The sequence below is a fragment of the Buteo buteo genome, chromosome 25 (genome assembly GCF_964188355.1).
Source record: "Buteo buteo chromosome 25, bButBut1.hap1.1, whole genome shotgun sequence".
Classification (NCBI taxonomy): Eukaryota; Metazoa; Chordata; class Aves; order Accipitriformes; family Accipitridae; genus Buteo; species Buteo buteo.
The window spans coordinates 1,475,161-1,763,518 of record NC_134195.1 but is presented as its reverse complement, the minus strand read 5'-3'; the positions used below and the strand labels follow the sequence as shown (position 1 = coordinate 1,763,518).

General features: G+C 41.5%; 1 protein-coding gene across 6 annotated transcripts; it reads right to left on the bottom strand.

Annotated features, from left to right (window-relative positions):
- Positions 1 to 159,308: 159,308 nt before the first annotated feature.
- Positions 159,309 to 286,327, bottom strand: ARHGEF7 (Rho guanine nucleotide exchange factor 7). Of its 6 annotated transcripts, XM_075057453.1 has the most exons (22): positions 285,005 to 285,340; positions 271,560 to 271,646; positions 236,380 to 236,464; positions 232,000 to 232,130; positions 229,262 to 229,463; positions 219,937 to 220,025; positions 213,071 to 213,165; positions 212,650 to 212,745; positions 204,333 to 204,455; positions 193,841 to 193,979; positions 192,879 to 192,938; positions 191,508 to 191,654; positions 189,524 to 189,610; positions 185,929 to 186,007; positions 184,383 to 184,522; positions 183,477 to 183,701; positions 181,402 to 181,495; positions 178,372 to 178,461; positions 174,990 to 175,166; positions 165,799 to 165,898; positions 165,116 to 165,170; positions 159,309 to 162,496 (listed from the first exon to the last, which is right to left on the bottom strand). In XM_075057453.1, exons 1-22 carry the CDS (start codon positions 285,167 to 285,169, stop codon positions 162,374 to 162,376), a joined length of 2,589 nt encoding a protein of 862 aa, XP_074913554.1. In that variant the 5' UTR covers positions 285,170 to 285,340; the 3' UTR covers positions 159,309 to 162,373. The 6 variants fall into 6 exon arrangements, with proteins under 6 accessions (XP_074913554.1, XP_074913548.1, XP_074913550.1 ...); XM_075057447.1 differs by lacking the exon at positions 174,990 to 175,166 and having other exon boundaries at positions 285,005 to 285,338; XM_075057449.1 differs by lacking the exons at positions 174,990 to 175,166; positions 285,005 to 285,340 and adding an exon at positions 271,735 to 272,091.
- Positions 286,328 to 288,358: the final 2,031 nt, after the last annotated feature.

Sequence of the window (288,358 nt, the reverse complement as noted above, 5' to 3'; positions counted from 1 at the left end):
TCTGCTTCACAAATTTGTATTCAGTGTATCTCAGAAACTTAGCTGAATCACAGATTTCTGTACGAATCGTTCGGCCAGACTGATTTTGCCACCTCAGAAAATGGTATTTCATGTCACGATAGCTCTGTGTTACATACATACATGTAAATATATCTAAAAATGTGTTTGTGCAATCTTCACATATATATGAAAAATAGTACAAGTTTGTCAAGGATTTTGCATATAAAACTTTTTTTTTTTATTGTGACTGGGTAACTGAAAGAAGTCAAAAAGTAAAGGAAATTTGTTTGGGGACACGTTCCTGTCAGAAAAAAGAAAAACCACCCCCAAACCAGAAAACACGGACAGACTGGAATGCAGATCGATGTGCTCGTAGCCGTACGCAGGCACGCTCATAGCTGCGTGGGCAGCTGGAGGTCTCCAGCGGAGGCTCGCCGGCAGATTGGACCGACGAGGCTGAGTTCGTTGCTGCCCCAAGCTGCCTCCCCCTTTCCTTACCAAACCCAGCCCCAGGTGGCAGCCAGCTCCAGCGCAGTTTGCTAGAAGGTCTCCCCCAGTTTCCCTCCCAGGATACTCAAGGAGGAGCAGATACTCCCAGGAATGTCAGTGCTGCGGAGCACAAAGGCTCACGGGCTCTTCGCAGGCACAAGCACTAGACCCCTTTCCCGCTGACTCAGACTTGTCCGCCCGCAGCTGCAGTCGAGAGATGGATCCGAGGGTTTTGCCTTTGAAATTAGTGAACATCCTTTCCTCTTGGGTGTAAGCGTTACCAATTAGCTATGCCTGTTCACATACACTACACTGAGGTAGCTCCCAGTTAATACTTGTGAGTAATCTAACGTTTCCATTTTAATTTAGGGTACCCGTCACATTCTAGGTCTGGGGTAAACTTCTGGCTGCCCTTCTTCTCACTGCCTGGGGCTGCCAAAATCAGATAAGGTGATAAACTTAACACAGCCCAACCCCAGGATCTCCTGGGAAGGTATTCCCAGGCTCAACATCTCAACTTTCTTGTTGCCCTCTCGGAGACTGAGGTTTTCAGCATTCAGGGTACCCAGGAAGCCTAAGTGGTCCCTCGGGCTTTTGTCCAGGGATGACACTGAAAGAAGAATGTGTTTTCCTAAATAGGATTCCTTCCTGAAACCTGCAGAAAGTCTTAGTGACAGCTAAGTGGTCAGTATACAAACTTGTTTTCCTTTGAGATGTTCTGTATGCCTACACAGGAAACAGCCAGGTGCCTGAGGGCTACAAGAAATGGAGATTCATTTATTTCTGTAACTCCTGGTTCAGTTGTTCAGCTTAATACATGATGTTCTTTTTATTCATCTCTACTGCAGCAAGGGAACCGGCTCTTCTCAGATGGAGGGAAAGACCTCTTTTGGCAAATCACCTCTGAATAAGTCAAGGATCAAGGGAATACACTTTATGCCCCAGGGAGAGAAGAAAAGCACACTAGTGACAATGGCAAGTTGTCTCTGAACTTTCTTAAAGTGGCAAGTAAATGTGTTGCTAAACTGCGCTTCTGCTGCTGCCAACGCGCCTGACATTCAGTACCACCACATTACCTGACCCAGGTTGGCACAGAGGAGTACAAACAGTGGGTTGGCGAGGGAGTCTATGCAAGTAGACATGTTTCAGTATAATTTCATTTTAAAAAGAACCACAAAAGCAGAATTGCACAGGAATACATAATTCCAACTGACTGACAGCTTTTGTTAGGGAAATGTGTTTTTATTTTGATTCAGAATAAGATTACACATTTTAGTGACTCTTAATGAAAGTAAATCGATACCACAAGCTGTGGGACAGTCCTTCCAGCAATTTGTCTCCCAGCCTCATATCTAGGAAGCTCAGGCTGGGGAGGCGGCAGGGCTCTGCGACTGCAATCTTTCCAGGAACCTGGCCTCTGTTTCCAGCTGTCTCAAAGGAGTGGTTTGATCTCAAAAGAACAGCAAATTCCAAAGAAAGAAGTATTTTGTCAGAATTTTTCAGCCACCTCTGTATATTTCCTTACCGAAGAATTTCTCACAGTTTCAACTACTTATTGACTAGATTACGTCATAAAGTAAAAGAAACATTCTCTTTTCTAGATATCCTGTTTGCTGTTCATCTGTAGCGCCATTCCCACGGGTAACTTGCATGGTTTTCTTTCACTGACTGCCATTTTCTGAACTCCTATCTGCTTGGATAAGCCATTTTCTGAAATAAAGCTTCAGCATAAGAAATGCTGTCTTGATCTTTTAAAAAATTTCCTCTGTTAAATGCACTCAGGCAAAAATTATTAGTTGAGACTAATATCTGTAACTGTTGTAATCAAATCCTTGAGTCAGTCTTACGATACCTGCCAGATGTATCACTCTAATTATGTCCAAGTAATCCATGTTAACTGTACTCCTAGTCCTTACTCACAACATTTGGTCTGCAATTTTACTATTCAACACTTACATGTGTACAAATATTGGAAAGAGGATGCACAGAAGCCTGAGCCATGTTTACGTTGCACTTCTGCAAATTAACATGTAGATCTTTAAATGAAGACTGCAGTGCCGGGTAAAAATGCTTAATGCATCTCTGAATATCCATTTTAGCTTGGCATTCACATGAAAAGCCACTTAGAATTGTTACGCTTCAGTAATTCCCAATCAACTTACTGACAAAAAGATGGGTTAACAGGTCTAATTGGTCTTTCCATTTCAAATACCAGTAATGCAATGAACAGATTGTTCATAGTAATAATAATCAGTACAGTATTTATGACAAATCTCTCAATATGTTTCTATTAAGAGAGTCTAAAAATTGTTTTGAAAGGATGTGGGTAGAGGTAGGAGAGTTAAAGGTATTAATAAAATTAATTCCAAACTAGTTAAACTGCTTCTTCCTTGTGTTTGGGTAGGAATTTAAATGAGAGATTTTTGGGCTAAATAAAAGGTAAGTTAGCAATGCCCATGGATGATGGCTTCAGCAAACTTCCCTGAGAATCTTACAGTAAACTGCTCCTGCGATGGAACACTGTCTGTCTGTGTCAGAATTTAATTGAGATTTGTTTTATTTCTTTCTTTTAATAAAGAAAGTGGATTCCAGAATCTCTGAAGATCTAGAATGGTAGATTCAAGCTAAGAGGCTAAGAGAAGACCAGCCTCTTATACGGAGTCTATTCTCTGCACACTCCAAAACTGTACTGCAAATGCTCAAGCCCATTGACAACAAATATGGCACACTGTAAACAGTGAAATCATACACAATAAGATGAAGCGAAAATGTATAATAGCTTATTTGTTGCAGGATACGGTGGGTAATTTCTTTAGCGTGTTACAGAAATTAGAAAAGAAAAAAACAAACCTATCACACTGCCTCACTTATTTTCTTAACAAAGCAAAATTTGATGTCGTGAGAAGCAGATCCAAGGTGCTCTCTGTTTCGATTAGGGTGTAGATGGCAAAGTTACATAATTTAATACTTTCTTCTGTTGTTGATATTTTGCTGTATTTAACTCCACGTGTTCCCCTCCTCAATTTCAAATATTCAATAGCAATTTTCCATTCTGACCCTTCTCCAGCCTTAGTGGTTATGTTTGGTTTTTCCTCTGCCTTCATTGCCGGTATTCTCACCACCACTTTTTTCAAAGCTGCTTTATATCTTGCCAGTATTCAAACTAATTATCTGTCTCAGCAGGTTGCAGTTACAGCTAGGATGCCTTCATTACTTCATAATATCTTTGGTGCTTCTTACTTGTTTCTAACTCTCCTTTCACTCATCTCTAAGTACTTCAAATGGCAGTGTTTGTAGGGAGAGGTAATATAATTTATTAGCCTAACTGACACAGTTGGGAAAAAAAATAAGATGTTTCCAAGCCCATAAGCCATTTCTCGAGTAATTTTGACATATTAATACTCCTCATGTCTTTGCTTCCCAGAGCTACACTGTCTGCCTTATTTTATATGCTGAACGAAATCAGAAAACTTTGAGCTAAGCTATGACCCTGTGTTTCCTCAGTTCCCACCCATGATAATATAGCTGATACCTTGCTGGAAACTTAACCATCAAGCAAAAGAATCTCCTAGAAACAAAGAAAATATTCCAGAAAATAGACTACAGGCAGCACCTAGGGAAGTGGCTGGTGGGAAATGGATGCGCAAACATACTGGCCACTTGTAGAGTCCTGGAAGCAGGGATCCTGCTGCCTGGAACTGGGGAACACAGGTTACAGATTAATGGTCTACTCAGAAGAGTAGAAGAAAATGCAGGGGAAAATAACAGGGAAGGGATAAATTTCAGGGAAAGGCAGAAAAGAATCAGTGTCCATGTTTGCGCACTCCCAAAGTCCACTCAAAAACTTTAGGAGCATTACGAAGGAGAATTTATCATTTTTCCACTGATACCCAACATTCCCCATGCCTACAAAGTACCAGGACCTGACAGTTTTATACTGTGGCATGTTTATGCTGAGAGAAGTTGGTTTATGTCAATTAAAATGGCCCCTCTGATGACTTGGGATCGGAGTAAATAAGCTTTGCATTCAGAGATACAATCCCTCCTCTTCTCATTCTCCCCACAACAAAGCAACTCTAGTAACATTTAATAAATGCCTATGGTGTATCCCTATGTTTGTTTTGTCTGTAATCTCTGATGACACAGGAAGAATGCACGTGGACCAAATCTTAACCTCCGTTTCTGTTGACCTGTATAATTCACAGGTGACTTGGTTGCTGACCCCAAGTGATACACAAACACACTGTTGTGTGTCCTCATTCTACGGATGATTAGGTGAGAAAGGGAGGGAGAGACAGAGACAATACATGATGCCATGGTGCTGCAAGTCTATTTGGGATGGTCAGATTGCTCACAAGAGGCACAGCCAATTCATTGTGCTGAAGTTCTGTCACTCACGCAGGTTGCGAAGCAAAGTCCTATTATCTCCCGTGCCATGCGGCTAAGAGATGGCACGTTGCTCTCAGGCAGGGATTGTGCATATGCATAGCAAAATGGGTTTACAGAGTATCTCTAGAGATAGAGCCCTCTGCAGATGATGTGCCACAACATACTTGTAGGAAGAATAAAAGACTCGCAGCTGATACAATAGCTTGAGAAATGACTATATTTAAGATCAAAAGAAGCTGAACTGCATAATGTCAAGGAAAGGAAAGCAGAGAAGAGCTGGGTTACTGAGAACAGAAAAAAGAAAGGCTTAATCATCCAGGAAGATTGAAAATCATACCACGAGCTGTCTCATGAATGCCTCAAGTTTGCGCCACCTCGTAAGCGATGCTACTCCTGTCTGCAGTGCAGCCGCAGGAGGCAAAGTCGCGTGTCACCGACGCACACGTCGCAGCCTCCAGGGTAATTTAGCCGGTGTTTGGGCACGCGTGGTGGGCAGTGGTTTGAAGTGCCTTTCCAGCCACCTCCTGTACAGGTGTGCTCGCACTCCTTCGCCTGCTTTGCCCCGAACTACCCCGTAGTGCATAAACACGCACGCAACTGCCGAAATAACGGTCCGAGCCCAACGGCCTCAGCATCTCCCAGAGCCCAGGCTGGAGCAAGGCACCTCCCTTCTCCCTTCTGCTTCAAAAATGGCATCTTTCGGCCTAATTTTCAGAGGTGACTACTGATTTTGATCACTGCACTGATCCACCAGAGGACGAATGCCCTGCAATTTCCAAAGAATAGGCTGGTTTAAATTATCTAACCTCTTTAGAAATTTTAGGCCACGTGACTTGCCTAAATTGACACTTATGCAGGTGTGTGTGTACAGGGATGAGGCGGGAGGAATTCATGTATTTATGAGAGGATGCATTAGTCCACTCCTGAAATGGAACATGAAAACTGTCTGATTAAAAATAGAAGACTATTCATCCGCCACTAAAAATAACATTAGACTACCTCTTCCTCATGCAGCCACACAGGGGACTAGGCAAGCTGAGCTGAGGCAAACTAAATTAGAAATAAGAAAATGGAGCTAAAAAAGAAAAACATCCTGACAGAAATAAGGTCACAAAGAAAAAAGTTCCTCAGGTGTTTATGTAGAAATGCTGGAAGCAAGGTAAGGATAGCAAGGGACCTCCTGTAACTGCACATAAAGGCATTTTACTTCAGGTGAATGAAGCAGAATGATTTAAAACCTTAGAGAAAAAGGACACATAAGAAGAGAACACAATACTGAGGCAGAAATTGTTGAATGTCTAAGGTTTTTGACCCACTGTCAATCACCAAGAAATAGCAAAAAAAACCCCAAACCAAAAAAAGGTGAATTGAATCGTACATTTAACCAAGTAGGAAAAATACCACTGTTCTTCACAGACCAGATATTGGCTGAATGTCATTCAAACAAAGCTCAGCTCAGGAATATTAATTTGACAATTCCCATACAAAATATAACAAACATCTTCACACCTTCTACAGGATCTTCACCTTCCTCTTTATGAAATGTAGGAAAAAAATAGAAGATATCTGAAGAAAGACAAACACTTCATCTGATTTTGTTTGGAAAAGTAGAGGAAACACTTCCCCTCATATGCTGTCTCTACTTTTTGGAATATAGGGACTTCTCCTACCCCAAATATTTACAAGTTAAAAATAATCACAACTTTCGTCTTTGGTATCTTCCTTATCACTCCTCTTTGCAATCTGGGAGGATAGGTTTGGAAGAACAATAGTCTTTCTAGCAGGGAAAACGAGAACTATGTGTGTATCCAGAAGAGTTAGTTCAAAGGCGTTTGGATTAGTTCTCTATTTCTCATATACTGGGCCAATGCAAAAGAAAGACCAAAAGAAAGAAAAACAGGTACAGGCAAGAAGAAAATGTAAGTTTTCCCCATAACTATGAATGCTTGAAGCATTACAAAACCAGCAAAGGAGCTCTAACAGCAGCACATGAGAGAGTTTTAGTGAATGATGAAAATACTACAGTTTTGCAAGGAAAGAAACCATAGGAAATACTAACAGCAAAGTGATAAAAAAGGCTAGAAGTCTAGAATGTCTCTTCACAGGTTGGCCAGATATTCCCTTTTGATGTTTGAGAGGAGGAAGCTTTTTGTTTTCCACAGCAATAATCTTTTAATGTGTACATTCCCCTCATAAAGAAGACAACTTGCTGTAGAAGCTGCAGACCAGTAGGACTGCCATAGGTTTAGGGCAATATAATAAACAGACTTTTTATCACTTGCAGTGCCTGGGACTTTGAATGAGATGGATTTATGCGTCTCAAAGATTCCTGTTCATAGACACACAGAAAAAGGCAGTATAAAGGTATGCGGGCTGGGGAACATACTAACACTTTTTCCCTCCTGAGCCATACCTGGAGACAGACTCCTTGCAGACATTGGAGAAGACTGAAAAACAGCTGGTTCTCCATGTAACATCCCATACCACAGAAGCAGAAGGAGATATCCTCCCAGATTACAAAAAATGCAAGAACCCTGGGACAAAGGAGAACATGCCACGACAAAGTTCACATAGCCTGCAGACTCCAAGAGTGGTGTCTGCAAAAGTTGGAGCCTTTTCACCCATTCATCTGTATGTTTGGTACATAGAAAAGACGGTAGATAAAGAGCGACAACCTCTTGAGGAAACTGAACAAAGCATCCTGTGTTTCCATTTTGCAAAATTTTCAGAGCTTAAAGAAAAAAAGCAAGATATTTTCCTCATTTCATCAAATTTCATTATTTCACCTTCATTTTTGAAACCTTTACAACCTTTTTGACATTTTCTGATATATATTTGTGCATAAATTCAAGCACCCATTTTGCATTTCAAACTGTACATTTAATCATCTAAAACAAAACCAGAGGAAACTTAGAAGTGAAGGCAGGCACCATTGCTTCCAACAGAGGAAACAGTAACTGAGCCTAAATTAGTGTTTAGAACTATAACCCCATAACACTGCCATAAATTGATCTGTCTGAGAACAAAAATCAAATCCCAATATTTTACATATGCATCTGTATGCAAATGCACACAGAGAAAAGCCTAAGTTGACCCATACTTCAAACTAAATGTTGTTACAACAATTAAATCTGTATTTAATTTGCCCTGGAAGAGGTTGCCCAAAGAGGATGAGGAATATCCATCTTTGGAGACATTCAAAACCCAGCTGGATGTTGTCCTGGGCAACCTGCAGTAGCTGACCCTGTTTGGGCGGGGGGGTTGGACTGGATGACCTCCAGAGGTGCCCTCCAACCTCAACCCCCTTGTGAGTCTGTAAATCCCCTGGGTTTCATCCATTATTCTCACGTCCAGTGTTACTCACCATTTGAAATTCTAAAGCCATGGGATTGAAATCGTCATCAAACTCTGAGGCATTTTTTAATTCTCTTAGTAGGTCACTTCTGGAAGTATCAACTACAGGCACAGATATATTTTAGAATCACTGCTGGAAATCCTAATCCCTATGGGAAAGCATTTTAAAGGGATCTGAACTGAGAATAAACTGGAAACTGAATTGGTCCACAGTACATTTCAACTTAGTGCTAAAGCCCAGATTTTCATTGATTAGCTCTGGTATGTTATCAGTAGAATGCATGGCAGACAGCCAGTGTGCCTCAGATTTAGATTTGATGCTGGTTTTCTATAGGACTGTGTAGAAATCAGCATATAAAATATTTTTCTCTTTGTGAAAACTTCTTATCCAAGCAATAATTAATAACAATAATAACATAAAATGTTATCACTCAGGATGCTTCCCCTCGTAGGCCTGGATCCTACAAGTTTTGAAGGTCAAGGCAAAATTTTAACTTCAGTTACACATGACCAGATACTTTGCCCCTGAATAAATACATTAGAGCTGGCATCATCCCATTTTAGCATATTTTTGTAACTTGAGATTGAGAAAGCCTGTCTGTATTTAGCAGGCATGTTTCCATAACTAGCATTACTAGACTAAATTCTTGAGGAGGATCAGTTTATATTTATGCAATATAACCATCTTCCAGTTTCCACCGGGGGCTTGAGATAATCACTAATATAGTCAAACTAAGCACAAACACAAATGCCACCCTACCTCAACTAGAGCAAGATTAACACGTCAGTGTTCATTAACTCTGTTCTCAAAGGAGCATGTCCATTTTTATTGGCACACAGAGCAGCTAGGATGACGAACAAAATACTGTCCTATGAATAACATCAGGAGTTCACCACACCATATCAAGTAATGTGACAATCCAATCCATGGATTAAAAACCAAGATGCTGCTTGTAAGAATAATTTTTAGCTCATTCTGTATATCATTGTAGTTCCCAATCTGGCACCGTGAACCATAAATAATCCTATCATTTATTAATTACATTTTCTAACCTAGTCAAGAAGAATCCTGCAGTGTGAAGCAGCAGATCATGAATAAATGGTTCATTGAAAAGCAACTCTTATTGCCAAGTAGTTGTAAATTAGGGTTGTGATAATTACCCACTTTAACCTTTTTAAACAGGTTCCTCTAAAAAGCTCCAGGATGGATGTTTTATTATAACAACTTTGACCTCCAGCACACAACACCCCAATTAGTTTTACATTATGATAAAGGGATGCTCTGATTAAAAATCTAGTACATTACCTGATGTTAGAAAACATCCAAACAGTAGGTTTGTGTATGTTTGTATACGTATATACACACACATATGCATATAACCATAAAACGCTCATCTATTTTGTACCAAATACAGCTATAGGAAACACAACAGGCAGCTGAACTGCAACAGTGTTGGTGCAGCCAAGGTAGTACTTTACTAAATAAACTGTGAGCGACACCTTTACAGAAGTACCCCACGTGCTGCCCCTTGCTCTGCTGATCATGTAAACTGTGATTATTTAACACGTAGTGGCCCAGTGGGTGAAGATCTGTAAGGGGAAGGAGCTGGTGCAGGGGACCTGACGTCTGCACTCTCAGGTGGTTTTATTTCAGACTGGCTCTGCTCTATTCCCAAAAGCAACATGCCTACCAGCTGTCAGAGTGCATTAGGTCACCTCCCAGAATGCATCTTGCAGTTTAATTTCATCCAAAAAGAATCAAATCCACATGCTGGGAGGCTGCTCTGCGATGGGAACCATGGTGCATCACATGGAGTCCAAAGGGTGATGGTTTCAAATGCAGGGTCCTGAGCCAAACCAAAACGGGACTCCTCCGTGCCAGCAAGCCAAGACCACACACACCAGTCCAGAGGCAGCACAGCCAGGCTGGTCCAGGCAAAGCTACTAAAACGTCTGCACCCCTTTGAACCTGGAACTGGTTCACGTACACCAGCACGTGGCTGTCTGTCCCTGTCCCGGACTGCTCTGACGGTAACGGGACCGTGCACCGCCACAAGTTGGCTGAGCCAGCGGTGGAGCTTTAGAAGACTACAGGACAGTGACAAGAGAAAATTTAGCTCTTAATGTGCTTTCCTTGGTGGTAGCAAGACTCGTCACTTTTTCCCTTCTGTTTCACCATAGCAGGACTGGCTCTGAGGGAAAGACGACTGGTGACTACCTGTCCTAGCAAGAAAATAGCTAGCACTTGCATACATGAGCTTTGCTACTGGTGGCAATAATTGTTTCTCAGCTAAAGAGCAGAATTGGAAAGAGTTTCTATTAGTCCTTTTAAGATTCAGTGAAGAATTTAGGAGGTAAATTGGGGTTATCAGCAAACAGTTCTAGTTACTCTGGCAGGTAGGCTACAGCCAGCACAGTATCAGAACAAGGTTGCTACCACTGAAAACCACACAAGTATGAACCAGAAACTCATAAAACAGTGTAAACAGTAAATACTGCACAAACCCCCCAAATTAACTCCAAAACTATCACTCAAAAGCCTCTCAGACCTCACCTCTGTCCTTAGTATCACTAGCCTTTCTGCAATGTGGAAGGTCTTCATTTTGAACTCACCCACTTGTCTTCTGTGTCCCATATAATTTTAGATTCAAAAACTCAGTCATGGACACCATTCCAGAGCTGTCTTCCAAGTCTCTCACTGATCTTTAATAATCTCTCTTTCCTAGCTTTCCTGGCATTTGCCAGAACTCTGGGTTTAGCCTGCAACCCAGATGCCATCACCCATTTGGAAACTTTCTGCTGACTCCCCTCTTCCACTCCTGTCAAATTCACCCCTTTTATAGCTGTGTGTCACCTCCTTCCAATCAGTTATTTGGCCAACTGATACCGGTCAAGGTACAACACGTGGTTTTACTGTTACAGTATTTCAGCACTTCTTTAATGCACAGGAACAGAGATGTCACAATCTGTACATTCCCTTCTTCACAGAAATAATAGGATCAAAATCCACTGAAAGCAGTGAGTTTGCCAGTCAGTGATAGAAGTGATGAAATGTTTGTTACTGTTTGGAAAGAAGTACCATAGTCCCAGCTCATGAAAACGTGGCCTGTGCTTAAGCACCCTCCTCTTGCCCACGTAAAATATATTGAGAGTAGGATGTCTTGCTATCACGGCTGGAGGAATTGCCCACTCTGGGACCAAAAAAGGCAATTCCCATGGACAGCTTCGAATAACCAGGGTAGGGACTTTGAAGTATACTTTGCAGTCAGTGGGGAGTTAGTTCTTTCTGAACTAGGGACAAGATGATGTGCCCTACGCAAAAATAACTTCTGTACATCCAGTGCAGTTGTACCAAGCCTTGTGTTCAAACAAAGCGTCTCAGACCACACCTTGCTATTTTAATGTGGGCAGAGGTACCAGACGGCTCCACAGGGCTGCCCGGCTGCCCCTCCTTCATTGCTGCCTACAGCTGCCTCAGAGCCACTTATGCCACTTTTTTTTTTTCTAATATTGAATTTCCAGTGGTGTTTGCACTCAAGACAAAATTTGATGAAATGCAATAGCAAAGCGTGGATTTCCAGAGTACATGGCTTCCCTTGGCCAGGCTACAGCGTGAAAGCCTGAGACACAAACCCCATCTAGTTATAGGCAAAGGTGGATATTTACTGTAAGGGCCTTTTGAGTACCCTAGAGCACAAAAGAATATGAAAAAGCACAGACGAGGCTTACTGCTTCAAAACTACTTACTGACATAGAAACAATTAAAAAAGCATAAGATATGCTTTTTACAAAGGGTAGAGCCCAAGGCAGGTAATAGAACAATGTGAGATTGTTTGAAAGGACCACTGTCTCTTCATCTTCCAGGGGAAAAAAAAAAAGGGTATTTAATGACTATTTGTCAGTGTAGAGTCATGGAAGTAACTACCAGCTCTAAGACTACATGTAGTATCAATATTTGCTTGTTTCTATGGCTCAAAGATTTAACACACTGGAAAATGTGTGAATGTTTTTAATATGTTTTATTTCTCCCCCCTCCCCCTTAGGGATTTTTTTCAACAAAGACATGAGTGACAGAATTAGATTTAATGATGCCATTTCAGCTCTCACTTCTGTGGTAGTAATTATAAATGGTTTCATGATATGAAACAGGTGTTCCAGCATGGTCCATTGGGCAGCATGAGGAACATTTTGCTCCCTGATGTCATTGTACATGATGTATTCAATAATTGCTATTTTCTGATGGAGAATACATTTAGATGTGCACTAGGTAGAAATTCAGCTGGTTTGTTTGTTTTGGTTGGTCTGTGGAATAGGAACTACTTTATTTTCTGAACTATGTCAGGTTTACCAAACTCCTGTCAAGTGATGAAAAATCATACAGGAAGGAGTCTTGTTTTAAATCAGTCACAGCGAGACTAAAAAGTCCCATGCACTCATGATAAGAAACAGGTGATTTCTAGAATGTTTTCGGTTCCTGAAAACCAAACATTTGACACCAAAACAACAGTAATAATACATCCAAGGATGTCCTGAATAAGTCTGGAGGGCTGTCCTTAAATATGAATTGAGGGATGCAAGAGTTTATGGGCCTAGATGCCTCCCAGCCCTGTTTTATGCTGTGATCCACTGCCTGATAAATAGAAGTTTTCCCTTCTCTCCCAACGCCGTGGTCTCCACCAAATACAAGTCTGGCACAAAGTCAGAGGGCAAACTGTCCAGTATACTCATATACTCTCCAGAGTACCTCTATATGCTTAAGGGACCAGGACTCTGGGATGCACTTAGACACAGGACTGCAGTTAAATCCAGCTTTGCTTCATTGCCAGCAATGGCAGGAGTACCGAGATGAAGGCTAGAAGGAATGCTAGAAAAAATCAATATTGGGAAAATATCACCTCAGCAAGGCTAGAAGGAGAGCAATAACCCTAATTAAAATATGTTAATTATACAAATGATAAAGAAAGGACTGTTGGCAGGATAAGGAAGCAGCTGTAGAAGAGGACAAGAGGAACACAAGGGCAAAGTCAGCGATTAGCCTCTTTGAGCAGCCATCAGTGCCTGGCAAGTGCAGCATCTACCAGGAGTGGCCGGATCACCGTCCTGTATCCCAGCCCGTCCCCTGCTTCTCTGGTGCCTCTTCCCAGCCGGTCATCGCGGCGGGTGGCCAGGGAGGTCTGACCCAGAGGCATGGCAGAAGCTCCTTGGGTTAGTTACGACGAGAGCTGGGCAGGTGTCGCTGCTGAAACAGCCTTTGCCATCAGTTCCAGTCAAATTCAACAAACAACTTCAAATATACCATTGGAGGGAAAATTCATCTCAACAGATTTGTTTTTTTTAAACAATCTTCATTCTGAAATCTAACTCAAATTGTTTTTATAAAGGGAGAAAAAGACATCCTGCCAAAATCAGCAAGGTGCAGTAAAACTTTTGTTTCCCCAGAGATAACTTTCCTCTTCCTCCAGAAAGTCTAACAGATTTTCCCTCTGTACTAACCTAAAACATGACTTCCTGCCCCTGATTTTTTTTTAAACAGGCCACCCCATCAATATAACCCATTATCCACACAACATTCTTTACAGTCACGTTACACAGCAAACAACACTTAAGGCCCTTGTGGCACGTCCATTCCCCTTATTTAGAGTTTGGTACATAAGCAGCACTTATAATATTTCTCAGTTCACCTATTGAAAAATCAGTATTATTTAAGATATAACCATAAGCTGGTTTAATTGTAATCCTTCTTGTTATAATTACGCATTTTGTAGCGGTCTTTTCCTTGCTACATAAATTTTGCTGGTACTGTCAGCTTTGAAAGATAAAAAAAAAAAACCACAAACTTTCTTGATGTTTTTGTAAGCAACAAACAAAATACATTTAAATTGTTTCATTAAAAAACACTTACATCCAACACGTATTTATATCACAAACTATGCTGTAAGGGAATAAAATAATTACTACACTTTACAGCACAGATAAATGGTGGAATAGAAATAAATTATTTCTTCAGTGCGGAACCAATTACTTTCCACACATAAGTAACTGTTCCCTGTAAGTAACTAGCCTCTATTGTTTAACGCAGCCATCAGCAAATAGACAATTTTCAAGGATACATTAAGCACAGGCAATAAAGAAAGCCAGCCTCGAGCAGTAAGTATCAGACACCATCAGGATCTGAGCTTCCCTTAAAAAGAGCTGCTAAACCCTGGCTCAGCCGAAGTCAATCACGAAATTCCCGTTAACCAAGGTTGGGTCGGGTTATGCCTTTGGCTCTCCTGGTTCCAGAAGCTGGTCCACTCACACGGGGCAGTGGGTGAATCCCTGCAATGCCTTAGCTGTCCTACGTAGAGAATCACAGTCTACAGAAACCCAGCTCTCCTTTCGTGGCGGCTTTTAGAACAAGGTTCATTGATTGTACATAGAATGAAATGCAAACCCGCACACAGGGCTCAAATATGCAGCGTGTACAGAACATCGGTGTATCAGTCGGTGAGACTGAATGCAATTAAACCAAGCACGCAGACCATCTCCCATCATAATTAAAAGGAAAAACAAACCACCCCCACAGGACAGAAAAAGAAATCTATAACTCAGCCCTTTTAAATTCTGGGTACCAAATACAATTTATAATGGAAAAACAATCTGAGAATTGTTTGTGCTAAGCGAGTGATGGAAGGTAAACGCTGGGGAAGACCCGTGATAATTACAACAAGCAGCGCTGACGAAGGTTAGGGCCATACAAGTGTCTGCATTCTGCCAGAACAGTAACCTTGTCAAGCCTGTTGGCAGAGGGCAGGCGGCTCCTGCTCTTCCATCCCTTCTGTCATTAACTATTGATCACTTCCTATTTTTAAGCTTCACACTAGTGACAAATGAATAAATTGACAGCTTCATTACTTGGCTGTCCTCGAGACATTCCCAAAGCCTGTCCTCAAGGGGAAAAGCTGCCTACAGATGTACGTATAAAATCAAATGGGAAGAGCAGAGATTCTGGACAGAATATCCCGAAACGTTGAGCCGTTTCTGAAACTGCTTCACCTCTTTTTGTTCTGCGGTCAACGTTGATAAATGCACCCTCCAGCCTGTTCTGGGCGTGAAGAAGCCAAGTCTACTGCAGCTTTAGAACCAAACTCAACATTGGAGGGATTGCAGCTGACCAGGCATTGCAGGGTCAGGCCAGACTGCTTTTGTTTGGAATGGGAGACTCCTCCTCCCACTGAATGTGGACCTGTAGCCTTTGGGGGATGGATCCATCATCCCCCAAACGGACCGGACTCAGAAGGACAGAAAGCCGTAGGCGATGCCATTGCAAAGCTTCCCGGAGCGCTCTGCCAGAGGAGCGGGGTTTGGCCCCTGCCAAGATACGCACCCCCAGCCTCAGGATTCTCGGGAATCTGCCCCAAAGTATCCAGCTGCCAACGCAGCACCCGCTCCCTGCCCAAGGGCTGGGAACCCAACGCCACCGAAGCGGGGTGCTCCAAGAGCTACCCCGGCCGGGCTGGGAAGCGTTGTAGAAAAGACAATTCGGCTTCTTCGTAGCGCCTGTAGAGCCACAGAGGGAGATGTGTGCCACACTTCCACCCGCCTCCATCTCTCTCAAGCTTCCCAAAGTCCTTATGCCCTCCTCTTCCATGGGCTGGAAGTTTTGCTCTCTGTCACTTGTCATTTAATCGCATCTTTTTTGTTCTCTTTTTTGGGAGATGCAGGAAAGGGCACAGTATTTCTGTGTTTTACCTTTAAGCTCTCCAGACCTAGGTAACAGCTTTCAGAGGGCCACGGGGAAGCTCGTGTAGGCAATACTTTCCCCTTCTGCCGCCACAGACATTGGCATCACCCTCAGTCAAGGCAGCTCAATGGTTAAAATCAGCTCTACCACCCCTTTTCTGGGGCTTTTTCCCTTCTCGTCCCACTGAAAGCAACTACTCAAAGCAACAATTTCCTACCTGGCACACCGAAGCCTTAGGAACTTGCTGATATGGGCTAAGGGCAAGAAAATTGCTCTATTTGTTGAACTCCATGACAGCTGGTAATTGTGATAAAAAAATCCACCTCTTAATGTTAAGGGCTGTTCTGTGGAGTTAAAAAGTAGCAGGGTTTAAAATCTCATTACTACAGAGGCATGGCAGAGCAGAGAGAAAGCTGGCTGCCTAGTTGTATGGGACATGTCCACGTCATTGAAAATACTAATTAATTACCATTTGGTAGCTCTCTTGAGTGTAAGGATCTGTTAGATTAAAAAACAAATAACAATAATCTTTGTAGGTAGCCACAATTTTATTTGTATGCATGTATTGCACATAGGCGAACAGGAGTTCTGTGCTTGTACTTCTGATTTCTATAGGATTTTTCCCTGCACATTTTGTTTAGGTCGAGGAACTTCTCTAGGACTGAATAGAAGACAATGTCTGGAATATCACTGTAAATGTAATGGACGGAGTAAATTGACAGCAGCTCCAACTAAATTACAGTTTAAAAGACAAGGGAAGGCTCAAGGGACATCAAACAAAGGAAACTCTAGCTGACCAGCGCTCAGGTAAAATTGAATTGGAAATGTTCCCTGACTGATTAACATAACAAAAGTCCCAGTGTTTAAAAAGAAAGTCACTCTGCAGAAATAAGAGGGGAGGGAGAAAAAGAAACTGATCTTCCTCCAAACATACACTAGTTATCTTTAAAAATATACATTCAGAGAAAGATCTAAAATACTAGTGTGAATAAGGAGTTTTTGAAGAGTTTTTTTAATGGTGTCACTCAGAAACATATATAATTTTTAAAAGAATATGAATACAAAATTTCTCCAGTTTCATTCCCCAATTTATCACATATAAATAAGACACATTCTATTCAAAGATTTTTAATTAGAATTTGCTAAAATATATATTTTGGAAAGGCAAAGTGAAATGGAGCTAAAAATTAAAATAAATGTGCACAGATTTATTTCTGCAGAACAGCTGTGTGAAGAAAGGTTTACTTATAAAAATATAACTAGTGGGAAAATCATCTTATTTAATGTATCTATAGATTAGTGGGGGTGTTTAATATGTAACAAAGGTATTTTTATTATTCACACCTCCCAAATACAGAAGAAACAGGGATAGATGCTCATGTTTTTAAAATCAAGTGTTTTCAGTTGTGTTTCCCTGGTTAGACAAAATATTTTTGTATTAATAGTGTATCTGCATCCTTGGAGCATGCGTGCAGGAGCAAGCAGATCAAAGAGGTTCTTCATAGCGTTCCTCACTTTCGGGGTCCTAGTTTAGGGAAAAATCTTGTCTTACCACGGTGCTGTCTCTAAGCGATTTTGTTTTACCATCCCAAATTACTGTGCGACACAACACTTTCTTTACTGTTTTGCTGGTGGTGAGAACCCTTGGATGGAGGTGCCAGCAGCCAAGCCCCTGCAGAGGCCAGAGGAAGCCCGAATACACCTCTCTTTTTCGTAAGGGCGATCCAGGGTCTCAGCACCCCGCCAGTTTTGTGTTGTCTCGCCTCTCTGCCCACCGGCTCTGAAGCCAGTAGCTCCCCTAAAAGTGCCCAGAACAAACCTTACCCCAAATTCCCAGCCCGCAGCCGCCCTTGTGTCAGCTGCTTTACGCAGGGAAATGTGAGGGTCATCTCGCTTCGTCTAAAGAGCCACTGCTACAACAGATTTTTGCAGTATATTAGTTCTAAGTGATGGGCACTTTTTAAAGTCTGGATCGACAAATAGATCCAAGCCTCTGAAAAACCAGTTTGCGGTAGCAAGACTCAGAGCTGGCTGCCTAGTTGTATGGGACAGCAAATTTCTGAATGTCTCTTGCTTCTTAGTTATTGTTAGCAATTTTGTGGTTTACCCAGGATCCCAAATGCATTGCCCCACTGAGAATGGTGTCAGGAGCAGGTCTCTAGTAACGAGGCACAGCCAGAAGAATGAATGTTCAGAAGAACATGAACTGGAGAGGGAATGTAAAAAATTAAAGCTTATCATGTTTTGCTGAAATGTATCTAAGACACAAAATGGTGGCCTAGCAAGAACATTTCTTCTTACAGTACATGAAAATGTTCTGTTCAGTAAGATAGGTAAAAATAAAGAGATTAAGAACTGTGACTAGCCAGGACAGGGAGATCTGTTAGACCAGGTTAGCCCTTAGATTTTGTCTTTCCAGCTCATGTGCCTGTTTGTCCTCTCCATTTCCTTCTAACCCTCTGGAAAACATCAACCAGCTTTCAAATGGGATACACAGAAAGTCCCCAGAAGTTCCAAGACCTGGGTGTCAGCACTGGGAGACTCCTTACTAACGCACCACTGGGTCAGCAGGGAGGGAGGATGGGGAGGACCGCTGCTGTGACCCGCGGGGACAAGGCAGGGGACACAGATCTGTAGAAAAATGAGCTTTGGTAGTTGTACTACTCACAGGAATGCAGGTTTAGTTAAATTAAATTAAATTACTCTTTAATTCCTCTGTTTAATGGGTGGACACCAAGGTGAGAGGCAGTTGCTGGAATACGGGCGGCTGGCACAACTCTAAACCCTCAAAATTCCTCACTCCCAGCCTCCTGCTGCTTCTGCAGACAGGCACAGCCTCCCACCGCCTCCGGCTGGCATCTGCCAGCCCACGGCGGGCGTCTCGCACACCCCATGGTATACAAAACGCGTGCGGTTATACACACATCCAATGCGTTCCTCAGACATGTTCAGCGAAAACCTACTTCAGAAGGTACAGGACTACGTTCAAATGATGGACCCCCTGCTTCTCCCGTTTCATAAGGTGGTCATTCCTTCACACAAGCCGCATACAACCCCCAGAGAGGCTTAATTTTCACTGCACAGCAGAGACTGAAACTTTGAGTCTAGCCACATACTAGACAACTGCATCTGGCACAGCCAAAAGGGTCATAACCTCCCCATCATGCTGCAGCACCAAGTGATCAAACCGCATGCTAAAAATAAACTTTAAACCACAAAATCTTCCTTTGAGAATATAGTTGCAGAATAAGAAGCAAATGAGATACTAAAAGCGACGGTCGATTAATAAAATGTGCTTTGCTATTAAACTGTTAGTCAAAAGAAAATGCGTTAAATAGTATGCCTGGTAGGACAAGTTCAAAAAAGTGTGTGTGGAAGAAAGGGGTGGGAGGGAAGACGTGGTTCTGTAGAACCGACACAAGGCACTCAGGAGAGGATTAGAAGCCACGTGTTGTCCGTGAGACCTGCTGGAGCAGAGGACAAGATAGCAAAGTTCAAGAGTTTCAAGCAGGCTTGCTGTGTATGTGTTAGCCAGGACATTTTGACTATATGTGATACAGCCGTAAACCTGGGAGCTCCTGGACAATGTCTTCTGGTTTACAGAATTATTGTCCCCACTCTGGAAAGATGTCCCTCTCTGGTGTCCACAGGATTTCTCTGAACTGTCTTCATGCAGCCAAATCCTTCCAAGTGCCCAGTTTGGTGACTTCGCTCAGGACAGTTCTGTGTCACTTTTAGTTGGGCTTTCACAGCACTGTTTTCCTTTTCTGATCCTACTTTTAGCAAAGCTGGCAAGCAAAGAGGGTCTGAATTATTGCCATGTTATTTTGGATGATGTTTTTCATGGAGGGGGAATACGGTGGGTGCTTCTGCTGACATTTTGTCCTTTGGATGCTTCCAAGTACATACACTGAGACTGCACAGGCATCCAGCATGCCTGCAAACACTTGCACAGCAGAGCTAAACAATGAAATAGTTCAGACATCAATCACCCTCCTTAATTATGCATTTTCTTCACAAATGCACATTCTTTTCTGTTGTTCACAGAGGATGGCATGTGGGAAATACAGGGAAGACGCTGGGAGATCTGCGTTGAGATGAGATCTGTTTGCCACCGCCACCTGGCTCATCACATCCGTGCTGGAGGTATCATTTACCTTTAACAGCAGTGTATTTTAGAAAGTCTTAATTCACTTCTGTCAGGCAATCAGATTGTTGCAAAATATATAAATCTATATACAAATACCATCAGATGATGCAGCAGGCAATCACTGTGGTAATTAATCCCACATTTTTGTAGTTGAAGTAACAATTCTCATTTCAGGATAGAGTTTGAGTAAGAAGAGCCTATCTATATCTGTAAATGAATGATATCATTATTTTGGGAAATGAAAGTTTAAGCTCTGTAAAACATACAATCCCATGGAGATCTCAGCAGGGGAACTTGTACGTGCAGGTGTTTAATGTGATAAGGTACGTTACCATTTATCTGTGTACTTGCAGACAAATATTAACATAGTCATGAATTAAGCTTTTAATCCCTTTTATTATAAATTGAATATCTTTATTTTAACAAACATCAACAATGCACATTATTGTGCTCCAAACTATTCATTACTATTCCCCACAGTGTACCATTACATGATACGCCATAATACATGTGTTAATATAATGCCAAGCATCTGCTTGAGTATTCCATAGTATATTTCATTCTCTCCTTCTCTCTCTTTTTGTTTAAACAAAGAGGCAATCTCACAAAAGACACTTTTTATATAGGAAACCACAGAGTCATTCAGCCTCATGCTGGAGAAGGACAGTAACGCAGTATGTGCCATTTTCTGATGATTCAGGCCCTAGTTACAAGTCTTCAGATTCCTTGACAGCAAGAAATAGACTTGGGAACAAAGAGAAGGAGGAGGTAGACGTGAGGAAGTGGATTTAACTGATAGTGCTCAGATAGGGTCACCAAAACGATGTGCGAGTAATTTGTCAGCGATCTCCAGGTGGCTTTCCTCCAAGCTGCAGAGCCAGGACCTGCCGGTGCTGGCACCTGAAGGGAGAACCTTTACCAAAGGAGTAACGCCATCAACTTCGGAGTTAATTCCTCAGGGAGATTAACTTTGGGTTGTCTAGGTGAGTTCTGCTCACTAAGAGCCACAGCCACAGAACTGTTGCATGTATAACCCCACATCAGAATTCGTACTGAAGAAATGCAAGCCACACTAGCTCTACAGATTAACTGGAGAAGTGGGGCTTTATTTAAAACCCATAGAATACTGAGGGAAACTATGAAATTGGTCAATAACACACCCCCTCCAAACAAAACCAACCACCCAACAAACCCAAAACCAAACAACCAAACCCAACCAGCTGAAAAAAACACCACCACCAGAAATGCGATGATGAAGAAAATGAAGCAGCAGGACCTTCATGTTTTTGGTTTATATCCCATTACACCTGCTAATCGTTTCCTAAGGCAGCTGACAATAACTAGAATGACATGGACTTGCCATGGGACCTTCTTTAAATAAGCCAGATGATACTTTAATAGAGCTGCACAGTGCCTAAAACTGGAAAAAAAATACTTGCTTTACTCGCACGCATATAACTCCAGGGAAGTCAATGGAATCAAATGAGATAAAGTTTGATGGGAGAGGAGAGGGAAAGGGGAAGGGAAGGGGAGTAAAAGGGAGGGGAAAAGAAAGGAAGGGGCAGCATTCAAACTATATTATGGAACAAGTACTATAAGAAAAATGAAATAATAAATACTCCATTTTAATCAAAGGTTGGGCTCATGTTTCAGTCTCCACAGAAAGTCTTACACTGAAAATATTATAGTAGTAGTAACCCTTGATGGCTGCAGTTCCTCTGTAACTCAAATTACCAACTGCAGTTTTGAAGCTATTTAGCTTGCAAAGTATTAAAAAACCCCACTTGGAGTCAACCAAAACACCTGAGCAATGTTACTGCCATCACAGAAAGTTGTGCATTTCTGTCTAGGCAGCAAGCTAGCTTGCTTGTTTTCTTTTTTTGCAACAAATGTTTTTCTGCTAGTCGAGACTGTTAACAAAAATGACTAATGATTGTTACATTAAATGAAAGGTTGTTGTTCCAAAGACATTATCCCAGAGATCTCGTCAATTACTGTAAAGGAATTCTGCTGAAAACATATTCCAATAGTTCAAATAAATTGTAGGTAAGCAGGAAGAAAAGGGAAAATGGATGATGGTATATGGGTTATGTTTTAAAAGCTGTACATTGAGTTTAAACAATTCAGTGTAATCTTCATTATCCCCCAAAAAGCCTTTTGATTATTTTATTCTTTCAAATGTGCCCTATTTAAATATTTTTCAAGCTTTACATATGGTATCTATGTTATTAGCTCTGTAAAGTGTTTACATGAAGTCTCAAAATGCAATCCTCAAGGCACTGTAATTTACAGAGAAGCTAACACTGTCATAATAACATCTTTATCCTACAACAGATCAGAGCTTAAAGTAATATTGCAAAGTAAAACAAATCCCATTAAAGAAAACAGAACTACCAGCAATAAAATTACAGTACGCGGAACCACCCTTGTGAGAGCCCTGCGGAAGGCAGGCTGTGGAAGGGTGCTGAAGGAGAACGATAAAGCAAATGGGCGTGGGGAGCGAAGAGATTACGGACCCTGTTAGAGGTTAAATATAGATCCTTTCGCCTCGAGGTCACAGGGTACAGACATCTGTACGTAGTAATTAAAGCTTTTTGGCGGCTTCTGTGGAACAAGTCAATGGCCACGCTAAGTCCAGGACTTAAGGAGTGGGTCTGTATTTTCTGCGTTGCAAGGAACAAACCTCCACCACAACAAACAGCAACACTGAGCAAATATACAGAACTTTGTTCCTGCAGCTGCTCGTCAGCTGTGCTCAAACTGCAACTTTTTAAAGATTTATTGAGTTTCTTCATCAAATGAAGCACCTGTCCCAGCGCATGCAAACACCTCGTTGTGGCGTTTTATTGCTAACAGCACAGGGGAATCATCAGATTAGTATTCTTGTCAAAAAATACCTGGCACAAACCCATGACTGTAGTGGTAGGGTACTAGGCATAAATGGGATTTCCAGTCTATTTTTTGCTATGTAGCTGCATCACTTCTAAGGGGCACTATCAGTGCCACCTTCTCCCTCACCCCCTCATTCTGTGAACTGTGGGCTGGCAACCCCAGGCTGGCTCACCACATTATTCACTGCACCCTCTGTAAGACGTTAAAAAAAATTACTTCAGGATAATTACTGCAGGAGAAAATCTGACATGTTTTCTCAAAACTTACTTATGGAGTAAAATCTTAGATCCTGTGAAATGTTTTGCCATTGATTTCAGAGAGCTATTTACGTGCATGTTAAATGACTGATACAACTCTCTTTGTAGATGCAAATAATTTCATCTTGTTCTGAAGCCCTGAGATATACCAAAATGATCCTAAAAAGTCAGAATTTGCTCTATCTCAATTTGCCTGATCTACATCACTACTGAAATTTCTTTCAAATGTAAAATATCCATCACTGTACTGATTGTGTTACGGAAAAAATTAATATTGTGGAATAAATAATTCTTTTTCACTGAATTGAGAAGAATTTGGAAAGAAAAAGATGCTTTTAAGCATAACCAACAATGACTTTATAACAACCACTGCCATATATTTAGGACTGCGGACCAGCTTTTTAATATGTTCATAATGTGTTCTGACAGTCATTCCTTCTTCAAAGTTATTTTTTCAGATTTGAGGAGTCAAAGAAAATCCCAGCTGTCTTGAGAAACTACAGCTTTCTCATTTTTACACAGTTACCTTTTCCTCCTTGAAAAGTTGAAATTTTTGATGAACATGTCCTCTAAAAATCAGGAATAGAATGCAGACAATTTTTTAAAAAATTGAATTAGACTAAGGTAGTTCCTTGAAGCAAGAAATGCTGCATTTTCTGTTTTGCATAAACCCAAGAACTTTGTCAACACGCTATAAGCAACAAATTTATGATCATGCTTAAATACCCTTATTTCAGATACTGAGCAAACTGAAGACCCCTCCGAGCCTTGCAACATTATTAAATTTTCTTCATTTTCCATATGAAGGAGACCCCTCAGACACAGGTATTACTGTGGTCAAACAGCCTCTGAGATGAGAGAAACAATGACATGCGCCTCACAGAAAAAAAAACCACAAACCACACCACAAAAGCCACAAAAAACCCTTAGCAAAACCCCTTCTCTACCCATTTCTCTACACATAAAGATAAGAGACAGACAAATAAATCCCAGCACACTGCTTTTAACATTAGAAACTGGGTGAGATCATGGCTATGGGATAATCATAAGGTTGAATGGTGCAGATACTTGCAGAAGGACGAAAAACTTTCTATGAGTATTTCCAATCCATTCTTTTCCCTCCCCAGCAATATATAAACAAGCTAACTCCTAATGCCTTCACACGTAAATCATTCTTTTAGAAAAACACCTCTAGCCAATGGACAACAAATACAAAGGCTGGAAATAAACTCTCTTCTCTCAAACTGAACCCAAAGACATAGAGTATGTCAGACCAGGACCATGGAAGGAGTAAATTTTAAACAAACAAAAACATTTTACACCGAAAGGAGGGCACAAAGAAGACTGAAGCTCTTTCTCCCTCTTTCCAAGGCATGAAACACAAAACTGTTGAATAAATTTTAAAGCAAAAAATTACTGTCGTTTCACCAGATGAGTAGTTCCAAATCTTTTTCCCATGCATGGACCTTCAAAACTCCTTTAGTAGAGGCTGACTCAAACACCTTCACATGCATAGGCTGTTATGTTACATAATATGAGATTTGGGGGGGGTGGTATTAAATAATTTTTGTTGTTCCCTGAAGAAGTAGCCCAAAATTTACCAGGCAACCATGGACCTGAAGTTAAAAAGCAAACTGATACCTGTTCTCTCCTCAGCACACAGCAAGCCACAGGATTTCTTCGTCAGGGCCTTCATTGTTGAGCCAAGCAAAGGTATGTGAGATACCCAGGTTTGATCTAACAACTTACAATCCACTAAACCACTTGTAGCTAATTATCACAATTAAAAAAATACATTAATTATCTCTAGTCTAAATCTATTTAAGCTGAACTTCCAGCTGCCTAAACTATTTATGCTTTCTCCTGCTAATTTACATTGCCTTCTGTGAGCCATCTTCCCTCCATCTCATACAGACACCACACATCCATGACATAAAGAAGATCTAGACCAGTAATCCAAAAGGACAATAATTGTACTATAGGAGTGTCAAGAGGAAGTCAATACGGCTTAAGTTATCTTGACACTGCCATAATAAAATTATCATTACTCCTCTTTCTACTGCTGCAGTGTCAAGATGAACCAACCAATACTGGAACAGCAAGGTGAAAACTGCTGTAATAGCACATGGCAAAACACAGTCACCCCATGCCCAGTTTAACGATGCTGAACAGGGCAGGTGGGGCAGCTAATATTATCCTCATTTTACAGCATCAGAACTGAAGGACACAAAGACCTGGCGAAAGCCTCACAGGCAGTGTAAGAGTCCCAGGACTTCCCAAGCCTTTTAAATCTTATCCTCTTGTGTTAACACAAGTTCTTCTGAAGTTAAGCCTTGATTTATTTTCTCAAACCTATCACCCTAAAGTTTTAGGAAAAATAATGTTTGCAATTCATTCTTGGTCCGTCACTCAGATCTGAGTAGTTTGTTGTGAAAATATTCTATGTTCAAAAGTCCAGCTTCCTTTGAAGAAGACTGTTCTCTGTAATGTAGCTCTTGGCCATTACTGGGGTAGCGCACAGAGGTTGTGGAAGCTCTGCAGCTAGCCAGGGAAAAGAGCCGCAATTCCAAGCACCATACTTATGAAAGAAAAATTACTAATTTTGCTTTGCAAATCACTTCTCTGTGCCACTTGTCACATCTTAACTAGAAATATCCTGAACTTTCCATGTGCAAAATGACATTCAAACATGAACTAATTAATCCTGAATTGGCTCCATGATGCGAAGAAGTCGTGTAAGAAGTTATTACAGTCCCTTTGTTGATGGAGGAAATGGAGACACAGAAGTTAGGAACCTCAGTGCCCAGCGTGACCGACCAGTTTGAGGTTAGGTGGCATGATTCCCAGTGCTGGGTACAGAGAGGTTTACAGCATGATGTTTCCTTCACAGACACTTTCTGAATGACACACCAACAGAATTAGGCCCATCTTTTAACAGAAAAAGCTGTGGGTTTTTTTTTTTTTCTCTTTTAAACAGCATAGAATTGAAAAAAAGCCCCACAATTAACCAAAGTGGAATAGGATGTGTACAATTTACCTTGCTGTAGGAAGGTGGGTGCTGTATTTATCTTAAAAATCTCATAGGTCTCCTAAAGCCAAAGTATATTTGATATTTGTAAATAATAAGCTATCTAAACTGGCTTATACATTAATAAACAAAAAAGACTTTAGGCCATGCTCATATTAAACTACAACTGTGCCATCAGTAAATGAAAATCAATTGAAATCAGTTTAGCTGGGATAAAAAGTCTCCTTCCCCTGCTACAGCTCATCTGGTGTGCTAACAGCTCCCAGTGATGAAACAGGTGCTTGTAAATTAATTAGCCTACTGAAACACACCTTAAAATGAATTTCCCAGAACACCCTGGCAGTGAGCCATCCTGGTCCCACGAGCTGATCAGTGTTCTGTAAATATTGAGATTTGATAAAGTAAACGCTCCTCTGGCAGCAGATGGTTTGGAATGCTCTGTTGACATTGCCTGCGATTACTTGGATATGAAGACTTTGCTTCTCATAGACCTCCTTTGGGAGCCACTGGAGGACTTGATCCCCTCTCCAGCTATTTGCCTTCTAATTGAAAATCCTTATTCCCAGATGGAGCATAATGCTGCTGCTTCAGGCGTCTAGCTCTGCACTGCTTGACTGTTGATACATGGGTAATTGCTTTCAGTAATGCAGGTTAAATGTGACATTTAGTGCTTAATAAAAATTATCAAGGCCAAAGCCGTTTATCATTCTTACACTTGGGCTGTCAGTTCTAAAGGAATTTTCAATTCATTTGAATTCTTGCTGAAGAGGCAAGCAGCTCCTCCCTGGGAGAGGGGGAGAGGCTGGAATCAAACTTGGGCATTTTTCTGCTTTATTTCTAAGATTTGTTTGCTAACAAAACCCCTTTAAAATTAACCTATCAAACATGGCAACTACCCGCCTTTGTACTTAGTATGTTGGTGAATAATATATAATCAGCAGCCGCTGTGTACACAAAGCACATAAACCAGATGCACTACACTGCACCTTCTGTGGGTGGCTGGAAGCTGAAAGTTATTCCTCTTGTAGCGTCGTAAAGAAATGAACCTGAAAGGAAACGGACTCCGCTGAATCGAGTCATTTCAACCTCAAAGTGTTTCAAAAATAAGGAGGACAAAAGCTTCCATGTCACGGTAGGCACGGCAGCTCCGCTTCACTGGGAGCATTTAGGATAGTTGCTGCAGTGCTTTGTTTTCTTTTTCTTTTAAAAAAAATGGTGATCACTCCTATTGAGGCAAACAGACTAATATTCTCATTATGGATTAGTGACTTGATAGGAGAGCGATGCTGCAGTCCGCAATGCTTAGAAAGAACAGACTTAAAATGAGGGTAGGCTGAAATCTGCTGACTGAGCAGTAACAGTGCAGTCACATCCTGGCTTTCCAGTCCCATCATCTGAGGTTTACAGACATGGTCTTTGGGGAGAGTTTACAAATCTCTGAGTTTTAGCCATCATTACATGGGTAGGCAGACCAACATGTAGATCATTCCTTCTCCCAAAAGTTTCTTCTCTAATTTAGAGATGGAGTCTTGCTCTTGCCACATTTTTCCAGAGAGCTGAAATAGGTAGCTGCCAACTGACCAAAACCCATCTCCATCCCCCTTGGAGGGATTTTTAAGTCATCTCTTGCTAGACTTTGTAGCAGTCTAAAGGGAGAGAGATACTGTCCTTTGTGCATCAGCCAGTTTGAGAGGAACAGGGGCATAGGAAATCTTAAAAGGAGATCATCATTCAGAGTGGCATGCCCAGCTGCATCCTTCAGCTACCATGAACCTTTGTTAATACCTTTCTATAAATCCCTTTTGTCCCTCATGTCCTGAAGAGTCTCCAGAGAAGCTCTTACCTGCCTACCATACAGCAGTTAGAGCGATCACGGAGTCTCCCTCCAATATTACATCTGTTCTCAGAGAACTTCACCTTAGCGCACTGCACAACTAAATCTGATCTAGGTTTGACTAAAAAACCACATGCATTACAACAGGAGAGTCAAGCAGAACCCCTTTTTTCATATTTGGAAATTTTGCTGAAGCATGAATGGTTTTTAACAATAACAACAACAAAACCCAGAAAATTAATCCATATTGTGGTGGTATGCAACTTTATCTCTGCACTTCATCTAATTTGGAGGATTCAAACACAGTACCCGTGTATCATCTGCTGTAATACTTTACCACTTTAATGACTAAAGCAAACCTAGGCACATTGGTGAGTTGGGCAGCTGAAAGCCAACAGAGTTAAGAAAGTGATAATAGTAAATCAGGAAACTGGAGAAAAAATAAATTTCTCCAGATGCTGTCACTGACGGTATTAACTTCAGGGCCATAACCTGTCCCTGAGCGTGCCGTTTTCATAAGTTCCAGCTTCTCCTTTTGGAAGAAGCTTTTATTTTCTTCCTTGCTTAATTCATTTTGTAAAGCTCAGGCTTCCTTCTCTATATCTCCATTAAAATCAATAACTAATTTTCATAGTTTCTGGAATTCATTGCCCCTCACATTTTGTTCTTCATGTTAGATTGTTTGCCTCATCACAGAAAACATGAGAATTTTGATCTCACCTTTGCCTTAGAACAAACCTTGTGAAACTGAATTTCTCCTCTTCTGAGAAACCTGACCTGGGTACCTATCAGACAGCCCATGCAGGGAGCCTGGCAAGTCAGAGCAGAAGACGCATTTCAGCTCAATGTGGCACGTAAAGAGAGTAACTTTTCCTGGTAGACAGCTGAGGAGATGTGACTAACCCCCTGTCCACCCACCTCTTTTTTTTTCCAGGAGTAACCAGAAGGATGTCCATTGGGGTTTAAGGTCCATAATCTGGTGCCAAACCCCTTCATTTGTAGTAAGCTTCTAGGGTAGGCTTCTCCACAGAGGTTCTGCACAGCTAAAACATGTGCAGTGCCTCTGGTCTGCCTTCTCCTGCTCTCCAGGGGTACCTACCCACTTGGGCCCCCCTCATACATGCCTACATCTAGACTTGCCCACTATAAACCAACACAGAAGAATACCGGCTATAGGACTATTCTGGAAAAACAAAGAAATAAGTATTTCCCCTTCTTATAAAAAAGACAAAGAAGCTCTGCCATGTTGCACGAACAGAGGTCCTGGACAGATCCTAAATTTAAAGAGGTATCCTATGGATCTCTCAGCACTCCTACTGCTATCTACTACACTTCCCAAATTATAAGGATTGAATTTAGCAGAAGATTATTTGCTGTAGATACTTTGGTCTTTTTCCTCTGTGTTGGAATACCATATATTAGGAACTCCTCTGGGGAAAATAACTTTAAAAAAAATATAGTGGATGCTAAGTAACTTAATGGATAATAAAATGCCTTGCGCTTCTGGGACTGCTATTTAAAGACCAACCTGATGTTTTATGTAAAATATGTATTGCAGTCTTGGGACCTCATCCACATTTCTGTAGGATTGACTATAGGTAAAGCACTTTTTCCCCAATAAGAGCACACATTTCTAGGAGTCATTAACAAGATCCCGCAGGACAAGTGGCCTTTCTTGCTGCCACTCCCCCTCCAAAAAAGTGGGAGTTACTAAGTGAGGAATAGTAAAAGGAAAATCAGTAATGAAGTATCAATACAGGCTGGGGGGGATGAAGGGATTGAGAGCAACCCTGCCCAGAAGGACTTGGGGATACTGGTGGATGAAAAGCTGGAGATGAGCTGACAATGTGCGCTTGCAGCCCAGAAAGGCAACCGTGTCCTCGGCTGCATCCCACCCAGCGTGACCAGCAGGTCGAGGGAGGGGATTCTGTCCCTCTGCTCCGCTCTGGTGAGAGCCCACCTGCAGTACAGCCTCCGGATCTGGGGTCTCCAACATGAGAAGGACATGGACCTGCTTGAGCAGGTCCAGAGGAGGCCACGAAGATGATCAGGGGGCTGGAGCACCTCGCCTGTGAGGACAGGCTCAGAGAGTTGGGGTTGTTCAGCCTGGAGAAGAGAAGGCTCCGGGGAGACCTTATAGCAGCCTGCCAGTACCCGAGGGGAACCTACAGAAAAGATGGGGAGGGACTCTTTATCAGGGAGTGTTGTGATTAGACAAGGGGTAACAGTTTTAAACTGAAAGAGGGTAGATTTAGATTAGATATTAAGGAAGAAGTTCTTCACTGTGAGGGTGGTGAGGCAGTGGAACAGGTTGCCCAGAGAGGTTGTGGGTGCCCCATCCCTGGCAGTGTCCAAGGCCAGGTTGGATGGGGCTTGGAGCAACCTGGTCTGGCGGACGGTGTCCCTGCCCATGGCAGTGGGATCAGAACTAGATGGTCTTTTAGGTCCCTTCCAACCCAAACCATTCTGTGATTCTATGATTCTATGTTTCCATGATTCTATGAATGCCTCTTCACCACATAGGCAGTTGTGCTAGAGTACAGACTCAATTAGATAAATGTAGCAACACAAACAATTCTGTATTAAAAAAATACTTTTTTATCCTCTCACCTAAAGTATGAAAATTTACCAATTAACCAGTTCCAGTGCATATAAGCTCTTTTATGATTTGAGTAGGCTGTGCATCTGCTGTATTCTGCCTTGGCACAGGACACTATAAATTCCTCCAGCATCGATGACAAAGAGTGTTTTTACAAAGACTTCAACTATCTTCAGAAAGGGGGAAGAAAGCTGCACAGAAACAGAAGCAGCAAGTTATGCAGTGCATATTATCCATCCCTGTGAGAAGTGATGCGATTATCAGAGAAGTACCAGCTGAGACCTTCCAAAATGTCTGAGGACATCTACGTTCAAAAGGAAAGCTGTACAAGAGCTGGAAGCACCGAAGATGAAGAGCACTTGGTCCCTGGGAAGGAGCCCTCATACCGTTGTCTGGATAACTGCATGCAGGGCATTGTTATCATCTGTAAAGGCAGCTGTATCTAACCATAAATATTGGGGTGGATCCTCATTTCCAAGAAGGATTTAGGGGAGGAAACAAACGGTACAAAAAATATATGTGCTACTAGGTACTCAAAAGGGAAAAAAATTATATGCCAGCCTTCCCTTGCTACTTTCTTCAGGATGAATACCCTTTTTTTCAGAATAACCTCTGTCTTTGGGATCTTTAGAGAAAAATTCTCATGGTGGCTGGGCAGGGGAAGCAAAAAGTTAGAGGTGGGAACTGGTTACTTCTTTGTCCTCTTAGAACAGTGCCAGAAGATTTAAGTAGGTGGTCATGGGCCACCAGGAACCCCAGTGGGCTTACTCAAAGCTGAAAGAAACAGTTATTTCGAACATGTGAAAAAAAGATGAAATGCAGAAGAGATGCTCATTTAGATTTTGTGGTCGTCACTGGCTTTGTTACAGAAAGAACTCTTCGAGTAGAACTCACACTCTCCTGACACACAAGAGAAAATTAGTGCATAATATTCCTACCACTATAAAGAAAATATTCATCTTGTCTCATTTCTCCATGTGCTCAGTGATCACAGCCACGGGAAGTTAAATAGAATAAATTTAGGGAACGTTCAGAGAATGGCAAAGCATTCTGACAATGACAGGTCCCACTTTGGAGGTCTTAAAGAAGCTGATGGAAGAGCCAGCTGTAGGGTTGGCGAGGCAAGCAGGGGCAGTAGGGCCACCTTCGTTAGCGTGCTCGGCAGAGATCTGGAGCTGCTAATGTTATTCAGAGAAGACACATTTGAAATCCCAAGGAAGTTCGTTACAAAAGAGGCTTGATTGGGGCAAGGCAGTCAGTTGGAAAATGATATTTCAATAGAAGTCATGTACGTCTCCCCTGTGTGAACATCCTTTCCTGAGATTTAAACTTTGCTTTGAATTCAAGGTCAGTTTAGACATGGCTAGCAAGGTTTGAGGGGACAATTGCCTCAGCTCTAATTGATTCCAAGTCTAAATGGGCTACTTTGGTCCAAGGTTTTGTTCTCTTTCTAGCCATGGTATGAATAATGATACTCCCTCATATTAACATTGATTGGCCTCTTTCACGGTTGTGTGTGTATGAGCCCAGAGTAGCAGAGCACCCCTGTGAGAAATCCTTGTAGCTTATTGTCTGCTTTCAACATGTTTATCTACCACCATCAAATCCTCTGAAAATCCACAGATTTCTCTGCTGTAGGTTTAGCTTGTAAGAGTTATCGCCTAATCTCCCTTTTCAGCTTTCCTCAAATGTTACCCCAAAACTCCTGTCCTGTTACTTCATTCTCCATCCTAAGACTCTCATTCCTCAACTTTCTTTCCACCTTCTCTTGCTTTTAACTTAAATAGCTTTAACCAAATTTAATCTCTCTCCAGTCTGGAAGTGACTTCTGGCCTATATGTCTTATTTGACTTACAGAAAATAATTTTCAGGACTCTGTTCTTTGGGGTTTCAAGATGCTGATCTTCTGATTTCTTCAGAGCTTATGGGTTTTGCAGTTCCTCTGCATCATCACTCTTTTTATTTTTAAATTCCACACATGCACACAGCCTGCATATTTATTTAGTTGGACCTATAGTATAATATGCATGTACATGATACTAATTCATATTTTTATTAGTAATATAGGGTATGCATTACACTCTAGTGTACACCTGATACACGTAAGAGTGTATGTATGTGAGGTGTCTGTAATGATACTTTATACATGATATGGTAAGAATATAGATTGCCCTGAGTACTAGACAGTTGTTCAAATGTCACCACAAAAGTGCATCGGTGTGAGATCCCAAGCAAAAGTGATTGAGACAGAATTTATGATTTGGGTGGGAGAAGAAGTCAGTCCCTTAAATCACCATTTCTTTTGACTCTGTGCCTGTCTCCTGATTAATTCCACTTTTTTTTCCCACCACTTAGACTCCATGAACTAGCCCCTGGCAGTATTATTAGCCTCATCAACCCAGTAGCAGGCCCAGCTTTGACTGTATAAGTGAAAAAAATCTTTTAAATTTGTTAATAATGACTTAACTCCTTTTAAAAGGAACACAGATAACTGGTTCTGAAACTAGGAGAAATTTCACAGCCCCCTTTGATGACAAAACACTTGTTTACAAGTGTTTCATTCTATGTGGCCTGGACAACTGTGTTTTCAAGATTATCTACCAATGTTGTATTATGAAGGAAGATATTTTTATGTCTATACATTGAGTCAGTAAAAGTATGTTTGACCACTAGTTTTGATTTTTTTTTCATGGAAAGCATAATAAAATACAGAGTCTTACCACAGGCTGGCTGCCATCAACATGGGGCCACTGCTGACAACATCTTCCTCCAGAATCACTTTAAGACTAGTTTTCAAAGATGCAGATTTTATGTGGTAGAAGTCAAGAGGTACTGAGTTTCCTTCTGCAGCAAAGTCATTGTGAGGAAAAAAATACCGTTCTTCATAACTGAAATTTATTTAGCTGATAGTCATTTAGGCATTCTATTTGGCAGTCAATTATTACAAATTTAATGCCACAGATTGTGGTTACCCAACACCATCTGTGAATCTCTTCCTACAGCTATTTTATTGTGAAATAAAACAATCGTGTTTGGGGGCTTCTTTCTTAATTTATGCTAGCAACAATTAAAAAAGTTCGTAAACTTGTTTTGAAATAAATACTTCAAAAAGAAAAAATAAAATGGAGTTTTTCTACCGCCTCTTAAAGCAGGAGTTTGGTCTATTATCATCATTAGTTTCTGACTGGCTTTCACTGTGTTTGAACACATTTTATTTGAGTTCTTAAGTGCTGTAAAAAGTCTTGAAAATCTAAATATGTTTTAAAATCTAAATGCTGTTATATAAGAAAGATCACAATCATTATGAAAGAGAGTTAATTATCTTTGGTTTATATTAACATTATACAAATAAAATTATGCATCCCTGTGATAAAATAAGAAGTTATTAATCAAAACCAGACACTCTCCAAGTAGGTTAATTGTATGGTCAGCAGAATGAAACCAAGAAAAGAGAGTATTTTTCCTAATCTGGAAAGGACTGTCAACAGCAAGTGTTAAACAATAGCTGGAAAGGAAAAAAGTATTCTTGGCTTTAGATTTTCACCAAGAGTTTGAACCAGCTGAACTCAACAGGGCAAGCACTATTGCTGTGCTTGCAGAGTGTTAACCACTTCCATCCCAAATTAGAACCTCAGTCTAGCAAACTGCTGAGGTTCAAAGCTGGGTTCTAGTAAGGTAACATTTTTTTTTTAGTGTGTTGATCTACAATCAGAAATGGATAACTTCAGAGCACCAGACTGCAAAATGACAAAAGAAAGGACATAAAGCAGGAGCTAGGAACAAATTTTAAGTCAGCGTGATGTGTATGGTTACATAAGACAAAGTCATTGAGCCAGACCCTAAAGGAAGTTAAGAACATAGAGAATATAAAAGAAAAAGATCTGGAAGCCCTTTAGCATAGCTGAGCAAATTCATTCCTAAATTGTCACAGGCAGGGGCTTACCACCAGCTGTGGCAAGAGAAAAAAGTACAGAAAGACAAAGAAAACAAAATATTTGGAGGAATTACAGTAAGTGAATCTGAAGTGTATATTTGCCATCTGAACAACATGAAATAATGATACATTCTAAAAGCCACCTAGAGGTAAAAATGTTCGACACTACATCCTGTAAGACCAACGCATCTTCCCATCTACCAAAAGTATTTGGGTTGTCTATCCTAAGTAAGACCAACACATCTTCCCATCTACCAAAAGTATTTGGGTTGTCTATCCAAACCTCCATAGGTAAGTTCAAATATGTAATTTGCCTGTTGGTAATAGCTGTGTGCTACAAAACTCTTGAGTTCTTGGTTCACCTAATAGTTAGAATTCCTTATTCAGCTTTGCTGTTAACAAAAAAAAAAAAAAAAAAAAAGGTTGTGGAAAATTTGGCTTTCAAACTGATCTTACAGATGGGGGAAATACCAGTGGCCACTTTACTTGTGTTCTCACTTCAGCAGAAGTATGTTTAAAGAGTTTAAAGCCAGGGCAAGGAGGTATCTCTGTCCGGCAACAGAGATGAGTAGCTCAGGGCAGGCTAGGAATGTCAAAAGTAGTATACAGAAAGTTTCGTCTTGGCATTCATCAAACCCTGTAAAAGTACCTACCGTTTCTTTGGGTATTGATTGTGTGGAGACTCTTACGGCATACAAGAACAGTCTAATAGCCAGCCTAACCATGAAACTTCTGTATATTTTTTTAACCAATTTCAAATTTATACCGCTTTATACATGTTGAGATCTCATCTCTCTGATTCTGATGATTAGACACTAACAAATGCACTGTAGTACTAAATATTGCTAGCACAATACTGAGAACATCACTGAAATATCAGACTTGATTGGTTTTCCATGAGTCACAACAGACCCTCAGCGTGAGCTGCACTTAGAGTGAGTTAACGCAAAAGTTGACTATGACTAAATCTTTATGTTCTGAAATAAAGAAGGCATTCACAAAGCAGCCAGGTCTTTCCTGGTGTGAACTTGGCCTGAGAGACCCCTGGGACAACAGAAGCCCAGAGTTAACGACTACATGAGGGTCAAGGGAAAGAACATCTAAAAGTGAAGCAGGTGAGAGCTGTGCTGCCTGTTCCTTCCAACCTCTAGAACTGTGAACACCAGGATGGAGACTTACGGTCCTCTCAGCTAATCTCCTGTACCAGGCTGCAAAGTTTCCCCCTGAAGTTCCTGAGTTTGAGCTGTAGCTGGTCTTCTAAAATTGATGTTTTTACATGTATACTGTCTTTCTTCTACTTTTTTGGTGTGGTTTTTTTTAACCTCATGCTGTTCTCTGTCCTCATTCTGCTTGCTTCTGTTTACTCCCTGTCTCTCTTCCTCACATGACTTCCCTTTTCCCAATTTCCTTGATAATCTCTAATTTTCTTTACAACACATTCTCCCTCTCATCTCCAGCAGGCAGTCTTTTTGCTGCAAGGCTTTGGTGGAAAACAAGCAAAAGCCTTCCTCCGGCCTTTGCTCCCCAGTCAGTGCCGCTACCTTCCACGTCGGCTTGCGGCAGCTCCTGGGGTCCGCACTTGCCTCCGGGCAGGTTTGGGTCCTGGTCTCTCTATTTTAAATGTTTTTATATTGCCATACATATGATAACATTTTAAATGAGGCCATAGTAGCTCGTAATAATGTTTTCAATGTTTATCTGTAATGTGGAATTAAAATAAGTGATTTCATTACATCCTTCTCTTTCTCAAGGGTGCATAACTTTCTGAACAATTCCATGTTTTGATCTGGGAGAAAGAGAGGGAGTTTATTTCTCTACGTCCTATGTTCAGACCAAGATTTGAGTTACAAAGTTTGAGTACTTCTCTTTCAACAGAGTTATAGTAATCACAGCCGAAAGACTATGGATTCCAGGTCTGTACTGGCACTCAAGCTACAGAGTCAGTACACAGAAAGTGTCATGGAGAATTTGCTTTCCAATCAGTTAAAAATTGCCTTTTTCATCTTTTGGATATGAAGGCTAAAATACAGCGTGTCTTTACAATTTCACATTTTCAAAGGATTTAGTCTACTCTGAAGATGAGTGGTTTAGCAATATCTGGATATGTTAATTTAGAAATTATATCCTTCTTAAAATTACAATTTTCATGATCTTTCGCTGTCTTTAGAATTACTTACCAAGTAACAGAATTACACATGCGTTCATTCACATTATACCTCAGTAGATTTTCAAGCATTATGTCTATGGTATTCTGGCATCGTGTGTGTGATATTTAATTATTTGGAAACATTCTGTGGAAACAATCAGAACCATGTAGTTGGGTCTGATTCTAATTTATCACACTCAGATAAGCATAGGCTTTCACTCATAATGTCATTCTGTTTTCTCCAAAATGACTGTATTGAAAGGGTTCTCAGCAGACTTGTCTTCTGTTTTTAAACAGAGTTGATTTACCCGTGCAAATTTCTCTGTATTGCTCCCTCCAAATGTTCCCTCTGCCTTCTGCAGGACTGAAACTTAAGTGAAAATCTTTTTTAATCCCTATGTGAAATGACTGTTTTCTCTAACAGAATTGCTAAGGAGGATGCTGACTAATGAAACATGGATTTCTTTTTACTTTGTTCTAAAAAAAAAAAAAAGAAAAAAGTCTTATTACCAAGGAAAAAAAGGCTTTTAGGGCTGAGAATATAAATAAACAATCCAGGAATTTCAGTTGCATTGTGTGTATAGGACACTCAAAAAACATTTAATATATTATTTGTCAGAGGAGCAGTCTGTAAGCGTGTAAAGATTTACAGGCACAATTCTGATGACAAACACGATTTTATGTAGGTCACAGAAAGCCTAGGGCTTAATTTAGCACAGCTTGTGGTTGGTAAGTGTTGGTAACATCAGGCCAGAAGTCTGGGCAGCAAATGTGAGTGTGATGGATGTCCTATGAACAACAAACACTTTTCCTCACAGCCCACCTAGGTACCAGGTGGTAGCCACCAATATTCACAGGCCACAGGACCTAAGAAAATCCCTTTCGCACCAAGTAACTAGTTTCCTGATACCACATGGTTTATCATCCCTGGGCCTACTGCTAATTAAAGCACTGTGAGGACCAGCTTCAAACCGTGGACCCCTTGATGGTCAACGCTACAAAATCCTTAATTCATCTCCTACTTTTTTTTTTTTTAGGTGCTCCAACTATTGATCTCCCAGAAGAATCTGGGTAGGGTTTGGATGGGCACAAACTGCGATGTTTTACTTGGCCCAAGGTCCAGAAACCACCCCCAGAAGCACATGTATTTTAATAGGACAGACACAAATTTAAGCTTCTCTGGTCACCTAAGCGCGTTAGGTGAGCAGATGTCTATGCTGACAATTAAAATGGACCACATGCCATGACAAAGTTGACCCTTACAGGGTTAAGCTTTCCTCCCCTACGCCAGAGTCGCCCTTAGGAATAGTTCTGGAAGACACTATCCCTTGGTCCATGCAAGGGAGTATGCTAAGACTGATGGTGGGACAGTGACGTAACCTGTGCCTTGGCTTTGTTCTATTCCTAAACGTAGCACCACCAGCTAGGAATCTCTCTCACACCATAGAAGCCCTCACCAATCTTGCCCTAACAAATATTGTGGCATCTCTACCGTGATGGATTTTGTACTAAAGGCAAAACCCCACTGGGATACAGAGGGAGGAGCTGCAACCGAACGCCTTGTCATTCAAACCTTGGTACATAAAATGTACAAGCGTGAGTTATCCTATTGCTAACTGCTGCGCTGTAACCTTGAGCCATTGCTACAGAGCGAACTTGGGATTTCTGAACGTAACCTACTAGCCAAGAGTGCTTCAAGTGTCGCTGCAGGGGTTGGTACCCGAGGGGAGGTTAACGGTTGCTTTGTCACTGGAGTGGTGGATGTCTGCAGCGGGGGAACCTGAAGGTTCAGGATCCACATTAGACTAATGACCCACATGGGAGGAGCCCAACGGTGGGCTGTGATGGGTCATTTTTACGCAATGAGTTAATTTTATTCAAAGAAAGAGAAAGCAACCTTGAAAATGAGATTTCTGCTTCATCACTGCAAACCCCACATTATGGTGAAGCGTGCAGCCAAATACAGATAGTCAGCCTTTCGGTTATTTCTCATCTCATTTACTTACTAGTGTTCACCATCTGTTAGTTTTTAAACAGAGAGATGAAATCAGTTTAGTAGGCTCTCCTGAAGCTTGTAATACAGTTCACCATTTTGCTGAAAGGTTATATCGTGGATGATCCAACCAGCGTAAAAGCTCAATGGAAAATTGAAATCAAAAAGTTTCCGGTCAGGTTAAATGCAAAATAACTAAAAGCATCGAATATTTTAGCAAAATGTTAACGTTTAAAATTCAAGTAGTTCTAGCTGAAATATTCAAGTACTTCTAGCAAATCTCATGACAGGTCATCAATTAAAGAGTTAACTGCATGAAATTACTGCACAGTAATTTAAATACCCTTCTACCAAGCTAAATTTCTCTCACATTTTAGTGCAAAAGATATTTCCGTGGCCACACTCAGAAATACCCAGTTTCACTGAATGTGTATCTTTGGAGTTCACAGTTTCATCTCAGAGACAAATATTTCCTAATGTGCAAATGTTAGCCTATAAAGTTGAGAAAAAATAAATCAGTCTTCCTTTAAGGAAAAAAACATATATAATGCTGCAATGTAAATAAAGCTGAGTTACTGTTGCTGTGGGAACCATAACTTTGAATATCCACACTATTGTACATTTAAATTCTCTACCATAATGTTGCATTAACTTTTTTTCTTTTTTGCATTACATTTATATCTAATGTGATTCCATTTCCCACTCTTTACAGATGCAGATTAGCTACTGTAATGTTCCTGATGCAAAAACTGTTTTTGGTAAATCATATCAAAATGTTTCATGGAACTCACTGAGAAGTGTTGATATATGGAAATTGGTCTTTTTAAAAATTGTTCCTAAAACCCAAATTGCATATTTTGAACAGCACCCCCCCCTTTTCTATCATCACTTCCCATATTTCTGGAGAATTAAAGGGAATGGCACATCCATGACATTTCAAAAGGAAAGTTCCATTATTTCTGGTCTAATGCTTATTATAAATACACTGTACAGCATGTTACAGTAATCTAAACAAACAAATGTTAGTAATAAAAGTTAACATCTTGCCAAATTTATCAGGCTTACATTGATAATGAATCTTTCCCAGTGAACTGTAAAGATTCTGATATATGAAAAACCTGCATAGTTTTGGAGCTTATTCAGAAGAAAGTAATTTCAGATTATAATTCATGACCAATGACCTATGAACCAACGATTGACTGTAAACTTATTATAGTATTGAATGTATGCATTTAAAACATGTCGTGTGGTACAACTTTCACTGGAAACAGTCTCTCCTTTGTTAGATAAACCCTTTGGAAATTTTCTCTTCTTTCTCTAGTCATTTCCTGCCTTTTGGCTAGGCTTCTTCCAGTTCAGAACAAGATAATGACAAATTATTTCCAGCTAAGAGTCAAATTTTTTAGGTACTACATGGAGTATTTTTATAATGAATATAATTGTAATTATTGAGATTAATGTACTTAGGGACAAATAGAGTAGGTTCCAGAGACAGTATTATAAGAGTGCCCATTAAAATCAGGGTAGAGCATAGATCAATAGTACTTAAGAGACTGGTTGCTTTCAAACAATTCATATGAGAGAGGTTAAATTATATCAATAAATTATATTATTTCAATGAATAGTAATGGTAACAAAAGTTGAGAGCACAGAACTGAATCAGCTACTGCTCAGTTGATACCAAAATATTTTCCTCTTAGAAAAAGTCTTACAAAGTTATGCTGCAGTGGAAATGAGGCACAGCAGCAAAAAAGCAGAGTGGTTTGCTGCTCCCTGTACCCTACCAGCTCCACTCTTCCCTTTTTGTGGCGTTGCATTTGCCACTGACTTCCCACGGAATCATTGGTGGGTTTGGGGTCTGGTCTCCTGGTCCAAACCCCATTCATGGCAGGTCTTCCTGTTGATTTAATTAGTCTAATGACACACAAAATAATATTACTGAAAAAAAAAACCCCATCCTCGCGGAACAGAAGACTTTACTTGAAACCGTATATAAGGAGACGTGGATGTGCTAACATATGTACGTGTATGTACGTGTTTGTGTACATACATTTATACAGGCATGAGTCTGTATTTCTACATTGGGTACCCATGTCCTGACAAAACTACACACATGTAATTGAAGGCATTATTAAAGAGAGTATATGTAGGGAAGAAATGAGTGTATTACAAACTTGTGTAATTTGAAATTGATCACAAGTCATTCTTAGAAGATCCATTTATTACAGTGTCTTGCTAGCTTTGACTTATACTTATAATCTATCAAGCACTTAATCAAAATGTTACACAGCTTTGACAGAGAACTTTCCTATACTCTACAGGATATGACTGTAAAATGTCTTCCTTTCTTTGACTGCATGATTGAAAAATCAAGCTTTGAAATTTTATTTTAATAACATTGTTAGAGGTCTGTGTATTTCATTTCATTGTCAAAGTCTAATAGAATAATAAACCTTGATATTTCATCAGCCTTAAGTGTTTTCTTTTTTTCTCTCTCTCTTTTTTCCCCCACATAATGGTTTTAGGATTTTAGTTACTTAGTAGATTTAAATTGTATTCTTGGCATCTTTATTATTGATTCAGGTATCCTTAACCTCCTTGAACATGTAGAGACATCCTTTCATACTTATATAAGGTGGAAGTTTGCACAAAAGCTCCATCTACTTTATACGGATTGTCCAAAAATAAAACCAAAACCAAAACTTAATCACTTTCTGGAATTTCTTTAACCTCTTCTGCTTTGATTTTTGCTGTGTTTTGGCAGATACTAATAAAAAAATGAGTGTAATAGATGGGGATAAATAATAAATGTTACACTAATATTCCTCTGAAAATGATCTCCAATTAAAAGTAATTCAGAGGTTAAAAAATTAAAACAAACCACCTTTTCATTCTCGTCCTTACTTTTTTAAAATCTCCAACTTAAATGCTCTTGTCAGTTTTGCTTTGTATGTGTAACTGGCAGTACTGATCGCTAAAAGGAAAAAAACCCCAGAGTTTCTGTTGAGAGCTTGAGATATTTGCAAATTGGTTTAATTTCTATCATGGTCCAGTTACCACTGATATATAGATCACTTCTTTGTTTTGGTGTGTTAGGGGGAGGTGGGGTGAGGGGGTTGCCTTTAATTTACCAATAATAGCATTCAGCATCTCAGCATTACATTTTTGCACCTGGCAATTTTCATCTGAAAAGTCAATATATCTAGTCCCTGGGTTCTATACCTGAGTTTTGCCCTAGACAACTATCTTTTCCCTTCCTTGTATTTTTTTTTTTTTTTTCCTTACTGGTATTATTCTGAAAAAGGGGGAGGAATAAGGAACTATTTTCTGGCATGTGCACCTAGGTATTCCGATACCCATTTGAAACTGAAACCAAGGTGAATGATGGGAAATGCAAGTGACAACAGGTATATTTTAGCGTTTTGGCATACAGCAGATCTTTAAAGAGTGCATTTACATTTCTTCGGGGAAGACTTCCAAATCAGAGCCTGCTTCCTCTGTGAACTGGAGGGGCAGGAGGTTCAAAAGGACTTTAGCACAATCTTAGGCTGTAAATATTGTGTAATTGCATCACCTCTGCTTTAACCTTTTAGTTCTTACCAATTCCGGATTCGTGTGCTTTTTTGTGTCCTTTCGCACAGCAAGGTGAAATATCTGTCCCAATTTGTACCCCGCAGCCTGACCTCTGATCTAGACTGCTCAGTCGGAATTCAGTTCCGAATGACTAGTGTTCTGTCAGGCAAAATCTACATAATCTGCTGTCAAAGACTGTCAAACAAATGGTTGACTTCATACACCCCATTTCAGTAAAATGATCAAAACATCAGAAAGAAAAAAAAATAAAAATCCTTCCTTGGATTCAAAAATATGGTACAAAGATTGAGAAAATGCCCTAGAAATGAAAGAAACCTTTGAAAAGGTAAAAATTAAATTATTCCTGGGAGGATGTAAATGACTACAAAATGCTGAATGCATACTCTTAATTTTTACTTCAATTGTGGGAAGAATTTTTCCTGTTTCAGGTTTGAATTATGTAAATTTATTTATTTATATACATATAAAAAAGCTCTCAGATCCAGAGCATAGTGCAATTAAGTTTGGGAAGAGGTACTAAACAGCAAGTAATTATATGTGATCCAACAATTGCACAGGAATAATTATTTAAGGTCCAAAGGTCTTTGTTTAAAAATGTCATCAAACTGGTTGATTGGATATAAGCCACCATTAAAAATAAGCTTACATATTAGTTTTCCTCAGGGGAAAAGGGCAGTTAGTACATCCATTTCTAAATGTAATTACATTTCCAGTGCTACGAGTATTTTATAGCGTAACTTGTATCTTAGTAAATCATTTTCTTTTGTTCTTGTAACAAAGTTCCTTGGAATGCTAAACGAAGAAGCTGCAGGCATCCTCCATTTAATCCATGTCCATTAGAAATTACATATTTTGCTTTCTAAGAGCTGTACATCCTTTTCATACCTGAGGTTGGTTTTTTTTTTACTGGCTTTAAAGTATAACCATCTCACTTTATTCTTCCTCTACATCTTTTTTAATGTTTTTTATTAAACCTTCAGATTCTTGCCCTGAGAAACAGCAATTCACTCTGCTAAAGGTAATGTGCTATTTTGCCTCATTATAATAAACACCAATGTTTTTACAACTGCAACAGTTCTCCACCAGTATTAGCATATTTTGGCTGAGGTATTGTTTTACTGTGACCTGTATAATAAGTGTCACATTAGCAACACAACAAATCAAACGTTTGTTAATTTCCCTCGCTTTCCCACACAGCTGCTAGTGTTATCGTGTCACCAGATTTTAATTAATATGATAAGTAACACTTGCAAGACAACAGGCTGATTTTTCCCCCCTGTGTGTATGTGTGTCTCTGTGTGCACACGTGTAGACCAGAAAAGCAGCAAATAAGAGACTTTTGTGGCAATCGCCTAGTTCGCCTTTAAAGCAACTCAGTATTAAAAGATAATTCTCTGCCAGCTTGCCCTGAGAATCCAGAGCATGAGTCTGAACAGGCATTGCAAATGTACTTGATTTGCTCATTCTAGCGGTTAATTCTTGTATTTTTAAGCTCTCGCCGGCCGAGATACACACGCCAGACTATTTGAATCGGCCTCATTTCTCTTGCCCCCATGTAAGCAAGAACAAATAGGTGCCCGACTGAGGAAAACCCTAGCGAGCGGGTTTTTTCCAGGTATCGCGTCCTACCAACGGCGTTGCTCTAGTACAAGTCAAAAGTGCCATCTATTTGTAAGAGCCAGAAATGCACCGGCGGCCCCAGCTGGAGCGGAGCCGGGGCGCTGAGCCCCCCCTGGCCCGGGGGCTGCCTTCCCAGCCCCGGGGTCACCCCCCGGCACCCACGAGAGTCAGCGAAGAGCTGGGGGCGACCGTCGCGGGAGCTTCGAACGCGACGTCCGCGGGGACGCGTTGACCGCGCCGTGGTGGGCGTCCACGAAGAAGTTGCCCGCTGCCGCAGCGGCGCCTAACCGGCGTTTTAGCCTCTGCCCTGGGAAGTCCAGGAGAGAAATGACCTCGAACTACAGCAGGGAGCTTGCCACGTTTCGTGGAGGGCGAACGTCTGAGCGGCAGGTCATTACAACACGTTTTTACTTCAGTGGCCGCGTTAGAGATAGGCGCGTGTACATAAAGCCGCAATTGCATCTTCTTCTTGTGTAACTACAGAAAACTCAAATACATTCTTAGTAAGGATGTGGTACAACTGAAACCGCTGGTAGCAAGTTGCCGTTTCCAGTACAACTTCGTTAGGCACGGGGCGGCGTCCTGAAGATTTCACCTCTGCCACTGCCAAGGCCTCCCGGTAAGTGGAAGGATTCTTTTCAACATATATGAAAAGCAGGGCCACCCCTTGAAGAATTTTCACGTCAATTGTGTTCTCTATTTTAAGGGCAATATCGAGCTTCCTACAACCTTCAAGTGGGAAGGTTGAAGAATATAACATATATCAAAATGAAAGGAGAAAACCCAGAGCAGCAGGGATCTGAAAGCAGAAAAGTGAGATGGGAATGGGTCTCGCAGAGAAAATTCCCCTGCTGATATCAAAGGAAATAAAAGTGCACACAAAAAAAGACACAGAGCTGCCTTTTATAGGGCCCTGTTATAAACTACTGCTGATATTAGGCTGCTGAATTTTAATTCCCTCCTCCACTAAAATGCCCTTTTTCTTTTAACCCACTTCTCATTATAGCTTGCAAACTGACAAACTCCCCAGAAAGAGACTGCTGGGAGAAAAAAAATGCCCTGATAAACTCCCAGCATCCTTGCACCAAGCAGACCCCAAGTTAAATCACATGCGTGTGCCAGAGGAAAGGAATGGCACTCAGTATTTTTTATTAGAGAAGAAGCAAATGTTATTGAATGTTTCAGAAAATACGAAATAGGCAAAGGGAATGTATTAACTGTGATTAAAGTACTTGTAGATACTGTGACCTTAAAGTAGTCCTACGGACAAGGCATTTCAGAGCTGCACAATTCCAAAAGGAACATTGAAATACACATTTATCCAAGCTTGGCAGACTGAGTCTGTTCCCAATGAAGTCAATGTGATATGCCCATTCATAGCAGAAATAAGGTTGCAGCAGAGTGCACAAACGGTAGCACATCCCCCAGAGTAATGCATTTTCCTGGCTGTCTGGACAACACCTTGGTTAAAGAGTGTTGTCTGTAAGACAAATGTAACACCAGAGGATAAATGGATATGTAATAATAATAGCCATGTCTTAGGTGTTTCAGTAGGATCAATAAGGGTTTTTATTCTATGCTTAAACAGCTGTGAAAAGGCTGTCCCAACATGGTCCTGGCTACTGGCGTCTAATCCCTCTGCAGAAGAGATCGGTAAATTGATGTTTCTGTGCCTATAAATTAAAACACACAAGAATATGCACATGCAGAAAAAGCACCTGCATGCTTAAAACTTCTGGGGCTAAAACCAAACAGTTTGAATAGTTTCAAGTTTATAATTGGGGGAAAATGTCTAGCATCTTGCAAAAAATAAAAAGGAATAGCGACCAATCTACTGTTTAAGCAGAGAAGAGTTACTCCTGTGACCAAAGGAACTAAAACATAGCTGTTCAAACTTTGCAGCTCCATGAGCCATATCAGTAACCTACTGAAAGCCAAGTGCCAACTTAATTTCCATAGCTATTTACATAAATCTAAATGCAAATCATACATCCATACAGGCATAATACTGTCATTGTTTGCATTTTTATTCCCTTTGACTGACAAACAGCAACTGCTTCTCTTTTGAGTTCTCTAGCGATAAAAAAAAGCCAACAACAACAAAATCAAGCCCAGAGTGGCCGAATGGTTTTCCTTTCCATGGATGTGTGGAGATACAGAAAGTTTGGGGCAGATGCAGTCCCAATTCCAATGAGGCTGCCAGCGTGCCCCCAGCCCCCAGCCATATTACGTGTCCAAAAGCACATGTCTTGGCCATCAGTGCAGACGGGGAGAGCTCAATCTGCGCTTGGAAACCCTTGGACCGGGTTGCGAAGGCAAAGACCTAGCAGAATAGCCCGCAGAGCTAGAGGCTGGAGCCTGCCTCCTTGCCAGAAGCTGTACGCCATCCCACTGCAATACTTCCAAGGGTATTCTTCACCGACCTCGCAATGCTGACAAACCACTCTTAGACAAGTTAATAATGAGAAAGTCTTTTCTGTCCCCTGTTACAGCTAAATAAATACTGATGGTTCTTCGGAATTCCTGGAGAAAAAGGCTCAGAAAACTTTATTAAAGGACAAATTTGAAAAGGAGTTACAGCCTTCCTAGGCACAAAACTCTCCCAGCACACCAATTTTAGGGACAATTGTGCAGCCAGTTAGGCATCAAGTAGGTGACAATATCTCAGTTTAAGACAAAAGTTAACAACCATCAGAGATGGGAACTAGCTCAACCAGCTTGCTAAATCCTTGCTTTCCTAAAGCACTACACCAGGGCTGTTGGAAACGAAGAGATCACAAGTGTACCTCTTCCAACTCTCCAACCAGCAAGTCAGCAGTTTCCCAAGCTTTGGTGCTACAACAGAGCTAAAACATATGCCCAGGATGTTCCACATATAGACGTAAGTAAGGACACTCCCAGCCCCGTGGAAAACTTTCACGCTCATGTTTGTGTCTAAATTAAAGTGTTTAAACTGGATTTTTATGTACAGATTTGCTATTCATCTGATAAATGTCTACAAAGAAAGACATCTATGGTCTGCATGAGCTCAGTGTTGCTGAAATACAAACTCTCATTCAGGCAAAAATGTCAGCTTTAAAATTTTGTTTCCTGAAAATGTTAATTCATACCCTCCCTCTGTTAATTCATACATTTGCGTCAGTTGTCGGCATGAGCTGGTAAAAATCTCTGCAAAATTATCAAGTGGATCTTTCTCCAGATTGTGTCTGAGCTTTGCAGACAAGCCAGCCTTGCAGGAGGCATTTATAACTGTTCAGCAGGAGAACTGACCAGTTCACACACTGATCAGTGAGCTCTTGCCTCACCCAGGTAATCTGTGCTAAGTAACTAAAATAAACAGGAGATAATGCTGTGAGTAATATGGAGGGGGTTCTGTCTCGTCAGTTTCTGTATTTATTGCAAAGTGTTAGGAAATATGTTTAAATGAAGATTTTTTTCTATTGAAAAAAATATGCGCTGTTGAATCTAGTGTGTTTCTCTTTAAGAAGGTGACTAGTCTACTCTGAAGACGACACTCTAAACACTGTATTATGTGACATTCAAGAGGTCTGAGGAATCATGTGAGACAGTAAATGATGCAGTAAAATTGTGTTCTTGTGCTTCTTTTTTTTGTTAAATTCCTACAAAATTGTACTTGTAATGCAACAATCGCTTTGTCATGAATAGGGCCCTTTGTCATTTGTTAGCTGACCCATCTCTGCTGTTGCAAAAATCAAAAGGGAATTGATTTTGATGAACTGACATGCAGCTTTAGGGTAACACAACCACCAGATGAACAAAAAGCCAGCTTCACCACCAGTAGGCAGATCGATACTGTACCTATGTCAGGTATATGGGGTTGTAACAAAAGAAGAAGAAAAAAAAAAATCCAAAGCTACACTCCTCTTAAAATCTGAGACTTTCATTGTGTCTTGTATTCATCCGGGATTTTGCTGGTCTTCTCATCAGGTAATTTTTATGTCTTAAAAAAGGAGGACCCTGACCTACAGCGATGCATATCTATGGGTATGCATGTCTGGTCAAGAAACCTTGAAGACACAGTCCTCACATGTAACCTTGGATGTTTCACTCCCCTGTAAACAACACACATGAATAAGCAGAGAATACCATTTCTCTATTTAAACAGGCCTGTCCTCATTAACAGGCGTAGTATTATTCATTACACAAACCATTCAAGTCAGTACTGGAGAACAAGTGGGAAAAAAATAAGAGACCTTTACATCATATGTGATACCTCTTGCTTCTGCTAATTTTAGTGATTGCATTTAGACTGGACATCTCATTAATTCTAACATCCCTGCATCTCTTATTTCAAAACAGAGAGAAAACTACTATTACTCTGCCAACGTAAAGCTCAGGAAAGGATCGGCTATGTGGCTTGCTCGTAACCTGCCTGCCAGGTTTGCCTCTCATTTGAAATGGAAGTGGCGACCTTAACTGTTAAGGCTGGGTGGACTGGTTGATTGTATTGTAAACCCAAGTTATGATGTACTTATGTGTGTCATGTTGTAGGGCATAATATTTGGTCGTACCACAATGATATCCATATTCTGTATCAGCTGCATGTAGTTTTAAACATTTTTAGCAAAATGTCCCCGAAATACTAAAAAATATATGTGGGTGCCAGGGTAAAGAAAAAAAATGCTCTCAAAGTGGTTTGTAAAGTATAAACAGATAATTAGGTGTGCTGGAAATAAACCATATATTCATTATGGGAGCATTAAGGGAACAATCAGCCAAAATGAGAGCTCTCTGGATCACGGGGGGGGCAAAGGGGAGACAGTCCTACAACCTTTACTGATATGAAAGTCTTCACTTACACTAAAGGAAGGAACCAATTGAACAAAGGCTTTCAGATTGGGTTGGGAAGACCCACCATAGTCCGTTCACTTGCCTGCTGCACTGTCTTCCAGGAAAAAGGAGACAAACTCACCTCAGTTCCCACCACTTTGTGTCCTTGGTGTATCTTAAATCATTTGTCTACTCTATGTGAAAATAAAAACTTTATCTTAATAAAATTATGTAGCAAACAAATTCTTCCCACAGTTCATTAATGGGATATCCATAATTTTTATTTCACAAAACCAAAAATAGACATGTTCCTAATGATCCAATTTACTTTTTTTACTTTTCTATAAATCAGTTACCTATTTGTTCTTAGATGTGTTCATTTATGTCTCATGAATGTTAAGGATATACATGTATTAGTACGCTGACATGTGAAAAACCTTGATATATTGGTGTGTAAAAACTTGATAGCATGCATAAGAATGAGCAGCAGTTAATTTTACTCATAATTTGTAAGAAAGGTTCTCAAACACATCACAAAAGCTCTAACACTTAAACATTATTTCTGGTTTATTATTTAACAGGGGGGAGCATGGGCTTGTTAAAGGTCTCTCCAGTTATACAGATCTGTCCTTACTCCCTGGGAACGTGCCACATATATTCCTATGTAAACTAACATCATCTAATGTAAATCATATAATCTAATTGTGTATTTATCTGAAAGACCAGAATTACTCTGAAGCGTTTATTTTATTCTCTCAGAGCTATGTGATATGCCTTTAAAGAATTACCTTGTTATGGAGTATTTGCCAAAGAGACTGGACCCCAATTCCTTTTCTTTTCATACCCAGCATTGAACTTCTTTTATGCTTCTATTAAAAATACTCTTGGGTAAATTAGACACAAATAGCTGTGATTAAGTAATATTATAATGGTGACAGAAACAGAGAAATCAACAGTTAAAGCTCCCATTAATGTATGCACCTACTTCACAAAGGTACGTTATTTTATATATCAGTGGAATACGGGTGAACAAAGCAGAATATGTTTTTCCTGAATTTTTTAACCTATGGATGTTTGAGATATTTACACAGCTAAATGGGTCATCTCCCCATGGCAAATCAGTTGAATTCTAAGAGTAATAAAAGCTATACCCAGACCCAATGGTGCTCTGAACAGGTCTGCTTGCAAAAAAAATTAAATGTCTTTGACACTTTTCATGAGCCCTAAATGGTACACAGTACTTTAGGTGTAGTGGAACCTCAAGTAAAGACACATTTAACTTTATAATACAGGTGTTTTACAGGGACACTCCATATCACATCTGTCTGATCTTGCCATTTTTTGAGCAGCCAGGATTATAGATAAATCAATGCACTAGAATATTAAATGCAGCTGCAGTAAACTGTCTCAGCAGATGTCAAGCTGGATGATGAATGGTGCCTAAGAAATGGCAGTCTTCAGTACCACCTTGGAGTATTGCTGGATAGAGATGCTTCAACTATACTTTCTGTCAAAAATGTCTCAAGTAAGGGAGCGGTGCTCCGGTGAACTCCCGTACGACTCTGGAAGATAGGGGCTGATGGGGCGATAACACTGGTTTAAATGAGTGGTACATAATAGTCATGTAGAGGGCATAAGAGGCAGTTTTATATCTTTACAAATGCTAAAAACAAAGCAGACCAAACCAAAAAACCCCACCCTGGACCTTAGATCAGGTGAAATAAATGAGCGATACCTCGTATCTCAGGGGATTAGATACTAAAAATGGGCATTAGAGTTGTTGAAAGGAAAAGTTAATTAAATATACTAATTTTTTGTTGACTGATAAACATCTACGAACTTAAAACCTTCCATTAAAACCTTTACTTGATATCATGACTTTTGAAGGAAAAGGTTTGTATATAGGCTGAGAGTATGCCTATAATGTACTTGGATGTCACCTGCCATCCTGTTGTGCATCGTCTCTGTTAAAGGAGCTTCCCATTTCTAAACAAAAAGGGGGGCAGAGGAAGGGAGAAATCCCGTTTCTTAAAGTAATAATAACTGTAAAATTGCCATTTGCTGCTTCCATGACTCCTGACTGAACTGTTGAAACCAGGAATTGAACTGCAATCCTTGAGAGCATTCCATGTTTCTCTTTAGCCCTTTAGCACCAAAGTCATTACCCAGTTCTAGTTTTAGATGCATTTTTATATTGCTCTCTATCCTCTGTGAACTCCTCCCTGTCTTAAAAGGGGAGCTATTAACTCAGAGGGGTCTTGGGTTCACTTGTGTGGCCTATTCCGCCCTAAAGACAGGGTCTGGGGAAAACATTTCAATGCTCTTCGATTTTAGTGTTTATCCGGGAGGACTGGTAGGCTGTAAGATTATATATATATTGACACCCACTTATCTAGATGTAAAATAGAAGAGCATGACTCCCGCTGACTTTCTGAATATTGGGTATCAGGCTGTCACCACTCTGGAGGATAAAGAGGGTGGAAAGGGCTGGTGTGAGAACCTGAAGACAGCTCGCTGCATGGATCTGCTGAAACCCCCTATTCATGCTCAGGCTGTCCAACACCTTGCGCTGGGCAGGCTGGCAGCCCTCGCCGCGGGAACGGGAGAAGATAAGCCTGATCCTGCTCTGCAGCTCTGGCACGAGCAGAGACTGGCTCCGAAAGGAACGTCTTCCCACCTTCCATGCCAAAGCAAAGAGCTGCAGAGGGAAAGCAAAAGCTTACTGTAATCAGTAGGCACTAGAGGAAAACTCATTTCAAGATAAAAAGACTGAGTAAAACAACTATTTAACTGGTCTGTCCGCAACCAAGTTATCTACCTGAATGGAGACCCACGCTCATCGGTTTGCAACACTTCTCCGTCAGACAGGAGAGGTTGACACTGCTCTTATATATTGTAATGGGAGCTTGAGCGCTGTAGACAAGCATCTCACTTGGTTTCTTTTTAGAGCTGGTTTACAGAAAGCTGAAGATTAGAAGGTGACTTAATAATTGACTGCTCTGAATTCCAATCGCCTGTATTTCCACCTAAAATGCTTATCACTTTGGAACTCATCTGTAGCAAGTACTACTGCCTTAAGCCTATTACATTTTATTATCCATTTGCAACATATCACTAAATCCTAATATAGAGTGGCAACTTTCATTCTCTTTAAGGGAAGTACAAATTAAACCAAGTAACCGAGAACGGAAATTAAACCCCGCTTTCCTCAATCAAATACTTTTCCATTTCCCAGTCAGCTGAATTTTGTCTTTAGGCTATTTTGGTAAGAAGCTGGGCTCCAAAGTCATCCTTCCTTAACTTTGGGCACTTACCTGAGGCAGCCAAATTAGAGCCTAGTTGTCCTTCCCTCTTTACTCTATGGAGAGAAGTGAGAAAGCTTCTCACAGACATGCCACATATTCATTCATTATTCACATTCTTTCATTATTAAGTTTACAACATTATGGGGATTGTCTGAGATCAGATAAGAATACTCTTCCATTGCATTTTGATTTTTAAGGGTTGAATTTTCTGAGTAAAACAAAATGGATAGGTTGGGGTTGAAGTATAAAAGTTTCATGGGTCTTAGCAGCATCATCTGCAAGTCATTTTCAGTGTGCAACACAAATTTTATGCTGTAATATTTAACCTGTTCTGCTCCAAAGAGTGAAGAGAGCTGCTTTCTTAAACAGCTATGTGTGCACAGAAAAGGGAACCAGCAAACCAGCTGAAAACTCCAGGATGCTACAGGAAAAAGTTCTTACGATTGCCATTTCAGTAACAAGCGCTTTCCTTTGCTTTCCTTGCAGTTGTATGGAAATCCTCCATTTTGGAAGCCAGAACTCTGCTTATCAATTTGAGAAGACAGAGCACCATCTATTCCTTTCTGAGAGTGCAGCCAGCTAGAGCTCAAAAAGAAAGGAGGAATGCTGTGAATATGGAAGTAACAAAAGTCCTTGTGGACTTAGTCCTCTGAAGGTACGAGCCAAGCTCAAGCAGGTCAGCTTTCAAGGCTAGGTCTAAAAATTTGTCGTACATTGCCTTTCAGCCTTTACCTACTAAATGGGTTGTAGCTGATGGAGTTAGAGGTTATAGTTTTTATGGAAACTGGTTTAATTTCTGTTTTATCTGAGGCTTTATTTCACCACAAGAGAACAAAAAGCTCCCTACAAAGCCAAAGAAAAAACATTTTGTAAATATAGGTAGTAAGGAATGTTTCAGCTCCACTTTTTGATTTTTTTTTTTTTTTTCGTATGAGAGAAGCTGATTTAAAACAACTGTAAGGACGCAAACCAGCTGAATCAAAAACTAGCCTTTTTTTCCTGCAAGAATAATGCCAATGTAGTGGAAATTTGCATTGGGATAATCTTTCAGGTCCAAGGTGGTTGTTCTGGAAGACGACATAAACCGTGGCGTAGTAGTTAGGTCACTGCCTTGAATGTGCTCATGTTCCTTTTCCAGTCCTACTCCGAGGAGCAGGCAGGAGGAGGGTGTCATCTCTAGCACAGGACATGACAAGACACCCAGCAGCAGCCCGCAGTGATTTATACATCAGGGGATCAAGAAGGATGGCATATAAGGGAATAAGAAGTACAGCAGAACAGGAACTTGAAACCAATTCCCCAATATCTTCAGTGATATTCCTTTTCTGGGTTTGATGGGGAATCACCTGTTGCCCCCTTTTCACCAGAAAAAAAGGGGGGAGGGATTTGTCCTGACATAGAACAGGGACATTTTTCAAATCTGAGAGACTTTTGTTAATATTTGTAAATCCTTACTCAGTGACATATGGAGAAAAAGACAATATCCTTACAGAGAGGAATTCCTGCAGGTACATCCTAGAGATTAATATTGCAAAGTAATTATGCTTTGGCTACCAGTAAATTTTGCTTTGTTTCAAGAGTAATTTGATTGTGCTCTACTGATGTAGCAAAGAACTACAGGACTACAGAAACACCCACCAGTTAAGTTTCCTATTTGCTCATTCAAAAGTGTTTTCTCAGGGAATTAGGGCTGTTGTAATTTCATTCCATTCTGAATAGTCCAGGAGATATATACTACACAGCAGACCACACTCAAGACAGAAACTGCCTTTGAAATAAATGTAGAGGAAGAGAAGGTATATGCATGCCAGGGTACAGAAAGATTGTATTTAACTCAACTCTTCGCTTTGCAAGCCATATGGCAGAAATGAAGTTTTTATTCAAAAGAAGACAAAAGAGTTTATTAAAGACAGTATAGCCAGGGTAATGGAAGACTTTGGCTTAAATGCCACTTAAGACTACTGCAGAAACTATTGAATAAGATCTAAATTGAGATACTCTGGATACAGTAGTCTGGGATATGACTTGACAGAACGTTTTTGAGAAGTTCTCAAAACCACAACTTTGGTGCCAAAGACTAGATAGAATTAAACACAATTTATGCCCTCACATCACAGCATGTTCATTTTGAACATGAGTAATTAGTCTCTTCAGTGAAGAACAACCAAATACTGGGCTACGAGCAAGAGCACAACCCATAGGTCAAGGGAGGTGGTCTGTCCCTTCTACTCAGCACTGGTAAGACCACATCTGGAGTGCTGTGTCCAGTTTGGGGCTCTCCAGTAGAAGAACAACACTGACATAACTGGAGCAGTTCCAGCACAGAGCCACCAAGATGGTCAGGGGGCTGGACCACACGATGTACAAGGAGAGACTAAAGGAACAGATTTGCTCAGCTTTAAGGTGACAAAGATATGGGGAGGACTTATTGCTGTCTACAGCTGCCTAGTGGGAGGGGGTAGAGAAGACGGAGCCAGACTCTTTGCAAAGGTGCACAGTGGTAAGTCAAGAGGGAACTGACACAAGTCGGAATATGGGACTTTTTGATTTCCTGTGAATTAGGAAATCTTTTTTTTTTATTATGAGGGTGATCAAACACTGGAACAGGAACCCAGAAAGGTTGTGGAGATTGTTGCAGATACCCCAAACTTGACTTGCCTGTACCAGTCCCTGATAAACCTAAGGTAACTGAACTGCTTTGAGCAGGTCTCTTCCAATCTGAATTACTCTATGATTCAGCAATCAAAAGTACAACAGTAAGGGGAAAGAGTGCAAGGTCGTGCTTCTGTCTTCCCCCAGCATATGTGTCTGCCAAACAGGTGTCCTGATACAAGAGACACCAAAGCCAGAAACTTATTGCAAAGAAAACACGATGATACTACTGGTAGACTACACACTAACTGTCAAGTCCTTTTCATAAAAGAATACACTAGTAGAGCCATTGGTCTACAAAGGCGTGTATCATTTAACTGCCTTTTGTTTGGTTTTGGGGTTTTTTTTAATTTATTTTCTTTATTCCGAGAGCAAATATGTAAAAACAGCCAAAGGATCCTCTTAGGTAAGTGAGCCTAGCAACACGAAAACCTATGCCCAGACCAACTTCTGGCAATTCTGTCTGTTGTCAGCAGAGGAGAAAGGCCATGAAACTTAAGATGGCCAGGCTATACATGTTAGTGAAAGTAACAAGGTAAAAGATAAATTAAAAAGGGGAAAGGAAAATGGAGAGAGAAGCATAAGCAAGAAGATGATGAGACTATCATTAAAAAAGTCACTCCTACTGGTATGGAAAGAGGCGGGGAGGGAAGGGGGGGAGAGAAATACTTCTGGGTTTGTAAGTGAACTTGGCATGTCCAAGAGCAACATTACTTCCAAGAACAGGAGGGAACGGTCAAAGCTGCACACCGTCCCAGCGTCGGGGGGCTTGTGCGGTGAAGTGGAGAGGCTGCTGCCCTCCGGAACAAAGCAGCACGAGCTGCACCCCGGCATACCTTTCTTGCCATCTGTGTCCCCTCGTTCCTTTTCAAATCACCAGCATAGTCCTGAGAGCTACAAAGGGTCATGACTCCTTCAGAATGTAGTTGCAAATATTTTAAGATACTCTCCAAATATTGCAGAAATATTTTGCCCTTACATCACTGTGCTATACATATTTTTCTACTTAGCAAGTGCACATTGGATTTTTTTTTTTTTTGGTCCCTTTTTTACTATAGTCACCCAGATACTGAATTTTTCTCTCTGCTGAGTGGAACAATGAGAATTTTTTTACCATTATTTCAAATGTTTTTCACAAGCTTGATTCAAAAAAGGATAATTCCCCACTATATTTTCGGTCTGATTATCAGATGATGACGGACAATAGTTTGATAAGAGTCACTCAAGAAGATGCAAGCTCTTGTGTATAACAGCCACTGCAATTATCAGACACTACTAAACTATTATTGATCCTGTTCACATTGGGTGATAACTGAGCATTTTCCACTTATTTAAAGTGCTGTTAGCCAGAAACTCCCATCAATGAAAAACAGTAGATGAATTTCTTCAAATGCAGTTCAATAAATAATAGCACATATAGAAGGTCCATAGTTCCTTAATCTCAGTGAAACAACTAACGGTGAGGTACAAATATACCATCCAGTTGTTGCTAAATGGTTGATTACAATAAAACAGGAACCTCCACAAGGTCATTTAATATGTAACCCAAGTATCACTGACAGAACAATTGTAACCCTCCAGAAAATTAAAAAAAAAAAAAAAAAAGCTGTTGCCTCATATAGCTTCAATAATATCATGAAGAAAAAAAAAAGTCCAGATCAAAAAAAGTGGACTTCTCCCTATAACACCATGGGGCAGATCTCATTGTCTTAATCTTGCTAAAGCAAGGTTTCTTATATATAATTGTATTATTTCAAAGATATGTAAATCTGTGCTTAATATTAGACTGGTACATTTTGATAGAACTATAATCACAGCAAAAGTGGTCCTTATCAGTGGAATTCATATTACTTTCATTTTGTTCTCTTTAATACTGGGGACATACAGGATGTGATCTGATATTCAGTGTATTATATTTCTCAAGCAGGGCCAGTGGCAACATAGCAGTGGACTACATGTAAAACTGGCTATTAAGGATATTAACCAGTAATTGCTTAGAGTAATCTCTCTAAATAATCAGTAATTAAAAAAATAAATAAAACAGCTGACCATTGTGATTTAAGGTCAGATTAAAATTGACCAAAAAAGTCAATTGGAATAGTTTTAATTATTTATGGTGCCGTATTTTCCTTCAACAGAAATGTTTTATATTTTAGTGTGGACAAAACAGATAATTTGTAGCAACAATGGCAGTTCTTTTATCAGTTGAACAAGTAATGAACAGGATTTCAGGTCAAAAATATCCTTTCTTGATTCAAATAAACTGTTAACAAGTCAGGTTTCTTTTGATCCTCTACCATCACACCAGCAAGCCCATCGGCAATATGTGGGCGAGAGACCCAGCCACCTTCTCAGCTACTTGTAGAGATGAACCTTTGCAGCTTATGCCCAAGGGGAGAGAAATAGTGTACAGATTATGTGTTTGCCAGACTACAGCTGCTGCTGATAGTCAGCATGAGACTCAGCTTTGCCTTGCTGGAGTCCAGCAACATGGGAATTAGTCTTGAAAGGGTGACTACAGGTCTTCAAAGAGTGCAGCTCCTGCTCCTCTTGATCCGTGGAGAGGTAGAGCAGAGCTCCCAGCACTTTTGGCGTTGGTGGGTGCTGCCTTGCTAATAGTCAAAAAGGATGGTCGGACCCCCTGACCCCAGCAGATACTCTTTTGACCTATTTCAGATGCTGTTCAGGGAAAACATTCAGCACTGGGTTAAACCTCTGCAACACCTGTTTCGAACCAGAACAGCAAGACAGAGAGCAAGAAACATCTGCTAATTACCAAGAATTAAAAAAAAAAAAACCCAAACAACAAAAAACCCCAAAACACAACCAAAAAGACAAAAAAATCCCTGCAAAACCAGTAGAAACCGAATTAAACAAAACTTAGTAAAGTTCTTCTGAAGGCGGTGTTAAAGTGTTGCAGCTGTTGTGAGTTGGATTAGAAGAGTAAATAACTCCTTTATCTCTATTTGATGAAATATACTGTTTAATTTATCAAAAATTAAACACACCTAAGACTCACACATCTGTAGTACACAGCTACAGAAAGTACCCAGTTACTGTATAGCACCACCCTATGAAAAAAACCCAGACAACTCACTGATAGCACACCCCTCAACAGCACATACCACCAGTCTGGAAACTATGGAGAAGAAGGTCATTAAGAGATTACAAACTGTTCTGAAAGGAGATCCTACCTTCAAAGATATATTCCCAACACAAATTTTCCTAGCCTTCGAGTAACACATCCATACAAATCAGTTAAAGACCCAGGTATTCACCAATCACTCCATCTCTGATCTCTATTCCTGCTCTTCAGTGGAGACCTGCAAAAACCTCTTCAAAAGGCAACTATGAAATAATGTTTGTGGTGTCCCTGGATACCAGAAATTATGAATTCCAGTAAGATAGAGTTTTTGTTTAGAGTTAAGGTGTGCGTCTCCTACTCCAGACCTAAAGATGGGTTTGTATGCCCAAAAGCTTGCCTAGATTTTGCAGTTATACTGATTGTTCCAACAGAGAGATATTCTCTCTCTCTACAAGACTTCTCTTATCTGCTTCCTTAGACAGCTATAACAACAGTAACAGAAGAAAATAAATGTATCTACTTGATTTCAACCCTTTTTATTCTTGGCTTTGTGCAAACACATTATGAAAGATCATCCATACAGCTTAAATTTTAAAGATAAAAAGAAAATCACAGCTTTGCTTGGGGACAGAACTAGGAATAGAAACTGGTTCGTGGATTCATTTGTTAAATTCCACTGCCTAAGCCCATGGAAATAGTCCTGCAGAAGTCCTTCACAGTGCAGAAATGCATGTTCTCCCTGCTGTCTCTTTCCAAATCCTACTATCCCTATGCTTCAGAAAGCCACTAGCTCTGCATTAGTGGGACCCTAACATTCCCCATTTTACTGTAGTTGCTGGTTTATTTTGTTGAAGTACTGCATCTGACAGAAAAGCTAGGGCACCTCACATTCCATGAATACTTGTGGAATGAGTAAAGATCTGGAAAAAAACAACTGACATGCTTCTGAATGATTCTGATGGGAGAATTTCTCTGTTAATTCATGAAGACTCGAGCTCCCGAGTAAACAGTTCTCCTAAAACCAGCACAAAATTGCTTTTACACTGAGACAACCTGGATCTAAAAAAGGCTGCCTTCCCATCTTCCATTAAAAGGCTTCAAGCAGAAGAGCCCTGTGCCAGTGCGTCACTATCAGAGCTTGAGTTCTTCAGCAACAGGAGGAGGACATCGCTCCAAACTCAGAGATGTGTTAATATTACGTTTTAGAATTGCGTGACTACTGGCTTGAAAAGTAATGAAATAAGTACACAGTTTGTTACAAAAGAAGACTATTTATACCGATGTCATTTTGACAAATGTAACAACTTCAGCATCAGTGAAAGTTCATTACAGCACTATAGTTGCACATGATAAAGAACCAGAGAACAGAATTATGAGACTAAAAAGATTGAAGGGGCTTCTAGTTAAATCTAAGCATATCAAATTAATTGGGACTGTGATTCTTTCATTTGGGCAGCGTGTATTTCTGCCACGTTAAAGTTGATGAGGGAAGCAGAACACCTCTGCCACGTATCGTAGGCACTATTCGCTAACAGCTGGACACTAAGTCATTCTTATATAAAACTGAAAAGCACTTTTCAAACGTAAACAAATGTTGCTATCCCTATTTTACATGTAAGAAGGCTAAAAAGCTGATTTCCAACGTGACTTTGTCAAGATTAAACTGCTCAGACCAGTTAGGGAAGGAGTTTCAAGGACTTGTGCCTGAGGTCCGTTATTTTGAGCTCAGTGGTATCACGCTAACATCAGATCAAACCCTACAGCAGTAAATCAGACTCTAGGACTCCAAATCCATAAAATTCTTCAACACATCCTACAACAAGCATCCAATTAGCATAAACAAGATTTTTTTAATTTTCATAATAGTGTAAACTCTAGGTTCTCTCTCCACCACGCACACCTTTTGGTTTTCAAGCCTTCAAAATCCACTTGGGCTTGTTTTTCAGACTTCTCAACCAACCATGATTGTTTTTCATTTTTCTCATAATAAATACTATTTCTTATTCTGCACTCATCTTTCTGTCGTATTTTAATACAGGCTGAGATTTTCCAATATTTACTTTATTTTCCGAAGCTAGAGCCTTAGGTATGACGTCAGATGGCACGAGACCGCTCTGATGCTCCTGAGGGCAGCAGTGCCTGAGCTGGTGCCCCCCCCCCCGCTCTCACTGCAGAACTTGCCTCATTTCAGGCTGCTGGGGAGGTCCACCACTGCGCAAGTAAACTGAAGGTCTGGCCCAGATGCCAGGTGGAAAGTAGACAGATTATCTGCAGGTCTATTTCTTCAGTGCCTTCTGGGAGAAGTACTCAAAAGTATTTAATAACGCAAGCTGAAATTATACTTAGGAACAATCATGAACTCCGTTTTAATGATTAAGAGGAAAGACGTAGTCGCCCCCCGCTTTCTTTTGCTTTTTTTCCCTTCCTTCCCTGATCCTCATTCTTCTTTGTAATAAAATTGAAAAAGAATAAGAAAAAGGGAATTTTTAAAAAATAAATAAAAGGAACTCCTAAATTAATCATAAGAATAAGAAGCATTTTGATTGACCACTGCAATGTCTTAATCTGGTCCAGTTAGATCTCCCTGCACAACCACTTAAGCAACAATAGAACAGCAGACAAAAAGAAATGCTTCAAACACTGACCCCCAGTTCACCGACTCCAGTTTATCTTCCAAATCCTTTTGGAGGCCCACTTTGTTGGATAGTCTCTGAGATGTACACTGAAAAAAACTTCTTGAGGGGAATCTCAGAATGGCAGCAACTCTAAGATCCTGGAGGACTTTATTTGTTGAAGTTCACTGCAGATGCAGCACACACATCGCACAGCAGAGCTGCAAGAGTAAAGAAGTGACAGAATCCTACCAAAAGCACCCCGTAAAAGTAATGAGCACGACAGAACAAAGTTAGGCTTATAAACCGAACCGCAAGAGCCTTAGCATTAATTACAAACACTGTTTCTGACCATCTAGCAGCAGGGTGCAGAAATGCACGAAGAACTAGTGAACAAAGAGAGTCTTGACATTTGCTTCTTCTTAATACGGGTGCAGAAGGCATCAGCGAGAAGCTACAGTTCGGTATCACACGATTATGTGCCTCATTCATTAGTACCACATCATTGACTACACCATGAAAGAAATGACAAATTAGCAATTTCACAGGACTAGCATAATACTATCATTTGTATCACAAAGTCAGCAAAATCTACCCTCCAATAATTCAGCTCACCATTCTAACCCAAGGCTGGCCATCAATACGGTTTTATGTGCCTTGTACTAATCACTAAAGTCAGATAATATGCAAGGTTAATGGTTGCAGACAGTCTGGGGAAATATCCAAGATCTGATAAGGAAACCCCACATTATTGCTGTTCTATGTGTGTATATCCCGATCAAGAATAGGCAAAGGAAGGAAATCAATGCTTAAGGCAGTTATAATACATCTCTTGGTGTAACATATAAATTGGCCCTTCATTGCCCATTCACATTTCAGTTAATAAATAGTTCAGACATAGGACACATGGATAGTGAAGAAGTGTAACCATTGTATGTTTGTCTCCCTTACTTTAGATTTATGCTGTCTTAGTACAACAGACACTATCCAGTGTTTTTCAATTACTTCACTAGCCTTTTAAAGAAAATAAGAAGTCATGCTTAATCCTGACCGGTAGTTTGTTATATAGTCCACCACCTGAAAGGAACTTGATGCATTTTTCCTCATTTAAACAAACAGATAATCTACCAGGATATTCTCATTCTAATTGTATCCCACCATTGCTTAAAGTCACAAATACATATTTCATCTCCATTGCTGATAACGAAAATTCCTTTTTGCCATACTAGCTGTAGCAGACTAGATGTTGATTTTCTTTTATAGTTAGCACTGAGCTATCCAAGGATACTCTATAGTAATTTGCAGAATAAGAAGTCTGACCTCAATATGCTTATGCACATTTTTTAAAGTAGCGTTGCTGATAATATATAAATTCACATCATTTAAATCTGTACCTGTCCAGTGTTCCTAAAATGTCAAACCCTACACTTTGAAACTTTTTTTAAGTAAGCCCTTTTTCCCCTCTAATGTAATTACATCACTTTACCTTCTGCAAACCAAAACCAGGCAGGCAGTGTATTTAATTTGTAACTGTACCACTAAATGCAAATGTAAAATTGGCAGCTTTGATGTTGCAGCATTAAATATAGCTTATCTCACCAGTGACAGTGAGAAACAGACACTCTCTTAGGACTGTGAGTTATGACAGTCTCTCCAATGAGTGAAAAATCATCCCTGTACAGCTGTCACTGATGAGATTTTCCTTTTCTTTTTCTTATGGCATGTGAGTGTTTCAGCATAGTTGGAGCCACCACACTGGTCGCAAAGATGGAGACTGCTTTAATGCAGTGAAGTGTGCCCTTTTGTTCTGCACAGGTTTCTTTGCCATATTAAAAAAAAAAACAACCAAACCCACACCTTTTGCTTGAGGGAAAAAAAATAATTATGCTGGGCCCAGTAACTAGCTGATATTAAACTAATGTACTATTTGAAGAAGAGATTAGAAAATAACAAGTATACAGAGCCAAGTATTAAGAGATGTCTCCAGTGCTCACATCATGCAGAGCATGACTTCTTTTTGCAGATGTATATAGGCGTACCTTTACTCACTTTAGCATAAGAAATACGCAGTGTTGTCCTTTAAGGATAGCACCTTAGTCCCGAGGAGTTTCAGTGACAACTGAGCATACTGTTGTTCTGGGCACCATGTAAACAGAATAAAATGTCTTTCCAGAAAGCATGCAGTCTGAAAAAAAGAGTTCACACGCTGTTGCAGAGAAGAGCAGAACAGTAAGAAGTCCATCTAAGTCCTGGGAAGTGCGGCTCTTTTCGTTCTGTAGTGGTGAAATAGAGACACCTCCGTCTTCCAAAATACTCTTGGAAGTCTCAGTCATAGCGATGTCAGACAAACACTCACCAGCCGTCACCCCCCGAGCCTTCCCTTTGCCCAGGGCACCCCCGAGCGAACCCCCCGCTGCCCCCCGCTTCTCCCTTACCTTGACCCGGTGCCCGCCGCCCCCTCTGCCGTAGCCACTACCTTCTGTCCGAAAGCAAGAAGGGGAGACCTGTCTTCTCCACCAGGCCATTACCCTAGAGGTAAGATTTTTCAGAGAATTATTCTTACGTGCTTTTTGTGATCCTTATGGTTAGGCTGACAACGGCGTGAATGCCCTCAAAGCAACCCCGACGATCTGCTTCGAATTCTTCCTCAAAATACTCATCCCAAAATAAAACAGACTACCAGTGGCCTATGCTTACAGATGTACATTATGACCAAAATACTGTCCTTGCTTTTATGCACTCTCCATGCACGTGTTACCTCTTGTGTTTTACCTAGGAGGAAAATGTTGGGGAATTGAAACTTTATTTGTTCTAGGTTTTTCTAGGAACTTGTATAATGGCTCATTTCAAAACTGATAAGCTAGCCCGGTGGGCTGGCGATTTCCATTTTAAAATACTTCAGTAACTGGAGAAAAGCTCCTTAAGTTATACCTTTCTAAAAGTCTTCAAAAGAGAAGTCTGATAAAACATTCGTCCCCCCTTTTCTTGCTAGATCAAGACAGATGAAGAATGTTTACTGATTTCCACTAACAGAGGACTCATACCAGGATCAAAGCTAACCATTGCCAAATTTTGACAATGTGGTCTCTCTCTGGAGACTACCCATCTCCTGCTATCTCTTGCATCTTTGTGGTTTGGCACAGTCAAAGCCTTCTCTTTCAGGAGCAGAAGTTCTGCGGCAACACGCAGCAGCTCTCTGGTAAAAAAGCTACCCTGAGAATTGCTCAGTTATTAAAGCAAGCAAGCTGAAATTGAATCCTAGAGCTGCCATCTTACTGAAAAAGCAGCCAGATTTCAAGGGGCAGAGAATAATAATGCAGTTATTCTTAAAAGTACAAGAGAGAATTGACCATCAATTTGAATTTTCCTTCTTTCACTCAGCATGAGAATGCTGCAGTCTTAGATTAACACTATCTGAAGAGAAACAAGGATGCAGAGCGTTAGCAGTAAGGCCAGGAGACCTCAAACAGGATGAATTTACTCGAGCCCTTTCACCATCATTATGCAAAAGATCTGCAGGGGGAGTGGGAGACAGCAAGGCACGAGGCAGCCGGGGTAGCGACCGGAGGAAATCTGAGCCAAAGCAGCAAGGCCCAGGTGACAAAATATTTCACCATGGTTTTGAGCTCCCGTTGAATATTTAATTGCACACAAGATAGAGCTTTCGTGTAATTCTCAGCCATGTCTTAGTTCCAGGTAACAGTGGAGAGGGTTTTCCTGTTGACCACAACACAACTTTCAACCTCAGCAAGACCCAAAAGCGGGGTGCGATTTACAACAGAGTATTCTGTTGTATTCTATTCTACAAAATAGAATGCAGAAAGACTATCAGGAATCCCCAAAGGCCAGATGATTTATTTGAATATGAATAGGAGGATCACCTCTCCAATGTCAATACCTTTCAGTGTTATTTGTGTTTTGGTAGGGACATCTGAAGACTAAAAGAAGCTCTAATTTTTTATATAAAACAGGGATAAGTTTCGCACTTCCAGCAGGACTAGAATTTTTCTGCAAGTGAGCAAGCCCTCACTGTGCAAAGTACTGATACCTTTTTTTAGGCTAAATTAATAAAAGCTCTCTCCAAAATCCTGAAAAGAAATGTTTTGCATTGTTTCTCTCAAAGCAAAAAGAAAAGGATGCAAAGGTTGAAAGAAGAATTGAAGGAAGAAGGCAGAAAATTGTCCAGCGTGTTCATTACAACAGCTAATTGGAGCTGGTTTATGGTAGCCATTTCAATTCTACTACTTACAGTACTTTTTTTCAACTCATATTAATGCAACAACACTTGATTTTTTTTCTCTTGGTCTCAGAGATACTGTATTAGGTCATTATGTAGTTATGTTCTATCTTTATTTCTTTCATACCTATAGCACATAAATCAGACTTTCACAAAGTGTGCATTTTCAACAAGAATCTGATCTGATCACTAAAACTTCCACTTTATCCCCCCTCCTTTTTAAAAAAAAATTATGATGGTTGGATTGGTTTTTAGCACGCTTTTTTAAATTTGTTTTTCTAAGCAAGTGGTTAGATTCCAAGAACAGTCTTTGAAATACTACTTGAATAAAGCATTTCGGAAGATGTCTGCCTGAATCTGCAGAGAGCCTAAAACACTGGTTCTGAGATGTAGGTTACCCCAACCACTGCAGGGGCTGATAACTCTGTGACTAATCACAGAGCTGTATCTGTCACTGTTGTTAATTACATCACCACTAATCAAGGCATAAAAAGAGAAGCATTGTCAGAACTGGTGCACAGTTCTCCATGACACAAAAGGCTAACCAAGGAGACACCGGTTTAAAATTCAGAGGAACAAGCTTTTGCTGAGGGTTGATACATTCTGGGGGGAGGCAAGGGGTGTGTGGTGTGAACAGGTGGTGCAAAATTAGTTTTATTTCCAAGGGCTGGAGACCACAACATTGAGAATTATGGTGAATGACCTTAGAAAACAACAACTCTTATTAGAACATTTACACAAATAAGATATACTGGGAGAGGCAGTACATCTGGGACTGGGAAGGGAAACTTTCTACCATTAGACCTCATGGCAAAACCCCTCCTGATGTCAACAGAATCAGTGTTTTATGCCATCCTCTTCTGCGATGGTGGTCAAAGTAGTTGCACATGGGATAAGTTGGAAAGAATATGTCTCCATTTAAAAAAGGAGCTTGTACATGGCAACTCAATATGCTTTTTCTCATTTTCCTGTCATATCTATTTTGTGTTAATTAGATTAAAAATGTTACTGATGTCAGTACAATGAAAATGGTATCTAGAAATGATATGCTGCTTAGACATATGGTAACAGCTTTCAAACTAAAGAAGGTGTTGAGCTTCTTTCCTGTCTACTTTAATTTGATAGTTATATTGTCAGAGCCGTTTCTGATGGGAAAGAGAAATGAAATGAAATGAAATAAAATGAAATAAAATGAAATAAATGTGCCAAATCATGTGCTTCTCTCCTCAGAATTTTCTCTTTTTTTCCTTTTTCTTTTTCTCCTTTTTCTCCTTCCTCTTCTCCTTTTTCTTTTTCATTCTCCTCCTCTTCTTTTCTTCCCATGATCTTCTTCAAATATTAAATAACATTTCTTCTATTTGCTTGCCAGCCACCAGCTTTACACAGAAGGCTAACTGAGCAACCAGATTGATCTTGGATTGGTCAGTAGACAGGACTTGGGTCAAACAAGTACTGGTCAGAATCCTACAGCACAAGTCCTACATTCACAGTGTTTACCATATGCTCTAAGGAACTTTCTGTGTTACTATCCTTGCTGATGAGGATAATAACCCTGAAGGTACTGAGAATAACCTTGGAAGTCTCCAAGTTTCAGCTCTGAATACAAGGATTAGGACAGCTTGTGTTCTGAATGAACATCCTGAAAATGCAGTATAAACAAAAAAATGTGATGTATAAACATGTGAAGCTTTCCAGCTTTCAGATGAGTAATTGTATTAAGGAAAACCCAGTCCATTTATCATACAATGTTAACCGTTGAAGCACTGCTGATCACACTCTGAAGGAGTGGAGTAAATGTCCTACTCGGCTGTGGGAGACTGGGGCTCGGTGGGTCTTTGGCAGAAGCTCCTAAAGTTTGCCTCTAATGTTGGTGGCTAGATAATGTTTAACCTAATAACCTTTTTTTGGAAGCCTATCACCAGTAGCTCCCCCACTCCAAATTTTCTGTGGAAGCAGCAGGGACCAAACGTAGCTGATTGTGAACTTAAAAAAAAAGTGTAAAAAGGTTTTGATTGTAAATGTCAAGACTGAAAATTACAGCTGCTCCTGGAAACTGAGTGCTTTGACACAGAGGAGTAGCTGAGTGAATATACAACCTCAGCTACAGCAGCATCCAGCTGTTCCTTCCCTGTTCAAGGTGGTATCTCGTGCTTCCCCAACCTTCTGCCATAGGCACAGAGCTCCTCTCTGGAGAGGAATATTTTGTCTGAAGTTACCCAGTACATGGAGTTTGCAGTTCAGCCTGATAACTGACTTGAGTCAGAGCCTACATACTCCTGGAGAATTATTCTTGGTGCCTTATGTGTGGTCTGTCCATCCCAAATTGCACTCCTAAAAAAGGAACTCAATTAGTAGTAAGCTTACCTATCACTTATCAGCTGACCATGTAAATAGCCTGCAAAATAGTAAAAAGGCAGGTGGTAATCCAATGGGATAATAGCTCAGGGAAAAAATATGCTATTAGCCCTGCTGGGCTCCACACGGCAAACAGCCCTTTCCACTCATAAAACCATGAATAGATCGGCTGCACAGCAAGAACACAGCCACGTTCAGCAGCATGTGTCAAGGCAGGGAGGGAGTGAACCTGCTCTTGTGAGACAAAAGGCTACGCTCTGTGAGATAAACAACGCTAAGGCAGCATGATCAAAGAATATTTAAAAATAACCATCACAAAGAAATGCAGAAGGGAAGAAAATGTTCGAACAACCTGAGTAGATTCTCACTGAACAATAAAATAAAATATTCCTCATGCCAAAAGGTTGAACCTACTACCTTGGAGTCATACTTTGTGTTCTTCCTCCTGCTGTTTCAAGGCCCTAAGGAAACCAATTTAGAAAATGAGGGACAGAAATGTAATCTTTGCCAGTTCACCCCACATTGGTACTGGAAGCCGGGAAGCAGGGTGTGGGTAACCGCTGCTGAGATTCACCCATCCCTGGCTCTGAGAAAGTGCCAAGGAAGAAGACAGAGGTTCTAAACGACTAAAACGTGTGTCAGTTATTTTGCTACATCAAGCCCCTTTCAACTACGAAACAACAGGCTAAGTATTTAGAAACAAAATTGTATTCTTGCAAGCCAGCGTGAGATTCCCCGTGCCTAGCCCGAGCTTTCCCCTTCACCTGTAGCAGGTGTACGGAGCCAGCACGGACAGTCTCAGCGTGAACATTTGGGGCTGGAGCCAAAGGAACAGCTGGCTGAACCAAAAACTTTCTCTGTGGCCTTCAGCACATCATTTAACCCACTTTTGTCTCCCTTGCCCGCCTCATCTGTAAAATGGAGATAACGCGACTTACTCACTGGCTACTCCACAGCCGCATTAATAGCTGTGGCAGTTTGGGATCCTCAGGTAGTCTGGCACGGACATCACAGCAAGGATGATGAGAAAGCGATGAGCTGCCTGCGCTTCTTAGCGCCAAGAGAAACGGTGTAGGCAAACCAAAGCTGCAGGCAGCAGGTCACCAACACAATGATTAAATCAACAGTCAATTTCCAGTAAACCAGAGTATTTACTAGCATTAAAGTCCCAGTGTTATGCAAGAAACTGATTGATGTGTTTCACGGAATGATAAGGTGTAGTACAGGTTGTTTTCCTGACAGATTTCTTTTACTTATCCATGTCTTACATTTACAATTTTCAAGGCTCATGTATGTACTTACTGTAGCAAATATAAAACATTTGAATTTTACTTCGTTGGCTGTGGGAATGATCTGCATTTAAATCTACTAATTCCTAGTGTCACTAAAAAATATGCACCTCGTTTATCTGCTTATGCACAGCTTGAAGCAGCTCAGCAACAAAGCAACAAGAGATTACTTGAAACACCTGAAATAGGATTTTCTGGGGTGCTGAGTGCCCAAACATCCACATTTCCAATAGGAGCTGCAGAAGTTCAAAGCTATAGAAAATCTACCTCCTTATTTTCTTGTCTGATGTAAACTGACTTAATGAAGGAAGGAGGAGGGCATACAGAGTTATTAGTTTACAGTTTCAGGGCGGATAGTGCTCTTGGAGGCTGAACGAAGGCTGGGAAACAGTGGCTGATGGAAGAATAAGCAAGAGCAGACACCAGGAGCAAACCTGGAAATAAAAACACCAGCTGTATGTTTTCTCCTTCAGGCACAGTGGCACATCTCTCTCCATACATGCACACGTTAACACGTCACTGAAGCAGCGTGCTGACTGTACCACCAAAGCAGCATCATATACAGATGAAAAAGAGGCAGAGCTTTAGCAATGTAGCAGGAGTTCAGAAAGTCAGCAAAGCCTTTTGACATTTCAGAAGGAATCCAGGAACAAATCCATTTGCCAGACTGTGTATTCACTACCTGGAATAAGTTCTGTTACTGGAGGAAGGCATAAGGACACTGCTTCCAGAAGTGCTGCTTCCACTCTTCTTTAAGCTTTCCTGTAGACCTCTTTTGACTCTGTTCAAGATCCCTGGGCAACCGCATTGGTCTTTTCTATCAAATTAAATATTGATGTAAGCTCATGTCTAATGAAGAGCAGGATTATGCTCACAGGTCAATCAAAGGAAGAGCAAAGCATAGGGAAAGTACATTCTGTGAATATCAAACTTGTATGAAAAACTAAGAATGATAAGTAAAACAGGGATGAATTGACCATCTTACCATGCGTATTTCAGCCTCTGTCTGACTCTCTCTCTCACTTCTCTGTTTGCCTTTTTTTTTAAAGATGAACACCCCTGATTTAATAGAGACTTACATTAGACACATCAGTACAAGGTTTCCAAAGACAATCCTGAAGAAGACCCCTAAAGTATTTTTTAACACTTTCGGTTAAAAAACAATTGCCAAGAAAGAATTGCATAAGCCTACTGAATTTTTTAAAGTACTTAACTGAATATGCTCAGACAGGTCCTCAGGGTGATGGTAGCCAGATGCAGACTACCCTGGCCCTGCCTTTGCTCGGCCAGCCCTTTCATTAAATTTCCTAACCTGGTACTCCTGCTTCTTCAGACTGTAGCGGGCAAGCTACCTATTTCTTGAAGTGTCCTTTCCCACATCAGTCACATTTTTTACTTTGCTATTTTTTCCTCTCTCCTGGAAAATTTCCAGGCAAGAGAACTGTCACAAGCAAGACTATCAAGGCTTATTACAAAAATACCATTATCTCCTTTTGATAGCTTTCAGCCATCAGGTTCATGTAAATTCATGTTTGTTACAGATAAGAATCTGTAACACCATGACATTGAGGGGTATACTTCTGTCCAACCACTTCACAATTATGTCTTCTGTGTTTTGTGCCTCCAAATATCGTTGCTCCTCTTCCAGAAGAGAATGCCAGTAGAGCATCATCTTCTCACTAAAGGTTAGCTCAGTGTTACCGACACAAGTATTGACTTGTACTGACACTCCTGAAAAGCTGACATACAGGGTGAATATTCACGATATCTAAGTGTTTGCATTCATTTCAGGCCCAGATACACGGTGAGGAAGATGATTTTTCCAGCTGCCTTTACTCCAGTTTCTCTTCCACCAGTTAGCCATGTATTGTCATACGTGCAAAGTAGACCCATTAAGAAAAGAAGCGAGCAAACAAAATGGCCTGTCATTCACTCAAGGAGCAAACATTTGTTAAACAACTGATCCAAAAGGTAAAAACACTTTAAATCTTGTGATATTCAAGACAATAAAAGAAGTTAAAACAGGTGCAGCCGTGTCAACAGCCTTTCAAATTGGGATGATATTATGCACATGTTCATCGATCAGCGAGGTGGCTGTTCCACCAATGGACTGTGGCCCTTCCTTAGTAATACCAGTGACCTCTGAAAGCTTTGAGCTCTACTTTTTAATGACTTACATGTTCAGCTCTGAGGGCACATCACTACTTTTTGAAACATCAACTGTCGCAGCCTGACTGCCAAGTTGGGGACATCCCCATAAGTAGGTTTAAGGGCCGGGATGACTGTTAACCCGTACCTATAGTAATCCCATGGGGGCTATGAGGTAGCTGAGGGTACGAACATTCGCCCTACGCTACCGCAGGGGAAGTGGCAGCTCAGGTCAGCATAACGCCGGGTGGGTACGCCCACTGCTCAACACACGACCACACAGTGCTTTCAGCACCTAAATACCCGGGCTGAGGCTCTCAGACCTCGTTCACAAATTCCACCAGAGCCTAGACGAGGCTCCTTGTCTTGGACAAAAGCAGCTTCTTCAGACCTCTCCTCCAGCCAACTCAAAACCTCTTGTTTAGTTGTGAATTGATGCCACAACCCCCCAGATAGTGCCATACGCTCACCAGTAGCTAACAGCTTATCTTTGAGAGCACCTCACCTTTCCCAGTGACAGCCAGCCATCCCCACCGCCAGCCTGAGTCCTGGCAGTGAAGACTCCAAACAAGAAAGACCGAGCAGTCCCCAGCCCTCCCTGCCTCATGGCGAAGGCAGCACCACGTCAGGTCGTGCGACGAGGGCACAAAGCAAGCACGGCAGCCGTTTGGCATCAAATGAGCCATACCTGTGGCACCTGAGAAAATATTTTTGACTGTACGGCAAGACTAGCTTACAAAGCCAGACCTGAATTAATAAAGATTCATGGAAAAATGACACTAAAGTCCTGAGAAGCCAGCAAAATACAAAATAAGGAAGAATAAGAGCCAATTTAGTAATTAATTTACACATTAAATCCAATGTATATATTGAAAATGCAGGAAACTGAGGCAATAATCTGTTCCCCTCAACTCAGAAACAGGCAGAAAATGAGACTTTGCCACAGATAACACCATTGCAGACAGATTGGGAAAAAAGATCCTTTTCAAGTTAAACTGGTACTTACTGGTTTTAGAGGAGATAAGACAGCAGAAAGTACCAAGTCCCAAAAAGATAAAAGGGGAAGGTTAAGGGAATGCTCTCATCTGGGTTGTTCAGCGGGTAGGTTGGGCTGTTGGATCAAATCAAATCAAGCCAGTCTGTTACACTGGCTCCACTATTAACCTAACAGCTCCGTAATTACAGTTTGCTGTGCAAGTGCTTTTCACAACAAACACGCTTCACTTTGTCAAAACGGGCCTGAATCATCTGTGCTTCCAGCCGGAGACCAAATCCCCTTCTCGACACCCGTACAGCACCGGCAGCGGGAACCCGGCGTCCTCAGGATGGCAGCACCGGCCCCAGCCCGCGCAGTGGGAGCCGAGAATGAGCTAGAAGGACCAGGCAGGGAGCATCAGGTCTGACGGCTCTGACCAGCCATCCTGGCAAGACCGCCCAACCATGAGGGTGCGTTTCTTTTTCCAGTACATCTCAGGGTTTGTCTATATTGCTCTCCCCACAAAGGCCCTCGTTCTGAGAGTGGAGTAGGGATGTATAGCCCTCGCCACCAGCATCCATGGGAGTTAGTACAGAGCAGCTGACTCACTGTAAACTCATGCTCTTGCACACCACATACCATCTTTCCTGTGTAAATAAGTATTTTAAATATCACCCATGTCATTTCACCGAGGTGTTTACTGTGGACACATCAACAGTATGAAATCAGTGCACTGAGACTTGAATAGTCAGTCTTTTATACCCGTGCAAAGCAAAAATGATGGCCATTCAGATCTGGTATACCATGTGAGTTCATTTACTTACACACCTAAGTATCTACACAAGATACTATTTGTAGGTATGTGACTCAGCAGCCCTCTTGAAACACTTCTGATCTTTCCACATTTTAGAAACCCCCATGTATGGAAGCAAGAAGGCTTTGTACATTTTATAAAATTAGTCTTTATGATTACTTTGACTTCATGATATGGCATTCTAGTATTAATGTCTATCATGTAAAGAAAAAAAAAGTGAGAAGTGGGGAATCAGAGATAGTATCATTAAATACTGTGGTCAACATCATTTGGGAGGGGCACCCAGCTAAAATATGAAGCCAGAGTTCAAGGATCAGCCTTTACTCTATAATGGAGCAATCTCATATTAAGAATGCAAACCCCTCCATAGCGGATTGAAGGCTTCTGAACTCCTCAAAGTCTTTTTCCATCCTGAGAAATACTGCCTTGAAAGTAGTTCTGTTTATTCTTAGTGAGAATTGATCTTATTTTTTAAAAAGGTATAATCACCAAAATGCAAGGTACATCCTGAGAATATAAATTACTTGGGAAACTGACATAAATCACAAAAGAAGTCGAAAGTCAAACAGGATGTAACTTTGCTGTTACCAAGTTTGCACCCTTGAGCTTTGATGTTGTGAGTTTCAGAACTCCATCCTAAGAGAAGTAAAAGCACTTCCAACATTGTGGTTGCTGCCCAGTTTACCCCACACCCTTCCACAGGGCAGCAAAAGTGAACGGACCTCATGCAACGACCAGGTCAAACGTCTGTTTTGGTTTACTAAATAAACACATACACTTACCATGCTCCGAAAGCTGATATTAATGAGTAAGGAACTGCATATACAAATTCCTCTTTGCTTATGCAGTTATGCAGGTTTTTGGCTGAGTTTCTGGGGAGGTTGTTTTGTTTTGAGGGGAGTGGGTTTTTGTCACTGTTGGGGTTTTTGGTTTTGTTTTTTTTTTACCTCCAGAGGCTTGATTACATATTCAAATTTAGGCATCATAGTTGTAATCAGTATTTCATAATATCCCAACTTTGTGGGTAGCTTGGCTGGCCATTTTTCCAGTCCCTATTATCTTTATCTGTTTAATGGTCCAGATGTCAGAACAATAGAACATGTTAAATATTGACACTGGGGAAGCATCAAGAAAATTAATATTGCTTTTGTTTATTTTTACATACTAGTAAATGCTTATTTTGGTGAGTGTTACCCTAAATACTCTGCACTATTATGGAATTTTTTTCTAAAATTAACTGCTATTCACAGGTTAAACAAAATTCAGATATCACAGGAATTAACCATTTTACGTTTTAGCAGTTTGATTACCTTATTAATCCCATTGCTTAAGGCTATTCTCGTGTCAGCTGCATTGCATGACAGGTATTTGCTCAGCTGAACAGTGTGTATTGCTTCTGTTTGCAGTGATCCTACCTCCACTAGTCCGTTTTTATTTACAGATACTTATATCATCACTTGCCTGGCTTTATCCTCATCGCTAACATCTATAGAATCCATGATACAGTGTGTCTAACTACAGCAGCTGCTGCAGATCCAGACACAGCTCAGTAACTTTGCAAGCAACTTGTCAGTGTCCTATAGAGCATATTTCATTCAACGCTTTCTTTAAGGGGAAAACCTGTATTTTCACTATCTCATGTTGCTATTTAAAATCTGAAAGTACATTTGAGATTGTGCTGTCTCATTGGAAAACACGATGGACACAGAACATAAATATTCTAAACAGTTGAAGTTATTTCAAGGTTTTGAAATAGCTGGCGCAATTAATTCTAGTTTTATCACACAGTACAGGAGATGTGAGGCTATTTTGTACCCTACTACATCCATCCTGTTTCTGTGGGACAAGACATCTAACTTTTTAGTATGACTTTCTCATAGCAGCAGTATTAGATTTAATAAAAGTTTATTTAATGCTTTGAGAGCTCCAGAATTCAGAAAATTGTTTGTTTTCCACTGATGATTTATTATATTAAAACATTTACAGAGAATGTCTACGTGATGCCCTGTTATGAAGGCGGCCGATGACAGATTTTCTATGAGATCTCTTCAGAAAGTTAGATAAACATGAAAGAAGCTCTTGGCTCATTATGGTTTACTTCAATTTATCATAGGAGGATATCTTTTACAGTGGTGTCATTGAATAGGACACCTTTGAGGACAAATACAGCCATCCTTTCTGGGGCTGAAGTCTCCTTAACCACAGAATAAATCCAATTCTACCCAGCAGGGCTGAAGGACTCTGCTAAACCGTTGTGTTGCTTGCAGAGCCTGGGCACCCTCTGCTGCAGAGCTACGGCCGAGGGCTGAGGCTGTCACGGAGAGAGGGCTTTGGGGGTGCTTTGGAGACCGTCACCCTTCAAGTCCGTAGTGCAATAAGGATGTTTCCAGTTCAGGACCATAAAGCAACTTTTCACTTTCAGCCTCAGGCCTCCTTGTTGGCTTGAACTTGCTTTGCCGACCTGAGCTGAAACCTAAGAAATCCAGCCCAGCTACACAGCTAATCTGAGCTGAGTTAGCCGCCCTGGATTAAGAAACGAGCTGTGACAGTAGACGTTTCCTTCAGCAGCGCGCTGTGCTAGGGATTTGCCTGTTACATAAGGAAATACGGCTTAATGCCAAATGCAGCGAGCCAAGGAGCCCCGAACGTACCCCAGCCCACAATAAAATGTGGGCATTTCAAGATCTCTTCCCAGCAAATCTTGCAAGGAATCCCATACTCTCAGGCTGAAGCAGGAGGCCCAGAAGGTCTGAGAATATTCAAGGGCTGATGGTGGGACTCTCATCCTTTCCCTGCTGCCCCCTGAGAGTGGGCTCAGCTGAGCCAGAGGGGCTTCCAGCACCACAAAGCAGTGGCCAGAAATCTTGTAACCCTTTTCTACAGGAGCTCTGCACCACAGGAAGAACTTTGAACTGTGAAACCTTAAGGTCTGCAGGTGCTTTTCACGCCAGTTTCTCTTCTAAACAAGTTTGCTCAAATCAACCTTTCCTGTCAAACATTCTGGTCTTGACGAGCGTTTCCCCCCCAGAAACCCTTTTTAATCTGTTATCTCTGCAACGCTCAGGAGTGAATACGTGCGCTCTGCGTCTCAGCCCTGCCTGGCCCTAAGCATCCCCCTCACCGAGGTCAGAAGGCATCACTGAACAGGTTCCTGGTTGTGCAACAGAAAGGAGACAAAAGGAGTAGCTATCAGACCAGTTTCTAGCTCAATAATGGGTTTTGGCACATTTTGCAAGGACCGCAAACCACCGAGCACTGCTGTTTGACAGTGCGTGTTGCCCAATTTAATTATATCTTATTTCAAACAAAGACAAGTAAACATCCACTGTACACCAGAGCGCAGTGGAACCAAAGGCACAATAGCTGCAGGAGTGTATAATACTCCATTAAGGGGAAAAAACAAAAAACATGTTAAAATAATGTTCAAACAGCCTACTTAGGCATGCAGAGATCAGAAAAGACCCAATCTAGGACTGTTTACAGAGTCAGCAGGCTGCCTGTGCAGAGCCGTCCAGACACCCACCAGCTCCAGCTGAAGCTCCGTGGGTTTCCCCAGCCCGCTCTGCTCCCAGGACCCACGGGTGCTACAGGAGCGCCCTCAGATGTCCTCCTGCACAGGCGATGCTACGTGTCCAGCCACACCACCGCCTTCGCACGCGTGGAGGCCGGCGTGGACCTGCCGTCAGCGGGCTGCGAGGGCGGCAGCCGCAGCAGGGGCAGGACCTGGTCGTGCTGCATCCACAGCGAAAGGTTACAGCCGAGCACCCTAAAATACAATCAGCCACAGTCTTTCCACACGACATAACAGCATGCCATCAAGACCCAAGTGACTTTTTTTTCCCCTTTGTTTCTTTTATTTGTTTCCTTAACTTTTTATACCAAGGAAATACGGTTAAGAAAACAAACGGTGAACACCTCTTTTTGAGGGGCAAGTAGGGGCAAGTTGAAGTGGCATGCGGTTTGGGATGCTGGTTCATATCAGCTGAACATTAGAACTGTAAGAATTTCATCCAGTGCATTTTTTCCTGCTTTCTACGTGACTGGGAGCGACATCATTCCAGCTGGAATTATTTAAGCACAAGTCATATCCTAGTGCATCAAGAATGAATCATTTATCTAATTATATATATTTGTCTCTGTTCACATCCAGTTTTGCATATTAAAAAGACACATAGCAAACGTAATCTAATTTTTATCTCATTTACACTTTTAAATATTAGCTCTTGAAAGGAATTCGTAGAAAAAAAGCATATTACAGCAACTAACAATGTTGAGCCTAGTACTGCTCTTTGCTATTACACAATTTAAAATATACTGCTTCTGACTTACATTCAGTGTCTTATTGCTTCAGCTTGATTTTTCTTAAGAGAAAAAGCTGACACAAAAAACACTGGGGCAGGAGTAACTGGAATTAAACACAAAACCTTAACACAAAAGCAGCTCTCTGCTAAAGTAAATTGGTCTAACGCTAGCTCTGTGCCTAAGTTCAGATCAGAAGAATCCAAGTATTAGGCAGGTAAAGGCAAGTTTCCTATCTAGAATTCCAGACTAACCCCAATAAGGAAAATAAAAAAGTTAAGAACTGGTGATAAAAGCAGGATGAAGGGATCAGGTGGGATGAAAGGCTGGCTGAAAAATAAGCACTAAAGAAGAAACAGAAAGCCATAAACTGGAGGTTGAGGATACTGAACTTGATTCCAGAAGAAGAAATAAGCAATAATAGGAATTCAGGAGATGAACAACATTGATTTAGCCACAGGACTTGAGGTCTTTAATGTCTATGACCTTCTCCTTTCAGAACAAAAGCGGAGAAAGCCAAAGAACATTCCTTTAAAAATGCATTCTGATGCTCAGGGCCGAGCAGAAGGGCAGCGGCGGATGGAGCAGGCGGACAAAGGACTTGGGCCGGGCGCTGGGGCGCGCAGAGCCCTTCGCCTTCGGATCTCTGGGGCTCTCGGGTGCCTCCACCTTTTGTCGCTGTGTCACCCGTGGGGCAGCGCGGCCCCTGGCTGAGCCCAGAGTCATCAGCCTGGCGTTAACCCGAATTATCGCTCCCCTGGTCCAAACCTGCCGCCTCTCTGCTCCTCCGCGCGAAGGGAACTTGCGGAGAGCGCCCACCCCGTCCCGGCTTGCCTCTCCGAGCAGCCGGCGCTTCCAAACCAAACAAAACCAAACCCGAAACCAACCCCAAAAACCCCCCAGACCCAACCGAACAAGCCCCCCCCCAAAAAATCCCCCGGACCCCTTCGCCGGCTCCCCCCGCCCCGGCCCCAGCGCCTTTCCGTAGGGCTGCGAGCGGCACCTGGTGGCGGCGGGGGGGAACGCACCGGCACCGGCACCCCCGCGACGGGAGAGGGCGATTCCCCACGGAAAAGTGTTGGGCGTGGGCGAGGGGGACGGGAACCTGACGGCCGGAGAGAGCGCTACGCGGGGGGAGACGGAAATCGAACCAGAGGAGCGGAGAATCGTTACGTTCGGAGAAACGGAGAATCGTCACGTTCGGAGAAACGGAGAATCATCACGTTCGGAGAAGCGGAGAATCGTCACGCTCGGAGAAACGGAGAATCGTCACGTTCGGAGAAGCGGAGAATCGTCACGCTCGGAGAAACGGAGAATCGTCACGCTTGGAGAAGACCTCGAAGGTCGGCGAGGCCAACCGTCAAGCCAACGCCGCCGTGGCCGCTAAAAGGCGTCCTCAAGAGCCACGTCTACGCGGGTTTTGATCGCCTCCAGGGATGGTGACCCAAACCTGGGCAGCCTGCTCCAATGCCCAACAGCCCTTTTGGTGAAGAAGTTTTTCCTAAAGTCCGATCTAAACCTCCCCTGGCACGACTTGAGGCCGTTTCCTCTCGTCCTAGTGCTAGTTACTCAATAGAAGAGACCAGCACCCACGTCAAACCCTCGGCTGAAACAGGACCGGGCAGCTCCAGCCAAGTCCGGCCCCGTGGGGACCGCGGAAGAACAGATCGGCAGGACAATCCCTTTGCAGTATTTGTGCTGTCCTTGGAATGCAGCCTCAGCGAAACAGAGGTCTGACCCTAAACCCAAACTCCAGCCTCTCTGACCGGCTGTGCCTCGTCAGGGTGAATGTCAAGGTGAAGAAAATCAGTCAATGTAGAAAGAACGGACCTCACAAAATACTCAGGATGTTACCCAAAACGTAAATTGCACACACACTAGGTGCCTAAGTATATTCCAAACACAGTAAGCTTTCAGGAGTTTAAGACTTTTATGGAAGCTTCAATCACCTTTCAAAAAGAAGCAAAAAAACAAAGTGATTTGGAGGAGACCTGAAGGAACAGCTACCAGTCAGCTTTCCAGTATGACTTTTCAGCCTGCTTTTTTGCAGTTTAAACATCAGGTCTGGCCAATTCTGATGCTACAAAGAAAAGACCAGCCAAAATCACCAAGCTTTACCTGCTCAAGCCAGTGAAATTCACAGGATTCCTGTGCCGGGCTCTAGATTACATCTGGTTTTCTCTGGTATCAGTAAGACCGTACACTGACTGCTTTGAAATCATAAAAACTTTGCCCCCTAAATTGATAGCCATTGGAAGTCACTAAGAACATCTGTGCATACACCTTTCAAACATGAATTAGGTCCAGTGAATCCTTGCTTGTCCTGACCCATAACATAGCTCAATTCACCTTCCATGGTCATGTTGAGGAAAATGGAAATTTTTGGCACACAGACTTCTCAGTTCTAGTTTTGCCTCCTATTAGAAGTACTGTCAAAATCCCCACGCAGCAGCAGTTATGAGCCTTTCTACCTTAGAGTCCTTAGAGAAACTTTTGGAAGAGCTGTAGTTACTTAACAAACAGTCACATCCCGACATTTCTTAGTTTTGAACATCATAAGTATTAAACTACACTTCTAGCCACCTGGATGCTTTAACCGAACCTGACGTAAAGTCCACAAAATAGCTGAAAATCGGTGGCATTTTGAGGTTGTCCTTCCTGGTACATTCAGCACCTCCACTCAAAACCAGAACCATTACATGCAAATACAGAGAAGAAAAAGAACAAATACTATACAGTCAGCTTGAGAAATGACCTGAGGAGGGGACTATAACATGGTTAAGCTCAAGGACAAATTCTTTGCCTGAATCATGTGAAGATCTTTGAGGCTGGGAAAAAAAGATTGGGCCCCTTGCTTCTCTGAATTACAGGAGAGTGTCCAGGGTAGCTCAGAACTTCTTTAAAATAGGTATTCCCAGAGAATTATTTTGTTTATCTTTCCTACATATATCAGTGTACCAAGTGTATTGCTTTTCAGGAATTACAGCCACTACCAAGAGAGGGAAGTACAGTTGGAAACTCTGGAATGACAGAGTTGATGTGTTTCCACTTTCCAAAGAGGAAACGATGAGGCATCCTTCGATAATCACTCCAGCCTCGACTCCGACTTACCAGTGTGTTGTGAATAATCCATAGTCAGAAATCAAGGAGTATGGCACACTTTTCTCTTTAGTGGTAGGTGCACTGCTAAGAGTGGGGGGAAGGAGGGAACACGACAAGGGCTCTCTTGCATCTCAGTGAGTCATGACTGCTGGAGTGGCCTATTGACACTGCTGGCAGCTGATACAGGTTGAAGTACTTCGTGAGACGCTCCGTCTTGCCTTACGGGGACTTCAGCTCTACTCAGCGTTGGTAAGGCAGTGGTAAGAGTGTGATGTGTAGTTTTGGGCACAGCACTGCAAGAAAGATGTGAGCCAAATGGAGAGAGTCCAGAAAGGTGGTAAGAGTGAAGTGTAGAAAACATAACCTGGGGTAACAACTAAAGGAAATATTCTAGAAAAGAGAAAACAGAAAAGTGAGTCCATGAACTGCCTTCAAAAATGTCATCAGTTACTGCAAAGAGAAAGAGAACATATCCTTGGGGACAGGAAAAGCAGTAATAGATTTAAACTGCACCAAGGGTACGGTACATTTTTCTTAGGGTACAGTACAGTTAAGGCTTCTGGTTTTAATTGGACATGAGTCATTGCATTGCTTAAAAGTGATTTCAAGCAATTTATTCCTAATTTTCCTATGTGCATTTTTCTCTACTGCTTTGGAAATGTAATATATACATTCGAAATACTGATAACAGAATCACTCCATAAAATGTGTTTACTAGTGTAGATACAACCTTAATTTCTGCATACCTCAGTTTACAGCATTCCTATCTACTTCATACAGTTGTTGTGAGACCTACTCAAACTCCTGGTATGCTATTTGAACATTGCAAGTGTGAATAGCATTTTACTAGTACGTAATGATACTGTGTGTATATATATTAATAGCACATATTAATATATGTTTAACAGTGCTTTTTATATATTATTAACAGAACTGATACAAAATGAGAAAAATGAGGCCCAAAACTGTGACACTGCCTTCAACAGAAATTCTTCAGTCTGGAGTTTTTTCATCATCTATAATTACACAAAGCTGAGAAAAAGGTAGTTGGGATGCATTGTAATAGCTGAGGAAAGAGCCAGGGTCAGCAGAGAGTTAGCATGCAGGCAGCTCAACAGACCAACATCAATAACCCATTTTTTGAAAAGAGAAATATAGTCAATAAAACATAAAAGTGTTTTAAAAATTTCAAAGCTCTTTCAAATACAGAAAGTCCATATTGTGACAGCAACTGGCCACTCCAGGATGCACATTACCAAAGCCTGGAAGCACTGCTGCGGTGCCTGCAGTCCCTCTGCCTTCAGCCTCCTGTCTCCCAGCACACCCAAGACACACACTAATGGCTTAATGTGTTATTGCTTGACTAAATGATTAAACACTTTGTATGTGAAAGACAATCTGTTAAGTGGTAGGTTCTGGCACGCCTCACCCTGAAAACACATTAAAAGCTCTTGCCATCTGAAAAGGAAAGAGATGGGGGCACAAACGTTTGGCTCTACACTACACAAAATGAATCCAACCAAAAGTGCCAAAATTTGATGATAGTGACAGCGAGTGCACAAAAACATGAACTTTGCTTCCAATCTCTGCCAGAAGGGAATGAAGAAACAAAATAGAAAAAAGCCACAAATCAGATGTAAACCAGGTGGCAAATGCCTCCTAAACCCCTTGCGTTCGGTGTCTGAGATGTCTTGTGGAAATACACGCCAGCGCTGGGGTACAACCTAACCTTTATACCACGCACTTTAAGGTGTGCGTTTTCACTCATAAAATCATTGCTGTTTGTGGCTTGACCACACCTGTGTTATGGGTTTGTGTGGTGGGGTTTCTTGGCAGCAGGGGAGGGGGCCGCAGGGCAGAGATTGCTCTTTAAATTTCTGGTTTTAACATGCAAGAAGTCACTTTCTAACAGTTTCGTTTATGACTACTATGAACTACAGCCTAAAGTTTCACTCAGGGTAGCAAGGGCCAGGAGTACTGGCTGTGTTATACTCCTGGAAGGCATGTTATCATCTGAGCGTGACAGAGTGCCCTAACATGACTCATCTTCACTGATCATGATCATCAGTGATAGCTGCTAAATTTGGCAAGTGTGAGTCATTTTGGTGGCTATATATGTGTAAAGAATTGATTGCCAGTCTTTGTATTCTCCTTGAGTTTAAAATCTTGAAACAATGGTCTGCTCTCTCAAGGAGCTTCTGAGTTTACAGGGAAGGTGAAATATATGCTCTTACCTGAGAAGGCCACATTTTCATGATGGAAAATAAGGAAATTTAAAGGAGGTAGGTTTTTTCCATTTTCCCTCATCCTTTTCTTTAAGATCGGACATCCCCACAGCATTCCTGATAGATTTTTGTCTGGTCTGTTCTCAAAACTCTGGATTTCATCACCTTCTGTCAGAATAGTCATATATGCTAGTACATGCCTATATTTACTATAAGAAGATATTGGGGGTTGTCTAACCTGAAGTTTGATGCAGTTTAAATTCACCATTTCTTATCCTGTGCATACAGCACGTAGAAAATTGTATCTCCTATTTTTGTAACTTTTTCATCTATTTGAAGACTAGATTGCATTTCAGTTTGTTGTAGATTAAATAATTTCAAATACTTCAATATTTAGTTATAAAGCTTTATTTTATCACACCAGTCTCATGGTTTTTCACTGAACTTCTTAACCTGCAATGCCTCCCTAGTACTATACTAAGCATTGCAGCAGAAGCTTTCCGGGTGCCAAGTAAAGCAAACGCACTACTTCACAGCTTACAAATAATTCCCATCACTTTCTCTTTCCACTAGATCTCTGTGCCGTGATCCAGCAGAATCAGTATTATCTTCTAGTCCTTTTTTAACCTGCTTCTCATCCTTACCTAGCCTGTTGTTTCCAAATGTGGGGGTTTATCATTTTTTACCCCTGCCTTCCTCTGGTATCCTGTATTTGGTGCCACCACGGTTCATCCTGCTCGTGGTTTCTTTTTTTGCCCCAGAGCATTCTTCCAAGTCATTAAAATAATTTTGAATTCCTACCCTGTCCTTCTGGATTCTGAGCACCCTTTCCAACTTGATACTGCCTGCAAACACTACAGCACCATTTTCATCAGTATTAAAAATACTGAGTGGTGCCAGACCCAGGAGACATTGTGAATACAGAGGTTCCCAGCTAGGCAGTAGCTAGAGAATTAAAATGTCCTTATATTCTCCCACAGATATTAAGAATTTGAGGGCCTTTCACTTTGGTCATCCAGGGTCACAAGTATGATTCATCAACCCACAAGCTTCAACAATTCCCCCAGCTGCAATTTGATATTTGTTCAGCTTATCAGAGTTCAGTTATTACTATAAGGACTGCAGTATCAGTCCTTTTGCCGGATGGATAGGTTCCTTTTGTCACTGATCCGCCCGAACAGTAGACTACTATTTTTCAGTATTAGTAAAAAGACAATCTCCTTAGCTGACCTCCAGCAGAAAACAAAAACAGAGGTCTGTTTCCATAAAAGCAGCTCCAAGAGACTTATTCCCTGCATCATACTCGAGCCTCTCATTGACTTAGTACCACTTAACTTTGTCCCTGGCGTAATATTTAAACTAGATGATTGGGCAACAGGCGCTTTAGAACTACAAGTCAGCTATAATAAACTTAGACTAGTGCTACAAAACAGATTGAGTTTGATTGCTCTAATGCGTGCTGCTGGCACAATTTCGTTCGGGGAAATCAGAAGTCTAGCAGATTGGTCAAGGTCATTGTTATGATGATGCTCTCTTCCTTCGTGCCCCTGCTGTTGCAGGGATGCGTGCTGAGATAATGAATCAGATTAAGTATCTTGATGACACTTTTGATTATGCTCCTTCCCCAGAAAGGTCATCAGATTTTGGCTGGTAGGTGGCAATCAGCTTTGGAAAGGAAGCAAATTTTGGAGGCACAAGCTGCCCCTTTTTGATAACTCAGTGACCTAGCAACAGTAGCATACACATTTGGGGCCAGAAGGCTTGATTATTGCAATTCTGTCCTAGCAGGACATTTCCAGTGCCTGCAGCTTGCAGAGGGTTCAGAAGCATGTATGCACGCTGGAGTAAGCATTGCAACCTTCATGTGAACTATAATTTTGCTAAGGCAATACCTCCACCTCAGTCAACGGAGTTGCTCCACAGTCACTTCCCAGCGACCTTCTTTATCTGAACTGGGGCAGAGCTTGGGAAGCAAAACCTTACAGTAGAAAGCTGGCCCTATCCCCACATACTCTTCTGTTAAGCGTTTGTGAAGGAGTCCGTGACTTCTCCAGGATCCCACACACATCCTGGGACCCAGGACAGGATCCCACAGCAGGCTGGGTTAGGAGGCAGAAGTACAGCCCCCTGCTTCAGGAGGGCCATGGGGGAAAGGTGCGGCTGCCTTTTACTACAGCTCCTGCGAGCGACTGCCCCGCAGCCTCCCTCGCCGCCTCCGCGCCCACCCACGGGTGTCCCAGCTGTGGGACCACCCGTCAGACCAGCTCATCGCCTCGGGGTGGGAAAGAAGCTGTGGCTCTCTGCCTGAGGTGGAGGTTTAGCAGGAAGGAATAGTGAAGCCAGGGCTGATTTTTTGGATTTAATACTTCAGGTGGGCATAACATTTCAACTGTCCAGGCAACTGCAGGGTTTGCTTGTTGCCCCTTAAAGTTCTATCCATCTCCACATCTAGCTGAGCTTGTCAATATTCAAAGTTTCTTTAAACTACTGCACAAAGTAGATGCTTTGACTCTCTTATTTGAACAGGAATTCCAGGCCAATAGCTGTTCATCAAAAGCCTGCCTTCACCCGCTGCTGCGTTTCCTTCTCTGTCATGGCCTTTGCTCTTTACACAGGAAAAGGCATTCGAGAGAAATCACACAGACACAGGTGGGACCCAAGAAAGCATGTCTGCTAAAAAAAAATAAATAGCAAACCTACAAAAGTTACCTTTGTAGACACTGAGCAGGTGTAGACTTTGTGTGCGCAGACCAGGTTCTCAGTGTTTCTAAAACACACAGATGTTGATGCAAGTTTCCCAAACCGGTTGCATGCTGTACTTCCCTTATGTTCAGATGACAGTGATTAGTTTTGTAGAAATTTTGAACCTAGATTAAAACACTTGAGGACTATTCACATTCCTAGTGGTTGATACACAGTGCTCAAATAATTCGCTAAGCCAGGAACAAGAAGTGGGTGCATTTAGTTACATTTTTAAATTTCTTAAACGAAAATTATGACATTGCCCGAGTGCTTCACGGGGGGGCAGTTCAGAAAAGAGGACGTGCACTGTCCACCTTGTATCATGAGTAACTTTTATTGCCCTGACAGTTGGAGTTTTATTTGTAGTTAAGTTGCTGGACTGCCGTTTTCACTTAAAACTGTACTTGCTTACTGTCAGTTACTTGAGTGCCAGCTCTGAGATTGTAATGCAAGAGCAGTCCATAGGAACAAATACACTGAGTCTCAATAAGTCTCTCCTGTTCCCAGTTAATTTATGGGCCACAGGACACACAAATTAAAAACCCCTGGTTCAGGATGCACCTACTGTGCTGAGTGAGTACAGACACAGCTGGAAAAGACACTTCGCGTTTCGGTACCGGTTAGTTCTAAGCAACATCTACAACATCTCATCACTAGATGGCGGCGACCTTCACAAATTTCTAATCAATGAGAGCTTTAGTCTCAAAAGTGCTTGTGAAAGCCTTGCTTTCTCTCTTTAAAACCCACCGGCACTTCTTTCCCTTCTATTTTATATGCTTTTCTGCAGAACGCCTTTGCAAACAACAAAGTAGGTCTATCTTTCAGTACAGGTATTTTGGAAAATAAAGGTATGTTTTGCTAAAACTGCATTATGCCTTTGAAATAGACCCTGGCTGGGTGAACAGAGAACAATCATCCTGTTCTGAGCTTATACTCAATTTCTTTAGGAGACATCTGTTTTCATATTCAAGTCTGTACGGACAGAGTGTTTGCAGACTTAATACACATCCCTTATGTGTTTCACCTGTGTTATTTTCACGGGACTATCCCATCAGGGAAAATGCTGTGAAGCCATCCCTTTCCTTTCAAGTTTCCATTAATTGTTCTAGACGTTTGCAAAAGCCAGCTCACTCAGTTTGTAGAAAAACAGGAACGCAAAGAGAGCACATCATTGTAACAGGTCTCCCACATCTCCTCAGGAGGTCCTTTGGCCGTGTCTAACAGACCTGCCGAGTGCCACACTTCAGGTGTGAGGTTCACATTCTTCTTCACATTCCCTCCTGCCCTCTCTCTGCGGGCCTGGGCACTCTTGCCCCCCCCCGCAGTACTGTCACCCCTTTCCAGCCCCAAAAGCCTGCATTGCCACTGGCAGTTCACTGATCTATCAGTCAGACACACGTCACCCGTGGGGACCTGGGGCTGAGAAGAGGCTGCAGCACTGCAGAACCCCAGAATTCGGTGTCCCTTAGCACACGTGGTCTAAGGACCCTTGTTGGAAGACGTATGCATCCCAGTCGCAGGCTTGTACCGCAACTCCTCCATCCCATCACCTGACCGAACTTGGAAAAGGCACCTCCTCTCCATGGGGACGCTGTCACGAGCCTCAGGAACTGGGTAACAACTGCTGGGCATTTTTTGTCTTTTTCTTTGCCGTGCTAAAGACAGGACACACTGGCACAGACCCATTTTCCACAAGTGACAAAGGGACGGAGCAGCCCACCAGATTTGACCGTGGTACTGAGATCACACCTGGAGTCCAAAGTTCAGTCCTGGATACCACCTTAATGACATCAGCCAGGGTGCAGAGGTACTTTACTCTGGTCCTTCTGAAGCTCAAGAGCGGAAAGAAAGCCTGTCTAAAAGAAACTCCACCTAAACCTGTGTGTCAGTTCAGAACAGATCTCACAGTGCTGAGCACGAGGCAAACATTGGAAACAGAGGGTAAGAATGTAAGACTAACAAACTGAAAGAGATCATGTTAAAGTAAATATCTGTTGTATTTATGATAATTTTTTAGCGTATTATTATGCAAAGTACACATAATAAGACTAGAGATTAATCTTTTCAAAAGTAAATCTTTTCACTACATATTTACAGTCTTGTAATGTGGTAACTACCCCTTGTTTAATTAAATGATAGTAAAAATGTAACTCATTCAAAGTCACTATTAAGTTGATCTTTATGACTACCAATAAAAAGGCTTACTGTCATATTATGTAGTATAAGGATAGGTTGCCTTTAGTGGTGTTTGTGACAAAAGTGTCTACTGATTATCTGAAGACTGAGACTTTTGAGACTTTTCCTCAAAGTTTGTCACCTAAGAATCCTCCCCAACTTGAATATCTACGTAAGATCAGTCGTAAACGTTTACGTATATAAGAATGATCACTGCAAGTCAGAGGACAGGCCCAGCCATGGGTGGCTGATGAGTAACCTGGGGGCAGCCCAGGAACACGTGGGGTAAAGGGCACAAAGACCAAGGCAAGTATGAAGTGATCCCTCTCCCCTCAGTGTCCATCAGCTGATGTAACACAGATGTGTGCAACTGACGGGCCGCAGACATAGCTCACCTTCGATGAGAGGGAAAGCTTACCCATCAATGTCTTCCTCAGATTTCAGTTTCTGGAAGTTTACACAGTCAATGCAGTGTAATGATATGCTATTTCATGAGACCTTTCTCTCTCTCCGCTTCACTGTAAGCATCTAAGAGACTGCCTAGCCTGGGAACACAATTATCTTGGGTTTTGGTGTAATAAATCACCCTCTGAGGATCCCTTTTCTTCTTTTCATTGACTACAGAGACTACAGCGACTGCTTAGGATGACTCTTCATATGGGCACCTCTCTGAGGAGCCAGAAGTTAGAAGAGCTTGCTTAACCCCTTTCTGATAATGCACTTTGCCTTCAATCTCTGTGAATAAATACGCATAATTTAGGTACGTTCTTGTACTGTAAAGTGAAACCTAACAAAGTTCAGGGGAAAATATTTGCTCACATTGAGCAGGAAAAAGGATGGGAATGCTATCTGCAAGATTCCTGTATGGTATTACATTGTTCTTTCCAGGACTGCATCAAGGTACAAGATGTGTTTATTAGGAATAGCCCAAAGTGAATAGGTTTGAGATTATCAGAAGTATTTCAGATGTACAAGCTGTCAATAAATCTAGACCAAACCCTATCAGACAGTTTCAGCTCCTTGGAAGTCCAAGGTTTTGATCCCCACACTTATGAACCGACCCCAATTGCCAAGAGTCACCTTGTCTCAAAAGAACCAAGATGCTACAAGTTGTGGTAGTCAGAAATTGTGAGGCAATTGTCCTTGCAGTTTGCTCTAACCCATGGACCACTCAAGACTCAAGAATGGTTTCAAACACACACACACACACACACACTTTTACAATTGAAAAAGTCTACTGATTATTATTTTAGTATGTAAAGGAAGTTTTCCATCCTCACAACCCAATCTTGCGCCAATATTTTGCTTTGTTTCAATTAAAATTTCAATGTCTGTATTTTATACTCTTCAGAATGAATAGTTTGTATAAATATAGACTCTAGGCTTGAGTCAGAGTACTACATCGAAGATGTACAGGAGAAGCTGAGATGAGAAGAAATCACCTAACCTACTGCAGAAGAGACAGATTTTTGCCACACAGCTATGTGATCATCCATTATGGTGCAGATCAGAGTCCCAACACACCTACCACCAACATACCTTTAAAAATATGAGGCATTAAGGATTGACTTAGAAGACAAGACTTAACCCACAAATGGATCTCAGTGGCTCTCTTTCACTTCAGTACCTAAACACTAGCAAGATCTACAGAAATCCTGTCTAGCCGCTTTGGGGGGTGAGCAACCTTAGACATGTAAAGTTCTGCTCCCAAACATGGCCAGAAAGAAGTACAGCCGTGCTGAACAAGCTCTTTAACACAGCTCACATCTAAGCATAACCTGAGTACATTTAAAATTAACATTATAATATTAACTTTATAATATTATTAAGCACCAAGCACAGCTCTACTGAGGAAGACAAGTAGCATTTAGTGTCACCATTCTACATATGGCAATATAAGGCATGTCCTCTCCCATGTCAGACAAGAAGGTGGCTGCACAGTAACACTTTCCCCTCCAAAAAAGCCCAAACTAAAAATAGTTAAACAGAACAAAAGGGCAATAGTCTCTAGTTGCTCTTCCAGAAAACAGGAAGTTTGGGTTCCAGAGTCTCTTCAGCCTGTGGGTGCTTGAACCCTTATTTCAGAAGTGTGAGTTTCTGTCACAGTTCGGTAGGAGGTTAAGGATTAGAAGTCTAGGCACAGAAAATCAGGTATTTGGTTTAAAGATTTCAAAAAATAAATTACTGTTGAATGAACACCAAAAATAAAAATGTTTTTAACGTATTAATCCATTGGTATGCCATTGGTAACCATCAAACCAAATATTTTCCAAGTAGTATTTGACTAGCTATTGTATTTGACAAATATTGGTAAAACTTGTCACAACATAGGCAGTGCATTTTGCCTAGCCACCTCTATTTAACAGTCCAGTTCTGCTTATTCTTGAGAATGAGGGAGTTAGAGATAAGGCAGCAGCTAAGCAGAGAGCACTGAGAACAGAGAAGTGCACAGAAACAAATGAGCAGCACGAACTGCACTGCCCCACACTAAAGCCTCCAGTTTCTTCTGGCAAACATGGGCAGTTTCTTTCCAGCAGCGAGAACTGTACAGAAAGAAAACCCAAAACATTTCTCCTTTGTTTAGCAGGGAGCAGTCTGATATGAATTCTTTCCCTTTTTGATGTGTGAACATTGACAGTGGTCTTTTTTTACTGTAGGCTAAAGTTTCAGCTTTTGCTCTTGTGTGTGCCAGTGAGATCCTTATAGATTAAGAAATGTTGATGCAAAACTCATATCCATTAGGAAACTTACATATGAATATGCTCTACACTGTAAAATACTTAGGCGTCACAATAACCTTTAAAGTATTTATGTTATGTAACATCTTTTTTATTGTAGCCATGAAATAAATAGTCTCCAGAACGAAGTGTTCTTTTTCTCCCTGAGAAGTATCCAAAATAACCCATGACAGCTATATTTTATAGCCCCCAAATATTTCTAGTTATATTTGTTATTTTATAATGTGTTATAACCCTCAGAAAACTGCTATGATCAACGCTGGATTGCTGCTTGTCCTCTTAAATAAAAACTGTTTCTGCCTGGATTGTTAAGACAAATGCTAAACATGGTCTGAAGGCAAGTGGAGTAAATTAAATTGGAAAAATTATTGAAGAAACTCTGTGGCACTTCTCTCGTCTCCAGCTCACGTGGACGGATAGGTGACAGTTTTTGAAGCCTCAGTGTAGGTTAAATCATTCTTCTCCCATCCATCCCTGCCATTGTTTACTTCTTTTATGAGTACATCAAAATCAGCCACTTCTCTCAAAATTCATTTTGCAGGCACCCATTATGTGTTATTTTCGTCTCCTTTCATAAAAAAAGGCTCCCCAGTTTCTTGGCCAGCTTCATAGCCTACTGCCATGCCAATTCCACCTTGAATCCACCATTTTCCTTAATGCTCTTGAACAACTATTCAATTATGGTTTAAGAACAGCCCATACCTTTTCTATCTCGTTAGGTTCCTAGTCTTTCCATTCTTTAAGTTCTCCGTATCAATGTAGTGAGTAAGCTTTCCTCCTCTCACTTTCTGGCCCTGAGGAAGGATATGGATATACGCCCAATTGTTCGTGAACACCACGCCAGTTCCTGCGTTTTCTGCTCTGTTGGCTAATCCTGCTCCTGACTCACCGGCTGACTCAGGCAGGATGCAGACTGCAGGGCTGGGCAGCACCAGCCCATCTGCAAGCTCTGTTAAGGTGAGCGTGGGCTTCTTTTCCCCTCATCTCTAATAAACCTGATAGCAAGGGGTGAGCAAAGTCCCGCACCCACCCCAGCAAAGCTCACGGGGCAAATGCAGCTGCCATTGAAGCCCAGCAAAGAGACAGGCCAGCAGTACAGACGTTATGGGGGGCAGCAAAAGGAGGGAGAAGTTAGACCTAACACCTAAGACTAGCACCCACAAATCCTCCTTCCAGGAATTAAGTAAGGTTAAACCATTTCTAGTTCAGGTCCAAGGAGAGAATGAAGAATTGCCTTAGGGTAGGAAGAGTCACTGCAGTAAGGGAATGCCACGCTTGTCTGAGGTTCAAGGTCCTTGTTAACCCTCCTCCACCTTCAATACACACGCCGAATTGATGTGTGCCGTAAGAGGATACACTTTTTGCCAGATGTTGAATAAAAGCAGAAAGGAAAAAGTATTTATAGCTATCCTAGCAATATTTTAAAACTTAAAGTTACAAATCATTACACACCCAAAAGAGTACAGGCTTCAAAGTTTCTCTTATTTCCTCACACAGTTAAAATTCCAGAAGCACCATCCCGAAGAAGATCCTGACAGAACCCAGTCAGAAAGCACCGCGTAACACAGCCCACAGGTTCGCCAGGGTCCGACTAACACCAACCTCGGCCGAGGATGATAGTGGTCCGATTGCTTAGTGCCCTTTCATAAATAATAAAAGGATGCTATTGTCACAGTGGTAGAAATGATGACTCAAAGGACTGAGTCAAATACACAGTAACTCGAAGGCTTTTAAGAAAAGCAAACTGTCCCGTCAAATCGGAATCAAATGGCAACATGGGAGACGGAAAACTCTTCTGCAAGAGTTAACTCCTATTGCTTTTCAAACCAGCCATCAGGTGACGTTCTGGTAAAACAGACTTAACCAGTTCAACCACCCCTTTCACACATAGTGTCCCACAACACTCAAAGCAAACCAAATATTCAGCCTGCAAGTAAGACTGTTAGTAAAAACCAGAACCCTCAGTAAATCTTTTTGTAAAAGCTTCTTTCTTGAGTTTCTCTCACTGCACTTGGTTTTTCCTGTGATAGTACCAATATCTCAGATTCCAATTACTTAAATATACTTAAAACTCAGTTTTCCTGAGTATAAGTTACAGTTTTACCGACATATTTGTCAGCTCTGTTTCATAGGAAATTTACATTTGCTCTCAGCAGCATAATTCTTCAGGTGAACATCAGTACTTTCAAGGCTGAAGCCTAGGAACTGTTGAAAAAATTTCTACCTAAACTAAGTTGATAGGAAGGCAAAATATTGCAAAACAAAAAGGTTGATTAGATGAATCTGCTTTCCACATTTTTGTAGAAAACTGAAATATTAATCTTTGTATGGATTATTCACTGTCTAGTGAACATAGCTGTGGGGGTTTAGTCTCCCATCTTACATAGCACATTACAACCTTCCATGATTTATGGCTCTGGTCTCGACAAAGAAAATCCGTGATGTATCTGATTATTATCTCTTAATTGGGAACTCAGCCTATGGGAAATAATGAAAGCAGGATGTACTGGAGCTACAATTCTGTCAGGTGTAGTACAGGATTTTTCAACACAAAATTTTCAGCTTTTAATCATAAGTTTTCTTATGGAAAATATCCTCCTCCTGCCTTCACTGCTGCCCAGAAATCATTTGGACATAAACTGCTACTTGCTTTGGCTAAACTGGTTTGGTGCTACTGCAAATTCAAGACTGTTATTTTCACCTACTATCATCATAACACTTGGAGACACCAAGAAAACCCAGGTCGTATGGTGAAGTTAAAACAAAAGTAGGTAATCTGTTCTTACTACCTCAAATCCAAGTCTGGAAGCTTTAAATCCCTCTACATAGTTACTTACCTGTTTTCTCCAAATGGACCCTGACAACCCATACCTTGTAGCGGACAATGACTTACTCCAAAACTTTAAGAGGTGCTCGACTCCCAGGTAGTTCAAGAGGTGAGATACAGCTCATGACGTGAATGGGAAAATCCTATTACTTTAACAGGAAATGGGACCTGTGCTAAAAGGCTGCTTTGGGCAGTAATATAGACTGAGATTTTAGTTCATTTCTTCAGTAAAATAAGATTAAAAATAGAGGAAAAAAAGGTGAGCAGGAAGAATCCGTGGTTTAAAAAACAAAACAAAGATTGTCTCCATCACTTCCAACTTTTGATTTGTCTGAAAACTCTTAAAATCTTTCTTTTTCATACATGCAGAGAGAAAGCTTTCAGAAACATAGCAGCACAAGTGACACTATATTCCCCCCTCCAGTTACTCATTTAATATTAAACCTTGAAACAAAGATAGCAAAGAAGTTCAAAGGCTTTATAACTAATTCCATCTTTTTTTTAAACTTGGGTTTTTTAAAGTTGCATCTCTGCATACAGCTTTTGCCACATACTATTTCCTTGCTTTTAAAATGTTGTGCTGGTCAAATCTACCAGAAATTAAAACCAGGCAAATTTGCCTCAGATGTAATTTGAATTGTGTTAGGTTGGAGCACTTAAAACTTCTGCAAGTATGAAATTATAAAACTGTTAAGAGAAAACTATAATTGTCACATGTGTTCATGTCGCTCCCTGAATGCCTAGACTGGCATATCAAGCGATATCTAGCCTGTAGAAATACCCATACTGAAGTATCAGAAAAGCAAATGCAGGCTGTCAAGTAACCAAGCACATGCATGACACGGTACTGAGTTCCTTCAGATGGTGCCAGCTGATGGGGGAAAATGGAACACAAGTCAGAAGAACCTTCCACAATGCATCGCTGTCATGTTTCTCCAGAAACACTCAAAATTCCTTAAAATATAATGAGTCACAGCAAAGCATTTGAAGGTAGATTTAGATTAGATGTAAGGAAGAAATTCTTCACTGCGAGGGTGTTGAGGCAGTGGAACAGGTTGCCCAGAGGAGTTGAGGATGCTTGAAGTGTTCAAGGCCAGGTTGGATGGGGCTTGGAGCAACCTGGTCTAGTGGAAGGTGTCCCTGCCCATGGCAGGGGGATCAGAACTAGGTGGTCTTTTAGGTCCCTTCCAACCCAAACCATTCTGTGATTTTATGATTCTATGATGATTTCTAGAGAACACAAGTAGTTTAACAGAAAGGTAATAGGTTTTAGCTACGTATGTTTGAAAGCACATTTTTAACTTATCTCCATGAATTACATTCTCTGTAATATGAACTGCATCACTGTCATCCATATGCCCATGAATGGGAGCAGGTTATCCCCATTTTTGCAGACCTCTAGCACAAAAGCTAAGGTCATCTTCTTACCAGTTCCAACAAAACTAAAACCCAGGGGACTTTGCTATTTGCTTCTGGGAATCTGGCACTAAGAATTCTAACAAGATAACATTGGATGTTGGGGAAGAACAGAAAGAATATCAGAGACTATTAATTTAGTTTTAGAACAGTTGTAGCTATTCTAAATGCACTGACACATCATAAAATAATTATTTTGTACATCCCTAACGTAAACAATCAGTACAAGAGTTCAAAATAAAATTTAAGACACACATATGAGAACTTTCAGCCTAACTGATCCTTCGCACTGCACCAACTTTCTTAGATGCTTTGAAAACCATAGAGGCTATCCAGTCCACCTTACAGTAAGATTCCTTTGACTCCATAACCCAGGATGAAACGCAATAAACACTTTTATGTATGATGCTAGGATAATACCATCTGTGGAGTCGCAATAGTTGCTACTCAGACTGTTAATTCCAAGAAGTGTTCTCTAACATGTCTTTGGTCCATACATGAAAAAAAAACCCTAGATCATTTAAAGTCCTGGGTTTGGATCCTGAGGTTTGCCCGTACAGGGTGGCCTCTGGTACTCCAAGCAGCGGTAGAAAGCAGCGAGAACCAGGCTGTGAGCAGCATTACCGACTGATTATCCTACATTCACGTGAAATTCAGTCACAGAAGCTAAAGCGCGTGCGAGCAAGCTCTATTCTCATTCTCTCAACTACTTTGCCCATCCAAACACTCCCGGAGTGCCAGGTCTACCTCCATTTTCTGACAGTTTTCTCCTTGTCTACCAATTCCAGACCTAAAGTGACCACCATCAATTTTCAGAGCATTTCTCTGTGGATGACCTTCTTGCACTAACAGGGATCAGCTATTTTCTTGTTCCCATTACACCAACTCTACTGAGAGCAACGAGGGAGCCTGGGAGCTCGCTCTTCTCGGAGCTGCTCTCGGTGCCTGCTGCAGCCCCAGCACACGCTCCCCTTCTGTTCCTCATCTTCGGCAGCGCAAGGCAAGCAATAATCTGCCACTTGTAAAATGGATTAGAGGAAAGGATGTGTTTTATGTAAATTTCAGCAAAAGTCTTCAGAACTAATTGCCTGAAGTGATTGGGAAAGCTGATGGAATTAAATTGCTGTAGAGATTTTTTTGCTGTTCTACAACAGAGAGACCCCTGAGTGCCTGGGCTTAGTACAATATTTTGCATATCAAATAGATACCAAATTGCTAGCACTAAAACATTAGGCAGTCCAGCTAAAGTGCACAGTAGGCTGTTTGGCAATTATATGGCCCGTCCAGGTAAGCACAGGTGAACTTTGTTTTCAGAGATGTTATCTTTCCAATACATGAAATAAGAAACCAACTTAACCTGAGCAAAACAAAGGCTGCTTGTTCAGCCTTCCAAAGTCCTTCTTAACATAAAATATTGACAAATTCAGGGCACGCAAGTTCCTCTAAACATCTCGCTGAGGGTGCTAGACGTCAACTTTCTATAGCGCTAGAAAGTTATATAATTTAGAGTTTTGAGTGGCACAAAATGTCACCATTGTGCCTGCAACTACAGGCTGAGCGTAACCAGACTGAGCTCCGGGCTCCCACTGTTTGGTTCTGTCTGATCAGAGCTGACACTTTCAGCAAGGGTAAACAAAAAAGCTATATAACACTTCTGACAGTTCAGCTTTGTCGATCAATAGCTTTCTCTTTCTGATGTGCCATAGACCATTTCTCTTCTCAGTGTCTCTCTGTCATTACTGGTACATTTCTGATGTCTCTTGCTAGTTATATCTCATTTTGTTCCTTTGGCATTTCTGATGTTATCTTCACCTGCTTATGCTACCCTTTTATACTCTCCTTTAAAATGAGACTCAGTCAGCCTGAACTGTGTGTTCCCTTCCGTATATCAGAAGTCAGAGTTTTCATTGTCTGAGTTTTTCAATGAATCTTCATCTCTTTTGTCACTCCATCTCTGCCCATTGTGACCATACTTTTTTATTCTTTTGTATACAGCTATTAAGTTTTATCTGTGTTTTCCAGAAATCCTGACTCTGCCACCATATTCTAACTACTTCACTTTTGCTCCAGCTTCCTTTTGTGCTTACTTGTTTTGCATTGGTATATTCCAAAAATTTTTGGAGTAAACTTGTTTCTTTTTTGAGCTAATTTTTTCATCATCTAAGTATATTTAGCTTTCAAGATTTAGTTTTCCTTTCCCTTTCCCTATACTGAGCTCTTGAGAAAACCAGAACTGTTCATTTGCTTTACTGGTAGGAAATAATTTTTGCTCCCCCCCCCCCCCCCATCTTGTCTCTTAATTCATACTACTGGGACAAACTGCTTCAGAAGCTCTTTTTCCAGCCATAGCTACTTACATATTTCCAAAAGCCAAGTGTATTATATATCATTGCTGGACAAAATAAGAGACTGTCAGTGCTTCAAGGGCTTACCTTGTTTCTTGAAGTTTGTTGTGCAGGGGCTGTAAACGTGTACCTTGTTGAGGAGTAAGGTCAGAGGGTCCACATATGGCACTTGTATGAATCATACAACTCATACAGCTTTCTGTCTTCTGTTGGGAAGAAATATCCTTCAGAGGAGCCTGTGTCTACTGGATGGTGGTCCATGTCAAAGACATCTATTATATGGCAGCCTTTTTTGTACTCAAGAATGGTTTTAGCTCTGAAAGCAACTTACTTCAATGTAAAAAAAAAAAATTAAAAAAAATTACACACACACCCCTACATACAGAGACAAAAAATCTTGGTTTTCCTAACAGTTTTCTGGTTTTGTGACACTTATTGATGTGTCATGTCACCTCTGCTGTTTGAGATTTATTGCCGGTAGCCATCGTAACTGGTGTTCCCAGTTCACAGTATTCCAGTGTCACTACGGGGCACAGTTATGGAAATGGAGGGATGTTATGGCGTGGTACAGGGAACAGCTGAAATGGGAATTGCCTCTTCCAGGGTTCACACTTTTACAGTCAGTAGAAGTTCCCTTTACAGAAACTACAGAAAACTAATGACAAAATAAACCCATATGACTCATGTTTTGACAGGTAATCTTGAAAGGGATGGATTTTCAGAGAGGAAAGGAAGGTATGTGCTATTTGAAAATCAGATGTTATAATTATTAGTTAAGGTCACAAAATCTTAGTCAGTAGTTTCATACTTTCAAGATTTTCCAGATGTTTATTTGTATTGTTCTCTTTTTTTCAGTTTATTTTCATACATGCTAACAACAACAACAAAAAAAACAACCAAAAGTCCTGTATGAGTCAGGAAATACCATTTCAATGACAGTCTAAAAAAAAATCCAAAAAATCCCAGAGAGTGAGAGAATAAGGACTTTGAAACACTGCTGCAGCTATCTCCACATCTATCTCCCTTTTCAGGAAAACCAGCAAAGAATGAGGCTCTTAAAAGCAAAATTATATTTTTTCCTATAGCTTTTTATTTGATCAATGAGATAAGATAAGCATCCACAATCTGTAATGGAGTGTGGAATGAAAGTGTCAAACCTAAGCCTCAACAGTTGTTAAAATGGATGACTGACTTGTACCTGGGCAGTTTGCTGTAAAGAAACATAAATTTTAAAACAGACATACTTTAGATGTAGCACAGACACGGCTTTACACAGCTGCCTGTAAGAAAATTGTCTGAAAGCTTTTCTAGCAGAGTATGATTACAAGGTACTATTGTACAACAGTGAGGAATTATTGCATACTGCACAAGTTTCAAAGGAATAAAAAGTCTTCTTTAGCAAGATCTGTACATGCTACATAGCCTATTTAAATTAATCCAACTCAGTGTGATTTTAATATGGAAACAATAAAGAAAATTAACACCAGGAAAAAGTTGTGAAGTTTCGCAGTGACCTAGAAGTAGAAATTGGAGCAGAGATGGGCATCCTGGGCTTTTTCTCACAAAGCAGTCCATGGGGGAAAGCAGACAGCAGCATCACTAAATTTTAAGCACCTCAAGACTTAGAATAATAGCATCAGAACATAAATGAGACTTCCATTATAAAGTGACTTAAGAATCTTTGCAAATGTTACATGTGGCTCAAGATATTTTTTTCAGGATAACAGTGAGGCACTTTCTGCTGAGCGGTGAAATAACTGTAGTGCATAATAATGTTTAATGACCTGTTTCAGAGCATTCATAGAACGTAATACTAATTAAACTTCACCACGTTCTGATTCTTTAATGCTAGACCTGTAACATTTTATAGCATGGGAAAGATTTAACACTCTTGTCATTCAGAGATACAAAGATTTCCATAGTTCTGTGGGTCTTGAGCAGACAAACATAATTCTGAAAACAATGCTAGTGACCACTAAAAAATTCTCCCAAAATTCAGTGCATGATGTTTTGCACGTGAATTTCACGCAGGTAGAGAATTTATGCACAGTTGCCCAGTTCCATTTATGCCTACCAGCCTCCGCAATGTTTAGAAGACCCTCTGTAGTCAGGGATTTCGAAGTCCAAGTTTTGACGTCAAATAGCTTGCCCCACGATTTCACGTCTGTTTGATCCCACTGTATTTGCAAATGAAGAAAAGCACTCGGTGCAAAACATACGCAAAAAGGAGCCCCAGTGCTTAAGGCTGGAGTTAAATAGAAATACAGGTATGTCCATCCAAGACTTTCTTCCTTACTTTGGGAACACCTGATCTCTGGAGGTGGCTCATTTCTCAATCAGCGTGTTTCAGAGGTGCCCAAAGCTCCACCTCCAGAAGAGAACTCCCGTCTTAGGGGCTGAGCAAGGCAGCGCTTGGACACCGTCACCCCCCACCACAAACCTGCCCGCTTCTTCTACAGGGGGCTTCTGGTCCAGAGCGCTCACCCCTGAGCTGGGTACCTGCCTGTCACCCCCCCAGCCCCCCGAAGGTGCCGTGATGATGCAGGTGGGCTGCTGCTGCCGTTCACCTTCCCCTTGGAAGCTACGAAGGAACGACTGAAAATCGGCACGATTTGGCAGCCAGCTGGCGAGGGCACCTTGTGAAGCATGGAGACGAACTCCACCCGTAATTATCCACAAAACCAGTCCTGCCCACGGTTACCAATAATCTATCATTACAAACCATAACTGTTTCCCATGTTTTTTTGTAAAATTAAATGTATTTATTCTAATGCCCAAATGGCTGCTAGACAGCATTTAAATCAGCAAGTCTTCCCCAAAACAGGTATTTAATTCAGCACTGCGATGTTCACACATCTCCGTGATGCTGTATTTGCTGCAAAACACATTCAGATAAAGAGGAAAGCATTAATCTGTGCCATGCAACACCATCAAAAACCACCGACCTCACCCCTCTTCCAGTACGACTCAAAAGCCAAAGGAAGAGGAACAAAACGCTTCCACCAAAGCCGCAGTAAAAAACATTTTCTCGTGGTGTTGCTATGGCCTTTTATAGTTCCCCATAGCGACTGACACTGCTTTTGAGAGCTGTGCAGAGAAGCATGAGAAACATTTCTGGTTCTGCGTCACCTCGGTGTCAGCGCTCTGTTAATGTGTTTTCCCTTTCAAGTAACTATCAGATAGAGAGTACTGTGTACTTGAACTAATTTCCCCTCCCAAATAACAGGTAGCAAAAGGAAACCCATCCTGCCTCACTTTCAGCATGCAGAAAACAAAAGAAAAAGATCATCTGCACCCAGAACAGTCTTCACAGAAAGGGACAGTGGCATCGAAGGCCTCAGCGTACCTCCATATACTTATTGGTGCTGCAATATCAAAATAGATGTTCCGCATGCAAGCGAAAACAGAATTTTATTCTGTGATACGGGTAAGAAATCAGTCAGATACATCCCCTTTTCTGGCAGACCACTGCAAGGTAAAGTTTGGCTCTAAAGGCAAACGGAGTAATTTCTGGCAATGCCTTTAGGATGAATCTTTTTCTCCCTGCCATAAATCAGTTGCAAACTACACATTGTTATACCGGAAAGCTACAGCATTTTTCCACACAGGCAGGCAGTTCAGAAAAGCAACTAGGGTATCCATTTAAGGTTTCAATGGCTTGGCATGATCTCCCACGTACTTTCTTTACTGCCACAAACCAAAGCAACGTGAGAAATTTACAGCTTAGTATAGCTGATTAGTTAAATTGTATTCTGTGGTGCTGTCTTCCCAGTTAACATTAAATCACTTCTTTTGAAAATAAGATTAAAACCTAAAATTATTTTATGTACTTTAATTATTCTGAACAAATAACTGAGTCCTCCCTGAATTCATATAATTAAAATTGAAATTTATTTTGGGTTCAGAAAGGGAATAGACCTGTAAAGATTTCATTACTGAAAATATTCTTGACCCAAAAGCACAATCAACTAAAAGGTGAAGAAACACAAATAGACGCACTGTGTTTTCTGATCAGTAAGATTGCCTGGGGGAGAGAGTGTAGAAACACATTTATGTTTATACTTTTGGAATGATTATGGACCAGGTACAGAACTACCTTTATCAGCAAGTTGTTCTACTACTAAAACACTGAAAATCATGAAATGGTATTATATTGTAGTATTACAGTATGAAATTTTTTTGTATTACAAATAATATACATGTACTTCTATAAGAGTATATGGTGTTCTATTTTAGGTAATATGCTCCAAAGCATAACTTCCTCTCCAGAAAATCTGTTGGAAAAACTATTTCTCTGGCATCAAAGACCAGGTTAAAGACTACAGACAAGTTGAAAAAAAGTGAAGTTTTATTTGATGACACAGAGAACACACATTTCCTTTGTTCATCTAATGTTTTCTGGACTGATGGAACCAGAGCAGGAATAACATTTCCCAACTACATTCCTTCATTAAGAGTATTCACAACAGCTTGGGCAGGAAACGTCACCACATACCATCACACTCTGTCCATGCTGGGAATGCCGGTGACAACAGCTTTCAGTGCAGACTGCTGTATCATCTAATAAAATATTTAAATTATTGCCACTGATGCTTGCTTTTTTTCATGTCTGGTAGCAGAGAGCTACCAAACAAAACCAAATGTTGATGTAAATGACAGCCTTTTGGCACCCTGAAACTAAATTTACTGAAACAATGATTCATTTGTCATAATGCTTCTAAAGTCATAAATCCCACAAGCGGTAGCTGGGCAAGAGTGACGAGGGAAAATGCTTTTACAAAACACCTTTGCACATCTGATGCCTATTTCCCCATCCCATAGGCAGAAGTTTCACCAAGATGGCAGCAACAATTGTTATGGTGATGACTTTTTTGTTCGTGGGCCTGTCAGATCGCTTCTCCATCCCAAAACCCAGTTATCAGGGGGACATAAGGTGCGTGTCCTAAGGGACCGGGCTGGCAGCAAGCAAGGAGCCCTAGAAAAATTTCACCCAACCTCTGCCTCTCCCCCTCCTACAGTGGAGCACCCTCACCTCTGGCAACTCTATGAACATTTTGAGGGGGAAGATGAGGAAAAAGTGGAGCCTGCCCAAAGGCTGGGCGTAGGGGATACAGACACTCCCATTCCTCTCGCTGCTCTGCTTCCCACGTAATTGGGCTCTGAGCAGAGGGCTCTCTAATACACTGCATCACTAGGGTAATGTAGGTTACGGTACCTTTGCATGGCTGTAAGGAACAACCCGTGATCCCTGCATTGATCAGGAATAACCCCTGATTATAGACAACCATAACTTTCAAACCCACCACCCTTCTGAATGCACAACGCATGTTTGCCAAGTCCTACAGAGCACTGATATTATTTATTGCAAAGTATTCAGTCTTTGCTAACTTGAGAGGTCCAGGTAATACAGGCACAGCTGAATGAAACGGATACATTTACCTGAACCCAGACCGAAGCTGTGACGCTCTTGTTCTCTGCCCAATATCCGTGATAAAACAAAGGACCACTAATTACAAAATATAAGCCCTACTTTAGCAGATTATTTCTCTCCAGTAAGTGCCGTTGCTTTCATAAACACAGCGTTTTAAGCTGGAAACAGTCTAAAAATGCTTATACATCATTACAATGGAACTTATTCTATTACTGCTTAGTTTAAAGGTGGTATTCAAATGTGGATTGTGTGTGAATTCTGTTGTAACTGGGTAGGCAAAATGTGAATGATTAAAGTTCCTTTGGACCTGCAGCCTTCTCAAGACACAGTGAAATAGGCTGTCATGAATATGCCTGTGGAATAATATGAAAACATTCTCTAGTCAATGTGTATTCAGCAGGAATATTGCATTCATGTTATTTTCATTTTATTAATTTTAATATGGAAATCAGAGCTTCATTACAGTGCAACAAGAAATACATAATAATATAAAATTTCAGAGCACACAAATAAAATTATGCCTTACCAGCTTTCATTTCCCACAGCACTCTGCAAATAATATAAACAGAAGTTGTGTTTCAGGATCGGTGTGGCATAACCAATTTTGCTCAGGCGGAGAGCCAAGAAAACACAAGTTCTAATCCCTACCCTTGGGCTCTCAATTCAGCAAGGCACTTATGTCCCTATGTAACTTTAAGAAAAAGCAGTGCCGTTGAAGTCAATGAGCCTACTTCACCATTCATGCATTATCCAAGTGCTCTGCTCGGCTGAGGTGCTAAGCTTCTTTCTGTCATTTTTTTCATTTATAATGGGAACAATACTTAAGTGTGTCGCAGTGGTGCTGTGAGGCTCCTCATCTATATTTCTCATAAACTGATACAGCCCTAACACCACAGAACAGCAACGTTTCGGTCTTTAATACGTTTACTTTTTTAACATAAATTCCATTTTACTAACATAATGATTTTAAGCAATGCTGAGCACCCCTGTCTCTCTCTCACATTAGGAATACTGGAGGTATTACAAGAGTGCAGCTGAATTCTCCTCCCACCCCACCAGCCTGTGGTGAACTGATCTGACCTCGGCCACAGTCCCTCTGCTGCTCTGTACACACCGCTGTGGTCCTCCTCCCGAGCTTTTGGTTGAGGGGCTGCCTGTCCATGCAGACACAGCATCATTCCACAGTTGGACCAAGCCTGCCTTCTCTGCGTCCCTACAGCTTTGCATCTGGTGACTATCTAAAATATGAGCTGAAAACATTGCTTTTCTGTAAAATTCATCATTATCCTATGCTCTTACTCACTCCAACTTAATTTTCCTTTTTCTTCATGTCTTTCCTTATGTGCAGTTCACTTGTTTTATGGGGTAAGATCTGTCTTCTTGGTTGCTCATGACTACAGCAACATCCACAATGGATCTCCAAACCTTTCTAAGGGTCTGTGAAAAGTCAACCACAATTTGTTGGGTCCAAACCACATGCTCATCACCTCAATTCTTTCCCAAGTGGGCATCCTCTGTCGGATGCTCCCAGGAAGACAGCAGCTACCTGTGCTGTGCTTTGAGCAAATGCTACTGTCCAGTGATCTCGCGTAAAACCAATATTTTACAGACATTGAGGCACATTAGCAGGTTACTCCTCAGTATCGCTTGGATATTGTTGCGTGCCCATGGCTGCTGTGTATATTTTTGATAAAACACAAAGCCTTTAAAAAACCTTCAGATCTATAACGAGATGTAAAAGCCTGTAATGTTTGAGAAGCAAGGCTGAAACTGATTCAAACACATCCTAACGATGGCAACAACAGAAGAGTCTTGCCTGATTTTTTTTCAAAAGTTGCTTTGTTCTATATGCTTTCAGAGTTCAAAGCACTGCAAACTTGCTTTCAAAATATTGCTTTTCATCATATGATTGTAAACTACGTTAGCTGCATATTCCAGTTTTGCACCAGAAGTGGCAAAACACTGTCAGCAGAGTCGAGACCTGTTTCACATGGACCTGTTTGACCGTTTCCCAGCAGGGCAGTCTTTGTATACATCTACTTGGAGGTCATTTTCTTTTAGACATCTGGCCCCATTGCTGCAGCTGGACTGCTATCTATGTCCTGGTGAATCCAAAACTGGCTTTGATGTCCCTCTGTTCAAGATAGCCTTACCTTTAATTACGAGGGCTTAGACTTAATTTAAGAAATTAAGGTAGGCTGACTATAGCCCCTCAGTCCTACAAGGCTGACAGCACTAGGTCTTGGAGGATGCTCCCAGTGGGAACTAAGGGGCCAACTGAGCAATCTGCTGTACTGTGATTCGCGCCCATCTAACTCCATTGATTTACTGGAAGTTTCACTAACATATAATCAGCACAGGAAAGTGAAAAATAAAAATCACTGCCTTCTCTACCACACAGAGGAGTCTGAGATAACACACAACATGCAGCTGCTGCACATTGACATGGCCTGCATTCATGCCTGTGTATAAACAGAGAAAGAGAACCAGCTTTCTACTTTTAGCACACTTTCTAGTACAAGCTCACTACATTCACTTCATTACAATACTTCCACCTAACACTAATAAGCATCCATACGCAGGCTTGCCTAGCTGTGTGCACCTGGAGCAGCAGCAGAGCACAAGAGCTTTTAAAGCATTGCTTCTCTGTAGTGATGAAAATATTTATTTCAGCCACTGGCAGGTAGTGGACCAGTGGTTCAGGATCACTGTTTCTTCTGGAAATAAGAAAACATTCACATCCTGGGCTGCATTAGGGAAAGTGTTGCCAGCAAGTAATGGGAGGTGATTCTTCCCCTCTACCTCACACTGGTGAGACACATCTGGTGTGCTGGGTCCAATGCTGGGCTCCCCAGTGCAAGAAGGACATGGACTTACTGGAGTGAGTATGGAAAAGAGCCACAAAGATGATGAAGGGCTTGGATCATTTGTCATATGAGGAGAGGCTGAGCACAGCACTGTATCAGGCATTTCCTCAGATACAAATGACAGCATTTCAGCTATAGAAAGTTTTCTAAGGTTTCTTATCTCAGACCAACCTTAGCATTGCATTTCTAAATAAACTCCTCTCAGAAAAGCACAGACAACACCAGAAATGAAAAGGAGACAGGACCCCACTAACCTCTAAATGTCTAAACAATCCCTGCAAACTTCATTTTTCTACTATGAAGTCGGGCATGGGACAGAAGTGAGCCATAAAGGTTTAAGCATTACAGTGTCAAGCTACCTTTCTACTGATTTTCCCACCGTACCACCTGCCTGCCATCTGTCTGAGGACCCTACACAGGGACTTGCAAACCAAACTGCTTTTCAGGCAGTCCTCAACAGCAACCATTCAACTCAAATGTTACTGAAGTGCACAGAGGGACTCATTGCGTCAAGCCTTCAAAGCACATAGAATTTAGCGTGCTAAATAACATATTATCCAGGCTCTTCCAGTATTGGGAACAAGGATGGCATCTCAGCATAGCCTTCCATCTTTAGTTTTATCTTTGATGCCTCAGAAACAGAATAACACTGCTTGCATGTTATTTTTTCCTCTTCTTCAATAAAGTCCACTCCTGTGCAATCAATATCCTCCAAGACTGAATCCTAGTCAATCACCCAAACTCCTACAAGTCTGCCAGGGAAGCAGAGAACAAAGTAGAAATTAAAAAGTGAGGCCCTAGATGCCTCTGAAGAGTTAAGCTTGAAAATTCAGGAGTGGAGAGAGAGGGCTTTTCACACTTCATGAAAAGAATAGGGCAGACAATAGTATAAACCTTACTTCAACCAGAAAGCAGGTGAAACAGTCTTCCAACACTATAAAAAGCTGTGAAAAGCTAAGAGGAGCAGTAGTAAATGGAGATAAACACCAGGGAAACAGCTTTACAATGAAATATACTCCATCAAGCTTCCTCCTTCATCACTACACAGTGGTTTCAAGCTTCTTTTCTTACTAAAACCACCCTATGACCCTTCATGAGTCCTAAAACCAGTTGTCTAACCACGGGCAAAACCAGTACCTGCCTTGGTACAAGCAGTTGGAGACTAGGGGGGTGGCTGCAGAGCTCTGTCTTCCCACAAACATCAGCCACTGACTGCACAGCCTCAGCAGCACAGTGGTAACAGTTTTATTAAATTCTTATGTAAATGTTTTTAAGACTTTAATTGATAGAGTTGCACAAAAGTTCTGTACTGGATGCACAACTCTATTCATCAACTTTCAAACTTGCTCTATTAAACACAAAATGAAGAACATAGGAGTATGGTCATATCCCATAAAACGAGCAGTCTTGATCATGATTATGATTTTTTATGATATTCCTTTTAAATATTTCAGTTAACATCTACGATATTTCTATGAAATATTTATGATAATTTACATTCATCATTTTAAGTCTCAGTTTTCAAGATTAGCCCCATGATAGGAGTATGCAGCAGCCTGACTGAGAATGCCTGGCAAGTGCCATTTGTTACTGAAGAGTCTTGGGGTTCTGCATAGAATTTCCCCTTGCATTAGCCCCAGTGACAGATGAAGGCTTATGGGCTCATGGGATTTCGTCTGCAATGCTAAGTTTTTAAAATCCTTTGCATCTGGAAACAATGATTTTTCTTCTAGGTGAACTCTGCTCTGTTCACCATTCAAACAGCTCATGTGCTGCCCTGTAATGGCAAGGAGACCTCCCTGTAAGAACGACTGAGAGAAATGTTTCTTATAAAAGAGTGACTGGTACCTCAGAGAAATCGCTGAACGGCCTATTAATCTTTACAACACACCGCATGCGCAGAAAAAAATTGAAAACTTACAATGGAGAAGAAAGCTTCATTTAAGCAGTCCTTAGCGAGCAAACTTTCTGCTACCTTCAGCAGAGACATTGGAGCGGGCCAGGAGGGCTCCGGCTTGCAAACACGTTCCTGCGCTGAACAGAGTCCTCACTCATCACCACTCTTCACGGCCTGAAAACCGAGCCAAGTGTTTGCAGAACCGAAGCCTAATGTGCCTAACAAATTCAAACCCTTTGCTACTGAAAAAATAATTAAGACAAGCAATTAAGCCATTTCCATTTTAAGATTAATACTGACTATGTAAGCGGATAGTTTTCACAAGTAATTTTCTAAATTTTAACAACAGCTGTTCACGTAAGTCACAATCAAATACACAAGTGCAAAGATAGAGAGTAGATGTTACAAGTAGTAATTTTCCTTTCTAATCAAAATCAGAGTAAAATCCTATTTATAAGCAAAGATGATCTGTACAGAAACTCTACTGTATGTATGAAATGATTTAAAAATTTGCCCACAACCATAAACCCAAGTTTTCTAACAATTCTAGAATAGTAAAGTAACAGCACACTACACAAGTACTCAAATTGTTGAGATAATACTGCCAAATATCCATTTCCAGAACATGTTCACATTGTATTTTCAAATGTTCATGAAAATGTCTGCTGAAACACTCAGGCATAAAAAATTAAATTCTATATTGTTTTTTATGTTGAAATTGCAGATCCTGTTGTAATCAAATGGAGGAGTTTATAAAGATAGAACAAAAGAAACTAAGACCCCAAGTAGAGAGTTTCACATACTCCTCAATTTTTTTTATAGTGACATCTTTCAGATAATGTGGATATTATCTTTCTCTAATAATTACGACAGAGTATGGGATACCTATACTTCCCAAAGTAGTATCTTTGCAACTAATATATTACAATTACTAATTATTTTAATAAATTGGCTATCACTAATTAGAACATCTATTAAACTATTGTTGTTGGATCATGTGGTTTATTTTTTTTAATCTTACACTTACTTGATGAAAATAAGAATATTTCAGGAATATTCCTACAGTCAGTTGTACCACACCTCCATTCACAAGCCACAGATAATTGTTTCTAACTGCTGCTGAGTTTCATCATGTGTATTTCATAGAGAAATGATTGAAAGCTTAGTCCCATCAGACTAATATATGTGAAAACATGGCAATAGTACTTGGCTTCAATGTACAGAGGAAAACAATATATCTAGTGGAAGTATCCTCAGAAAAAACCTGATGGGACTCGTTCCCCAAATCCATTTTCCTCCTAAGTAGAGGGTCACCAGAACATCCAGACTCAAGCAAGAGCAAGCAAGGAGATACCTGTGTTTATGCCCTCTAGCTGTTTGCAACAGGTATTTTTGATTATATAAAGATACAAGATTTACTGGAGAAAACATTTTTCGTTGACAAACACACACTAATAAATGAAGAGAGATAAGCAGGTTTTACTCCTCCATAAAGCAGAAAGAAGTTACTGGTGTAACATGAAACATCCCTAAGGATGTGATACTTCAGTTAGGACACTTCATTTACATATTTCCATTAAGACAAATGGCAAGACTACCACCTGAAAAAACAATTTTAACGATTTAATCATGTCTGTCTTAGGTATCTTAAACAAGTTTCTCTCAGCTCCCAACACATTCTTCCTCTTAGTTACAGAGTAAGTATCCACAGATGCTTCACAAACCACGTGGTGACGTGGTAACCCAGGGTCAGGAGAAGAAGTGTCTACCAGTAAAGAGCAAGAAGGCTCTCTGACAGGCTACCAGATAACGGAGAACATGCCTGTACCTTGGGCATGTCACATACATATAGGTGCCAGAACCCAGTAATAGCCATATACCGTATCATAATCCCCCCTATGCTTGTAAGCTTCAAATGAGCACAACATTTTTACTGGCATTACCAGGAAGTTGCTGCCTTGACACTAAGTTCATCCTCATCTCTATTTAATTCTTCACAGTGTTAAGGCAATAACAGGAATCTGTTACTAAAAAGTGGAAATAGGCATATGGGGAAAACGTAACTTTCCTGTTGCTTCTATGGGCCATGTGGCGTGCCTGCTGGGCAGCTTGACAGAAATCCAAAGCTGCTTCTGATGCTTAGACACATCTTTTGTGAAAAGCATGCTCAAAGAAAGTATTGCAGGACTAGTGATTTAGAGATTTTCCCCAAGTGCTCAATTTCTGATAGACATCACATCACAAATAATCTTTGTTAAACTTTCTGCAGATAATCTGTTCAGTTGCTTTGTTTGTTCAAAGGAGTATTAGCTGATTTAATATATCACCTTTCTTACCTGAATTTAGTTCAAAGCCCTATGTGCCAGCAGATCTAGCAGATACATCAGCTGAAACACGCTTAGTGTTTACCTGAAGTACTAAATTGTGCTTCAGCCTTAATAGCATCTTAATATGAGTCCCAAATAGGCATGCTTAACCTGTGACGGCATTGAAACAAAGGCCTTTGGATCAGGTCAGCAAGCTAAACATCCTGAACCTGGTACCTCATAGATTCGTGGTCCTGTACAAGTCAGGAACCAGCTTTTGCGGATCTCCATCCTTCATGAGAATATGAGTCAGTAATGTGGAAAAGCTCTCTTCTTGCGATCAGTGAACAGCTGAAGACACTCCAGAAGCTCATGCCCGCAAATACAGCAAAGATGCTAAAGATGCTCTGCCGGGGTGACTACAGAGCCCCAAATCACAGCACCTTCCTAGCAGGTTAGAGATGACGCAGCATGACATCAGAGTCACACAAGACTGTCAGCAGCTTAAGGGCCTAGAAAGACTTAGCAGGATTTAAAGGAGAGAAAAACAATGTGGAGATTTGTCCTTTTCCTTTGGTAAAAGCAAGAATCTAGAGCATAAAAAGAAGCTAATCTCTGTGGAGCTTAAAGGATCCCAGGAATACCTTGCCAGCAGATAAAATCAGCAACAGAAGAGAAAGCAAGGGAAAAAGAGGAGATTGTCCTGTTTTAGAGAGGTGATCGCTTCCTTTTGAACCAATTTCTGTATGTTTGCTGGCTTTTCCTTTCCCTGGAGTTAAAGTCAGGCAGGGAAAGAGAGAGACCCGGTGCTTTCTCTCTTCTTGGAGTGGGTCCAGAGGAGGCCACGAAGATGATCAGGGGGCTGGAGCACCTCTCCTATGAGGACAGGCTGAGAGAGTTGGGGTTGTTCAGCCTGGAGAAGAGAAGGCTCCGGGGACACCTTAGAGAAGCCTGCCAGTACGTAAAGAGGGCCTACAGCAAAGCCAGAGAGGGACTTTTTACAAGGGCACGTAGTGATAGGACAAGGGGTAATGGCTTTAAATGGGAAGAGGGTAGATTCAGATTAGATATAAGGAAGAAATTCTTTACTGTGAGGGTGTTGAGGCAGTGGAACAGGTTGCCCAGAGGAGTTGAGGATGCTTGAAGTGTTCAAGGCCAGGTTGGATGGGGCTTGGAGCAACCTGGTCTACTGGAAGGTAGGGGGATTGGAACTAGATGGTCTTTGAAGGTCCCTTCCAACCCAAACCATTCTGTGATTCTATAATTCTATGATTCTTCCTCTATCTTAAAAAGAAGTAAGCCTTGAGAGCATTTTCTTCTCTTCATTTAAGGATCCATCACAAAGTACATGAGCAATAGTTTCCCTCCATGTGCCACAAGGCAGCTCCTGTGTGAGGAGGGTGCTAGTGAGGAGGGGAACCCACTTTAGTGTTCTGCACAACCCACGCGTCCATCAGCTTCCAAGGAACGGTAATTCCCGTGCAGCCGGCCAGTCTCCTCTACCCAGCTCTAGCACAAAAGACGATGCAATGTCACTGCCAAACAAGGTCAGCATCCACGTGACACACTACCGAAAAAAGCTGGCAAGCCCTCGTTGCTGCTTTTGACAATCAGCTTCAATGGAGCGTAGGACATTAGCCCCTCATCTACGGAGAGAAGCATTGTTTCATAAAGCCAGCAGATATTTCTCCCTCTCACGGAATGAAAATCACGGGAAACATAATGTCCCCTGGACATTCAGAATAGAAATGTAGTTTCCAGATAACAGAATCACTACAGCACGTGACTGGTGCTAGAGCTTACTAACTGAACAAATATCTTTCTATCTTTAGGTTTCTAAGTCATATCCAGTCTGGAATGAGAGCAGCTGTAAATTATTACCACGTATGATTGTGCCATGCGCTATCCCTTAGGAACAGTTAGTCTCAAAGCATTTCTGGTTTTCAACATTACCTGGGAAAATAGTCACTGGTGACTTTCTCAAGTGGAAAAAGGGAAAGAGCTTGAGAGTCACATATATTTTTACAACACAAAGGATACAATTAGATCCATCCTTCCAAACAAGCCTAATGCTCTCTTCACAGATAAACCCACTAATGCAAGGATTTCACTCTCTGTCAGTTTTGTGCAGCAACTGTCACCCTCTCCCAGATATGTGCAAAATGAATACAGCCAACCTATCACAAACAAAGTTGACACATCTCCTCCCTGCGTTGCAAAGCCCAGTCTTTCATGCCCTATTCAGTGGTATTTTGGAATTTCCTTATCCCTTCCAGTGCCAGATCCAAGTCACAAACTGCACAGTGATAAGATGTCACTGCCTACCTGCCCAAGTCTGCGCCCCCACCACACGTTGTTGATATGATGGATAACACAACGAAGAGTACTCTGCTTGAGCACATCTGACCCCGCCAGGTAGAGACGGCCTTTAGAAACACACAGCACATCCACAGAGTGATGTGTAATGCCCATGAAAAGACATGTTCTCCAAGAATATGACAGGAAGTTTGTAAAAGTTCACGGAGCGTATAGCATTGCCAATTTCTACGGTGGCTTCTCGATGGAACTGCCAGCAGTCTCTCATCACCAGATGTGTCCTTTGGTTCAGGTTCTCTGTACACAGCTATGCCCCTACTTTCAGACAGGCCATTATTTTGAAACCACAGACTCTTGCAGCTTAAAGACTCTTGGCTTCTTTGCACAGTATTTTTCCTTTTGCTGTGCTGCCATCCAAGGCAGCCTTTACACACACAAAAGCTTGATCTCTCGAGACAACATGAATTCAGTGTTCCAAATAGTAAGCTCCCTTACTACCTTAAATACTTTGGGTTTAGTTTTAAAAATAACTGCAAAGTTCATCTTTCTAAGCTCTGCATTCAACGTTGAGAAGCATACTGAAAGAGGATCAATGCTCTTTTTCTCCTACTAAGTCTCACTACAAATATACCTAACTGGACAGAGTTTCTATAAGGTGATGTACCGGTGCTACTCTGGAGTGGGTTGACATCAAAAAGTTGACTCCCAAACACAGTTTTTCAGGTGGATAAAAATTCAGACACTTACAAAGTTGGATGTTTTTTCTACTTAGTACCACAAAAGTGCTGGTCTGTTCTGAATTAGATTAGTGTTGAGATATTGAGGAAGTATCTTCAGCAAAATGTGCTTTCATAGCCAATAGAAGACAAAAATTGGTCTCCCAGAATTGAACCTTAAATGTCAAGATTCTCACTAGACTAGAGATCTCTATCAACTGGACCTTTTCTATATCCAGCCAACCCAGGACATTCGTACTCAAACTTCAAGGCTGACAAGGATGCTGGCCAGCAATGTCAAAGTCTAACACCTCTAATTCCAAGTAACTCAACTATCACATTCTTATTCTGTTAACTAGAGTATTAGTTGATTTTAAGTGCTGCAATGCTTTATTTAAGTTAACAGGCAGTAGAGTCTCATTCAAATTACTGTTCTGGTTTGAAGACTTGTTAAAACTATTCAATTTGTTTTAAAAAAAATCATCACAGTAAGTCTTCTTATGAACTTACAAATTATTTTGTTTCTGTACAGTTAAGTCAGTTTATGAAGTCAATTGTTACTCAGTAGTCCATTATCCATTTTACATATTTACAACACAGCCTAATAGAGCAAATGTAGAGTCCAATGCCATTTTATCCTTTAACATTTATTGGCATGTTTGTATTGATTTTGTTAAAAATTCTCAATTAAAGCAACATAATGTCACATTTCCAATATAGTTCAAAAGCAACATTTTCACATTTCCAATATGGTTAAAAACTTCTGTGAAAGGCCTTGATGAAAAAAAGATTAAGACCAGCTCCAGAGACATTGGAGATGAGCTCTCAAACAGATAAATCAAGACATGTTTTACTAGCTGCTATGTGATATGAAGTATTTGACGCACTTTATAAATGCTTTGCAGCTGGATGTTCCATTTCCCAGGGAGACTGAAATTACATTTTTTTTTAACTCTCTGTAAGTTTTGTATCTTTGCTGATTGGTAGAAGTATAAGCTGTGCTCTTTCTTCAGTGTAAACAGTGTATAGAAAAATGCTATATAAGTGTCTGAGGATGGCTGTTTAATACTTCAGATATGCTATCAAGCCTAGACCATGAAGATGATTACCCATAACACTTCAAATAATGATTGCCCTTAGAAGTTTTCCTTTTGCTATGGTACTGTGTAGTGGATGCAGCAGTTACTTCTTGCTCCAATTATTCTGCAATGGCTGCTATTTTGTTGCCTTCAGTGTGGCAGTGGGAACATAATTTTTTATAGACTACCTTAATGCTAGCAAACATGGCCGGCTTAGGAAGCAAAACAGGAAAGTTTTTCAACTTCTATACTTTTACATTTGACAATAAAAAAGATGATCTGAAAACTTTTACAAAGCTAGCATTTTACCGTGAGAGCAGACCTGATTTCCCAGTGTTTCCCATCCCTTTCACACAGGCATAGATCTGATTTCAAATTAGTTACAGAGATTTGTAAGTGATGGAATGCTCTGGGGAAATCAGGACCAGTGCTTTTAGCAATAAGCTAAAATTAAGAGAAGATTAAATTATTTTGCAGTGAGGTAAGAAAACCAGTGAGGGGAAAAAAAAAAATCCATGGATGAAAAAAAGAAAAAGAAGAAAATACTGTCTATCACAAAGGCACAAGTAAATTTAGTAAAAAAATCGACTGTTTCATGCTGCGTGGGAGTCTTCTCCAGATTCCAAAGAACTGCCAATTTCTATTTCCTCCTGCATGTACGTACTCAATATACCCAGTAACTATTGGTCTGATTTTGCAACATGTATTCTTTCTGGCCAGTGGCATCAGAGGTGATGCTGGAAATATTTTGAGAGATCATTTGAACAAGAATTTACTTCCTTAAATATCTGAGCCTGATTCTTCACAGCTGTGCAAAGTGACTTAAAACTCCCTACGGTTGCAGCAGGCACTTTTTTTTACATTTACACCACTAGTGTTGGGGGGTTGCCCGTGGCCCCAGAAACTTGCTGTGCCCGGCCACCATTTCGTCCGCCCCCGCCCCAATTTTATAATCTAACCCGGAGGATGCCCTGGCCTTGGAACTGCAATGCAGCTGCCATGTCAACCTCTGGTTTTTACCTACTACCTGAAACCACCAGGGAAAGTGCGAAGTACTAGGCAGTGGAGAGTTAGGATCTTGGTTTCCCATTTGTAACAGCAAATTGGAGGAATTTTGCTTCAGCTCACCGTTTAGTTGATTTTTCTCTGCTTATTTTTGGCCCATTTTGAACTCCTAAAGGCTACTGAAGCGGGACCCCTACTTTCTTTCAACTCCCATAGCCCCTTAAGTAACCCAACGGCCAGCAAAATATTTTACTTTTATTGACTTATTTGTACTGTACTTGAGAGCCTCAAAGCAGAAAGATGCTGTTTCAACTATCTTTAAGAACAGTCTTGGTAAGCTGAATTACACTGTAAGATAACGTTACCTTCAGGGCAGCACATGCACTGAGAAAACTTGAGTGACTAGCTCTCCTCATAAAGTAAAAGATTCCTATTTCAAAGCAAAATACTGGTATGCAAACAGCTACATTAAGCAGGCACCACACACGTTAGAGATCTGCTCTTTTTTCTGGCCACATTTTGGAATGAGAAAGTAAGAGTGTGTTTATAGCAGCTGATAATTCAAAGCTTGAGCTTTGGAAAGCAAAGCTTTGTTTACAGAGCTCTTCCTGGATGTCTTAATAAAAATACTTGAAGCTTTTCATTTTATATGCACCACGTGGATGGAAGTACACCGATAAGGCAGAGTGCATTGAAAGCTGAGAAGGCAATAAAAATTAAAATCTGCTAACCTTATATTTCAGTAGAAAATAAAAAGTCACTTGTAAACAAGCTCTTAGTTTTCAAGGATTGAAGTAGAGACAGACGTGAAAGTATTGAAACTTTGGGCTGCTCTGAACTCTCATCTCTGCAATTTACCTAAAGAAGTACAACCTTTAACTAAAATCTACAAAGTTTAAGCAAACATCAGAATCAGAAGAGTAAAAGGACGAAGGTCCGTGAAACAGCATTCTACAGACATTCATCCACATATGGGTTGCAATTTGTGACCTTCATTATCATCATTATTGATAAGAATCCTTTAATATATTTTTCTTCTTAAGTATTATTTTCACACATTTAAAAGCCTATCAGATCAGCCTGATGCCAGATCTATTCTAACACCAGAATTCTAATATGAATAAATTATCCAGCTATGCCTTTACTGAATACTCTTTTTAAAAAAAAAGAAAAACTAGATGCAAACCCAGCCAAGGTGACCACAAACTACTTGAAGGCAAGGCTGTAAAATTTAAATACAGTTAGTACAGAGAAAGCGAATGTATAAAAATACATTTAAAAGTTCTCACATTTAGACTAATTCACCTTATTTACCTTCTTATCTTAAAGGTCAGCTTTTTTTTTTTTCCAGTGGTAGGATGCATTCATTAGGTAAAATATGCAAACCTGAATATATCAATAGTTTTTTGACTACAGGGTTTGAGGACTTTTGATTACCTTATTGTCTGCAATGGCTGGAACTTGGCTTTTTATTGCAAAATAATCACGATCAACTTGTTTGCCTTACATCTGTAGGGAAATCCATACTCAGTAAAGAATTTATGCTCTACCATCAGCAGATACTTAAAATTTCAAGGCAAATGTGCAGTGCATCATTCAACCAACTTTGTCAACAGTGGACAACTTTAATTTGTGTGTTGTAAGCAGCAGCATGTAATTTATGACTGCATAGACTAGAAACGTGTTCCTTTGTGAACTTATAAACGCTAATTGCAATTGAAAATAACAACTTTTGTGAGTTACAGTGGTACATAAAGTTAACATCGGTAAACATTGTATTTATTTATATTGTAGTCTAATATAGGCATCAAGAAATTAGTTTGGAGGTCTTAGAGTTATTCGCTGCTAGGTAGTTATTCATAATACTGCCAAATAACAGAATAGTACTTGGGCATGGGAAAGAAAGCTTGTACTTTCTTTAGTATATAGCTGTCCCACTCTGGTGCTATCAGTATGGGAAATACCTAACGTTAGTGAAATCTAAAGATTGAGTTTGTTTTCATGGAGGTTTATGCACATACCAGAGCTTCATTAGAGCACTGTATACCTAAGTGAAGCATCTTTTCTGCATGAATCCCAGAACAAAGCATGCATTTCCATGACAAAGGTGAATCCAGCATCAGAAACATTAGGAAACATAGTCCAAACACATTCACTAAATCTTATTTAAATGTAGCAAGAGAAGCAAAACTGCTCTTTCTAAAGCTGTAGACAACATGGATTCTCTGGACAACTTGTTATACCTATTTGACCTATTTGGTGCTAGGATAACAGCACTGTCCAACTACAACCAAAATGTTTGCTCCTAAAGAACTCTGATAATACAATGTACCGCAACTCTGCTAAGCCTGTAATTAAAAAGCTAAAATCACCACCACATCTGTCAGCTAACTAGTCTCCCAATGAAACAAATGCCAACAACACATTGCTAGATAGCTTATTTTTCAACAAAACAAAAAGGGTCATTCTACTGAATAGACTCTCTGTTCTCACATTAGCCAGTACCAATAAATGTTCTGTTATATGCTAACATACATTTCATTCAAATGCAGTTGAAAATTTCATTGTATTATCATTCTTTTAAACACAAGCAATATTATGACTCTCAAATCAACTTTGGATGTAATATAAAGTAGATTTTCCAGTTGTGAAGAAAACTGGAATTGAGTGCATGCTACATTTTGACCAACCAGCATTTACCCACAAAACCAATTTTTCATTTTACAGATTTTCTTCTAAACAGAACTAATCCAATGAGCAACAAAGATGTAAATACATGTAATGTGCAAACATATTACTGCAATTACAGCAGTAAAAACACATACCAGTCTTAAATCCCTTTGAGAAATAAGACATCATATTTCTGAGAGCCAAACACAGAGGTATGTTAAGTGAATAATAAAAACACACTTGTGTGTACTAATTGGATAATGACATATATTGCTTTGACTGTCAGTTACCACTGTGCCTTTAAAAGTTCCTTTTGTTAAGCATGTAATCTCACTGTTAAAAATGAATAAAAACCTCTGCAACTGCCTCAAGACAGCCTTGCATATGGTACAGATCTAACTTCAATGTTACTAGGAAATAATCCCCATGGTAAGTCTTTGCACTTTACATTCTCGTTTAGTTTATAGCTGCCTGGGGTACGTTCTGGTTTGGTTTTTTAAAAACTTTTCTGAAGCGTTGGGAAAGTTTGTAGGGAGAACAATGCACCTGGTGTTAATCTATTCCTTATTTTGGTTAGAGAGAGTGGGGTTCACAGGCTCTGGGTTCCAAACCCTTTCCCTGTAAGAAAGCCCTGTGCAAAGCTGCGTCCGATTTGCCACCAAGACCCGGTCTGTCCTCTAGACCTCCCAGCACCCGAAATCCACAAGTCGGGGCGCAGTTTGGACCTGCTGGCATGTCTTAGGCTGCACCTCCCGGGCACTCTGAGGAGTGGTGTCAGTACCACTCCTGTCCCCCAGGCAGGGAGACGAGTCAAAATTAAACTCCATCCTGAAGCGCTCTCTCAGCTCAGTGTTGGTGAGACCGGTCCAGGTCTGCATCTTACACGTACAGACCCCAAATCCGCATTTTTGCATGCCTGTGTCTGCATGCGGTCGTTTTAATCACCGCTCGGAGCTCAGGACTATCAACAATTTAAAAGCATACCCTGACGGAGAGGAGGGGAAGGGAGGTAATTTCAGGTACTCAGAGTGAAGTTTACCCTCCACTCCCCACCAGCTGAGGCAAAGAAAAAGAGTCACAACAGACAGGACGCGCTGCCAGAGTTTTCTGCCAGCCTCTCGCCTTTGCTCACACAACCTATCCGGGGAGCATCCTCCACCCGTACCGAGACCTTTAGCATCGAGCCACCAAACGCAGACGTGACAACACGGTACGCCCCGAAACGCCAACAAGCACCAGTGCCGGATCAAACCCCCGAAGGATCACCCGGCTGGTTCGGGAAAAAAACCCCACCGAAGCCCGAGGGAACCCTTCCAAGAGCCCCTCGCGGCGCACTTGGAACGCCTCCCTCGCTCCTCGCCCCTCTCGCCCTCCTCCAGCCCCTGCTCAGCTCCAAAGCGACGGAGCCCACCCCGTCCTCCTCCTCCTGGGGGCCGGGAGCCTGTTTCCCCACCGGCGCTTGGAAAAATCCCCAGCCAAGTTCGCCCACCGCGCTCTCCGCCGCGCGCCGTTCCCCTCAGCCCGGAGCGAGGGCAGGCAGCCTACCTCCCCGTGCTCGGCGGTCCGGTTGCGTGCAGGGCGCGGAGTGATGGGGAGCGGGGAACTCTTCAGTGATAATCAGCGCTGAGAGGCTGCTCCTGTGAATAGTGTACATCCTGTAGCAGCAGGCTCTGTTTCTAGCAGCTGGCAGCAGCCTTCGCGGGAGCAGTGATGAGCACAGCTTGAGATCTTCCACAATTAACCAAATATTGTATAGCGGCAACAAATCAACAACTAAAACCCGGCTCGCAAATAAAAGCAAAGTACAATTTCAGATGGGAGCTGGAAGCTTAAGTCACCGAATGCTACATTTCTTCTTCAAGATTATTCCAGCAAGCTCCTTCTGCTATTTTTACTGTACCATAATGCACTAGGTCTGGCTTTTACCCTATTGAAAGAACATGAATATATTATTATCCACACAAAAGAGCAGGTTATTGTTTATGAATTACCAGCCTTCCCAGCAACAAAGGCTATTTTCATAAGAAAACTCAATTTCATTTTAGCTCCAATTTGATTACCAGCTGAAGAAAAGCAGCCCTGCGCCTAAACCTCAAAGGATTTTTATTCATACCATTGAATGGGCTTTATTGCTTCCTTTTCAAAACTGATGTAGAAAGCTTTTAGAGTAAAACATTGACAAAAAATTATTGCGCTGCTATTTTGTGCAATAACAGAGCTGAAGAGGGGCAATGATTTCTCAGTCATCCTTCACTGTACTTCAGAACAGTAAAGGCTGGAATTAATGACAGACCATAGAGAGGAGCTAAGCCAAGGTCTCACAATGCATGTCAAATCTAAATGATCACTATACATTGAAAAGACCCAAAAAAGCCTGCAGCTGATTGATTCATGGCTTTCACAAGAAAGACAGGCTTGAAGAGTTTATTGCACCACAATTTACTCTGAATTATCATAAAAATGAATGTAGAGGCTGAATGTCACCCCGGCACACTCCAAAAACACACATCCAGGGACAAAGTTCACCCAGGAATTATAGCAGTGCTGTTCATGCTACTATAGTTAAGGGTCTGTCACTTTTCTCCTATTATAGGGGGTTTTAGCTCAGCTGTAAAGCTGTGCTCCAGAATAAAACTTGGCACAAAGGTCTCATTTTGAGGGAATATAATTTTTTTTTAAACAAATGGAAACGAAAAAAACCAACCTTCCTGGCTGTTTTTAAGTTAAACATTTCTAAAAGCTGCTTGCTAATTTCTGAGGCTTTTTAACAACTGTATAACTCAAGATTGGGTTTAGGATTCGAATATTTTTTTCTTTAAGAAATAAAAATTAAGCTGTCAGACCATAAAGGGCACAAATTGGTTTTGCTGTATCAGACAGAAAGATTTTTAAATTATTGATTTTGTAAAAATGGTTTATAGAACACGTATGATAGAAGAGTTGAATTGAACTGTTAGTACATGGACTTTGCCAAAGGCACCTGGATGCTGCAATATGAAAGCAGCCTCTGTACCACTACGATTTGAATTGGCTCAGTCACTAAATTAGGAAGTCTCCCAAAAAATTCACATACAGCAGATCAGAATGACTCAAATGCAGCACACAAGACTACTGATTCTGAGGCAACTTCTCTATCTTTACACAGCTACAGTAAAAATGCAATTAATTCATTTTCATCTTTCAATGATTTGACATCAACTTTTGAAAAGCAAAAGAGGAAAATAATCTGTAGTTGCTACCATAAGTCCCATCTGGGGCTCTGACTAACACAGAAATTTTGAAACCTAAATTAGTTTTACAAGTAAACCAACAATTCTCGGCTCATGCTATATTCCCACCTTTTAATTCATTGTGCATTTTTTAACGTTACCTGGCCTGAGCAGAGACTGACATTTAAGGCATTCCTCTCAATCTCATATAGATTTCAGGGAAAAAAAAGGCTGTCTTTGGGTGTTCGTCACTCGTAACTATAGTGGAGCCCAAACCTGGAATTGCAGAATAATCTGAACTTCCTTTCTGGTTCTTTTGCAGAATGGGCACGGTTTGCACCAAAGAGCTGAAAGAGCAGCTCTTGCTAAAGGCAGATGCTACGGCTGAGGTTCATATCTAGGTCCAAATGCATTAAAGGTTAAAGGGGTTGGTTCTTGGTGCTCACTTCAATGAGTCAGACTCGCTGTACTGCGATGATCAGACTGCCAAAGTCCTTTGTGAAGTGCAACTGAGGAAAAAGAAAACCCAAAACAAACCTGTTCTTGTACATTTAGGTATGGAGTACTTTCACTGAAAAATATTGAGAGAGTTTCTAAAAGCAAAAGCAGCCTGAAAAACACTGCTTCAGTACCAGAGAGAAAGAGCCTGTACATCAAAAGAACTAATTTTGAGTAAAATATTGCAGTTTTGTTTTGTCACAGCTATTTCTCAGTCAGGTAGCTCCCTACAAAATTCGGTGTACACACAGACCACTGTCAACTCACAGAAGCTGAGTACAAAGAGGTACTTTAAAATGCCAATATACTGCTATACTTGCTACACAGCCTCATCCTACTCACACCTTCAAGTGTATTCATTACCTCATTTTATTTTTTACTGTGTTTGAAACTTCTCTGAAGAGTTAGTGGCGATGGCTATGCATTCCCTTGAGACACAACCAAACACTGGCAGACTGATGTGGGAAACACAGGAAAATTTTGTGTACAGACCAAGAAAAAAAAAAAAAGGAAAGACAAAAAGAATGGCATAGAACATGAACAATTACTCAAAGTTTTTAAATTCAAAGAGTTCTAATTCCACAGGTTTTTAATACCCATAAAACATTGAGAATGTTGTATGCTTGTGCAGGTATGCCTGAGTAGAGAGAGGAAGACTACAGCCACTTACCTTCTGAAAAACAGTAGTATTTAGGGAAGTATACTGTAACTAGTGAAAAATATTTGTCCAGATACGGCAATTCCAGTTCCTATTCCCGAAGCTCGTTGGCACATCAAGGTGTTAAGAGCACCTGTACAACACCACTACCCAGGGACACAATTTTTAACTCAAATTCTTATATTCTTGACACCATTCTGTGTGGAAAAGCTACTGAAGATCAGGAAAGTACTGAGCATCAAAAGAGATCTCACACCGTTGCATAACATATTTAAATGTGTGTACGTGCGCACATGCAGACTATGAAAGTGGTCTCCAGATATATCCACACACAAAATCTAGCCGGTTTTGCAGTACTCTCATAATTTGTGTGTATCTGTTATTTGCAGTCACGTGCACATGCACATTTTTGTTTACAGCAGATGCTTTCTGAAAATATCTTTTGTCTCTAATCCCACATTTTTAAACATAGAGGATCTGACAGACTAGGGAAGTCTTACAAGTAGACAGTATTTTAATACATTGCCATGCCCTGAAACGCTGAGCTGACAGAGGGTTCAGACCCCCTTGGTAATTACTGGCTGCACGTTGCCCCTTCTCCCACTCGTTAACACTTACTGTCTTTGTTCGGGACAGGCGGCATTCAGGGCAGGCGTGAAAAGTCCCTTCACACGAGGCGGGGAGCTCGCTTGAGTAGAAGAGAGATTGGAGGTGGAAACCCGTGATGGATTTCAATCCCTCAACATACACGAGAGCCTGGCGTTGTGGAGCAGGGAGATGTCTTCGCATGCAGCGGTCATGGATGTGCATTAAGCGCTGCACCAGGACAACAGTAAGTAGGGAAATAGCCCCGGGATTTGTCCACACTGTTTCAGTAGAGCATTGCACGGGGAAAGCAAGGGAAGCTGCCAAGGCACCAGCTAAGTATGAGAGATGTTTAAAGCAAATGGACTTGCCTCTACCAGGTCTTCCTCATTAATCTTTCCGCAAGATTGATGTAGAGTCATCCCTCCCATGCCTTCATCCTTTGACAAAATACGATTGGGATGCCCTTAAGGGCACGGAAGAGCAATACCAATAGGAGTTTTCTAGCAGACATTGCCCTGCCCCAGGTCTCTTCCTGCTCCCGTTTCATCTTTCCACAAGCCTTTGCCATAGACCCTTTTGGTGTTTCCCCCCTCATCCCCGTCACACCCTCCGCTGCAAGTAAAGGCTGGGCTCTGACTCTCCCTGCAGCGCCCGACCCTCCTTTTCCCTTCACCTCCTCTCACTTCAGTGACTGCGGTGGGAGCGGAGTGCCCTAACACAGGAGAGAGGGGGAATAAGCGTCTCTGGGTGCAAACCTGGGATGTGAAAGCTGCCCTTAACTCGCAAAAAAAAAAAAAAAAAAAAAAAGGCTTAAGTGCCTGCTGACCTGTCAGAACTTGACTAGTAAATTCACTACTTGGCCAATACTGAAAAACTGTCTTTTGCAAAAGGTGGTGACACAGTCTGTTTTAAAGTATTTGAAGCAGCCAGTAGGCAATCCCTGTAATTTTAAAGATGGGCTCACTGTTTTATTGTTGCCTTACAAGTGCGGGCCAAAGCACTGTCGGTCATTCTGGTGCTCTCCCAGACCACAGGTCACCTTGCACTTCAGCACTCAGGAGGTAAGAAAGTCCTAAGGAGAAGTTACACACAAAAGACCTACAGGTAAAGGGGGGGGATAGGCTCTGCAGAACTTCAAACTGCAAATTCATTTACTCTTTTTATATTATCTCCACTTCAGCTAGGATGAGATAGATTTAATTCAGATTAATTAATGTGTTGACTTTTTATTATTCCCACCTTTTTGTGTGTGTGTGTGGTCTCTAGGAAGGGCCTTAGACTTACCCCTAACCTAAAATAAACCTCCTCTCAATTTTTCTATTCCTCCCACAGCCAAGCCTTCCAGCAGCCATTCAGCCAGCACAGCTGCTCCCTTGCTCACCAGTCTGGGAATCTCAGGCAGAGACCATTCTTCTACCCGGTCTAAGTCCACGAAAAAGAAAGAAGAAGCAGTAAGAAGCTGGCTAAAAGTGCTACTATTGTGCATGTAAGGGGGTAAGTAAGTGTTCACCGGCACCTTTTCTTCTCTCCTCCCCCCCCAAGAGGAAGGGCATTTTGATGGGATCTTTGAAAAAAGAGCCAAGAAGAGCCTTGTCACTGCTGTTTGCATTACTGCAGGAGGTGAGAAAAGCGCTGATGGACTTGGAGCCCGTTTTGTCAAACAGAAACCGCTCTCTGGCGTGGGGAGTGAACAGCCCAAAGCAGACACCAATGGACGTGGGAGCAGGAGGAGATAAGGCTTTATTGTCAGTCAGTGTTATTGGCCGTGGTCTCCCTGGACATCAGGTCCTTAATCACATTCATGTTTTTGTAAGTATTCCCAGAGACTCTGATTTTCAGGTGGAAACTGGATCACAGTTTGTTACTGGTGGAAAGTAACAGCTTTTCAATTAGAGCGGGACAGGGCAGTGTACATAACCCACTATGTATTTTTATTAACACAGAGGCAGTCAGATCATGTGAACCTAACCCCCAGTTTAAGTCTTTGTAAGGATAGAGGCAATTGTCTGCTCCTTGGTAGAAATCCCTTCTCCCTCACCAGAAATGTAAGTATTTACTTTAGAAAAGTAAATACTATTTATTAGAAATGCTATTTAAAATCAGAAAGCAAAACTCTCTGTGAGAGTTAGCTGGCAGAAAAACCCACGCAAAGTAACGTATAAAGAATGTAAAGAAAGACTAGCTGTCGGTGGGAGGAATATTCAAAGACAGCAAGGGAAAAAGTGAGCTCAGTTCAAAGGAAGGTTGCGATAAATGACTGCCTGACATAGATTCAAATGGAAGAAGATGACTTAAAGACACCAAGAGAGACTAATACTGAAGACAACATACCTAAGCTATAGCCATGAATAGTAGCTAGGTAGTTAAGAATAGTTCCCAAAAAACAGCAGCTGGTTTGGGCCAGTCCTGCATTTCTGACAGAAAAGGATCCCCCAAAAAAATAATCCTCAATAACTAGTCGTCTTTGTGACACAAGGCAGACAAGTTACATCTTGCTTATCTGGTTCTTCTCCTCACTGTGTATTAACATACTGACAACAGGTATGTTTGAAAAAAACGTACTCATTATGGCATGAGCCCACTCTTTTATCTTTCTTTGCATTATCTCAGAAAGAACAGAACCACGAATACCTTTTCTACCGGTATTTCAAAATAAAAAGTAGTTCTCTAAACGTCACAGATATTGTTTGTGACAGGATGCAGTATTATCTGGTCCAGTGCCACTGGAAGGAATTAGCCTCGTTTGCAGTGGAGGGGTCTTTTTTGAAAATGAACAAGGAGAATTAAAAAGAAGTGGAAAAGGAAGCTGATAGCAAAGGTTGAGGAAAACACAAAGGGTCTATTGGACAGCACTTCTATTCTTCTCTGTATGGTGCATTAAGTGCATTATAGTAAAAATGAAGGAAATTTCTTTCCTTCTCTTTAAAGAAAGTCCGACGTTATTGAACTTGAAACCTTTAACTGTGAGCAAAGCTGTGGTTTTCTTTAATACAATTCTGCTATTGATTTCTTCATGCATTTCATTGGAATGATTCTGACAGTTTAAAAAAAATACATTACCTTGATGAAAGATACAATTTTTCTCATGGAGAAAGGCACTTGAGTAGGTATGTGTGATGTATCAGGCATGTGAATCTTAAATGATGCTCTGAAGTACAAAAAAAAAAAAAAAAGAGAAAAGAAAAGAAAAGAAATTTCAAAAAAAGGTGATCCAATTCTTCTTGGTGAGTGAGACTCTGTACACAGGTCCCACACTCTATAAAAGAGGCTTCATCTTTTGCAAGCAAAATCACCTCTTCTTCCTTTCTGTCCCTTTCCACTATCCTAAATCCCTTTCTAGCCTATAGACCTCTTTTCTATTGCTTTCCTCTCTCTCCCTTAACTTGGCATTTGTTCATTGCAATGTTGCTTTAGCTTCTTCTTTACACAACTTGTGCAGTTTTGTCTTTGCTAATGGAGGAAAGTGTATTTTTAATGTGTCTTAATATCCTAGCACAGAAAAGACCAACTGCTGTTTTACCTCCCCATAACCATTATGGAAAACAGTCTTCCCATTTCCCATCACAGTCTTCCCATTTGCACATGTGCTTACTTTAGATATGCTACACCTTCAGCACATATTAACAAGGCTCCTCTTTCTTGCAGACAGGAACCACGTGAAACCCACAGATTTGAAGGGCAAAAATAATCATCTAGTCCAACCTTGTGCATTATGGGCACTTTAAGATTTTCCCTGTATGTGTTATTTCAAGCTCAAAAGCCTTTCTTGAACTGGAATGTATGCCTGAATTCCTCTTGAGTTGAAATCTGTGCAATGAAGGACATTGCTGCCCTTGATAAATTATAACAATGGTTAATTTTCTGTACTGTTAGAGTTTCCTTCATTGTGCCCTTACTTTTAGTCTGAATTTGTCTTTCAGCCATTGTGAAGAGAGAGACTCTATTCAAACCTCCACAGCAAGAATGTGTCCTGATTTTGGGCTCATTCTGGGGACAAATTCATCTGAACTAGCAGTGCTGCCATCACTCTTTTTTCCCACACTATGCACATCCCCAGCACACTCGCATCAAGCACTTGTCCTCTCAGCAAGCTGCCAGCTGGCCAGCTGTAGGCCTCAAGTAGCCTGGTAGAAGGGCGGTGTGATACCAGCAAGACCCAACTTTGAGAAGAGAGAACTGGAATTTTCACCTTTGCAAAGATACCTCCATGAAGATGGCACAGGAAAGGATTCCCCAAGCAACCTTGGTGAACCCGTTAATCCTCTTCTGTGGAGCAATATAAGAAATCCTACAAGTCCTGATTCCAGGAGCACTAAACTGACCATGATGCTCCTAAGAACAAAGTTTGAATATTTTCCTAAGAATATTAAATCAAATTATCAATCTCCATATCTATTCTCAGGAAAAGAGCAGCTGTTTGGATGAACAGCACTCTGCTGGGGACCTGGAGCAAAAGTTTTCATTTCCATTCTGAGATGTTCACACACTCCGGTGTCAATGCTCTTTGTAATTACATTACTAGCAAAAATGTCTTTGACCTGTCCTACAAAGCGTACAAAGGATGACCTATAGCACTGTCTTGATTTAACCCCAGCCAGAACTAAGCCCCACACAGCCGCTCACTCACCTCCCTCACAGTGGGATGGGGGAGAGAATCAGAAGGGAGAAGTGAGAAAACTCCTGGGCTGAGATAAAGACAGTTTAACAGGTAAAGCAAAAGCCACGCACACAAGCAAAGCGAAAGGAGGAATTCATTCCCCACTTCCCATGGGCAGGCAGGAGTTCAGCCATCTCCAGGACAGCAGGGCTCCATCACGCCGAACGGGGACTTGGGAAGACAAACGCCACCGCTCCAAACATCCCCCCAGTTTATATACTGGGCATGACGTCACACGGTATGGAATATCCCTTTGGCCAGTTTGGGTCAGCTGTCCTGGCTGTGTCCCCTCCCAACTCCTTGTGCCCCTCCAGCCTTCTCGCTGGCTGGGCAGGAGAAGCTGAAAAACCCTTGACTTGATCTAAACCCTACTGAGCAACAACTGAAAACATCAGTGTGTTATCAACATTCTTCTCACACTGAACCCAAAACATAGCACTGTACCAGCTACTAGGAAGAAAATCAACTCTATCCCAGCCGAAACCAGGACAAGTACCTAGAGTCTGTGCAATGGTTGCATGAGGAGAAACTGGAACACAGCAGCTGCAGAACAGACCAGTTAGACAACTCCATAGACCCCAAGTTGCAACTTCGCCTGCTGCAATACAGAAAGTTAAAAAAAAAAAAAGCCTCCCCATTTTTTTTCTGCTGCACGGAACAGTGTTATAGGTTAGGTTATGTGACAAAAGCTCCTACAAAGGCCAACAGAGAGACAGTAGCAGGCAGGGGTGCTGAATTAAGGACCCCCAAGGAACAGACACCCCGTCCAGTCCCCTCCGAGGGTTGGCCCAGCAGGGCCGCAGCCCTGGTGTCCGGGCATGGAGCCCACCACGATGAGTGGTCAGAGCAGCTCTCCACATCACCTTTTGGACTAAGGGGACCTGCTGCCTAGGGGTGGGACACATTATGGGATGCAGGGGAAGAGCAGTTTGGGATTTCCCAGGATTTACGATGGGATGCTCAGGGCAGGAACCAAAGGTGCAGAAGGGAGGCACCTGGGGGGGATTTGGGGAAGGAACAAAAGTGGGAAAATAGAGAGACAAGCAGATAAAATGGGACGCACACATGTAAATAGGGAGCCGGGTTGTACGCTCAGCTGTCCATGCCCTTTGCCTGACCAGTGCACTCTCTTCTATTCCCCAATTAAATTCCTTTCTCCTCTCCCGGGTGCCGGCTCTCTGTTTTCTGAGCACGTGTGTGTTACGGGGTCCGAGTGCGGCGACCAGAGCGGGACCTCGGGTCGCAGGGGCCCGTGTGTCCACGGCGGCAGCAGCCGCAGCGAGCGTGGGGGTGCTGGTGAGCGTGGGAGCACTGGCAAAGGTACCTGCGGGTACGCAAAAAGGTCTGGGAGCCAGGTGTGTGTCTGTCTGTCTGTCTCTGAGGGGGACACCGTGGGAGTGGGTTATCAGTGGGACCAGGAGAGTCCCACCAGCTGCCAGAGAGACAGTGGGCTCTGGGGGGTCTCTAGGAGCGAGAGCCACGCGTGTGGGTCTCCAAGTGTTAGCCCATGGGTGGTGGCTGATGGGGGACCAGAAGACCCCCAGCCAGCTCGGGGGGGGCGTGGGGATGAGTGAGATGGTCTGTGCCAGCAGCTACATTGGGGCTATTCCTTCAGAGACCCGTATGTCCAGATGCCAGCAACTGGGGAGACTGGGATCCAGGAGCCAGCTACAGGGCGGGCTGTCCGAGCCCAGGTATACTCTCACCAGGGACCTCCATCCTGCTCAGCCAGAGAGGGGAGCAGGATGAGGCCGTTGGTGCTGCCTGTGTCCACGCAAGCGTGTCTGTGTGTCTGTCTGAGGTCTGGGCTGGTAGCCACGTGGCGTATACGTGTGGTCCGTCTGTGTCTGCCTACTGGGAGTGCGTTCCCAGCCCCACTACCGGGGGGACCTGGGGGCACGTAGCTGCAGTATCCGCACTTCTCTCAGGGTGTTGGATCTGGTATGATATAGATTATCAAACCGTTCTGGATTTTTCCCTCACACAAACGTAAAGTATGTAGCAGAGTAGCACTGTCCCCCAAAGTAAGATGCCTCAGAAGGGAGGGGAAATTGAGGAGACAGACATCGTCAGCAGGTCAGACCAGAGGGTGGCAATCACAGAGAGAACTACTCAGGCTGTAGTAGCCAAAGATTCAGCAGACTTTTAGCCTGTTATTCTGCTATCCCATCCCTTTCTGTGTAAATATTCAGGAACAAGGAAGAAAAAGAAGCAAAATCTTCACTTCATACCTTGGAAGGTGCAGGATGGGACATGGGTGACTTTTTCTCCCTTTCAAAATTTCCCATCCCAAGGCAAGAAACCAAGGACGGTGCATACCAGATATCCCTCTCGAAGGCTCTTCTTGTAAGTCCATGAAACTTTTCCTGACTCACCTGCATATCTTGTACAAGAATCAACACTGTGAATGGAAATATCACAGTGGTTCCAAAATGGCTCAACCTACCTCATCTCTCTTTCAGTCAGCCAAACTGAAGTTACAGTCAGATGCCCGACGTACAATTACATATTTTTCTGTATTGGGTTTGTACGGCAAGGTTTTGGTAGCAGGGGGGGCTACAGGGGTAGCTTCTGTGAGAAGCTGCTGGAAGTTTCCCCCATGTCCCACAGAGCCAATGCCAGCCGGCTCCGAGACGGACCCACCGCTGGCCAAGGCCAAGCCCATCAGCGATGATGGTAGCACCTCTGGGATAATGTATTTAAGAAGGGGTAAAAACCCCTACGCAACAGCAACTGCAGCTGGGAGAGAGAGGAGTGAGACTATGTGAGAGAGAGAACCCTGCAGACCCCCAGGTCAGTGCAGAAGGAGGGGAGGAGATGCTCCACATGCCGGAGCAGAGATTCCCCTGCAGCCCGTGATGAAGACCACGGTGAGGCAGGCTGTCCCCCTGCAGCCCAGGGAGGTCCACGGGGGAGCAGATCTCCACCTGCAGCCCGGGGAGGACCCCATGCTGGAGCAGATTGCTGTACCCAAAGAAGGCCATGACTCCATGGGAAAGCCCGTGCTGGAGCAGTCTGCTCCTGAAGGACTGCAGCCTGCAGAAAGGACCCACGCTGGAGCAGTTCGTGAAGAACTGCAGCCCGTGGGAAGGACCCACGTTGGAGAAGTTCGTGAAGGACTGTCTCCCATGGGAGGGACCCCATGCTGGAGCAGGGGAAGAGTGAGGAGTCCTTCCCTGAGTAGGAAGGAGCTGCAGAGACAAGGTGGGATGAACTGACCCCAACGCCCATTCCCCGTCCCCCTGTGCCGCTGGGTAGAGAAAATCAGGAGCGGAGTTGAGCCCAGGAAGAAGGGAGTGGTGGTGGGAAGGTGGTTTTAAGATTTGGTTGTATTTCTCATTATTCTACTCTGATTTGATTGGCAATAAATTAAATTAGTTTCCCCAAGTCAAGTCTGTTTTGCCTGTGATGGTAACTGCTGAGTGATCTCCCTGTCCTTATCTCAACCCACAAGCCTTTCATTATATTCTCTCTCCCCTGTCCAGTTCAGGACGGGGAGTTGGTAGAGGGGCTTGGTGGGCATCTGTCATCCAGCCAAGGTCAAAACCCACCACATACACTCACTTCGTAAGTCCACGTAGGCCAAAAAAAGGCTAGGTCTCCCAAATTAACAGCAGACAGACTGTCATGCATATTACTAGGTAGGGGAAAAAAGAGTGCTTTTGTCCAAACATGGAAATCAGAGCTCCACAAAACGCCTAGCATAACGCACCACACTGGAACTTTGCGTGCTGGCTTACACCCCCCAAACCTTCCTTTTCTGTTCCACAGAGGCCTGTAGAGTGACCCTTTATGGGCTACGTATTCACCGACACCAACTGGGATGGCCAAAACAGCTCCTGGCCCGGTTCCATGCCTTGCCTTGTCTCTGCTTGCAGGAGAACGTCAAGCCAGAAGTGCTTCTGCTTTATTAAGTTGCCAGGCAAAGAATGCAGAGCCTCAGACAGGACAGACCAAGCTGTGAAATACAAATTGCATCCCAGCGTACAACCAAGTCTGGGAGGTCCTAGCTTGATCTACACCAAATGGAAGATATTCTGTGCAGAAAGGTAAGATGGAAGAACATGAAGGATGGAAAGCATAAAACACAATAGGAACAGATGCTTCAGTCTTGGCTACACATGAATACAGAGTCACTGGCAACAAGCACGTAACCAGAGTAAGACCACCAGCTAGTCGCAACCTGATTTTGAATTGCCAAGTCCTTCCAAGTGCCACTTAAACTCTGTGCAAGAGGAAGAAGTTACCTTATTCTAGACAGAAACCCTACTCTTACTGCTCTTGCCAAGAAATAAGAGGTGTGGCTTAAAGCATTTCCCCATCCTTGAAGGAGTTCGGTCCCCTTGGAAGCACACTCCAGTAGAAGTGCCCATTGAAAAGCTCAGGAGAGCTCGCTCTCTTTCAAGAAATGCATATCAAAACCCCCGCATTTTTCCCTTCTCTGCCATTCTTACTACACCAACAAACTCAAACCCACTACCTGAAGCATTCCCAATACTAAAATTAGATTTTTATTTTTATGCACATGCTCTTAAAATCAATAATAATTTTTCTTTTTTCCAACTTAACTCACAAAACTTCCTTTAAATTCTGAGTATGAGTACCATTGAGTCTGAAGAAGCAAGCTTTTGCTCTTCCTGTCATGAGCTCCCTTGGAAAAACAAACTCAGAGCTGTCTTGCTATGCCCTTTAAAACTATTCTGATAAACTGTTCTTGCAACATAATGCTTACAAAAATCTTGACAGAGATACAGCGTGCTGAGATTACCCAGTGTTACTTCAGTGATGCTCTTTAGTCCTAAGGAGACAAAAGGAAGATAAAACTCCAAAACTAATCAGTGCAAAAGTCCATTCAGAATAATATCCTGTTTCTGATGTTATCCAGCAGCTGGAAATATTTGTCCCCAGCCTATCCTCCCCATCTCACTGAGGAGCACAGGGATTTCCCAAGGCAAGGGTCACGGTCAAATAACTACCTTCAATAACCCAGCAACAGGCCTACCCTTGAACTTCTCTACATCTTTTAAAATCAATTTATATTTTTTATATTATTGCATACTGTGACAACGTTACATGATTTAATTACATAACACGTTTGTTTTAAAGATATGATATTTATTTAGCTATGTGCTCCATAGCCCTTCTTCTGTGAAAAATAGTGAATAAAAATTGCCTCGTCATCTTTCTGGACCATCTGCAATTTTATAGTCTTCCATCCCAATTCATTTGGAGATGCCTATCTCTAAACATGTTACACATGAAACCTGAAGACTAGTTGCACTTTGACACCTAATTTAAGCTTACTAAAATTAAAGAGGATGAATCCTATCTTTTACTGTCCTGAAAAATTTTGTCTGAATTTGTCTAGTATTTGAACACTCCATTGATTTTCATAATTTTGTTGAACTGCATCCAGTCAATGAATCCCCTTAGTTTTCTGAGAGCACTGGAAATTAACACTAGCTGTAATACCTACAAGCTGTTCTGCATCGTATTTACCACATAAATACTATATTGTGTGTACAAAGGTATGCATTCAGTATGGAAACATGAGCTTTTTTTCATACCCATAATACCAGAAAATACTATAGGAAAAAACCAAAAACACACACACAAATGTAACCCTCTATTCTGCATTACGGAAACCTCGTTGCTAGCTTATAATGTAAGATATCCTCGATGGAGATTCAAATTAAATATTACATTTCCTTTGTCATCCATTTAGAAATATATAAAATACCATGTTAGATCAACAACTAATGAGCACTACTGTGTCTGATTAAATAAGAAGAATGCGTAAGCTTCGTGTCACCTTTACTCAATATAAGTGTTCCTACAGTCGACAACAACTCATAAATAGGTAAGACTTCACTGCAGAGCAGTGGCACGGTTTGTTTTAGTGGGGGCATTGCACACATCATTACTGCTTCACGAGGAGGCAGAATTCCTTGCTGTGGGCGTTCACGTGGGGCTGAGTTCTCCCAGCATACATTGCACAGGTTTGCTCCTTGAAGAGTCCGTCAAGGACACGTAGAGTAGCTGATAGACCTTCAGGAATATTGGGCACCAGCTAATCCCCTATCTACTCAAACTGGGGAACTTCACAAGGAACTTGGGATTCAAGCTGGGAGGCACCATACAAAACTCCAGGTTGAGCAGGCAACTAAGGAAGAGGAAACTTGGGATGCAACACTAGACTTCAATGCCTTAAATCTGCCTGCATTTCAGTTTATATGTCGCTCTGTGCTCTACTGAATCCTGGCCTTATTTACATGGGTACACCTCAGAAAATACTGTTTGTTTGAGTGTATTTGTTCCACAGAAGCAAGAGGCCATCACTGACGATTGATAAGGAGTGAGGAGACGTTCTGCTGGCTTCAGAAACCCAAACTGATTAAACCCAAACTGATTAAACCCATCCATGAAAAAAAAGAGATTTATAATAAAAATACTAAGACTGATATGAATGGAGAGTGAATGATCATATCTAGGTGTGGAAGCACCAGAAGGAAAAGCAGAAGCAGGGCTGTAAGAATGGCAGGCGTTGACAGCACCCAGGTTAGCAAATCTGCAAGTTCCCAGCACCCAGACACACAGCTCCCACAACACCCAGATGGAGAAGGCACCCAGACTTAAACAAAAGACAGGCTGCATTATGAGAAGATGACAGAATGGTAATGGACAGGACTGGAATGTTTAGACACAGAGATAAGGAGCTAAAAGGGAGTAAATCTTAACGACTCACACAAGTGGGTCAGGATGTCTCAAAAGACCACAGTTGCTGTCAGTTCCTACAAGGCACATCTTAGTGACCTCAACTTGCTGACTATGTGCTGAAGAACCCAGGAGATACAGGGAGGGGGAGATAACCCGCACTGCTCATTCTCTGCCCTAGCCAGACCCTCTGGATATGCAGCTTGGTACTTGTGAATAGGGAAGCATGAATAGAATTAGCTTTTTTAATATATTTTTAAAAAAGTCTCCTGTTGAGCTTTGCTACAGCATCTCTTGGATTCTGGAGACACCAGCACAACCTTTGGACTGGACTTCAGCTCCTCTCTCACATGGAGGCTCTGAAAGTACTGAAGGTCCTTTAGTTCCCTTGCCTCTGCACTTCAGCCCACATCCTTCCTAGGCATATGTTGAAAAAAGCAATGAAACTATTCGCAAAGCCCGTCTGCCTCGTGAGGGTGAGCAGGTATCTCATGGAGGCACAAATCACAGAAATTATTCTTGACTGACAAACACACAGCTATCAAGTCTCCCGTTTTGGAGGTCGATTGCTGAGAATCTGGTAGTTCTACAGAGTATTCACAGCAGATCTGCCGGCTGTTGCTAATGAATTTAGGGGGACTGGATGCTTTATACGTGGGAGGATATGAAGTTATTCTTGGTCATCAGGGATTGACTCCCTGCAAGGTTAAACTCGGTCCCTGTCACTCTAATGGAAACAAAGCACTGGGACAGTTGGTAGTGGCTGCCATTGCTCTCTAGCTGTTTATAAGCATTATATTCACGATTCCTCCTCTGCAGATCCCCATGAGTGAGTTAAGGGCTTTTGTGTACCTAGGCTGTATTTCAGCTGAGAAGTGCTACATGCACAGGCTAATGGGAAAATAGTCCCTGAGCCTTCAAGTATATTACCTGTGGTAAATTAATCATTTAATATAGGTATACATTTATGTAATATTTGCCTAAGAGTTGCTCTGAAATTCTCTTTGAATAATACACAATTAGATATAAATGTTTTCCTCAGTTTTCCTTTCATGCGCATATTTTCCAAATTTTCTCTGATAATTCATTCCATAGCTGCGTTTCAACTGGTTTGTAAAATTTTACTAACTCGCAAAGATATAATTTGCATAGAAATGAAATGCAGACAAAAATGCTGAAGAAAAGAGAAGGAGATTTAAACTAAGTATAGCGTCACAAACAATTTCTTTCATAGGTGCTTTCAAGTGCAGTTGGAAACAGTCATTTAAAAGAATACTATCAAAGAACATGCTGTACCAAGAAATGGTATATTATAAACCTGATTCAAACAGCCACATCTAAATTCCACATTCATATGGATTGAGTGATTGACTGATTATTACTGGCATTTATTTCACAGAAAGAGGGCAGCTTAATAAAAGTGTATTATTCAGTCAATGGTGTGCTATGATGGATAAAGAGGTGAAAATCACAAACATTTAAATCCAACAAAAGGAAGAAGGCAAGGAAAGCAGTGAAAAGAGGGAAGAGAATTCATTGCCGAGTGATCATCTTTTAGGCTAACCTATTGATAGTCTATTCTAGCAACCAGATTCAGAAAACAGAATCACAGCTTGACTTTAAGTCCAAACCTGGAGGAAAAGCTACAATTGATTTCTAGTCAATAATAAGATATGACACTAGTCCTTGAGGAATCAAAAGGTGGAAGTATCAGGCTTTTTAACCTGTACCTCAAGGTTTAAAAAGCAGCACATGGAAAACTGTGCCTGGGACAGAATTTATGCATGACTCTTGGGCAAAGAGGGAGCAACTGCTCATTCTTTTTCTTTCTGCCTGTTGTATAAATGCTCCCATTGGTCTTTATTTTACTGGCAAGACAGGTCTTTGTTGATTAAATCTTGCATGGGCTTCCTAAAAGCAATAAAATTAGAACAAATGTTGGTCTTGCATGTCAGGGAGCCGATGTGCAGGTTGGTGTATTGTACCATGTAAGCCAAAGGCAACCTTCAAACAGAGCTTTAAAATTACTTTTTTCCATGTGCAAAATTCTCTAGCTCACTTAACGGGTGAATCCAGAACTTGAGCTGTGCCCCTCCAGGTGTCTCAGACCACCATCCTGATGGCTGGTCCTGGCAATTCACAGCATCTGTGGGAGGTAAGCAAAGCCTCTCACTCAGACTACCCCTTCGTATTCACCCAAGAAGTGGCCGACAGCCACAGCCGTTCTCTTTCTCACAGCCAGAGAGTTGAAGCACTTGGCAGTCACCCTCCCCATCAATCCCCCCTTTCCCATGGCCTCAGCAGCAACCCAGGTGCTGAAATTCAAGTCCCTGCAAAGACCCGTCACCCCTCTTCTGCTTCTACCCGTCCTCCTGCCCGTGTCCCTGTGACGCCCAGAACTGAAGCACGCAAGGCAACGAGGCGACAAGATTTGCAAACAACTCCCCTCCCAGCCACTCTGTGCTAGCCTCTCCCGCGCACACAGACAGTACCGCTTCACACCAACCGAAACCGCGTTCTGCAATGGCCTTCCAGGGGTTTCTCCCTAGGGACATGCTATCCTGACGTATTTGCACATTGTAGATCTCTCCTGCTCTAAAAAATAATTGAAAAGATTTATCAGAAGTCAGCCACAGGGATAAACAGGAGAGAGAAAGCAGCTGGCTGACTTTGAAACACATGCTAGTAAAAGCTTAGCGCAAGGAAATACAAGATTTGGGCCACAAGTATGTAGTACTCCATCACACACCAAGGAAGAGACCTAGCTCAATCACCGAGAAACATCTTTGTGTAGAATTCCTCACACATTGCTCTAGTTCAATCTGCCCTTAAAACACAAAGAAAACAACCTACTTCCATCTAGAACAAAAATACATTGAATTTTTATTTTGAACAGAATTGTTATTTTTAACTTAAGGTTTCCATATGTAAAGGAATTGTCTTACACACGCAAGGCAGTTCCTGAACAGCAAGCACTGATCTCTTCCCAGACCTCAAATTATACCTAAACTATGCTGACAGATCAGAGTAATTGAATAACCTGCAAAACGCAGTTCACGTAAGTCCAGGAGTTTGCACAGTTCTCAGAATTTTTCTTAAAGAAGGATGGAGAAAATTTACTCTGCTTTCTGCTTGCCACTCCAGTGCTTTCTCACACAATGCTCACACAAAGGAAGTTTGGAGAGCTGATTACCTGAACAATGCTTTATAAATCCTTCCTAAAAATGGCATCTTGCTAGTATAATATTCTGTTTCTGCTCAGGAGACTTGTTTTAATGTCAAAACAAAAAGAGATGCTAGAATTACATAAGTGAGTAAAAAGCAGTATTCGTCTTTATATTTCCAGTTTCCTCAGTCTTTAGTTTTGAAAAATATACCACCATAATAAATGTTTGTATTTTAAAAAAGCACCTTACAGGACACTTCTCATGGTGAAAGAATGGAGCTTGGAGAGGTGAGGATGGCAGAAACTGATACAGTTGGAAAACTTCATTGCTCGGGTTTGGGTTCTTAACGCTAACAGTCCCCAGTACTAAAAGAGAATATTTTGTGTATATTCTTGTAAAAACGAACCTAGCAAAGAAGTCCTGGAATGCATTGCCAGCTACGTGAATCTTTGAAATAGCCCATTCTTTCAACATTTTCTAGATACAGGACAAATACTTGGAGTTAACAAAGAATTTCCATTATGCTTTTTTCCCTGACAGCCTTTGCCCTGGAACAAAAGGTTGCACCAGGTGATCTTTCGAGGTCCCTTCCAACCTGGGCTATTCTATGATTCTACGAAATGGTCACTGTACACTGATTTTTTTTCCTTAATGGATATTGATTTGGAAATTGTTGCCCTCTGTAAGTGTCCTTTCAGGTGAAAATGAAAATTTGGTGCCCGTTTGGTCCTCACTGGAATAGCAGTTGTTATGTCTTATCCACCCATTCTCCCCTTGCAGAGGGACAGTGTTCAGACTACGTGTATTCTTCTGATTACACTATCAGTTAAGTCCATGATAATCTTTTACATTTGTTTTTCATGATAGCAGGTGGCCCAACAAACAGAAAAAGAATGAAGACCAAATGCCAGGGGGGTTCTCATTAACAATAGCTAACTGGTATGTGAACAAGGACCCATTATTTCAGTCTCTTGCAAGTTTTCCATAAAGAGTCTGATGCTTTTATTATACCGATAACACACCTCACTCCTGTATCCCATGGTCATATTGTGAAGCTGGAGCCCCCAAAAATATCAGGGAAAAATATTTATCCTAATCTCTGCTCCTCATTGAGGAAGCACATAAGATCTTGGATGGACCTGAAACAAAACCAGAGAAAGCATGGTTTGAGCGCTGGCCCATGCAGCCTTACTGGGAGAATGATGGTATCTACAGCAAGTGCTGTAGATAGAGCATTGATTGACCCTGCACAGGGTCCAAAAGGAATGTTATTACATACTGTATTGTCCTGTCTATCTTCATTGCCCCTTGTAGCCCACCACACCTCATACAACAGACTCCTTTTGCAAGTAAAGCTAGAGTAACTGTACTATTATCGCAGGACTCAAAGAAATCATAAGCCAGTTTGTTTCCACAGATCCAGAAGTACAGCAGCTTCTTGCTCATTTAGATCTGTAGCAGTAACCTGAGACAAAAAGGCATAGTCAAGGCTATGATATGCCATGCAACACAGGTAAATGGAAGCACGCACTGAATGGAAGCAATTCACTGAATGCATTTTTGCTTAATAGAAGTTTTTAAGCCATGTGTAGCTTAAAATTGCTCAGAATCTCTAAAAGTAGCGTGCAATGTTCTTGTTCTCATGTGCTTCTCTCTTTATAACCTAACATTGGGACTTCACCCTATTCAATGGTATGTGAGTAAAAACAAAGAAAGGAAGAAATCTGGCAGCTTCAGAATGGTAAGTCCCTATCAATGCATATAGATTTTCAGATAACATCGTAAGAAATTAAATTTTATTTTCTAACAGTGACCCACTGGAAAAGAGTCATATAACATTACATTTAATATAACTTTAAAACTACTCAGCTCTAGGAATTAAAAGCCACATCAGAAAAAGGTACTACAGGAGTCAGTAGCCAGCAATACCTTAGAAAAAGCAGGAAACAGCAGAGGTACGTGAAGCTTTCACACGCCAGCTGCCAACACACAAACTCCTTCAGAAAGCGGTCAAGTAGCGACAAACCTGTGATAGAGAGGCTGGAGGACACCCACAAGAACTCTTAGCATCTGTCCTAACACTACCGCACAGTGTGGAAGAAGCCAGTTTCTGCTCCTGGGCAACGTTACTGGCCACCACCATCATCCCGTGCGGAGAAAAGCAAGGAGCACACTGCCAGCACGTAAGGCAAGAGCCCTTTTCTTTCGGCTGCTGTTCTTTGTTGGGCTTTGGGAACAAATGGGCAGGAGAGCGGGTGAAATAGCTCCTTCTCAATCTACATTGCAACACACCCCATGGAAGTGAGAAATGAGATCTAAAAAAAAAAAAAACGTAGGGAGAAATGGGAGCATATACACATGGAAAGCAAGGATAGTTCTGGAGATTATGGATCTGGGACAAGGGATCAAAAGGAGAACGTTTGGACTCACTGAACAAAGAAACGTGTGGGAGAATGAGAAGATGGGAACAGGAGAGCCTGGGGAGGGACAGAGGAAAGACTGGTACAAGGAGAGATTAAAGATATCAGAGAAGAGAGTAAACAGAAGAGCACTTGCCCAAAGCTGAGGAATCTCACCACATCTTTGCTGTCAGCAACACACGTAAAATCCTCCTGCAATCCCACACCCTGCCCTGGTTCGTTAGAGAGCTACAGCCTGCTACTGTTGTATAACACTTGGTTTGTTCAATGGAAGATGTTTGGGTGGTGGATGTTCCTGCTGATGATCTCTTACTGATGGCAACTTGGTGTCACACCGCGCTTTTCTGCAGGCTTTTTTGGGGTGGCTTGTTTTGGGGCTTTTTTAGAAGTCCCAGAAATACCCCTCTCCACCACCTTTCTGACCACCTTGTTTAAGACACTGAGAAATTTAGTAAAGACAAACAAAGCTTTCTAAAAGAGGGAGAACAACAGATCAGGAGCAGGCACAGTTTTAGCCCAATTATTTTAGCCAAACTGGAGGCTGCATGCTTGTGCATATGGAGGCAAGGCCTGTCGCTCATGGTCTAGGAATCAGCTGTTGAGGAGTATGCAGTATATTTTTGCATTTTGTCATCTTCGACGTTTTACCAGCTTTTTTACTGAGGCCTTGACGACACTGCCAGTTATGAACATCGGACTTCGCAGGTCTTTAAGACCAGAGACAGGTCTGAATAAAGACAGATCCTGAAAAATGATGAGCAGCCTTCTTAGCCCACCCAAGCCATCAAGAGTAAATGGAGCAAAATCTGTTTCCAGACATGAGACCAATGCATCCTGCAAATGACAAAGCAAGAAGCAACAGCTACAGATTCCTGAGAGAATGGATGTTTCAGTACATTAAAAGGTCCAATTTTAAACATGAGATCCCCTGCATAGCTAAGGGTCTCTTCACTCTCTCCCCACACAGCCAAGTTTGGCATGTTCCACACTGGGGGTTTCTCTCTGCCATCCACTCTGTAACACTCCACACCTGGGCTGCCCCTTAATTGATAATGTAATTATCAGCATAGTCATATTACTTCACACTAAGCATTTTCAACCATTTATCACAATGTTGATCTTTATTTTAAATATAAATCAGGCAATCATTTATGTCTTTTATGTTCTTTGTATTTATTCAAGAATATTTAACTGTAGACAAAAGGTGACTTATTCATTATTCATCCTGAACAAGGCAAGTATGGCAATTTGAAAAGCCTGACATTTGAGCTTTTTGCCAACACTAGCAAAATTATATCCTTCCCATTGTAAATCAATGAAGTAGAATCATTGTGCACAAAAGAATTAAATTGCCTTGTCACTTTAATAAGGCCACCTTATATACAACCTTCAGCCAATGCCATTGTGCAGAAAAAGGGTGCATCCTTTGCCTCAGCTGCCTCAGATCTCAGTAGGCTTTCCAATTAAATGAACATCCTCTTAGTCTTTCACTCCACTCCACTCTTTCTCTTTTTTGAGAGGCGATGTCAGAATGTCATAGGCATAACTTGCTATCAGTGGCATGCACACATCAATGCGAATTAACTTCCTCCAACTCATGCTTTCTTTTGGCAGCCTTTTTAACTTGTTTGTCAATTCCAAAATGATGGAACTCCAAGAAAGGGGATTTTTTTTTTTTTAAAAATTGTTTACTGGGTTTGGATAAAAGCTGCAAATAGCTATCTGCAAAACAAGAAAACTATACAAATGTGAGAATCCTTTGCCGGCAATGTAGATAATGTAAAATGGCAAAGAAACAACATGTCCAATCAAGCAGAACACAAGTGGCATATGCCAGAAAGAGAACAACTTTGTGTGCTCTCACTTCACAGGCTAGGACCCTATTATTACAATCAGACCTGATTTTTCCCATCTAACACCCCTTGGATGCATTTTACCCTGAGAGTAGAAACCTTTAACCAGCCATTTCCAGGCTTTTAAATGACTATCCAGAACAGCTATTTCATAATTCAACAACAGACGGCTGCCTATAATAGTCATACGCCTGCCCCTTCCTTTCAATCGTAGCATGCAGAGGTTGAAAGAGTAAGTTCAGCCTGGATTTTTCTCAGAATCAGAGAAATGAAAACAACGAAACAAAGCTGTGCATGCCAGCAGCCGAAACACAGCAACGTGAGTGAGTCCTGGTATTTCAAAACATACTCAAAAATCTGCAGCTTTACAATTGTTTTGGAGTCTCAATATTTTGTCCTGCTTTGATAGTTAACTGAAAGGTGCATGGTAAAGAAAAAACCCATGTAAGTATAGAAACAGCGACAATATTCTTGATGTTCTTAACATTTCGAGCTTAGTCAGAAAATGTTAATAACAAATGACCTTTTTCTGAAGGGTATTTTAAGACGACCAAGCAATTTTCTGTAATGTGGTTACCATAGTGATTGGCCCTCTAAAAAGACCAGAAAAAAAAAGATGTACATCTGTAATCAACCAGCTACTGCAACAACAAATGGTCTGATAAAGCAACACTTTGAGTTTAATTCCAAGCCGGAAAGATACTGGCTTTTGAAGTTAAGTATAAAAGAAACTATTTATGGGTAGAAAATAGGTCCTCTACTAACTATTACAAAACATTTGTGATGACTTAGAAGGGATTTTCCCTAAAAAATACATTAGTGCACAATAGATCAATTTTTTTTTTCTTAGAAACTGCTTCATCATCTGTACTGTACTGAGTCACTCAAAAAAAAAAGAGCTCAGCAAGCACCTGGGGATGGCAGATAGGAACTCTGCCTCCCCCACTCACCATCTCTTGCCTCTCCCAGAGCACACCAGGAAAATAAGCAGTTAAAAGAAGTGCTATGGTTTTAAACATTTCTGCAACTAGACTTACAAACTAACACCTTTCAGCCTACCTGTCTAGGTAAGGTTGGTGTATCTAAGGACAGGAACTTTAAATCACCCATTACAGAACAAATAATTTGGTATTTAAACCCCAAACTAGAGTTTCAAAACTTCAACCACCTTCCTAATTCTCTTCACTGCTCAAGGGCCAAGGCTCGCTTTGGGAAGTCAATTCGACTCTTCCCTACGATCAGTCGTGGGCATTTCTTGGGATACTCTTTGGTCTGGGTCTCCTCCTGACACGTCATCAGCCCAGAGGCAGATTCTTCCCACTTGGTGTGGAACACTGGGAAGTGCCATGCCCAAACCTCTGTTGGCCACCTCCAGCTTCCTTTATAACCAAACCTTTATAAACACAGAGCAGTTTACCTGGCTAAAATTAGCCGGAGATACGGTCAGTTAGGTGATAAAGATTCCCTGAGGACCCACAGAGGAGCACAGAGAGACACCAGCAGCTGGAGGCACCCAAATAGACCCTTGCCCGACTACTTGGAAGTCCATCCCAGAGGCCATCAGCCCATCCCAGACCCACCTCCAGGAGGCCAGAGGAGCACAGGGGCACAACGGTGAGCAGGGGACCCCAAATTAGGGACTTGGGGCAAGGAAAACTCTGCCTCGGGACTGTCCCAGGAGACCCTCAGCCACATTGCCCAGGAGGAGGAGTCGCTGCCTGAGCACCTTTTGGACTAAGGGGGGTAACCGCAGGGAGCAGGTTATCAGTGCACTACTGGTTACTGGCCTCCAACTAGACTTCATACCACTGACCAGCACCCTCTGGGCCCGGCCGTTCAGTCAGTTGTCAGTCCACCTCACTGTCGGCTCATCCAGCCCATGCTTCATCAGCATCTCTATGAAGATCCTATGGAAGGCAGCATCAAAAGCCTTACTGAAATCCAGGTAGACAACATCTACTGCTCTCCGTTCATCTACCAAGCCAGCCATTTCATCATACAAGGTTATCGGGTTGGTGAATCCATGCTCACTACTCCCAATCATTTTCTTGTCCTTCATGCACCTGGAAATAGTTTCCAGGATCCTTCCATCACCTTCACAGAGATCAAGGTGAGGCTGACCACCCTCCCCACCATACTGTCCTGTAGGCACTTCCTTCTATATGTGTATACACTTCGGATGAGGCCCTCTCAGTCCCGTTTTGCTGTTTACAAGGTCTCTCTTGTCCACATCACCTGCACCCTTTGCCTGCCAACCCAGTCCACCACTTCCTCACTTGAACGTGGTCATCACGTCCCCCTCCTGTCATTCCTAGTTTAAAGCTCTTCACGCAGGTTATCTAGCCTGTTGGTTATGATGCTTTTGCCCTCCTTGGTCAGGTGGATCATCTCTCTTCCTAGCAGTTCTTGATGCTCAAGTAGGTCCCATTGTCATAAAAGCCAAATCTCTGCTGTAGGTACCAGCTGCAGAGCTGGAAGATTCAGAAATGGCGAGGTCTGAGCTGGCTCCTGCTTTCAAGGAAACAAGGACCACCAAGTAGCTCCTAATCTTTCTCTCCAAGAAAAGCCCCTCCTTTTGTGGATTCTCTCTATATTAGGGAAAAATAAATAAATGGTCTTTCTTTCTATACTACTGTTGATTCCCCTCTTATCATCTTCAAGTGGTCTGCTTAGGTTTATTCATCTAGATAACGAATTGCATCATCCAGATGTGATGTGACTCCACAGATAAGCATTCTGGGCAGACAGATACTGGGCAACTTTTAGTTTAGGAACATAAGAAATTGAAAAACCCTCTCTGATTTCTAGTGGTAATAAATATTTGTGACTTTGGACATATTAACAAAAGTCTCTCTGTTGATATATCATCACTTTTTTAAGGAACACGAGTTTCCTAAATAAATAAAACAAAGAAACCCTGAAATTCACCAGGCAGGCAAGCAGTGTGATTGACATGGCTGTTAGCTCATGAATACAAGTCAATGTTTTCACAGCAATTACATTATTTTCTTTTCCAGCTATCATTTAACTGACTTTAAAAACAACAATTTATTTGGATAAATGTTCAAAGTCTCTATATATTATTTAATCAGGCATTAATGACCAGTATATAATGATAGTATATTGTGCTGCCAATGTTGCCACATTAGTTTGACTTTGATCTGATACTGCTCTAAGTTTGTCTGGATAATTTGATTATTTCAACATCAAAATATATTACGTGAAAGCGTATCATTGGAATGATTGCTAAGGTCTGTTTCTGTGAAATGAATATTGATTATGGATTTATGATCAACCATAAAACAAGTCCCAGTATTTTTTTTTAATTCCCAGAGAAACCTTTTTTTAACTAAAATACCACATTTTTCATTTTCCATGGGAGCTCTTCTCATAGACATAGCAAACAACACTTTATAGGCATCTTTGGGCAGAAACTAAAAGGAAGAAGAGCTTTTTTGTTTGTTTTGAAAAGGGAAAACGAGAAGGCAGGAGGAACCCTCAGGAGCTGAGAAGAAAGAGTGCCATCACAGGAGGCAGCATGAGAGAAGGCACCAAAAAAATTCACCATACCCCAGAACCACATCTGAGTTCTGCAAGAACCACAGAATCCCACTTCAGAATGAGAGCACCCGGCCAGCACTCAACAAGTGAACCTGGAGGGGCAGGAAAGGGGACTGAAGTGCAACCCAGCCCTCTACCCACGGTATTTTTCTCCTTACAAATCCTGGAATATATACAATATTGTAAGATCACGACCTTGATCAGCACAAAAGAGACTAAACAGGCTTGAGGAGATGGTCTCCCAGAAAAAGAGATGCCACGTCAAAATCACGTGTCTCACCTGATGGTGTCGGAGATACCATCAAACACAGGTTGACCCCTCTTGATGTGCTCTGAAGATAAGATTGGTGGGGAAAGATAATATCTTCTGTAACACTATCTGATGTATTTGGAAAAGGAGAAGAGCTCTCAGGCACATAAACCCTTCTGAAGAAGCACCAACACCTCCAGCTAAAGACAGAATGAGCACAACACCTGTGAACCTAAATGAAGTATGTTAATGAAATAGTTAGAAGCAGTTGGTACCCACTGAGCAGAGGGAGGCTGTTAGCAAAAGTGGAAGCCTAAGGTAAAGAGAGGAAAAAAAAGAGGTAAATATTGCCTATGGAAGTCAGAGACCATAACAGCAGTACAGTGCAGCAAAAATCACAGCGTGGAGAAGCCCAGTATTGTTGCCAATATTTGCTATAAGTTGTCTACCAGGAAGAATAACTTCAGTCAGTGTCGAGTCACAAGCAAAGAGCAGAACACGCAGCCTTTCTGCAGCCCCACAGCTCGCACCCCCAAGCATTCCTAACACCAACAGAAGTTGTTATAACCAAGTTCACAACTTCTTCCCCCATCTAGGAATTCTCCAAAATCTTTGCTGAAATAAACATCCATCGCACTCTGTATTTTCATAAATTAAAAGAAAACCAGATTCTCTGCATTTATGAGTACTAAAGGTCCATAAAGAAGATATGTATTACCACAGGTCCAAAATCACTAACACGATTCCCTCACAAATCCCAGAGAACTTTATTTAATAGGGTCACTTTAAAGTGGTGACCAGTGCCTTGTAGACAAATGTCTTTTATGAATGAATAAGGAAAATGAGAATATTTTTAGTAGATTTTATCGGTGTTAGGAATATTTTAGGAGCTATGCAGATGACAGTCAGTGTGACAGTCAGAAGAAGATGCAAAATGCTGGTGTATAGTTTTGTGCTATATGGAGATGCAGGATTTAGTGATCAGTGGAATTCTTAATCTCTTTTTTGAGTCTTCCTACACCATCTTTTGGCCTTCTGCAAAAACAGACAGCATTGTTAGAGGAGTAAGAGCCTCCTCACTAACCTTTGCTTCTAATACTTTAGTGTGTAAGGAGACCAAGGTGGGCTAGGGTGGCTGTCTTCAGGCAAGACATGGGCTGAAGACTAATTGCACCCAACCCTCCACCAGCTACAAATGAAGGCCAAAGCTAGACAGAGAGGTTGTCTCCACATCCACGTGGGAGGAAAAGGGAGGGTGGCGGCTGCATCTTCTACCATGAATTCTGGCATCGAGAGCTGGGAACGCGGTGGCCACCTCCTGTGGTCCTGCAAGGATGTATTGGACTGCCCTTGCTCTACATAACTTTGAAATCTAACTCATAGCTTATATAAACGTGAACGAGTTTAGCCTATAGTTGCACAAATAGCAGCAAGGCAAGCCACAGCATTGCTTCATTCCCGGGGGTAAGAAGTAGGCACTAAGAAAGAGAAGTCTAGGGGGGGATTCAGTCTGAGGTTCAGTCACCTGAATCCAGGTGCTGACGTGAGCTGGGTGCCCAAGCTCCCAGCAGAGAGACTGGGCTGGGTTCAGTCGATTAAATGTGGGTAATTGGTATCGTTTGAGAGGAGCTGGGGGTTCTGACTGGCCTCCAGCAGGGCAGAGATTTCCCACAGCTCCTATAAGACATCTGCATGAGGCTGACAGATACCTTAAGACCCTAGGGCACCAGATTTGGGAAGATATGCTCATATTTAGGTAACTGAATCAAGTTCCATGAATCAGCAGAGTAATGGGGGCCCAGAGCAAGGTTCAGCTCACCCCCTAAAGCAGACATCAGACGGCTGGACGGCTCTCTGGGCACCACAGACTGGACTGGCTTGCTGTCGGGAGAGCTTGGACACCCAGCACGCACAAAGGTGCCTACATTTGGATGTCTTAATTGTAGCTGAACTGGACAGTCAGGGCAGGATCCAGCTGCCTAAGCAGCTCAGGACCATCCGAAAGGGCACAAATCATTTTTCTCAAACCCTCCCTTCAGTGGGATAAAGTTATAATCAGCCTGTCATCCTTTTTCCACGGCTGAAAGGAGTTAGTCACATCAAATCACCATCCAAGCTTATATGGCAGGATATGCCAAATAGCTTTGTTGTGGCTCACCACACAGGTAATTCTCATACCCTACCTTTATTCTGTATTCCTTGGGCAGGCAGCACAGACGTTTCTGGGGATAAAAAAAAAAAAAAAGGAAAAAAAAAACCAAGTTCAATATCTGTGAAAGCCCCTATAAACTTGAAATCAAGTTATATATGGTATTAATTCAATTTTGCCAAAGTCAATAGAATTACATTTTCTTTATGGAGTAAAAGCACTCACCTGCTGTACATGAATACAATGAAGACAACCAGGACAAGCATTATCAAGCTGGCGAGCACTTTCACATAGGCTGAAAAACAATTCCACTTTGTCATCTACAAGTCCTCAACATTGTTTCTTCCTCCTCCTCTAATGATGACAGCAGCCTGCAGATTACATGCAGGAGTGGCACAGACAGCACACATTTAGTGACATGATTAATATTAGATATCACAGGAACAGCTTTTCTCTTCCAATGTGTGCCACCTTTTCACAAGTTGGAGATACTCGTAGGGTACTGTTGGAACAGAAATGGGTAGTTTAGACCCTTAGCTGAGACTTCCTTTTAGTTTTCCTTAAATGAGGAGTGTGGTCTCCACCTTTGACTTGCAACAGGGGAATTAACTTAAGAAGAAAATTAAGAAGTGACCAATTCCTTTGAGATATACACAGAAACAAACATGCAGAGAAATCATGCTCTCAGCTCTTACAAGATTTTTCATTTTTCCTGCAATCTGAAAGATAATTGTACCTTTCAGACCCTCCACAAAGTCATACTTTTTAGCCTTGCTCGCTGGGGGAAAAATCATGAAAAGTTCATGTTAAAAGGTAGGATGCCAAATAAAAAAGCCCCCAAATGTACCATTAGAAACAGTAATAATATTGTTATCTTAACTACCATGACATTTAAAAAAACCCCAGTTTTTAAAAGGCTGGAGGTTGGCTGCTGGAACACTAGCAAGGTCACAAAAGCACCTTAAAACACGTTTCATTTGCCACAAAGGAATTAAGTCCCTGAATATCTTTGTACTGGCATTTAAATAAAATATGAAGCATTTCAGTGTTCTATGTCTATTTACACAGCCAAGGCAAAGGGTCACGGGATTCCCCTCCCCGCTTTACAGGCTCACTTGCATCAAGACAAGGGAGGTTTGAACTCTGCATCCCCACCGGCCGGCAAATTCTCTAGTTGCTGGGTTATCAGAGGGTGAGGGAGGGAAGGACCACTGCACAGACAGCACAAACCCACCCCGAAACACGCCGGTGTTTTACTATGGGGTCGTTGGGATCAAGCATTACAAAATGTCATTAATTTTTCCCTCGTTTGGCCAAAACTATTTACGTAATTTAATCAGGATGTGAAACTCTGAGCAGCCTCAGTGAAGCAGCACTTTTTGGCAAATAGATTTGTATGCAAAAACAATACCCTTTTCTCTGCACAATATTTCTTTCAGCAAAGCCTCATACTGAGTCTGAGTTAAAGGTGCCCTGTGCCAGAAGAAGCAATACCACGCACCGTCTTCTCCGCACGCAGCATGAACCTGCTACATTGACAGTGAGTAAATGAAATAAATGGGGAAATGTTGAGAAGTAAATTCTACACAACTTGAAATAACCCAATTCTCAGAAAAGGATACTGAAGCACATGCATACGTGTGTGTGTATGTTTTGCACTTGTTTCACAAAGCAAAAGGAATTAGGGGGAGAAAAAATCAAATATGAGCAGGTTGGGGCAAGCTGGGGCTGGGAAGCTTATAATGGTGTAATCTGAGGATGAAAACATGACTGTGCAGTTCACTGTGTCTGCTGTTCCTTAACTGCCCTAAACTGTATGTCAGAAACCTTTTTCTCCACTCTGGAATTAAAATCTGTCAAGCAAAGATGAGTTCCTTACTTGCACTGCTCTTCAGGCTAAAGAGTTATAGGTCAGTAATTTTCCCCCTTTTGAGTTTCATTTTATCCCATTACCCACTCCCACATAGATACTGTCTTCATTTTAGTATAATTTTAAAAAAATCCTTTCCTATCTATGGCATTACACCATTTTTTTTTTTATTCTTCATTGTTATTTGTCCAAGCTTCTTGCACTGATCTGGTTTAACTTTCTCCTGTCCAGTCAGTCCAGGTAGCCTTTTTATATGAAAACCAGATGTTTTCCACCAAGATTTTTAAGAGAGCAGTATTTCAAGTATCACAGAATTGCATAAATACAGATGTAACTTATACACACATGACCCATACAGAAAAAGCTAAAGGAAAACTGTCCATCTTGCTTCTCTCTGAAGGTGCTCTTTTAAGATTTCTCTCTCCCTCATGGAGAAAACATGCCTGCTCTACATTTTTACAAACCTCTTCCATAATTTTTCTGAGTATGTTTATTTCTGCCCCTTTATTCATAAAGATCTTGTTCTCTTCTCTAACATGTCTCCTTCTTGGCCTGTGGCTCTATGAGAGGAAGCTGAAACGAACCTTCTGAAATGCCAAGTACAAGTCAACTTAGGAACAGAAGCTTAAGTTTTGGACAGAACTGAAACACTAGTCAGCCTTTAGCTGTCTCCCAATAGGCTGATTTCTCAAAGATTAACATAAACAGCCTGTCCTGAACATTTTTATAATGAACCTTTAAATAAATTTTAATTGCGGTCTGGGTATTATTCCTGCAAATCCTCCTCCCACATTAACCGCATGGTTGAAGGAAGCTCTCTTGGTTCATTTAATATCAACAATGTGATGCCAGTTACCAGGGGAGGACGCAGGGCCATAAGGGCATCGATCAACTCGAAATGAGAACAGAAAGGCTGCGGCAGGCTTCCACGGGCACAGGCCCCTCTCCTCCTGCCTGAGACACGAGCACCACAAACACAGTCCACGGAAAGACATTAACTCCAAAATTAGCAGCAAAGTCTGGAACTGAACAATGTTATCTTGTTTTTTTAAATACTTACGTGGCATAGGTTTCGGATAACTATCTTGTCCACAGAAGGAGCAGTCTGTGGTTACGTACACCTCTCCTGGCACTTTTTAGTGATGTATTACATAAACGTGAAGTTCACAAACTACAAAACAGAAAAAAAGAGGGAAAAAAAGGCAGTGAATTTAACGTTAGCTTTTCATTAAGTTTCACTGAAAGTTGCATTATCTCCATAATCCCTGAAAGTTAAGTCTGTAATGCATATCTAGAAGAAATTAAATCTTGAAGCAAACAAAATAAAGGTAGAATTGACTATTCATAGCAAGTCTTCAAGTCATAATAAACTTCAGTGGAAGACTCCTGCTGATGCCAGTCTAAATAGTCCAGCAGAACACAAGACAGACTGATTATAACAAAAATTTTGAGATTCAATTTGTAACTTATAATTAATCCATATTTTACTGGATTATAAATTTAAATTATCCACATCAGAGGATTTTAGGATTTCGAGTCTGTGTAATAGAATAGAAATTTTTACTCCCATTTTGACAGGAAGGAAAGAAGATAATGAGTATGTACTACAGAAGAAGATGAAAGAAAAGTACCCATTCTGTGACTGACCATTTTCAATGTATTTACAAGTAGTTCAACATTTTCATCAAGAAAGCTTTTTATAATATAAAGTGGAAATGAGATTGCAAAATGATTACAACTAGAAAAAAAAAAACTTAAAATGGGGCGAAAGCTCTATGCTGGCACATTGAGAGGCTCACACAAGAGACTGCAACAGAAAAGAACATGCTGAACCCACAGCGGGGGACACCTCCCAGATGCAGAGCTAATGTTAACGGAACATAAACATTAATAAGTCTGGATTGAAAAAGAATTTTGGCTCAACAGAAGCCCTTTGGCAGCTGCACCTTTGGAGGTGTCTGTGCTCCAGACCGTAGGTGTGAGATGTGTACCTGCCTCCCCGTAACTGCGGAGGAGAAGGGGAAAGCCCGCTCCCCAGTTCAGCAGCCAGCGGTACCGCAGTTCTCAAAGGCAGCCTCAGAACCACTCTACGTCAACTGTTTCCATTAGCCCTGTCTCATACAGCATTTAAAAAATGGTGTGTGTATATATATATATATACACACACACATACATATATATATATATATAATGGAAGTACAGGAGTGCACCGGCATCTCAGAGTACTTCGGTGCGGCAGCACGCAATGCCATCGTGGTCCAGGAGCACGCACCCCGATGGTCGGCGTGGTAGCGGGTCATTATTTGAGCTAGGACCCATGCCAGCTACACCGCAGCGTTGCAGACCTGCCCAGCCTACCTTCAGTCCAGGCGTTTTGAGTAAAGTTCCTTCAGCAGCATCAGCAGCTCAAGCCCACTGGGTTCTCTGGTTTGTTCTCCACCCTTGAGGGTTTTCAAGACCCGACCGGACAAAGCCGGGAGCAGCTGGGTCCGAGCTCAGAGCTGGCCCTGCTCTGAGCAGGAGGCTGGACTAGAGACCTCCCAAGGTCCCTCCCAGCCTGAACGGTTTTATTCACGTACCTCACCCACCCCGAAGCCTGTCCTGCTTTCGCTCACCCTACCATCAGGGCTCTGCCGGAGATGATGACGTAGTCAAGTTCAGGCTTGTTCTTCTGTGCTACAGTCACATCGCTAATTCCAATATACACCTATGAGTTCTGAAATTTAGCAACTGTGGCAAACCTGAGCAAAGCCCACTTAACGCCTCTTAAAAAAAAAAAAAAAAAAAGGCAAGCACCTGGCAAACCAGCCTAAGTGTGGGACATATTTGGTATGGGTTTAATGTCTGTCTTCCCAGAAGCAAGTCTAAGCAAGAAAGCTAAGTTAAAGAAGAAGAAGGGATTAAAAGACCAGCCTGCTTGACACTGGTCTTTCTCATGGCCAGCGGGGAAATTTTCTGAAGGTCCGACAGGGTTTAGATACTTAAACCTCCTTGAGCAGATATAGAACCCGTAGCCCAGAAGGACTTTTTACTCTTTTCGATATGGGTTCAGGTTTTCTGCCCCTCACTGCTAACACTGGAAGGTTGTTCCAAGTCCCAGTTCCAGCTTGGAATAAAACCTGCCAGTAGTTTCCAGCACCAGTTGTTATGCTGCATCTAACCTTGATTGATGCTAACTGCAGGAAGTGATTAGGGTCCCCTTTTTGGGAAAATGACAGCTATGGTGACAGAAGCCACCACACGAAACCACAGAGCTGCCAAGTGCTGAGATATAACAAAATATTCCACTGAAAATGGACTGTAAACATGCAGGAGGCTGGATCTGGCCAGATACAGTGTCTGCAAGCCTGTGAAGTAGCTGGAGGCTGTGCTGGGTTTGGCTGGAATTGAGTTAATTTTCTTTATAGTAGCTTATACAGGCTATGTCTAGATTTGTGATGAAAACAGTGTTGATAACACACCGCTACTGCTGAGCAGCGCTCGCACAGCCTCAAGGACTTTTCGGCTTCTCACCCCACCAGCGAGGAGGCTGGGGGGGCACAAGGAGTTTGGGGGGGGGACACAGCCGGGAGACCTGACCCCAACTGACCCAAGGGATATTCCAGACCATAGGACGTCCTGCTCAGTGTATAAAGCTGGGTGAAGAAGAAGGAAGGGGGGACGTTTGGAGCGATGGCGCTTGTCTTCCCAAGTCCCCGTTGGGCGTGATGGAGCCCTGCTGTCCTGGAGATGGCTGAACTCCTGCCTGCCCATGGGAAGTGGGGAATGAATTCCTCCTTTTGCTTTGCTTGCGTGCGCGGCTTTTGCTTTACCTGTTAAACTGTCTTTACCTCAATCTGCGAGTTTTCTCACTTTTACCCTTCCGATTCTCTCCCCCATCCCACCCAGGGGGGCGAGCGAGCGGCTGCGTGGGGCTGAGCTGCTGGTTGGGGTTAAACCACAAGAAGGCAGACAGAGGGAAATGAAGAAAATGCCAGAGCAACAGAAAGAGTCATGAGAGAGAGGGTTATTTGGGAGGATTTTAGGCACAGTCCTGTTTAAAACGTTCTTTTCCTTGATTGCTGCTGCATTCAGTGAGTATGTGACTAGCATGGGATCCAAAAACCCCACAGGATCCCACATCTCAAGGTAACCCCTCAAGTACCAAATAGATGTACGTGCCTGTCAATGCACCAGAGCCAGGATTCACCTGGATATACCAAAACGAACATCTGCCCTGCTCTCCCCTGAACTATATTCCCCTCCTCACGTTGCTGCCCTGAATCCTGCCATGAACCGTAGTGCTGAGACACCCCGCTGGGCACCAAGACCCGGGAGGCTCAGCCTGGTACAGACAAATAGTAAGAGAAGGTATCCAAGGTATCCAAGAACAAATTCAGCTCTATTTAGAGAGTTCGTCCAGGCTCCGTGCTCTCAGGCGTCAGTACAAAACCCACGTTTCACTGTCTGCTTTGGACACAGACAACACGACATCGGGATAAATATAAATGAGAGAAGAGGGGCTAGCAGACCTCTGACTCCCCCAGCCTCTACTCCTACATCATGGCTGTGCACAGCTTTTATCAGGATTGTGCTTGTTCCAGACATAATAGAACATTTATGACCAGCTCCTCTGGATCTAGTTTTCTTTTCCTACCAATTTGCCTATACTGAAAAATGCATTATATAGGATAATTCATCAAACCACGCAATCTCCTTACAACACAAAGTCTCATATAGTGAACAAAGATGAATTAGAGTTTGGTGAGGTGTTCAGTGAACCTTATTTGTTCATCATGTTTCAAAATCTAATAAATTGCACCAGATTTCAGAAGAACTCAGCTTTTGCCAAAACTCTTTTCCATATTTTATATTCTTCTGACGAGTACAGGACTGAACTGTACCATTACACCTCTGAATCTTGTTTACTGCTTTACCACAGTTTAAAGTAGCGGCATGACTCATTTACCGTATGTACAGTTTTGCAGTGAAGCACTACAATATTGACTGTTTATATTTCAGAATTCTCTCTCATCAAATGTGCTTTTTTCTAGCCCTGAAGACAGGTTGTGTCTTCCCCTGTGGCCTCACATAATGGAAGTAAATATTTTACTCTTCATACTCCAAGCATGTAAATCCAAAGTAAATATTTCCATCCAAAGTAAATATTTCCATCCAAAGTAAATATTTCCATCCAAAGCTGTTTGCTTTCTATACCGCAACTTATGAAATAACAACTTGCCCCATCTATCACTATTTCAAAGGCGAATATTCTGAAATAACTCACTTTGAGTCATCTTCCAAAGCCTGGCAAGAAATAAAGCTCACGTGGTTGTCAGTCATTGCCTGCCAGGTACGCGTGGACACATTCCCCTCAGCCTCACTACCCCAGTTTTGGCAGAGGCAAATACCCGTCTGACAGTCTCAGCTACAGCAAATTGCTAGGTTCAGCCTACCAACTTGTGCCCCTCAAGTATTCCCTTTTTGCAGTTTTCACCTGTACAGGTAGCACTTCCAGAGACCAATCCCTCACAAAACGGGCTGAGGAAGAGATCTGTCATCCAGGAGGGTTTTTTTTTTGTTTCATACAACTCTTCATTTCCGTCTCAGCTTAATATGGGCAGTCATGTTGGTTTCATACCCATTTAGTCAAATTCACTTAAAATATTTTTCTTTAAACAATTGTGCTGGCACATCCAAACAATCCCCCTAGCAATCCCCTACAGTTACAGCTCCAGGACAGCATCTAAGCAGCCAGTGGGACACTTTGGTTCAGACCAGGGGCTTTCGTGGACTGGTGAAAAAGAGCTGGGTTCAAGAAGATCAGGTCTGATCAGGGCTGCCTGAGGAATGGCCCCTGCAGAGCCATTGAGCTAAAGAAAAGAGATTGCCCAGGACCACACCAGCCAGCACAAAACCCACGAGCTCCGTGCAGTCGAGAGCTAGTAATCGAAGGGAAAAGGGTTTGAGAACAACAACAGCCCCGAGCCATGAGCAGGAGGGACAAAGCACCAAAGGGACAGGAGGACGCGTGTCTGGGACAAGTTCCCAGAGCTGGGTTTCAGTGAGCGAGTTCAGTTTTGCTCTAGTTACTTTTGCTCAAGTTGCAGAGGATATCTGAAAGTCAGTGTGTTTCCCTTAGTATTCCTCAACTTTTTTATATATATTTTTTTTTTCTTCAAGTATCCATGGCACTGCTTCACACTGAATAGGGGGACAAAAATCCGGCAACACCATTCCAAAATTGTTGGGTAGCTGTTCTAAAAACAGAACTTGGCAACTAAACAAGCAAAGCGTTACTGGCTTTATAAAGGGGTTTTTAGCAAAACTGCCAACATCCACATGATCTTATGGCTGCCCATAGGCACAACCTCTAGCAGCTGGTAGGCTTCAGCTGTGCCACAGGGGCACCCACATCCCGAGCACCCTATAAAAAGCAGTGTCTGATGCAACCCAGCTCTGCCATGTTATTTTCAGTTGTTTCAAGGGTGACAAGCAATTACATGTTTCATAACAAGTCTGTACGCACCATTTTTACTTCGCTTTCCTGAGGTACCTACAAAAACTACAAAAATCACTTGGCCAGCTCCTCTGCTTCCCATCCTCCCTCCCAGTCACGACAACTTTTGAACCTCAACTTCAACCGTGGACTTCATGGACTTCAACCATGTTTGACACAGGGACCGAGTTCTTGAATTTCCTATAAAGCAACGCTCGTTAGACCCAAAAAGCCCTGTAAGCGATTCGCATCAAATCGAGACAAAACCAGATTCTACCTCATTAAGGCCGATCACGGAGCACTTCCAAATGCTGCGGGACACGATCAAGGCAAGAGGCAGAACAGCCTCACACCAGCGCGTTTTTGCCTAGGGACCAAGTAATAGCTCACCGAGTAGTTTAATACGTTATGATGTGCACAGTCACTACCTGCAAAACACACGAATGTGCAGAGTAAATGACATCAGTGCTTTCTAACCTTACAGCCTGGAGATCTCACCTGAACACTGACAGCGAGTTTACGGTCAATGACACCGCGTGGGTTGGAGGGGGGAAGGCCAAGCCCTTGGCTGGAAGGAAGCTGTGAGGAAGCACGCTAAAAGAAAACGCTTCTTCATGGCACAAGTCTGCTCTTTCTGTTGGCAATGCTATGAAGAGAAGTTTCTGGAAAGCCATGGGTTCAGCTGGAAATAAAGGGGGGAAAAGGCTACAGGGAATCTAACACGGTTGAGAAAACCAAAGTATTCAGTGCAGCTCAGGCCGGGAGCTTCAAGTTTAGGGGTAGCGGCTTTTCCAGCTGCTCAGGACCTGCCTCCCATCCTCCTTTCCCCACAGTGCAGGCCGATGATCAGCAAAAAAGTCCTGTATTTTAAATTCCCAGCAGAAATCTCACTTGGTAAAGTAGCTAGTAATGAGAGCTCAGTGGATGGAGCACGCATTGCACTGTCCCAGTGTTTTCTCAACTCAATCTCCGAAGGGAGAGTTCTTGTGGGAACTGGTAAGTCCAGTCCTGTAGCAGTGGATGTTTCTCAGTTCCACAGAAATTCTGCCTACCTCAGAGTAAAGCCTGAGATTAAACAAGCTAGTGATCACAGCCAAATTCCTTGCTTAGTTTCACCTCACAATAAACCTGATCCTACGTTACCGCCACACTGCATTGTGCTGAAAGAGCCCTTGTGATGCTGAATGTACAGCCACTGTGATAAGTCACGCATGACACGGGGAAGTGCTAAAAACCCCGTACAAATCCCAGACATGTGGCTAGGTCAAATGCTGCATGAACACTTTCAACTGTGACTGTCTACTTTTGTTCTACAGGAGAAAAGGTTAATGGACTGCATTTCCCAGACCTTGAAAAGCAGCTCCAAAAAATATAAAAAGCTAACTCCAGTCAGTTAAAAAAGCATACAAAAGTACTAATATTAACAAATTCAGGGGAACTGTGAGTAGTTTCTGACAAAGCAGAAGCTAACACAGTCCCCTGCTGGAAAAATACTGTAAAAACATGCTATTTCTGTATTGCTCATCTACGTCTACTGCGAACACAGAGCTATCATAGGCTGCTTGACAGGCACGAGATGTCTAACAAAACCTGAGCGATACACTGGCTAAGGAAAAAAAAAAATAGTTTGGGGAATCTCACCAGGCCTACCTAGAACATCAGACTGGACATCAGGAAAAGGTTCTTCACCGAGAGGGTGGTCGCTCACTGGAAGAGGCTCCCCGGGGCAGTGGTCACGGCACGAAGTCTGTCAAAGAGCGCCGGGGCGATGCTCTTAGTCATAGGGTTTAGTTTTAGGCAGTCCCGTGAGGAGCAGGGAGTTGGACTCGATCCTCGTGGGTCCCTTCCAACTTGAGATATTCTACGATTCTGTGATATCCTGGGTGTCACATACGGCACGCCGCATTCCTGGGACTGGTGCACGGCAGCAGGTAAAAGCTTTCTCACTTTTACCTAGTCTCCGTTGCCTTTCAGATGTCAGCCTAAAACCATCCTCATGATCGGACTCACTGCATACGCAGAGGAGAGTCCGAAGGATACGGTGAGACGTGCCCAGGCTTGTTAGCACTGCCGTGTTAATTGGAAAGCCAGCAGATACGCCTGCAGGAATACACGGCACAGCCAGGCAAGTGGGGGACAGGACAGATTCGTAGCCACTCAAGGCTGTTCTTGGGGTAAAAGCGCAGAAGTAAGCTCTGCCACGCATAAAGGGAAGCCTGTGAGTGTTCAACAGAGGAAGGGAATGAAACGAGTGAGAACGCTCAGGAACTACTGGGAGCATCTGAGCAAATTTCGGACTGCTACAATCCGCACTGTGTAAATAGCTACACAGTTGTAAGTGTTCACAGAAACTCACGGAACTGTAGCTCTCATTTCCTTCTAACAACACAAGAATTAGGTCTGGGCCTGAACAGTGGCTTGAGGGCAGGCACTTAAATTAATGAAAAGCTCAGGAGGTTAATTTAGTTCCAAATCCAGGCTCAGCTCGCCTTCCAAGATGATATTTGATTCACACGAATTAAAGAGAAAGCTCAAGTGCAGAGCACGCAAGGTGAAATATGGCAAGCCTACATCCCTTTTCCAGATTATGAAGCATGCCTTGCAGAGCAAATTCATCTCAAAATTCATCTCAGCATTTCTCCAAAGTGCAAACTCCACATTTCTGGGACCCTTCAGCACCAGCACCGTGGAACTCGTGGTGTACATCTGGATACACACACATTTCACCCACACTTTCCCTATTTTAGGGCTCTCACTCACATAATCAAGTTGTTACATGCTCCTTTCCCATCTCTTGCCCTATCGTAGCAAGCAAAGGTGCCCACTGCAAGCGGGTAACAGCAGGTTCTGCTCCTAAATCACTGAGCCTACTAGGTGTAGCAGCTCCAACAGGATGGAAATTAGACACCCCTCGGACCAGCAGCAGCAGTTCAGGACACAGCTGAGTCTCTCAGCCAAAATGGTGGTGCCTCGAGGAAAGCGTATTTTAAGAGTGCAGCAGCGAGGAAAAAGTGGGAGAAAAAGCCCTGTGAACACCCAGGTCAGTGCAGAAGGAGGGGAGGAAGGTCCTCCAGGCACCAGAGCAGAGATTGGTGGTCTCTCCCCATGGAGAAGACCACGGTGAAGCAGGTTGTCCCCCCTGCAGCCCACGGAGGTCCACGCCAGAGCAGATCTCCACACTGCAGCCCACGGAGAACCTCACGCTGGAGCACAAGACGCACAGCAAGCTCACTACTACCCTGAACTTCAGGGGAGCAGACTTTGGCCTCTTCATGGATCTGGTTGGTAGAGTACCACGGGATACAGTCCTGGAGGGAAGAGGGTCCCAAGAAAGCTGGTTGATATTCAAGGGTCACCTCCTCCAAGCTCAGGAGCAACGCATCCCAGTAAAGAGGAAGTCAGGCAAAAACGGCAGGAGGCCTGCGTGGGTGAACAAGGAGCTCCTGGACAAACTCAAAGACAAAAAGGAAGCCTACAGAGGGTGGAAGCAAGGACAGGTAGCCTGGGAGGAATACAGAGAAATTGTCCGAGCAGCCAGGGATCAGGTTAGGAAAGCCAAAGCCCTCATAGAATAAAGTCTGGCCAGGGACATCAAGGGCAACAAAAAAAGCTTCTAAGGTACGTTGGTGATAAAAGGAAGACCAGGGAAAATGTGGGCCCTCTCCAGAAGGAAATGGGAGACCTGGTTACCCAGGACATGGAGAAGGCTGAGGTACTCAGCGACTTTTTTGCCGCAGTCTTCACCAGCAAGTGCTCCAGCCACACCGCCTGAGTCGCAGAAAGCAACGGCAGGGACTGGGAGAGCGAAGAACCACCCACCATAGGAGAAGATCAGGGCATGTAGTGACAGGACAAGGGGTAATGGTTTTAAATGGAAAGAGAGTAGATTTAGATTAGATGTAAGGAAGTTTTCCTCACTGTGAGGGTGGTGAGGCAGTGGAACAGGTTGCCCAGAGAGGCTGTGGATGCCCCATCCCTGGCAGTGTCCAAGGCCGGGTTGGATGGGGCTTGGAGCAACCTGGTCTAGTGGAAGGTGTCCCTGCCCATGGCAGGAGGTTGGAACTAGATGGTCTTTGAAGACCCTTTCCAACCCAAACCATTCTGTGATTCTGTAAAGTTATAAAATGCTACACATAAAGTCCTCTGTTCTTTTTCAGTGTACCTCCTTGCTAAACTAAGCTGGAATAGGTATTTCACACATCTAAGCTCAGTTATTAATCCCTTCAAATGCCCCGTCTAAAGACTAAAACCAGCTTTAGAAACAAATGACTCCCTACACTTCACCCATATCCCATCACCCTGCATAAAGCAATACCTGCGATGTTCCTACCATAAAAATCATCCCCTACCCTATTTCAGGTAGCAGCAACCAAGTAATGTCCCTATAATACACACTTATCACAAATTTCAGGAGGTCTATTCAGATAAATCATGCATGTTGACAAGTATTTTACTTTATTTATGCAGTGATTTGATTTTCTAGTGTTTCTTGCTTTCTTCCCTTTCATTATCTTCTGTCTTTGATCTCCTCCATCTCTTACATTACCCTAGCAGATCAGGTCGCCAAAGAAAGTGAAAATTCCTCAGTGCAAGACAGTTAAGATCCTCCTCATTACCCCTCTAAACAACACTTGCTTTGTTTGTTTTCCAGGCATCAATTTGCTATTATAAAAGACCATGAAAAGCCCTTTCAAGGTAGTATATCAACTATTAGATAGCAGAGGTTATTTATACGAAAGGCAAAAAAAATTAAAGCAATTTTCCTTCTTAATCTCACAGCCCACATACTACATGAAATGTAACACTTCATAGCATAGGGGAAAAATCATGGTTTAATTACAACAATGTAGCATAAACACTTTAGTAGTCGATACCAGGATATTACTGTGACATCTAAACTAAACTTGAGTTCTCCACAGATACCGTAAACAGACACTCTAAAATCCCTAAATGATTTGCATTAAGAAGGTTTATACAAAGGCGGTCAGTTGTTCAATCTTTAAGATGTCATGACATGGCGAGACAAACACACATACATCAGTAAGTACAGAGAAATGTTATGCTACATTTTGGACAGTTCAGAACTGAAAGTGCTTCACATCTATAGGATAAGAAATGGCTTCATCTCCTCATCCCTAAATGATGAGAGCAAAGAAATAACCCTTTAATAGGTTAAATAAACAGTGCCCCATTTATCCATGCTTATATAAAGTTTCCAACAATTCAGAAGGTCCATGGTGAAATTTACAATCTATGTACAGTATAACAAATTGTCAAAGAAAAAGGTTCAGATACTCCTAGGTTCCCAAAAGCCTGAAGCTCGCTCTCTGCACTAGAGAAAAAGGCTACCTACAACATTAGGTGGGGAGTTTGTCCATTTTCTTTTCTTTTTTCTTTTTTTTTTTCTTTTTTTTGTAAAAATTAGTCATCCCAATCCACCTTGAATAAAATCAGTCCCTAAGTCCTGGTCATATTTAACAACTGCTTAATCCCAGTGTTTAAGGCATGTTCATTAGATGTCAGTATAGGGGTACTGTCAGAAATGATAATAATCACAGGTACAAAGAGTCAGCAAATTTACATAGCAACGTCACTCTTTACAATATAATGTAAAACAAATTGTTATGATGGAAGTTGTTCCTGAGTTAAAATTTGCTAAATACTGCTAAGGTTAATGATTTCCTTTTATACATCTTCCTCTGGAATGTCCTTTCACGTATGCTCAATTGAAAAATTAAAATTCACTCTGAAAATAGCCTGAATGTCAGAAGGTAAAAATGTTAGCAAAATTCTAATTATATTGGCATTCCCAAATCTAAATTTAGCCAAGATACTATAAATTTGCAGGGTTCAGTATCACTTAGCTTTTAGCAAGAGTACTTTCTAAATAAGAAGATAAATATAAATGTCAGTCCATATTTTTGTGCAACTGCAAACAACAGGAAAATATTTTGGTATCAAGAATTATCATAAATTTAAAGTTCTGTGCATAAAAGTAACTCTGATACTGTAGACATTTTTAGTTTTCTTATCCAGTCTTCTCCTTTAGAATAAAGGAAGACATTTTTACATTGTAGGAACACAAATTAAAATACCTACAAATATATTCAAGCTTCTTACATCAGACAACTAATTGTCTATTCAGATTCTAAAGTATCCATTCCCACAGAATTGTTTCTCAAGTATGTAATCATTGACTTTTCTTTCCTATTTAAAAAAAGCTGTTCTTGGCTGAGAAAAATGGATAGCTTTAAAAACACATTTCTGCATTAGATTCAAAGTGTGCATGACGATTCTTACCACCCTAATCATCCTGGCTCCAAGTCATTAAAGTTCATATAAACATTTGCTCAAGTCTGAGCATGAAACTGAACCGGAGTTAAAGGGCACTAGGAAATCAGGATGACAAAAGGTGCGACTCGGGTCTGTGCTATACCTGCCCTTCTGACTGTCACCTGAAGACAAACCCCTCAGAAAATTGCACCGTCTGGAGTTTAATCCAAAGTTTGCCAGAATCAATGAAACACTTATAACGAACTGTAATGGGATTAGTATTTTAAGTGCTTCAACTGAAGCTCACCGTTTGCAGTGACGCAGCATCTCCTATTTTAAATACGAGAAAAGATTGCAGTAATTGCACCTATCAGACTAGGGAATAAATGTTCATTTATGTATTTTTAAATCTGTTAGCAGTGCAAATTATGAATTACAGTATGATTTAAAAAAAAGTATCTTATTTCCAGATTTGTTTCCACTTAAATCCTAGTAGGACAGAAACCAGCAACACGCTGAGTACACAGGGTGGGAAAGGAATGACTGCTACCACAGCCTGGGAATTCCAAACAGAGAGTCTTACGTAGTGGTATAAAAACAAAGCTCTGAATGAAGTTTGGCCTAGCCCATGTGTCTTACGCACAAAGGTTAGCTAAAATTTAATTGTTATGACCATAAAATATAAATAGCAACAATTTATTCACAAAATTCTGGATTAGATTGATTTTTTTGCTTTAACAAACTGCATGATCTATTAAATTATCAGCCAGCTGTATGTTTAAGCACAACAATAGAAAATGTAGTACATAAACACCTAAAAATCACAGTCATAAAAAGCAGGCAAGTACATCAGTCTTTTGGTGGCCAAAGCACAACAGATTAGTCTGCCAAACAAGTGTACATGAACGTAAATCACGGGCATTAGTTTTGTTAAAAATTGTTTCTACTGTCAATAAACGATCTTCTGTATTTTAATACTGTTCTTAAAGAATTGTAAACTGTTTAAAAATGTATGCACAGACATAAATAACAGTGAAGGATTTAAATACAGTGGTCAATAGGAAAATTAGGTTTTCAAATTTGCATGTGTGATGAGTAGGTAATTTGGAACAAATCCATAATTATCCACAAAGAACTCTGACCTTTCTTAGGTAAGACAGTACTGCCGTCATTTCTAACACTTGTGACCATTATAATAACAAGAGAAAAAAACCAACATATCAGCCCTGATACATCAATCACATATGCATTCAAAATTACAGATATTTACAAGAAAAATATATATTTAATTAAAAAGCCACTGAAAAACATGGACTTTTAGTCAGGTGCTGCACTTTCTGCAAAATGAGGTAATTTAGATGCAAACAAATTAAGTTTAGTAGAGTTCAGGATCCACTGTCTCCACACTTAAAAGTACAGATTGCTTCAGTAAATGGCTTGACTGGTTCTATATGTTCAGAGCAAGAAATCACTAGATCCAGTTAAATCCTGTTTTGTAGTGCTCTTGATGCAACACTGACTAATGTCAGAAGGCTTCCCAGCTCAGTTTTACAACTGGTCTTTCAACAGAAAGAAAAAGGGAAAAAAAAAAAAAGAAAAAAATTAGTTATAAGTTGGTTTCATCCCAAGATGGGTCATTCATGTTCTTTAGAACTTTTCTAACAAGCTTCTCCAAGTCCTTGCGAGCTCTTTGTTCTTCTTCTAATGATTTCTTCATCTTTTTATTATCCTGTTTAATAGAGACAGAAATATTAGTTGTTGGTTTGGTTTTTTTTTAATCAGGTCTTTTCTGACCACACATACCTTGTCAATTACAAATTCTGAAGGCACTTCTCAGTAAGACTATTAGCTGTTCAAAAGCAAAGGCTTCTATTAAAATTTCACAAGTTACACACAGTTACTTCACACAATGCAACAAAAACCACCAAATGGAAACTGAACTATTTCCCATTTATACTTAGGGGTCCTTTATAATGCAAGTGCTAGCAACAGATGGCCAATAATCTTGAATTCTTCTGCTCAAATCTGATCAATGAGGAATAGAATAGATTTGTTGTTAATGGAGAAGGGAAATGGAGCAATAAGTAGAGTAAATATCCCCTCTAAGAGCCTCCTGTGATTATAACTAGTTTCACAATCTCAGAAAAGCTTCTTAAAACTTAATGCAAATGAACTTGCTTCATTATGAAAGTAGATAGTTGAAAGGAGTATCTTGAAAACCATTATGTTCTCTGGAAGGTGTTTTGTGACTAAATTTTAAACCAGACAGATGACTACCAACAGTCTAAGAGGAGTCTGAATTTGAAGGAAGACCACCACTCTGCATGTGTATTAACGAGCGAGTCAGTTCTCAACATTTAGCGCCATCAGGCAGTACTGAAATATCACGAACAAAAGGACCGTAAGGATGTCACTGACCAAACCACGGTAACGCTTACACTGTTCAATCCTGTACAGGCCAAGGTGATGCTGGCAACAGCAGGGAAGCAACCAGAAGATAAGACAACATTATATTAAGGCCCCAAGACAGCCAGTCTACAGGTGTGTAACAAACACGGGTCTGCAATCCAGGGGTCCCACTGGACTCCCATCAGCTGTCATCTACAGACCTTTCTAGAAACAGGATGGGATCAACAGCTGCTGCCTCATTAACTCCATTCCCTCCTCAGGTCTGATGAGAAACTCAGAAATCTCACTCTTTTCTTGTAGGTACAGACTTAGTTGCTTTTCATTTCTTTATTAATTTACTGCCAATTCAAGACTGTACTATTCAAAGGTAGTGCCTGTGGAGCAACAGCCACGAGTAACCTATGGAAGTCGCCACGGGAGGGATCCCACCTGGCGTGGTAGTTCCCACCAGAAGGCAGCCCGGTGCCTACACCCACCAGCGCGCTAGGTGCTCCCAAGAGCCTTTCTCCATAAAGCCCTCGGTCACTCGGGACCTTCCCGGCTCCGAGATCGTTTCTGCCACTTCAGTTGGCAACGTCACAGCAGCAGACCAAGAAATGCTTCTAAGCTGCGATTCCTGATATACAAGAAAATGAACTCAGGCTCTCACAGGTCTTGGCCCTGGAAGATGTGAGATTCTGAAGAGACCATCTATTTGGCAAGGCACCAGAAAAGAGAGCTGTTGCTTGGAAGTTCAGGAGACTGTGACTTTTTGTTTAGGGTCACACAGAGATCTGTGGGGCCTCAGTATGGCAGCACGTTTATCCTTTGTACAAAAGCAGCCAGGCCACAGGAATATTAGTGGGTTGTTGTTGCTGCTTGTATTACGTGAATTGTATTTTTCAAAAGACTGTCAAATTTGCATCAAACCTGGGATACATATGCTTTATACATTGAAAACAGCAGAATTTAAGTATTTAACACATCAGCTGTCCTATTTCAAGGAACATGCATGACATCCTTAGAAATACTGGGTGCACTTACAGATGGGCAAATAATTCAGATTCATGTTTATAGCCCAAAGCCTAAAGTAAATTGAATACAAATCCATTTTATATTAACACAGGAGATTTATTCCAACTTCTTGAGTCAGAACTGTTAAGGTCAGTTAGCAAATTCACACGTTGCGAGAGTGAGGATAATTCAATGCTTTTTTGCCTACACACTGAGCAATGACTACGTGCGGCATCACTAACATGGTTTAAACAGGCTGTGTCCTGGCAAGAAAAAAGTCGTTTTTAAACACCTCATTTTGGATACTTAAAACAAGCTTAAAACATCAGCTGCAACTTCCATACCAGCAGCTCAGGTGAGATCTTGCACAGTTCCCCCATGTGACAAAGCAGCACCCGAAGCTAACGTGAAGCCCTCGTTAAAAAAAGGCCACACGATAGACACTGAAAAGGACTCTCATCTCTGGAAACGAGAGGTTTTAAGAACTGATTCCTAAGAGGTGCTCAAGTTACTGAAAGACCATTAATAAAGGCCTAAACAGATCCAGACATTTATACTACTAAAATTATATGTTCTAGAGCAAATACTATTTCACAGCCTCTATAAGCTTATTTTGCTGATGATACAGCAAAACTGCATTTGCTTAACACTTTCAACATTTCACAAGTTGTAACATCCAAAAATAAACGAAACACAGCTTAGTAAGCCACCTCAGAGAGAGGATACTTAACGCTATTCTCAAAGGTTGGTGCTCCAAGAGCTGATGACAACCACCAGAGAAGGTGTTTTTTGTCAAATCGGTATGTTTTACTTTTAAAAGTGGATCTAGTCCAAAATTCATGTTCGTTCCTGTCAAAGTGAATCAACTTACAAGCCGTATTTATTTTTATAATAAGCCTTCCGTCTTTCCATTTCCATGTCGCTATAAATGTAGCAAGTTACCAACCTGTCTTAACTCCTGTACTTCATCCTTTAATGCATATACTGTGTCAACAAGGCTTCTACAATGAAAAAAAAAATGATCTGTTACAACAGTTTTCAGAAATACATGCCTAAATCTATTGTTAGACAAAACTGTTAAATGAAATGCATTTTAAAAAAAAACAAACCCACAGCTAACAGCTAATTTCAAACTGTATTGAAAACATTTTCTCTTATCCCGATTTATATTCAGTAAGGCAAGGACCTGTTACCAGCTTCTGTAACAGGATACACCTCTCAAGCATATATGGACCTATACTGGTTTCTGTATTACAGCTTTCTGTAACAGAACTGCATTTCATTTCCAACATACACCTTACCAAAAAAATAGAATGATACCACACACTAACTAGAAAGATTACACCAATTTAATACTGAAATGCTACAGTACTTGAAAAAATTACTGAAAAGTGAAACATATCACTTCTTGGCCTGGAAGGAAGAAGTTGCATGGCAGATACAAAGAAATGAGACTACAAGCATTTAAATGAAGGCCAACTGCACTTAAAGGACTGGCAGCATACTCCAAACAGCTCTGTTCCCTACTACAAATATACCATAGACACACTACTATAATGGGAGATGGGAGGATGAGGAAGAGTGCAAAGTTTACTGGTTTAATCCATCATTCATTAAATGTTCTCTTACTTCTCTTCTATAACAGTCTGACCATTACTTTTAGTTTCTTCTACAATAATCTTTTCTTCTTCTGGAAGCAGGACTTGAGGAGCTGATTCTTTACGGGAACCTGTTGTAAAAATAAATTACAAAATGAGCAACTCAAAAATATTGCTGGGGCATTTTAAAGATTATTATTTCATTCATTGCATGACACACCTGCATGACCAAGGTATATCAGTTTCCATTTCCCCCTTCCCTCCACACACACAAGTTACTGACACATTTTTAACATTCAAAACCACAGCCTTACAACAACAAAAAAATTGTCTGACATTCCTATCCTGCTGCTGATGTAACTCCTGTGTCATCGACGGGGATGCTACACCGTTCGTTGAACGGTGCACCATTCAACTATCTCAGTAAAAGCTGTACAAATTCACCATAGCTGACTCGGAAAGAGATAGATGTGTTTAAGTAACAGTGATTTAAGCCTCAAGGACAGATTCTGATCTCACACCGATACAAATTCAAGAAATAATTCCACTCTAAACCAATTACTGTATCGGTAAGGAGCAGAATAATAGTATCAAATAATACAGCAGTAGAAGAAAAAAAGTTAAAATCCCTTTCCCCTGAAACACTATAAACAACACAATGGTGTGTGTGTGTGTACATGTATACACACACATACACTTACAGATAGCCTTTTAGTCCTAGAATAAATTCCTACCAGATGAAATACATACTTTGTATTTAATAAATGTTTTTAAAAGCACTTAATGGTTTGACAATAGAAACTCAAAACATTCCAACATCTTCAAAACGTCTTCCACAATCATTACAATTTATTATAATCGATAAGACATATAGATTCTAAAAAAGTAGCTCTGAATAGAAAAATCTGCACCTCAGAGATATGTATCCATTCATACATACATGAAGTATGTATTCTAGAAACATTATTTCATTAGGCTGCAACAAATTACAGGCATTTTTTTTTAAAACAAGGTCTGCAAATAAATTGCTGTCTAAGCATTTGTTCAGAATTCAAACACAGCAGATAAGGCATTAAAGTTCTTGCATATTTTAACCAAGATATCAGTTTTAACAAAAAAGGTAGACTTGCCTACCAATTCATTGTAATGAACTTTCATTAACCAGGAATGTTTTAAGTCTAATACAGTTTGAACTGATGACTAGGTACTACAGGGTGCATGCCTGTCAGGAGAAATTAGTTAGCTCTTGCTGAACAGTTGCTTTGTGATAACGGTGCTCTTCTTTTATGGTTCATGATAAAAAACATAATCTGAACACAGAAAATAAATGAAAGAAATCAAGCTCATAGAAAAATACTAAGTTCCCTAACACCACACCTGCAGTCTTGAGTTCTGAACAATGAGTTTGTAGGGACCGTAGTTCAGCAGTATGTGTTAAGCTATTTAAACTGTTTTAGCAAACAATAACAAGAGTCACTTTAATGAAGAAAACAGTTTCCTTAAGCTGACAGTAAAGATCTAATGTATCAGTACATGATGGTTAAAATTTTATGGAATAAAGATAACTGCAGATTTGAGAACAGAATCTCGTCCTTGAAAGCTGCAAGTTCTTCAGCTAACAGAGTGAAGAAATCTTTTATGGGTTAATGCCCTTCCACTTCTTTTCCAGGGAAGGAATAACCCATAAAACAAGCACATCCAAACTCTGTATGGAATCAAGGACATTTCCCAGTTTGCGCTGTCAGTCTCTAATTGCAAAAAGTTGTCTTATGTTTATTTCAGTTAATTGCTTACTGCTGTGCTTTATTAGCCCAGGAGGTAGCAGAGAACACCGAGCTAAATGTTATTTTAGGAATTAGCTGGCAGCAGCTGCTACCAGATCACTACATTTTGGGTCTCTGTACCCATGTGGAGCACCTCAGCCCAGCACACGTCGAGGGAGACACTGGCCAAAGGGAGAGAACTGCCACGTGTTTCTCACCCGTGACTCCCTTCAACCAGATGGAGCAGCGCGTTGTATTTATCTCTGTACAGAGCTGCATCCAATTGTCTTTGCCTGGTCAGAGTAACACGGGTCCTTGCAAAGCAGAAACAGCGTGGAGTAGACAGCTTTAAAAAAAAAAAGTCCCAGCAGTACAGTTATATACACACATGCATGTAAGAGATGTCTACACCAGCATATCCTGATGTACGTACAGCATAGCACAGTAAACTTAATACTACTGAGACACAGAATGCAGTTTCATTAAAAACAAAGTGTTCACCAACATTATACGCACAAGGAGACCACACAGTACACATACACACTTACACGATGCAAAACTGTTGCTGTGAACACTGACCTTCCTGTGCCACAAAACATTAACTACTGTGGAATTCAGGACATCACAAGTTTCACTCTCGCCTTCATTGCTCCATACCGTCGGCCATGCAACTTTTAACTTCGTATCTCAGAACCCTTGCTGCTCTTACAATTTGTACTTATGCAAAAAAAACCCACTTTGTTCTTCACCTTGGTTTGCTTTTTGGGAGTTTTGGCAGGGTTTTTTGTTTAGTTTGGAATTTTTCCTAAACCCCATGAGCACTTGCTAAGTATCAAAGGTACAAACACACGGCACATCTATCTGCAACAGCGGACCCTGTCATCAAATGAGTACGTGCACAGTAACATCAGACTTGATGTGTCAAGTTCTAAAGGTAAAACAAAGCTACTTCACCATCTTGCTTTTCTGCACCATTTATGCCAGCAGCTTTTCTTTTTAAGATGCATTTTCTGGCAATTACACATCTAGAAGGAACTTCAGGCACAGTCACCTCACTACTGGCACGCAGCAGTGTCCCCTAAACTGCACCTTGTGCCTCCACCAGGTTCTTTATGTCTATTCTCTATGTGACCATTTCTCTCCGGAAAAGTTTACAGCTACAGCTTTAGGACATGAAGAGAGGGCTGCATTATAGCACAGTGCATAGTTCACACAAAGCTGTACTAAAAGGGCAGTCTAAGAAGTTCCTGCAACTTAGATAATCCTAAGCACTTCTTTGAGACATATTCCATGTTTTCATGAAGTAGTGCAGAAGAATCAAAAATTACTTCAGTTTGCCATTTCTGCCATTCATCAATCCTAAGCATCCAAGTTTCATGCTGAATTTTATTATGAGACACTACTCACTCTCATTCCAAGTCAATGGGCCAAAAGACAATGTTTAAATTGACCTCAAATAACTCTGGCCCTAAATCACCTTGAGACAATGCAACCAAAAGTACTAGTTTAAAAAAGATGGAACACTACCCCCAAAGCTTTACAAAACAGGGTTCTCCTTTCCTTTTTTTGAGGGTATGGGGGGAAGCAAGGTGGATGGGAGAAGAATAGATGTTTGGCAAAGCCAGGCAATTATTACAAGATTAGCAAACAAATAGTAAGGCTGAGTAAGATGCCATTAACTTTTCAATGGGGAACTAAATCCAGGGTCTTGGAAGAATGACCCCACTGTTTAGAAGTCTGTTGCATATTTCAGACAAAACAACTGGCCGCTATGATCAAGATTCAACTAAGTTCCCATCAGTTAAATTCCAGCAAGAAAATGAAGGTATCTATTCAGTATCAATATCTCCCAGCCGTAGAGTAGAGAATAAAGAATTACAATGCTTTTTCCCAATACCATACCCTAAATTATAGGTTTAGCAAATTTAGCCTCCAGAGTAAAGCAAATAATAAACACAGCCTACGTGGCATTCAGACCAGGGCTACAGACCTTAGCAATACCCACTATGTAACGTGGTGCAACAACCAAGATACAAGAACAAGCCTGCAGGTAACAGCCCCGTGCTTTTAGTTTCCAGTGTCTGATCCCCTTTCCAGCCTAACAATCAGCCAAACCAGCAAGCAGTTCTGAGCATTTCTGGGAAAAAAAAGGAAAGCTGAAAGCTGTTTGGATATTTATGTGGCTGAAAGACTGTGACAGAAGTTCACTTTATACCTGTCTGAAACCAGCCCTGGAGTACAGTCTTAACACCAAAACGGGAAGAAACTAGAGCCCAGACTGAATGCCACAGAGGTTCTCGGTGATGTCTGTTTGCAAGCATATCCGCACAACCCCAGCCTTCTATTCACTCTCCTCCAAAGGGAGCATGACATCTTAAAAACCAGCTGATATGGTACCACGCTGGTTCCTGACAGAAACCAGGCTTCAGAAGGAGCTGCACTGGTAATCAGTCTGGTCCTTCGTTCCGAATCATTTAGCAGACACATGTGAAGAGAGTCCCGAAGTTTTGCACAGATCTTAACACATCAGGCAGGAGGGAAGGAAGAGAAGAAGGGGGATGAAATTCAGATACCTTTTCACTTTAACCAGGTATTAAGTCTCCGCCTACGTTCAAAGGTCTTCTCTGGCCAGGAACCATTTAATGCAACAGTAAACCAGAGGTGGGTATGCACATCACCTCCTTAAAGCAGCTAACCTCAGGGCCTCAGTTAAAAGCCGGCTCCCCCCAGCCCATCAGGACCAGGGTTCCTTCCTCCAGCTGGCCACGTGGAGGAGAAGGCTCAACCTAGGTACTTCTACAGCGATACTCCACCAAGAGTTTGCCTTCTTCCAGCGACTACGAGGGTCCTAATTCAAGCTATGGAAGTTAGACATGTGGCGATGGCGGTTAATTTTAAGAAACGCATGGCATAATTTGAGGCTATCAGCAATGATCCTGTTGCACGGCTTTTAACTATTGCTGTTTTCTTCACTTTTTCATATCTTTATTGTGATTAGGAGAGGTAAGGAGGGGAACAAGGCACAATAAAGGTAAAAAAATAGAAACAGTACTTGCAAATATACAGTTCTGGTTTTCAGCAACTTTACTAGGCTCTCTTCATAAGCTAAGAAGCTCTTTGAAATTATTTGTTTGAACTTCAAAGACAGAAGTCTGACTTGCCACTGAAAAACAAATATGTGCATACACAACTGTTTAGATCTACCATTAGCCACCAGTATGTACAGACGTGTATATTTCCTAGAGAAGCAAAGAGTAGACAAAAAATAAGAATTACTTGTTGTTTAAAACATTCAGTGTTTCATTGTGTTAGTTATATAAAAGATGTTAAAATGGATAAGCAGACCTGCCAAATTAACCTTCTCTTTCTCAATGAATCTTTGATGAGGTCCTAATATGAAGAATCCTAAAAATGGTGCCCTCAGACTCTGAGTGCATTGAGATTAAAGCATTGAAAAAAAAAATCCTTCATGCTACAGATCTGCTGAAGTCAAAAGGGAACCCTTTAATATCTTTGCACAGATAACAACAAGTCAGAATCCAAACATCAGGCCAAACTTGAGTTTCACTGTATAAAATACACTGTTGTTTGCAATTGTTGGGAGTAACAAAGAAGGTTTTGGCATGAAGTTATTTGTAGTTGTTTTTTTAACTAACAGTGATACACAAATAGGAAAAAACTCCCACATGACTCAGGTAACAGATCTAAGCAGTTTACAGCAAAATGTGTTGATGAGTAAAATGAAAATAACTGAAGTGGACTGAAACACATACAGCTCCATATGTAAGTGTTAGTCATATAAGAACAGAATGAAGAGTCTGAAAGACAGATACACCATCTGAAGAAGCGGGATATTTCTAAGACAACATTTGGGAATAGCTATCCCACTAAACTTCCTGTGTATTTCACTAACCAATATAAAAACTTCCAACCAGAGGGCTGCAGAGCTGAAACTAGAGTTACTACAATCATAGCAGCAAAATGTTATGACCTTTTAATAGAAGTAGGCGATTACTTCGTTTATTCTGATGTAAACATTTTAGTATGTATATCAGGTTACTGTTTTATTTTAATTCACTCAAATATGAGCATCTTTTAAGCAGAAGCACTAAAGATAACTCTTGTTTTGAAGAGAAAGATGTTGCAGTATTAAATCTTGAAAATATGTAAGGTTCTAGAAACCAGTATCATATTCATAAAATTTCTCTCTGGTAACAGGACCTGCAGAAGTAGGTTTTAGATTGTTCCAATAATTCAGCCTGTGCTTTTACGGAGAACACACCAATCCAAAAAATGAAAAAGAAGAAAATAAAATCAATTAAGGGGAGAGGGAGGCAACAGAATAACATTCTATAGATGGCAACATGTCTGAATAGTTATTTTTAAAAAAGAGAGGATACAGAAGGATACATACTTCACATTACATTGAATTTCCTGTAGTTGTCAACTACATCAAACAAAGATTACACACTTATGTCAAAAAAGCTCTTTCACTTCAGCATTTGATTCCTCCAGGAAGAAGGAGGGAGAGAAAGGAGGCAGGGGGAGAAGAAGAAGTTAAGTTACAAGTTATGCTGTCCTTTCCCCCTCTGTAATAATTAAATATTAAAGTCACAGTCTAGCAAATGCAAAATTTATTTCAACTGTACATAACAGATGTCCTTTTTATATAAAACAAAACACTTAATTGATATATGCAACCACAAACAATATGCATACTGTACAGTACAATGCAACATTCAGATATACATCCATTTTGTATTTTCAAAAGGCAGTCACCTACTAAAGATGGCTTCTCCCATTCACAAATGAAGTGCACAATATATATTATTTTTTCTATGTTTTACGTCACTATATACACATTACTGTGTTTTGGCAAGATTATGCAAAACACCCAATTAATATTGGTTGGTTTCAATTTATGGCAAATACTAATTTATGGAAACACTGCATAAGCCATGTGAAGAGGGGCTGACAATGGCTTGAACCTACCTTCCAATTCAGATTCTCCATCCTTCCAGTGTATTTGTAACTGTACACATATAATTTACAGAATTGCATAAACATAAGGTACTATTATTACCATGACTAAAGTTCCACAAAAATAGAAACACTGAACCTTTGGACCGAATACCACCATTTCCACATTTGCCTTTTTTTTTTTTTTTTTTTTTTTAAAAAGCATTTTGCATTAATACTCCTGATAAGTTCACAATAGCTTATGGCCTGGAACACTGAAGACACGGAATGATTTTAAATGTGCAGTGACATTAATATGAGGCTACAGAACATAAGAGATCCTAATTATGATAACAGTTAATGACTTAAATGCTACAATAATTAATGGTGGTAAACTGTCAAAGCTTTGGTGCATAGAAAGTCAATAAAATCTTCGGATCTGGGTAACAAAACATTCTGTGTGATAAGGAGAGATCAAGTGCAACAACTGTATTACAAACTCATATTTACACTATATAACATGAAACAGACATAAAGGAATTACCGTTTATCCAATGCAGAAAACATTATTCAACTAGAACACCACAGCTTAAGAAACAGGAAAAAAAACAATCCATACTTTCCATATATGTTAAAAAAAACCAAAAACTGACTGAAAGGAAGAGGGGAGTGAAGTGGGTTACAAATGCGCTGTGGAATGGTATGGAGCACACGTACTCGTCGCATTTCTCTAAGCAACACTCCTCCATTTTGAAAAAAGTTCAACATACACAGAAGTTCCTGGTCATTTCGTTAACATATGACTAGTAATATGTACCCCTGAAAACCCTCCTCGGTCAGCACTGCTGCTTTTGTTAGTCATATTTTTGAATGCCAACAACAGTGCGAGAGGATAAAGGAGGTGATCAAACAAGACTGAATGCAGATCTGCAAACGTGAACTGCTCTGAAATAGCTTCTCCACGCTGACAGCCTTCTGGAACCATGCACATCAGCACTTACTAACTTTCTGATCACGTAACCTGCAGAAAGGTGTTGATTAGCTTTTAAAGAGTGTGATCAAGTTCCCAGGCGGCAGTTTATTGCATCGTGATTATTCTGAACTTGTCCATAGATAATACCTGAACACTGGATAACATGCTTACTTGAAAAGGGGTAGGGGAATTGCTTTTGGGGACCCTGGTGAAAACGAGAACTGTTTCTGTCCTTTCATCACATGCTTTTCCCTAACGCCAAGGAAGATGTAGAAAACACGTCATTTTTGTTTTGATGCCGATTACGGTATCCGCAAGACAGAACACACACACTTCACCCCGGCAGTGCCCCAGGTGCAGGTTCGAGACCTTCAGCTGTGCACAGCATGTCACAGCTCTCTGAAAAGCCAACACGACTGTAACCGAAGAGCTGCTGCTGAAAACAAACCTGCTCGTGAAAGAAGTTACAAGACACAATAAAATCTGTCACGGACATGCTCCAAACAATACAACCCAAAAGCCAAGCATTCTATTATTCAGAACGTCAAACAAGCCAATGTGATGGCAGTTGTACCTAGAGTTTCAGACGCTGAACACGCGAGCCTCCATCAGGGGAACCATTTTCATCTCGTCTTTTCAAGAAGAATGGTCAATTGAGAGTTGACAGCTGTGTATTTTAACAGGCAAGTAAACATCTAGACCCTGCTTTCTGCCACGCTACTGCATACAGTAAAGTGACAGCATGACCATAGGTAACATGAGATTATCAAAACACTGCATGTAATGAGCATGGACTGCCGGGTTTTCATGACAACTGCCAGACTGGGGTGGGGGGAGAGCAGTGCGGTCCTTCGTATAAACGTTTAAGCAATGAGGGAAAGACAGCAGTATAAAAACAGAATTTTTTATGGATTAGCAAATGCTCTTCCCAACAAATGGGCCAGATATGCGAGTATCTGAATGATTTTACAGCTCTCGTTCTGCTTATTTTTAAGCTGCATTTTTCTTACTCTACCAGCTTTGTATTTTGTTTGTAATAGGTAGAAAATCCAACCGCTACCACTAAGATATTTCCATATTGCTGGCACTCAGCTCACAAACCAGTATGGTTTCAGTTCAAAATACAAAAACATGCTGTATCCAAAATAAATTAAGAAAAAAAAAAAAAAGGAAGAAAGGACCTGTTGCTACACTGACCAAGTCAAAAGAAAAAAAAAAAGACCATTCAGAGCTACAAATTAACATCTGTCAGTTAAAAAAACCCTCAAGAAATATCATCCTTAACAGGATATACACTTTTTAGAATTACTTATTTGTACGTGTATTGAATTGGCAATAGAGCCTTCCACCAGGTATAACTGAAGTTTCAGAAGCTCCCTCAGAAGTTGTTAAAATATCACATTAAAGAGACAAGGAACAGCAAGAAAACATCTAAGAAAAGCAGGCTGTGATACAACAAGCATTTGTTAAGAAAAAGCTCAGAAGTGCATTAGTTCTGGTGAGAGATATATGAGCAACAGCTCTTACGAGATGTAGACCCCATTCTGTAACTATGGGCTGTCCATATACTGTCATAGTCAGAGTCTTCTGAGAGGTCTGAAGGCTCCAAACGAGAAAGACTACTGCGACGACCCAAGGAGTCTAGACTTGATTGGTCATCATCAGCCAAGACGTGATTATGCATCAGGTCAGTGCCTTGCCATGCTAAGGATGTATAGGTGAAATGAAATGGTGGATGTGGATAGGCAGAGGTGGGATGAGGAGGAGAACGTAAGGAATAGCCACAACCAAACACATGAAATAAAAGCAAAAAGGTGATGGGAAGAGAAGGAAAAGAGAAAATATTGTTAAAAAGGCACCAAAGTTTTTTTCTTTTTTTTTTTTCTTTGTTTTTTCTATTTGTTTGGGGTTTAGGTATAAGTTACACTCAGCATATAATGTTTGAACTGTTACAACACAATTTTTGAAGTGGTTTTTAAGCTTCTAAGCAGCCTCAGTTGAGAATTTTGAATAACCAAAACCTTGTTTGAAAATATATTTTTTGGAAGAGGGAGTTAGGTTCTTTTGAAGTACGGAGTTAGTTCTGGCCTGAGGGGATTTGACTGGGGACAGAACAATAAACACAGTAAGCCAGCACGATCCAGCGCTGATCTGAAAAGCAACAGGCCATTCCCCATCACGCATCTGTACCTCCATCCTTGCCCTCCCTTGCAATGACACAGTCATTTGTACAGCTGCTTGGTGAGCCAGGTCAGGGAACAGTTTCAAATGAAGATTAGCCCTACAAAAGATTCTTTTTCAAGCAGGTAATTTCCCCACCAGCTCACAACACAGCCGCAGAAGCGCTTGTGTCACCACGGTAAAGAGGAAAATGCAGGGGAAAAAGCAAAGGTTCTCATGCAGAGCAGGGCTGCTGACTTTCTACATCAGCAGCAACATCTTGCGTCCACTCAAGAGGGCTGTCAAAGTACAGCTTTTCTGTGCCTGTACCCCTTGTTATTTGTTTAACCACGTAGTAAATTAACTCACAGAGAAACAGGGCCAAGAGGCTGACAGCGACGCAGCCTGGTCCATTCCGACCCCTCAAACACCTCTTCCTACACACCGCTATCTGAATCTACCTTCCCAATTAAACACTAGAGTAGTTGATCAACCCCCCTTTATTTCTGAAGGCCTGGCAATATCCAAGGACTGAAATCATGTAAGTGGCCATGCTACGAGCCACCACGCACATGGTACTGCAAAAGATTTTAAGCCTCCATTTGGAGCAAAGTGCAAAATAAACTCAGTATATAAGAAGCAGGAGAAAGTGAAACGCTGTTCTTCTATTTGCATCTGTTTTCCCAGATTAAACCCCACGTCTTCCCCACCCAAACAACTTAAAAAGTTGTTCTGCTATCTCGATTGCCGCTCCCACCAGTCTGCACTGGTGCCATAGCTCTGCTGACCTGACGTTGCCAAAAGCAGCACCGCTTGGGCTTTGGACGGTGGTGCGGGTGGGAGCACTGCCAAATGAGTGCTGTGAGGGACAGGCAGAATATTAACACGGAGCTAAGAAAGGAGTATGTAAAACAAGGGCGTGCTTCACGGATGACAGGCAATTCTTTAATTCTATTCTTCTGTGCTGACTACTGCTCCCACAGAAGCGATTCCAGCATGATTGGTTTTTTCCCCCATTACCAGTCTAAAAATGGATCTTCTGAAACCTAAAGTCTTAGATGACAACGCTATTCTTTCCAAACAAAGCAGCCACGTGCTTAATCAATATAAAAAAATGTTTCTTGCTGCAATTAAGAGCAAATAAAAGCTGCTGACTTCTGATGTATGCAATGATACTCACAGCACTATGTATATTTCTTAAATATACATAGGAAGGAAAAAAATAGGCAAAAAAGCAAAAAAAATCATATCCATTTTGTATCTGCACACACATTTTATATCTTGCACACCACTGTGCAAGTGCAAATGTTTCCCCAACCATTTCTTGTCACATTATCCTTGGAAATAATCAACAGATCACAGTCAAAGCGTTTAAACGGCAATCATCTCATTTAATTTTGTTTGGAACAACAGTATATCTTCAGAATTTTGAACACATTCATTCCTTTTTATCCAATTAAACACACTACTGTAATGACTGTAGGGCTACAAATTAGATTAGTATTAATAAAAAATTATGTAATAGTAGCTAATTTTATCACCTTGGAGACCTACAGTTCAAGACAGAAAAATTGAAATGAAGGTTTTTGTTGTTACTTCAAAAATTTCTACAGCCTAATACAAGGGCTATATTCCCATTTTAAATTACATATGAATACAAAGTACCTGGATTTTTTTCAAGGTGATAACAGTAAGCAAACACGTATTAGGAAAATCCATGAACTAAGTTTGCAATTGCATTTTGAGCCTTCTCAACTGTCAACATAAAGTGCTTTTGCTTGGAAGCAAAACAGGCACAGAGCACTGTGGGCAGTATTAACAGTGATTAACACCACAAATTTAAACAGCTTTAGTGGACAAGGAGTAAGTTATAAAGTCCACTCTTCCAGTTCCTGACAACAGCAAAACCAGCCAAGTTCTTCAAGATCATTATACTGTGTTCCAAGGATCCCCGAATGAAATCGGTATTCAACTGCGCAAAAACTGTGCAATCAGAACAAACGCAACAGCATTTTCTCCTTCCTTGTGTAAATGGAACACATGCTGGTGGACTCCCCTGCTTTGCGCAATGTTTTACTTACAATACAGAGGAACTCCACATGGCAACCTTGATTTGGATTAAATGAAGTAGGACCCCAGAGGCACGTTACAGGTTTTCAATAATCTAGGTATTGATCTGAGAAACTAAAAATGGCTTTAAGCAACACACAGATCTGAGAACAATTTCTCCTGAAATTATGAGATGGGATTAAAATTTGTAATTAATACTAAAAACAACTAGTGGCAGTAAAGGTCTAGGTTACTTTTCCATAGTGGAAGTCTTTGTTGAACAGTACAAGACAAAAATACACTCCTCCAAAATTATGACTACGTCTTCATTCCTCCTCTCTACTTACCAGCTTCTTGAAATTTATCAAAAAGCATACTGATTAACTATCACATTCAGTTCAGACACCTCTCGTTCATTGGTGAAGGTTTTGTGCAATTTTAAACCATGACAAGTAGTCACTTTTGGCTTTTGGGTTTTTTTGTTATGTTTTGTGTTTTTTAAATACTGAAAGAATTATAGTCTTTAACCACGGTCCTTGGCATCCAATACTTAAACACTCGGCACTGATATTAAGCCAGAAACAAGTTATTATTACTTCCAGGTCCAGCTTGCTACTTGCAAAGGCCTGAGAACATAAACCTCTCTTTTTTGCAAACTATCTAATTTGTGTTTTAGCCATTTCAGTACTTTCTAACTTACTTGAATTTAGTGTTTGACGTGTTTTGGCACTTGTGCAATATGCTTCAATGACTTTAAGAATTTGAGCATCTTCTTCTAAAGCAGCTGTACCTAGAATCAATGGGAAAAATAGAATTTTAAACATGGTTATGTTTCTTAATACAGAAAAGCCTCTTTAAATCACTACGTTTCAGTTGAGTCCAAAGTTCAGCCTAACCAACCCTTTAAAATCCTCTTAATCATCCCATTTTAAAAATCATGCTTCAATGAGCAAAAGTAACAGTTTAAGACAAAATAGTATCTCGAAATGCTTGGGAAAAAACCCAAGTCAGAGCAATTACCCACACATTCAAGAAATTTTCTGAGCTTCTGAAGTTGCACAGAACATGTTCTGAAGTGTGATCACTCTGGTTCTAAACCAAACAGCCATTAAACTGAAAAAACCTGTATATACAGTTATAATATATGTATTATTTCATTATTTAATGAAAGAAATCAAGGAACAGAATATTAATTCACAGAAAAGAAATCTTGAAAACTTTGGGGTTTTGTATATGTATCAGATTTACCCCTTTGAACAGCACACTATTGAAAATTAAACTCCGAATTAACAGCATAATAAATACATCAGTACAGTTTCAGTCCAGTGTGCAGCAGGAAAGATGTAACTATCATGTAAGTGTATCTGTCAAAAGTGGAGTAATTAAACTTCTCAGACTTTAAAGTAGAAATACAAATACTGAAAAAAACCTAACCATTCAAGCTTAACATGGCAAAATTTTCCTAAAGGTAGAGCTCCACAGCAAATCTCCTCTTTGGGGAATTCAGTAAAAATGCTTTCAAATTGTTCACTTGCAACAGAGTGAAATTCCAATCAAACTGAAATCTGGAGGTACCTCTATTATTAGCTTAGATGGAACTAGGAGCATATATGTAGGGCAAGATCATTTGTTGTTTCAAAAGCATTTTTCCTGTTTTCCTCCTTGAAAAAAATAGGCTTGAAAATTTTCTGCTGCGTGAATCTGAACTGCCTTCAACACCAAAATGTAGTAGTATTCTCTGCCAGCCAATGCATCCTGTTAAGTCTTTGTGATTTATTATCACCAGAACAAAGCCAACTGTCCAAACATTTGTCAGGATCAGCTGACAAGCTAACTGTTGAAGAAATTATCTTGACCCAATATAGTTTCCCTACAGTTTAGGAGACGCAGGTACTCCAAAGTACAGGTTATTTCTCTTTCAAAGCAGGAAAAACTTCATTTTGGATTTCACTGTGGTTAGAATGCAGCACCATATTACTACAGTAGCAAGACAAATATTTCACTTCTGAAATGAGTACTGTGAGGGCACTCAGTTGAAATACCTTACTTATTTTCGTTTGTCTGTTATAATGCTAATTTCACATAGCAGTTCTCAAAACACAGCCCGCAAAAACCCTGGGATTCTGGAGGAGGTAAGTAATAAAACTCAAACCTATCTATCAATAAGCTTTAAGTTCAACAGAAGTTCCTCAGTGGAAAACCTTTACAGCTCCACAAGTGGCAAAAGGCTGAAGGAGCACTAACATTAACAGAAGCTTCTAAGTACTGACACAAGGTGGGGTGGGGGGGAAGACGAATACCAAGAATCAGTAAATATTTCTGTAAGTAACACTCTTTGACTTAAAGCCACCAAAAAACCCCTTTTATTCAAAGTTATCGCCTACAAACAAAATACCGGAAGGTGTTAATCAGTAGAACAATGTATTTGCAAGCTAAAAACCCCCTTCTTTCTCCCCAAGGAACTATCTCCTCTCACTAAGTGTTTAATAATTCCTACATCTCCAAGTTGACAGCTGTATTACCACTGTCAGCACAACTACTGAACCTCCATCCTCCAACATCTGAAATGATACTGTATTGCAGTACTTTAATTTTTCCTAAACAGATACCTTCCTGTAAGGTTAAAATGTCCTGAACTAAACATCCACTTGCACATCCAAGAACACAGGATCATTCTATTCACTACCTTAACCTTTGCAGTATGAAATTCACAGCACACTCGGAAGGACCTCCACCTTAGACAAACCAACGGTGCCCTGAGGAAAAGCTTTTTCTCTCTAACTCTACATAAACCAGGGAGAGACATTGTTCGCAATAACACACTTCATGCATTGGAACACTCAAAGCACAGTCTCTGTCTTAAAAAGCCCACGAGCAAAGGACAGACACAGAGAAGCAAAAGTTGCAGTAAAAGAACATGGCCTTCAGCTTAAACACCCTGTCTTTTATTGATACAAATACTTGGATTATTCATTCACACAAATTTCTAAGGAAGAATTAGTGTGACACTGACAACTAAGTGAATATTGTGTTTGCTTGATAACATTAATGTTCCCTCCACCCCAAATTATCCCAACATTCAGATTTTGACCCTTCTGTTTTTCTATACATTCATCAGTCCCTCTCAGTTCATCGTTGCTCTTCAGACTTCAAGCGCTGTAAAGCCCTGCAATTCATTCAGACACAGACACTAGCAAATGACCTTATTTCTAGGAGATGAGAGCAGACTGTTGGATCTTAGACAGTGACCTCTCTAAGCAACTAGACTTCGAACCAGCAGCAACACTCAGCTTTCCAACACACAGCTCAGCAGAAGCTCCTACCAGGATCAATTTAAGAACATAGCTACCAAGTGTTCTGCAAGAGTGGGACAGTATCTTCAAATTGTTCTTCACAGTATTAAAAGACAGGTTTACCTTACTGAACTTGACATGGCTCTACAGTCAAGCTCACTTCCCTCTATAGCAAACAAATAGAAAGAGGCACTTTCCATCCCGATCATACATCCACTGTAGTCAATAGTAAAGCTCTAGAAAGCAACTAATGCCATCATGACATAAGCACCTAAGATGAATAAAACAAACCATCCGCTGGAGATACCTACTCCCCTCTCCCCTGAGAGAAGAAGCCAGATGACTCGCTTACACTGTACGCCTAACCTTCACAGAATTTAAACTGATGTTAATTCCATCCTTTATATTATGCAGACATTCATTCAAGTCTCTCTTACTTTTTCTCAGTGCAAACTCTTCATCTGATGGCTTCCGTTCTGGCTTGCGTTTGGGAAGCAGCTTTTTCATGGTTTTAGGGCTTTTACTGAGATCCTGTGCAGGGAAAATAAAAATAAAAAGAGTAGAGCTTCTCCACAATATTTCAAAAGTTTAACTTCTAAGATGCATACAGGAGTTACTAACTAAAAATCTTTTAACAGCACCAAAATTCAGTTTACTAGTATTTTTTGGCACATCTGATTTGCCTGAGCTGGCTGACTTCCTCTCTACCCTTCCTCCAACTATACACAAAGTCAGATATTTTATCTGTTCTATTAACAGAAATATACAGAAAAGCTGCTGCAAAAGCATGCAGGCTGTTTGGGAGCTAGAGCGAAGGGAAGAGGCAGGCATACATTAACACAGGTTTTTTTCCTTAACTTTTGAAAAGACAACCCATTTCACCTGTCTACTTAGAAGCAGGTAAAAAAGGACCTAAAAAGGAAGTTTGGCAGGTAGTATACTCTTCAAAGCCAGAATTTGTAAATGTTTAGGTCTGTTCTTACAAAGCTCTACAGCAAAAAAAAAAATACAGCAACAAATACAGCATTTCTGCTCAAAACGTGGTCATGCTGATTTACAGGAACAATGCTAGGTTACAGGAACAAAAGGAATATACTGGTCTACCCCTTACCTTAAGGATACAAGACATCCTCTATAAAAATATAGAACAAGAAAGTAAAAAGGTGAATGAGCAAGACAGACCAAAGAAGATGAAGATAGGTTTTGAATATCATTGTATGCTAAACACTGTAAAGATGATTGAAATTTTACCACATGGGAGAATTCAGTGCCCTACACATGAAAGCATGAAAGGAATTTAACGTAAATTACAAATGAGCATATAGTACAGCAAAACAGAAGAACCTCTTGTAGCAACTAAGCCTGAATACTAACCTTCCAATTGCTGATCACCTATCACTTTTTCCCTGTTGTTTAGGGGATTTACAAAAGAAAAGAAGTCACAGACACACAGCCACCACAAAAAAACACAGCCAGGCCACACAGGGGCACAGTGTTTAAGCTGTACTTTCTAAGATACTACAAAATACATATCTGCAAAATAAAATTTTTCTGTCAACATCTCATGCTTGCAGAATAAAAAATTCTTAGGCATAACTGCATGATTCCTTCTGGGCCCTGTTGCTTCACACTAAATTAGCATCATGAGAACGTATGACAAAGACACTGAAACAGGAGGCATCACCAAGCCACAGAGCATGTAATATTCTCCTCCTTACATACACACAGACTTCCAACATAAATCTAACATTTCTTCACTATTTACAGAACCATGCAAAATGTAGTGGCAGGGCCAAATTGACCTACCACCACCATCTTTTTGTGGTTAAAAACACCACATTTTATTTCTCTTGGAACAGATTCCCATTTCAGACCATATGCTAATTAAAAAAAATACAACAGCATGTTAAAAATCTGAGCTTTTTTTTTCCTAATAGTAACATTAGCCATCAGATTCTTTTGAGTACAAAAACATTACATATATTTTGACAGTTAGCATTTTTTTAATATGCTATTGTTGCCTAGTAACACTGGCAAATACTGAGGAACCAAGAGTCAATTATACCACCACAGCTGTTTAGAATGATTTGATACAGCATTTTGAAGCACCATAGGATCCCTTATCCTAGACACTTTGCAGTATGCTTAGTAAATAACTTACTTTGCAATAAGCCTGGATGATCAACATAATGAATTTCTAGTTTAAAAGAAAATTTAAAAAAAGAAACAGTCTGATTTATTAACTGGATAAAGAGTGGAAATAAGTGGAAGCACTTGGAAGAAGCGGGGGAAGCCTCTCCCAACAAGCCTTAGTATCTTCTGAGCTGCAAGACTAAATCCCTGTTTGAAATAAACAGCATTCACTAGTCCATTACCATTGATTCAGCATTGGCTGTTAAATCCTCTTTATATAAAAACACGCACAAAATTGTAAAATGGTAGTGTGTAAAAAAGTTAAACTTCCCGTTGCAGGCCTGCTACACAGTCAAATTTCTTGGCTGCCACATCTCACCTCTTTATAACAAAGAGCTGCTGAAGGCCGTAACGGAGGTGCGGGCCGTAAGCAGCTCAGACTCCAAGGCTTGGGGGTTTTCGGAGGTTCCAGAGGTCCCCAGTTTATCGTGGTATGCGGAGTCCCGTGATGTGACGGATGAGGAAGAGTGTGGTACGCAGGAGTCAGCGGTATCGGCTTACTGTCCGAATGCTTGCTGGAGGGCGTTACTGGATGGGAAGGAAGCTGTCAAAGATGCAAAGGTGATGGGAAGGGAAAGAAAGTATGTTATTGTCATAAAGACATAATATCATCAAGGATTGGTGAAATAATCTCACTCGCTATCTAGTCCTTCTGTTTATTACAGATGGCCTTTGAAAATTTTTATGCTAAACTATTATTTGGAAAAATGGAGCCTGAAGAAATTTTTATTGTCTACCACAGACAGAGCACGTGCTAAAGAAAGAACAGCTACGAGCAGCCCTGCTCCCACTTCTCTCACCACTGAGGACGGAGCTAAATTTGGATCCATTCATATCTGACAACTCAAATGCAGAACCCAAAAGAAAGTACTTAAGGAAATAGTTTCTCCACAGCCTGTCAAGTACATCACTAATTAAAACCTACTATTCTAAGGATACTTAAGAGATGGTGGTGCATTACTTGGTGGTGTATTATTTGGTCAAAACAGAAAAAGTAGCGATAATTTTCTTTTACCCTGTTAAACTATTACACCAAGATCTAAGCTTTTCATTGTGTGAACAAAGAATAAAAAACAGAATGATTTTTTGACCCATTAAACTAGTCATAACATTCAGTTCTTGTTACTAATGGCTAAAAAAAATGCTTTACATGGTGGTATATTTGCCAGATGACCTAATTCTGCATACACTGCTTATTCACTTCTATCTAGAAGCTCTTTCTTACCGTGTGAGATGGCACAGAGTGAGGTTTAATGGTGGGATTCCCAACAGTTGTGACTTTGGTTTGCTTCTGCAGGTGATCCACCCATTCATGCAAATCTTGCTGGTTGTTACAAGACACTAGTATTCTTTCAATCATAGTTCCTAGGTGACAGAAAAGATAAGATGTAGGAAACCACAGAATAACACCTTACTCAGTCTGACATGATTATAAAGACACTCATTTCCTAAAACATTGTATCCCTTGAGTACCAAGCAAAAATTTTAACCTTTCTTTTCCGTACACCAGCATCTCAGTTTTCCAGTTTTAACAGATGTTTCCTCCACTTAAATTTGTTCTTGTGCCAGGCATAGAAGTTCTACCTTCTTCCCCACCTCTAATAATTACACACAACCTTTAATGACAAGAAATAGACGTGATGTAGGAGACAGGCTCATCTAGTAGCCTTATGCTTCTCCATCTTCCCCAGGAAAGGTAGTGTATAGCCTAAAATGTCATTCTTGAGTCTGTAAGCTACAATATAGGAAAAGTTATACAACACAGTTCACCGATCTCTCTCAGAAAAAGGCATAAAGTTGGTCTGAATCTAATATTAAAGTTGAGGCAAAAGTCACTTGGGAAAGCAATCTTAACCAAAGATTACTTTTATTTGTGCATTTCATTCCATTTTAACCCATCAACATTCCTCATCCGAGGTCAGCTTCATAGCCATTATCTCAGAAGAACATGCACCATCGACAGCCTTTTCCCTCTGTCTCCTAGCATTGATGTGTGATACTGCCTGCCACTTGAGAGGGTCAAAATTACTTTACTTAAATGCAACCTGCCCAGAGGCAGAATTGATCCAGGAAATGAATGAAGGTATGAAGCTCCACCGTGTGGACCCTGCTCCCACTGTCCTTTAAATCGCCCAAGGATGTAAGGTACATGCTGAAACAAATGACTTAACAGACAGAAATTACCCAAAGTAAGCACAATGGCAACCATCATTAGCATCAGAGATGCTAAAGGTCTCAGGAAAGAGGTGGACCATGTCTACAAGAAAGCTCTTGCTTAAAGCTCTTCCAGAGTCTCTGGAATTCCTCTTCTTCCAATGAGTAGCATACTTAGCATACATTATAAAGGACCTCCTCCAAGGCTACTGCCTCCATTTACTGAAATACAGAAATCTGGGGATGAATCCCATGCAAAGACAGTTTGTTAACTGCTTAAGACAAGGAGTAAAAAGCAGCTTTCCAGCGAGGCTCCGGGTAGCTGCCTTGCAAAATTTGTATGATTTTGTATAATGACAGGATGGTTGAGGCTGGAAGGGACCTCTGTAGGTCATCCACCCCCTGCTCAAGCACAGACACCTAGAGCTGATTGCCTGGGACCGTGGCCAGAGAGCTTTTGAGTATCTCCAAGGATGGAGATCTCTCCAGGCAACCTGTGCCAGTGCTTGGTCACCCTTGCAATGGAAAAGCTTTTCCCTCTGTTCAGACTGAACATCTGACATTTGAAGTAGTATATCCTGGAGTAAGTAGTAAATAAAAATATTAATAGTCAATACCTGATATTTCAAATGCATTTTTATGGTTTTCACTGTCTTCTAGCTTTGTGATAGTCATTCCTGTCATTGGCAATTTTCCCTAAAAAAAAACAAAAATCAGTAACACTGAAGTTAAATCAAAAACACACAAAAACATTACCAAATAAAGAATATATAAACTTCAAGCTCTGAACAAAGACATACACAGTAAATTGACAAACACATACACACCGATGGGTTTAAAAACATTTTAAAAATCCATACAAACACCTTGTAATGGACGTTTTTGATATGCCCAACTTCTGCAAATGACACCGGTGACTTCAACGAGTCTATTTGATACCTAGGCAGGGTATGATATCCATACAAACGTAATAGTGGTCACTCATCATAGCCTCAGGTTCTTGAAACTGAGACCTTCAGGGTCATCCATATTACATGATGAGAGGCAATGGTGACTCATCTTTAAGCACATTTGTTTGCAAACTGTTTGATTAGCTCTCAAAATAAGGTTTGTAGTACAAGTAGATTTAGAAAGGAAGACTTCATTAAACATGTATCAATTATTTACTGAAGATTTACGTCTCTAATAACCCCACTACTAAATTCACTCACAGAAACATCTGGGGGGAAAAAAAAAACCAAACCAAAAGCAGCAAACACACCTTTACATTTGTAAAGTTTCAGGAGAACTTATTAATTTTACAGAAAATAACCTCTCATTTGAAACCCAGACAAGCTGGAAAAAAATGTCAGTTTAGGATAACTTTTTGACCCTTCAGAAACACAGAAGAATAAATAAGACTGAATATTGTCAGGATGAAATGCTCTACCAAAAATGCAACTTCAATACAACTTCTTTAAGACAGATTCTGTATTCTCCTGCACAGAAACACTATTCAGCACTTGCTGGCAAAAGCGCAAATACTATGTACTGTGGAATTTTGGCTCCAATGGAGAGAAAAGAAAAAATAAAAAACAACTTTTTTTTTTCTTCCCCCTTTCTTTCCTAATGTCTGCAGAATGGACAAAGGTTTCTTAGAAGCTTGGAAACTAAAAATCACTGGATATTCTGTATGCACAAAGCATGCTCAAGCCCAAGATGCCAAAGGGGAAGGAAGAGTTTTCTTGCAACAGCTTCCCCTCTGAAGGAAACATGGTGGCATTGTGCACTACGATGCAGCCTAAAATTCTCTCTTCTGCTTTTCTGTGTTTGTTGGTTCATGAATAACACAGCACACAACCGCAAGGAAAGAGAGGTGCAAGAACTGCTGATGTAGGTGGAAAGGGAATATGGGAATACACTAAGCAAAAGACCGGTGACAGAGAACAAAGATCACCTGAACCACATGGAGAGAAAAAGTACAAAGTCAGCAAAACATAAAGAAAACAGAACTGAACTTGTGAATCGTTTACATTCCCCTTCTTTCAACACACAATGGTGAAGCATGGCCTGTGCCCCTTGTGGCTTCAGTTTACCACTGCTTAAAGTTCTCCCCATTAGCTCACATGGCAGATATCAGCACTATCAACCAGAAAATCTGAAGCCTGCTGATAACTGGAATATTCAGTAATACAGGGAGGGTGTAATGTAAGATGCTGCCTCCAGTGGCATCATTTCCCTGGGAACAACTGAGGGAGCTGCATCATCTTCTGTCCATATCCACCCCAGTTCTGAGACAAGAACGTCAGAAGAAAAGTTCAGGCAGCCTACGTTAAACAATCTAGACATGGCTCTGAGCCACTGTCTCAGACACAAACAGTGATGAAATAATTTTACCCTGCTCTGAATATGTAGTCATTAAAATTTGAGAAGTTCTCAGTGTTGGGAAAATCACATGAGAGGTTATGAGGAAATTAAAAGCTTTGCATTCAACAGAGGGTTGGATGGCAAACACTAAGTGCTGTGGCCATACTTAATAGCAGCTGAAGACAAATGCACAGAAAATTGCTTATGTACTGAACAATGCTGTGCACCTGGGGGACAAGGTAGGAGCGAGGAGGAAGAAATGTAAGTGATGTACAATAAGAGAGCAAATTAAAGCCTGACAGATTGTTTAATTTCATATTGTTTGTTTGTTAACACACTAAACTTCCAGTCAGTTGCCTTTGTAACCAGTACAGAAGGTCTACACTCATCAGAAATTCTGGATATGTCACTTGGAATACAGAGCTCACTTGCCTTTTCTAGTATCTTTTTCCATCAGTGCTGGGACAAAGCACTTGCCAAAAATTCTTAAAAGCAGCACAAAGCTAACAAACTTGATTGTCCACTTGAACCACCTAATGCAACACTGTCTGAGACAAATCCAGCTACCGCCATGGCAGGTAAGATATGAATCCAAACATGGAATTTCAAATTTAATTGCTCTTAATTAAAAAATAAAATAAAAAAAAGTCACACAGTTTGTGACTGGCTATGGTTGATCACGTAGGAACCCCGAATGACTAAGCTGCAGCATTCCTTCACAGCAGGTCAATCACTGCTCAGGAGCAAGGAACAAACTGCTCAAGAGCCTGATTTACAGAAGTACTTACACCAGGTGAAATATCTGTCTCCTTTTAGAACTTTGTTCCAGTTTTTCCCTTGCTTTTGGTTTTCTACTGGAAACCACATAGCAATGCTTGAAGAATATTTTATAAAGATTTCAGGAAGTCATGGACTGTGCATTTGCTTTAGCTTTACTTCTCGGGTGTCTTTTGAAATACACACCCAAAATGCAAGTGCTTCTGCAAAAGCACTGTGTCCTAGAGCTACAGGGGAGCCAACCCAATCGGCACTGATCCTCCTGCACTATAGGAGAGTTGTTCCATTTCTGTGGTGGGGAAACAGGCACGAGTATTCAGCTAGGAAACTTGGTAGAGAGCTCAAAGACTGTGTCTACCAGCAGCGAGCAGATGATTTGTGAAGTTAAACACCGGCGCTGAGGACCTGAAGGCCACATTGTATGCATTTTGGGTGGTGTTACAGTGGGCTAGCTCTAGGCTGGGGCCAGGGACTAAACGTCAGTCCATGCATTTCATCTGCTCCAGTAGCTGGAGCAGATCAAGTGTACTTTTGGAGCATACCTTCCAGTTCAGCTTCATCCAGAGGGAATCTAGTCTCTGAGCCCCAAAATGACTTCTACACTGCGACTCAAAGATCATTTAATAGAAAAAACTAGAAGATTAATTCCAAAAGTGCTCTGCTGATTCAAAGATAAAACACTACTGTAGATGCGCCTAAAGAAACAGATGGTAACAGCCTAACTCACACCCATGAAAGCTTAAAAGTGCTGTGTAATTTTGCTAAGACTTGACCAGCAAAGAGCACTAACCAACCTGTATAACAGCATTGTTTTCCTATGTAGATCTAAAAAGCTACCGATACGTCCTCTCATTAGCCACTACTAACAAGGTAAAAAAACCTTTACTGATAGTCATAACTGCAAAAATCAAACCCTGTGCTTCTAGCCCAGAATTTTATAAAACACGTCACCAGTTCCTATTGCAGAAATTACCTTTTATTTTTATAATGTAAAAGTTTAATAATCCTTCCAAATCTTCTACGAAATACCATTTGGAAAAAAACCACACCCCAACACATTTATACACATATGTACATGTATTACCTTACCTGATAGATAAACCCACTCATTCTCGGGCTGGCAGACAACATTAGCAAAATATTAGGGAAGAGAAGAAGATACCTTTCATTCTTTTCCTTATCAAAAAAAAAGAAAATGAAAAAGTAAATACAACATCAGAAGCCCCTCTCCCCCCCCCTTTTGTTTTATATTATTAAAAACTACCATCAATGTTACAACTCCATAATTACTCCACAAGTATTTGCTTCTGGCAAAATTAACTCTCCACAGAATTATCACCCTCACTCCCACCCCAAGAAGTGCCAGAATTATTTGATTTTCTGTTTGAAAAGTGCTAGTAACACATGCCTCTGCTTCTTCCTGGAGACTACAGCCTAATATTTTAAAACAGAAATTTTACAGTCTGGGTGAAATACTGACCATGTTTAATAAGGTAACAAATGTTTTGCCGATTTCATCAAAACCAAAATTACACATTTGATATATTTCTTAATATAATTTAGATGGATGCTGTTACAGTAACGTCAAGACCGTGGTCTCTCAAATTGGAGAGACTGGATTTTTGAATGATGTTGGATTATGCCCCGAAGTAGAAAAAGAATATCAAAGAAAAGTAGTAACGCTTATATTTGCAACAAAAACACTCATTACTTTTTTCTGGCTTTAATTTGCTGGTTTCACTTATGAAGTTGTCCTTTGTGGTTTTGTTTTGGGGGTATTTTTATGGAAGAAGGAGGATTACTCAATCTACTGCTATAGACAAACAACAAAATAGAGAAGCATTAAGGTATAATGTTTCAATTTTACTGACAAAACAAATATATCCATTGACAAAGCCACGTCTCAATTTGAAGCATCTTTGCAAAACAGTGCAAGTCCTTACCAAGTTTTAATGTTTCTGTTTTTCAGTAAACATTTGTAAATATCTATATCATTTTAAAATAAGACAAAACCAAACCCAATTGCTTTTGCACAAATGAAGCTGTTCTATATCTAGTCAAAAAACTGTAATGCTATGCAGAAACTTCTGAAAGTCATTACAATTGACATTTTAGCTCATGATGAGAGTGGGGGGTGGGGGGGTGTTTTGGTTTAGTTTTAAGACTACATGAAGAGACGGGACTGCAGAAGATGCACTATCAGCACTACTGAATCTTTGTTATTTATTTTAACACCTAACAAAATATCTGAGAGAAAAACATCAGGCAACAAATTTTTAAACATTCAGTTGCATAAACACTTTACTCTTTTTTTCATATTTATGGGCACCTTTGTTCTAAGGGAGGAAACTGACTGAATGAGGTTGCAATTCAAAAGCCCCACCAGGTTCAAAGCTTCATTGATTTTACAGGGGAATAACTTACAGTAAAAACATGTCAGTAATCTGTATAACATTTCCTTTCTGTTAGCACTTTAAGATTATTTCAACATTATTTCTGGTAGGACAATCTTTTCCTTGTGTGTTTTGTTTGTTTGGTTTGCATGTTAAAAAAACACCCCAGTGTCACCTTCAACTTTCTGTCTCATCCTATCCTATTTCTCCAAAATCACCCAGTTGTCAAGCTTGTATTTTAAAATTTACTGCTGGAGCTAAGTGCCCAAAACAGCAAGGAAAAAGTGTGCCTCAGACAGCATACAATATAATACCAAACTTGAAAGTTTTTGTTATTTAAAACAAGCCGTAATAACTGCTATGCAAAATGATCCTGTAACATAACTACACATGGAAAATCCTGTTTAATTATGCACTTTGAAAACAATCCTGCAAAGTCATCTTCATAATTTTATAACTGCTATATTTGGTTATGTTTTAGTAAATTTTACAGATGAGACCATCCAGCTTCAAGGACATTTATTTCAGGTTTTGTAATAAAAGCCTTAAATCAGTAGAAAAAGATTTTAGTCTAGATTAGTATCTCTGAAGCATTGTTTATTTCTGCTGCATAATTATTAGAATTAATTTTATTCAAAATGGAAAAAAAAGACTGACAGTAAAAATGAGAAGGACATTACCTCACTTCCAGCACACTGAATCATGACTTGGGACATGTAAATCACATTGCCAAGTGTTTTAATATCGTCTCCCTCCCAACAACGGATAGCCTCTGTCAGTATTTGTAGTTCAAGTTCTTTCCGTTTCCGTACTTCTTGACATTGTGCCTAACAAACATAGAGAAAAATACCATCTCTATCAACTCTATCAATGTGGAGCAGATTAAGGATATGAATACCACTACAGTTATATTTACTGTCATGCTTGTAGTACACAGAAGACAGCACCTAACTTGAAACATTTTCATTTAGAGGACTATACCAATATTTCTTATAAAACTAGTTTTGCACTTCAATATTATTATTTTTCCTTTCAATACACTGACTTCAAATACCATTCCAAATTCATAGTCATAGCTCTGTTTCTCAAATTTCTCCTTTCTTTACATTTCAAATTTTTGTACTTCCAACCAAAAATAGCTAGGCTCAGCAGAAAAGAGTAACACAGCTGCCACAAATACACAACAAAGCGTATTTCTTTAGTAAAAAAGAGTCACGACAATTGTGCCAACTATGAGTGTGTATAACCTTATGTTCCTATTTTTATTAAATGTCTTCAACCTGCTCTACTAGCTTGTACTCCCATTCATTTGAATTTTTCTCAACAAAAATTGTTTCCTCTTGTTTGTAAAGCATCCAACAGAACGGGATCCCCAAACCTCTTCTGAACACAGATAACATTTAATTTCTGCGTTAAAAAACAAAAACCAGAAAATGCCAGGGTACACCACCAGCACACACTCCTAACAAGAAGGACAAAACATTAAGTTTATTGTAACTGAGACTGCATTAAGTAGACGCTTGTTGCGGTCGAGGTGTGGTTTGTGTTTGTTTTTTTAAAGACAGTAACAGACAGCTCATCTGTTCAAATTAGGCTTCCTACTCCCATTATTCCTAGAAGTTTCATATCTTCTGAACTTCACTAGCACTTTCCCCTTAATCCTCTCTCCCCCAACTCCAACACCATTCCCCTAGAAGGAATGCACTTTAGAAAAAACTCAGAAAATATACTCAATTGTTGCAAAGAAGCCCTTCTTCAGGACACTAGTTATGCCACCACTAGGCAAAAGGGAGACGAAGCACGAGCAAGAGGGCAGACCAAGAGATGCAGAATGCTTTCTGTCGCTCTGACATTAATAGCCTATTTGCTCTAATTCCCCAGCAAATTACCATCCCTAGCTCTCCCCACAAACAGCATCAATTTCCAGGCTTTCAAAGATTTCTTATAGAAACATTTACAAAAAAGCTTCACTTTTTTAAAAAGCAATAGAGGGGGATGAAATTAGAAAACATTCTACTTAAAATATATCATCTGTTTTTTATCACTCTTACAGAAAGATTTTTGAAGGCAGTCATGGATTTTTGAATATCTGGACGATCCGGATGATAATCCTAAAAATAACGGAGAAAACACACATAAAAACTTCAGTTCTAGTAAAATTTAACAAAAAAATTTTTAGAGGCTTAACTAAAAACAAGTAATTCTGTAAAACAGAAGTTGTAGACCAATCTGCTCTCTTTTCACAGCCTTCTTATTCTTATATCAAACACTGGTGGTCTTGCTTGTAGTAAAAATGAAGCAGCACGTATAACGTTCCTACTTATGCTTAAAATAGAGCCAAGGAAGTTTTACAAGACCTAGTGGATAAGAGATTTTGAAATCCTAATAGGAACGTGTTTATTTTAACGAGTTTTATTTGGCATGTTAGCTTTGTCACAAACCAGATTCCTTGCAGACTAGTACGTTCCGTTGCCACTGACTGACAAACCCAATTGTGTGACAAGACAAAGACCCATACACTTTCTATTTCTCTCCCTCCTTCACACTCCAGAAGTCTAACCTATAAAATGCAAAGGCGGAAGCAGTAGCTCCTCAAACACCTTCCCATATCGGAAAGATCGGTTTTGGACAGTGTTCAGTGAAGTCAAAGGGACTACTCCAGTGGTGTGTTCGACATGCTGAGGTCCTAAGATGAGAAGCAGCACTCCTTCTACAAGATAAAGTAGCCTCGAGCAGTACGCAGGAGACACGTTTAACGTCAAGTCAACCAAAGCCCCTGCAAGACTATTCTAGCAGTGAAGATTAGCTTCTCTGGCTAGTTTTACTTTAAATGTTTAGCTTTTACAGGAATTTTTACTGCACTAAATTTTAAACCACTCCAGCCCATATTTTAGAAGGCTGACGGAAGAGCAAACAAATGTAATTTTGGGTCCCATCATGTTTGACATGTACCTTTAAAATAATTGTTGTCAAATCATCATTAAGCTGGAACATAAATGCTGATAAGATATACCTCCATGTGCCTTTCAAGTTCTTTGAGTAACGTGGGGTATTTATCCAGACGCATAAAAGGTTTGCTGAGGCCCGTGGTCAGTACAAGGATCCCAGGGCTGTTGGCACCTTTCATCTCCATGAATTCTCCTAGCTCCTCACTGTGTACACAAGATATTTAAGCAAATTAAGATCAAATTACCAACGCAATTAAAATTACATTGGGTTCTTCACTTCAGTCGTTCATCCACAATGAATTCTGCCAATAAAACAAGAGGCCAAATAAATCAAAAAGTAACTCAAGTACAATTTAAGTGCTGCAATCAGTTTCTGCATTAAATAAAATACAAGAACAAAGACATTTGCAGATTTGGGGTCCATCCAGGGAACAACAGACATAGGATCAAACCCACTGTTCTAGGCAATCGATGCTCAAAGACAGAGTACCCCATCTGAGCAAAGATTACGGAATAAAGCCATTTGTGCTGCATTTTATTACTCAGCTCTTTATTCTAATAAAATGACATCTGACCTTAGAGGTGATTTACACAGGTAATACACAAGCATAAATGAGTCAATGGCTTCATATTTAATCAAGCATTGATATTTTTAAGGTGTCAGGCACTAACGGGAAGACAGAATGTTTCAGGACCTTTTTTCCTCCCACACTTATATGTTTAATGACCTCATCTCACACATCCAAGGTGTTACCGCAGAATGACCAACTAACCAACAGCCATACAAATGGTAGACCATAGTAGAAATAATTACTGGGCAATCTATTCTCAAATGAGTTAGGGTTTCACTGAGGGTGTACTCACCCAACACACTTGTTTGGACAGCAAAGCTGCTGTAAGAAATCCATGCTCTCCCAAGTATCACGAACTGCTACTTCCCCTACCCAGATGTTTCTTCCTATTTGTTATTTCCAAGAACTGGCCCAGACCCTCAACTTTTTGCACTAACTCAGTTTAAAAAGCAGCGCATCCTGGGAATTTCAGCTTACTTTGCTATCAAGGAGACTTAAAATAGCTACATATTCTGCTTCTTCATAAAGCAGAGGTTTCAGAGGACTATGGTGGAGAACCAGCTTTTCAAGAGTTTAAATGACCAAGAACAAAGTGAGCTCTCTCCATGGGGAAAGGAAGATATAGCAGCACCTGGGCTGACTTCCAGGCTTCAGAAAATACAAGTTGCAGAAGAACATGGGATTCTAAAGACAAAATCTAAATAAAGGAAATTCAGAAAGCCGCTTATTAAAAAGATTAACATCTTCTTGTACTCACGCTGTGTCATTCCAAACGTCTGCAGATAGGGCTACTCATGTTTTCAGCCCTTGTTATAATAAATTAACTAGTTCTCAAAAAAAACCCCACAACAAAAACCCACTATTCTCATGTGACAGTCGAGTAAATTCTACTCTAAGATTATCTTTCTACTGATTAATAGCATTACGCCCCCATAAGTCAGAATTACTACTTAAAATTTTTTTCCCCTCCTTGGTTATTGGCATAGTCTCATTTTTCAAAGGAAGCCTTAGCCAGCTACCAGATTCAGTACTTTCAGAAAGTATAAAACCAGTGTCAAACAACAGCAACAAAAGAGGAACACTGGTACATTATGGCCACATTGACAAAGAGGGAAGGGCAAGGATCTCCAAACCTAGGGCACAGCATTTCCACGCAGAAAGCTAATCCCGACCTGCTCAGTTTCCCTAGGAAACAGACACTGATAGGACACTGCCATAATACACATGCTCAATTATCAGTGAGTCATGCTATATAAAAGCATTACACAGATTCCGACAAAACAGACCTCCCTACCTCCCCCAAGACACACGCACACTCCTTCCCATTTCAGAACAAGTGACACTTTACTGATGTCATCTGTCCCAACAGATAAGAGAGCAGAACAAGAACGTGAACCACAACCTTCCCATCCCAATGTAAGTGCTTTACCCACCATCCCACCCCGATCTCTCTCCTCCCAGCTGCTAAAAGTTTCCCCAAGTTTACAGAACAGAAGGTACTTTTCCATACAGTTTACTCCAATGTTTACTTGTCCTCAAATTAATTAAGTGGCATTTACTTACACTACCTTGCTTAAATACATCCAGTACCCTTTCTGAACTGTCAGGTCCAACATAACCTTACGCCACCTCTTTTAGAGCACTCCATCCCCATTCTGACTAGGCCCAGGCACTCCTCGGTGCATGTATTTGTGCAATTTCTGCTGTACCCAACTGCAGAGCCGAGAAAGCCGGCGAAGGGATTTCCCAACACCGGATGACCTCACGTTTTAAAGATGCAAAGAGAAGGGCTGGGCACACTTGAGAACGTCCACAGCTCCACCAGGCAGACCTTGCTACATCCCTCTCAAGCAACGTGTATCAGCAGCTCCAGGCTTCCTAAAATCAGCTCATGACACAATCAGGTTTTAGCCAAAATTAAAACCCCATGAAAAAACCTCCTACAGTACCTTGCATGAAAAATTATATTAATGCAACACAGATAAACCTGAGTACTTTTCTAGCTTAACTTTAGATTGAAGAAGTAAAACTGGCCAACTCTGTATACCTAGAGCCTGAAAACCTACTTTGTCTTACGCTTTCTTAGTCACAGCCCTTACTCAGCATAAAATCACACCAACCTCAGAACTTGCCAACGGATTCTGGTGGCACCCTAAACAAGACTAAGGGTTTTGACTCATGATTTGGTTTTACAGTGTTACCAGCTGCTTGTTCATCCAGGATTCAGGCTAATTCACTGAACCGAAACATTAAGCTGCATGGCTCTGGTGTGGTGGCACGTCCTCTCCTCCTGACTCAGCTAAAAAGTAGGGACCGATTTCCAGCACGGTGATGAGGCAGGCAAATGAAGGTACGGCGCCCAGTTTCCACAGCAAGCTTTACCAAAGCTCACCTGTGAAAGCCCTTCTGTCAAAAGGCAGTCAGGGGTTTTATATTTCAATTCACTCTGTATATGACACTGATCATCTGCATGATACTGCTTTTTTTGTTTTGTTTTATCCATTAATTCTCCCTGTAAGCACCCCCACCCATGTCACCATCATACAGCTAGATTACATATGGTACTTGATAAGTATCTTCATCTATTTTATTTTAAATGAAAGACATTTGCTACAAGAACCAACAGGAAGTAACCATTTAAACTCCATCTTTGCATTTTGTTTGCTTTAGCCAGACACACAACCCCTGCTGCCTAACTTTATCAACTATTTATTCCCTTTCACATTATCTGCTATTTTTCCCCATTTCAAGCAGCACAATCCATATGCATATCTATGCAGCTTCTCTTTTCCCCCCCAGCGTAGCAGTTATGTTCTACAGGACGTGCCAATCACAAATACCACACACCGTTCAATTTAACATTGTTCTGAACAGCACTAATTTTTGCCTTCAGATTGCAACAAGGAAAAAAAAATTCCTATTCCTATTTACTTCGGCCATCTCCATGCTGCCGGGTGCATACAAATGCATTATATAAGTGGTATTTGCTGAGCTATCCACCAACACAATGCTTGTGCCACCCCCCCCCCTTTTTTTTTTCCATTTAATGCCTCTACAGTAGGAGGAACATTGGTTACCATTTCACCCCCATTCGCATTTCTAATTTTCATTATCACTGTTCCATTTCTTCCCGACTTCGGCATTATGAAATAAATGTGTGAGAAAACAGGAAAAAACTCGCTGTAGCCTGAATTAAAATCGACTACTTGGAAAGCTGAAATAAAACCCTGACACTATCTTGTTTTCACTGTCTACTCTGCAACGCCTTTGACTAAACACACTCTGTGGTTACGCAATGTTGCAGCAGTTTCCAGACCATTCACTGCTCTTCCACACAAGGTACTCCGTTGTTTATCACCTCCCTTTTCCTTAATCACAGTGTAGGAACCTACTAAGCAAGTTTAAACCTCAGCTCACTTGAAATGTACACAAAGTCCTGAAAAACACGCTTAGCAATGGCATCATCAGGAAGCCTTTTACACAGAGCAGTCTTAATAGGTGTAATTAAAACTGAATGACGTCGTTTTCCTCCCAACATTCCCAAGAGGACAATGTTTTCTTTCATACACTTCTGTGCTTCCCTCTGACAAGTTTTGACATGCCAGCTTGTTCAAACTCTAGTGTGAACACACAGACACACACACACACACTCTTTTAATACAATAGTACCCAAAATTTTGTCTGAGCAGTTCCATCACGCAGAGCCTGTTAGCAGTCTACTCATGCTAAAGCAACCTACTACCTCTGCAGCTTCGCGGACATAAAATATTTGGCAAAATGGACGTTGCTTTAGCTCAAAGCTTAAAGCGAGCGTCCTTCATTTATTCACAAAGGACAAATGCAATACAGAACATAACTGAAAGGTTTACTTTTAATAAAATATGGGTGGATTAAAATACTGTTTGAATACGACAGCAGTTCACAACTGTCTTTTAATTAATAGCTGCTTGAAAGTCAGTGTCATTAGCTGAAGAGCGCAGCTGCTTTGCCAAAGACAATGGCTCTTTCATGTCACAATTGCAAATGATGCCTGCAAGTACCACACTCTCCTAGGCAATATATGCTAAATAAAACTCCGGCCCACAGCTAAGCAGTACGTTTTTAAAAAAGGTATCATTTAGCTGAACAGGAAAAAACTTTTGAACGGTGAAATCATCAACTTAGTCACAACTGCCCAAACAAGTATCTTTTCAGAAAGAGGCAGCTGAGATTTGAATTCACTACTTGCGTTGTTTTACAGAACAGAATGCAGAAAAGCGTATGAAAGTGCTGTGCTTCATTTATCCTGAAATTTTGAGCTGAAGAGTTCTCTTCACTCCAGACTAGAGTTAGTTCACAGCTTCAGATATTTTAAAGGTCACCATGAAAAGTGTCTTTAAGCCCTATTAATATGTTCAAATCTTTCTTAGTACAGATGCCTCAAAAGTTGCAAATCAGACTGGCGGGAGGGAAGAAAACAAGTTCAGATGTGCCTATATTAACAGAAGGGAAAAAAACCCTCCAACAAAAAAACCCACCCAACCCAAAAGCAGCCATTTAAACTTGAGGAAAGCACACCCAGGAACTAAAACATATATGTTTAAAATCACAACTTACACTTCTGAAGTAGGTCTCTGTTTGTAATAGATGGAACATGAGCTATCACTGCTGACGGGTCTGAGGACTGCACACAGGCACCGCATTTTGAGAGCGTTGTGGCACAGCTTGCCTCAGCAACCCCCCAACCGCAGCTTTTAATTTCCTAGTGCTAAACTTCCCAGTCAAGCTCCTCTCCCTGGGACTGTTGCTTGGCATATGACATCAGCCTGCACACTTGCAGGCGCAGGGATGCACCAAAGTGGGGGAGGCACAAAGAGTTTTCTGACTCAAGCTGATCTGTATTCCATGCTCCAGTTACTCTGAGTAATTGTGATGTTTCAGCTCCACAAATTTTATCCAGACTGCTAGGTCTGTGGTGCAAGTGTAGAATAGGCTTGGGACGTTATCTAAGAGAAAAGAATCTAGCAAAATTAATGTTTGAACAAGCAAAGATTTGTGAATAGCTTTCTTCCAGCTGAGAACTGGCTCGACACTTGCCACTTGGCAAAATAAATAAAGCAGGCGTATATTAATAATTTTTGGCTGCCTTTTAATCAAATTAAATTTTCTTTTGGAAACATTTTTCGTCCATTTCATTTTAAAATAAACATGGTGTTGTTTAAACAAAGTAAAAAAGCTTAACATCCCCCCCCATTACATACTTAATGCTGATTACATTGGGTCTGCACTCTCTATTTCTTCTGAAGAGTTTTATGTCCACTGATCAGTGGGGCCTGTTAAGACTTTTTTTTTTTTTAAAATTATGTTATCCACCCTTCAATGAGTTCTATACTCAAATATCTTTCTTCTTGCCATTTTGGATACAGTCCACATACACTCCCAGTCCTAGCTTCTGCCTCTTCTTCTTCTTTGCTTCAGTTTCTCCTTACACTGAACTTTGTGGCTTGTGATCTTCCCCAGGTAGGGAACATCTGATGTTCCTGGGACTCCTTACTCCACTGCAATTACCCATTTCTGTATTTTGCATTCAACTGGGGTTTTTAATTTGAGGGAAATTCATTCTTTCATGCCTTAGGTTGCTCATCCTGTTTCTTCTCTTACTGGAAGGCAAGCATATGTCTACAATAAGAAGCACACACAGCGATCAATGCTACTTTGACTAAACACTATGCTCCTGAGGCCGTACTGCTCTCACCAGCTAGCAAAATCCTCTCCTAAAATAATACCATATTATAATATTGAATTACCTACCCTTGGCCTTGAACTGGGATCCTCAAGCAAAACTATGGGATATTAGAAACAAACCTCATGCAATGGAGCCAAAAAGGTATGACTGTTATGGAATAAAGTAAATAAAATAGAAATCGCATACAGTGGCACTATAGCCAATATGAAAGAAGGGAACAAGGGGAACAAGATAAGAGGCAGTGGTGGAAACATGCAAAACACTGAGTTCTGCCAGAGCCATCACCCAACTGTACCCGGCAAACTCCACCTCTTCGGCTTTAGCCAGTGGCTTAAGACACAATGACAGACCTAAGGAAAAATGACTTAATTCTTCAAAATTCTTGATTCATTAAACAGAAATAATTTTAATTCTGGAAAAAAAATATTTAACAGTTCTGAAACAATTCCCGAGACAGAAAGTACCTACCAAATTTCAGGACTGTGTAAAATTGGAGAAATTATGTTGAGTACCGACTCTTAACACCTGGATAAAACTTACAGTGTCACATCTGGAACCAAGAAAAGAATCTGTTCCCAAACTTAATAGTAAGATTTTTGTTGTTGTTGTCGTGATTATCAGAGACAAATACATCCTTAGAAACATGCAGCTCTGGAACCCGAACTCCTGTTATGGGCTGTATTAGGTTTTTTCACCATTTCTTCATATTCACATACACTCAGGTCTCTAACGATACTAATTTCAATAGTTTGACTACTAACTATTAACTTAAGGAAATGAACAATGTTTGCAACTTTGAAGATTTTAACATGAAAAAAATCTCTTATTCATTAAGTAATATAATTAACCTCCTTCACCTCCAACTGTGTGTTTATATAAACACAGACATATATGAACATATATATGCACACACCCCCTTATTTGTACCAACTGAATAAAAGCCCCCATGTTGCTGCTACATATGATCAAGAAGCAAATGGCAAGGAAGAGAAAGAGGAAACACAGGCTGGCATTCATACTGAATGGCATTTTAAAAAAAAGAAAAAAAAGGAAAAAAACCCAGTCACATTCCAACTGAATACCGCTTTTAAATCTCCAGCCCCATCCTAAGTACTGCTATTTAGAATCGACTTCATGAAAATGCTATTCAAAAAAAGAAGCTTTTGACTAGAAGTCCAAAACAATTCTAAGTTAATGTCATCAGGTTTTATATATACACATATGCATGCACACACAGTCTTTACCAGGTGTCAAGAGCATTTTAATAGATATTACAACACTCCTCAAAGAGCATGCTCGATACCTCAGAAAATTACATATAAAAACCTCATGTGTAATATTCCAAAGCAGACGACTGCTTACAATTTTGATGTTACAGTGATCCAACTGGTTATAGAAACCATACAGTTAATGCTTCAAAATGATAGCCAATTTCCTCTAAGTTGGTTTTAGTCAGTGACAGTAAAAATGCAATAATAAAACTAGTATATTTTATCGAATAAAAACCAAAAAGAGAGGTAAAGTTTCTGAAGTTTCACCTAGAACAATTATCTAGGAGATTTTTTGTTTCTTTTTTGTTGGCATGGTTCCCACCAAAAAGCAAGTGAACTTAATAAACTGTAGAAAATACTAGTTTTGAGATATAAGAATCTGACTTCAAATTATCTGCTATTTTTTTTGTAGAAAGGCTTTCAGAAGCACAGTTAATGCATATATGTTCAGTTTATAAAGTGCACAGAGTTCATGGCAAGAAATAATCTACTGTAGACAGTAAGAATTTGTGTTCCAAATCAAACTGCTCCAGATTGTTACTTTTTCCTCTCTCTAAAACGCTACTGAATAGTACAGCTGTTACAAACATGATACTCAAATCCAAGAATTCAGCAAACATCCATTTCTCTGCCATATTTTTAGTGGTATTAAAACACATATAATGCTTTTGGACCCTCTGGTAAAACTATACCACAAAACCAGCCAACAAAATCATCACTATTTTTTAGAAGTCTTAAACCTTGGCTTTTGACATCTCTGAAAAATTCCAGTTCAATATTATCTAGTATTAACCGCAGTGTAGTTGTTTCATTACTATTACAATGATGACTATCCACAAACCTCACAGTAATTTTTACATTAAGGTTTATGAGGGATGCTTTTTACACACTAAAAACACCTCAGCTAAATAGACAAGCAGACAGTTCTGAGTATTTTCCTTTTCCTCATGCCTTCAGTCAGTTTGTTATTCCTCTCTCTTCCTCTACCTTTAAAACAATGTGATTAAAAGCTTCCCGGTGTTCTGAGAGGAAAATGTTCAGACCTGCTTAAAGCACCTTCTGATTTCTTCATGGAAGCCATCTCAAGCAGAATTTTTAGTCAAGCCACTTACTACCTACAGCAATGTTCCACAAAAATGATGAGCTTAGAATAATAAAATAGGGGTAATTAAAAAAAATACAGGATTCACTTCTGTCAACTCATGCCTGGCAACACAATAGCATTAAACAGAAAGCTGTTTATCACAGCTTCTCTCCCCTTTGAGCTATCTCATACAAACAATACAATTGCTTTGAACCTACTCCACATCCAACTTACTTAACTACTTTATGACACCTACATTGAGTCCACCAGGACTTGAGATCAAGCTGACTTTACAGCCCAGAAGCTGAATTTTTCTTAAGACAACTGATGTGTAAAGCAACACGGAGGAGAAGAAATGCTTCTTTTCTCCATTTGCAGAACAGCTTTCCTCCCTCACATTTGTATTACTGTTTCTCAGACACGGCTATTCCCTGTGTTTTCCAAGAGTTCTGAAAATTAGGATAATCCTTTATAAATGTCTCCAAATCTTAAGAAATGTAGATGATCACTTTGCTATCGCTTGCCATCCTCCATCTATAGATTAAATCCCAGATCTCTGTATGGAAAGAGCATAAAGGCACAAGCAAACAAAAAATCTAAGCCTAAGAGTATGTACCATTTACAGAAAGTGGTACTAGAAGTAGGCCACTTCAAAGAAAACAAACACTAAGGGGTTTCATCAGGGGGTTTTAAATGTATTTTGTCTAGCTGAATTTTAATTTGCCACTGCTTCTGACAAAAAACTACCTTATTTCTGCCTATATTGCAATGAGAATTTACAGCTTGATTTTTCAAATTAGGGTTGGAACATAGTTACATGTCTTACTAACATAAGCGATAGTTCATAGTATTTGGTAGCTACAAGGTTTTTTTATTTATAATATTATAAGTAAAGCTCACAAATATGCCACATAGTGTTGCTGTTAAAACAAAATCCGAGTTCTTGGAAGAAGCTAACATTATAGTAAACCATCAATTATTCTCCTTTTTGTTTAGGAAGTGTTAAGAACATTCAAAATAACTTTACTTTGGTCCATCACAAGAAGACACACAAAAAAAAAAAGGGGGGGGGGTGGGGGGTGGTGAAGCAAAAAGAACAGATATCCTGCTAGAATTTGTCCTATGTCTAACCTTCAAGAGAAGATCATAGTTCTGTCCTGCACCACAAGCAAACATAAATAGCCCCAAAGTAACAGCTGCTTCAGCACATGCTCATGAGAGAAATACATAGCAAAGTTTGTGAAAGCGGACTTCTTTTATCAAATTCTGGCCTCAACACTCTTCCCTCAAGGTGATACAGGGCATCTTCTATGCAAATTCAAGGTCTGTCCCAAAGCTGACCAACATCATGTTAACTCAGCTTCCTACTTCTACACCCAGGAAATACTAATTTTCTAAACTTTCTCAACTTTCACACTCCTTTCATATTACTCAAAAGTAAAACTAAGGATATAGCATTATAAAGTTAAGTACATACAAACATACAGGTTTTTACAGGGCTAAGTTACAATTTGCCAACTGTCTAAAAAGCCTATTGGTAATCATGTCAATTATGCCATAATTTCACAAAGTTGTTTTGATCTCGACATTTTTAAATAAAAGATGACAATCAGTACAGTTTGGTTTACATATTCAGAGTCCAGCATGCATTCTTTAATGAGAAGATTCTCTCCAATAGTTAATAAGACACTGGCTAAAATGACAAGCTGGTCCTAATGACATGGAACAGCTTTATGTTGTGAGGTTTTTTGGTCTTATTTTAAAAAAATATACTAGTTTTATTTTTCCTTAAACAAGCTCTACCATACCAAATGTGTGTCAAAAGAGACATCACAACCTTATAACACAAGTATATTTTACGCATTTTTTTGGTATCAGGCTTAAAAGACCACAAAGCAAACATACCTGTGTTCTGTGAGAACATTTACTGCTGATGGATGGTTGGCACAGTATGCAAGGTATAAGCTTTTCATTTGTGGCATCAGATTTAGAAAACATCCTCCAACCCTCTGCTGAGCTTCAGGCAACCTAAAAACAGAGTAATAAAGATGAAATTACTGTAATACCAGCCAGACACAGAAATAAATTAAAGCCTGGAAAAGCAGTGTATACTGGGGGGGGGTGTTGTTTGGGTTTTTTTGTTGTTGTTGTTTTTGGGGGGTTGTTTTTGGTTTTTTTAACAAAATCAACAGATCAATTTCTATGGTCACTGACCAGCAACCAACACCCTTCTCTTCCTTCACAGCTTCAACCCTGTAACCGTCAGGTCTGATTATGCCACTACAGTACAGGCAGAATATGCTACATACCTGTAAAATGGTCACTCGGCAAAATTTTTTCAAGCATTAGTGGTAATTAGCACCTTCTTTAGGAGTTCGATTTTTCAGTCAAGATATACCTATCTGTTAGAACAGTTTACTATCCACTTATATATGCTATGCCAAATCTTAAAAGTAGTATTTCAGCACTTAGATAAAAAAAAATGGATGGAGTAGCAGCAGGATTCTTTCCCTCTACCCTACACCAGCAGAGATGATAGGCTTAAAATATTCATTAAAAGACCTAAGTACCGTATTAAGCTCTGATAGCAAAAATAGAAGCCAGTTACAATGCAGTAAGAGGCTGTTTTTACGCAATTGTCACTCATCTTGCTTTTTAAGGACCATAAAGCACTTTTATGTTGGTTTGTAACCAGGGCAAGAGAGCTGCTTTACCAACATCAGTATAGAAATACTTTCTGTAACTCATACTTCCTTCATCTTTCATGCTCAAATGTACCACATTTGCTAAGCAGTGAAGGAAAATTTCACAATTCTGTTCAGAACAGCTTATTTTGTCTAGCATAAAATGGTGCTTAAATAACAGCAGCCTCAGTGACTTTGGCAAAAAAGATGAGTCAGCAAAGAGGAACAGTATTTAGAAGAAAGCTTACTTTCACACAGTCTTGGTGAACCTAATCAGTTTTGATCAGATTTGTCAGAGGAATAAAAACTTATTTATCCACATAAATAAGGGATGACAGGATATGAAAAAAGATAATATGAATATACATAGTGTATTTTTCAGAAGTTTCTAGCAGAAACTGTCATCTCAAATTGCAGTAAGAAAATAACTGGAGTATAAATATCTGAAACTGGCTGTGTGGCACCAGCATAGAACTGGTAGGATCAGCAGAAAGTAAAAGTCTGACTTCTGATTTTGCATCCGTATAAGCAGGGGAAAAAAAGAAAAAGAAAAATGCAACTCTTCCAGTCTTATTCTTAGTATCTCCTTAAGCTGCATACTTCAGATGCACGCTTACATACTTTTTAAAAATCTAAACTAATTTTCAAGTTAAACACAAACTGATGGGAAGAAGCATATACTCTAACCAGCCATGCTTCCTTACTGCTACCATATCACCATTCTCAGAACCACTCAAAAATATCCATGCTAGATTGCTTCCTATGTGAGAAAGAATAAATTGGACGAACAAGTGAACAATATCGTAAGGGTGTCAGAAGGGATGAAACCCTATTATTTACTACAGAGCAACTCCCACTTGAAAGACTAACCCTCTTCAGCAGTAGGTTTTATGGCCAAGAGCCAACTGTATAACCCACACTGAAGTTAACCAGAAGATGGGACACTAAGTTTCCATTAGTCCTAGACTACAATCTTGTCCCTGATACCTTGCCTAAACCCATTGTACAACATGTGCAAGGAGATGAAATGTTTAATTTCTCCATATGTTTCCTCTCCTTGCATAAAGATTGCATCTCCTGATATAAACACGCCAAGTCTTTGCTTCAGCCTGTTTGCAAGATGAAACAAACAGTGGATTTTGTTGCTACTGTTATCACCCATTTAAGTACTCTTAAAACTAGTATTCCACACTGCTCTAAAGCTGGACGAGTCCTCAGTAAGTACTCAACAGACATACCATTAAGCACAGTCAAAGGGTTTCATGCTAAAATTAGTTCCAACAATTCTCTCTGGAAGAATATTGTTTTTATTTAAAAATACATATTTTTTTTAAAAGTCAAGATTTTCTGTAATTGTCCTGAACATGTGCATCAAGTCTCTATAAACATCAATATTTAGCATATTCCCTCTGAAAAAGCGAGAGATGCTCCAGTGAACTCCAGTAAAGAGAAGAATTGTTCAGCTTTCCAGGACAGCCGCTCCTCCAGGCAGGGGATGTTCCCATCCTGCTCAAACACAGTCCTCTTCTCCCACTCCTTGGGTTTGTTCATAACAGTTAAAACTCAAAGTTCATCCCAAGATGATCCCAAGAAATATTCCCCCCAATTTCAAAACAATAAGTCTGTCTACTACTAAGCTGTTCAGTCCCTCTGTATGGTGTGGGAAGACCTACCCAGTATGAAGTCAAAATTGACTGTGCAAGTGATCAAAACGCGAGGCAGGGAAACACACTTCCTTATTCGAAAGCAGCTTTCATTATAAACATCTGGAAAATGAGAGCTGAACCCCCAGCTAGCACATCATGCCAGATACACTCTGACCGCATTATCAGCGCTCCTTACATTAAAGGCTAGGGCCTTTATTTTATTTTTTTATTATTTTATTGCCTGCATCTTTATTTCTCTTTCAAGAAAAGTTTAAATTCTGAAATCAATAGAGTGGCTACTTTTGCAGGTATTCAGGGGAAAACCAGGGGCATTCCCCAGCGTACCAAGGGAATACTATTCTTGGAGCCCTCCAAGCAGCATTTCCTGCGCGGCAGCTGGCTCCCTTTAATACATCTAAGCATGAGCTAATAATACATTCTTCGAGTCATAGATGCAGCAAAAGTCTCAAACTCTGAAGACATACTCAAGGCATATAACTCAGGATTAAATAGTAAGAGGCCCCAATAAACAGTTGCTGAAAATGGTTAAATTCCCTTTTCATACTGTAGTGCGGGGCGGGGAAGTGAATTATGGCTGCTCGCACCAAGCAGCCATCTGTGTCTTCTCAGTCTGCTGTCCTTTTAGCAGAATGAAAGACTGACATTATTCTCTTTTACATATTGCACATGCATTGCAACTTTATACTGCACATTCTTTGTTGAATTAGGATAATTAACAGATTTTATGAGGGGGTGGCAACTCATCCCCCTGTGACTTTTCTAATCCATGCATTAGTTGCAAGTGTTCTACTATTTTTAGAGGAACAATTAGTAAGTTATCTGTATCTCCTTTAACTGCTGAAGAAACCAAGAATTTAACGCCTATCACCACATCACATAAACCTTTTTGTAATTAATGTGTTCAATAAAGAGCATAGTTATTTTACAATTTATTCTGAAGTTGTCATCCCAATAGTCTTCTCATATTTGGTACTTTAATTAAAAAGCAATCAGATATAACTATTTTTACATATATGTAAATGTTAATAACTTCAGTTATGAAAAGGCCAAAGATATGTTTTAATTTTGTTTACAGAATTAAGAGAACCATAACAAAGCCTTTGCTGCTGCACACATGCTAAAGGCATCATCATACGACTACATCTAAACTACCTAACAGATTATCTGCTTGTTGGAGTTACAACCAACAGCTATCCGTACTGTTTCTCCAGACTTAAAACGGGTTCCTGCTGCATGATAACCTGAGAAAAGAAACGAAGAAAATACCTTGTTGCTCAATCATGCTTACTTTAAGATTCTGATCAAAACCAGCAATCAGAACTGGACTAAAGCTAGACTGGCCGCGAACAGAGAAAGAGTGACATTACAGAATATCTAATTATGTCCTGCCTGTTCAGAAGAAATGTCACTTAGCTTTGGTGTCAGGGGATATTACAACGTTCTGGGAAAGGCTGTGGAAACTGTGATGAGTTCAAACAAATTTAAACACAGACTAACAGAGGCAATTTTAAAAGAAAAGTAAGTAACAAAATGTAATCAGCACTGTATATTTTCTTTTTGTAAAGAAAAGATCAGATGTCCCCAAATTTCACTGAAGTGTGTGGTTACCATAAGAGTGTCATGCAGCAATCTATGTCCCTATATATAGGGACACACACCTGCAGAACCTGCTACAAACTGGAAACTTTCAATTATCTGGGTGGCATTTTCTGCTCTTCCCCCTCTCCTTCCACAGAAAGATAAATAGCAGAATTTCCTGCCCCTCTCGCAGGCCTCTTGAAGGAACTGGAGCATCAATGATAAGTTTACTATGTTTGCAGGAGGTTAGTACAGAGAATGTCTTGAACTTAAAAGCTGATAGCAGAGAATACCCAGTGCAAGTGAAGGTCTGCAAAAATTATTAAGGGATAATTGTGATTAATGACTCCAAGGGATGCAGCTTGTGAAGAAACACAAGATTAGATGTTATCTCCCGAGGCTTCACAGTTAACAAGGTTACTGAAATAAGGGGGATGCTTTGCAACTTTCTGAGCTACTGTTTGCAAAAATGGAGGCACTATCAACTTATTCACAATCCATCAGTAATTTCCAATGCTTCCTTCCCAACCACACCTTTCACTATTTGTCTGTTTGCCTTACCTCTCAGACATCAGTTAATATGCATGTTTGTTTCAGGCAACCTGAAGACACTGTATTCAAATTAACTTAACATTAATAGTCTTATTTCTGTTGATACTCACAATAAGCAAAAGCAAGGGACAATACTGGGATAAACCTTTAACAGACTCAATTTATATCTACACTCCAAAACCAAATCTGAAACACTCTAGTTTTGGATTACATTTAAGCGCTCTCCCTTTCACACCTTGGCCTCCCTCCTGTCTTTTTTTTTTTTTTTTTTTTTTTCCTTAAATTCCCATTCCATTCCAGGATCATCCCAAAACATGAAGTATCTACTTGCACTCCAAACACAGAACAAGATAAAGAAAAACACCACAGTTACTGTGACTGCAAGAGCAGGGACGTGAGGGAAAGAGAAGACAAAACCCAGCTATGGCTGTTACGGGGCAGGGAGGGAAGTCAGTGATACTACCTAAAAGACATCCAGTGCCTTCAACTTGCCACAGAGGGGATTATACCTAAGCAGTCCATGCAGGCTGGTGTCACCAGCCCACCTGTGTGTCGTGTCCCCCCCCGTACTGAGAAGTACAGCCATAGACTGACAACTGCTATTCCCAGGTGAATGGAAGACCTTTTTTTTGGAGCAGGAGACATCTGTTCAATCTCCTGCTACAAAAACACCCAAAGAGCAATACCTCACTTAGAGATCATTTAGATCAGCCCAGAGATCACCTGACGGACACTGACTTTGTTCGTTCAGATACCCCTTTTCTGTGTGAACCACTGCAGAACTGATCTTTGGCACTGCATCACACACAGATCTGGAAAGAGACCTAGAGCACTGGACTACTTCGGGTCTTCAAGAGACGGGAGCACGGAGTGCTCTTGCCCTGTTTTACTGTCAGAAATCTGCCCTTTTGCAACTGAAGGCTCTGGCAGCAAAACAAAGTGCACTTGACGCTATCGGTCAAAAAAAAGCACTTTTGAAGCAGATCAGCCAGCAGATTCTCATTCGGTGCTAGACTCGTTTCATGCACCACTTTTGTTTGGTAAAGGAAGAAGAGAAGTCACGAAGGTAGAAGTAACCCCCAAGGAATCTGTCCGATGGAGCCCAGCACCCAGGCAGGCAGACAAGCAGTGTTCCCAGGCCTGTGACAGATGGAGCAGCCCCAGGAGCAGCCCAGTGATACTGCACGAGAGGCCAACCCGGACAAGTTCGAGGAGGACAAACCTTTAGCAATGCACTAGAAGAGCTTCAAGGCTTGGCGCAGGGTGGGACGGTGGCACACAACTGAAACCAAACCACATCCAAACAACTACCTGCCTCGACACACACGAAGCACCCGCTACAGCATTATGTGTTCTGAAAAAACAGCATCCAACGTTTAACAACATGACGATTAAACAAGCCAAAGTGGTGCAGGCAAGAAGAAAAGCAGCAGAAAGTTTCTGTCACTGAAGTACATGCCAGGATTTGTTAAGAGAAAACTCAGACGACAAACTGACTCAAGAGGGGCGTGGAATTCAAAAAACAGTCGACTCTTACGCCCAAGAACAGGAATTTGTCAAGCAAGGTAGGCTGGCAGCACTACAACTGGCAGGACGTCGGCATTTGGTCATTCTGACATGTCAAGTTAGAAAAAACACCACACCGGATGCTGCAATATGAAGTGCCTGAATGATGGAACTATAAGCTCTCTGCCAAAAATAAAATAAAACGATAAATCTATTTTCAGCCCGGGAGCTACTCTGAGTTTACAGAACAGGTTCACCAGCCAAAAAAACATGGCAAAATGACAAAAAGCAAGGCAGCAGGGCAAGCATTCTTCTACAGGATGGGAATTATGATGGATTAGATTCAAAACAGGAGGAAGCTGGACGCTCAAGTCAATATGTTATGATAAAAATTAAACTGAAAATACAACTTGGCATGACCACCATATTTATGAAATGAAAGTAACACAAAACATTTGCAGTAACCCTTCAGTAACCCTGGGGCATCGCTTCCTCTGCCCACCTACTAGCATCCATTATGTTCCTAATTTATTACACAGCAACGTTTCACTTAGCAGAAAGAAGAAATAAAGGACATTGTGAGAAGGTGCTCTAATAGAGTTTAAATTAAGGAAGAAGTTCTAAATAAGCTTTCTGAGCTTGAAGCTACATTATGATATCACATTAACCCACACACCAAGTCAAAACAAAGCTTGCATTAATATTTGTTTAAAGACATATGCTCTTCCACCCTTGTTTTTAAGACCACCTTAATCAAAAGTTTTAAAAGATGACAGCCTGTTCATGCCAGGTACTTCATTTCCCTGACTTCTGATTCACAGAAACGAAATCATGATAACAAAAGAATGAGACAACAAAGCGCAGTGACAAGAAAAGAAAGAAAACATTTAAGTATGGGGACAAAGGGTCATTCTCAGGGATTTAGACACTTAACTAATCAAGTCTAACTTGCCAGAAAGAATATCCTTCCTCTCAAACACAGCAGGGAAGAAAAGCCACTTCAAGAATGTTTCCATTCGATTGCTGAATAGTCACCTGAACTACACCATCCTCCTTTCCATTCTCCCCTAAGTCATCTAGAGGCAGAAGAGAGGGAGAGAAGCCAGGTGGTAGGAAGAGGTGGGATCGAAAGTCAGCAACAGACCCAGACATATGTCACTGCCTAGTGGAGATGCAGCTTATACTTTGTCATGACAAAGCTTCCGCTTCACATACAGCAGCTCAGAGGAAGAGAGGAGGGAGAAGTCAAAACAAGACACACTGAGCTGATCTAAAGATCACTGCTGCCAAAAGAGGTATTTTCTCCTCCACCCGAGACATTCATTCCTTCTCACAGCCAAGTACTCCCAGCAGACTGAAACTTGCCTAAACCCTCAGTACCAATTCAAATTACTAACTTGGCAGAAAACAAGCAAATTTGGATTAGCAAGTGGTCAGACAAAACCATGTACTCAGACAAAACCAGAACACAGACAAGGAAGAGGGCACAACTGAGGTTACGAACAGGAACTACGCTTTCAGTGGAGTTTCAACACTAGGAAATTGTTAGGACAATTTAAACGTGATATGGTCACCTTCTTCCTTACACCCCCAAGTGCTGAGGTACAAGCTGAAAAATATCCAGCTACCACTTCAGCCTAACCTATGGAAGGAAGACAGGTGCCTTCATTCCCTTCTTTCTGGGCTTTATGCTTCCTGTGTGGTACAGTACAGGCATTAAGGCTATTTTTTTAAATTCAGATTGTTCTTTCTGCCTGCCCTGCATGCCTCTCCCAGCACATTTTGATGACCACCATTGTTCTGGACAGAAGAATACTAAGCACAAGCATTCTCATACAGTGTCCTTCATCCAAGTCACTTACCCCCCCCTCCACTGTTCCATCACAATGTAAGCTCCCTTCATTATTTCTCTTACTTTAAGAAAAGACTTAAAATTAATGCCTCCAAAACAAAAAACACCACTTCCTCTACCACTTCCCTACTGGTATGCAACTGCATCATGGAAATTCATAAATTGTTTTCAAACTATGTCAAAATTCCTACCTCTGCAATTGCCTCCTAGGGCCAATATCTATCTGCACAAGCAATCAATGCATTATCCAAACATTACTGTACTGCTGTAGCAACTATGCTTAAAGGGAGAGGAACAAAAATGTCAAACAATACACACAAGTAGAATAATAAAAAATATTTGCTTGTTAGAATTTTACAGTATCTAGTATGCATAGTACTTACTTGGTGCATTCTTCTAAAGACTGTACAAGCATTTGCTGGAAAGAACTTATTTCTTCCAGGTTTCCCATTAAGTATGAAGTATTTGCCGAGTTTAACCTGGAGCCAAAGTAAATAAAGGGTGTTTACGTTTGCAGTTATTGACTAATTGTGCTTTAATAAAACCTACAGCCTTAAAAGAAGATGTTTACTGGTTGTTAGATCAAGGACCAGGCTGGTTTAGTCAGCAAGCAAACTGAATAAAAGCAAGCCCTGCCTCAAGAATCTCACAGTCCACACAAGAAAATGCATATTGACATTGAAATTTTGACCATGTAAACCATCCCCAATACACGAGAGATCTCAAGCTTGATTTAAAAAAAAACAAAACAAAACAAAACAAAAAAACCCACACACACCCAAGAACAAAAACAAACTCACATACTTTTCACTGGCTTGTAATGGTCGCAGGTAGTTTGAAAGCATTGTTTGTAGCTCCTTAGCATATTCATTTTCTGTTTCTAATATATTTTGTAGCACCTGCAATAAATGACAGTTGCTAATTGGTATTTTTCAAGAGATACTTCAAAATCTTCAAATAAATACCACTTTTAAACTGTACTAAAATTACTTAGCACTAGGAAAACTAAAATCAGTGTTCCTACATGAAAAATATCAGCAAGAAAGCATTGAATACTATAAATCTATGAAATTCACAGGAAAAAACCCACCACACCCACACACTATGAGCCATCCTTTAGCCATATACCACTGTTTTTGTAAGCTAACAGGAATTTCACTACACTTAAAACTTTTACTGTAAAATTTGAGAGCTATACAGTGTTTTTTCCAAAGCTAGGGGTAATTATTCTTCCTATGTACTTCAAAACAGCCAAAGATCATCAGAGGTTGGTAAAGCACAATAGAAGTTCTAAGAGAAATGAATAATTAGTGACGTTTTCTCAGTCTCCATTACAACACGTTACAACTAATTTTGCTAGAGAAGTGTTTACTTATTCAGATGTGCTGTTCTATCTAGAAGGTCTGAATATTAACAGATTTATAAATATCAAGTACTTGCCAACTTTACTTAGCAATATGATTAGCATTATTGCATTATTTGTAAATGAGGCTGCCTAACCTTCCACTGGGAGTGCAATAATATACACTACCATGAGAAAATTACAACAGATTCTGATGCAAAGCCAAGAGTTTATGAAATACAGCACACACTTGTCTTTTGGCTGAATATAAATTAAACAACTGGAATGCCCCCAAATATGTACAAGAAAACATTTTACTGGGCCATCTCCCGGGACCCTGCTTTAGGATATCCTCCAATATATTCACATCAAGTTCTACTGTGCTTCTAGCCAGCGAATTACTTTTTGCCTCCAAAAAAGTTAATGATTTAGTAAGAGAATTATCAGAATTAAATGTAGTTCAATGAACACAGCAGAGCTTTGAAAACTTTTTGCTATTCACTGGTCATCAGCCACACCACAAACCTTCTCATTTTGCTACATGCCATATTTGTCAAGCCTACAGTAATATCTCATTTCAGCATTTATAGTAACGACTGTAATTGAGTGCATTATTCACTGTTGTAGTCAATACTCTTTCTTAGGAAATAAAAAAAGCCATTCATTCCTAAATGCAAACCTGATGAAATAACTTTAAATAGTTCAGTATGTCAATGAAGAATTCACTGTTCCTTTCATTGGTGTCATTGATTCTGCTTATTCCTTGAATGCTTCTATTCATGTGGAGAGAGGGAGAGAGACCACTTTTGAGTTCATTCTTTTGTTGGAAATCTGAATCCTGAACTGAAGATTAAAATGTCTCCATTCTCTGCTAAACACTATGACAGAAGAACGTCACAGGGAAAGTTATGGCTACTAGCTAGGAAACTACAGCATAAAGTACAATATGGGCATACATTTTAAAAAAGCTAAGGTTTTCTTGACCACTTAGAACGGGGGGGGGGGGGAAGATGAAAAAAATTTCCATTGATCATAGCACTAATTAAACCCCATATTCTCTTACACATATATAAAACAAAGTCAATTGTTAAAATGGAAATATAAAAGTACTTGGCGTTCATGATGTTCAAAACTAAATGCAAGACCAATCTTTCCCAATATGGCTTTTCCTACAAAAATCTCCCAGCCCAAAGTCATTACACAGCTATTAGTAGGGAAAAGGAGACTGAAAGCCAAGGACAAAAACACGGTGTCCTGATGAAGCACTGAACAGCATTAAAAGATAAAAATCAACAAAATCACTAGAGATCTTGAAAAGCTGCACCACTGCTCCACTTTCTCAAAGAGTATTTCCATTCTTTGCTATGAAGAGCTGTCTGAAAAGCTTGAAATAAAACTACTTTTATGTTGGACACAACTCCATTATTTTCCTGTGCTCATTTGGATTTTTATTTAAGGATTTTCTTTGCAATACGGAGAATATAGGATTGGAGGAAAAAGACTGAAAGGAGAAAAAAAAAATAGGAAAGCTGAAAAACTAAAATTAGCAACCTGATAAATTACTGGGAAAAAAGAAAATAAAATGCAACTGTAAATAAAACTATGCTACAAAACCTATGCAAAGTACTAGACACACTTACACTGCTTTATGTTATTGCAGTAGTTCACAGTGTTACACAATACTTTAGATATACACAGATTTAAACACTTCCCAAAACACATTAAACCTATTCCCTTTTTTTTTACAAGTACAGTTTCTACTGCATATAACATTCTTTTATGTTTAATACCTTTTAAAAAGAATAATCCTGCTTACATAGCTCTAACACATCAGTTATGTGAAATCTTGCATCCTTCCAGCTTGACTTACCTACCTCACCGAGAAGCTATGAGGATTAAATGCTTGGACTGTGCTTTGAAGCGATAAGCAGTTAGTATTGCAACTCAGTTTTTTGGCACCAGAGCACCCTTATATTTCTCACATCCACGTCTCGCCCGCATGCTCTAATAATCACCTTTCTTCCCTTTCCTGCTTTCTGCGCGTTCTGGCTGCTGCAAGACCCCATGAGACCTCGAAGACCTTGTTTCCACAACTCCACCACAACATTTGCACAGATAAGACCGGGTACCAAAAGAGCAGCATTGAAGTGGCAGCTTTTGCAATCCGTAACACTGATGAATGGCAGGCACAGACAACTGAGCTCATACAGCACAAGCTCTCTCAATCACACGGCATGGAAAATTCAAGCATGGTTAACAATTCTGTCACAGAAAACCCCAGCCATGTCCCTAAGGCAAAAACTACCACCCAAAAATGGATTTAAAATGACGTACATGAAGCTGATAACCTTCTAAATCAGAGGGAGAAAAGGCAGATTTCACAGCTATGCTTGGGCATGATCCTGTAGCACAGTCCCATTTTATGGCAGTAGTGTGGCACTCAACTGAAGTATCACGTACTTCAGCAAAACGGTGATCAATGTCTAATTTTCCTGGATCAGGAGAATCTGAGAGATGAACCCCTTAAAACAGGCCCTTGAGAGGGGCAATGTAAAGCACCACACAAGTATACCATATCTCAAGGGTCCTCAAAAACTTTTATGAACTACAGTAAACACAAACTCTTGACCCAACTTCAAAAGTGTGGCCTCAAAAGGAGTGCTTATTTTCCATCACTTCTCAAACACTTAAATGAAAAATGAGGTCATCCAAATACTCATACTATGGAGAAATTTGCCCATTTCTTTACCTGCTTTTAGAACAGCTGCTTAATCTCAAGGCAGTTGTCCTGTCAGTAGAGATAACCTAATTTTATTTTGGACACAAAGTATTAAATTCTCAAGGGATTTCAAGTAAAAATAAAACTCAAAAGTTACACCTGCTCTGTCTTCAGGGAATAACCTGCAATAATATGCCCACTTTTTCAGTAACAGGTTACTAAATTACTTCTACATGAAAAACGCTTCATGCTTGATCACAAGTCTGGTTCACATTACACACTGCTGTAGACTTGCACCATTTTATGGAGGACAAGACCTTGTAGCACTAGTCATTCTCTACTAACCTGCATTCCCGAGCCAGGCAAAACGTAAGCATAAACCAAACGTGCTCTGTCTTCTCAGCAACACCTAGTGCAAGGTGCAGCTAATAAAGCACACTGAGACTAGAAGGTATGTGACTTGTGTTATGAACTTCAGATGGAGCTCTGTGAATCCGTAAAAATAAAGAACACATTTACAAGGGAGTGACGAACAGAGGAAAGCAGTGAAAGCAGTCTCCTCTTTACATGAAGCACCTTTCCCTTAGCCTACCCCAGCCCTTCTCCCAGAAGGGGAGATCAGCAGAGCCTCTCCTACCACCTTCCGAACTTCCTCTGAACTGCCCTTTGATTTTTGTCCTCAGTCTGACGAACGTGCCCACAGGTGCTGCCCGCACCTGCACAAATCCTCCCCTAGGAAAAACAGCAATAAATAATCACGAGGCTTACAGGGCCTCAGCACACACCCGTATGGTGGAAGATAGCCACAACATAAAAATAGCAAGCAGTCCCAGAGCGCCAGCCTCAAATCATGCTTGGTTGTCAAGAGAGCCTTTAACACAGATTTTGATGCTTACTCCTTAACTCAGGCTACATCCTTTTAGCTACCAGTTGCCAAAGCTTTATTTGGAGCTGTTCGGTTTTTATCTTAGTATGGGCTCAATTTTGCTATCGGCGCAGACTGATGCTAAGACTTCTAGTACAGGGAAGTCCCATGTCTGCACCTTACGTATCAAGACAGAACAAAAACTCAACTCGCAGGTTAAACTGCTTTCACTTCAGTGAATGGGTGTGCTGTTTGTCTTCTATACATGTAAAAATCATTACATATTTAATAATTATTACAAATAATTATTTTACAGTTATATTGCTATCAGAAGCACTTAGTATTTTTCAAGAAAATCCAGATGCCAGCTAGTCGAATTTAGGTTTTAAGCACAGCGGTAAAGTCTTACTTGTCTGAAACAAAGTGCACCCTACAGCACAGCCTCTCATTCTTTAAACAAAAAGAATAAAATGAGCAGCTTAAAAAAAAAAGTAGAGGTATTTGCCACACTGTGGAAAAACATGAAAACAAAACAATTATCCAAATCACTGCAGACAGAATTAAGAACAGCACTCTAGGCCCAGTCCTCTAATTTACTATATAAATAGAGAGAGATAGATATATATATATTATTACAAGTTGGTCACTTCCAATACGCCCCCCAATGTAATAGATTATCAACAGTTTATTAATAAACAGCTAGCAGCCAGAACACTGGGAATCTTATTACATCAGTTTAGTGCACCAAGAAAGTTGCACCTAAGCAAGATGAAAAAAAAAACCTAATTCCAAGAGTAGGTATGATGGTCACCAGTTTCACTTTTTTTTTTTTTTTTTTTTACTTAAACTACTTTAAAAGCCAACTATGGCTATCTTGTTTTCCAAAGTATGTATTAGCTTGAGTCTCCATGATTATGTCAATAGGTTATCCAGGGAACAATTATAAAAACCACACAAGCCAAAGGTGCTATTTCCAAACTGTATGGCCTTTTATAACTTAACTATGGTTTTAGGCAAAATCAAACATTTATTTCATATTATTTTCACTCTGAAGTACACTATTGCCCCCCAAAATGGTCTGCATTACTCTTACAAAGTAAAATATGCAACCACAAGATTCAATTAATTTTGGACAAAGTCAAACTAAAGTTTTAGTTAAGTCCAAATTAAACAGCTGCAACTCTTACTTTTCATCATATTAAGATCTATCAGGGAAATAAGAATATAAGATTAAATATGACGCATATATTTACTACTGATTAAAAAAAAAAAAAAAAAAACAAAAAACCAACCCCCAAAACCCAAACCAACCCAAATCTAAAGGACTGATGTTCAAGAGAGCTGCCAATTTATTTTGATTAAAAATTCAACACAGATATAGATTAAACTTAAGAGCAGTCTTCTGCCTAGCAAAGGAACTAAATCCTCTCTTCGCTGCACTCACTTCAGTTTACTTGCATTGAGAAACACAGGTTTTAACATGCAAACAACTGTTGAGAAGATGTATTTGCTATAACACACTACGGCAACTTTGAAAAAAATTACTATAAAGAGATACAGTGAAAAACAAAAATAAAAACAAAGACTCTCTGGTATTTTGTCACTGGAGGTACCCCAGTAAGATCATTACTTCCTGCAGTTTAAAGGAAGGTGTGCCTGCACAGGTACTTTCCGCTGTGACTAGGAGGTGTGGGATACAATGGCCAAAGAACTGCAGCCCTCCCTTTACCGTGGAATTACAGCTACTGACAGGCACCACGCAAGCCAGGGGCAGGAGCTGGAGGTTGCTTCATTGTTTTTATTTAGGGGAATGACTATATGCAAAACTGCTCTGTTCCTCCAGGTGGTTGGTGTCAACTCACGCCACAACCGCAAAAGATGAAGGCATAAAATGATGCTTTATGATCCTTGCTAAAAACCGACAAATACAATGAAAACCAGTGACAGCTGCTTCAAAGAAAAGGGAAAGAAACCTTGTGTTTTGCTTTTAGACCAGCAGGGAGCAGTGGTTAACAAAAACAGTAAGATGCTTTTTGCTTCCCGATGTATCTCCCGTTAGTAAATAAAGGATTCTCAAAATGGTTACAACACCACGTTTAAAGACAGAGTTTGGTATGTTTCTTACATGCATCTACTAAAGAGGTCTCAGTACTAGGTTAAGAATTCCTGGGGGTGCGCTAAAGGCTGGCTCTGGCTATACTGCTTTTGCTGTGAAATCTATCAATCATCATAAGGGAGAGGTTCCCGAAGTTAGTAACCGAGTTGATTTATAAGCATAAATACAAAGCAGGCAAATTCTTTCAAAATGTTCAATCTCTTGTTCACCAAAAAGACAAAAATATTCTTAATCATTTTAACAAAAATACTCTTAATCATTTTAACACAGCAGAATTTGATTAATTCATAGAGATAGGGGAAGACTGATTGCATATTTGGGGGATGGGGAGAAAAGGGAAATTAACAACTAGCAAAGCAAAGAAAAACGAGCATAATTTATTACATAAATGCCTATTATTCACTTACTTTAGACTGTAATTTTGCATCATGCTTAAGAATCCGTATGTGTGATATTCTATTAAACTAGTAATGATCTTGTTCATGTGAGAATTCACTAAAACCCCTATCTAGTTTTGGCACTAAGGCTCTGACAAGACTGCCAAATTTTTTTGTCCAGATAAGAGCATTTAGTTAAATGGTGTTCTATGGTATGTAACAGCTCACATGGAGGAAAAAGGATTACTTACCACATTGTAATAGCTTTTGTTAATTGCAGACGTATCAAAGCCTTTAGGTGGACTCTTCAATGTACCTGATTTGGGGGAGACGGGTTTTTCTGTAATGTAAGATATTTTGGGGTCAATGGCATGCAATTTCATAGCTCAACACTAGAGGTCAAACAAACCACTTTAAAATATTTATAAGTACAGTGAAAATAGTGCTTCACTGAGAAACATACATACTTGTGCTTGAAATTATTGGTAAAGAATCAAAACGGTTCACATGTACACAATGAATAAAACTCTAGCCTTAATGAAGGCAAGTAGAAAAACTCCCATTTTTTTCCTGCAACCAGAAAGTCAGTTCATAAAATTAGCTTTTCCAAAATTGTTTTTTAAAAACAAAACGTTATCACAAACCCCAATTAAAAAACCAAAACAACCAACAGGCATTTCTAAACACTACACACACTTTCAAACAGAAGTAGTATTAAGTTTTAATATCAATTTATTGAACTTGGTAAAAGCAAGTTACCAGTCAAAGGCTGAACGTACCAGAGGTGGGACATTACACTCAGTCTGGTTGAAACAGAGAATCAAAATGCTATGTAAGTAGCAGAGTGACTTACCAGATGCCTATCCCAGAAAATCATCTTTTTAAAACAAATTATCTTTTACTGTTAATGAAGGAAAAAATAAAAATGCTTATGCACTTGAGAACAGAGTCCATCACAACAATAAATGCAATCCTTACTATAATCCCACAGTGAGCGTACCCCTCAGTAATGCACGCTCTTCATGGAAGGACAATGTAAGTCTGCCAGACCAGAACAACAGTCCCGAGAGTTATCCAAGTGCTGACTCCCAGATTGCAGAGGCACAGAAAACACACTCCTAAAGCCTCCCCTCCCACCTCTACCATTCCTCTAAATCAGACACAGAGGAACAAAGATGAGGGGAGAGACAATGAAAAGCATCATGCTGCATGCTGGAGAAACAACAAGTAAGATTTACAGCATCTCTTTTTGATCTCTCACACCTGACTTTATACACAACCAACTGAAAAAGCTTGTGAGACTGTATTTATCAGAATGTAATGGTGGTTTGGTTCGGTTTTTTAAATAAGCAGGCTTGTCTAACATGCAAATTTCAAATAAGCATTCGAGTAATTTGTATCCAAATAATAAAGTGGCAAATTGTAAGGAAAAAAAAAAAAACACCAACAAAAAAACCTCTACCAAACCAACCCAAAAAAGCATGGTATCATCAAAACATACCTATTGAAAGTTTTACCTTTATTTTAAAAGCAAGCTCCCGTTTCAAACACATTTTAATAAAGATATATGAATAATTCAACTCTAGTCTACCTGATACCTCAGGCCACTAAGAATAAATTATGCAAGTCTCAAATACAGGCCTGCCTTTCCAGGAGACGCCCAGCCAGCCAAGGTGAGGGCCAGCTATGGGAAATTCCCACGGACACTACGGCTGACCAGGGAAACACCACCATAAGCAGAACAGCCCATGCGGTACCAGCCCGTGCTAGACTGGGTCCTGGGTAACCTACTGCTTCTCCAGGCTGCCCGCTGCAGCCCCACGGAGGTTGTGGGCTACAGATGCCGGCCACCTCTTCATCTCCAGTGCCAGGAGTGACTGGCAGGACCCGAGGCTTTAGCTAACAGCCCGTAAGGAGCAAGCCCCAAGAGCACACAAGTGGTATTATCTTTAAGGGGATTTTCTCTGTATTGCACTGCAACTCCCCTCAAAGAAGCTACTCTAAAAATAAAATACAGTCTTAAAACTGCCAAACATGGGCAAAAGCGTTTCTCCTTACCATGTTCAGAGATAACAGTAAAAATCCTTTTGGTTAATATCCCCCCACCCCCCGCCCCAAGTCATCTACAAGCCGACAGACAGCACAAAACCCGTTAGCCCGAGCAGTTCTTCAGCTGGGAACCACGATGCTCTCAGCCACCAGCCCTGCAGTATGTACGTGCTTTGCTGTACAGCCAAGTAATTCCAAGTGACAGGACTCCTCCCATCCCCTTAGAACAAAACCATAAACCCAGGCAGATTTGTCATCAAACACTCAGTGTGAAAGAAGCACCTAAAGCCATGTCATATGTACAGCTACTCATTTATATATTCGTATATAATGCTAACACATTTACGAGACAATTACAATTTGTTTCTTTGTACTGAGTGATGAAAATGATGTAGTTTACACAAACTTGGTAATTTGCTTTCATTCTCTGTGGAAGCTCCTGACTTACCCTACAATTTACAGTGACTTTCAGGTTTACTAAATACCTAAAGGTTTTTTAATCATGTGCCAAAAAAGCATGAAAGGAGAAACCAGAGTTATTTAAGGAAAAAGGTAAATGCTTGTCACTGAATTTTATCATAATACAGAAGTCTGACCCTTGTTAATCTGGAGAAAGTTGGCTGGTCATAGAAATCTGGCTCTTCTTCCAGCTACTTTGTTATCTTAAAGCGTGCAAAAATACATCTCTTCCCCTAACTTTTTCTTCTAAACTGCCGAAGAAAGTGGGAGATTTTTTGCTGAAATATATGGAGTCATTTGTATCACCAACTGTTCAGTTGATTCAGTTATCCATCAGGGACACATGATCAAATTCAGATTTAAAAAGAATCACACATTTAGATCATTTTGCCTTAACAGCCGTAATCAACAGTCAGCTTTTAAAATGCAAAGGCCATTTCTATTGTAGAAACACAGAATTAGACAGAGCAAATCAGTCCAGCTGTCTATCACGTCTGGTATTCTGCCTCCAAGCACTGCCTTGCTTCATAAGGAGGAATAAGAAACAGTCTCATTGCAATGAGTTTATTGCACAATGCATTACACAGAAGAAAATCCTGATCTTGCACATAAGAAATCACTTTCTTACCATAAACAAAGATAAGCGTTACTTATCGTCCTTCATGACAGAACATCAGAGTACTTTTGCAAACATACAGCTTACTTCATTAAACATTTCAAGCAGGTGTCACATCCATTCAGCATACTGGGAACACATACAGGTCTTATAGGTCCGTAGGTCTATGAAGTCCATAGGTTTCTGAAACATTACCAAAACCCTGGCACCTTGCCCACTCCAACATATAAGCTCTTTCTCAAAGCACTGGAAGGGAGTGACCTGAGCCAGACACCAAGTTTTCCCATATAGAAGATTCTTCCCTTCTCTGTACTTTTCTCCCACTCACAATGTGAATCCATTACACTAACACTGAAAACACAACGAAAACATGCACAGCATACAATCAAATCCAAAGCAAACACGCATCTGCTCAAGTACTGCAAGAGACCTTATCTAGCTGATGACTGAAACCAAGAGGTAAGTTACCATTATCGGTTTCTTTCCTGATTAAAAGCATTGCATTCAACTGCACCCAGCTACACTTGATAATGCTTTGAAGTAGCTAGTGGCTAGTGATAAACCAGATAGAATTCACTTAACAGATCATCTTTGGGTGGAAAGTGAGGTTGGCACAGGCTTAACATTATTCTTCCAGCAAATAATTATTCTCAGTAGAACAAAAACAACTTAGAGCAGCTGCTTCCTTAACCTTTCCCTAAGTAGTACATAAGATGCCATGAACTCTCTAAAATGAACTTACCTTATCCTTTACAAACATCTACCTAAGTGACTGTAAAAAGACAATTTACCCAATCCTTCCCAATGTTTTGTTTCATTCTATTTTCATTTACATGTAAGTATTTCTTTTACTTGCCTTCAAATTACTTGTCATTCTCATATACTCTCCTATCTCTCTTCTGCCATGGCTCCAGTTTATGTCATACTCGTTTTCATTTAACAGTCCACTTCACACTACTCCACAGAGCAGTCCTTCAGGACATACTTTACTAAAGCATTTCAACCCTACTGCTGCACAAACATCACCGTGTGTTTCTGCCATTACTCGGCTATGGTGAGTAATCTAGATGCAAAGATCCGATTTGGGCTATTTCATCCTACAATATGGGAGGAAAGATGTGCCAACTGAGACACCAAAAGCTGTGTGGTCCCTATCAGTGAAGTGCTACAAGCAAGCTCTGTCTCTCTAGACTAATCAGTTCAAGCCCAACACGACGAGGGCAGACCTAAATTCGTTCCCAGTTCCCAAGCTGGCTCAGGCATCGCTGCAACACGCTCCACCCTGCAATGGGGACACCACCAACGCCTCTTCCCTAGTATATACTAGTATTCACTGGCCCCAACCTCTATTCTATTTATGCCTGTAGAATAACACTTGACAAGAGAACAAAATACTCCTCCAAGTGTATGTGGTTGGGGAGAGGAAAACTAGCATTCTTGATGGGTTTTTCTTTTTTTTTCTTTTTTTCCTTTTCTTTTTTTTTTTTTTTTTCTTCCCAAAGGTAAAAGTGTCCTTCCCTCATGCACCACAGGATAGGAACAACAGATACTCTACTCCTTCACTATACTCTGGGCTTCTCCCACACTGATTTTTTTTTTTTTTTTTTTTTTTTAACATCCAACCAGGAGAACCACTAACACTGTAATTTGCACTGGACCTGATACTAACCTAACTGTCAAGAAAGCAACAGAAGAGAGGCTAGGACAGTAATGACACATTAATTTCTGTGAAGAATTAGAAAAAAGTTTGTGACACATCAAATGTAATGTTTCAAAGCTATATTCCCTTCTGCTAATCTCATGCCATTTAAATGGATTATACTTTGACAAAACCCAGCAAGTGACCATGTGATTTTTTTAAAAAATCTGATCAACATCTTACAGTAGCTAAGCAAGCACATCCCATTCCAGCTAACCGCTATTCTTTTCACTGCAAGAGAACTCACAAAACTGTCTTCAGATCTCTCTACTGTGCGAGACAGAAGCAGCAGTGTTAGAGACAAGACTCCACCTACACCTTCACCCCTCCCTGCTCCGTTTTATGTAAGGAAAAAAAAAACCAAACCTCAATAAGGCCACACTGTCAAATATCTAACAAGCTTACACAGTATAAATCTTTTACCCTCTGTCATGTGTAACAGTACAGCAGGATAAAAATAAAGTCCTCTCATTTCAAAGTACTTCCTGACTAGTGATCAAAGAACATTAAAAAAAGGCAAGATGTTACAGGGTTTAAAAAGGGAAATGAAAACATGTGCACAGGGAGGGAAGGAGAGAGAAATGGACCATCTTTTTGATCCTTACAGTGTAGGCGCATACCTGAAAAGAAACTACTACTTCATTTTTAAATTCTATTTATAGCTTTGATCGTAAGTACCACAATTTCAAACAAATTCTCCTTTTCCCCTTGGGTCAGGGGGGTGGGGGAGGAAAGAATAAACACACACTCAAAAGCAAAATAGAAACCATTTTCCATCTCAACCAAATTTATTTCCTGAAAAACAGTCATTGTCCAACCTAAGAAAACTAAATGCTGTGGTTTGCTCAATAATCCCAGTATCTGTCCTACAACCATTCACAGCTTGCCTCATTCATATATTAGCATTCTGTGCTAACACTAATCATTCTGGCACAGCTACGCAAACAAGTTACAACGTAGTAAACATGGGCACAGCTTTGTGATGTTTTAGCTACTCTAAGATACAAGCAAAGCATGTTATGTGATATGAATATATGTAACATAGTTTACTTTTCTCCTAAAATCTTTAAGAAACCAATGTGGGTAAAGGCAGTTCCCATCACTAAGCAGTTCTTCCTTCCTTTCCTTGAATATCTAACTTCGGAGCAACTGTACAAGCTAAGACTACAAATGTACAGTTATCTGACATTAGAGGATTTTAATTTAGAACAAAAATCCATTTATCTAAACAGCTAATGCCTATGAATTTTGTGGGAATTAAAACAAAAACACACACGCATAAAGAACTTCTTTCCTTTCTTCTGTTACCCAGTTTGCCGAAGTCAGGTTCCAGCAGACTGAAGGGATTTATTTAATCAAACCCACTATTTCCCAGGAGCTCTCCAAATAATGTACCATCAAAAATTATAGTGAACAGTGTTGCCTGTACAGAATTTCTAACTAGTTGCAATGTTTTCAGCCAGATTTGAGAGAAGAAAGAAGGGTGGAGTCATACTATTGATGCCAGAACATTTTACAGAATATTTTGAAAACTGATTAGATGTCCAGGATGAACATTTTGTTCATAAAGAGACCTTAATCAAGAGCAAGTATTTCAACAATCTTACCCTGATCTTTTTTAAATCAATTTGTTGTAATGCTGACAGAAAACACATTTTGAATTTCAGCTTGCAAGACAGCAAGTTCTACTAACTCATTTTAAAATACATCGGGGAAAAAAGGCACTTCTGTGTTTCATCTTCATGCTTAAAGCATGAAGGCACTTAAAATATTTCTGAATCAGGAAAATCTTCAAGTGAGGTATATATAGTTGCCAGGAAGTCAAGCAAAATGGACAGTAAAAGACTATCAACTCAAGAAACATCAACTAGTCTAATGAAGACTAGCAAAAAAGAGCAGGGGCACGGGAGCACAATAGAGACTGTCAACCCATACATACAACCTAGATGAAACTTCTCATGAACACCCAACAGAGCCATTCATGTAACTTCAGAGCTTTGTGGTAAACAGCACTACATTCTTGTTTCAACAAGGACAGCAGAACGAAGGAAGTCCAATCTCGGGACACAGTGGCAACACACTTTAATACAGAAGGGAGGAGAATTACAGAGAAGTCCTCTCTTTAGCACCTTCAAGAACACCACAAAGCAGAAATCAGTTGATAATAGAAATTTCATGGAAACAACCAAGAAGGGGAGGGGGGGGGGGGGGGTAGCAGCAAAATGAGAACAATAAACTTCAAGTAAGAAAAATTCAGTAAACTTAAAAATACAGGTAAAAAAGGATTCCCACTAGTGACAACGTAAGGGGAAATGGCTCACAAGAATCACAAGTCCTTTAAAAATCAGGAGTGTCTCAAAGGAAGAACAGGAAAAGTAGATGCAAATTGACATAATCAAATATCACAAATACTACAGTGACCTCAAACACACAAAAAGAAGCAAAAGTAACCAGAAGAAGTCAGGTCACCAGCTGAAATAAAACATGGACATAGGGGCAGTAGCAACAAAACATTCCATAGCATATATACATCAGGGGGGAAAGCTGATTTGCAACTCAGTAGAGAAGAAGAGTTATTAACTGGCATCAAGAAGCTCTTAGTATGTCATGCTTCCTTCTACCATCCCCCCCATCGTCATTATAAAAAGGTCAGCTTCAGACAATTCGAACACATACCTACAAAGGCATACAACCAGGTTAAAACTAGTACTTTGATAAATTAAACAGTACCTGCTGTGCTGATTTGGCAGTAAGAGAACTAGCTACATCCATGTTTGAAACCGCAGAGGACAAGTGAAGTTCCATAAAGTACTGGAAAAGGCCAAAGACAGTAATTGTCTTCAAAGGGGAGGAGACTAGAGAAAGCTAGAGAGCTACAGATCCGTCATTTTAACTTTGCAATCGTCAGTAAATGCACAGAAAACAAAGGAATGAACTCAGCTTCCCGAGAAAGAAAAGCACGGGCACATATTCCCTTCCATAGAAGCAAGAGAGCGTATGAGAGCGCACTCCAAGAACGCATGAAGTCTCGCAGAAGCCAGAAGGAGCAAACCCTTGTAGCACAGGGAACATGCCTATACAGCAGAGGGAAAAGAAGAGTTTAGCAGAAAACTTTTCTGATGGTGAGAAGTGAAAGTTAAACCAGGGACTGGATGCAGTTCCTATCAGCCCCCCCCAGGAATTGGACAGGGTTGCAAGAACTGGCAAGAATCAAACTGCACTTGGTACTAACCTCAGCCCCACAGCTTGTTGGCTTTCCTATTTAGGAGAGTTACTTTACCCAAGTGAAGTATTCTTAAAAAAACAAGAACAACCCCAATTTCAGCTGCTGGCAACTTTTGGTTCTCATATGTTGACTGTTAAAAGCTACTTCCATTCTGGAGCCTAACTGCTGACCCAGGTTCCAGTCTCAGGAGTCAGAAGATATCAAAACTGATGAAATCCAAAAAAGACCTCTGCAGCAATGTTTTAAATGAATAACAATGGGACAAGGGAGTCATCATGGCTGAAAGAGACTGCTACAACACTACAAACAAGAAAAAAACAGGCTTCAGGAATTGTTTTTCGGGATAAGCCACATCTGAGAGATCTCTGAAGAACATTAAAGCTAAGTCTCACATCGTGACTGTGCCTAAGGGGATCTAGTTAAAAATGACAACTAAGTTACAGATCTAAGACTCTTAGCATTCCGCAAAAACAGACTGTAGATAGCCAATCAAGGAAGAAAATAAGAGGATGCAACTGGAGGACAAAGACTAAGTTTAAAAATGGAGCTTTACGCTCACAACTTCCCTTTGCAGTCACACATTTTTATGGCTGCCTAAAAAAAAAAAGTCATGCCAATGATTTCAATTATTTTAGCATGGCCCAAAGATGTGTGTTTTCACTGGAGCTGTAACAAGGGAAAGAGTTCTAAAGCCTCTCAGAGTCCCTGGGTAGTTTTATCCTACCAGGTTTATCCCTGATCTCTGAAAGTAAGTATAGACTGGAAAGAGACCCAAAAAAGGGGGGGGGAGATGATGTCACCCATGTCAAGGTCCTAGTGGATTACAAAGCAGTGTTAGTTCTGATATTCAGTCATGAAGATGAGATTTACAGAAGGCTTGTTCACTGTATGAAGTTCAAAATAAAACTTCAGTGGAAGAGTAAAGCTTCTATAAAGAAAAGTTGAAGGCACATGAAGAAATAAGAAACAGAAAAATCACAAACACATTATCTTTCAAAAACTGTCTGTAACTTTTAGTAGATTTCGGTAGAATTGGTGATTTTTTCCTGCGGTTCTTTGTTTCCAAGTAATGGGACATGTTTAGAGATTATTTTTTTTTGTGTAGGTTTTGGTTGGTTTGGGGGGATTTGTTTTGGTTTGGTTTTTAGTTTTGTTGTTTTTAAAAGAGATTTGCAGGAAATCTCTCACTATTTAAACCCAAAGCACCAACTCAAAGTATGTCAGCATCAGAGCCAAAATCCAGCATTCCAGGAATTCAGAGCTGCCTAACTGTGACAGAGACAGACAGACAAGAAAACAGAATGGGGGATTTTTCTGCACGCTTACTGTTAATTCAAAAGTGCTAGAGCGCTCTGTATAGAGAACCGGGGTGGGGGAGTATGAGTTCCTGAGCATTAACGATTGCTGTGAATGAAGTTCAGTAAATACAGTCAAACAAAAAGCATTACAATTTTTAATGAATCAACCAACTATCAACCTCTACCCAAAGCAAGAATTTGTGCAAATACGCTCTCCTTCAAAACTCACCATTTGATTTTATTTCTCGTACGTAGTTACTTGGAAACCACCCTGTTTTGCCATTTAGAGTTCCTTCCCACCAGCCTCCTTCTTCCACTCTTGTAACATGAATAATATCTCCTTTTGAAAAAGAAAGTTCATCTTCATTTGTCTGTTGAAAATTAAATTTTGCTCTCACCACCAACTGATGGTTGCTGTTATCTGTCATGTCCTAGTAAGTGAGAATACAAACAACAAAAAGATCATGTTAGAGATTTAAACAATTATTCCATGAACAAAACAGAAGTATCCATAAAATGGGAATGGCCTCTCCACACACAACACTCCCCACACGTTTTTACTCTAAGCATTTGTAAGGTAGGATTTGCCATTTCCAGTATTTCTGACACTTTTAATCTATGGATTTGTATCAGTCCAGGGAGTATATTGTCTTATCACAGACCCTTCAAATCAGAAGGTGGTAACAGAGCTAAAATAAAAGTAATTCTTATTTCCTAAAAAAATCAAATTCTATCTTCTATATATAGTATAAACTGAAATTGCCTTTGGCAACTACAAAGAAACAACAGCTTTACATTAGGGAGGTTTTTTTCTAAAACTTTCCGGGCTGGGAAGAGGGCAAAACTGAGTTGGGTTTAACTTAATTCTGGATATAAATAGAGTTTGCAGCTTCCCCACCACCACCACCCCATAACAGATCAGGTTGGAAGGTTCCACACCTGAATGTGCAAGTCTCCATGACCTGCCAATGGAGAAGTACAGTGTTCTTCCACAAAACCTACAAAACAGTTATGCAATTTACCTTGAATAAGTACTCACAAATCATTTGCCTCAAGATTAGCAAAGCTGCAAGTCTGCAGCATGTCAGGCTTGCAGCTGTCCATATATATATATACATACACACATATATGTATGCGCTCATCCCCTACCACAGATGTGAAGGCAGATTATTGCTCTATCGTAACACCTAAATGTTAGCAGCTACTTCTAAGAAGTCTTTCAAATTAATGATGTTCAAATTCAGCATTTTGTTCTTGGACGTCAGTTTTGAAATGCTTGAATGATGCAGATGCTCATGAGTGTTAGGACAAACTTTTATGCTAAAAAAAGCTAAATGCTTGGACAGCTTTAAATAATCCAAATACAATCCATTGCACTGGAACTGAGAGGACTATAAATCATGTCTGTCTCTATCGTAAGTACAGATCAATACCTGTATAACTAAAAGTAACTTAGTAAGGGAATGACTGTGTAAGCAATCCTAGTCAACTATCCAGATAGCAGAATTTCACCTACATGTTGTCTATATAGTTGAGAAAATTAAAAGATGTATTGCATAATGTCACTAGGATCCTGTAACATGCCAGCTTAATTCGTATCCACAGCAATCATGTTATTGTGAATTTAATAATCAGACTTTTAGTGGCTGAGAAACTGTAGGAAAATGAGGGCAAATGCAACTTTGAAAACGTGCAGAAAGCCCCAAGATACTGTAAGTCACACTGTTTGACAATTAGATCGGCATATTTTCCAACAAGTGCCTCTGCCTTAGTCCTCTGCTTGTACATCATGTGCTTTCATCTCCTATGACTGCTCAACAAGAGAAAAAGTTTTGCCTTACTAAATGGTAAAAAGCCACAAAATAAACAGCAACATTGCACACTGACATCAACTACAGTCCCTTTACTCTGCCAGGATGGCTCTCGAGTAGAGGAAACCGAGTACAAATTTGGTGAGAACAGTGAGAACAGTTCCAAACTGATCATCTACAGCAGTAAAACTAAACTAAAAACTTCCCAGGTTTGGCCACTAGCTCTCTTTCTCTGCTTCTTGTACTTCTCTGCCCCTTTGCAGCTTTCTGCAGAGCTGCTCAGATCACTGAAGTGAGAAATACTTAAAACTCTGATTACTTCAGTGATCCAGCTAGCAGCTAGTCCCACAAACAGTTGCATCAGCAAAACTGAGTGGGTTGAGAACAGCAGAGTGGGAGCTGGAATTAGTGGCCTAGGGCAAGAACTTGCACAGGCTCTGCTACCAGAGAAAACACATCAAACCACACCTAAGAAAGCTTAAGCAGAGCACTGTTTCAAGTTTCACATAGCAATCATCACATAGTTCAAAACAGCCTCCTTCAAGCATGGAAAAAGCAGTTTACAGTAGGGATCTGAACCCTCCTTGCAAACCTTTTAGTCACTAAAGCACCTTTCATCACAGTTAGTTTCAATACAGTACTCCATCCTGATTTCGGTTGTACTGTAAAATAACTGCCCATACCAGTCAGTTACCTGAAGGCTAGTTGAAGGATTCACCTTGAAACATAATAGAAAACAGGAATAACTACCAATACTGCTAACATTAAAAGTACCACCTTTGCTGAGGTTTGAGTATCTTTCAATCATTGTCCCTAATCTCAACACATGGAGAAAATGAGATTTTTGCCTTTGGAAAAGCAAGTCCTTATACCTAATAGAATTAAATAAATCCAGAAACATACTGTGTATGCAGACAACATGGAGTGGTAAGTGAGGAAAAAAATACTTAGAAGTTCACAGAAAGCTGCATGTATTTTGGAGCATTGTAAGATAAGCTGCAAAAATAGAATGTCACAGGCTTCAAATACGGAGGTGAAAAAGAGCAGTTACTTTGCTACACTATTGTTTACTTATAAATCTCGTCGAAAGAAAAAAAAAACATTAAAGAAAAATAAAAGTCACACCACAGCATGTTTCATTTCTTCTAGAACTTACCAAACTCCGATACTGTCCCTGAAAGAGTTTTGAAGTTCTACTGTGTAAAGACTGGGATCCCAGAGAATCAAAAGATTTTATCCGATGAGATGAGGGACGTGCGCATACAGAGTCACTGCCCAGCCCTATGTCTATAGGAAGGGGGGGGGAAAAAGTATATATTAGAATTTGAGAAATCTGCATGTAACTTCTGCTTACCTCTGTAAAACTCACATGCTTAAAGCAGATTTGATGTATCTGCAGTTGCTCAATAATTAAACATTAAAAAAAAATTATAGCAATAAATAATCTGAAATCCTGAGACACTGGCAGTTTCTTCTCCACACAGACAGGAAAACAGTTTGAGCTGTTTAGGAAGAGGAGGGTTAGGGTAGTACTTCTCCATTCCTACTCACTACCAGTCTATTTAAAGGTAATTAACCAGCATCATTCTAGCTAGTGGCCAAGAATTTCAAATGCATAGAACTTGCTTGAAGTAAAGCCAGCCACATCTGTTTCTCAGCTCTTCCCTCCGCCATCTCCTTCTCAATTAAAACATTCCTTCCACTGTCTTTTTTCCTGCGTTCCTTTGTCTCATCCCTTTTTTGCCAGCTAAGCTATTTCTTCGTCTTTGGAGGGAGGGGGAGGGATAGGAGGAGTAGAAAGGAAGCAAGCTGCTTGTTCAAAAAAAACCCACCACCCTCCCAAAACCTCTCCCCTCTTTCATATGTCTCTACTCCAAGCAGCACGCCCATTTGAGCTCTTCATCCCAAGGGCGGCCGTCGGGGTGCCGCTGGGGTCCCTGTGGGCTAGGGACCATCAAGGGAGCGGCAGGGCAGGGCTCATCCCACCGCCCCAGTCCTGGACGCTGGACACCTCCCTGCGGACGGGACGCGGGGTGTCCCCACGGGGATTAGCAGGCCACGGCCAGGCAGGGGCCCGGCTGCACTGAAAGTGGCTCCCAGGGGCCGGGGTCAGCGCTGGCCGCAGCCTCCCCGCAGCGTTGCAGCAGGACGGGGTTGCTCCTGGCCGCGCCAGCGCCCCGGTCCGGTCCTCGCAGCCGGACCCCAGGAGGGGCACGCTCCCAGGGTCCTCTCGCAGGGGACATGTTACAGCAGGCAAAGGTTGCTCCTTCGCACGAGTACGGCGACTCATTCCTTTTCCTCGTGTCTTCCCACGTACAAGGAAATCATTCGGTGAGCATTTGAGCTTCAAGGAGCCCTGAAAGCAATGCGGTATTTTGTGTCCCAAACTTTGGTCTTTTCACTAGACTACGTAAGCCTCGCAACTGCTCTCCTGGGTTTTATGCCTCTATTACTCTCTTTCCTAGGAGTCTGCTTTGCTTCCAGCCCTTGACCTCCGTATCAGAGGTACATGCACACAACTACAGTCTCCTATTAGTTACTTCCAGACTAATGCAGACCATGACTATGCAAATCCAAGTTATTTTTGGTCCAAGGGAAATGACACATACAGGCTCAGTTCCATGAGGAGACTGGTGAACAAGGTGTATCTGCCGTTCCACGTCAAACCTGAATGGACAACTCAATTCATCGTAACTGAAAAGCCTTTCAAATTCAACATCCAACAGCAGCCGAGATGCAGGAGGAGGGAAAGGGTTTGAGAGATTGACAACAAGCACAAAAGTGTTGACAAAGGATGCTCCAAGTCCGCAGTGACTGAGCAGACAACACCCTCCTCAGGTGCATCTTTTTAAGTGAGTCATTGTTATCCTTCAAAAATCATTATCCTTCAAAAAAACCCCAACCTATAAATACATACTCCCTAGTCAAACAATATGAATAGTTCTAATATTGTACTAAGTTGCATATTTTGTATGGACAGTATCATTACACATTGAAGTCATAAAAGATGTCACCTTTGTGAAACTGCTTTCCTAAACACATTTAAAGGCCACTGTATTAATATAAACACTGATGATTATGGTCCATTAGAGAAAGGACATGAGTCTTTGTTTTCACAGACTGCCAGGAGAGAAATGTTACTATATCATGGGCCTCATTTGTAAATCGTAACTTTATGGCTAACTCTAATGCTCCCCAAAACTTTGAAGTTGCCATAACCATCAGTAACTAATAGAACTTAAGGATTAAAATTAACCTGAAACATCTCCACGTCCAGCTTGCTCTGTTTCCTAACTGCAGCCAAGTAGAAGAACAGACACGCCACCAAATCCAGCATTATACCTCGACACAGTTCACCCAGGAAAACAGGATCAGGTTGACTTATGGCACTGTGTTGCAGCCTCTGGGCAACCCTAAAACACACTACCTAGAATTTAAGTGTGGCCTGATTCCTGAAATTTTCTATCACACAACAGCAAAGCTAATACACCAACACCAGAGCACCTTTTGAGGCCTGAATTAGAAACTGCATGTGTTTGAGCTGAAAAGAAGGAAAATTATTACAAACAAATCACATGCAAATTGCAAGTATTTTTACCAATAATATGTGAATACTTTTAAATCAATTTGAACTTTTGATATATTTAAAAGACTTGCAGACACCATGTATCCATTAAAGTTTCCATTACAATACCAAATAAACATGTTCAATTAATTTCTCAATGGGATTATTGTCAGGAAAAATTCAACCCTGCTGCTAAAAACTCAAGAATCTTGAGTGGCAACAGAATGCATGTTTGACAAATATTAATTTGGTAATTTTCTCTGAAGCTTCACTTTTCCATCCATCCAAAGATTTCCAGGGTTTGTAACACTCTTTCTTCTTCTCTACCACTACCTCAACTTCCCTATATCAGTTCTTCTCCCCTCATCTGTCTAAAAACAGCAACTTGATCCCACCCCTCCTGAAATTAAGAATTTAATGGAGCGTATATCCATAGCAGTCTTTCACCAGTCTTCATGCTCATTACTCGCACTCCTTCCATTGCAGAAAAGCCCATCTTGGAAGAACCGGAAATTCTTGCAGACCCAGATGGGGATCTGAAAGCCATCTTCTAATACTAGAGTAGGGAGACAGAGTCTACAACGCCTTCTACACAGTCACCCAATTCAAGAACATTGGAAGAACAGTTGGTCAGGAAGACTTATGCAGCTCTGTTTGCTCTTAGGAATGAGGCAACACCACAGTTTGCACGTAGGTTTGATTTTTGGTTTCCATACCACTACCACCCCCCCAAAGAAAGGGATCAGCCTGGGTCCTTTCTAAGCCAGCTGCAATTGTGGCTTTTTTATGTGGGTATTAATCTATCAATGTCTGGACCAAACAGCCGCACTTTTTCTCCCCTTTCAATACAGCTATGGTCTGTGTACAGCAGCTTTAAAGATGTACTGAAATGGTCTACGTTTGCACTTGCAGTTAAGATGAAAAGCAGTATCTTCAACTGGTCTAAGTAGCTTCAAAGTCGTCAATGGTATAACTCCATGCCCATTCATTAGCTCTAAGAATTTGGTTGTAAAACTCACTCCTATGGGGTGTTTTCTGATACAAGAAGAAAAAAAGCCACAAAAAAAATCCTCTGTTGTAATGGACCAGAGGAGTGTTATAGAAGTGACAAGATACTTACCATATTGCGATTAAACGAAAGAACACTGATCCACCACTGACTTTTCTATCAGCTTCCTTTTCCTCCTCACATAAAAACTGACAAGTATGGTTCATTTTTAAATATGTTCTTTCTCCCACCAGACTCTAACCTGATGGCCATTACTGGAACTTGCTGCTGACAGTGTAAAGCCCCAGCCTGGAGCAGAAAGAAGCCAAAAAGGGCCACCAATGCTAACATTTTTTCATTGTCCTTGGGTCCAGTTGGCATCGTTTAGCACAGTCTCACCCTACAATGAAGCACTGACACCTATCACCTGTGTGCTATTTCTACAGCTCTCTCCCTCCCACCAAAGAACTTGAGGTGGGTGGTTTGAGACTTCTAGCTGCTACCTAAATGAAACACGCGTGGCTTCAGGTATCGAAGACGTTGGCTATCCTTTTGTTATTGTCAAGAAAGGATGGTGCTGGGGAATGGAGAGTGGGGAGGGAACGACAAAAAACCTTGACAAAATTGTTCAAACATGGGAATGACAGAGTGAAGCAAAAGTCAACTTTAGTATTTCAAACAGGGGGGAAAAAAAACCAACCCCCAAAAAACAACCAAAAATCCCCAGGCCCTTTTCTAAGAATTCTTGCCAGCTAAAAGGCTCAGTTTCAGCTCCACTGCAAAGCTTTCTTCTACAGAAGAGGAGACTAGAGAACCCAGAGAGGCCACTGCCAAAGTCTTAACAACATGAACTGCCACAAAAACTCTTCTACAACACTGTGCATCTTCATTTTATCATGCGCATAGGAACAGGTATAAATATACACTGATGCAAGTTGAAGGTAATTGTAAGCAAGCACCAAGACAGAGCAGAGTCTACTCACCTGCAGTCACCTTATTTAAAGCCACGAGAGAGCTGAGAACTTTGCTGAAATTCTGTCCCTGATACAGGTCATTTGCATCAAAAGTCTGAAAACAAAAGAACAAGCAGTAAGTCATAGAAACAAGCCTTTAAACTAATCATTTCTATGCTACCGTGCAAACCATGACTGTAGAATCTATTGCCTGATAAAGGTATCAGTCTTTCAGTGGCTGCTAAAGACCAGTAAAACTCTGGGGGTTCCCCCACTACCCTTTTTTTTTTTTTAATTAAAAAAAAAAATTCATTTTTAAATAGAAAGAGAATATAGAAACAGCTGCATTTGGGAAAAACTGAAGAACATAAGCTAAAAATACCAAGTATCATTTAAATTACAAGGAAGTTGAATAAAACATAATTATCAGAAGATAGAAGCTTTCCTCAGACATTTTGGCCAAAGAAGTTACTGGGTGCCATTACTCTTGGCATACTCTTCTTTTTCTGTAGCAGCTCACAGGCACTGTACCTTATTATTTATAAAGTACTTTCAAAATTACTACAAGTACTTTAAAAAGCACAACAACAACGTACATGCTATCTCTTTATTCTACAAGACACAGAGGAAAGCAGCACTCCTGAAAATCAATAAATTTTACAAAGAGTGAAGTTGCTGGATAGGTTAGATGGAAAATGAGGTTTGGGAAGGGGAGGGATGAAAGCTGAGGGTTATTTTATTTTTATTTTTTAACTGTGGGAAAGAGATCCAAACCTCAAACTATCTTGTAGAAAACACTCCAGTAACTTTCAAGCACCGGGTGATGATATTAAACATCTGGATTTTCAGGGGGAAAAGAGGAGATTAAAAAAAAAAAAAAAAAAAACAGAGAGAGAGACCCATAATATTTGCCTGAGGTAATGGAAACACTCATCCAAAGTCTCATGAAAATAGCTCTTACAATAGATTCTGCATAGGTCGAAAGCAGTCACAGTACTCCCTTGTACAAGACTAAAAAGAGGACAATAAAAGACAGCTATCACAGTTGTTCCAACTGATTTAAGAAACAGAAAGAGATTTAGTTTCCCACAGCGTAGCAGTTTTCATCTAAAAAGTCAACAAAAACCTGTTTATTTTCCTGATAACAGACCCATCCCACAGGCACTATCAGAAAGTCTGGACCTCAGAAAGCAGCCTTCAGAGGCAGGAGAGGAAAAACCCATATTCCCAGGGGAGAAGAGAGAAAGGGACAAAGGAAGGCTAGCTGAATCCAAGAGAAATGAAAATTTTCATGAAAGCTATCTAAAGTAACCACAGAAGGGGCTGCCAGATCAGTTGTGACTAGTTATGTGATATACTGACAAAGGTAGAGCACATTTAGAAAAAATTTAATGACAGTATTATTCAGCAAGGAAAAAAAATCTCCCAAAGCATTTACAGTATTTAAGGTACTTGCATATTTTAACATGCACATTTTTGCCCCTCAGACTGAGGATCATCTCCGGTCCCAGCAAGCAGCAGTTCTACCTCGGCTGTTCAGGTGCCAACATCTCTCAAGCTCAGGTAGTGCGTATACAGCTCAGAAGAGCAATGCCACAAAGCAGATGCAGAATCAAGCAGAGGCAAACACTAATATGCTCCAAGCAGTTACCACTCACATAAAATAAGTCAAGTAAGTATTTCATTGAGTTTCACTGGGCTACAGATAATTTAAAGACTACTCTTATTTATTTGAAGCTGTAAGGAGTAAGGAGAGGGACCAGGAAATTGCCTAGATGTGAATTTTGTAGGTTTTTTCCTGAAAGATGAGGAAGTATTTAAAGACTCTATACACAAAAAAGGCATTATGCAAATAAGAAATAATCCGATTTTACAAAAGAATAAAGATATGTTAAGTTTTACTAATAGCATAATTTATTATAGAGATGAGAAACGACACCAATAAGGTGGCAGCAGAATATATAAAACCTGCCTTAAACGCAAAACCAGACTGGAGATCAGCCTAACCACTGCTCAAATTGGGGAAAAAAAATCAAGCTGTTATGGAATAAGAAAGCATCAGGAGTGTAAAATTTTCATTGCTAGCTACATGCATGTTGTGGTAGTTTTTAAACAAGCAAACTAAAAGTACAAACCAAATCACAAAACGATGGTCCTAATCCTAAAAAAAGGAAATACATGAGACACATATGCTTGTGTGGACACCAGTACTGGATCAGAAAGGTACTACAGGTGATAGAGAGAGCTATTAAAAAAAAAAGAATATTTAAGAAAAAGGTTATAAACTATAGCTTAAACTTACAAAAACTTAAAAACAAAAAAAAAAAGAAAAAAGATCCTAAATCCATTTTAAGCTCACCTTCATTCTGGATTCTGATAGAGCCAAGAGCTCTCCAAAGTCAGGCTAACTGGAGAACAACAGGATGCGAGGAAGCCTCGTTTCCTGCTATGCAGAGACTATAGGGGATACCAAGAACGATTTGATTGGATCATCACAACACGTATAGTGCCATAAAAAAGCCTGTATCCAGGACACGCATCCAGTCTGCTACTTCACAGGAAACAACACAATGGGAGGATACGAGAAACATTTGCTTCCTTGCGATTTTGCATAAAGCGATTCTGACAGGAAGGCACTCTCAGCACGCTCACGGCCGGCATGTTCAATAGTAGCATCTGATAAAGGGGGAGGGGGACGTGACACCCTCCAGAGAGATTTGTCCTCTAACATAAAAAATGTTTAAGAATAAACTAACCTAGAGAGATAAAAAGTGAGGAAAAAAGCTTAGGTGCTCTAAAGTTTTGAGGCTAATTCATTATGAACTCAACTACTTGACTATAAAAACATTGTTTCAAAAAACTAAACCAGAACAAAAAAAACCACCAAATGCTCACACCCTTCTATCTTAGTGGAGGTTTGCTCCTTTCACAACATATTTGAAAACTGACATGAGTAAAAGCATCAAAATGCTTTAAGAGGATATTCCATAGGATTGCCAGAGAAAACAGTCTGCTCCAGGTTTTCAAGAGAAGTCCGACCTGCATGTGGACTACAATCTTCATTCTGGTATTTATGGACAGACCAGCTGTGAGAACTGACTCTTTAAAGCATGATATCTTGATGGGAGAAAGTCATTCAGTAACTTCCCTATTCAGTGTCACTGGATGACAAACACCCCCCCATACAACACCCTCAATTCTGCATCTGCAAGAATCAAAGCTGAATTTTGAGATCCAAGTATCAAGCAAAGTTATTTTTATATTGCAAACTATCACCAAATAACAAGGTCTGCATACTAAATTACCTTCTAACATAACCCACTTTTCAAATCCTGTCAGAAGCACGTGAATTCAAACTTGCACACGCTTACAGCTCTTAAAGCCTAAAAATGCAAACACTTAGAAAGGTATTACCTTGGAGATACTGAGATTTGTCTTTTAAACATTATGCAACAGGCATATATAGACATTAAAAAAGGCTTTATGGAAAAATATTGCCAATATGCCCTTGCTTTCCAGGCAAACAATATCTTTAACTGCAGAGACTCCTCCTGTGATGACATTTACCCTCTTGTTCATCCAATCCTTATCTTCCACCAAGACAGATAAAACAATAGTCAGGATGCAGGTATAAAACAGTCATAAGTCACATTGGATGAGGACCCAGCCAAGCAAAATCTTTTGAACAAACTATTTAAATAACATACCTTCGTTTTTAAATTCCATAGAATTGACCACACGCAGATAAGCATTAACATGAAGCACACCTATTAAATAAAGACAGACCAGGACTGTATTAAGAGCCTTACACTAGAAACACTTTGCAATTTATAAATAGTTAGCTGGGAACCAATGAACTTCAAGCTGAGCAGACTCATCCCTGTATGCCTGTTACTATCTGCCTGTTTTCCTGTTTTTTAACATCTTTCTCACACTCTTCTGTTCTCTCCTGGATTTCAACATTTGACACATCGATATCCCAGGCAGATACCATACTCTAGAAGCAGACCAGATCAAACTGCCTAATAACAAGGGGTCTTACGTGATCCTACGTGACACTACGCATACTCTTAAGAACATGCTGGCCCTTTCGGTCACAGGACACTGACTGCCAAAGCCTGCTGATTGCCTACCCTGACCCACAGATTCTGGCTTCCCTTTCCACACCCCCCACCAATTCCAAATATACAAGCCTAGCTTTCCATAACTATGCCTGCATTTTTTGCCCCTAGGATTTCAATTGGCTGCAGACTTATTAATAACAATTTTATGACTACTTCCAGGTCATTAATGAAATGTTAAATAACATGGTTGAGTACCGATGGCAGCAAATCCTCTATAGCAAGGTGTACATTGGATGGCCATTCTACATTTGTATTAAAGCCTATTAATAAGCCAGTTTTTAAATTCATTTCACATGAGCCATATTGATTTTTCCATCACTGACATTTCTTAAACACAAAACTAAATGCCTTAGAGATCCATTTCATCCACATGCTGGTTGTTCAACTACCAAATCCATCCTCACATTTTAAGGCAAGACTGACCTCCGCATGCATCTGTTTGAACTCCATCACATGCAAAATGGCCATGGTAATACACTCAGGTAATTTAAAGTCATCTCAACCACTAACCCTCAGTGAACAGAGACTTCCATTCAAATGGTGTTTATGATCTAATAGCAATAAGGAAATAAAACTAACGTAACAATGCTCGTCCTTCATATCCCTGCAGCAATCAGTACCTACTGAAATTGGAAAAATATTAATTGAGGAATTAGTGAAAGAAAAAGTCAGTTAGAAAATAACGTTGAGAATATACCTGGTGAGAGCAGACTAAAGCATACAGTAAGCCTGCAGCAGCATTCTTTTCTTCAGCTCAGTCAGTTTCAAGGCCTCATGTATCCTTTACACTATTTTATTCCCCCCTTCTAGCCCATTAAGTCAGAAGCCAGTTACAGAGGAAATATTTTTAAATTAAGGTACTTCTCCTGTTAAGGCAAGGTCTACAGCTGGAGACAGGAAAAAAATCTGGGGCGGTTCAGCCAAGCTTCCAAACACTTGCTTTTTCTTCAAGCGTGTCTTCTACCAATCTTAACTTGCTTGTATCCTTAAACCACCAGAGCATCAGTAAGGCTGTATGTAACAGTCATAGTAAGAAAAGTTCCTATACTGGTTAAGCATAAAATAGAAAGGTTTTTCTTAATAAATATATCCTTGCTAGATTAGTGCCTTGAATATACACAGGTACAGTATTCCCAGTTAACGTCAACATTTTAAGCATCTGTCTGACAAAAATAGATGACAGCTTTCTTTACAGCACTGCACCATAAACTGCAGCAGCTGAGGAGCTGACTTACGAGCAGCCCAGACATCTGTGCAGCACAGATAGGGCTGCCGCTGCTAACCTCGCCAGCCGGCCCCAAAATAAGCTGTAACCCCTAGGCTGCGTGTACTAAACTGGCAGGACACTTTCCAGCTCAGTTTGGTGGCCTCGGGCCCCCAGCACAAAAGATGACTCGAACATTGGCTCGCTCAGCGGGAGGAAAGGAAAGGAAATGAGCAGGGCAGCTTGGCAAAGCACAGCACGACCGTGGACACCGCGTCGCTCCACCTGCTCCTAGTGCACGGGCTGCGGCGGCTTTGGCCACCGGAGCATGAATGAACAAGTGGTAGGAAAAAAGGCAACTCATGTCAGAAACAGTGGACCTTCCTGAAAAACACTACAGATCTCCAACACCTTGCTTCGTTGTGCCACCGCCCCGGCGTATTTCTACCCCTGGAGCAGCTGGCAAGGGGAAGCCGTGGAGGCCAACCAGGGTCCCCCTTCCCGTGATGACACCTAATATTCCCAAGCTGGACAAAAGATCCTGTAGGTAAGCCTACGTGCAAAGCACAAATTTCTTCATTTATTCTCACATTAGGTCAGCTGGAAGTGGTGCTGAGTCTCATTCAGCTATTATGCAGCAGCTGTTCCTAGAGCCATGCATTATCATCTGAAAGCTGCGGCAGTAAGAGGAGAGATAAGAAAAGCAGGAAACTATGACAACTGAGAGAGGAAGGGAAGGGGGGGAGAAGAAGAGATGATTACAAATCTTCTGGAAATCTCTGTGAAGCATACTGTTGCCCAAATGTAGTAATGCACAGCACAAGGGAGAGCTAAAAAAAAAAAAAGAATAAGTTCTGTTTCAAAAATTAAGAGTATGACAAGAGGAAAAGTTTGAAAATAACTGGGAGAACAGACCCGCAGTGCAGGATTTCTGTGTGATTTGGTAACAGTTCACAAGAGAAATTAGAACTCAGTGGTAAAGAATATACAAAACTTAAGAGGAGATCTGGAATAAGTTTTACTGCTCATATAAACCTGTTCCTCAAAAGTAAAAACTTAGTTGTACTAAAACCACCACATCACCTAGAAAGCTTTAATTCCTACAACTAGTAATACTTTTAAGGCCTAACTTGTTATCTACAAAATCAGGCTAAACCAGCAATAAAAATGTACATGGAAGTTTGTAGTGTCTGTGTGCACATCTGTGTGCATATGCATGTATTCAAATATACATTTACAACAAATCCAAAGAGGACAAAGGTTAAAAAAAAAAAAAAAAAAAACCAAAAAAACAACTTGTTTTAGAGTCCCTGAAGATGTACTAAACCTTTCCAGCTCCAAGAATTTTTTGCCCAAACCAACTGCATCAAAGCATTAATGATTCTGCAGATCATTAATTTAAAATGCTACATAACATTTTACCTAAGCCACTGCTTCAGAGTAAACATCTAAACATTGCCAAAACTAAACATACAGAACTTAACTTTTCACCAACCCCAGCAAAAATGGCACCAAAAAAAAATCTACACAAAGAAACACAAAGTTCTTTTTTGGAGATGGACTGTACAATTTCTGAAGCTTTCCACATCTCTCTGTTTTCAGAATCTGACACAGCAAGTTAGTATCCTCAAATGAATTTTTTAGTAAGAAAGTCATAGAATTTGGCACTTTTAACCATAAACTTCTAGTAGTAGCAAACCAAGATGTAATTTAAAAAACAGAAAGGTTAGCACTGCCTACATTTGTATAAGCATGTAAGGAAACATCAGCCTGTTCCAAATTTCTACCTGCACAGCAAAACAAGAACTACATCTATCACACCTTCATCCTAAATCACTTTCAAATTGCTTTGTAGGTTTTGAACCTTACAGATGATACCACACAGTGATAATCTCAGCTGCCAGTGAAAGAGACATTCAGTGGCATACAGTATTAATACATGATTGAGCACTAAAGCTTAAGGAAGCTCACAGTCCTGGAACTACAGGCAAAAATAAAAGTTGTTGCAATGAAATTACTCATGATAAAATTTGATCAGGACACTGAAGTTGAGATGCCTCGGTACTTGCCCACGCAACAGGGTACACCTACTTGCTTAGCTGAAAGAAAGCAATTGCATAAGGACCTTCGGGTGCCAATGAAGAGAGGCACCTCAACAGGGAAACTTGGCCACAAATGTACCCCGAGGAAGATTCAGCCCAGTAAAAGTCACCTCTCTTTCTGATATACACAGACAAGAACTATGTAAACTACTCTCCTAAAATAAATCAGGAAACACAGCTGTGGGAAAACAACACAGCCAAAATGCATGGGGAATACTATGTGTAAGTAAGAAGACACAGAGGACTGAGAAAAAACCCACAAAGTACACACTTGGAAACAAATACAGACAGCTCTGCTATGAAGCAAAGCAAGCGCTCAGTGATAAAAATGGTAGGAATTAATTTTGGGCTAATAAGTGCACATGCCATCACAGACTGACAGTGCATCTGATAAACAAGGACAGGGTTAAATAGTCATATGTTCTGGGGAAAACCACAAGAGAAAGGTGAAGGATATCCTACTGAACTAGCTTTTCTCTCTAAAAATAGGAACTGAAAACTCCACCTTATCTTTCTCCCAATAGTGCAATTCCTAAGAATGGAAGAACCAAAGACAATTGAATGACAAGTAAAAAAAAAACTATACCCAAACACTTTACTTGGCTTGAAGGACAATGTCCACCTGCTTAGATGAAGGCCCGCTGTACAGAATAACGATGATATATTCCAAGGACGAAGACTAGGTGCTCAGTTAACTACAAGTTACATTAATTTCCTAAATTTGCTGATGGGTTCTACTTAATCTTCTGTGCTCCACTAAGCCAGCTGTGTACCCTAGCAATGCTCCAGAGGTCAAAGCTCAAGTCTCTGCGCTGACAGAACTGCCTCACAAGAAACCAACAAGAAGTGTCTCAAGAATGTCACAGTATTTTTCTTCCTGAAAGTGACTGTGTCATCTGACCCCGCAATGAAAAAAATCACATATACTTCTGCGGTGCTTATCAGCATAGATATTCAGAAAAATTGTGATTTGTCAGTAACCTTTTGCTAAAAAGAAGGCTCCTGCTTTCATAGCATTTCTTTTGGACACCACAGATGACAAACTTATTCAGCACTAAAGGGCGTGAGTGGACTAGAAGCCAAAACTGCCATGGGGATTGGATACAGTGCCACCACTAATAAAAAGGCTGGCCCAAATTTCAGAAACAAAAGCAAACAGCAAAACCCACAGAACTAACAGGAGATTTTCCCAAAAGAAATAGACTGCAGAGAAGGAAAGCAGCTTCTAGGTCCCGCTTTCCCCCCTCCAAGAACAATGCTAACATCAACTCCAGGACTGTGCCTCTGATTCTGAGAGCAGACGCTTACACTTAATGAAACCAGTTTCTTCTTGTATGAATAGTTTACATTAAAGATCAATGTAGCAGGAGAAAGCCTGTGGAGTCAGTTTTTAGGCCTTTCTATGAGACAGATGCCAGTAATTAGTTTGAATTAGTTTGTCAATAACTTGCAATTACACACACACACAAAAAAGGCAGATTTTGGTCTTCCAAATTCATGTGATGTCTGTAACAGTATCAACTGGTCACATTTGCAAGACTACAGTCCCCATTAGATGTGAACAACTGCAAGTCATGGGAGTGGTTGGTCACTTGAGTGGCCACACTTTTTTTTTTTCTTTTTTTTTTTTTTTTTTTTTTTTTAAGTCACAGTAGTAGATCACAGTTTTGGGAAGCCACTCCTTCATCCCACAGCTTCTGCTACATCAGACCCTCTTGGGCACCTATCCTTCCACCAACCCCATTCAACACTGCCACAACAGAACAGCAGGGAGAACACAAGCCTTCTTGAGTTCCAGTTGGGAGGATGGCTATCTTGCCCTGAACTACTAGGTAATGTTCACAGGCAGATATCCACCTCCTCCTCCATAATTTATAGATAAATGTTGTACTTGTGAGCAAAGCTATTGTAATGGAATCTGCAAACTGTTTCCCGTCTTAAAGTATAAACATACATTATGACTCCATCATTTTCACACATCTACAGTTTCTTGACTTTTCTTTTTTCCGCAATAATAAGTTATAAAGAAACAAGTTCAGAAAAAGCCTTAATGAAAGAACAATGCAAAAAATGGCTCTTCACAAACACCAGACCAACTGCTAACTGAAATTATGAAGAGCACTGAAAACGAAGACTGGCGTCAAGATCACTCATAGTCACAGATGACAGGACAGCAACAATGACAGGCACTTAAGACTACCAAAACAGGCTGCCCAAGTGGCCTGGCCAGGGTCTGAAAGTAGATCTTCAACAAAAACACTCAGATGCGAGTCACCTCTGTGCAACATTTTTCAAACTGCTGTTTGCCAATGGCTGAACTCAGCAGTGAGACATTGAATTTTGTAAGACTCAGAATAAACTAGTTCCTAAGGAAGAGGGAGTCAATACATCCAGGAAACTTGCAGCTAGGTTTCAAACATTAGGAAGGGAGATGCCTCCTTTTGGAGTACTTGAATTTTAGATTTATTTTCTAAAATAGAGAAGTACACATCAGCTGAACTGTGAACATTTCCACACTCTTACCTAAAAACACAGGAAGGATGACTTGCCATAACTATTTCAGATGCCTTCTGTCTAGATACATGTTCTGCCAACATTTCTCAACTAATTTCTGAAGTATCAGCTTAGTTTCAAAAGCCATGTTGTATGGAGTGAGAAGAGGCCTATATAATGAAGCAAAAAACTTAATTTATATAATGGAAAAAAAGAAAAAAAAAAAGATAGAAAAAAACAACTTCTCTGCATCCAACATAGGTAGTGTTACCTGCAACCCAGCTCTCCATTTGCAAAACAGGGAAAATAGTGGCTAAATACCAGTTTAAGTCACTACCATAATATCGAAGTATCACAGACACGTAGTAAGATCATGGAGACAGATTTTTTGTTTTAAAACAGCAGTGTTCATGGAGACACACCCAGCGCATGCCAGAGAGTAAGAGCTGGGGGCGGGAAGGAGTCGTCTTACTGCAAAAGATTTTGTACTACATGAGGTTATCTGCCCTCTTAAAATAGCCTGCTGGCTGTTTTACTACACTACCACGTGCTCTAACCACAACTTAAACGCTATCACATGCTCACGTTTCATCTGGAACAAATGCATACAGCCAAGTGATCAGATGATGCACAGATTCAGCATCAATGGAGAACCAACTACAGACAAAGCATGAGCCACAAAAACAGCCCCACTGACCTCAAACACTATTTCACCTACTGCTTATCAGCACCCTTAGGAGTCTCATTTTGTTGTCTGCACACACACTTTTTAAAATAAACTTATTAACAGAAGAAACAGGAAAATGCTTGTAGTATTAAATATGTATTAGTAGCTGGAAGAGAAAGACTGAAGGGGAATTGATATTTTGAGATTTATAGCATGGGTCAGAATTTGACTAAGCATGATTAGATGAATGCAAAAAAAGTGGGAGAGGGGAAAAAGAAAATTAGAAATGCAAGAAAGAAAAAAAAAAAAAAAAAGGAGTGTTATACCCTTCTGGTAAGAAGGGATTTAATCAGAAATCTCAACTGCTTCCTGAATGTACTGTGGAAAGTGCCAAAAATTAAGAATAAAGCCTTACTGAATTTCCATATAGCCTGTTGAAGCTTTCACATAGAATCACCAATGGGAAAAGTAATTGCAAAATAGTTAGCAGAAATGAACAAGCCCCCCAAAACCAAGATTTCAGGTTTCAGTTAGATCAGAGTGAGTTCATTTCAACACTTCCATTTTAAAAATTCACTGAAGAGCACCAAACTGCATGCACGCCCCGCTGAGCTACAGCTCCTCCCAAGCAAACCCTTTTTGATTCATAGCTTACCACTTTGATTTCAGCCAGTACAAATACTGTTAAAAAAGGAGCCTAGGACTGGACCCCTCCCTCTCTCCCAGGCACCTGCAATAATGTGATCCAGGATCCTCCACCATTTATAAAACCCATTTTAAAAGGGCAGGCACAGGACTCGAAGCCTCACCACCACCTGCTCCGGTGACCCACCACTCCTGTTGTGGGGCTGGTGGAGCTGCCTGAGCAGCAGCCGGGCAGCCAGAGGTCCCAGCATCTTCAGGCGAGGAAGACAGAAAACTGAAGCCAATTTAATGCAACAGCCTGTAACTTAAGGGCATTCAGCAGCTGCCAGGCCAGCAGCCGAGTCATCCCTACAAAGGGTGAGGCAGACACCGAGGGGCACGACACACAGCACTGGTCTAGGTAAACCATTCCTGCTCAGGATTCACAAGCCCACAAATCAGGGCAAGCTTTCAGGAGGGAAATCTCCCACACTCCCTTCTCCCACACCACCTCACACTTCTTTCACTCAGGGGGTCATTAAACCCCCACAGCAATTCAGTTCCAGCAGCTGAACTGGCAGAAAATTAATCCAGCAAGAAGCAGGAAATTTGCTGCAAGTTTCAGGAGCTAAACCAGCTCAGGACTGGACGAGATTAGTACCTGAGCCAATGTGTGGGAGAGAAACACCTCGTCTGTCAAGAGAAAAAGATTCACTTGAGATGCTGGGAAATGCCACTGTTGTTCAGGTATTTTCCAACAGGGAAAAGAAAAAAAAAAACAAAACCAAAAAACAAACAAACACTAAAACCAAACCCACAACCAAAACCCACAACTTAGCTGCAATCCACCCCCACCCCAATCATCCAGCATTGTGCTGATGTTCAGTAATAAGTTTCTGTAAGAAATTCAAACTTACAGTTTATGGGAATACCTATTAAAATTTCTATATTCCGAATATTAATAAAAGATGGGCTTTAAGCAGGTTACAAGCAACAACAAAAATGAAATCCACACCAATTCTGCTTATTCATAGTCATGCCTGGGGACACAATCTGAAAGAAATAAAGATAAGTTTTCCAAGAAACTAGCTATTGCAAGAATTTTATAGTTCTCATTCATCAGCTGATAGGCCATATGATGGGCTTGGGTAGCCAAGCTGGCAAGGGCAGCTAGAGGTGTTACTATGAGCAGCCAGGCCCAGCAGTTTATCTCAACTCCTCCTTTTCTCCTAAATATTCTCATCTCCGTGGTCCAGGAATCTTCTAGCCTCATGCCATCACCTTCCCCATTGCAACGCCCTGACTTCAACGCCCTCTCCAAAACAGAACCGCTCACATTCCAACCTTCCTGACACAGAGTCCTAAACCCAGCAACACATCCTACCTCACCAGCACTGTCTGGGCCTTGATCTGGCACCCTGATCCAGAAGGCAGGTCCTGGGTTTCCACAGCAGACATTGAATAGAGCAAGCTTCAGCCACCACCTGATCAATGGTACCCCTACAGAGATAGCCTATTCCTATCACCTCCATACAGCCAGCCAACGCCGAGGAGTCCATGCCTGTGGTAGGCGATGCCCTGTAAGGTCAGGAACGTGTCTGTCTGCAGGCACTAGAGCGTGGGACCTTCTGACGAAGACTCGGGTATGCTACCGTGTGCTTTTACGAGTTATAACAGTTCAGTGACTGGCAAAGATTGTTTCAGTGTGAGATCTTTTGCTAATGTAACTGCTGCTCATGCAGCAGAACCCAGGAGTTAAAGCTGCTCCTCCTGACAATAAGAATTTCTCACAGAGCCTCCTGCAAGCAGCATCCAGGGATGCCATCTGTGGAATCAGGACAAGCACTTAAGAAAAATCGACAACAGCCCACCCAGGCCCCAAACCTGCATCTAAGAGTTGCCAATAAGGAAGAATATAGAAAGGCAAATATTACATAGTAATACTTAACCAAGATGTTCTTCCTACAGTTTGTGTCTCAGGGACTATCTGCATTTAAAAGCCTTAAATGGATTTTTTAGACTTCTCTAGTCACTTCTGTAATCCACATAATTTCAACCTCTATAAAAACCCACAGAAATTATTTGCACATCTCAGTTACACTGTGAAGAATCACTTCCTTTCATATGATATGATCTTGCCAATTGCTTGCTTTTTCTGAGTAGCCCTTAGCTCCTGCGCAAGGAGAAACAAAAAACAACCTTCCCACCTTCTCCATGCCACCCATTACTGAGACCCTATCAACCTCAGATACTCATCTCTTCTGTCAACAGAAGAGTCAATATATTTATCTGCAACTCACATGGACTCCATTCCTTCCTGCTCTTGTAACAACTTCTGTTAAGTCTTGAAATGGCAGGCTATTTAATTTCCTTTAAATACAGCATTTCTCCTGGGCATTGCTATAAATATAATTCATCTCAATGCTACAACTCGTAGAATAGTCAGAGAGAAGGACCAAGCACAATACTTTTGTGATTTGCCAGGACTACATGATACCTGTCAGTTCGAAGAATTCTGATAATAAACTGAAATTTTAACCATAGTGCAATATTGGACTCAGTAGCGGAGGAATGGAAGGCAGCAAACACGAACCAAGCCTTTAAAGATCAAGGAAGGAAAGAAGGGAAGAGATCCAGAGAATTACAGACCAGTAAAGCAATGCCTAAGCGTTGTAAATTGATAAAATCTATAATAAAGAACAGAATTGGTGGGGTTTGCATAAATGTGGAAATAGAAATAATTAACATTGCTTTGGCAGACGGAAGTAATCTTTCCAAAATGCATCTATGATCCTTGAAGCAATTAGTTGTAAACATAGGGTAGTCCAGTTAACACACCATATCTAAATATCCTTTGAAAAGACACCTATCAAGGGTTGGTTTTGTTTTAAACAAAAGTAATACAAGCTAGGAGACTCCTCTTGAAGATTCAGAAGTGCTCAAGAAGTAAGAAACAATAGCTGTATATAAACGATTGGTTTTCACTGTGAAGGGAGTACCAGAAGCGTCCCATAGGGATCTGACTTAGGGCCCACACTACTCCATACAAGGTACATGTGGTTTCGCAAAAGGCATGAAGAATGAACTTTGTTAAGGATACAAAATTACTCAAGGTAGTCAAAACTTGAACTCATAGCAAACAGCTACCATACCATCTTGGGGATGACCAAATGTTAAAAGTGGCAGATGAAATCCAGGCCTAACAAATGCAAAAACTACCCTCAGTCAAAATAATAAAAAAACCAAACCTCGTCATTATACTTGCATAAAAATTAGTTCTAAATTACCTACTCCCACTGACAAGTAAAAGATGACAGTCAGCTAACAACTTCAGATCAAGGATCAGCCAAGTTCTGAAGTCTAAGAGAAATAATACTGGAAAATTAGAAAAGACAGAGGCAACAAACAGATGGCTTTTATTATTTCCACAGTATCTCTGTAACTTAAATACAGCTCTGGTCCACCATGATACCGTAAAACAACAAAGGGTACAGAGATGTACGCTGTTTAAACCAACTAAATTAATGCAATGGATTGCATAAAAAGAAAGAGTAAATAAACTAAAAGTGTTCATCTTGGAAAGAGAATATGGGATGTAGCAAAGTACACTAGTCCTCTATGAAGTCATGTATAGCACAGAGAAGATCCATAACATAAGAACAAAGCCACCCATTGCCACCAGCTGCAACAGCTGAACAAACAAAAGGAAGTTTTTAGAAAATGCATAATTTAACTCTGGAACTTATTGCCACAGGATGCTGTGAAGGTAAAAAAAAGCTCAAAATAGCTTTGGAAAGCTATTTAAAAAAAAAAAAGCCATAGAAGGGGGTCCATTGAGCTGTTAAATACACAGTGATACAGATACCATCCCCAAGTCCTCAAGAAGCTCCTCAGCTATGGACCGTCAGAAGCTGAGAAGATATAACAGAAGGTGTCATGCTGTATTTTCACCTTTCTTTTTTTTTTAAACCCTTTTTCTCCCAGGCATCTATTACAGACCCTTATCTCACAGGGTAACAAAGTAAACGGATCTTTCATCTGAACTTGCATAGTCATCCTTAGGTCATTAAAGACCATAAAACTAGTCCTGCATTTTTAACCTCCAAAGACAAGTTAAGCAAAAAAAGTTTGTTATGCTAACTTAGTCACTACAGAAAACCCCTCGGTAAAACACTGCTTGAGCAACAATAATTAGCCTTTATTCCCCAAATTCTCAAAACCATGCACCAGACTTCGTTTTACAACTAATACAGGATTTGAAAGCCGAGTTAAGCAACTGAATAGTCATATTGGAAGATACAGAAATACTATCATGACAGAAATTACCTGCCAGAAATTTAAGAACACAGTTTACCTCAGTCATTGCAACTGCACCCTGTTACCCAGAGAGGCAATGCTGACGCAGTGCCTCCCACAGATGTACCCCATACACCTCCCCAGTGTGGGATCTGGCTACAGGGTAATCAAGGGGTGAGTCAGTTCAGCTACAGAAAGCTAATCAACCTTCGTTTTCCCTAGTATCAGCTCACTGAACAACTCACTCTGCAACTGCACAGTCTGTACATCTGACACTGGGGAAGTGGCAGGACAAGACTGTGGACTCTCAGGATTTCCCTTCGCAAGGGCAGCCCACAGCTACAGGAGAAGATGGGCAACAAACTGTATTCACCACTAAGAGATGCAAACACTGTAATGCGAATATCACCAAATGCACTGACATGAACTTTGCACCACTTCAAAATTAGCTAGTAATTATGTCTAGGTTTAAATAACAGCAAGGAGACAAGCAATAAGAAACAGCTCCATATATCACTATAGCAGTATGTTAAAGTTATGGCACAGAACAGCAATAACATTTTGTTATAAAAATTTCATGTGGTATATTAACACATGGGGTGATTTTTTTTCCCCCCATTTAATCTTTGCTATTTAAATACTACAAAAACCAGCCTCAGTCTAGAAGAACAAGTTATGGATTATTATACTGACCCATCTTCACAGTTGATACTAATGAGACTTCTGCTGGAGGCTCATGATTTTCTCAGACACATCAAAGTTAAGTATGCAGAGTTAAGGATGAAGCTTCAAGCGTAACTGAAACCCCTACAGGGAAGCACTTAAAACTGAAACTGTCACTTACATAACACTTTAAAGGAGAAAGATACCAACCAAATCACATGGTGCTACAGCATCCTCAGAAACACAATTCATCATAGACATCACTGTAAAGGCATAAACAGCTACAACACTCTGGCATTCAGCTCCAGTCTCAGAACGAGCCAGTCAGAGCACGTACAAACCCTTTTCAGACTGTGATCTTCATTACAACACCCCCCCCAAAACCACATGTGAAACTCCTGCTGAGGTCACTGATGTGACTGACACCAGTCTGAAGACCTCAACCTTTTAGCTGTGAGATCAGAGTAGATATCCTGTTATTACCAGAGTCATACTGCACTGGAAACATAACTTCTACAGGAGGTAAAGTCTGCAAAATATACAGCTATATTAACATAGAAAATGCCAATGCAGCGTAAAGTTCCCAACTGAATAAAAGAAATAGAAAAATATGAGGTCAGGCATTAAAAGCAGTAACTAGGGCAGTGATCGTAAAGATCCAGCCTCAGAGGAGTTCAATACACACCAAAACACCCACCAAGGTGCTCTGCACATGGCAAAAGCAGGCATCACATCAAGCAATGCTCGAGGCGATGCCCTCTCATTTCCCTTGCTTATTAAAGCAAAGGCACATAATGGCTGCTTATACCTAACTGAGCTGCAAAAGAGGCGAGAGCTTTCCTGCCTGTCTAACCACACCCAGAAATACAGCCTATGCCCTAAAGATAGGAGGTTACCAGGTATCCTGCTGTATCGCCCATTGAAAAACCTAGTGCAGATAGTGCCTTAAACTGATCAAATAAAGCAAGGGCTTCTCCCTTGCATGTGAATAGGAAACAGTGAAAGTGCTCTGAAGCACCAGGCTGCCACTGCGAGCTGTTCCTGCACTGTGGGATTGCTCTTGGAGCAGGGGTCAACTGCCGCAGTTTTTAACCCAGATTAGGACTACAACAATGCAGAGCAACGTGAGGCAGAAAGCAATTACAGCAAGACTTTGTTCTTAGGGAATACAATAGCTAAAAAGCTATCGATACCTGTTCAGGAGCACAAGAGCTTCCATGAGCAATGCCAGGTTTGTTCCCTGTAGCTGGAACAGTGATGGTAACGCTTATTTTCTGTACTATATCTTATGCATCTCTGGCTGATCCAAATCTCTCCTGGAAGGTGTATCCTCCTCTTTACCAATCAACACACGTTTGCAAACTCTGACTGCTTTCCAAAGTCCTGCTGTTTCCTCTCATATGAAAAACAAGCGATACCAGATGCTGCAAGCAGGAAGGAAGTGAAATTAAAAGAAAATATAGTGGAGTAAAATGTGCCGTTCTATAAGCAGGTTGAAAAGGTAAGCAAGATTTTCCAATAGGATGCTCCAGAAGCATTTAGAAAACAAAAGATGTGGTTCCAACAAAGAGGAATTGCTTAAAAGTCTCCAGCAACATTCTCTCAAAGGGCTGGTGCCACAAGCGTGTTATCTTTATGGAAGACAACATAAAAGTGACTGGTGTTCAAAAAAAAAAAAAAAAAAAAAAAATTGAAGTTCTTCTAGAGGTGAGAAACCCTTTCAGATACATTGCAAGAAACATAATGCAAAGCTAACAAACAAATTAGGACAACATTGGAGTTTTCCAACAGGTCACAGCTCCTAGCAAAAAATTCCAAGTGAATAAAATTTTTAACCTCTGAGAAGTAACAATAGCTCTGAAAGCAAACACACAGTTTTTAGACACATCTGGCCCATAAAATAACTATTAAATAGCACTCCTCATTTGTTTTTAAGAACAGACTGAATATACTTATTTTGTACATTCAGTCTGTCAAGCCAAATTTGTTTTACACAAGCCTTTGCAAGGCTTCTAGAATAGCCTGCCTTATTTGGTACACAGCTTGGCATGTTGCCCAATAACACACACCTGAAAAAGCAATACATGTACAGTACATACTCCTTGTATTTCGTGCCCTGCAACCTAATTAGTTTTAGGGTACACAGACAATAAATCCAGCTATGAAGACTGCTCTTAAACCATGCAGCAGTAGCTTCCACAATACCTTTTACCAGCTCTAAAAGCAGCTCCTTCCAGACAGACATTCGTACCATAATCTCTAACTTCACACCATCTTTTAAAATGAAGTTACTACGACATGCTTCAAATAAAGCCATAACGTAACGCCTTGATCGTACCAAAGCAATGCAAGTTCTGCTTCATGGCAGCTCACCACCCTGAACTCCACGATCCTAGTACTTTCCGAACAATTTAACCTACACAGTCCTATGTGAAGCCATTGTGGCTTCCAACACAAGATTGTCTCCTTCCCAGTGCCACCCTGCCACCCCAACTATGGGCCAAGGTATTCCATCCAAATCTCTTTCAAGCCAAGAGAGCAGGAGAGCAGCTGTGCTCTCTGCAAGCTGCTCGAGCAAGAAGTTCTCTGACTGTCAAACAAGCCACAGCTCACTGCCTCAAAAGGCAGGCTGTGTCTGCTTGCATAAATTCCCTTGGAGAGACTGTTTTAAAAAGGCAGGAAAACAAAGGAAGAGAGAGTTTCCTGTTGTGAGGGGAATTTCATGTCCTTCATTAACTCGCGGGAAGGGCACCTGAGGCTTCCTCTTCAAGACTACAAAGCCTCCATATTCTACAGAAGCAAAAGAAACATACAAAGATGAAAAAGTTGTTTTAATATTAAAATCAGGATTATTTCAAACAAGCCTCAACGTACCTCATTTCAAGCATCGCCACAGTTACCTGAGGGTAGACACTGCCATTAAAATATAATTATTTCACTTGGGTAGTTTATCTAATGAAACTACAGTATTCAGTAGGCAGTGAGGACACTCCTTGATGAGACCTGCCTTAACTACTACCGAGAACAAACTCACACTTCAGAACAATTACAGGCAGCAATTAGGTGGAATTCAATCCAGCTTCAGGACTCTCAGTAGCAAAACAAAATCACCAAGACCCTATTTGAAGGGCTGAGCACTGCAGTACAACATCACCCCAACAGTTCAAGTCTCTTCAAGAGACACTAGTAGATGTCTGGCAGGCTTTACTACAGATCAGCAGTCTGCAGGATCAGGACCTGGTAGTCCTGTCAATGCTAACACTTTCCATTATCGGGTCTTTAATTTTCTCTTAAGCTTTCCTAAACTTCAAACATTTGGACTAGTATTTTTCATGTTGTGCACATGCCTCATGACTCACTTTATCATTATCAATATTTTGTACACAACTTCCCTATCCTGTTGTTATCAGAAATGACACCAAGTAAACAATGTTTGCCAGAACTCAAGTTTGGGAAATCCAAACCTCGAAACAATTAGTTCCCTTTGCTTTGGAGCAGAATTTCTAAAGGCTCTCTACACTATCAAATTTCCTTCCAAAATGTACCAGAAATTGTCCCCTAGAAAAAAAAACACACCCAATTTTGACCAGCTTAAGACCCTTTGGCTTGGTTTTGTTCATTTTTCTTTAAAACTAATCTATACACATGTTTAGGACAGAGAGAGAGCATGTCACAGATTCACAGAGGAGTCCACTTGCAAAGCACAGAGCAGAACATTTTCCTGGAGGTCTCAACACAGTTTGGACACTAACACCGAAAGAGGGAACCTCCAAGAGAAAGCAACTGTCCAATTCAAATGCCATGAAAAAAAAAGCTAGATCCAGAACTGAGGAGCTGGGGGTGGAAGAATGACACCGTCAAGGCTCAGTTTCGCCTTATTTTAGGAAACCACTGTCTCCTTTTGTATCCCCAGAGGGACATGCATCCCATCCACCACAGGTCATCCTCTGGAGAGGCTTCTGTTGTTGACTGTAAACGGAAGCCTCCATAACTAACTTTAGCTGGGGTCTAGAAGACAGAACTGAAAGCAAGGGAAGGATAGTGTCACAGAGAACTGCAGCCCTTGGAAATTCCACTCGTCCTTAACCACACTCTCAGCTCAAAGTTGCACCCTCCCTTGCCCAACAGTTTTTGAGCCCATCACCACCTTCACTGTAACAAACTGAATCCGCTAAAGACTAAGGCAATCCATTTTTTTGCTCAGGTAGGTCTCTGCCACTTCAGAAGCCTCACCAGCACCAGAGCTGGTCTACAGTAAGTAGCAGACACAGACAGAAAAACACCTTTCTCTTTGGGCAGAGATGGCACTGACTTACTTGTCTTGGAGACCTCAGAAATCAGGGCTAGTCAGCTGATGCTAGGCTAGGAATGACAGGAGAGAGGAAACAGCGAGGCAAATCACTTGAGAACATGCAGAAAGGAAGATCAGGACTCAAAACCCAAGTGGGAAAACAAAGCCAACAAGAAAGGGAGAATGGGAGAGGAGAAACAAAAACAGTTGTCAAGAGCTTGGTGTAGAAGCCAAGTTATGTCATCCCTCTGCTATCAACAAATACTCAGAAAATGCAGCAACTGAGAACGTGCCCATCTCTTCCCAGCTCAGCACAAAGAAGAAACGTGAGCTTACTGCCGCTAGCAGATACACTGACAGCTCAGGCGCAGAGGCTGAGCAGGAGAGATGGCAGTTCTGCTCCCACAGGGAGCTTCCCCCTCCACTTCTTTAAATCTAGGATCACCTAAAGATGATCTGCATATTCAATGTACAATAATCAACTATTACCATTTCCCTCAACATCTCTGTCCCCATTCAGTACTTCAGGCAAGGCTGCTCAAAGGATCAATCAGAAAGCCTTAAAAAAAGGATTTGCCTGTAAGGGCATTCTCCAGGCTCCAAATCTCTCCCATATAGGACATCCTCCTACCCACCACATTCTGTACATTACTCAGGCAAATCACTTCACCTACCTGGATAAAAAGCAACTTCAGAAAATGGGTCCTGGTTTGCAACTTAGCTCCAAAATGAATTGAGTTTGCAAAACAAGGAGGCTGGTGAGGTGGTGGGCAGCGCTAAACTAGTATTGCCACTGAGCCAGAAGTTCACAAAACCTACTCCTTTAAATGCCCATGCCATTTACTGCAGAAATCAGAAGGCATGGTAAGAAGCCAGTAGACTGTGTGTCTCACAGTGAAGCCAGGTGACAGCTACATCAGAGAAATTAATTCCCTCTATCGGCCACAACATTGCTGCATCACTACAAAAAAAGTAATCTCATTTCATTTGAGTTGATCTGTTGCTTGTCTCCTCAGCTGCTCAGAAGCCAAGGCTTTGAGTTAAATAAGAGTTTAAATGAATTTGAGGCAGCACTGCAAATATCCCCCTGCTTTGTGCCAGCCCCAGCTCCCCCTGATCCCCACAGTGAACTGATTCAGAGGGAAAGAGAGCAGGTTAGTAGGGTTACTTCTACCAGCCCATCTCCCTGCACCACCTCACCTCGGAGTCTGCCAAGCAGCCATGCTAGAAGAGGCAAGGGCAAGAAGTATGCAAGCAATAGCATGAGACGCTGCTGCTGCACTGCTGCAATGGGTTTAAGCTACCCGAGGACCACAGCCTGGCTTCAGTCCGCTCTGCAGCATCTTTAGCACTCACAGCTGCAACTGAGGTCCACCGGAGCTGTGTCAAACTACAGATGCTTTAGCAGCTCAAGCACTGTGAAATCAGGATAATACCACTCCTTCATAAACAGTCTTACAGACTAAACCAAAAAATGGTTGTAAGTATCTGACACTATTGTGGAAAGCACCACAGAACATCCATGCAGAAGCTACTAATTCTGCCTCTGAACGAAGACTTAAAACATATCCAATAAAAGTCTGAGACCATCCAATGAACAAAGGAAGAGCACTTAAGAGCCTTCCAGCTGAAAAGAGGCAAGGTTCCTACAGAAAACCAAACAACTACCTGTTATCACAATACGCATACAGAGGGGGCCCAATAAGAAGTTTTTGGTTTCAGCATAACAATTTTTCTTTGGTCAAAGCCTTAGTAGCATCCACAACAAAAACAGATTTGAGGAAAGTGTGGTGCACAAAAGTTCGTCTACAGTTCTTCTGGTCCTGAAATGCTTTTACAATACAAAAGATAAGTACCCCACTTACCTACTTATCAGCTAAACTAATAGAAAAACTGATTTATTTACACCTGGGCAAAACAAGCCCAAACTACACATTCTTGAATATGTCAACTAGGAAAGACAAACTGCAGCATTTTAAGCTACAATATTCTGTCATTTCTACCTCAAAGAGTACTTCCCTGAGATCTGAGATTTTTTGGACTGCTCTAAAAGCACATCTACATTTCCTTCCGCATTTGCTGACAGCAGCTATAAATAAAATTACAATCATTCACTTAATTTTGAGTTATATACAGGCATTTGAAAATAAGATACTTCTACAAGGAATATTAACAAAAATTAAGAGATAAGCCATCTTAATAGGCAAGTACAGGCAGGAAAGAAATCAACAAGCTGACAGGCACCTTCAAAACTGCAGAGCCCTCCAAGCCAACTAATTAACTTAGGCCATAAATAATACCTAGATGCGGTCAATTTAACTATCAGCAGTTTACAATATCAAAGTCAGCCAATTACAACAACTTTGTATCTTAACAATGAAGAATTGCTCTTTCAGTTTAACTGCCAAGTACAGAAAATACTTTAGCTGTATTTATACATGGAAGTTATCTTTTGCAAAATGTTCATGTGACACCAGGGTGAAGAACTAGCCTAAGGCAAAGGGTGTGAAAATGCATTTTCTTGTAATTTCCTTTATGCTGCTCACAGACCTGTGGAGTGCATGGATTTAAATGGCCTACTCAAATAATGATTAGATTAGTATACATTAACATCCTGTTCCATATTTGTAGTTCAAGCACTTTCCTAAACACTGGATATCAATCTTTAGGAAGAAAAAGTGGGAGATTACCCTATCCCCACATGCTTAAATGCTTTAACATACATGAGAACAAAGAATTTGATCAAGTGACAGAAAATTATGAACTATGTCATAATTTCTGCACTGAGGCTGCTTTTAGACAAAACATGGTAATCAGTTGAAGTGTACTTCACTAATTTTGAAGGTACTCTATGTAGCTAATAAACATACAAAGAAAACATGCAAGAAAAAATGCTTCAACATGTTCTGCATGGAAAACCAGTTAATTTAACAAATAGGAAGAAGTATTTGTGCCTGCTGATTTAAAACAAACTGCTTCTAGGCACTTTCTGCTAATAGAGATCAGAATTAGGAACTGTCTTTTTCTTAAACCTCATTTTTGTTCATTAATTAAGTGAACAAGTGGGGTGGTGGGGGGTGTGATAAATTCCACCCCCTCTCCCAGTCTCTTTGCTTTGTCCTGACTGAATGAACTCAAAATATTTGAAGAATAGACTGATCCAGCTGAAAAGTAAGTAAAGGTCTATTTATTTTAGGTTGGGTTGCTGCTGCCAAAAGAGGAGGTCCCAGTCCCCTCCCTTCTCCCCTGTCCTTTGTGCCACAGTCACTCAAGTGATCCACTCTGATCCAGTTCAGGGGGTCAGTTACACTGGAAGAAAAAAAATCTAACCCACCAGAGACTGGCAGGGAGCAACGAACAGTTAACTGGGAGCCTGGCAATTCATCTAAAAATAAAGCAAGCAGTGTTTCTGCTCATATTTCATTAGAAATAAACATGAAACACAGCATAAACTTATCTAGATGAAGTAAAAATACTTGGGCAGTACATGTTTGACTTTCCTTACAACTCTGGCAGCAAGCATTGACTTGGTGCATGCCTGGCTAGCGGTGTTTCCACGGCAGTTCCCACTGATCTAAACCAGGGTCCTGCACAGCCTAACGCTGCCTCCTGCTCCCTGACCAACCAAACCAACTCCTTACACAGACAGACGCTTGAGCAACTGTCCATCAATAGGATTCTCAAAAATAATTTCTTCTGTTTGAAAATTAGAGCAGGATTTCAAATTCCATCCAGGTATCTGCTAAAATACACGGTCCTGCTGCTAAGAGGTGTTCCTAACTCCTCCCTTGCACCAACCCCAGCACTCCGACCACGCACTGAGGCAACCTGGCTCACCATCCCATCCGCATTGGGCTGGGGGGAAGCACAATTTTCTGTTGTTGAAGGTGGAGTGGGTTATCCTCCCTTCCCTCTTCCTTCTTGTTGGTTTTTTTGTTGTTGGGTTTTGGGGGGTTTTTTGAGAGAGAGAGGGTAGGGAGGGAACAGTTTGGATTTTTGTGCATTTACTTAGCTAGCTGGCACACATGAGAACCAGCACAAGATGAAATGGCCATGGCAGGGAGGGCAGGGGGGAGCAAAGGGGGGAGCAGACCTCTTTCGGCAGCAGCGACCAATTAAACTGGCTCCCTTTGTTACACGTAAATTGACCACCGGTTACCATTACACTGAACCACCAATAATCCCACCATCAAATATTTTTGTACTATTTCAATTCAATTTCTATTTTCCTAGCTTCAGAGGAAGCTGCCTAGTGCACAGCTACATGTGGAGCCACTCAGCACCCCTGGAAGCTCTGCTCCACCACGCTCAGTCACTGCCAGGCAGGTGGGCGAGGGGAAAGCATTTTAATCAGCACTCAAACCCTGCCCTGGGACACCCAAAGTCCCCGTTCTTAAAATTTTTCAGAGGGGAACTTGATGCAAAAAAAAAAAAAACACGCCACAACCAAAAACCAAAAAACCACAAAAAAAGGAAAAAGGAGCGTTACAGCTTTCAGCACAGAGACCAGAGTCCTATTTAGATAAATCTCAGCACACTTAAGTCATCCTAAAAATTGAGGGCTATTGAATTTGTTCCAATGCTGCAAATGCCATTAAAAGAAAAATGCCCTTCGCACACCCACCTTCCATTCTTCTGCTGAGCGATCTGTATGAAGGAATCAAACCAGTTAAGGCCCCTTTTTGGAGAAATGGGGAAAAAAAGGGAGGAATAATTTAATTAAAGCTAGGGCAATTGTTTGTTCTTCAGCACTACCAGCCTAAGAGGACAAGAGCTACTGCTTTTGCTGGCACTTCCATCTAATAATCCCCTAAAATCAACATGCAAAACAGCCTAGGGGTTCCTGTGAAGCAAGAGTGGACATCACAGGGAGAAGACTTGATCAGGTGGGAATTTCACAAGATATTTAACAAGTATATATCTGGAAAAAACTGTTAAGCATGTCATCACCACATTCTCACTAACCACCACTATTCCTCTCTGATAACCACTCGCATGCCCTCCTCCTTAAGGAAAACAAGTCAGGGGTAGAGGGTAGAAAATAAGACAGTGGGGGGCACAGGAATAAAAATTTTACAAATATAAATATATATATATTAAAAATCACTCAGCACTACCAGGAGAGGATCTGTGAAGGTGTCCTTCACAAACAGGAAGTACACCAGCTAGTAATGGCACATATTTGTTATTAGGGTTCCCCTTCCCCCTCTATTTTTTTTCCTTTATTATTTCGCCACCTAAGGTAGTTGCACTACTACACTCTACCCTTCATAGGGCTGGTGAAGCAAGTAGCATGGAGGATTTGTATTGCAGCAGGGGCTTGGCTCAGTTTTAATGTTTTGTTTCTAAATCGGATTCAAAAGCAACCGCTACTTAATAGTTTCTAAACACTTCATTCAAGGAAGCGCAGCCAACCGGGTGATGAAATAGAGCAACACTCTACGCTGCACAAAATACGCGACAGTCCAAAAACTGGAAGAAGTCTTCCGACTTCAGCTGAAGTTTAGGGGGGGGGAGAAGGATCAGTCGGGATTTCACCTGCTCAATACGAGCCTCTAGCCCCATCCCTTGAGGAAGCACAGGGTACTCGGAGAACCCCTCACGCCCTCCGCGCTGGCCCCAAAGGCGAAGCTGCCCAGAGGGGCTCCCCCAGCGAAGGCTGCCGGGGCAGAGCCACCCCGGGACAGCGGCCGGCAGCCCACCCCGCAGCGGAGCGGGGGGACACCCCTCTGCTCCCCCAGCCGCCAGCGCTCGGGCCCGCGTATTTGCGCTTGGCCCACAAGATGGCACTGACGGAAAGAGTTTGCTCCCTCTTTTTCCCTCTCTCCCTCTGACACCAGGCCCCCGACTGACTCAGAGGAGGGCTGCCACCTACTGAAACACCACGTCGTCTTCCCACACAGCTGAGGTTCCCTTCCCACCCGCCCTCAAGTCAACTCACCGGCTAGACCCTGCTGGCTTCGTCACAGGTCGGCGATGGACCGAGGCAACGCGCCTGAAGACAGCTTATTTTCAGTAACGGGAGCCTGAGGTTGTCAGCAGTACCATTTTCTGTTACCTAGAATTTTTCGGTATTTCCTGAAAAACGTAAAGACCTGGAAAAAGCTAGTCGTGTCAAAGAGCCGTGACGCTTCCCACACAGGCAGACTCCAGCTCTCAATAATACTGACAGGACCAGCCCAGCACCTGATGAAACATCTAAACACAGTTAACTACAGCAAAACAGAGGGTGCAAGCTGAAACATGTGAGAGCTAGAGCTATCTGGATATTCAGCTGAACATAGTAAGATAAGATTAACTCCCCTTAAGGAGAAGGAAAAATCACCATATTCTAATATGCCTTTTCCTTTCAATTAGAGGAAGTGAGCAAGGCACTTTTCTCCTCTCATCAACACAATCTTGCAAAATCAAGCCTGTGAAACCTCCTCTCCACAGCAGAGTGCGTATCACCTTTCCCACACCTGCCAAGAAGTGATTTATGTTGACTCTTAAGTCCCAAGTAAAAATCAAGAGAAGATTCTGCTGAGGTCACAGTAAACAAAAGCAGCAGACTGTTTTACAGACTTGGACTCTCTTCTGCATAGTCCTCATCTAAAAGCAACCGTTCTGCTAGAATTCCTCCCTTGCCAAAGGGATCCAACATAGTCATTGTCACAAGAGGAGAAAGTTTTCCAAGTTCCTGCGGAGGCCGAGCACCGCCGTCTCCTATATTGCAGGAGGCACCCCAGCTATGAGGGCCTTATTAGTCCAAAAGCCTGTGTTAAAAACGTACAATGCTGCATCATTAGATCTGCAGGTACTCAAGTTTTCTTCACACAGAATACCACATTCTGTATAGAGGTAACACATTCTGTATAGAGGTAAATCTTTTGTTCTCCCTCTGTCACACACCGGCTTGGGAAATTCAGCTGACACCTAATAACAAGGGAACTATGTTCAATGTACACAAGCCCAGTTGTAGAGGGCAAGCTTTATCTACATTTCTATTTTCAGCATGTTTGCCAGCTAAAGAATCTCTTACATGTCTTCAAAACTATTCAAGAGAAATGTGTGTGGGGAGGGAGCCCGAGACTGCCGAAGCCCAACTTCACAAGTCACTCATAAAAACCACAACAGCAGCTAACAAGACCATAGCCATCCTCTGCGAAGGAAACGGGCAGGCAGGCCCCGACGCGTACACAGACGGGTCTCCTGAAACACGCTTCGCTGCTCCGCGCTCACTAACAGCAGGTGCAACGCCGCCCCGACGCCGTCTCCGTTCCCCTCCCTCACCACCAACCTGCTGTACCTGCTGTCGCTCTCTTGCTGGGAAGGATGGGGCAGCTCACCTGCTCTCCTCCCAAGAACTGCCTTCACACATGGCATCCCCAACACCCCTGCACAGCTTGCTCCTTCCTCGGGGCTAATCAGAAGTCCCTCCTGCCGCAGCTTTCACCCTTCAGAAAGCCAGCAGATGAGCCCTTCCTCACTGTGCTTCACACCAAAGAGCTGGAGGGCAGGAGAGGGCTAAAGAAATTAGAGGGCAAGAACTCCTTTGACAAGTCAGGAGAAAAGCGTAAGTCAGCAAGCAGCCTCTTCTCCCTTTTTTCCCCTTAGGGACTCAAAGCTCTGCCCAAAAGCCTCCTCCCCTCCAGCCCTCTCTACCCACCCTTTCCTCCCAATTTTCCTAGTTTCCAGGCTTCCCCTCACATGATTAATTCCTCTTCTATCGAAGAAGCACTGAAACCCTTTTGTGAAAACATCTTGCTATATTTGAGCATAAGAGTACAATGCTGAAATCTTCTGTGAATTCTAGATTAATAGTGCAATATATTTTAATTGCTAGATGAAGGTTCATTTTATTCTTAAGATCCAAATGAACGCCACAAATGAAGCAGTTACACAGAAGCCTCTCCCAAACCACAGAGCGACTTGTTCACAAAACTACTCTAAACAGATCTATACTACATAATATTTACAGCAAAGTACGGTGTGTCACTGCAAGTTGCCTTGTACGTACTGACCTCCAAAACATGACTGAAACGGTTTGGATGTATTTTGACATGCCAGACTCACCCTCACGTACGGTCCATGCAGTGAAGACAAACAGATCTGCGCCCGTGTCAGATCCATCATGCCAGACAGACTCTGTACACACACACTCACTTATATTTTTTGCGTTCAAAGTATCATGCCAGCGTGCAATACAATTCTTAATTGGCAGGAATGAAAATACGTATGGTCCAAATTCAAAATTTCTGAAAAATTTTTTACTTGAGAAATATTGAATATATCCCTTATGTAGCCAAAAAAATACTACCACATCCCCCAACCATGTTTGTTACAGTACTCCTTACAAAGGCACATGCTTTTAATCTACTTCTGTTATTTGCTAGGGTTCTTTTTATAAAGTCGTCTTAAAATTTTTCAGTATCGGGTGCTTTTAAACACATACCCCAACAAAGAGAAGCACTCTTCCTATTTAATGAAAGCCACTGGAGTTGCTTTAGTCCAGAAGCGATAGCACAATACCACAACTGGTGATGCAACAAGCTTGGCAGAACCACAAGAAATAAATTCTCATGGGAAGAGAAGGAAGGTTTAAGTGAGCAGGGAACAGTGTGAGGATCTGAAATGCTAACATGCACATTCATGTTTTAGACCGTGTTTTACCGGATAAAACTGTAACAGCTTCCGATACTACCACTCCTCCCTGTCCAACACCATATGTTCCTGCCTCTCTGTCACCTTCTCAGCTACCATGACACCACGCATGAATGGTATACGAGATGAAGAACTGGTTTGACCTTACAAAAAAAAAAAAAAAAAAGACTATTTTTCCACCATTCTATTTGTAAGACACCCTTAAAGTAGTATTCAAAGGCTTCGAATACAAAAAACTGGTAAACACATGAAACATCATCACAGTCCTAGACTACTACTTTGTGCATCATAAGAATCCTTCGTATCATAAAAAGAAGCCATTCTATAAAAGTAACGTGAATAGTCAAGTAACAGCATCTTCCTGTCTTAGAAAGGTTCCAAGATGTGCTAACATGGCCTTCTAATCATGCAAGTCAGGCTGTACTTCTCTGTTATATGTGATGGGCAAAACAGACCAAAAAGACAAGACCTGAGAACAAACTGCATGAAACTATTTTCAGTACTGTCATATTAATACATGACAAAAAGGATAGAAATCGAGGCGGGGGGAACAGACACGACAGACATGACACAGTCATTCTTAGAGGTCAGTATGTACAAGGCAAGTTGCAGTGACACACCACACTTTACTGTAAATATTATCTAGTATAGATCTGTTAGAGTAGTTTTGCGAACAATTAGAAATCAGGGGTGGGGGGAAGAAATACAGTAGCCATATCTTTAATAAGAGATGCAACCTCTTTGTACAGCTTTTTCCTTTTGAAAAATCTACCCGTAAGATCTCAGCCTCCAAATAAAACTTTCCAACGTGTGGTCTGTAAGCAAAGAATGGTAACTTTAAAACATAACAATTCTGAAAAATGTTTATCACAAAAAATCACGAAGGCCTTCAGCCACAGCATCTGGCAACACACCTTCTGGGTTAGAAAGGCATTCTGTTGGAATAAAGCCAAGAGCAAATCTAAAGAAAATATTGTTCATGACAAAATAAAGATTACAGTCCGAATAAGGGCTGAAAGGAGTAGCTGGGTGATTGAATTTCTGTATCATCATAAGATTGGCCTAAAGCTCTTCAGTACTAGAATCCTACTCATTCCCAATTCACTAACAGATGTCACCTAAGTCCATCCATGCTAGCAGCTTAGCTCTGTGCGTTCCTTATACGAATAGGTCTTTGAAGGCCAACTTGCAGAATACCTTTCCAAGGCGACAATGGTAGTAGGATTGTAGCCATAATGACCTAAAGAAGTATGCAAGGCTCAGAGAAGAGGAGCATCACCTAATAAATGAACTGCTATGGTAGGGGTGGGTGTGAGGGAAGACGACAGACATGCAGGCTTGCTCCCAAAAGATAAGCTGGTCAAACAGAATGACACTGGCACCCTTTATAAACTTTTCCCCAAGGCTAGAGCTGTATTATAGACATTTATGGACATTTGTATATCTTGATTAAATCTCGAGAGCTATGAATTATATTTCCCAAATTTGCATGCAGTGTTCTGAACCTTAAGGGCAAATCCTTCTTGTACAAGAGAGATTTAATAATAAACAAAACACAGGATCTTCTTAGATTGCATAAGACTGCCAGGCTTGCTTTATTTATTCTTTGGTTAGTTTACTGTAGAAATAAAATCCTGGTTTCGGCATTGCTGTCTCTGTAATAAAATGACCATCCTGAATCCCACAGGCAAGCAGGTCTCTTGGCAGGTACAGAGAAGGTTCTCAGATCCATGGCTTGTCTATCTTCTTCCACTAGCCAGCCGCCATTTTTCACATCAGTATAAAAGTCAGAAATACAAAACATTTTTGAGCTCAAGAAACCTGTTAACATTAGATACTTGCAGATAAGCAGGCATTAATCTTTTATGTGATGAAAGCCAGCAGAAAAATGCTGCAAGACACTACTCATATCACATAGAGCTTGGTATTGTTCACAGGATATATCAAGCACTCCGCCCTTTAAACAACAGACACTAACATGGTTTTCTATTAACCTGTTTTTGCCTATTATTCCACATTTAACTGCTCCCCAAACAATCTACTCTGCTGTTGAACTATACAGTGATTTCTCCAGGGCCTCTTTTTGGCCCTGCAAGCTGTCAAGCAGCTCTGGTCAAAGAAAGAGGAAAGACTACATTAAATTCAGGAAGCTGAAACTCCTTTGAAAGAGAACAAAACTGGAGTAACACGACACAGGTACACGATAATCATTACAGCAAAACTTATTAGGGCTCAGACAGGAACAAATGCTCTGTGACCATTACCCTTTCATTTTTGTCTTTTTCGCCAGACTGCTGTGGAAGGTACTGTATAGCTGCAGTGAGTTCCATCTCAACTATACATATCCACCCATATTCTTCTAGAACAGAGTCCATCACGTACAACAACTGTCTAGGACCCTGCTTCGAAAAGCAGGTCATACTTCTCAGAAGGAAGTACAGTTAAATGTCTTCCTACCCAAAGACAAAACTGTGGGGGAAAATAGCTTTTAAAGCACAAATGGCATGAGCAGTATATAGTAAATATGCTTTGCCTAAGCAAAAAGCACAGAGTAAGTTGTGAACCAACAATGTAGGCAGCTATTCTACAGTCCCTTCCATCTACGCGGACATTCATCATAGGCAGTGAAGCTTCAAAGTAGAATAAACTACTCGACACTAGAATTATTCTAAGCAAACACTAAGAGTTTCCAGAAGGGAAAAGCAACATGGAGTTGCAAATTCATTAATACATCTCAGCTCTTTGTATCTGCATACAAAAAACCTGTATTAAAAAAATAATTTAAAAAAACAATACTTGCAGAACATTCTTCTGGTTATTTCTTGAAACTTGCTCTGCTTCACCAACCCAGATTTCATCTTACAAAGGATTGCTGTAAGCTCCAGATTAAATACACTTTTTGCTCTGGAACACTTAAACATCAAAAACCACTGAGGGGTGTGGGAAGGGAGCCACTGGTTTCCTTTGAGGAATAGCAATATTTCTCATTAGAATTTGAAATATCCTTTCTGAATATCCTATTATCTTTCTAATAGCCCCAAATTACTGGGAAGTAAGAGGAAGAAGATAAGAATGACAACTTTCAGACACCAGAACATTTCCAGACCAACAAAGTTCTCACCTCCACCCCTTATTTTTAGGGTAGGAAAGCAACAGTCATCATGTCCTGTAATAAAAGGACACCACAGAGGAAAGCATCCCAAAGAAGCCATCTACTGCTGTGCAACTTTCCATTAACCACAGCAGTTTATCAAGTCCTCAAACGTTCCATAACAAAGTCTCCAAAGCTGGAACTGTACAGAGCTCCAGACATGGTTTTGTAAAAATACAATTCTACTACTTCCAAGAGTTCAGATCTGGGAGCAAAAAGTGCTTGTGCAATGCCGAACCTAGGCTAAGCAAACCAGTACTGTGTTTTTACCACACTCACAAAATTACAGACAGAGAAATCACCTGATCCAACTACATATAACTCAGATTCAACGTCGGGCTCAACTGCACCCTTTGCAGAGCCATGCAAAACTCGACGTTGCAGAATACTTGCTAGGAAAAGCACCGCATTAGTGCACAGAACAAGGTCACATCTCCCCACACCACTCTAGAGCTTCTTCCAATACCTGTACCACCCAAATGTTTCTACTATTTAAGGTATCACATACACATCCACCACTCTGTCAAATATTTATACTCACCATTAACTCTTTATTAGCTAATCTGCCCTCTCCGAAAATATCCCCTTCACCACTTCAGAGACGCTCTTCACACTCTTTGCTCAACGCAATCTTTAAACCTGATCGCAACTAAGGAAGCATTACATAGACGCTGCCTGCACGGAGGAGCTATGGCATCTCCCCAGTTCCCACAGCGAGGAAGGCAGAGATCCACAAGGGCTGACTCACACCTTGTTCAAGGAGACAGGAGAAAGAGCCCAGGATTAGTGGACGGCCGAGAGGCCCCTGCCAGCTACTCACTGGTTGGATCCAGGTTGCCATTCCTCTCATCCTTGGCCACAGCTAGGGGGTTGGAAAAATTAATGAGAAAACAACAGGGAACGGCCAACGTACAAGCCGTAAATACACACACAAGAGGCTCCATAAGCCCAAGCATTTGTGCTCCTTCCTGCCGGCCTCTCAACTCTTCTGGTAGCTTGGGAGTAATACCTGTTCCAACATGCCGAGCTGGAAGCTACTGCAGCCAGCTACCTCCACATAAGAAAGGAGTTTCCGGCAATCTTGCTGAGAAGCCCCCGAGGCCAGGTTAACAATCTGACTATGCCCAAAGATACTCAGGCTCTGAGAGTAAGACCAAAATTCTCTTTTTTCTTTTAATCATTTTTCTTAGCTTTCTTGTCACTCTGAGAAAAAGAGCTGACAAAAGCTTTCTGCAACTACAAAAGAGACCAAACTGCAACACTGTGACTATTTCCAGCCTGTCACAATTGAAAAAAACCTCAAGCTTTGTGACAGACCTGTGGTAGGTAGTGAGTAAGGGAGGGAGAGGGATATTAATGGTATTTTTTCCCCCTTTTGCTTTAACATTCGCAATACTCAATTTATTTCTGAAGTGAGATTGAAGTGCCTGCCTGCCCAATTCTCCCTAGCTCATGCATGTCTACTAGTTGACTTTTCAATCGGCTCTCAGACTTGAATGTTCCAAACATGAAAAACTTCATGTAGCCCTAGAAAAGACTAATGGAGAGACAGCTGCTTTAAGGCAAAACAGAATCCTTGAGAGAATGCAAAGTTCACCCCAGAACCTGGTTTCTGAACATTTTAGAACTTAAATTTGGTTTTTCTCTCCCAACAAATCCTAGAAGATTCTCCATTTATTTGGTGATGGGAAAAGAAAGGCAGGTAAGAGTGTAAGGTCTTATTTCACAAGGAACAGTGCTACAAGCTGTCGTAATTTCCATCTTTCGCCACAATGGAACCTAAGATTAAATGCAAGTCCTGTAAGTATCATTAATTTCACTAACGATACTTCATGGTTTAGAGGCCTCAGTAAAGCAATCAGGGTCTTTTCAATGATACTCTGTTACTGCCTGGCAAAATCACAGGCAGGACCAGAGGTACTCCAAGAACCTGAGAACTAAATAAGGCAACACTTTGCTAATTTAAGTTCAGAAGCCCTAGAATCCATTTTTTCCACCCAAAAAAAAGCACTAGAAACCATTTCTTCCACCCAAAAAAAAGGCACTAGAAACCATTTCTTCCATGCAAAAAATGCCTCTAAGGACTGAAACAGTGATACCTCTCACTTTCCAATGCACAGAAGTTGCAACCTGTTTTTAATCGCATCAGTTCCTTCCCACGCACACACATCAAGTAAACTCAACGGCAGCATGTACTCGCTATAGCTAAATATACTGATAATATATGACTATCTAATTTGCAACCCTGCGAACGCACATTTGGAGAAGATGGCAGTTTGCTGGGCTTTTACATAACATAAATTTAAACGGAAGGAACAGCACCTACCATTTTCTTTAATTAGCGTTTCATTTGGCCGTTATCAACTTAATTTCTGTAAGCCAACTCCGGCACACGAGAAGCAGCTTCACAAATAAATCGGATGCCGTTTATACGTTTATCACCAAGAACCCACTTGAACAGAAAAGCAAAGGTTTTATCCGCAACGGAGCCGGACAAACCCCCCCTCCCCGCACGGACAGAGCCGGGGGGGGGTCACCTTCCCCCAGCCCTCGGTGAGGAGGAGCGAGCCCCTTCCCCGCGGTACCGTGGGCGGGGGGGAACGAATCCCCATGAAATGTTCCACCCCCTCGGTCAGTCGGCCAGCCAAGCCACGCCGCCGCGGCGGAGCCGCCACCGAGACCCCGGCGGTCAGGGGGAGAGAGGCCGCCGAGCGCAGCCCCGGGCGCTTTTTCTCCCCCCCGCCCCGGGCCCGCAGCCAGGGGAGGGGCGGCCGCCGCCACCATCTTGTCAGCCGCCCCCGCCTCCCCGGGCACAAAGGGAGGGCAGGGCCGCCTCCCGCGGCGCCGGGCGGGCAGCGAAACCCCCCCACACCCCCACACCCTCCTCCTCGACCCGCGGGGATGGAGCCGGGCACCCCCCGCCCGGCGCTGCCCGCCCCCGCCCCGACTCACCTCCAGGCGGAGGGAGGCACCGCAGCCCCGCAGGAACTCGCGGATGTTGCTCAGGCACTCGCCCTCCGTCCGCGGCTCCGGGTACACCTGCAAGAGAAGAGGCGGACGGCTCAGCGCGGGGACCGGACCGCCTCGGCTCGGCCCGGCCCGGCGTCCCCCCCCCGGCTCCCCTCACCTCCCGCTCCCTCCGCAGGCGGCGGCGGCGGCGCCGATCGCTCCCACTGAAGGGGTTGAACCGGGAAGTAAACACGGAGGACAGGAAATGGCGTGCGAGGGCAGGGGGCGGCGGGCAGGGGGGCCCCGGCCGGGCGCGGCCCCGGGCGGCGAGGGGAAGGAAGGAGGGAAAGAAGGGAAGGAGAGAGAGGGAAGGAGAGAGGGAAAGAGGGAAGGAGAGAGGGAAAGAGGGAGGGAAGGAGGCGCGGCCCGGCCCGGCCCTCCCCCGCCCCGCCCCGGCCGGCGGAGGGAAGGCGGGGAGCCCGGCTGGGAGCGCCCACAGGCCTCCCCGCCTTAGTCTTTGATTAATTTTTTTTTTTTTTTTTAAATAATACTACACACACAACCCCTGAGCCGGCTGCAGGGCGAGGCGAGGCCGGCCCGGGGCTGAGGGGCAGCCGGGACGCAGCCCCGCCCGCCCCGGGCCGCAGCGAGAAACGATCGTGCAGGGGGTGAAGCGCCCACGTCGCGGGTGGGTCGTGTCGGTTGTTGCAGGCTGCCGGTGCCCGCCCGCCCACCCCCCCCCCGGTGTTTTGACTTCGGTTCGCCCTTAATGATCGGTTTTCTGACGAGGAATTGTACCAGAAATACCCCAAACATCTCAGTGGGAAGAGCAGTACCCGGAGTTAATGATCGACCAATTCCAGGGTCCGATGTTAACGAGCTCTGTTTACCTGCAGTTTATTAAACTTTTTCCTGCGCCAGAAGAAAAGCAGCTTCACAAAGAGGAAAACCTTGACCAAACTTAAGAGAAAAGAGCCTTTGGCAACGCAGCCGTGTCCTCTCCGCAGCCGCCTTCGTGCTGCCTTGGGTTCAACCTCTACCCCGAAAGCCAAGCGTAGACCTTCCACGGAAAAGCAGCCAGCCCCATGGGCTTCAGGGACATAGTTTAACCTACCACAGCTCAACTCAAATTCTGCGTGCACGTAAGCATCATTTCACAATAAATTCATTGATTTCTATGAAGTAGTTTAGCAAACAAAGCGTTGCCCAAACTGAGAGAGGTAAGCAGACCTGCAGCCCTGGACACTGTTCCGTTGGAAGGGGAAAGCCAAGCACAGACGTGCACTGCAAGTCGCTGGAAGCTAAGGAGGCAACGTGCGGTGGACGGCGTGTCCTTCGATTATGCATTACACTCGGAAGGAAGATTTGTTAACTGCACCCGTACGTCAAGGCTACATAAACCTCACAAGCATAATCCACCTCCACAGCACTGGGAACTTGGCGTAAGGTCGACTCCAAACATTGCACCAACCTGAAACCAAGGCAGTGCCTTCCCATACATTTATAGGGTATCAAAGATATCTCTCACCCCATGATGCCACAAAAATTAACAAATGCAACAGCATGACAGGGTGAAACTGGTATGAAGAAACTTAAAACACAAGTCACTATCATTTCCTAAGCACAAAATTCAGATGAGTTTTAAATGAAAGCCACTATTTTGTAATACAAGGAACTTGGTAACGATACAAGATGAATAATTTTCCTTTCCTTAAGCAAGCACACATATATCAAACTCCTCTAATTGTTGGGTACTGTGATAAACTGCTATGGGTTAAGAATAACCCTTTTACTACACTAAAATGCAAAGGGAAAGCCAAAGAAGTCCCATGGGAGTACGACAGCCCGACAGATAAATTCAGTAAGTTTAGAAAGGATATAAGTGGTGAGAGAACCTCTTGGAAACGTCATGAGCTTCATCCCTCTTGCTTGTTATACTTTTTGATTACTCTATTACTTTATTTCTTAATTCTAGTAAGAAATCTCAACCTTAGTCAATCATGCCAACATCCCTTGTTGGAATAGGTTCCTGAGAATCCTGTTAGTCTCCTCCACGTTCCTAACAATTATATAGTTGCAATTTATAACTTTTTTTTCTTAAACTATTTGCATAATAACTGGGTTTTATCTCCCTTTATAGGTCATACTTCCTCATCTCTTGTTTTGCACCCACCATTTTCATTGTTGCTTATACTTCATTCATCAAGGCCTCCCTTCATTCTGAGAAACCTTATAATTACTTCTACTCTCCAAACAATAAACTCTAAGAAGAAATCAAAGTAAACCTAGATTTCTCTTAAAAAAACCAAATGTCTTGTCTCATAACATAAGCCACATTAACACTATTCCCTAAGTCCCCAACATGTTAAGCACAGAGCTCTGTAATTGTAAGAAAGCCAGATATATGTACTACCACCTTATAAGAGACTGCACATAATTCATAAAAGACTGCACTGCACATAATTCATAAAAGACTGCACAATACCTGGAAGTAGGCCAAAAAAGGGGGGGTGGGGGTGGTGCAGGGATAAGGAGGGACATCTGATTAGAGGAGGGCAAAAACTTCCAATTAAAGATTAAAGAAACAATGAGCAAAGAAAACCCAAACCCTGCAAATTGTCCTCTGTCAGGTCTGGAAGTTTAAAATAATGCCAAATACACGTAGGGCTGAAGTCTCACAGACCAGTACTCTAATGTATGTTAAAAATCATCTTCCTTCGAAAGAATGAAGTTACAGTAAATCTTTAGAAATGCCATTTCTTTTCTCACAAAACAAGGGGAAAGACTTCAGGGGTGATGCGAGAAGCAGGCCACATTTTCTCAGCTCTGTGGCTACAGTGGCATTTTTATCCAAGAGGAGAGAGAAGTGTATGGGTAACGAATGTAAAAATACCTTAGCATTTGTATCCCGCTACAAATTTAAAGTGTTAATGATCCCATGAAAAGAACCAAACCCCTTAAGTTATTTACCTGGGAAATCTTAATGTGATTCTGGCAACCTTCTCCTACAGATGGCCGAGAAACACGGTGAGGGATCTGAGTAACAAACTCAGCCCCTCTGACAGAATCTCAAAGTGCAATTATGTGGGCCAAGTCCGTGTTAAAAATCACACTTACGGTATACGACATCCTTCACATACAGTTATAGGCAGGTCAGGAGGGTGACCTCTCTCTCACGGATCACATTTATAGCCTCGCAGACTATTCAAAACGTAACAGAACATAACTGCAAGCAGACCACAGGCAGGTAAGTTCTAGTCTGCCTGAAAGATGGCAAATATACTCAGAGAGAAAGAATAAACAAAATAAAATAAAATTAGAGTCATACTCCAAAATTACTTAGCTTAATAAAAAGTAGATTGCATGCACATAAAGCCAAGGAAATAAAGAGGTTACATATTTTCCTTTCCGGTATTTGCTTCATCCTCTTGCTTTCACAGACCAACACCCTTAGTTCATTAATAGGGGCTGTCTTCTTATATGTCTATACAAGTCCCAGTACAAAGAGGCCTCAGTGTCCAACTGGAACCTCTATGTGCTCTAGTAATACAAATAAAAAAAGATTAATAGTAATTAGAAAAGACAGGAATTCCAGAGGGACCTGACAGATTCTTAATTAGGGACTGGGACTCCACAGTGGAATCCAAAGAGACAAGTGGAAGGCAATACACAGAGCAGCAACAGTTTAAACCACTTCTTCGTGGTTCAGGGACAGGCTCTGATTAAGATTTAATCTCTCAGGGAGTAGTTCTGGAAATCACGGATAGTTCAATGAGGACACTTATGTTATACACTGCAGCTATCAAGGAGCAAAGCACATCTTCCGCCATCCAGAAAAGATGGAGAATATTTGCAATACAAATAGATGGTACCTAGCTAAATGTTACATCCCTTTCGATCAGTTTAAATCTATCATTTTAATCATCAATGACAAATGCATTAAAAAGGGCATTGTGGAGACAGGCAGTATCAAGGACCGGGGTGGTCTTAGAAAAAATGAAAAAGGCTACCATTAGTTCATTTGAACAGGGAAAGTATATGAAGAAAATAAGCAAGGAATGTATGAAATAAGGAGTTTAAAAGGAAAAAAAGTCCTTTGATGGCAATAAGTAAACACGAGAAATTAATAAGAAGTAGGAGACATCTTGAGCTACATGTACGGAAAACTAGCTGTATACTTGCATTTATCTAACAAACAAGTTGACAAAATGAGTGAAAGAAGAGAGGTGTATGAGGTCTTCAAACATAAACTGCGATCTGCCATGAGGGCAATAGGAAGAGATTGAATGACAGCAGAGTTAATACACGTAAATACAAAAAAAAAATCAATCATTTACCTAGCATGACATAAAATATGTACAACATGGTTTACTATGTAAGATTATCTCAGTTAGGAGAAAGCAGAAACTAATAGAGAACATAACAGGTAGCTGCAAACTAGTAGGCATGTCCAGCAGACACTTAAAAATGTCCTGTTCAGGAGTACAACTGCCTGAGTCTGGAGTTCGAAGACTTGGCCCTCAAGCAGGGGTACTAGGGCAAAACCCCGTGAAGAGGGAGCCCTGCACTGTGAAGAGCATCACAGAAGAATACAATCCCAAAAGGAGGTGTTGTAGGGACAGGGTGGATGAGGGTGCTGTCCTCTGCCACAATGTGCCGGACCATTTTTCCTGCACCCTGTTCATCCTGCCTGGAGCCTTTTACACCGTATCTGCCTTGCAGCAGGAAACTGATTTCTCTCCAGGTTTCAGAACACCTTGTACATACAGAGCATTACCGCAACCTAATCTGTAAAAACACTATAAATGAACCACGCAACAAAGCTCATGAAAGGGTCCTGTGGATCACATTCGGTCCCACAGCAGCCGTGTTTTGTGTCCAGCCCCTTTCAGTGGCTAAGGCACAACATCAAGGGCAACTGGTCTTCCAATGGAGCACAGAGGCGAACATCTTCTGTGCAAGTGCTGCAGGCTGGGCTTTGTCACCAGGGTTTGCATTCATGGATAAAAATGAGATTTAAAAAAATGATGATGAGGAAACCAGGCCATTCTCACCCTAACCTGGGCTGTGAAGCTGCAGGTTGATTCACTGTCCAGCAACTCCTGCAGGTTCCTTCCCTCCCCACCGCTCCCAGCCGTGCTATCTCCTGTCCACTCCTGCTCCCATGCCCAGCAGGGTCCATCCCTTGGGGCATTCAAGTTTCCTGCTCCGTCCTCTGTCCCAGAGCACTGGCCCTCATAAATTGCCCCCAGCAGGGATGGAAAAGAAGGAGTGGCTTCTTGAGAGGCTTGCTAGGGACCGATGGCAGGTATGGCACTCCCTCCGTAGGTGGTGAACAGAGCTGGGCTCAGAGGACTGCGGATGGAGCCCCACGCTCCTCCCAGGACAGCAGGAGTCACAGCTGGATTTTAAAGGGTCGCATCTTCCACGTCTCTGAGGAGCACTCTGCAGTTGAGCCCAACCACTTCATGGATCGCACATCTTGCTGGTGGCGTTAGGTGACCTTAGCAGGATGCTAAAATTAAACTAAAACCACAGATCAGCATTCTCAGCAAGGCGCAGTTTTTCTTTTAAAATTAGGTGTCTTGATAGAGCACCAGATCTTAACACGATACTGCTTCTGCGGTACTGTAGCTCTTTAGTACTGACTTTTCCCAACTTAGAAAACCTGCTGCCCACAAACTTTTCAATAAGCCACACAGCAGTTACCGGGTGCTAGACGCCTGTATTTTAGCATGAGGAAACCTACCTCTGAAAACACAGCAGCAGTCAGTCAGCATAGATCATAAGAGCTAGATCCAGTAAAAGACTGAAGCTCCTACAAGCCATGTACTAAGGTGCCCAAATTTTAAATTTCCAGGGTTCATGCAAGAATTTGCCTAGGCTCTGCACACAGCACAAAGGGGAAGGCAGGTGCCTTAAAATATGCCCCAAAGTTCTTATATGCCGAGGAGGATACCCGGCCTTGAAGTTAACCAAGAGCTAAGACACAGCAGAAGGCAAAAGCAAGAGTGCACCTATGTTCTTGACCCCATCTGGGACTTTAACACAGTGAGCCTTCATATGCTTAGCGGCCCAAACTCCAGTCATCTCCTGGACTTACAAGAGTCCTTTGAGTGTCCTTTGGAAGAACTCAACAGTGCATCCTCTCTGAGAAGTGACAGGTGCCCACTTTTTATGAAATAATTTAGGATGGAGGTTCCCAAGCCTCTTGCCCTTGGACACCACTATTAGTGACAGCCGCAGCAGCAGCAGCTCCCCCAATCACTCAGGGTTTGTTTACACTGGGAGAGCTCTGCTGCTAGATATGCTGGCATCGCTCCTTGGTGTGGATGTAACATATGCCAGAGAGGGAATTCCTCTGCCAGTCTAACGGTACCGCTTCCCCCAATGACATTAACGAAGCCAACAAAAGCACTTCTCTGTCAGCACAGCTGCACCGGCGGGGGTGTGTGTGTATGATTTTTACTGCTTTTTTCCCCCCCTCTCTCTGTGTGCAAATATTCCACAGGACCACCAAAGCCCTGCAGCGGAGACCCTCTCCTGGGCAAGCTGCCAGCATCATCCAACGGCACTCACTGCAGAGCAGGAAAACGGAGACCTGAACGAAATGCTCTTAGACCCCAGCAGCATTTCGTGGGCCAAGAGGGGACTCTGCCCACCAGATGCCAAAGGTCCGTGGCGAGGAGGGGCACAACAGGAACTTCTTGCAGATGAGGCCGGCCACCCCTCCTCGACTCCGCGGTGCCGGCAGCGGGTGATGGCAGCAACCACGTCGTACCGAGAGATGTGGAGAGAAGGTGGCTTTGCTCCACGCAGCAAAGTCGGGGAGAGCGCGGGAGTGTCACACTGCCTGAGGATCAGGGAGTAAAGCTCAGCCAGCCAAGGTGCAAGACTGACGCCGCTTCCGTGCTGCCAGCTCACAGTATTTTTGCAAGCCCTGTCATGCTTGAAATGTTTTAAGGTTCCAGCTCTTCAAATCACAGCCACTGAGTAACAACTAAATAAAACTGTTATTTAAGAAAGATGTATATTGAATTCTCTTCAGTGGTTCAAAGCCGGATTTTCAGTACCTATATGTGTGTATATATATGTATAAACACATTTACATTCATATATAATTTGTCAACTTCATTTTCAAAGCCAGACTTCCAGTTTTTCTAAGGCTTGAATTACAGTCTTAAACATTTTCAGCTGAACGACGTGGTGCCCTCAGCCACTAGCACGCAGCAGTAACCAGAGGGAGCATGCTGGTGGCATCTCCCCAGCTCTTCCTCTTCCCCACAGAGACACAGCGTTCAGTGGATGGCCTGGGTAGCAGTAGGGCACCTGAGGGCTAAGGAATTGCCTTGTCTGTTGTCCATATTATGCACAGACATAGAAAGAATGCATCGAGAAACTGTGGAAAGGACATTAACAAGAGTAGAACCAGCAAAACTACATTACCTTTCTGTATTTAGTCACAAAAACAATTTAGTCCCCAGCAGTTTCCTTAATCGCCCCCTCTTCTCAGGGTCTGGCATGCCCTTATTTAATTCAGTCTAGATCCTTACGCATTAAAAGGGTCTGATTTTCAAGGAAAAAGACAGCAAACACAGATGCACGTCCTCTGCTTCCTCAGCGCACACAGGCAGACTGTGTTTCTCTGGATAACATCCCAGTCACCAGAATTACAGAGTCAGTGCATAGATGGGAAATGCAAGGGCATCCTCCTTCGGTGCATCCGTGCACCCCTGCTCTCGCAAAGAAACAGGAGTAACGTGGTAAATGACAACTCCATAACAGGGCTGAACAAACCCCTAAGAAACTCACAGTAACACGTATGAGAACAGCATGTATTCAGGAAAAAGGCACTCTTACAACTTCTCTTGGGATAGCCTTCCCCCGGCGCTTTGCTTGCCCTCGCAGTGCTTCCACCCTGGAGCAACAGCATCCGCACGCACGCCGGTGCTCCCCAAGCACGCAGCCACGGCAGGCACAGCTGCCTGCCACGGATTATTCTTGCCAGAAGCACAATAATCTCCTTGGGAGGCTCTGTGTAAGGACTGTTGCCGGGGGGGGAGAGCATATGCACATTAAAATGCAGATTTGGCTTCCTGCCTCCCAGGTCTAGTCCTACGATGACCTTCTGCTGCTGCTGCAATACCAGCGTCTGCAATACGTTCCCAACAGATTTCAGTGAGAGAAAGCAGGACAGCCCTTCAGTTCAGCCAGGCAGACCCCGATAGCCTCACCAGGGCTGCCAGGGCAGAGCCAGCCTGCCAGAAGAATTTCCAAAATTCAGATTGCTTGGGGGCAACCAGCACCTGGTAACTGCTACCTTAGGAGTAGTAACCTCTGCACCATGGGTGGGATGCTCACCATGGTTCCTGAGCTCTGCCTGGGCTCCACAGTCAGCTCACAGCCGGCGTTGCACCCTCCACAAAGGTACTGGGCTATAAAAACCACCACTTGTTATTAACCTGGCTCCCAAACAACTTCCCTTTCTTCTTCCTTTGCAATGCTTGAAATACCACGTCCAAGTCACACCTTGTCACAACAGGGCAGAAGTACTTGGCCCCGATACATCCATGTGAAATCAGAGATAAGTGAACATACACCTCCCTTTGCCAGAGCCGTAGGTGCGCACACCCATCGCGAGGACAAGGCTGGCGAGACAGCTGCCGCACGGGGCAGCCCGAACCCTCCTTTTGGGGACTCTGACCCTCCTTCAGCGCTTGCGTTCATACACAGCAATTCATTTGCCTTGTGAGTCACCAAGAGTTAACTTCTTCCTAAATCACAATTCAGAACACCTCATCTAGCCAAAGACCTCCGTCATTAAAAAGAGAATCATACTAATACACGAGGTATTTATAAAAAGATCCTAATCTTTGCTGCCATCAGTCCTGATACTATCCCAATTAACAACCAAATTAATATCGACACCAGTGCCCAATCCTCCACGGGGAGAACGAAGTTTTCTTCCAGCCACACACCAAGTCTCAGCCAGCAAGAGAGAGCTGTATTTATTTTCCCGGGGCCAGCCCCGCACTGCTCCTCTCGCCCCTCGGCCGTGGGGAGCGGCGAGAGGAAGCGGCTGTGTTTTGGATCTGCCTCCCACACGCAGCCGAGCAGCTTCGGGGTTGTTTAATCCTACACTCGGCGCAACGGCTGGGGATGGTCTGTTTGACGGAGGGGGGGGCCAAGGCGTGTGAGACCCGGCACGCTTCCCCATCCCCTGGCTTCAAAGCGCTGAACCAGCTGCTCTCATCCCCTCCAGGAGCCCCTAGCAGGAGCAGGGGGGGGACCACGAGGTGCCAAATGGCTGCTGCACAGCATCCCCCCATCAGTCTTCCCCATTTTCCCCAAATGGAACAAAGCTGTCCTCCAAATGATGCTTTCTGTCCAACAGCTGACCAAAAATGAAAGTACAAACAAAACTTAATGGAGCGCGAAGCCTCATATGACAAGGAAAATTCCCGCTCCAGTTCTGATCTCTGTTTACAACGTCAAAAGTGGGTCAAACTGGTCTGCGATGGAGGAATCTGTTTGGAAGACAATCTCTGCGAGGAAAAGCATCTAAGCGGCAGACGACCGCACTGCAATGCTTCCACGGGGATCCTCTCCCCTGCCATCAAAGTAACTCAATTTTACAGTGCAGGGTTGAAATCCTGTAACTTGAAACCATGGCTTTTCATTCAAAGGACTTGAATTCAGCAATTCCCTACCTTTTAGAGCAGATCAACTGACCACTGTGTTTCAGCACACATCTCTGCGCTTTAAAAAACTAAGACGTGGCTGGGTTTGGTCGGGGTGGGGGAAGCTGTTGTGGTTTTTGTTGGTTTTGTGGTTTGGGGTTGTGTTTTTTTTTCAAGTAACTGGTCTCCCTTTTGTTCCTTTCCTGTGTTTGGGATAAGGTTATTGAGCAGTGCCATCACACTGCCTAACCCAACTATTTTGTTTTAACCTGTCACGGTCTCTCTCAAAACGCAAAGGAATCGCAACGATGTTAAATGGGAGCCCCAACATGAAAGAAGCAGTCTGTAGTAACATTGCTTTCCAAAGTATTTTTGTTCAAGAGTTCTTGGGATCTGGTGAATTTAATATCTGTCCTTAGCCGTTGTTCAAGATAGAAGATGACTCTAACGTAAACAAATTTAGCCAAAACTTCCTGACAAGGAGCTCTGTACATTATTCTGTGCAAGGACGGTATACAAATACACAGCAGTCTAAAGGAAGAATATACTAACCAGCCTTGAAACCCACTAATTTGTTTTATCGACTTGAGAAAAATCTGTTCTTTGACCTTCAAGTGCTTGATTCCTTTTATGGTCACACAACCTTTATTTATTAAAAACCTTCTACTAATTACTCTCAGGGTACCCAGAGGCTTTAAAAAAAGCACAAAATATCAAAAAATGTATTATTGCATTCCTGCACATATTGAATCCTCTTTCTAAACAGTTTTTGAAAGAAAGAAATGCATTTATAGCATTTTCTAGAAAACATCTTAAAAAAACCCCAACTGATAAACATTCCTTCTTCTTTAAAACTTTTTTTTTTTTAAATGTTCTCTTTGGGTTTAGTTACTACTATGTATTTACAGAAAAATGAGCTCTGTGAGTCTGCAAAGTGTCTGCTGATGTCAGATATTTACAGAAAGTTATGATCTCAAGTGATTTTAAGAACTGAATGAGTCTACATCTGTGGGACAAACCTTTTATCTTTTAGACTTCAAAAATGTCCAGTTTGATCTGGGGGCTTTCAGGACAAATAAGGAATGAAAGGGCTCACATTTAAAATGCACTCAATAAAAAAAAAAAAACCTAATAAACAGTAGCAGCAAAAAAGACATTGAAAAAATAACATAATACAGGGAAGGATGTAATTTTTTTTTTTTTATTAACAAACAAAAAAAAGTAAGTATCATGGAAATAGTTCAGACTTATAACAGCAGCTGAGAGCATGAAAGAAGTATGTGGTATATACTCTGAGTCTGCAGAAAAAGAATATTCACAAAGTTGGATGGGAAAATGAGTTCATGAGTCTCTCAGACGCACCTATGAATTAGAAAGCGCAACGTGAAAGCCCAGAAAAATAAGTACAGTTCGCCCGCAGAAAAAATAAAAAAGCACCTAATAAAAAAAAAATAAAAAAGGATGATTTCTCCCCAGCCAGACTTTACCTAAGCCAAAGCTGGAGGAGACACACTAGGTCGGCAGGCACCTCCGGCCGCCGCCCGTCCCAGCGCCCTGCTCGACGCGGGACGAGCTCGGGGAGGTGGGAGGCTGCGACGCGCCAGTGTTCCTCCTGCCCTGGCTCCCGTCCCAGCCCACGCACCACCCACCGCAAACCCTGCGCCACGAGGTCCATGAGAAGCCCCCGACGGCCCCTGGCAGGCCAGGCCGGTGGTGGGGTAGGCTGTGGGGAGCTGTGCCCCCCTGCAAACCCTCCTCTGGGTGTGGGTGCTGTGGAGGGACCCCCTGCCCGAGCATCAGAGGTGTTCGCTCCTCTGACGTGAAGAGAGAAGAGAGCCTCTCATTCACACTAACAGAGCTGTCCCTAGTTATACCATACACGGAAAAACACGTTAACTTGGGAAACACTGTTCTAACACTTATTCCTGTCATGCTCTTTTATTTATTTCACTGTTCAGTAGTGCCCGTTTCCCAAATTGAGTTCAGGACCCCATTTTGCAAGGCTTGACATCTGCACAAGGGGAAAAACTTTTTTCTGCCCCGAAGCTCAGGACCCAAAGCCACAGGATTTTGGAGAGATGCTCTCAGAGAACGCCTTGAGCGGCACGGCCGGACGGGCTGCCCAGACCCTCCTCAGACTTGGTGCCACCAGGCAAGAGAACCTGGGGTCGAGGAGGCACAGGCAGAGCCTGCCCAAGCGGGTGGGTGGCCAGGCGGGGGGATCCCCACGCCAAGGGGGTCCCTGCCCTCGGCCCCACATCACACGTGTCACCTCGGCTCCCGAGCTGCAGTTTACAGCCCAGCGTACTGGACAGCAGCTCGCACCTCACGTACCACGGCCACAAAGCCGCAGAGCCTCGGGGGGGGAGACACGTCCTCTTCAGCTCTATCACACAAACAGCCACTTTTGGGAAAGCGGTGGCTTCAGCTGTCCCAGCTATCTCTGCCAGTCACCGTGGTGGACCCCGAGGTAGCCAGGCTCACACCGCCGCCAACATGCTGCCCTTGCTCTCGTTGCTTCCATTGCCCTTCGGTAGCACCGCGGGCTCCCGCAGGGTTTCCGTATCCCCACGCCGCCTCCTAATTTGCTTGTGACTTTAGGGGGGCAGGAACGACCTACTACAGCCAGCAGAGCGGGACTCCAGTCCAGAGCCACGACCTCCATGCTACAGTACAACACAAACCAGTAACAACCCCAGTCGGTGGGAGACAGAAGAACTGAAGGGAAACAGTCTAGTCCAGTGCCCTACCAAGCTCAAAGCACTGGTTTTCAACTTTGTGGGTCGGCGGACTACTTGAAGAAGGGCCACGAAAGGTAAGAAGCAGCCCATTGTCAGCAGGCTCCAATGCATGGAGTGGTCTGCCAACTGCAAAAGGCGAAAAATGCAAGTTTTCCCATCAGCATAGCTGATGACCTTCATCAGTCTTCTCCTCACTACCTTGCATCGGCTCCTAAGGAAAGTTTTGCCAACACGCGGGTCGCTACGCTGTTGAACGCCAGGTGAGACAACTGCATTGTCCCAAGTCTCGGGGCACAGTACCAAAAATAAAACCCCTCCCCTCTAGTTGAGCTACGACGGGAATTACGTACGCACACATAACACATAAAAGTTACCTGACAGAGTACATTTTCTTCAAACGCAACGCAGGAGAGAGCTGCGACGCGTTTTTTCACCCCGAAAAGAACGAGATGTTTTTTTCCACAGGCTACCAAGCAGCAGAAGACCCAAATAACGCTAAAACAGCCTTCAGGAAAATGAAGCATCAAACACTAAGATGTCCTTCAGGGGCTGGGAGGGATGAGCTGAATCACCTCCCGAGCGAGGTGAGGCAACGACTATTCCAGCAGTTGCGTAGACAAGTTTGCAGCCGGTTCGTGGCACGCCAGGAAAGATCCGTAACTCCCCCCCCTCAAAAAAACGCTTCTCTCATGCACAGCCAGGACTCCGATGTGGAGAGCGAAGCGTTTTTTTACGGAAAACACTTGGAAAACCGTGGCCCTCAAGGGAGAAGCCCTCTTCAGCCAGGCTGCCCCCCCCCACGGGCGCACCCCAACCACCCCCCCCCCAACCTCGGGCCCGGTGTGTGTGTGTGTGAGGGGGGGGACACACGACACGACCCCCCCATCCCTCCCGCCCGGGCGGAGGCGGCCCGGGGGGGCCCGGCGGCGGGCGAGGCCGGGTCCGGGGGCGGCGGGCCCGGCTGCACAAAGGGCGGCGGGGCCGGGAGGAGATGGGGGGGGGGGGGACGGGACGACCGGGCACTTACTTTGTCTATGGTGCCCGGGAGCAGGCGGTCGAGCAGGCGGCAGAGAACCACCCCGTCCTTCAGGGAGGACTGGAGGAAGCCCTCGGGGTCGGAGATGGTCTTTTTGGGCGACTCCAGCACGCCCAGGGCGATCAGCCACGTAACGGTCTGCTCCGCCGAATTCATGGCGGCGGAGGCGGCGGCGGGGCGGGGGTCGCGGCACCCCGCGCCTCGCGTGGGGTTTTGTGTCTCCCCGGGGCGGGGGTTTCAGGCGGAGGCCGGCGCCGCCCCCATGTGAATGCAGATGACGACGCCCCGGCCCCCCCCGCCGCCGCCACAGACACATGCAGCTGCAGTGCCGCCTCCTCCCCGCCCCCCCCACACACCACACACACACGCGCCCCCCCACCCCCCCCTCCCGCCGCCGCCCCATGACATCACTGGCGGCAGCGCGCCCGCGGAGAGCCCCCCGCGCCGCTCCGCGCCGCTCCGCTCCGCGCCGGAGGGGCGGGCGGAGGCTGCCCCCTGGCGGGCGGACGGCGCCTCCGCGGAGCGCGCAGCGCAGCGCAGCGGGGCGGGCACCGGCGGCCTAACACGGTGGCGGGAGGAACCGACACCCCCCCCCCCCCCCCCCCCGCGGGACGCTAGTGCGTTTTCATTCCGTTTCACCTCCGGCGGCACCGGCCCGACTGATTCCCGCCCCCCAGCGCGGTTTTTTTGCCTTCCCGTGGGGCGAGGAAGCCCCGCTGGGGAGCCCCGGCCCGCTTCTTCCTCGCCACCGCGCCCGCGGCTCGCCGCCGGCCATCCCCGGCGCGGCTCCCTCCCGTCGTCGGCTGCCGCCCCGACGGGCCGCGGCTGGGAGGGGGGAAGGCGATGTCGGTGCCTCGGAGGGCTGGGAGGGATGACCCCGGAGGAGCAGGGCGGCGGACGCGTCCCTCTGCTTCTCACGCTGGCAAGGCCCGTTCCTCACAGCCGGGCCCGGTCCCTCACGGCCGAGTCCGTCCCTCACGGCCGGTCCCGGTCCCTCACGGCCGGTCCCATTCCCTCACGGCCGAGTCCGTCCCTCACGGCCGGTCCCATTCCCTCACGGCCGAGTCCGTCCCTCACGGCCGGTCCCATTCCCTCACGGCCGGGCCCGGTCCCTCACGGCCAGGCCCATTCCCTCACGGCCGGGCCCATTCCTCACAGCCGTGCTCGGCCAGGACCCTACCGCCATCACCGTATTTCCTTCAGACCCAGCGGGGCCCCTCTGCCGCCAAGGCGGTGTCTGAGGGGACATTGTCAACCCCTGAACTCACTCCGTGGTTCTGCTCCCAGTCCGGCTCACCGCGTCCGCGGCCCGAGCAGCAGGTCTGGTGGGTTCTTCTCCTGGTCCTGAGTTCCCCCCCGCCGGACCGCGGGCCAGCCCAGGCTCTCCTCAGGAACGCCTTTGGGTTCGAGATGAGAGCGTCCAACTCCAACGTTCAATCTCCTTCTGATCTGTAATAGAAACAGGTTTTCTTAAACTCCAACAGCTGAGGTGTGATGCCTCTTCCAAAATTCGTTAGTATCAACCATTTGGAACTTTGTCTTTTGCCACTTCGTGTGTTTTGAGCAACAGCTTCCCACCCGACAGCTGGTTCGCTATGAAGAACACAACCGTGGCTGATTTTTGCCATCGGGATTTTGCTGTGCGGATGGCCTACCTGGAGACCTTTGAAAGAAGCTTGTCACAGGCGTGGGAACCATTTCCAAATCTTCAGAGGAAAAAAGTGGAGTGCCTGAAAGATTTAGGAGCATGCCAATCCCTTCCTGGCTTCCTTCCTTGTCAGGCTTTCCCCTGCAAACCTCCCGAACCCTCTGCACTGCTGCCTTGTTTGACCCTTTCCTCCTGCGTGCCCCCAGTCCTGTCCGTCTGTACCGCAGGCGCGTGGGACAGACAGACATTTTGCATCTGCACCACCCAGCAAGTGGAACCCGTGCCATGGTGGGGGGTTTGAAGTGACACAAACAAGGAAACGTGCAATTACCGCCAACCTGCACTCCTCCTCTGCTTCACAATTAAAGCTGTTCTGATTCTCTTCTATCCTGACTTTGGTCCCACTTTTGCTTCTAAATCATAAAGTGATGATATCTTTATTTAAGCACCCATTTTGATAATGTTTAGGCAATCTAACCTCTTTCTGAAGGCATCGAGAGGCATGATTTTAACCACCTTTTTCTGCAAAACATTTTAAATATATGCAAAGCTGAAAAAGTCATCTTGTTACTGACACTCATAAATAAAGGATAGATACAGAGCACATATGTAGGTTCAGGTAACTTCCAGGTCTTAAATCTTGTTACGCAAGCAGAGATTTTTATATTTTGACAATTTTTTTTGGTTTAATAATATCTGGGCCCTTTTTTGAACAAGAGAGAAAGAATTACTCTATGAAATATGTCAGCCAGCTTTGGCAGAGATCTAGTAGATTTAACAGCACATCATTTTTCCTAAATAAAGATTAAGCAGTTGACAATTTAATTGGCCTTTTCCAAGCTTTTGTCATATTCTTACGAGGAGTTACTAGGGAAACCAGGTAGGCGCAAGGCAGAAGGTAAATTTCTGCCATGGATTAGCAACTGGTTGAAAGACAAAGCAGCAGGAATAAATTACCAGTTTTCGCTTTCACCAAAAAGTTACCAGTGGAGACACCTCCTCTGTTCTGCGCTACAAATTAAGTGGAAGTCACCAAACGGCAATTGTACTTGTGTGGGTTTTATTTAGTCGTCTAGCCTGAGCAACAGGTTTTAGAGGAGGGAGAGCAGGAGAGGAAAGAAATAGCAGGTAAGGAAAGCTGCTGCTTCGTTGTGGACTCTCATTTGCCGGTTTTCATTTCCAGCTGTTAATACCTCGTCTGCCTGCCCCCGGAGCGGCAATGAGATGCTTTGGCCAGATATACAACTCTCTGCTTTCCCCGTGCCAAACCAAGGTCAGGATAGCAGTGGGGAGGAGACTAATTAAATATCGGTCCAGCTTGAACAGAAATTGCCTTGACAGTCTGTAATTAGCTATACAGGGGTCATACTGGATCAATCGCTGTGCTGGGATTCCTGTGCTATACGTAATCCTCTCTGTCGTTTTAGCCTAGGGAGGCTTCCATCCCTCTGAGTAAAAACCTTACCCCAACAAAGCAACACTTCTGTATTAAACTCGGAGATATATTTCCATGTCTAGTTAAACCTACTTCTCAAAAGTATCTCGAGGCTTGTAGGGGAGTGAGTCTTTTGCAGTTACCAAAACCAGGTATCACAAGTTCAGCATCGCCAGCTCTCTTTGCTGTGGAATGACTACCTGTCAGCTGAAGGTGTCAGTTAAAATCGATACGCCAAAGACGGTGTTGGTGAACTCGGGAA

Bases quoted from the DNA above. Each gene is read 5' to 3' on its own strand.
- ARHGEF7 (XM_075057453.1), bottom strand. From the start codon at position 285,169: ATGAATTCGGCGGAGCAGACCGTTACGTGGCTGATCGCCCTGGGCGTG. The intron at 271,647-285,004 runs GTAAGTGCCCGG...CTTCTCTTGCAG, and splicing joins TCCCGGGCACCATAGACAAA to GTGTACCCGGAGCCGCGGAC. The intron at 165,171-165,798 runs GTAAGAGAACAT...TTTTCATTGTAG, and splicing joins CAGACTGTTATAGAAGAGAA to AAGCCTTGTTGACACAGTAT.